The 288,358-nt window shown below is 40.4% G+C and overlaps 4 protein-coding genes and 1 long non-coding RNA gene across 18 annotated transcripts in view; 3 read left to right on the top strand and 2 right to left on the bottom strand.

Annotated features, from left to right (window-relative positions):
• Nucleotides 1-16,678, top strand: part of pde3b (phosphodiesterase 3B) — a 48,915-nt gene extending 32,237 nt beyond the window's left edge. The window contains exons 2-16 of one of the 2 annotated variants that reach the window (XM_084365646.1): nucleotides 1,567-1,617; nucleotides 2,315-2,563; nucleotides 3,034-3,185; nucleotides 4,524-4,624; nucleotides 4,716-4,947; nucleotides 5,042-5,130; nucleotides 6,299-6,462; nucleotides 6,841-6,975; nucleotides 7,213-7,324; nucleotides 7,505-7,618; nucleotides 8,315-8,514; nucleotides 11,223-11,426; nucleotides 11,624-11,785; nucleotides 13,379-13,637; nucleotides 13,727-16,678. In XM_084365646.1, the coding sequence (XP_084221772.1) occupies nucleotides 1,567-1,617; nucleotides 2,315-2,563; nucleotides 3,034-3,185; nucleotides 4,524-4,624; nucleotides 4,716-4,947; nucleotides 5,042-5,130; nucleotides 6,299-6,462; nucleotides 6,841-6,975; nucleotides 7,213-7,324; nucleotides 7,505-7,618; nucleotides 8,315-8,514; nucleotides 11,223-11,426; nucleotides 11,624-11,785; nucleotides 13,379-13,637; nucleotides 13,727-13,941 (2,439 nt within the window). In that variant the 3' untranslated portion in view covers nucleotides 13,942-16,678. Of the gene's footprint in view, nucleotides 1-1,566; nucleotides 1,618-2,314; nucleotides 2,564-3,033; nucleotides 3,186-4,523; nucleotides 4,625-4,715; nucleotides 4,948-5,041; nucleotides 5,131-6,295; nucleotides 6,463-6,840; nucleotides 6,976-7,212; nucleotides 7,325-7,504; nucleotides 7,619-8,314; nucleotides 8,515-11,222; nucleotides 11,427-11,623; nucleotides 11,786-13,378; nucleotides 13,638-13,726 lie in introns of both variants that reach the window. The other variant, XM_084365645.1, reaches the window with a different exon arrangement.
• A 1,443-nt stretch (nucleotides 16,679-18,121) lies between these two features.
• cyp2r1 (cytochrome P450, family 2, subfamily R, polypeptide 1) lies at nucleotides 18,122-25,254 on the bottom strand. 3 transcript variants are annotated; one of them, XM_084375418.1, is made up of 6 exons: nucleotides 25,193-25,223; nucleotides 22,068-22,256; nucleotides 21,338-21,479; nucleotides 20,619-21,251; nucleotides 20,161-20,490; nucleotides 18,122-19,150 (listed from the first exon to the last, which is right to left on the bottom strand). In XM_084375418.1, the coding sequence occupies exons 1-6, from the start codon at nucleotides 25,220-25,222 to the stop codon at nucleotides 18,933-18,935; spliced, it is 1,542 nt and encodes a 513-aa protein (XP_084231544.1). In that variant the 5' UTR covers nucleotide 25,223; the 3' UTR covers nucleotides 18,122-18,932. The 3 variants fall into 3 exon arrangements, with proteins under 3 accessions (XP_084231544.1, XP_084231545.1, XP_084231543.1); XM_084375419.1 differs by lacking the exon at nucleotides 22,068-22,256 and having other exon boundaries at nucleotides 25,193-25,254; XM_084375417.1 differs by lacking the exon at nucleotides 25,193-25,223 and having other exon boundaries at nucleotides 22,068-22,346.
• Nucleotides 25,255-30,748: 5,494 nt separating this feature from the next.
• calca (calcitonin/calcitonin-related polypeptide, alpha) lies at nucleotides 30,749-34,142 on the top strand (the record flags this gene model as incomplete). 3 transcript variants are annotated; one of them, XR_014622620.1, is made up of 6 exons in its annotated part: nucleotides 30,749-30,834; nucleotides 31,261-31,352; nucleotides 31,701-31,832; nucleotides 33,100-33,281; nucleotides 33,667-33,728; nucleotides 33,948-34,142. XR_014622620.1 is itself a non-coding variant. In XM_084353004.1 (5 exons), the coding sequence occupies exons 2-4, from the start codon at nucleotides 31,267-31,269 to the stop codon at nucleotides 33,260-33,262; spliced, it is 381 nt and encodes a 126-aa protein (XP_084209130.1). In that variant the 5' UTR covers nucleotides 30,749-30,834; nucleotides 31,261-31,266. The 3 variants fall into 3 exon arrangements, 2 of the variants coding, with proteins under 2 accessions (XP_084209130.1, XP_084209129.1); XM_084353004.1 differs by having other exon boundaries at nucleotides 33,667-34,142; XM_084353003.1 differs by lacking the exons at nucleotides 33,100-33,281; nucleotides 33,667-33,728; nucleotides 33,948-34,142 and adding an exon at nucleotides 32,370-32,547.
• A 111,857-nt stretch (nucleotides 34,143-145,999) lies between these two features.
• sox6 (SRY-box transcription factor 6) lies at nucleotides 146,000-284,014 on the bottom strand. Of its 9 annotated transcripts, none has more exons than XM_084359626.1 (17): nucleotides 283,987-284,014; nucleotides 262,033-262,102; nucleotides 253,231-253,282; nucleotides 235,311-235,551; nucleotides 232,159-232,369; nucleotides 214,361-214,450; nucleotides 204,341-204,513; nucleotides 202,586-202,654; nucleotides 186,966-187,089; nucleotides 182,868-182,947; nucleotides 174,451-174,600; nucleotides 172,066-172,243; nucleotides 171,729-171,916; nucleotides 161,072-161,177; nucleotides 154,198-154,371; nucleotides 152,653-152,869; nucleotides 146,000-151,414 (listed from the first exon to the last, which is right to left on the bottom strand). In XM_084359626.1, the coding sequence occupies exons 3-17, from the start codon at nucleotides 253,263-253,265 to the stop codon at nucleotides 151,108-151,110; spliced, it is 2,343 nt and encodes a 780-aa protein (XP_084215752.1). In that variant the 5' UTR covers nucleotides 253,266-253,282; nucleotides 262,033-262,102; nucleotides 283,987-284,014; the 3' UTR covers nucleotides 146,000-151,107. The 9 variants fall into 9 exon arrangements, with proteins under 9 accessions (XP_084215752.1, XP_084215749.1, XP_084215754.1 ...); XM_084359623.1 differs by lacking the exon at nucleotides 283,987-284,014 and adding an exon at nucleotides 282,060-282,406; XM_084359628.1 differs by lacking the exon at nucleotides 283,987-284,014 and adding an exon at nucleotides 282,060-282,406 and having other exon boundaries at nucleotides 186,966-187,086.
• LOC311261215 lies at nucleotides 233,468-255,385 on the top strand. The gene is made up of 3 exons (XR_014623113.1): nucleotides 233,468-233,681; nucleotides 236,588-236,689; nucleotides 255,093-255,385. It is a non-coding gene; the product is annotated as an uncharacterized lncRNA (long non-coding RNA).
• Nucleotides 284,015-288,358: the final 4,344 nt, after the last annotated feature.

Genomic DNA, 288,358 nt, shown 5'->3' with positions numbered 1-288,358 from the left:
TTTTTTTACATTTTGAATGTGATGATGTGCTGTAGTAGTATGAGGGTGTGCTCTTACATTGTGGAGTGGGCTTTAACCCTCTCCGTCTCTCCCCCTTGTGGTGTGGGGTGAGACTGCACAATGGCCCTATAAAAGAAAAACTGCTGTATTTCTCCCTGTTAAAACCTGAAGGTAGAGCTGAAATCAACAGCTTACTGGTGTCTGTGGCGTTCTGTTTGTAATCACCGAAATCCTGCTGAGGATGTGATTGATTGATTGTAATGGTTGTGGTTGCTTTTGTTTAACAGTTGCCATCAAGACGAATACAAAACTAACTAACGTGACATTTTGTGACCTGATTTCTGCCACAAATAGGCAGTGTCAGAAAAAATAAAATGCACATGTTAAGGAAATCAGTTGGATTGTGTTTCAAACCTACTTAATTCCTATCTTAACTAATTCATTTCTAACAAATTTGTATTTCATTTTTACCTGAGCTGGAGGATTAGGTCATTTCAGGTCCAACAACTTAGTGTTACACAACCCGCACAAACTTTGACTACACACTGCCGTAATGTGTGAGAGCTCCTGTTTGGTTACTAAAAGATAGCGTGGAAATGCTGCCGATTGACGTAGTTTGAGGCAGATAAGATCTCATAGCTCTATTGTAGACGCACCGTGGTGGTTTTTGGGGTTTTGCTTTTTTTCTTCTTTTGCTTTCAGTGAAAGGCCTCAGTCTGCAGCATGCATTCGCATACCTGTAGTTAGAAAGTGCATCATGTGGTGCAGGAAATCCTTCATGTAAACTGTTACTACACTGTGTGTTTGGATAACAGGCAGAATAGACTAGCGGTTAGCAGCTAGTTGCTGACCTGCAAGTGCCCTCGCTGGAAAGTCATAAGGCAGCTTGCTTGAAGTGGAGCATAGGTCAGTGCCTTATGGTTTTGGAAATTTGGAAAACGCTTACTGTTATGTTGTTTTTTAAGGCTAGGAGTATGTTTGAATTTGCATGTACTAAACAAAACATCTTTTCAGTCAACATAACCTGGTGTTTCTTGTACACAATCACTCATGTAAATAAAAAATATTTTATATTTAGAAATGTAACAATCCTGTCATTATTTAACTTTAAAAATTAGTCAGTATTAAATCAAGGTTTGTATGAACAGCTGGTAAAATAAAGAGATAATATATCATTTCTGCAGGTGTAAAGAAATTCATAAAAACTTCACAGTTGTGTTTATTTTTAAACACTTTTGTGCTTTTAAACTTTGAAATGACAAAACACAACTCTTCAGATGAAAGGTCATACATGGTATCATATTTCAAATTATACATTTGCAGTAAACAAGAAAAACAATCTGAACGAAGACTAACAAGCTGAGAAAAATAAAGAATAAAACAACAATTGGGGGGGGGGGAGCAAAAAGGTCAAGCGGTAGATACGTTTAAAAAAAAAAGGTGTTACAAAAGCTCAAGCCCGTGCTCTTTCATGTGAAATATGTTTCATATACTCTGTTATGCACAACCACATATTCAGTGATGCCATTTGACTGACAGTCGATGTGTCTTTCTTGTGTTTTTCAGATGATCTTGTGGGACTGGGATCTGAAACACTGGTACAAGCCACAGTATCAGGTCAGCAATGTGTTTTTTTGTTCTTCTTTTATGTTGTTCATGCTTCATATTCATTATACAGGTCCTGGTTTCTGTAGTCCACCAGTAATAGCTGTCTATAAGTCACCTTTGGGACATTCAGTTCCTTTTTCCTCATTTTTTTCAGTCAGGCAGAATACACATTGTGTAAAACTTGGCATACTGTGACCTTGCAACCGTCGTCATGCCACATTTTATCTTACTCAGACATTCTTTGTCTTGTTTGAACTATGTGTGTAATCTGTCAAAGAATTTAACTGACACAGGCCCAAAAAAATCAGTATTTGTTCCTGTTAGACAGGGTCAAGCCTGCCAGAACATTTTTCCCATTTTTCATGAAACCTGCCCTAAAAACCTCAAGGATTACACCTATTTTGTGTAAGACTGCTCTCATAATTTATGGGATTTCACATAAAGATATCAGCACAGAACTTGACTTCTCTAATGAGCTCTAGATACAGTTACCCCTTCTGTTGTGTAAGAGGCTAGAGGAAGAGAAGAGGAATGAGTGAAGATGTGTAGAGACCTGTCAGGGATCTTCATCAGTAACTGAAACTTTCCCTCAAACATTTTTATAACAAAAAACCCAGCACACAGTCCTCTTCACTATAGCAAAGTATTGGTAAAAACAAACAGTTTGCTACCCTGTTCTCTAATCTGTGTGATGTACGTATGACAGGGTGCAGTGAGTGGCAATGGCGTGGATCTTTCGGTCATCAACGAGGCCAGGAACCTGGTGTCGGACCTGCTGATGGACTCGTCTCTGGCACCACAAACCATCGCATCTCTGCGCAGCGTCTCCAGCCTCATGGGGACATTTTCAGGCTCGTGCCGCCCCAGGGTCAACCCCTTCACCCCCTTCCCAGGTTTCTACCCCTGCGACGAGGTAGAGGACTCTGTAGAGAGGAGTGACAGGAAAACCATTAAGGTGGGTACAAGCATTATGATACATTAAAAAAGATGAGTAATCCAGTTAGAAAGTCCCAGGACTGAAGGAGCTCACGCAGATACTCAAAGGGTAACTTCAGTATTTTTCAGCCTGGCCCTTATCTTCCCATGTTTTTGTGACTGAATGACTAATTGGGACAACATTTTTTTAAATTGGTCCAGTATGAACAATCAATCTACAAATCTGGATCTAGCAAATTTCAATATGTTTAATTTGATATTGGATTCGGGTCGATTTAGTTAAAGGGAACTGTTGGGCCTTGGCAAAGCTATGCGTTCTACTTAGTGCCAGTCTAGCTTTGTGCAGTGCTGTTGTCAGTCTCAACATGGCCGAAATGAACAAATACTCACCACTTTTTAGTGCGATAATGTTGTCCCTGTAACACGACCAGCATCTTCAGCTTGTGTATAAAACATACATCTAGAGCGGAGACTTCCTTTCTCCATCAGGGTCTGAGCAGCAGAAACAGCCTCCCCACCCCTCAGCCCAGGCGGAGCTCCACCTCCTCCTCGTGCTCCATACTCCCTCCTCTCGATTCCGCCTCTTCACGCTGGGAACGCAACAACGGCAAGAGACCCCACCCTGACCTCAACTTGACCAGGTAGCAACACAAACACAACTGCACACTTTACTTTTGGGTCAGACTGATGGCTGTTCTTGCACGTACTCCAGCTGTGGTTTTCCGCAGGAGGATCAGCAGCACCTGTGTTTTTTGTCAGCCTGAAAAAAGTTATGAATGGGCCTCAGTGAGTCCTAAAAACCAAGAGATCATCTTTATTATAAGAATAGTAATAAAAGTAGTTCACTTAACCAAGAAACCAGGTCAACTATGTATTTATCATGTTTATTGAGAACATGACATGTTTGTTGTCATTATTTGACAGGTAAATCACCAAACTAAAGTATATCACAGCTACAGTATATTATTATATACTGAGGCTAAACATTTACTGCTCATCAAGTTGCCTCATGTTCCCTATTATTATGTGTTACTTCAATAACCAGCGTGGAGCATTAGTTGTACTACAAACTTTTAATATATGTCCGATTTGATGCACTAAATTATCATGAAAAGCAAAGTTATTTGACTGTTTTGTAAACATGACACTCTGTTATCTTCAGTACTTTTCACCGTCCATACTGTGAGGAGGTCACTTTCTTAATTTGAACTGTGATCAAAACAGCTGCAGGTTTGCTCTGCTGCCTTTGTTGTGGTTTTGTAGCCATTTGTGTGAGACTTTAAAGCACAGAGTTTGCTAGCTAACCCACAAATCCTGCTTCGTAGGACAGACTGGACCCTATATTAACAGTTGACAAACAAAGAAAATGTAAATATCAGGGTTATTAATGGTAATGGAAATCCTTGAAAAGGCTTGAACTTTAATGTGATGTTTTCAAGGTTTGAAAAGTGCTTTGATTTTGGATAAAGTGCTTGAAACAGCTTGAAATTGTTACTTCATTACTTACATAATACATCTGTTGTTTTAGCAATTGTTTTATTTTGCCATATGTTGCCTCAGCCAGGTTGATGCAAGTATACTGAAAAGGAGGTGATGCATCTTGAATGCCATCATGACACATAATTGCGGTTGTTTATTGCACAATAACGTCTGATTTAATCTGATTAAATGAATCTGAAGTGATGAGTGTATATGTCCCACAACTTTAAGGTGCTGGAATCACCTGAAAATGCACAATTTACTCCAACACCACTGAGGTGTAGTGTCTGTATGTCTCCACAGGATGGCAGTAGTTGAATAGCTGATGTGGTTGACGAGTTTCTTTGAGTTGATGCTTATTATGTTTTTTTGTTCTGCCTTTACTGAGGATAGTGTCACCTGACAGTGATACAGCTTCACAGTATTCCTTGTATCTGTCTATCTAACTTAGAAGTTATTTTTTTAGAGCCAGTGTTGAATATGTGTGTTTCGTGCTCCAGCCCAGGTCTGTCTAACGGGCCCAATGCAAACCTGCTCACCATTCCCAAGCAGAGGTCCTCCTCTGTTACCCTCACCTACCACGCAGGGCCCAGGAGAGCAGGTAAAACTTCACCATAAACCCTCCCGAAGACATCTTGATTAATTGCTCATGTTTTGACCGAATCACATGCCTTTGCCTTCATCCTCTTTAGGCACGTCTCCGAGCCTGAGCCCAGTCACCTCACCAACCCACTGTTCCCCTATAGTCGGTACAGGTTCCTCATCCTCCCTCGTCACTCGACCACCTGTGGAGTTTCCGGACACGGCTGACTTCCTAACAAAGCCGAGCGTCAATCTAAACCTGCACAAGCCGCTGGGCTACACCCTCAGCTCACCTGATTTCCAGCAGGCCTTTCGTAGCTCCACCTTCTCTCTGTGCACCAGGTGAGGCCTGCAGTGCTGACGTTGTATCTTACTGTGTCTTTTATAACAATAGATTAAATACTACAACTGTCATTGTTGTGTCTGTCTGTTCTAGCTGTGGTCGTCAGATGCCAAAGGGAGTTTCCAGTGAAACAGGGGAATCTCATCAGCTGTTCAGCAGTGAATCTCAACGCAGGCGCTCAGGTTAATACAGTTACATTTAATGCACATTATACAGAGTAATAGAAGAGAGGTGGCAGACAATCGGGACCGGAGATAGTATTTTATAGTGTTAGGTATTGAAAGGGACATACTTCATAAAGCATTTTGGGGGGTTAATGCTGCCCTCTGCTGGACGCCAACAATAATGCTATTTATGCACAAACAGGCAGAGGAAGACCTTTCGCATTTTATATATTTTTGGTTTTATCCCAAAAAGGTGTTGATATTGATACATTTAATATATGTAAATGTAAAAATGTCAAATTTTGTTTAATTGTTAGACTTACACACTGAAGCTTTGATTTTTCTGTATTTGTCTACAATCACTATCAACCATGTTGGCCTGTTAGCCTGTGTCTTCTGGTAGCCAGTTTAAGTTTTAATTTTTCTTTTCTTCTCATCAAATCATTAAATGGCCCCTCGAGTCCTGTATGACAGCATGTGCATTTGTCATGTTTCTCCACTCATTAATTTAGGTTTTTCCTTAAACTTAAAACCCGTATGTACCCATTTTAGACAAGTAAAATAAGTTTTTAAAAAAGATGTAACTGATCTCTGTGGTATACTTGTGATATACTAGTCTAGTAACTTTTTATGTAAAGTGTTTTGCCCATTTTCCATGGCTTTATTGGACAGGACAGGTAAAGAGTTGACAGGAAATGGGATGAGAACCACATGCAGCAAAGGGCCACAGGTCGGACCTGAACCCTGGGCTGCTGTGGCGAGGACACAACCTCTGTATGTGGGGTGCACACTCCACCAACTGAGCGACTGGGGCACCCCTAGTTTAGTATCTAAAGCTCAATCAAACACTTTTAGGGTAAATCAATTAATGTAATTCAGTTTAAAATTCACATGAAAGTAGTGTGAAGAGGTGAACGTAGAAGTGTTGGCCATCTGTATCTTTAGTAACATATTCTTATTCAGAAAGGAGCAGGCAATACAAGTTTTTCCTCTTCTTGCCACTGTTCTGTTCAATGTGTTAGTAAAGTTGGTAAAAGTGTATTATGAGTTTTGTATGATTGTTTTAGAAACCATACACCAAAATGTGCAAAATAAACCAAATATGAATGAATGACATGTAGGTGTGTGTGCGTATGTCCATACATTCATGGGCTTTCCACTCACTGAGCTTTTGTGTATGCAGCAGGTGAAGGGCTGGAGTACACAGGAGAGCCTCTGATCAGGGAGGAGAGTGTGGAGGCAGACGTGTCTGAGGACAAGAGGCCGGATGCTGCAGGGAACCAGGGGCAGACAGAGGAAGAGGAGAAGGAGAAGAGCCCGGGCACAGACCAGCAGACTCAGGAATCAGAGGTGTGTCAGACATCTTCTATGAACTGCTTGATGGAACAGTTACTGTATTCCATTTGTCATGTTTTTTGTATTTTTCCCTCCTGTAAGCGACTGAATCAGTCCCACCTGCCATAATTGCATTTCAGACATTTAGCTCTTACTTTTTTTAGGCTTGCTTGTGATGATTAAACATAAAGAGAATCAGTGTTTGCTCATGAACACTTGAAAGTTGAAACCTCAATCATTTTACAAATATCCTTTTATAAGTGTAGTCTATGCGTCTATTTCAGGTTTGTATAATGCATGTTTTTGCACAATATTCAGAACATCATGTATCAGTGGAAATGATACGTGTGATGATCTCTACAACTATTCTGTGCATTTTCTTATCGTGTCCAGGGTGTGCAGGAGTTCAGACTAGATCCCATGCTGGAGGACCAGGAGGCCGTCATGGAGAGGATGAACACCTGGAACTTCCAGATCTTTGACCTGGTGGACAAAACAGGAGGGAAGACTGGGAGGATCCTCAGCTATGTTAGTACACACAGCCACCAAACAAGCACCTCATGTGGCTATAGTTATAGATGTTTCAATTGGTCTGTCTTTCCGCTCCTGAAAAATCGTTCAAAGGGTGACTCCACCAATTATACGTGTTAAAGTGTGTTTATAGGTCTTGGGGAGTACTACTGCATATGTGAAAAAAGTAGTATAAAGTATAAATACCTGGTGTTGTGATTGGTGCGTCACTTAAGCTGGCTTGTGTTTCCGCAGGTGACGTACACCCTTTTCCAGGATACATGTCTGTTCGAAATTTTCAAGATCCCTGTGAGGGAGTTCATGACGTACTTCTGTGCTCTGGAAAGTGGCTACAGGGACATACCTTGTGAGTGATGAAGAAAATTAGTTTTCTCAGGATCTTAATGCATACTATTGGATGAATTAAGTAGCCATTTTTATGAACAAGCTAAGATTCAGTCTCAGTCGGCCATGTTTGATCTGGTGTATGAAATTATTGCTGGTGTTCGTAGTGAAAAAAGTCTCTTTTAAACTGTTATGGTTACAGATCATAACCGGGTCCATGCTACTGATGTGCTCCATGCTGTCTGGTACCTGACCACTCGACCAATCCCTGGGTTCCAGCAGATTCACAGCGAGCATGTGACAGGAAGTGACACAGGTAAACACAAGTGACACATCATAAACTCATTCACAGATTGTTGTTAAATTTTGTGGAAAAACAGGTTATGATTTGGTTAATCGTTTGGGGCTGAATACATTATTGCATCTTATAATCTTTGACATGTAGTGCCGATGTTAGCCGGTGGAACAGATTACTCCAATTGGTTTGTTCATTGTTGTTCCGAGTGGCCTCCTCAGAGTGTTAAAACGTCAAAATGTTCTGGCTAAATCATTATTTAGCCAGCGTTTGATGTCAGAAATACAGTAATTCTGACTGATTCTGACTTCTTTTATGGCTTTTACTCTACAGAACACAGATGGTTTAAAATGCAGAGATTCCCAGACTCCTCTCTGCTGATGATATTTAGGTCCATTAGAAATGACCTGAGGATTATCCACCGATATCTCCCGCTCTGCTTAAACAGCTGTCATTTGATGAGAAGATGGCAGTAATGTGAGAAATCGAGTGAAATAATGAAAAAATGGGAATAGAATAGTGAGTGCAGGTATATATGGTGATATTTAACAGTTTCTATCTTTCCCATCATGCTTTGCATTCGATACAAAGTCTTCTTAAATCATAGGGAAAAGTCAGGGTTATTTGTAGAAAAAACCTGATTTTACAATAACAGCATTGGTCTACACATCATGATGACATTTATTGACATCCATTTTGTATGTTGTCATGTTCCAGATTCAGACAGTGGGATCTCTCCGGGCAGGATATCCTACGCCTCCTCCAAAAGCTCCTCGATTTCAGACGACAGCTACGGCTGCCTGGCCTGGAACATCCCCGCCCTGGAGCTCATGGCCCTTTATGTAGCAGCTGCAATGCACGACTATGACCACCCCGGTCGCACAAATGCCTTTCTAGTAGCCACTAATGCACATCAGGTAACCTGCAGCATTTCTTGGTATTTTGAAAGTGTTGTAGATCGAGTCGACAAACTTACTTTTGCTCACTGGGACGCATAAACATACTCGTGTTTACAGAAACAGAGGATCAGATGTTCAAAATATGGGTTGAGGCAAAATGACATTTCACCACAACTGTTCAAAACTGTGTGGGAAGATACAAGTATAAACACTCCATAAGTAACTATAGCCGTGGGATTAACCTCCCCCCAGACACTGTCTCAGTGGCCCCTAACCTAGTCTGCATATATACCCAATAAGTTGATGACACCAGGAACATTGGTCCTGGACTTTGTGTACACCTGAACAATCCTGGACTTTCTAAATCCTCTTGAAATTGTAAGCACTATTCTCTTACACTTGTGCATTATATTAATATGCACATGCCTTAATATTGCAGTTGCCCAAGCTTTCGATAGAGCAAGAAAAGAATAAACACTACCCACCATGGATAATAATGAAGCAATCTACAGTTTTGTACTGTGCATGTGCTGCAGTATCAGCGTTCAGGCCTTTGTCTGCACTCTTGGAAGTTATCCACTCCACAGTGAGGGTCAGTGTTTGCAGCCTGCCTCCTAACAGGAATATTTGTTCTTTCAAGACCAACAGACCCAAGTGCAAATATCACGATTGACGTCTTGCCCCCGAGACAAGCTCTCTGTACAAACAATCACATGGCTGTTTCTCTGCAGCAGTGACAAGAGTCTGTCTGAGTGGCCCCTGGTGGATGCTGCATGTCTGTTTTTTCTCTGGTTCCACCCGACCAGAGAAAAACTGCGACTCAGCACAAATAGTCACAAGTGATCAAGCCCACACATGTGCCACATGGGGGGCCAAAACCATATCCTGCACTTATTTCTTTGAATTATTACATATTAATTCCTAATTTTGATTCCGGCTGCCTAAGAACAAAACTGAGTGAAGTTCACTGGAAATGGGGTTTTGTCCTCATGCATTAGTATCCTAAAGGAACCTTATGTCTCCAGTTAATCTTTAACTTCTTAGTCAACATTTTCCTTACATGACTTTTACTTACACGCTTCCATGTTTCATAAGGCTAAGCCAGTGTTTGTTAATCAAAGTTTGCTGATGCTATCTTACCAATCTTTATTTCACTATAAACTCAACTTGAATCTTGTTGTATTAGAGGTTTCTCTAGTTATTCTTAGTACATGATAATAAAAAAATTGGTGGGTGGGTGGTGTTTTAATAATGGTACAGGTCATCATATACTTAGAGCAGAAACACACAACTTTTCAAATCCCCCCTCCAGGCATTTCCCAGTGGTATCACTGCTGTAGAAAAGACAGCATTAGGAACAGGGCTACTGCTAGCGGCCTGGCCAAAACAAAAAACAACTGTGAGAGTCCCAATTTGATTTAGAAACGCTGGTCTTTAGGAGTAAAACATCAGGTTGTAATAATAAGTAGGCTATAGCCTCTTCGCTGTCTTTGCCTCCTCCATCAAGAAAGTTTTTTTTTTTTTTGCCATGTAGTTTCCTCAGTTATTGCAGTTGTTCCACCGTTACCTGGGGATAGTGACTGGGGAAAGGAGCCTCTACCTGCTTTGGTTGTGCAAAGGAAGTCGCACTTCTTCTGTGCCGTAATTCCACCTTTGTTTCTCCGTAAAAAAGAGTCCCGCGGCAGATGGAGTTGCATAGTGAAAGCGAGGGTTATACTGAACCAGTCTAAATGCAGATAGTATCATTTTTCTGAATCAAGTTGGCTGGATTTCACTTGCATAACAGTTTATTTACATAACTTTATCAATATTTATTTTTTAAATATTTGCATTTGATAACCAGATTCTTTGAGAGAGGCTGCTCAAATACACGAGTCTGAAATAAAGTTCAATTGAACTGGAATTCAGCTAATTAATTCACATATCAATTAATGTATGAAGCACCTCTTAATAAACAACAATAAAAGTGCAAATTAATCACATTAAGACAGTAACTTGAACATTTGTGAATGGTCAGCAAAAGAAATTCACAATACATCCTGCATTAAATCATCACGAGTCATGCATTATGTTGTAATTACTTAAATACATGATTTTTACCACTTTTATAAAGTGCAACAAAGTAATCTCTACAAACTGTGTCTCGAATGGAGAGCATATAGACTCATTAATTTAACTCTATGATTAGATTACCTCCTCAACACATGGCCGGTTAATCCCATTGTGGTCTCTCACTGTGGTCACTCATCCAAACGAGGGGGTGAAAAGGTCAACCGTGTGCCCCAGTTTAAATATTGTATTTTTACAACATGTCCAGTGATAACACTTCCTCTGTCTGGGTCCCAGGAAAGTGGGTTAAAAGAAAGGAAAGAGAACCATGAACCTATTGATTGCTAATGATGTTGACAACCTTCGTGTCTGTTAAAAGGCTCTTTAAAGCTTTTCGCGGTATCTAATGTCCTCGTAACTGCTATTAACCCGCTTCTCCCTTCAGCTAGACTTGGGCTTGAGCCTGTTACATTTCTACTTTCATAACCAAATGCCCTCATGTCCTTTTTATCTTTTATGCTATTTTTAAACCCATTACAAATTGTGTAACACATATCCAGACACATTACGTAAGCAAATTTATTACTGACATTTTTCAGGAAATTGTTGGAGTCTTCTTAGTGTGCCATCTTTCTCCTCTCTCACCACTTGGTTTTTCCCCCTCCTGTGCACTGTAGGCTGTGCTGTACAATGACAGGTCGGTGCTGGAGAACCACCATGCTGCGGCTGCCTGGAGCCTCTACCTGTCCCAGCCAGAGTTTAACTTCCTGGTCAACCTGGATCACGTGGAGTTCAAGCGTTTTCGCTTCCTTGTCATAGAGGCTATACTGGCCACAGACCTCAAGAAGCACTTTGACTTCCTGGCTGAGTTCAATTCTAAGGTCTGAGATAAAGAAATCTTAATTGATTGCTGAGTTATATGATTAGAATAAATCATTAACTGTTTATTGAAATATTGATTGAAACATGAGGAGGCTGGAACGCTAAAATTGAGTTAAGCAGTCCTCATAACGGACGCAGAGTAAGTCAGTTGACCAGTTTTAATAAGTTCCATCCATCTTTGTTTGGTTGTTCACAGGTGAATGATGTGAACAGTCCAGGAATTGATTGGACCAATGAGAACGACAGACTGCTGGTGTGCCAAGTGTGTATCAAGCTGGCAGATATCAATGGGCCGGCCAAAGTCCGTGACCTGCACCTCAAGTGGACAGAAGGCATCGTCAATGAGTTTTATGAGCAGGTACAGACTGCAGGCTGATGTTGCAGAGTGTATTTAATGAACACAGACCATTTTATTCTGTCTTTATATAGCTTTCTTTTTTAAAGCTGACCATGACCTTAAAGCAGCATTATGTAACTTTTATCTTAGAATAGCAGCTTCAGAATCATGTTGATGGTACAGTGTCTTGTAATAGGGTGAATGGTGTCTCTGTCACTTGTTTCTGCACTATGTAACTTCAGTGAGAGGGTCGGATCACAGCGTCCATGTATGTATCATGTTTACTTCAACATCCAAGTTTTCATCACATAACATTGTTATGATGTAATTAGTTTTGTTAGTAGTTAGCACCTACTGTTACAGACCTGGGATTTGTTTTTACGACAGTGGTGTTGCCCCCGCACAAAATACAAATTTCTACACTCTCATTTTTTTAAAATGAAATGATGTCACTTGTTTTTATACCCCAGACTACTGTCAAAAACCAAAACCAAAATCAATTGTATTGTTAAGATGCAAAATGATACGAGGACCCCCATTTCCCTCAAATTGACCGACTTCCTGCTTCACTCTTAAGTGTCACTCTCTCCGCTGTGCTCAGGTTATGAGAAACAACTAATAATTAAGGATCCTACAAATACAAATATTACCTCACATGAAATAAACGGCATAAAGAGCGATTATTGTTAATCAAAAGGTGCACTGTTTAGTTTTGGGGAAAAAGTTTCAATCATAGGAGAAAGATCTTCATTGACTGTTTTTATGCCTAAACAAACTAAATAAACAAACTCTCTAAAGGACAACATCATTTCAAACTGTTTTACTTTGTATATATTTGGCCGACTCTGCCACCTTTCTGAGTTTGTATTATTACCTCATTAATATTGTAAATATTAAAATTCTGAGTTTGAATTTCTTCTCCAAAACTACATAGTGGCCCTTCATAATAATTATTAATATATATATTTTTTTAATTGAACGTTACTGTATGTGGTCCAACTTTGGCCCTCAGGCCCCACTTTGGGCATTCCTGCCCTAAAGTAACCCCATTCCAACCACAAACACCAAGTGTCACATTTTTATCTAATTAACCCTTTCAACAACCTCACCCTCATCTAAACATGAAGGTTACAAGTACAAGAAACAAGGTCAGACACCATAAGGGACAAGAAAAGGGACAAAAACATCTATGAATCCCTCATTATTACATCTCAGAGATGCAGACTTCAGAAACATATACCAATTAGAATATGACTTAGAAGAAAGTCCTTTTAAAAATCCAAGGACATCCTTTCAACAGAGTTCAGTCTTTATTTTTCCTGCATGGGAAATTAAAATAAAATTAAAGTTGCTCTTTGAACTTTCCTTCACACATGAATCCACAGTCTAGCAGCATTAACTCAGCGACTTAAACAAATTGTCCACAGGCTTGTATAGGCAAGCAAGAGAGACGGGGAAGATCACATTTTTCATATCACGGTGATTAATGTAAATAGCCACAAATTGTAACATAGAGCCCCTGTAAACGACAATGAGTCAGACAGTGTGATTGTGATATAGTATCAAGGCTTATCAAGAACATTTTTAACTGTCCTCTTTGTTTTTAATTTGCAGGGAGATGAGGAGGCTAGGTTGGGATTACCCATCAGCCCCTTCATGGATCGCTCCTCCCCGCAGCTGGCAAAGCTACAGGAGTCCTTCATCACTCACATTGTAGGACCACTTTGTAACTCCTACGATGCTGCCGGCCTACTTCCTGGCCACTGGATTAACGAAGAGGGATCGGATGAAGATGACGAGGAGGGGCAGGTGGACACGGACACTGATGAAGAAGAGGATGAGGACGATGAGCTAGAGGATGAGCTGGCACCAAGTGAGACACCGACAGTTTGTTATATGCAACAGGTTAACAGTAGGCTAATCGAGATTTTCTGAAACATTTCTTTGTTTGTTGTGTTACAGAAAGGAGGAAGGGTCGCCGCAGGCTGTTCTGCAGCATCATGCAGCACCTGACGGAGAACCACAAGGTGTGGAAGAAGACCATCGAGGAGGAGGAGAAGAGCAAAGAGCTCGGCAAACAGCAGCAGCCCGACAGCCTGCCGGCCAGCCTGCCCACCTCCCCGTCAGATGACATCCAGGTCATCCAGGAGGAGGAGGAGGGAGAGGAGCGTCAGTAGCAGCAGGACGAAGGAAAGAACAGAGATGTGTTAAAAAAGAAGAGGAGAGGCAGTACAAGGACACGAGTCCCTCGACCACCTGCCTTTCACAAACATAACACAAACGCAGACAGTTGACAAATGCACATAAAACACATTTTGCTCCCTCTCTCTCTCTGTCTCACACACACACACACACACACACACACACACACACACACATAATAAAAGATTCACTGTGCAGACACTCAGATGCTTAAGCAGTCACATTGTTTTTGGAGAAACAAAAAAGGCCTTACTACTGTGAGCGGATCCTTGCTGCAACGGTGGGAGCCCAACTCCTATGCACTTTTTCCCCCCATGGAGAGTCGAGTGCACCGAGAATAAAAAAAGAAAGCACCAGAACTGAGGAGGAAGGTGCAGAAGACGGGGGTCCAGCATTAACTTGCCCTCCATGGTGACCTGGCTGTGATGCTGCCTTGAATGCAAAGCGCTTACAACCTCCCTTAGGTACAAAACAATTCCTCCTATTTAAGAATGAAAGGTAGAGGAAAAATAATGAAGCAAGCGACATCATGAAGTGATTGATACCCTTTACCAAAGTGAACAGTTCAAACATGGAAAGACAAGAGACTGAGACTGTTTCAGCCTCAATGTCAGGTATATTTTTGGATTATATATATACATATATATATATCAAATGTGCCTGTCTGAACCTTTACTGAGTCCACATCGGCCCAGAGCCTAGGCTTGTGTAGTTCTCTCTCCTAGCTGGCGACACGAAACACTGTATCAGACTCAGTCACAGAGACATTATTGAAATGTTGACTGATTAATAGCATTATATCTGCATCATTTTTGATGCTTTTACTCATGTGTACCACCCGTCTTTTATTTTTATTTTTTTTGGATTCTTTGACTCTCCTAGCTTCATTTTGTTTGAGTGTGTGAATATTTTTGGCGGGAATGTGATAGAGAGAATGAGTAGGGAGAAAGAGAGCACATTTTTAATTATTTTAGTATGTAATTTGTGTGTGTATGTTTGTGCGTCCTTTCAGTTCTAATCAGTGAAATGCCCTCTGGTGTTTAACACGTCGCATTCAGATCAGGAGTGCTGTTCCAATGAATGGATTCTTCATTTTCCTCCTTTTTTTTTTTTTTTTTGAAGTATTTTTTTAAAGGTTACTCAGGATTCACGCAAAAGTTGAATAATTATTTTGCAAGGATTTATGTCGTTGATATGAAATACACTTTAAAGACTAAGAAAATTAAAATCTAGGTGAATGAAGTAGTTGGGAATCTCTTAATGAACAACTTGACTACAAACAAATTGAAGCAATTGAAATCCTCTGTGACGGAGGAGCATACAGTATAAGTGCTGTCTCTCGGCCATTCGTACACTGTTTGCTTAACCTTTCTACAACCTCACTGGAGAAAAGCTTATCTGGATTGTCAGCAGACTGCAGCAACACAACACATTATACAATTTTGCAGTTCTATAACACAATATTGGGGTAATGTTTTTTTCTTTGAATTCAAAGTTTTCTGTATTGTTTCAAACATCTATTCATCTGTGTCTCAGGCAGGAGGCAAAAGCTCACCCAACTCTCTTTTTCCTATTTTTTTTTTTTGGTTTTTGCCAAACCCATAACTCGGCCAGTGTGTAAAGAAGGGATCCAGGGTTTCATTTCACTTTGGTTTTGTTTATTATATAAATATATTCGTATATATATTACGACATGCCACAAGGCAGGTTAAAAAACTACTAGTTCTCTATTTTTGTCTCTAAGAACTCTTGGCATTCCACTAGAATAAGACTTTTTATGAAAGGGAAGGCAGAATTGTTGCCTATAGCTCCTTTATCACCTTATTAAATCAAACTCTCTGGAGAACATGTTAAGTAAGCAGTGTAAATCGAGATAGTAATATTTAAAGACAAAAACTAGAAACAGGTGTGCACATTTTAATACCAAACAAGTGTTTAGCCGCTGTACAAAAGAGTATGTGCATATAAATATATATTTTTTAAATAATAAAATGAATGCATCTGTTTTCTACACGCAGCTGACATATTGTACATTGAGATCCTGTAATTACCATTGTGTTTCCAGAGTTTTTATCTTCTATTTACATGTGTGGAACTGTGGGGTTTGGTGTTTTGATTTTTTTTCACTTGGTTCCAGCCTCTCCCTGTTCTGTATCATAACCACTCTTGTATCCTTCATTATCTCTCTCTCTATCACTGTCGTCTCAGTCGACCCAACTAGTGCCAAACTTTACCTACATACAGTAGTTTGTGGGCTGTGATACGCTGATTGGCAACCTCTCTCTCTGGGCTCCAGTACTGTTCATGCAAGAGAAACACACCTCGAGTCAAATATTCCACCAGGCTCAAAGTGGCAGTGACGGTGGCGAGAGTCAGAGTTGGACTCAGGTCAGAGCCATATACATTCTGACAACTGTGTCGTCAGTTTTTTCACATGGACCCGTGCTGGATCATAAAGCCTCGGTAGCTCCCGACCCGACATATTCCGGCTCATTAAGTTGTAAAAGTTTGTTGGCTTCTCACTGTGCAGTCTCTCAAACCACAGTGTCCTCTGATGATTGTGCCATAAATACATCTATGAATGGTTGTTACCCTTATGTAGCATCAATATACGTACGTTTGTCTAATGTAACCATTCACCCTTATCTACATTGTGGGGGCAACTGATTTTGTTGTTATTTATAGCTGTCATAAAACACCATCCCTAAAGTATCAGAAGTTCTCATTTATTTTTATTGCTGTGTGTGTGTGTCTGTGTGAACTCACAATATATATTACACAACACTTTGTTTTGTCCATGTCACCCCAAATGAATATCTTTAACAGCCGTAAAGTCCCTTAACAGTACAACCACACAGGTGTTTTCACTTATAATCCTGATCTGACCTCCTCTCAGGACAGTGGGGGGTGTGTACAAACTTTGATTGACATCTCCTTCACTCTTACTTATGTTGCACTGGTATTATGGGACAGCTTACCTCCTTATTATTTGTACTAGGGCATGATACCCTGCATAACTTCACCGAACTTCAACCTGAGCAGAGGTCTGGTCAGCCAGAGTAACTGAAAACACCTGAGTGGATACGCAGAGCCCTTAAAGGTCCAGTATGTAGGATTTAAGCGGATCTATCAGCAGAATTATATTTTCATAAGCACATAATCACCTGAATCTAAGGATCACTGTCTTTTCATTACATTAAAATAAGCCCTTTATATCTAGAGGGAGTAGGTCCTCTTTTTGCAATGACGATAACAGACAAACCAAACACTGGCTACACTTTCATGCATAAAATACTCCACTTTTTGCCTTTATATAAAAAAAAACAATATTCTGGCCATGCTGTTTATTACATGGCAAATTAAATTGTACATTCCACTAATATTCCTGTTAAACGCAGCTGCACATTCCCGGATTAACGTAATGACGCACTTCCTATGTAAGCGCTTTGGAGGAAGTGACTTCTTTTTCAAAATGCAGTCATGTTGCTCCCGTGACGAACCCTCGTTGTCACCCTTCTGCATATAAACTCTACAGCTTTGCAAGCTGTTTGCTGTCTTGTTTACAATGCACAGAGCTGATAGTCAGCTGTAAACAGGCAAGTGTCATCAACTGCCGCAAAAAACTTGAGGAGCATATTCCATGTGCGCTATACACGTGTCCAAAGATGCTCCTAAAACAAGAATAATAGCGACATATTCCATATGTTGTGCTTTGTTCAGAATAAGGCCTATTAGGAATATCTGAATGGATGTTGTTCACATGACCTGTATCAAATTCTGAATATTTTCATATTCCAAATAATGGTGTAAAGTTAGTGTGACTAACGTAGCCACTGTCACCAGACAAAGCTGTTTGCGTTTTAGGTGTCCACCGTGGGGGAGTGTGAGGTGAGGGGTATTCAGTTTGTTGCAATCTGCTTGTGTGACACATGGCTGCCCCTTCATGAGTACAGATGATGATAATTAATTTGTTGGGGGTCCTGTAACTCAAAAGTCTTGATTTGGAAATGATTCTGCAAGTATTAAATGAGATTATCTTGGGCCTTAATATGTGGATAACACATGAGTAATACAATTATATAAGATCTTGGTACATTTCAGAGTTAGGTTTTAGAAATTAAGCAGTGGCTAAAAGACAACAGTGCAAGCTTTCAATATCTTAAGACTTTTATGAATACACAAAAAAAAACCTCATACCACAAGTATTGCAAAAAACGACAAACATAGTTAACCGCGAACGTAAATGTAGTACTTTGTCAGTACTGATAAGCACCATTTAGCAGAAACCAGTGTTGCATAGTCAGTTTCTAGAAATCAACCAGGGTTGCAACTGAAGAGTCACATTTCCTAAATAGCTCTATCCCTGGAGAAGAGGTCACAGTCAGTCCACGCGATGGGAATCTTGGCCCGCGCCCAGCTCCAATACGCAGAACTCAGAGCTTTCTCAGAAAGTCTGAATTTCCTGCACACGTACGATCCAGTGGTGTCATTTGTCTGGCCTGAAGCTGTCCTGAGAAGGCAGGGCTATGAACCATCATAGGTGTACTTACTATTAATCATTGACACATACCTAACCCATCATGTCCTTCACCAAGGTTCATAGACATTTCAATGTCTGGGCTCAGAGTAACTCTGAGCTACAGAGAACTGAATCAATAGCACACTTTTGTTCCCAGGATGTCCTTTCAGCACAGACTTTCACCTGCCCTGCTGCTGAAAAGGATTGTGCAAACATGCATATTGCTAAGTAAAATAATCTGATAGTAACTGGAATCACATGTCCATATGTAAAGAGCTACATTTGCCACTGAAAGTCCTTTGGAAAAACTGTCATGCACCATAACTGGACAGTACAATCCAGTGTGATAAAGTTTTATGCACCTGCATCATGTGGTTGCATTGCTGTGCAAAATAGTTAAACTCTGGCTTGCAAGGTTGAACAAGCTGTCAATAAATGCTTGCTTGCCTACTTGTGATAAGGAGTGTCTCCAAAGCTGGGACTTTTCTGTTGCCTGCGGACTGCACAGATGGAGTAAGGTTTGGGCTGTAAGGTCATGCCCAGTTTGGGAGTGACAGTGGGAATGGTTCCTGGAGGGAATTGAAGATGAAACCTCTGTAACAGAGTGGTGAAAAAGAGGAACATCTCCATCCTGGCCAGCTGTTCACCCAGACAGTGACGCCTCCCTGAGAAAAGAAGATTGTTTGATTTAGACTCACTTTATCATACACACACACAGCAGACGCAACATCTGGATAATTTAGTCGAATCTTCATACAAATGTGAATACAAGCAAAGACACTGTCAAAAACTGCTACTGACAGAAAGGGCTCTTCTTCATACTCCATACTACAGGAACTTGTTATGAGATAATACAGTGCCTGAAATTGAAATGTTTTGAAATTAGATCTGTGGATACGTCAGGCTTAAGAGATTTTAACGTTTTTTTCTATGACATATAACACATTGCGTTCATCTGTGAAGATTATCTCGCTGTATGAAACGTGTAAGTATCATAAACTTGTGTTTGCCACAGAGCTTAATTTCTGCAATAATTCGAAATCCAATTGAAAAATCCCATAGGCTTTTTGCAGAGGGACCCAGTGAAAAATGATGGTCCGGCCAAAGAAAACGTTCTTACCTATTCAATTATAAGCACATCTGTTTTGAATTGACTGACAGGACCAATGTACTTTGATCAAAATGGAATATATAGAAAATTTAAATGTTGTAAAAACTGGAAAATTATATTGCTACATTCTCAACAAAGGGGCCATTTATAACATATTTATATCTTCTTATAATACAGAGATGGATCTGGAGTGTGATTTCAGTGCTTATATCTGATATATGCAGTTTTATTTTTTATTTTTATGGGGAGAAGATGGGTCTTAGAAAAATTAAAGGACAGAATTGAAGGTATATAAGACCTCATTGCTGTTGATGCACGGTCGTGTGTTGGCTGCGTTTTATTTATTTTTTTTGTCCATGCTTGGCAGCATCTGATTCTGGAGTCGGCCACGGACATACTGTAAATGCTTAACAGATATAAGAGCCTAGAGTCATCAATGTGACTTTAAATGTGACTTATGGAAACAATTTGTGGGAAAATGACTGGTGACTGTAACTGTGACCACAGCCACAATAACTTGGATCTGGAGTTGTTGGAACTTAAGAGAAACATAAAGAGACTAACCTAATGAGAATGGCAGGAAGGCCTCACGCCTCACAAAGTTGCCGTTGCTGTCCAGGAACCTCTCTGGTAAGAAAACTCCTGGATCGTTCCAGTACTTCTCATCAAAGTGCACTGAGTAGAGGTTTGTGATCACCATGGTGCCTTTGGGAATTGTGTACCCGTTGACGTTTGCGTCCTGGGAGGTGGCGCGGAAAATTCCAAGTGGGACGATGTTGCAGAAGCGAAGGACCTCGTGCAGAACAGCCTCCACATACGGCATCTTCTGTTTGTCCTCCAAAGTGGGCGCTCTCCCGTTGGGCAGCACGCTGTCGATCTCCCTGTGCACCCTCTCTTTGTGAGGAAAAACAGACACCATCAGGCATTTTTTCATTACATAACCGTGACTGATAGATACTTTATTTATCCTGAGGGAAATTTAGAAATGTGCATCACATCGAGCCAAATGTTCTATAACTGACCTTGTATGTTGGGGTAGAGGGCCATGTACAGCATGGTCCAGCGCAGGGTGTTAGTTGTGGTCTCTGTGCCAGCAATAATGAGCTCACCCACTGAATAGATGAGGTTCTCATAGGAATAAGAGGAGTGGGGGTCTCCTGCATTCTGCTCCAACTCATCCAAATAGGCATCTACATAGTGGCGAGGTACATGTGGCACCCTGCCCTGTGAAAAACCGTTTATAACCTGCAGCAAGAAGTCATACACCTCAGCAGCATTTCGGAACAGCTTCTGGTGTTTTCCAAAGGGCATATACTCAATCCAAGGGAAGGCGTTGTAGAGGAGAGCCCAGCCACTCACCGCCAGCTCCACGTTCTCACTGAATATCTCGATCATGTGCTGGAAGTTGCTGTCGTCGTAAGTGAAACGCTGTCCAAAGATGATCAGGTTGGTGATGTTGGACACAGCGTTGGTCACTAGGTGTTTGGGGTTGAAGGGCTTTCCCTTGTGTTCGTCAATGGCATCGACGAAGAACATGCACTCCTCTGAGATCTTCCTCTCAAACTGTCTCTGGCCACTGCCGAAGTAACGGAAAGAGTTGCAGGCCAGTTTGCGGTGTTCAATCCAGCCTCTGCCGTATTTACAATTGAGAAGCCCTTTGGATGTAAAGCAGAAGACGTTTATCATTTCAACTCATACTGTTGCATGAGAAATAGCGTGCACTGCAATCTTATCATCTTACCGCCCATTTTGGTCATTTTCTTGAATAAGGGCAGCGACGGACGATCAGCGAACACCTCGCTCTGATGGTAAAGGCATTCTCTGACGCAGTCATATCCATTTAACACCACGGTCAAGATGCCTCCCAGGTCTATACTGAAAATCTGAAAGGTTCACATTCCAACATAAGCACTGTAATCCTTTTGTGCTCTGCACACATTTTTATGCAACTAAATGCAAATGTCAAGGAGGGTGCTATTTTTAGGCCTGTTGCAGAAGATACAGGATGAGTTAAACTTCCCTGATATCTAACAGACAGCCGGTGAATGACCCTTTCAGAGGTTATCTCTCCACGTACAGAGATATCCAGATTAGTTAACTTTAAACATACAATGTTTCACCAAAAGGAAGTTTGTGTCCTCAACTGCATCAATTTTACAAGTTAAAGTGTGTTTACATGTAAATACTGAATGTATGAACAAGTAGTATAAAGCCCATTGTGGCTCCTGAGGAAGCTGCATGTAATCTGATGAAGTGCCAAATATTAGGGCGAGACTCTTTTTTTTGTTCGTTTCACAGCTCCTTTCTAGTGCGTGCGTGTGATGTCTGCGTGTGTACGTGTGCATGCGTGAGTCACGCAAGTCCTAAGCCTCTTGCACAGGGTCATGCACCGCACAGTCTGCAGAGCGCTCACTTAAATATCGTTGCTGTTTGCAAAAACGCGCTGTGAGGCTGAGAGTCCGAGTCATTACCTGTCCGTGAACCTCGCTCTGCTTCTTGAGGAAGACGTGCGGCTCGGTGGCCAGAGACAGGATGTTCCCTATCACAGGGATGGGAGATGGACCGGGAGGAAAGCCCGGGGGACGTCTCTGTTTGACGAGCTGACGGACCAGCAGGAAGGCGAGGAATGCGACAGCCAAGCAGACCACACAGAGCAGAGCCTGTGCGCGGGACACCGGCACCAGAGACGGCGATTTAATTGAAACCATCTTTTCCCAAAACAAAAGAGAAATCTCTCTTCCTTCGCTGGACTACTTCTGCTGACTCCGGCTTCTCGGAGTAACTCAACACATATGTATAACCTTGCACGTTTTCTATCCCCCCGCCTCTAAGGCTAAGATTGGCCAGAAAAAGTCAAGGTTAACTGTTGGTGAACTTTGCTCTGCTCCTGATCAATAATCCGGATCATTTTGGGGGGTTTTACGTTAAGTTGAGAGTTTTTTGGCTACAGAGTGGGCAGCACGCCAGTGAACACACCCTCTGCATTTCATCAAGCCCATTATTAAAGTTGTGAAAAATGCTGAGGAGTCCAAAGTTGCAAAAATGCTTTTAGAAATGCTGTCTGGCTCAACCAGACGTGCAGATCAACGCTTGCACATATAGTGACTCACATCAGACTTGTACTTTTACTACATTTACATTTTAAATGCATGACTTGAAGTAAAAATAATTATAATGCAGAGTGGCACATTTCAAAATAATGCATTTTATTTGATTGTGATTATTGATAATGTGTTTATTCTAATGTTGAAGCTGGTGCAGGTGGTTTAACTACTCTATACACTTAATCTGCTGCGCATGTGTTTGTCTTAATCTATAATATATTACATCATCATTATATTTTGTATTGTTTAACAAAATCTGCAAAGAAACGAGTAACTAAAGTTGTCAGATAAATGTAGTGGAGTAAAACGGACAACATTTGCCTCTGAACTGTAGTGGAGTCGCAGTGTAAGGTAGCAGAAAATGTAAATATGCGAGTAAAGTAAAAGTTGTACTTCAGTAGAGTACTTGAGTAAATGTACTCGCTGCGAGTTTAAAATCTATCATATCACAGTGGGGTGGGTTAAACCGATGGGCACATGAGCCATTGTTTCAAGGAAACCAAACTGCACACACAATTTGGAAACATCTTTCCTGGTAGGATGGTACACAGAATCTGCTGCAGCACATTGGAGTTCAAAAACAGGTTTTGTGAATTTTAGGTGAATTGTAATGCTGCTGCTTCTTAGGTCCTATAACAGTTTTTAATAATTTGCCCTTGAAAATTCCTTGAATCCTCTCATTTCAAGAGTTTCAAGAGACCCTGTTTATACTAAAACATAACTTTCCATAACTACTGTGTTGGTGACAATTACCTCAGCCCTTATCTCCCCACCACTATTCAACACAAAGTGATGACCTCGCTCACATGCAATGAACATTTTTAAATGAATGCTTAATGATGATTAAAAAATACATGTAATTTGTATGACGTAAGCAATCAAGGCTTCTTGGTAATTTTTTACTGGATGAAATAAAAGGGAAGTGGGCTCTGTGCACAATAGCTCTGAGTAATTAACAGTCAGTCTTTGTTACAGTTTAAGTTTTACTAATTTCATGTAAAGGTGTTCTTAAAGCCAAACAGTTGCACTCTGGGTCAGAGTTCAATACGTTCTTTGGGTAGCTGACTATAAAGCTTACGGATTGGATCTTGGCACAGATTTCTGGTTGTTCATGCTGAATACAGTGTACTGCCCATTTAAGCAGCTCAGGATCAGGTATACAGGCCACTTGATCTAAATGTTCCACTATATTGCATAAACTAAGTTTGAGTTTAGTATTTCCTGGAAGCAGAGCTAGGCATTACGTCATTGGCTAAATTAAATGTCCAGTGGCACAACACAACTCAGATCTCAGACCACCGATGAGCTTTGAATGAAGAAGACAGAACACATGTTGAAATATCTGTAAAAGGGTTGTGGGTCGTTATGACTTCTTGGAAGGTAAGTGGGATAGCTAATTAATTCCATTACAGAGTAATATGACCCCCTTTAGATGTGATTGTAGTCGTCATAGTAACTTTTGCTTTGGCTGAACCTTCTCAGTTTACTTATCTCTTTAGACAAGTTGTTACATTTTTCAAAACTGGTGCGTTATTTCAAAATACTCTGAACATTCTGACACTGGAGTTTACATGCAGTCTATAATGTACTGTAACAACCCTACTCAAGGAAGGATAAAGATGGGAAGCCATACCAGGGCTGGACTGGGACAGAAAATCGGCCCTGGCATTTTTGGCCCAGACCAGCCCCCTGCAATCGGTCGAACACCTTCCCCCCCCCGTACATTGTTGAATCTCCCTTAAATATGCGTACTGTACAATTCCCTCAAACCACTGTGTGCACCACCTGAACGTGCACGCTTACTGGACAGCTGCACTAAATGTAGGCCTACATCACCCCCACAGATAGCAGTTTTTTGTCAGTCTTTTGTTGTGAGTGAGACTCAAAAATCCATTTTCCTTACAAATAGCACCTTTAAGATAAGTGAATATTACCATAAATAAGGAATGTGTAGAATATAATGAGATATAACACTGGGCTTTAGGCTCTGCTGCTTGATAATTAGTCTAGTAATCACACTATCATACAATTGGCTATAAAATGTAAGCACACGCCTCCTAAGGCTGTGGCTGCAGTTTTGTCTGCAGCCCAAAAACAACCAGAATATTAACGTTTATATTATTAACATAAACATTGCATCAACATTTCAAATCCGAAATGCAATGCAACAGTCAGTGTGTGTTGCTTTAGTCTGGACACTCGATCATCATTGTCTCGTTTTGGCTGGAAAGCGCTGTAGTTTCATGGGCGCACGCGCATGCAAACAATACAGCCTATGTGCACGCGAATCACGGCAGCAGTTATCAAACAGCGCTGCGCGTTATTAGATAACAGGTTACATAGTTCCTCTCTGTCTTTTCCGAGGCACAAAGTCGCACAGCAGCACGGCACGGCACGGCACTGGTCAGGTTATAGAGATGTACTCTGAGCTAACGCGTCAACGCTTCTGTTAGTGCTCACAGCAAACATGAAGAGGGGAGAGCGCATTTTACCTGATGGCTGTCCTCGCTATTCTTTTCCATGGTTTTTTCCCCCCAGTCTTTTCGTGAGCAGAAGAAAGTTAGCTACATCCTCTCATTTAAGGTGTAAACATTGTCACCCGCTTTGGCACGACGGGGAGGGGCCTTTGCGTAATCTGCGGGGCCCTACGCAATTTGCGTAAGGAGAGCAACTCAGGGGAAACATGTGATTGGGCCAGCCTAGTGGACCAGTGTCCTAATCCATATGAACACATTTAAATGTGTGGAAATGTGTATTATGAGATGTTATGTGGCCATCTTTGTGTTGTCACTGTTTGCGCCTTGTAAAGCCATACAGGTTGGTACTATTTAGTGCATGACACTTAAATAAACAAATCAATCAGCCAATCAGAGTGTAAACTTGTGGAGAAACACATTTTTAAAAAAAAATCAATCCCACATTGACCACACTTTAAAAAGCCCTGACAGGAATCATAACTGTTAAATAACTATATAATAACTGAAATCTCTGAAAGTGATGCATCAAATGCAATAAAATAGGTTAAAAAAAAAAAAAAGAGTAAAAAAAATCAATCGTAGAGACTACTTTGTGGCTCAAAATTTAAGCTTTTTTGTGTTCCCCTGTTTTGTTTTAAGCAAATAAACTTTGCCCCAGCCAGCTGCTGTCGGTTCCTTCACCTCCACATGTCAAAGAAAGGTCCTGCTCTTTATCTAGAGGTCAAAGGTTAAGGCAGGAACCACATTCCAAACTCGCAAAGTTATGTGAGATTTTTCAAACTTGTTAGCTAAAACCTGAACACATCCAGACAATGCAGGAGTGTGTGTGTGTGTGTGTGTGTGTGTGTGTGTGTTCTAAAAATGGGTATTGATTATAACACCCTTAAAAGACGGTGCTTGTTTTCAAGACAAATAAATCTGACGATCTATCTATCTATTGATTTATTGATTTATTGCCTATAAACAGTTTTCGTACTGTCTGTAAATGGAAGTGGTGAGTGGATCAGGTTTCCAGAGGTTAACCCATATAAATATGATCAACTCATTTATTGTGTTTTAACCTATAAACAATTTACATCTTTGTAAAACCATACTCTCCACTTTTCTTGTGTGATCAATTCATCATGACGGGCCCCTCATTAGACATGAAGTTGTTTATCCAGCCGTTCCTTCCTGCTGAGGCAGCTGGTAAACGTTTTTTTTTTTCCTCAGATGCCTCAAATGGCCTCTACAGACCTCTCCCAATCATTCAGATTTGTTAGGGCTACCTAATGAGGAGATTCTTGCAAATTACTTCTTTGCTTCCTGCCAGCTCCCTGGACTCAAAAGCTATTCTGGAAGCGTTAAACACATCTGTCAGATTTAATCAAATAAACATGTTCTCACGATTGCATTATCTTGTTAGTGGTCCGGTTAATCAAAACACCAGTGACAAGCGTGTCCAGGTTGTTAACGCCAACCATGTTCTGTGACTGCATTGATTAGAATAAAAAAAAAAAATAACTGAACCAGAGTTATTTAAAAAATGACTGACATAGTGAAGGCTGCTGTTATGAGACAACGTAAAGAAGAGTTTAAAAAATGTTGAATGACGTAATGCATGTGCCATAATATAAACGTATATCACTGATGACTTTTGTTACCACATTGCACATGTACAATGATTTCCTACGTAAAGGTCCTGTGCATGTTGGACCCAACCATCTCATCTATATGGTAATATTTCTGTTGAAGGTGGCCTGTGAAGTGCAATTTAATTATCTCAAAATTTCTTCTCAGCCCACGAAAGAGTTGTATACTGTCCTCTGTGGTTCTAGAGGGAGCTTTCCAAAGACTGAAAAATGATAACGATGATGTCGACATGGAGTAGAGCCGCTAGTTCACGTCAAAAGGAGCCAGTTGAGGTGGTTCATGCATTTGATCAGGATGCCTTCTGAGCACCTTTCTTTAAAGGTTTTCTGGGCATGGCCAACACCCTGGAGAGATTTTATAACTGGTTTTGAAAACAATGCCTCAGGACCCCCTAAGATGAGCGAGAGAAAGTTGCTGGGAAGGGACATCTTGAGTACCCTGGTTAACCTACTGCCACAGTGACATAGATCAAATACCCAGACTGGAATCTGCCAGGCTAATCCATCAAATTAAATACCAGATAAGTATAGGTATTTCATCACTTTGATGCAAAAAATATATCCAAATCCATATTTTGCCCCACAACATCTCCCACAATGGTCTAATACTTCCGGAGATATTAAAAGAATACAGCATATTAATGGTATGGACGAATCTCTTACAAATTTATACCGTTTAATTTCCCCACAACTGTCTTATGGTATACAATATGCTGTCATTGCTCAACTGTATCCTGGGATAATTTTTTTCCGGTTCTGTATCGTATTTGATGCAGTTCGTGTATGTTTGATAGAACAGCATCAGTCTTTACATTATAGGGCCATTTGTAGAGTGTACAGTGGGGCATGTGTGGCATGTTCGATAGGGTGGGTCCCTTGACTACTTTAGATCTACTGTAAATTATTTACCATCCGGATGACTGGAATTATCAAGTGCATGGGGAAAATCTAATTACTGACCTTCCCTGGTAATACTAATGCTGTCCAGAACCTCTTTTTCCTAACAAACTAATGGCAGTGGGAGGGATATCAAGAGGTCGTCTAATCCCTCTGTAACTACTGGCCAGGTGTTCAAATGTTAGGTAAGGTTTGAATGTTTGGCTAGCTTTCTAATGGAGAGCTGCAGGTGTACTTCCCTTTGCTAATGGATACTTGACTTCATGTTTATTATTCCATAAGCCTTGATGGTGATTTCCTGTTCTAATGAAGGCAGACATGTAAACTGTTTTCAGGCACTCACTGTCCACAGTTGCTCTACCATGTTTTTGCCATGTATTGCCAATTGCATTGCATTTTTTAAACCCTATGTGGTCAGGCCAAAGAGAATTTCCCACAACTTAGAGTTTCTCATTAACTTACTAACTTGGGTCACACTTTATTTTACTAACTTGTCAGTTCCCTGTTCTCTCCATTCTTTGACCATTTCCAGGAAAGATTCAAAAGGTCATGCAGCCAAGAACACTTTTAACAGTTGCTTAATTTTTTCCACTTTCTAGCTTGTTCCTTAAAGACTAAACTGCAGTACTCATCCCCAAAACTGCTAGCCTACCGTGTCTACGAACATGCAAATTTCTATAACATAGCACATCTTTATACTGTATGTACCTTCCAGCGTCCTGTTGCATGGTTTTCAACTTGAATATTTTTTGGGATCTCTGTTTGATGGTGATCTAAAGAGAGGATTCAGATGAGCTGTGACGACAAACCTAGATAGGGCTAGATTTCAACTTGGGATTTTGTATGTGTCCACTCTTGCCAACTAAAAAACAAGGAAGTCCTCTTTGACGGACTATTGATTGGAGAGTATTTGGAATCTTGTGTCCAAAAATGGTCTCATTGACAGTCAGGTGGTTTCATGTCAAAAGCTAACAATAGTACTAGTCACATTGGCATTTCGATTTTGTGGCTCCAAATGACTCTGGCTGGGGTGAGCTGAGTGGTCATGCTGAGTTATTTAAGCAGATCAGGTAGCTCAATGCTATTTCTGTACTTGGTTTTGCTTAAAACTGCACTTCTGTCTCTGCCTGCTTCAACTGCGTCTTTTTTCTCAAACACAGTTGTCAACTTTGTAAAAAACCTGTATAAAGTTTCACAAGAAAAGTGGCCTTTATCTCTTAATTCAAATTCTTCCTCTTCAAAAAGCTCATAGACATATAACGTATTTAAGGTGCCCTTTGCAGGTGCTAAGGCCTCTTTTCAACTCGCCCTTTTAGAATCAACACAAGCCTAGAGGTTCATTGCTAAAATGTCCACAATACTCACATGAAAACTTTAATTGTACTGCACTGTGGGTTCATTACAGCTGATTATCAACTCTTGCTGCCCGTTCGAATAATGAAAGGCATCGATATGAGAGAGCTTTGAAAGAAATTCTCTTTGGGGGGGTTCAGCAGGGTCCTGGCCAAGAATGGTGCTGGTTCTCTTTGGGGGAAGACATATTCACACTGACTCAGCTGATGAGCACAGCAGTGAGCATAACGCTGCCCTCTCTGTCATGAATGCTCTCCTGTGTTGTAATTAATTTTCCAGGCCAATTCATGCCTAACATTAGGGGATGTGAACAGTGTGAGCTAATTGCATTCTTGACAATACACTTTTCCCCTTGGAATGTAATTTCTCCGCCTCAACTGATGTCCCTGGTCGGAGCAGGCAGTGGTGAAACAAGGCCTGAGAGTCCAAAACAGTGTGTAGGGAACTTACTTTTAAATAGACTAGTTTAAGGTGGACTAAATATTGTATTAGTCATGAGGGCAGAGACATCCCTCTAAAGTTGTTCTGCCCTAAACTTTCTTGCCAAGTTATTCAAATGAGATCAAGACAAATAACATGAATTAATGTGTGTGTAGTTGGAATCTCTCTTTTGTCCTCCATGAGCATTTTCTGATGTCATGTGGAGACTAATTTAGTGCCTCTGGTATAGAGCCTGCAGGTCTGCTCAATAGTACTAAAAGGCTCATCCACACTAATGAGTTTCCTTGTGACGCAAAAAATAACTGGGAGGCAGGATGCCTTGTGATACATCATTCAATATTGTTACATAAGGGGAATTAGAAGATGGCCAGAGACCAACAGCTCAGTAATTAGCTTGGAGTAACCGGACAGACACTGAATTCTGAGGGAAGGTTTGTGCACCGGGAGAGCTCACTGTGATGCTATTCCCATATGGAAAAGGAATTTCTTTATCCAACTGGATGTAAAATGTAAAAAATGAGCAAGATCAAAACTGTTCAGATATAGAACTTGTTGTTGCAGAGATATAGGAAGTTAAAATCTATCTTTCAATGTTCTGCGTCAACTTTGATACTTGTTTAAAAATCACAAAGGTACTGTGACTGTTTGTAAGTTTGACACATTGCTTACTGGTCAAATGTAATCTAATGAAATACGACTCACTTGAATGTCCACTATCTTTGTAAATGTGATGAAATCTTGTGCTCCCAATATGTTTGTCCTCTCTCTATAAGTGAAAATACGTATAATACACATGTTCATCATAAAGATGAAAAGGCAGCACATGAAAAGTTAAATTGACATATTTTGACAACAGGACCACTGATGGCCTAAGTTCAAATTCTCTGACCATCATAATTTTACACCCTGCAGTATCAAGAAATGTACAGTAGGTGGGTCCACATGCACATTAGTTCTCAAACGCATGAGACACCAACTTCCATGGTATTCTTATTTCTCATTGTCTAAAAGACCCACGTATCCTGCTTTAAGAATGACCAACTGACTCAAGTGTCTGGCAGGTTTTTGTGAATTAAACACATTTGTAACCATACATTGATGTCATTTGTATACAAGCTCTTTTATTGGCTTGCCGTTTGTGACGTTGGACTTCTGATTGGCTGGCATTTTGAGGTAAAACGCTTGACTGGCCAATAGACTATGATCAAGTGCTCACTCCATTGATAAAAAAAACCGTGGGGCACGTATATAAAACCCTGTGCAGTGGGGAGTGTTTGGCAGATTCACAAGTGAGTGTATCTTTGAAATCTTCATTACCAGAAGAAGATCTTCACGGTGAGTAAAGATAAAATACTGATTGTGAAGTTGATGTTGCAAATTGTGCTGTTACTGTAGTTTTTGGAGAAGATGAGGACTGCGTGTACTGGTGGATACCAGTTGCTTAAAGTAGGGAGATACAGCTTTGCTGGTCTGGTGACGTTATACTATCCATGGTAGACTGCAGCTAATTCTGCTAATGGACACAGCTGCTGTGTCAGTATATCACCAATAACTCTGCTATCTGCCTCTGCAACTTCAGCAGCTCTAACAACGAGGGAGTAAGAATGAGACACAGGGAGTGGAGAGCTTTGAATGCATGCAGTAGACTAGAAATCCATAACCAAAACATGTTAATGGCATAAAATGTCATGGACACAAGTCACACAAAATTTCCTTGCAACATTTTTATTACCTTATCAATATTGTGTATTTTTTCCACAGGGAACCATGATAATGCTGAAACTCTGGACTCTCCTCTTTGCCTATGCGCTGATCATTTGTCAGCTGTACGTCTCACAGGCAGCTCCATCCAGGTGAGAGTTAAAAATATAAAACATACTGCATTTAACTTGTCAGACACAGTGATTGTGTCTGACATTTTCTGCTGAATCGATTTCCTTGTTTTCCAAAAACTGGTCAAATAAATTTGATTTTAAATCTATAAACTTAATTTCCTCAAAGATGGTTATGCACCCTGAGACCCTCATCACCGGTCTTAAAACAATATCCTTATGGATATAAAATGCCATTCGACTTTTTGTTAGTCTTTAGGAGGAACAATTACATCGGATTGTGTCCAGTTTGCTTTGTATTCCTTACATGTTACGCAGTTTTTTATCAATGTTGTGGCAGAATCAATATAATTGAATGTTTATTTTCAGAAATAGTAAGGAGTCCTTGTCAGATGGAATCACACTATCGAGTGATGATGCGCAAAAGTTACTCAGAGCAATGAAGGAGTTCATGCAGATACCTTCAGATGAGCAAGACCACCAAACAGCTGATGGAAGCAGGTATGGCTTTTAATATCATAATCATTTTAAAGTTTAATTAATGTATAGGGTGTGTTATCTATCTATCTATCTATCTATCTATCTATCTATCTATCTATCTATCTAATCAGTATAATATCAGTCAAGCAATATATAACACACTTTTGTCTAAAAGCCCCACAGCTCCAACTCCAATTAATTGTTGAGGTACATAGTGAAATTAGTGTAAATCTCCTCTCTGTCATAATCCCTTAATGCATGAGCTGCAGTTATCCATTCATTCATTCATCCATTCTGAAGAGAGCATGATATTAAAGACCATGAAAGAAAGTGCATGCTAGAAAAAAATAACAGACAACTGAACAATAGCATGACAATATTTTGGTTATTGAGATCATGTGCCTGTTGGATCTGTCAGCATGTGTTAGAAATGTTCATTTAACACAGCCTTGTCTGTCATAGCATGACATTTTAGAAAAAAACATCATGCATGTCATTTTAAATGATTATCTGCATGCTGTAAGCCTGTTTCTGCATGTTTGTCTCTGTCTCCAACAGCTCGGATAGACCCCTGTCTAAGCGCTGCACCGGCTTAAGCACGTGTGTGCTCGGCAAACTCTCCCAGGATATTCACAAACTGCAAACCTATCCCCGCACCGACGTGGGAGCAGGGACGCCTGGCAGGAAGCGAAGTCTATCTGAGCAATATGACAACTACGACAACTCATACAATTGAGACTCTCAGTTTTTTTTAGCTCATCTAGTCATCTGTCTGACTTAATGTTTGCTTGTTCATCCAACTCCATCCATTCACAAGACTGCTGATGCATGTGGATCCTGTTTGTCTGACCAACTTCAAAGACACATCCTTGCTTTAACTTCCACTGGTGAACATTAGATAATTGACAGAGACGTGATAACTTGGATCAGCTGCAAATATTGTGTTACTGAGAGAGTTCTCTATATTACAATAAAATATAAGAACAACTTAAAACCTCTCTAATGTTACATTTTGTCTTCATGGTAATTATGTTTTCCGTATAATATATTAATCTTTAACATGGAAGCTGTAACGAAAACATACTTTACTCACTGAAATAAAAAACTTAAGGAGAAAAGGGTAAGCATGGTTGTCTCTAATGCACACAATTATTGGAAAATTTCCCTCTTACATTCAATTGTGTTCAAATTTTTTGTTTATAATTCTTAACAATATTGTTCAAAGTCTGTCTTGTTGATCTTGACTATCGTATTAATCTGTGTTCACTGTCCTTTCCTTTCTTAAAAGTAATGCAACAGCACAGAAGCGGGCGTGCAACACAGCTACCTGTGTAACCCATCGCTTGGCTGACTTCCTGAGTCGGTCAGGAGGATTGGGACACAGCAACTACGTTCCCACTAACGTGGGTGCCCAGGCATTTGGCAGACGGAAGCGGCGTGGCCCTGTGTGAGCACAAGAGCAGATGCAAGGCAAGTCAGCACTCTGTACCTTGACATCAGTGTTATTTCTGGACTCACTGAAGCTTATACTGCAGATAAAGTTACGATTAGTAGAAAGACTTCTTGCTTAAATTCTTTTAAACAGAAAATACTTGCTGTATTTGAATTATTTGATGTTACAATGGCTCAAGTTAGTCTTTTACATTTTTCCTTCAGTCTTATCAAAAAATTCAAAAACCCCGAATCTGGAGATTCGTGGTTTTGACTGGACAGCATCGTATATTTCCTGTTGCTCTCCATAGTTATTCTATGAAAGACAGCCATATGCCCCACAAAAATATTTTCTATTTTCTAATATTTTCTTCTTTTTCAGGATTTTCTGACATTTTTTTCTCTCCTTTCTTTGACTTTCTAGGACCACGTACCTGCTTTGAGTGGCAAAACTGCATCATCATCTACCTACAAACACTTGGAAATGTGAGAGCATATATTCTTCACAAACATCGACTGATCTCTTGCTGTCAGACAACCGCCAGAGAGTTGTCAATATTCATTGTTAGTCTGTGCTTAAAAACAGAGAAATAACTAGCATTGGTGTGATCATCATCATGGAAATGTAGCTCATTTCTTTTTGCTGAGAGCTGTGAGAATGGATTTTCTCTGTGCCTGAACTGCACTCTTAACCTGTGTCTGCAGTACGTGGTGTCGAACTGAGAGGAACATCTGCACTACCAACAAAACCTTCAACAGCTGGCTGTCTTGTGCCTTTGTGTAAAACACCTCATTACATTTCACTGTAGTGCACAATGCAAGTGTGAAAAACGTAATTATGATTCTAAATATTGTAATAATTGTGAATTGAAAGCAGGAATAAATTGTATTTTAGCTACATTTGGCTTTCATACCTTACTATATTTTTGTGTGTGTGATTGTGTGGTGTGGTGGCACTATCAATTCATTTGCACATGATGGGGTATGAAAAACAAGATATATTCAGAAAATCAAACCATGTTTTGGGGGACATTTACCGTACTTTTCTGTTTTCATGAAAATTGAAAAGGCACAATGCATTCACTACACTCACAACTGGACCATCTTCAAGCTAAAGAAAATTGCATTAATAAAACACTGTTATGAGTTATAAACTCGTATGATACTATTTTGTTAGGAGATACAATGATAAACGTGTCACTGAAATTTGACCTCATTTATGTTTTACCTTTCTACACCTGGCTCATTATGCCCTCCACTGGTCACTATAAGTTACTGCTTTGTTGTTGGACATGCATAGCTTCTCCTGCAGCCTCTCATGATTAGTTTGTTGTTTTATGTTTCTATCATAAAATGTGTACTTTCTGGTGCAATAACACTTTAACACCATTTGGATATTATTTTTGAAAAGTTTCATAGCTCACTTAACAATACTGATATATGATTGGGTGATCTCTCAGCAGATTTTAAAAAATCTCAAACCCCTGAATTAGTAGGAAAGCATATTTTACTGTTTATCCTTGTCTATAGCAACCATAGAAATGTAGGTCTGCCACCAAACAACAAACAAACCGCTAACCCTAAACCACCGAACAAAATCAATCCCAATTTTGTGTGCCGGCCTAGTTCTGTATTGCTACTCTGTTTCACAGAAGGCCAACACATGCCAGTGGATACTTTCTTAACCTTACAAGTGTTCAGTTTTGTGTTTTGTTGGTTATAGCATTCCCCAATAAAAACAACATATATTTCAACTTTTGCACCAAAACATGGCATTATTGTATTAAAAGAAGGCCTAGTATGTGAAAATATTAATGAATGCTCATTAGTACCTATTAATAATCTTGGTAGGCCAATCTAGACTTTTTAGGCTGTGTTTTGTGGCTCCAGACAGATTTTTTTTTACGAAGGGAGGGGGGCAAGAATGGATCTTTTGATAGTAAAGGTTGCTGACCCCTGGCATAGGAAAAGTTATTCAAGTTGTCCACTGATAAGCAGTGTTGATTCAAGTTGTTGGCAATTCATCACCTATATTGTTTGTTTTTATGTTGACAATTTAAAGTTGTATTTGAAATTGAAGTTGTGTGCCAACAGCATGTTGTTGGTGGTTGACCTTACAGTGTTTGTTTAGCCATTTCTTATAATAATAATAATAATAATAATACTACTACTAATAATAATACTAATAATAAAAAAAAAATATTTATAAAGCACCTTTAAAAACAGAGTTTACAAAGTGCTTTGACAAACAAGCAAAAGCAGGAAACTTATGAAGACAATATTACAGAATAAACACTCAGTCAAGCCAAACACAAGGAAGCAGAGTCTAAGGTGAGTTAAAACAAGAAGGTAGAACTGACAATGTAAAAAACAAAAAAAGACGATATGAGTCATTACAAGTAAATGGAATAAAAGCCATAAAAAGGGGCAAAATCACAGAGAAAGAAAGAGAGAGGAAAAGTAATGCAAAATTAGAGATAAATAAAAGAATAAAATCAATAAAGGACGTTTAGACAACATCAGATCAAAGGAATTAAGAACAGATACAATGAAAAGCAGTAAAAAGCATTAAGGATAATTAAAAATGATTAAAAACAGATACATAGACTAAGAGCAGTAAAAGGAATAAGAAGGTAGAAAGATGAAAAAACTGTTTTAAAGGGTCGATTCACATAAAAGCAAGTCTATAAAAGTGGGTTTTAAGAAGTGATTTAAAAGAAGTTACTGATTCTGCAATTTTTTTCAATTTCAGTTACCAAATATGGTTAAAATGTTCCCATATTGAAACACACTATTTTTTTCTTTTGGTAGCCTATCCCAAGCTGCTAAATAATGATAGCACCACCCAAATCCAGAGAGTCAGTTCAGGATATTGTCCGTATTTCCTTGCTCACACATGCAGCACACAACAGGAGATTGTCCGTGTCAGATGTGTTCACACGTTGGAAATACCCTGTATGGTTTGGGTGAGGGGCGGCGCCTGGGTCGGAGGGAACACACTGCTCTCTAATGATGACTGTTCTTATATTGATATCAATGCTACATGTATTTGGACATATCTGCAATATCAACGAAAAAGAGTGGAAAGTTGGATACAGGCAAGCAGCGAAGAGTATGAAGCAGCTACAATACATTTTGGATCTGTGTCCAGCAGCAGTGAGAGACTAGAGAGCTAGTTAGTTGTTCGCCCTTAGCAGCCAGTGGGCAGCAGAGTCCTACTGTGCATTTGGCTAAGGGGGCTAAGAGCTACAGAGCTAATAGCTTACAGCTATTTGAGCTAATAGAACTACAAGTTAAACAGACAACAGGACGGGAGAAATGTGTCCAAATGAACATGAAGTCACATGAAGTCATGACACAACATGTTTGGTTTTTGGGTCGGCGTACATTCACTTGCTTTGTTGGTTCACCATTTGAATTGTTTAACTTGAAAGTTAATTACTGTTTGGTGTAACAAGATTTTATCAGTTCCTGGACATCTTTTAAGTGTATAATCAACAACAAACAATAGAAATAAGTTCAAAGTTTTGTTCTCTCTTTGTAACATCTGGTCCTCCACTTCTGCAATCATTCTGTTACAGCAACAGTTGGTCTGACCTTTCTCTGCAGAACAGAGGATATCCCCAGGAAGCATTTGTTAAAGGCCTAACAGCCCCCTTGAGTATTGTCATTATTTCTCTAGAGTTTCTGTGTAACAGACCATGGGCTTCATGGCTGCTAGTCTTCCCTAATTAACATTCTTATTTTACCAGTTGTTGGATTCCTCTATTTTTACGTCTCTTTAGGAGGAATATGCTTCTGTAAAACTTGGAATATCAGCAACAAAAATACAGTGTTGTATTAATTGTTGCACTATAAAGTGCACAGTACTCTCCCTTTCTGAACATTGAGTAGTTCAAATTGGATGTTGATCAAAATACAGAGATAGGTGGATTGATAAGGTAGGTGGGACACCTGAATATAAATGTGACTTGTTCGGACAGAGAAGTCTTGTAAACTCAGAAGTATCAATGTCCGTTTAAGGTGTCGTCCGATTTAGGATGTTTCACAATGACCCTTGGGCACTTTCAATTTCACATCTGTATACATTTTGACTATTTGGAAAAGGGCAGGCACTTTGGGAGAGTGCTACCACCTACGGAGCCAGTTGGTAAATCCAATGCTTACCGAAGTCAGTCGAGAGATGACTGAAAAAAATGTCCACATCGAGAAAAATCCTTCAGAGACAGTCCATGCTCTTCTTTCAATGAAATATACTCCTCAGTTCTTATATAACTGATGCTTTAGCAGCATCTATGCTAACTTCTTGAGGAGCTGCCATTGTTCTTTTCAAAGAAACAGTCACTTCTTTCGCCGGTCTTCACATCTACACCACGCCTGTAGCTGCCAGTAGTTCCTCATAAGATGTCGATTGGTCTGAAACACCATGTTTAAGCCACATGTGCTTAAAGCCTGGCAAGATGATTTTTAGAGATCAAATGATCTTAAGATCTTGTGAATCCAGCTGCCTCGCAAGGCAGTTAATTTGCCTGTAAATTTAAACATTTAGTTGAAAGCCATCCCGCTGGTTCAGTGAGCTAAGACACACACCATGTAAATGCAGGATCCTTGATAAGAGTCTGCTATCAGACCGTTGTTGCACATCACGACCCAGATTTTCAGATCTTTATCAGCTTTGATTTGTCTAAAAAAGAAACAGGCAATTAACAACACAAACTAGTTATCCCTATTGTCTTGCTTTGTGATTGCCAGTGCTTGATAAAAAAGTTTTTTATGATATATGCACTTTCAAGAGGATTTAGCTAAATTTTGAAAAGCAGACTTGCATTTGGCTGTGGTGATTAAAACATGTTCGAAAGAAGGGTGTGTTTAAAATTCGCAACTCTCCCCTGAGTGTTGGCCGATTAGACAATCTCTGATTAGGCAAAGGAGAATGGAGCAACTTTTGGATGTGAGCAGCCATGTGCACACTCCCAAACAGAGCTAATGAAGGAGATGAGGGCTGGTGTTGGAGTTAGTTCAGAGCCTCAGAGGAGATGTTCAAGATGCCAGATCTCTTGAGTGTCTGGGGACGAGCATCTGTCACTTTCGCCTCATCGCCATCTGGATGACAAACTGTGAGTCTGTTAGAGTGGCAGTATCTTACTTTTCTTGTTCGGTGCAGGATCACTGACTTTTGTATGTGCCAGCTGGTTGTTTGGTGCAGAACTTCTCTGTAGATAAAGGACAATAGAAAACTTTTAGTTTCCATTACAGGAGAGAAAGGCAACACTTTGTTCTTTTGCACAGAAGCCTGAACATCGCCAGGAGGATGGAAGTGGATTATGGTAAAAAGCAACTGTCTAATGCATGATGATAGTAAATGCGACCTTTGCTTATGCAATTTCATCTTTTTATTCATATGAAAAACTCAGATGTTGATTAATTGATCTATAAAATTTAAAAAATGTCATGTTTTGTCCTAAATTGTCCTCCTGTCATAGATGAGCAGAGACACCAGAAAAATATTCACATTTAAGAATAAAAGAAAGAATTAAGAAAGAATTTTGACTTTTTAAAAAATCCAATAGATTAATTAACTATCAAAATAATTGCCAACTAATTAACTAATCAATCCCAACATTTTGAAAACTCTCTCAAAAGTATCTCATAAATGTGAGGACTGGGTGAGAAAAATTAAATGTCACACAAATATCACACTCACATCTTTTTGACCAATTACCTCAATATTGATATTGTGACAATATTGTAGGGATGACTATTAGTACTCACAAAAGATTAACACAATGTGATTTTTGATAAACAACAATCAGCAATGCAACAACTAAATGGGTAAAGGGACGTATTAGAACAAGTAGAACAGTCTCGTAACTTCAGGAAATTACATCGCTTTACATCAACACCTTTGCCATAACACTACCTGTATATAACGATAACCAACGTGTAATACAACATATAGTCTCATATAATGATGATTATATAATATTGATACATTGCCTAGGTTAAGGATGACTAACCTCACCACCTGCAGTCTTTTGAAAAGACTTTTCCCTGTAGCCCTGGAAGCAGAGCTTAAATGGCTTTTCCCAGAATATCTGCCCTCTTCTTCCAGCCTCCTCTTCCAACCTGTAGGTGACTTGTTCTGCTTACTTTTCTTTATCTCATTGGATTTTCACTGAAAGCAGTGCTCTTTACAACAACGACTTCCTGAAACTTCCGGTTTCACACCCTGTCATCAACAGTTACTGCGAAGGGGCGGAGCTAGAGGGGTGACCGGGGCAACACTGGCCACCTCTGGAACCTGATTGGACGCCCCAGGTGCCACCACAGTTGATTGACAGGTCACTGCACGTTGCGTTGAAAGAAGCGCGATTATGGAAAGGCACGTTTTAAAGTGGTTTCCTGATGAGTAATTGTTTTAAACTACTGACAATTTGACTGCACATTTGGAGAAGAGATTTTGTCCCTAATAGTTCAACTGTGCGAGTAGGCTAACCGTTATGAAAGGCTATAACGTAACGTTAGCCTGAAGCTACGCAGCACTAGATTAGTGGCACTATAGGATAATGTGGGGAAACCAGTCATAGTTAGTTTTCAGTTATTGTATTTAGGGGCTTTAAATCAACTCAGTTTGCAAGAATTTCATACTGGAGCTCAAAATAAACTGTAATGAATGCTCAGAGATGATCTCAATGTCCATGTAGCTTGTTTGCTATTGTGAAGGTCTAAATTATAGCTAAGTTAGCGCTGACTAGCCTACATGATCCAGTTTAATTTTATAGTAGCTAGGCTGGTGGTTGATTTTAAAGTAAGCTACAGCACGAGAATGGGGACAAATAGTTCGGACATTGAAAAGTGTAGCCTCACACTATAACAAAAGGTGATTTTGACAGATTAAGCCTAATGTTGATTCAGCTTGTAACAATAGATGATTTTGTGTGTCATGTTATTTTATTGCTGTTTTATTGATTGACTGTATCTATATTTTTTACAATGCAGTTTCATCAATTGATGAGAGTGACACACATACATCTGCCTCTGAGGAGGAAGACAGTGAGCCAGAGCTGCTAGGAGGAGATGCCACCGAACCCCCACATCCACATCAAGCACCACATATTGAGCACCTAGGACCAAGGACCAAGTGGTAGGCCCATACTGACTTATCTCTGAACCTTTTTAACAGCAGCTATACCGACATGACTTAGTATGGCAAACGCAGGTGCTCCTAATGGCATTAATTAGCCTAAGGTCTAGATTCAGCTTCACCTAAATTGAACAGAAGCTTTTCATGTCGAAATGACTGTTGTGCAAATGGTCTACGCATAAACCTATAAGTTAGCCACTGTTAGCCACAGTACTTAATCTTGTATTTAAGTATTTCAGTATTTAATCCCTTGAGATGTGTGTCCATAACAACTTAATATTTATTCTAGGTTATGAAAATTTTCAAGAAGGCATGTTCCTTAGGTACCAGGTTAGAGTAACACAATATTTCCCTTTATTAGTATATGGACCCCCTGATAAAGCCTTGCCAACCCTCTGGCCACCCCTTGTATAAAAGTCTAGTTCAGTCCCAGCTACAACGTAGGTCTTGTCTGATTGTCACTAAGTAGGTCCATGGAGGTGGAGGAGTTTAGGGTTAAGTGTCTTGTTCAAGGGCACCTCAGTGGTAATAATGAGGAAGTCAGATGAGGTAAGTGGAAGTCTATGAAGTCAGCTCTAGTCTTTCAGTTCCTTCACCCAGATTTATTCTGCCAGTCCAAGTATCAGACCAGATACCTTCAGGTTCCATGGTCTCATAAAGCATTTAACAACAAAAATTATATAACACTAAATGCAATTATGGACTCCCTCATCGTGGCTTAATGTGCGTCAAATTTTAAACCTCAGGGCAATATATAACTGAATCTGTATGGGTTGAAATGCACCCTATCAGAACCCCCAATCTTCTTTTTTTTGCACTGCAGTGCCACCATGTGGCTAAATATGTGTGGTGTGGTGTGGTGATGTGTGGAGCGTGTAACGAGGTGGTGTGATGCTGCTTCTGCATGTAAATGAAGGATTCTAAGTGTTAATGTGCATTAATATTCATTGACATGGAACTATTTTTAGTGATGTTTAGCTGCCATCACTGTATTTCATGTATTGTAATACATGGGGTCTTAGGCAGATATCTTGTGAAGGTTTCCAGTTGTGTTCATACAGAACAATACTAATCCAATCAAGGTGAATTTTTGATGTGACCTGCTGAATATCAGACTCACCGTTGCGACCATTAAAATGTGTGGTTACACTTGACAGATAGTTGGTGTGTCCAAAATAGATGCCCTGATACTTGTGTATACTGTATATAGCACTGAATGGATGTCGAATGGTGAAATTTCTACCAAACCGTAGTCTTCGACTGCATCAGTGTGGTTATAATTAGATAAATTAGAATATATAAATCCACTGGCCGTAATCCACTCCAATACCAAACTGATTTGAATTTACTCCCTTCAACGTGACAAGTTCATATTTCCATACAGTGCATCAAATGACCTGCTGAATTAAAGTGTTCATATTGTCAGTGAGGCTGTCTATGCTAATATGGTCTCAACATTTGCCATACACACACCAATAACTATCCTTAGTTCTAAAAACACATTCTGCCAGCTTGAAGAGCCTTTTCAATAATACAACGCTTTCATATTATATTCATAATGCGCTACGGTGAACACTGCAACCGAGTCTGCTGGATTTCATTTAATGTAATTTCAGGGCCTAATTTGGCTTCCTACATGTCAGTGGTAATGAAACTTTTGTATTTGATCTAGATACCCTCCAGTTGGATTTTCCCAAAGACTTTCAAGATGAACTTTTTGCATAGCATTTAATTAATACAGAAGAATAACCCAATCAGGGCCCTATGCTTACATTTTTTCAGAGCCACAATTATTTTTTTTTTCAAAGAGATAACATTAACCATATACAGTATGCATATAATGAAGGGGCAGACAGACCTAACTTGGAGATTACTTAAGAATTTTGAAGCATGAGATGTACTTGGGACCTACCAAAGGACTGCGATTCATTGTGCTTTATGAATCCAACCTATTTCCAACAGCATGGCATCGACTTATTATTATTTCGCTTTACAAAAATAAATCAGAATCATTTCAAATCTTTTAGTGAACATATGAATGATTAGTGTTCAACGTTTGAAAATGTCTAAAAGTAAAAATAAAAATAAATTCAATGGATCCAGTTGAAATCTGAAGCATGAGATGACAGGAACAGTTTTGAGTTGCAGCCCAGTTAATGTTCACAACCTGAACATTAACTATGGTGTGATGATGTAGAACTTAATTCATGCTCAAAGAAGTTGTTTATATATATAAGGCCCACTCTTATTGTCCAAAAGCTACTTGCTCCAAATACTGAAGGTCCTGATTCAGAACTGAAACTGAATCCACATAATTTATTGATAAAATATATGTATAAAATTTAAAGCGGTAGATTTGGACCCTCATTACTATAAGAGCTGAACGGGTGGGAACACCCTCAGTCCACTCGTGAGTTGTTGCAGAGAAATGCTTCTTCTACTTCATACTGAACAATCTTTGGCTCAGTACAGTGACGGATGGGACACTGCAGGAAAAGCACTCGATATATTTCTGTTCTGTAAGTTTATGCTTGTTGGACAGGTGTTTTAATAACCTACCATTATTACTTCCCTTCTACTCTCCACCCTTCCAATGTAAATGGTTATTATATATCCAATCCACTAACTTGATTTATAAAAAGTAGTGAAAGCTTCTACCTAATAAGTGTAATGTATTTTCAGATACTGAAGATGGCAGCAAAGACCCATACAACTTTACTACACAGTTAATGAATTTTCCATTGATGGAGTTACATTAAAAAACTGTTTGCTGTTTTCTATTCTTCTGTGCCAGATTTATACAGTACATAATTATTGCACAGGCCTTTCCTTTCTGGTTGTAAAAACTGTCTGAATTATTCTAGCAAGAGAAAATTCATGGGATGGCTTACAGTGTGGTGGTAACTAAATTAATTTGTGTATGAGACGAAGATAATTGATATCTCAGGGTCCATGATAAACATACTGAATACTAATTGGCAGTATGTTGTTTCATCCAAAATTGTCAGTTTTGTTTTTTTGTGACTCTAGAGCTGGTCTGTGTCTGTGATTTAATGTCAATAACTTCACGTGCTGTGTCGTAAAAACACCAATGCTTATTTTCACCCGGGTTGTCAATATTGTTACCCACTGAACCTTAGTTTTATCACATGAATTGTTTCGTCAGCTATATCAGAATAATGTGCAGTAGTCAATTCCCTGTCCTTCGTAATACTTAACACATTGTGGCAGTGCTATTGCTTGCTGAGTTAAACAAAAATAAAAATCTGTATATCTTTGAATGCTGTCATACTTATGATAGTTGAGAGTAAGAGGCCTTCGCTTGTAACACTCTGGCCACCAAACGCAAAGTCACGACAGCCGCTTTGGTCACTTTCAAAACTTCAGTCACCACTGGGGCTTATTTACTGTGTGGAATAAATATTTCTAAAGACAACATTAAACAGACTTTGCAAAGCCTGCGTTGTGCTCTGTCAAAGATTCAGCTCCTTGCGCTCTCTTTTTCGCTCTCTCACTCTCGTTCTCTCTGAAGGCCTCCTTTGTAGGCATAGGAATGCCCCCTGTGTGTACTCTGAAATGTAAAGTAGGCCTTCTTCACATATGCACGCTGCTGCTGATGATCTGTTTAATTGTAAATGACAGAGGGATTTATAAAATACTATGTTTGATAAAGATGCCTATCTGATATTCTCTTAAAGGAGACACACATACAACATGCACTCCTAATTGTTAGACTTCTCATTAGGGCAGCGTCAAGGGACCGCACTGGATAATGAAATACTGTAGATGTAATGCTGTGGCATTCATCTCGTCTCGCGTGTCTTGTGATCATACATGCATATATATGGAAGCTGTAGTTATAATCCTACAGTACGACTGGCTGTTTTGCTCACAGTATATACTAATGTATCAAACATTTTTATACACCAAATTGTGTTGAAAGTTTTAGTGACTGTCAAACATTTTGAAGAGGCAAACCCTTTGGAAAGACTGGAAAAAATGTGTCATTTAAAAAAATGTATATACCTTTAAATAGCTTGATGAATTGTTATGCCGTTAACAGGAAGTTTGAGTCATGAACATGAGCCAGCATTTCATGACTTGCTATTATAGATTTCATAGTTTTATCATACTTCTTTCCCTTCTTGTTTTTAATGTGGTTTATCACAAGTTTTCCTATTTGTGCATTACAAATAACATTATTATAAATTCAGAATAAAAAAATAAACTAATGGTAGCAATGGGCACTTTTAGTGTGCACGCAAACCTCTCTCTAAGTTCCTCTTGGCTATAGGCCTATGGATATACGTCTAAAAATGTTAATGACAGGTCATTCCTCTCCCATGGAATGACCTTTTTTGGAGTGACACTGTTATCACAATGATACCTTAGGGCTGGGCAGTATTGCCTTAAAATAATATCACAATATTTTTAGGCCATATTGCGATATACGATTTATACCTCAATATTTTGAATCTGCTTCATAAATCAAATCAAATATCACAATATTTTTTGACCAAATAGGCCCTACTTTGATATCAATATTGCAACAATATTGCAGGAACATTATCTTGGGCTTCGGTAAACACTGAGTGACATTTTATAGACCAAATAATTGACAGATTAATGAACAATGAAATTAATAGTTCGTTGCAGCCTTAAATTACTGGCTTGTTTTCCCCTAAAAATAAAAAAAAAGCATGACCTTATTTTTAAAGCCTTGATGATAGAACTCTCAAATTCTGTTCATCCAAACCAGCATTTGCAGTTCAGATCATATTATGTAGCTTTGTACTGTTACCTAATGGTCGCCCTACACAGAGAATTCTTTCTTTTGCAACTATTGTACAGCTAGGACACCATCACACGTCCCACCTTTGCCCTTATATCACACAGCACACACCACAGATAGATGCTCACATGCTGCTCATATTGTCTCCCAGCCACACTTTTAACTTCAAAGCCCTGCTCACCCTTGTGTCTCAGGAGGAATGGAGGCACCATAGCAGCCAGCCTTCGCTGCTTTGCCATGGTTAACTATGACCGCAGGCTGGAGCACCTCCCCGTGCCTCCTGATACTGGAGCAGGAGTGGTGGAGGGGGGAGTTGGCGTCCTGTAGCTCCAAAGCGCACTGCCTTGTGCCTCGCCACCACATAACCTGTCCCTGTGAAACAGAGGCGCATTATGCACTCTGTTACAAGGCTACACTTGTTGAGAACAGTGCATGTTTAATGAAAAGCGTAGGTAACCTGTGTACCATGGTGTACTCGACCAGGTTCGCTCAGGATTTCCAAATGATAATATTGCCATATATAATTATTAAGAAAAATATAAGTTTGTGTGTCTGAGATTGGGGGGTTGAATCACATAGCTTTTGTATGTGCAGAGCGCTGAAAATGAGCATTTGTGTACGTTTTTAAAATTAGGTCTGCATATGTGATGTGTTTGTAGGCACATTCATGCTTAGTTCAGGTTTGGAAAGTGTCTTCCCTGTTTGTTGAAATGGAGGTGTTCAGCTCAAAGGAACAATATGGTGGTTTACTTTATTATGAACAAAGCCTTTGTCTGAGGTGCTCGCACACTGAACGGGGGTCCAGAGTCCAGAAGCAGCTTTGAACTACCAGGTCAAAGACATCACAGAACTGACGCGCCGTTTCGCATTCATCTTGTACCTCACACAGGAGGCCCGTCACATTTGTCCTTTTGATTGTCCTCCATTTCTTTAAAGGTCTGGCTGGAACCATAGGTCATCTGGAAGCTTTTATGTAGAGAAAAACGAATGTGTTCTTATCCTTACTCTTCATTTTAGGGGAAGAACTGTTCACGGGTGAAGGCTTCTACTTGTTAGCATGACTCCCTGCCACAGTAAAGAACAACAATTGAACCTGCACTCCAAATCAAAGCGACAAGAAAAAACACTTTAATTGAAATATAGAAAAAGGCTTTGCACATATCAATAGAAAGGTGGGCATAGAAATGAAATCCACTGCCATGAAATATGCAAAGCAAGCCCACCACAGAGAATAGCTGAAAACACAGGTTCTTTTGATGTTAAGTCCTTTGGTTGTGCATGTCTTCATTCAACTAGCCTGTGGATGTTTTAACCTTCTGTAAAACTTGCTCCAGCACTGCACTCTCCCTCTCTACATCAGAGTAACGTGGATCTGCAGTTCTGCCCATGATTTTTATTTCATGAATGCTGTGTTTCTTTTTGCCAAGGTTTATGAGTGCCCACCATAACATTTCACCATCCTGTTATGACTGTGTGGACACTAACATTGTGTAATGAGTGCATTTGGGCTAATAATATCGCAGGTGTTTTGGCTGGTTCTGTTTTTCCCACACAATATTTTGCTGTGTTATGTTGACTGTTCACTGCCTGCATTGATAATAAACTTGTTTAAATTTTGGAGAGTAGAGCTGGAACTGATTCGACCCAATATTAGTATTGCGTTCTGATACTGACATAATTCATTCATCAGATATCAGACTGATAACACCGATCCATGTACAGATCCAGATTTTATATTCTGATATTCTTAGAAATGATAAAGATATAGAAATGTAATCTACAGGCCAACCAAATGAATTAATTATTAATTGCACAGTTAGACAAATTATAAAGATATCCAGTAGTCCAGTAGTTTTTTGATTTAGATGAACAGGCAGACCTTGCACTTGACAGTAAACTGGCAGTAACTTAACATAAGACAGAGACAGTCTGTAACTGAGTGAGCTCGTTGGCTAATAGCCAGCTAGCTATACCGAGGATGCTACGCTAAGAAATTGCAAATAAAAACGGCATGAATGAAAGAAACACACTTACAGCGGCCCGCAGAAAAGAAACACAGCTGACATCAATGTAACCGAGCGTCTTGTAACTGGGCAGTTTCATAAGAAAATAATAAACGGGACATTGATGTGAAACATTGTGCACTGAGCAGAAACAGCCTTCCTTTTCATTTTTTTCTCCTACATGTCACAAATGCCAACAACTCTGAGTGTGGACTCAATCCTTCTTTGTGCTCTCTGGTGGGCGGGCGTTAAAATCACAATGTTACGATGGTACAGGGCTCATCGGCCATTAACTTAACATGAGACAGTCTGTAACTGACGGTCCTTGTAACATTTGGCTAACACAACCTGTCCTTAGTTTGGAAAAGCAGGCAGGAACTTGTATCAGCAGATGTCTAAATTCAGGTAATCATATCAGAACTGAAGAAAAGTTGATCAGTACCTCTCTACTGTAAAATAAGCAATTTAAAAGCATTTAAAAAGACAATTTTCATGTAGGTAACAGTTTTCTGTTTCTCTTTGCGCACACACACATACAGGCATGCACACACACTCTCCCACAAACAAACAAAATGATACAAATGGGACTAATAATCAATCAACCGTGGAACACGTATCCTTTGACTCCAGGCTATTATTGCTCGGGCGAGCCTATGTGTATTGTGCAGTATTGACGGCTTCAGTTTTGATGATCCATTCTCAGATGAGAGGAGGCATGTCGGTGCACCGAGCATCACAAAGGGCAGATGAAACACAATGCTGCACATGCTAGAGCAGATAATTACAGAAAGAATATCACCCTCACTTAATGTGTGTCACCCCCCCCTCATTTTACTTGTGATATAAAGGAGTCTCCTGTTGTAACTGTAAGGACCGGGCTGGGTCCCAAGCAGTGAAGTAGACACTGCTGGTCTTACAGGCTTTAGATGCTCCTGAAGAGAAGCTCAGGGTTAGTTAGTATTCACTGGACATAACAAGGCCTTTGATGTAGCCAGTATTCTCTTTACTCACCCGGAGCATCAACATTTAATGAGACCTGATATGAGCCTTTTTAGATGCTGTGAATATTTCAGATAAAAGCAAATTGTATTCACCAATACCAACAAGACCGTGAGGTGGTCAGAGGTTCATTGTCACCTGTGTGTTCTACAGTAAGTGATATACTGGAGCTATGCCTTTGTGTAATGGGATATGTTCATTAAAACAGGCCCATTTCACTCTCTCTTAATCAGCACCACATATGTCATGGGAGGATACTGCCTGGAGCTAAAAACTAGTGCATAATTTATAACTCCAGGTCAGGCTGTGCAATGAGTGCATATTATCTCAACAAAGATGCATTACTCTCCCATCATTCCATATTTACAATTATGTCTTGATTTGCAGCTCATTTAGCACACAATAGTGCACTAATCCTCCAGATGAGATTTCAACATGCAAAAATCTTAATATTAGTTATTAGTCTATCAGCACACATTATAAACGAGCACCTTTCTCTTCTCAAAGTCTTCAGCATCTGTCTAACACAATTTATGTTTGTGTGTCTGTGTGTGTGTGGGAGAGAGAGAGAGAGACAGAGAGAGTGGGTGAGAGCGTGCAAGAAAGTGTCACAGTGAGCTGTGACACTGCAGGTGTTTAAACTGTGGTGATGTAATTGGTCACAAGGGGAATAGAAACAAGAGCTTCACAGTCCTTGATTTGATCCCTTGGTTATTGATTTCTCAGTCTGCTTCTAACAGAAATAATTGCCACATGTAATGTATTATTCAATTACAAGACACTGCTCTCAAGTTTGGGTTTGATGGTCCTTTTTGAATCACTGAGACCTATAGATAATTCAACACTGTCAGCCCATTAAGCAGCACGAATATTAAAAGGTATGCGTTAATCCTGCCTATTTATTAGCAACTGTGACATTCACCAGTAGTCAAAGTTTCCCATTTTCAGCCTTTGTATAGTTGAAGGAAGTGGGCTTAACTTTGGTTCAGATTCAGGCATTTTCTATTATTGTGACACTTAATTCTAGTATACTGTATCAAGCTATTTTAACTGTTCTTTGAAGCCAAATAACCATCATGGGAAACACAGTATTTGACCTCTGATGAGGTTGAGAGAAATGCTTCAGAACTCAACTTACAGACAGTAAAGTCAATAATGAACTAAACCTATTTGACACAATATGATATCCAACCACGGTTTGCAAAGGCAACAGTTAAAAACTGAGAATTCTTGTCATTTAAATTTTTTGTTTTATGTTCATTTTACAGAACTCAGAGATAAAGGATAGGAACATGCAATATGGAAGTAAGAAGTCTTTTTTCCTCATCTTCTCTTTTCTCCAAGTTGTGAGAAACACATAGAAAAATAAAAAACAAAATAAAACAATGTAAAAAACAGATGCACAAGGCCAAAAATCTTCACTGGATTATTCAGACGATATTACCATATGTATATTATTAACACGATATCAATATTTAATTTTTCGATATCACTGTTATTGTTAATGTTGTTGTTAACCCCGAATGTGTAAATGTGCATTTATGTCTTTTTTTCTTTTTCTTTTGTGGACATCAATGCTAGGGCTGTCCCTAGGCTTCAGTGACATTTTTCCGTGAATATTTGGAGCTTCAGGGGCACACAATGTGAAAATGCGTAATAGACACATGTCAAGACGATGAATACGAAAAATCTTAAAAATGTTATTACATGTACCTTTGTTGACACTCAGCATAACAACATTTGATGTATCTGGTGGAGCCTTGGATACATGGGCCAGGTATCCACACCATTTGGTCGATCAGATAAAGCCGCAGCTAGCTGACAGCTACCCTCAGGTTAATTGGTGTCAATTTGGTGGCAGCTGCAAGGTTAGCCAGTATGATGGTTGAAGGAGAGAAGAGGTAATATGGGAATGTGGGAACTTAAGTATTTTTAAAATGTATTTATTGCAAGCCATATCGTCACCGCAATATTGAAAAATGGCACATGCCAGATTTCCCTCATAACATGACACCTAACACTTTCTTAATAGTGTAAAAATACCCAAATTTCTCCAAAATCTAACATTTATCCAGACTACTGAACGCTTACCTGCTTTAATTGTGTCAGGACTTAATAGATGTATTCTCCCTTAAGTATTGACAGTTTCTTTTCTGTTTACAAGATAATACTCATTCAGTTCTGAAGAAAGATCAATTTGAGTGTTAAAATCTCTATCTCTCCATTGCTGTGCAGCACTGTGTGACACAGTTTTAATGATCAGCCATCCAGCACTTGTTTACAGCTTGGCTTCCCAGTCATGTTCTGTTAATACCCACTCCTGTTAATATTTATCGTCAGTCTTAATTGGTTTGATGTAACTACACTGGTGCTGCTGTCGGCTTGCTTGTTGAACTGGCTTCAGTGTTGTTTCAAAGTCTTTATTATTATGACAGTGAAGTCCTGTTCATTAAAGTTTCACTTTCCATTTTCATCAGTATGAAACTGATTCTGTAAATGCGAGGGGGCTGTGGAAGAGTCAAACCCTGCAAGCGATCACAGGGGAGGTGCACAGTCTGTATAAATTATCAGGAATATGAACTCGATCGAAGATGTTAATTGCACCAATGGTTAGTTATGTGGGGAATTGCCATGCATTTCATGCAGCGATAATAAAAATGAATTTTTGAACAAAGGGATCTTAAAATAATATCTAATCTACAGAGAATACCCACATCAAACGAATAATTAAAAGCTTTGAAATGTATCTTTGTGGTCAGAAATGTGAAGCACTAGTCCTGTGAATATTGTGCTCAATTCAAGTTTGTCAAAGGAAAAAACAAAACCAGAGTTAATTAACCGTTATTACAGGCCTTTTCAACTTAAATTTGACTTTCAAATATTAGCTCTTATATATAAACTATGCTTCTGGCATCTGCAAATTAGCTTTAGCGTATCTCCTCTAATTAGGCCTCATTGAACCCATGGTAACCCACACACAATAATATTAATAATTCAGCAGCATAAGATGTATTTAAGAGTAGTCATTAGAGTGTATTTTATTTGCATTATATTAATCTGATAAACCTCACCTTTATACCTTTGTAAAACTATAATCTTAGGTCAGAACAAAATTAAATGATGAGGTAATAATGAATATTAAAATGAGAGTATTTTAATAGATTTCACAGGGGTTTCAAGAAGGACCAATTATGAAAGGAACAAGACTACTGCTTTGTGTTCTAAAGCCCAGTTTCAGGTCAGACCATTATTATCCAGGCCTATAAGTATGTGCTCAAATAAGATGGGGCTTTATCGTCATCTCATTAGTTGATCATTGCAATATATGATATTTCTTTGCGGACTTTCACATTGAAACCAAAGCTTACACTACAAAAATCTTCAGTTTTCACTAGTTTTATGTTGTCCAGTAAATAATCTCATATAAACCCACCGCCTTGTCTTTCTAGAGTGTGCCTGTGGTTAAATAAAAAAAAGTGTGCTTAGTAAAAACCTGCCCCTCAGCCCTCACACTTCTCGCTCCCCCACCCACTTGCCCTCCTATCTCCATCCTCCTGCCATCTCACACTGTCAACAGTGATTTTGCCTCTTGCCACTGATCAAACGCACCTGCCAAGCCCTGCTAACATTCCCGAGCATGTTCGCTAATTACCCACAAAGCCTTGCAGATTTATACTCCTAATAGGGGATTTGCCTCAAATCAGGGGCAGGGTTGCACTGCATTACAATGGTATTTATTTACTAATTTGGGGATGGATCTCTTGGGATAATGTGCATTATACTGTAAATGTTTCAAGGAAAAAAAGATTCTAATTTTTACATGACTATGATACCATTCTGAATAATGTCTCCCCCTTGTATTCTTCATTTCTCAAATGGTAAACAAGGCTGTTCAAAGGGGCTAGACATTGTTATAATAATTTCTTGATTTACATCGAAGTTAAAGCGCTCTTAGACCACAAAGGCGTGGCATTATCATCAGCGAGATCAACAACAAAGCTTAGCGCTGATAATCCTCGTTTCACTGTAATTAGACAAAAGAGCCTTTTAACTGTGCAGTTTATTTGGGAAATAATAGATTAAGTGCTCAACAAATTGCCAATTACTTTTATGTTAAAACTACTACAGTTGATACAATGGATACCATTAAAGAAAATACTCCACATTTAAAGTGATTTAAGATTTCTAATATGGTGTTCATAAAAATCTTCTGTGCATCATAACCTCTCAATGGAATAGCAGTATCATACCTTAACTCAGGCATACCCTACTTTGACTTTGTAATTAATGATATTTTAAAACCACCTATTGAGTGGGGCTCAATGTGCCTTTGTTGTACAACAATAATGGTTTGTCCAATGCAAATTTGTAACACTGTACAAATGTTATCTTTAGTTAGCTAGCATCATGCATAATATATGTGTGTTTGTAAAATTGCTGAGGCTAAAAAAAGGAAAAGACAAGAATTTTATGCCATACCATGACATTACTCCATACCAAATCTAAGATGATTTATAGTCTCAAATAGGGCTGGGCGATATGGCCTTTAAATAATATCTTGATCATTTTAGCCTATACCACGATATATGATATTTTCTCGATATTATGAAATCTCAAAGAATGCAAAAATGCCCTAGAAATGCAAGGACTGGGCAACAACATTTCATATCATGATAATTTTGACCAAATACTTGTTGTAGGAATGGCTTCACAAAATATTTACACAATGACATTTTTGAAAGATATTCATCAGAAATGTTAATGACTAAGTGGGTAAAGGCAAGTATTAGAACAAGCAGAACAGTCTGGTAAGTTTGGAGAATTACATCACTTTCCTCTAATGTGGCCTTTAAAACCAGGAAAAGATGACAAATATGCTGTATCACTGTATAACAACATCTAAATTCAAGACAATACATAGTCTCATATTACGACAACAATATACTGTATATTATATATATTGCCCAGCTCTAGTCTTGTATAAGGGCGGCACAATAAGTCATCTCAGCATCAACATGACAATGTGTGTGAATGCACAATGGTCACATCAGAATGCCTAATGTTTAGTAAGGGAAATTAACTCTGCTTTTTCACATTTAAGATGTTTTTTTTGTTTTTGCTACATACAGGCTGGATGTTTAGATTTCAGCCACTCAACCACTGTATTGCAGGAAAGCAAAATATCGCAATGTCTTTTTTTTCAGTCTCATGCAGCCCTATCTCATATCATGATAATGATACATTATTAATTATTTATAATTATATAATTATATATTATTGATATATTTTGCCAGGACTTCAGATCAAACTCTTTCCTTTAATTTTGTCAATGTACATACATTTTGGTGGTGTGGTTCAGCATTGAGATGAGAAGTGAGATGTGTCTTTGTTGTAAAACATTTTGAATCTAGCGTAGTTGCATTTCCATTGCCTTTTGCGTCTCCTCATTTACAATACTGTTTTCTGATGGTGCCTTCACATACAATTTACATAATTTCCACCTAATATAGAATGAGCTAAATCAAATAGGTCATTGCATATGAAAGAGTTCTTTATATTTCTTTTGAAGGGATTAGTTTAAGTGTTACTTTATTATATATAGAAATTTCATCACCTTTATTTATCTGTACTACAGGAACAAACTCAACCATGGACGTGGCAGAGGTTCAGCTATTGAAAGCTTTATCTGCACCTAGTCATATGGTATAAGCATCAAATATCATTTTTGTCAGGAGAAAGCAATCACTAGGGAGAGTGTTTACTGCCATACATTTAAAAGAGAAACAAGTTTTCCTTAAGCCTGCTGCTTTCTGCATGGTCGGTTTCCCAATGCTGCTCTAATGGAAGGCAACCCACTCTGCCAGTTCTTAGCAGCGGTAACAGCAGCGTGATGCGGGGAGAGGGAAGAATATGTTGAGGAAAAAGTGCTTGAATGCTCCTCAAAACAAACAAGCTTGACTTTCAGCTGAGCAAATACTTGGTCACAGTCATTAGTGGAAGGGGGAAGTGGGTGCTACGAGATAAACCCACTTTTAAGCCAATGTCTATTTTCACACTTTATCAGACACGTCTTATCTCCATATCTACCTGCAGTTCAGCTCTATCAGCAGTTATTTACAATTATAGCAAGATTATAATGACTTCATAATTTACTTAAACCAGTTTTGACTCATTTACAGCTGAAATCAAAGTTAGAGTAACAATATCTGGTGTGTGTTTAAATCTGCACATGTTCATCACAGGCCTGTGAAATGTACCAATGGACATAGAGATAGAGTGTGACATCAACCGACTATACCCATATACACCATCATCATCATGATAACTAGAACTAGCACTGCTCAACCATAATCTAAGATCAGCAGATCTAGTATCCACATCAAATTGTACTCTCATAGATACCCACCACCCAAATACACCAAATATTATTTCCAGAGAAATGAATGAAAATGTCGAAAAAAGCCTCACAATGTTAAGGAAAGTTAGAAAAAATATCCTGGATCTGTCCCTCCATCTGGATCTGCACCAAAACAAACACATTTTATTTATACAGCACTTTTCAAGGTAATCAAAGACATTTTGCATAAGTTAGTATGATGGAAGAGATGAGATCGACCAAGAATTTTTTAACTTTTAATCAACCCATACATATTTGTGAATTTAACATTCATCCATCCATTGAAGTGGCATTTGCCAAGTGGAATTCCTCAGGTGAAATTCCTGATAAACTGCCTTGATAATAATTTAGTCACTTGGCTCTTACTGAAGTTTAGTTTGTAATGGACTCATTGGCTCTAAAACCTGTCTTTATGTTTTTACAGCCTTTTTTAATATATATATATATATTTAACCTTCAAAATGTATTTTCATTGCACCTGCAGTTCAGACCGTCACCACCAAACCAAAATCACCTGCTGTTCCTTGGGGCTTGGTCCAATCTACAAATGTGTCCACAACTAAGTGTAGGTTAAAGGCCAACAAGAAGTCTCAGTGGAGTATTCCCCTCAAATGAACCACTGTAATAAGCAGAATTTTTGAAAACCATATTTATATAATTAATTTTTCTTATAGCTTCAGTTCAGTTCAACTCACCTAAAATGTTCACCCACCTTTGGGTGAAAAATGTTTTTTTCTCAGTATTTATGTACCTATTTTACTTGTTTAGTTGTTAAAACAGTTATATGTGACTTATATTGCGAAACATTCAAAATATGTAAGTTGCAGTAAGGTTATTCTTTGAGTTAATAGATAAATGAATCTACAACATACTAAGGAAACCCATAATTGTTAAATTATTCTTTCAGATATCGTTATAACTACAATGGATTGATGGCTTGCACCGTGTAACGGTTTCAGCGTTAATTGCTAAAATTGACTCGACAGGAGGCCGTTTCACAAACAAAAATACACACAGACACCTACCTGTAAATCACACACACACACACAGCCAGAAAAACAATTTTTTTCAAAGGATGTTGTCAGTAGGAGAATAAGCAATGGAGACACCACACGTTTGTAACCTGCCAGGACCGATCCCCCCAGCCTGTCTTCAAAAGCAAATGAAGAGTCTTAATAAAGGCTGCCATAACATGAGATCTTTTTAAGTGAGACACCCTCCCTCCTTTACCAGTCTACCCCCTGTGGAGCAAAAAACCTTTCTTCACCAATCTCATTTCCACCAATCAATAAACTTAAGTCTTCTGAAGACAACCATGCAACGCCACACGGCTCTGCTGCTTTTCTTCCCCTCAGTGCAAATTAGAAACAAACATTACGCTCTTGTTTATGCCAGATCCATTAGATGCTGGTCAAAACAATATTCCAGAAAAATTCCTGATTTGGCTGCAAAGTTGTTGAATTTAATAATTTACATTTTCATGGCATTTTCTTCCTTCTGTGATCAATAGTCACTCAGGTTATTACATCTAAGGTCTTTTAAGAAGGAGCTTGTTTTGCATGTTAAAAGGCCAGATTGTCATTTAACAGGTTATTAATCATAGAAATATTAGCTGAATTAGTCACTTATTTAGTTTATATAAGCAGAACTAAGGTCTGCCAAGGTGTAATGTGATAATGCTGAATGTTATGTTATTTGTTGAAGTATTTTTATGACTAGTACAAGTGTTGGGCTGAGACTGTGACAGCGAAGACCAGATGGTGGAGCCAAAAACTCAGAAGAGAACATGTCTGACTTCTAATATGTTCCTCTGATAGCTCTCTAGTTTGTAGTGTCTCTGTGTGAGTATGTGCGAGTGTGTGTAGGTATGTGTGAGTGCATGTGTGTATAAAGGCATGTGTGCCTGTGTGTTTACCCTAGACTAAAAACACTTACTTGGGAAACAGAGAACAGGGCTCATTTTCTAACCAACCCCGTCGGCTGGTTCTGGGCTATGGATGAATAATGGCTGAATTCAACTGTGCTGAAACAGAAACACATTCCACACACTCTGCAAAGCTAATAGCCAGAGCAAAACAACCACATTTGAACATTTACAATTAAGAAAGCTCAGTGATTGAATATCCGGGTGACTGGTAAGTCATGCCTTGGAGTGAGATAAAATGCTGCTCCTGGATATTGCTGAATGCTTCACAAAACCCTAACTATGTTTTAGATGTGCCTCAACAACACTGGGAAATGAGTCAATTTGACAGGGAGGCAGCATTTTGTTTGCGAGCAGAGAGCATAGGGAGTGTAGGCCTTGGCATGTCTAGAAAGAACATTTCTATGATGGCAACACTTAGTTTAAAAATTCAGATTCAACCAGCGTCTTACAGATAAGAACTCCTGGTAGGTACAATCTTCTCCAGAATTATTGGCACCACTATAAAGAATAATAGATATAATGCTGTATATTCTTTACTTTTAATGTTTTGAATTCATTATTCGTATAACGTTTTTCTTTTATATGTAGGTCTGCTTTTGGCAGCATCTCCACGATAACAGTTAAAGTACATGCCTTTTAGTTAGTGCCTACTTTTTTCAACATTTTGCAGCCCATTCTCTTGCATTGGCAGTGATCCTCAATGAGGTTGTACACAATTTTCCAGATTCTGCTCTTATTAAGTCTGGAGGAGTTTGGTCTACGAGACAAGCAAAAAATATGTGATACTGAGGCGCCGAGGGAGAGAAACCTCATAAACTCACCCTGCCTCCACTGGGCATAAAATGAACATGTATTTTACATTAAAACTCCCACCTGAAAATTTTCACTTAAAGGTCAAGGGGGAAATAAATTCCCGAGTCAGCTGTGTTGACAAAACTACAAATAAGCACACATAATACTCTTGAAGATGCTAATGCTGGCTCAAGAGCATTTTATCTGCAAGACCTGTAACTGTGAATCAAAGTTAAACTGTTGTGGAGATTGATTGGAACTTAAATCAAAAGTATACCACAATGATATTATAATTAAGAATCTCACACCTTGCAAATTATTTTATTTGCAATAAGATATTAAAACCTGATAAGCTCTAACATTTGGCAGTACATGATGGATAACTTCACCTTCCACTACAAGACATGAAGAAAAACTTTCAAAAAGTGTTTATTAAAAACACCTTGAAAACAACTGCATCATGTTATGTCCATTTTGATAAAGTAATCCCATCTCACAGGTAAATTTGTTATCTCGCATGTAAGTGTATCAAAAAAACCCCACACACCGTCAGGCTCAGGAGGATATTCAGGTCAAACACACGACAGATCACAAACAATCAACTTTGCGAAGAATGTTGAGAGAAACATCTGTGGATTCATTCACCCATGGCCTCTCAGATTGCTGTGGCCATCACGAGCCCTAATGGCTTTACCTGGTGGCCCTTCATTCACAGGACTGACATCTCATGTAGTTAGATTTGGCAGGTGTTCATTCCGCAGAGCATCGGTAGCTGACTTCTCCATTTTATCAGCCCCTGGTTAGAGAGCTGGCCAGAAAATAATTCTGCAGCAATTACCATATGTTGTGATTGTGGTTTTGGAGCAACAGTACAACATCTGTGTTATACTGGCATCTGGGGCACCCTGAAAGAAACTTCCCCCGGTCTACATTCCTTCCCTGCATCTACTGAACAGGTGCTCATTGCAACACTGCTCTCCTATAGAGGGGCTTTGGGCCAACCACATGGTTCCTCCCTGTTAAAGCTTTTATATACACGCAGCATGTTTGTAAAAGAGTAATTACTGACTCACAGAGTGTAAGAGGTTTTAACAAACAGCACAGTCATCTCTTTGTGGTCCTTTCAATGAAACGATAACAGCTCAAACTTTTACTCTGACTGAATTGACTGGCTCTAGCTATTTATTGAGATTTCTTTGTCAAACTATGTGATATATGTCAAACATAACACTTTCTTTTAATGCTCAGTCCAGTTATTTGCATACACAATTTTCGATTAGTAGACTGGTCGATATGAAAATAATTCATGGCAGTCTTAAGGTGAACACAGGCCTTTCTTAAACTATTTGCAAAGACGTGTTAAGCAAATATGTCATCCATTAAATGATCACTAGAGATGCACCGAACATCCAACAGTATCGTCCAATATTCACCTTGTTGAATGCTTGTTGAAAGATGACATTCGATAGCAGTGGCCGATGTTTATTTGATGTGTCACATTAATTTTGCGCCGGCACATTTGTGGCGTTCTCGACATCCCTGCCATCAGTTTGTAAGGCTGTGTAAGTACTAAAACATTATTTTTATTGAGAAGGGAGTTGTACAGTGGGCTTAAAGGGCGTTTGAAGGAGTTACTTTTTGAGAAAAAGAATCTCTTTCATGTGAAAGAAGGTTAGGTTAAAGGTTGTTTCATAAATTTGTATGATGGAATTTGTGCTTTTCAAAGATAGTGTAATGAAGGACTAAATGACTTTAAAACAGTTCAGTATTTTTCTTAAATAATGAAATGGGCGAATAAATAGAAAAAAAAATAAAAAAAAAGAACAATAAAAAACATAGGTATCTGCATCGCCACATTTTTATTTTAATTGGTAAATTCACAATCGGTTCATCCCTAATGGCCACTTTTAAGAACAAATACGCACATGCGCCGCACACGCACACACACACACACACACACACACACACACACACACACACACACACACACGCCAGTAAAAGCTACAATAACTGATGGCAAATTGGCAAATGAAAAACAGGCCGTCAGTAAATGAAGCCTACATATGGGGATTCCCTGGCCTAAACAATCAATTATCTCTTTAAACTTGTAACATCTATCAACATTTGTCACAAACCATACAGCAGAGCAGGTGGTAAGTTAACACACTGTCCACCAGGGACCAGGGAGAGCAGCCAGCAGGCTCCCAGTCAGGGTGGTGTGTGTACTCCTGTGTTAAGTGATGTCTCCCTGTGCTGGGCTGTGCTGGTCTGTCATGCAACCACTCAGACCCTCAATGTACATGTCATTATGGTGCAGCAGAATGACAACTGTCACAGAACCTGTCTATCTATTCCAGACCACCTCAATGCTGTAGGTGTTAAAAATGCACACTTTGATTTTTTTCTCCAATTCAAAGGCTGCTCTCTCTGCTGTTCTCTCCGTCCACACCCTCCCTCAACTGTAGCCAGCAGTGAACATACAGGAAGTTAAGGTGGCCGATATGGTAAATCAAAAAAACTTTACAACCCAGGACCCTGAACATGCACCTATTTCATTTTTCAGTGTTAGTCTCTGATTTATTACATCTGACATGAACACATGAGGTGGCGTTTAAGTCAATCACTCCAACGATGTCACCTCACTAATTCATCAGAGCAGGAGTAATTAATATTTTAATCAACTGGCTTCATAAACAACACACTCCATAAAACAGTCAAATCCTGCTTTGCCCTCCACATCTAAACGTATGTCAATGACAGTCATTGGCAGGCTAAAGAGAATTATGTTTTCAATAGCTTGGTAGGCAAATGTTAAACGGACAAAACTGGAGTTGATTTTTATGCAAAAGTCAAAGTTTTCCAGAAATAATGTGCATCCTGCCTATCCATTTCCAAAGATTCCTTAATATTTCCCTCTTGTTTTCTAACAGTGCGACTGGATCATTCAGTGTAGATTCTGAGACACACAACATAATTCTAGATGCGCACAAAGAAAAAAACAAAAAATGAAATAAGGCAGAAAAAATGAAGTGAAACACTGCCAAGATGACAATCTGTTTTCAAGAAGTGTATAATTACCAGACCAACACATTTTAACATCAATAGAACAGCACTTGGCTCTTTAGAGGAAGGAAACGGAAAGAATTAAACACTTAGACCATGACCACAGCATCGTGTGTGAATAATGGGAAGAATAAGTCAATTAAAAAAGGAGCTATTTCAGTTCATAAAAGATGGGGTAAACACTGGGTTAGCTGCAGAAGAATAATCAGAATCACATTTTGTAGAGCTGTAAATTTGTCAAGGGACTGCAGAGGAGACAAAGACCTAGAAATTATCTCAAAGACTAGTTCAAGAATAATTAAACTTTCATGGTTTGTGAAATAATTGAATTATACATAGAAATGCAGTCTTTATAGTTGGATTTTTACCACAACAGCATTCATTATAAACACATGGCGTCATGCTTAGACATTCTCATTCTCATCAAAATGTGTTCATGTCTCTGCTCTCAGTTCAAATGAAATGCTCCTGCACATTCCAGTTACTTTTAGCACAAACATATGAAGAACTTCTGGATGTTGGATCATTTCAAGCAGAGCTCTTCAAAAATATCTACACCATCTAATTTCCCCTCATATGGAAAATTATATTCTTGTTGCTTTAGGAACCTGCCACTAATGCTTGTTGAAAAAATATTCTGAAAGCGGGCTAAAAGTCGTGGAAAAATGTAGCAGCTGTGTGAAGTAAATGCATTTACTTAGCTAAATCTCATTTAATAAGTATCTGTTTTTACAATACGTTTTAAGATGTTTTGTTGTGATTTTTTTTTCAGATTGTAAGCAAACATTAGCTTTAAGCTCTTCCTGCTGGCACGCATCCGCCAAATTCCCTTTGCAGTGACAAAGGGAAGCATAAAAAGTCAACTGAGCAGAGACAAGCTGGAAAATGTTCCCATTCATATTCAATATTCAAATTTCTATCTCTGTGTCTGTGTATATGCATGAGTGCTCGGTGATCGCAGCGTACCGATTGCTGCTTGAAGTACTGTAGATTGCCGGCTTTGACATTTTCCCATTGTGCATGGTGGTGCAGCAGGCAATAATTGAATATCAGGTGCATAAGCTGCTCTTTAATTTGACATGTGTGCTTGAGGCAATAAACACATGTGGTGCAGTGGGGGCTGCATAATTGCAGAGGAATAAAATATCATATCAAGAGTGAGAGGATCATTGTATCAGGTACCCGATGACAGCTCGTTTGATCATTACGCCAAGGCTAAAGAGGTTGGCTAATTAGTTGTCATTAAAACTCACCCTCTAATCAGGGCTCGCTCTTGCATAAAAAATGTCCCCATCACATGATAAGCGAACAATGCCCTTAAACCTTTGAGGCCGATCTCGGTGCTTACAGTGAGGTATACCGAAACCTGGTGCATATATGTCTTTTTTATTCTGTATTTTTTACAAAGTTAAGATAAGATGAGCTAGTGCTGATGTGGTTTCTTTACAAGAGCTTAGAAGAGAATGCCTGATCTAAAATCTTCAAGCTTTTATTCACATTTTGTTTAGTTTAAGTGAGCTGTAAGAGAAGTGGGTTTTACTCACAAATCATCTGCTCAACAGTTACATAAAGGCTGATGCACAAAGCAGAATAGAGGAGAAGAAAGAGAAGAAGTAAATCATTGAGCGGAGATAAAAAAGACTGCTCTTTGCTCACAGCAGCACAGATGCATTATATCAGTATAAGTGAGAATGACTTCTTCAGACAACACCCTGGTGAAGGGACCACTGATGTCTCAGAAACCATGGGTGCCTCTTGCCATGACTTTCAAAGATGGCAGAAAGTGCTCCAGTGAGAGACCCATGCATTATTAGCTGACAGCCCCATATAAATAATAAGGCACATAATGCCAAGTGTGAGTGCTTGTGTCTCCACAAGGACGCTCAACAGGTGCACCTCTCGTTGCTGCATTTCCATTTTGTTCAACAAAGAGCCTGCCTGCGCGAACGACTTCTGTCTGAAAGCTTTGCCTGATCATTCTTTTATGTGCCACTTCCCAGAATGCACAACATTCACAGGACCTCATGATAATAGGCTCGTCGGGACACAGAGAAAGGAGCGAGACGCTTGTCAGAGTGGATACATCCGTGCCTGACCCGGGGGAGATGGCTCAGTGCACGACACATCAGTTACAGGACACCAAGAGACCCTCTCTCCTCCCCTCTCCCCTCTCGCAGGCTAATGGTTGTCAAGTTAGAGAGGGCCTTTGCTCTTGTCTGGGCCCGGCCTGTTGTCATGTGAAATCCATTAGAGGTCGCAAGCACACAGGATGGGTGGTCGATTGATAAGGCAGGAGGAGAAGTGAGGCAGAAGCAGGGGAAGAAAAGAAGCTTTTTATCTCCCGACTGTACTGTACTCTCCATAAGGACTTGTTAAAGCAAACTGAAGTAGAGTGGAAAATTGATGGAGATGTCTTACATTATTATTGTACTTCTGAGCCATGGGTTGTAAGTTTTTATTCTGAAATGGCAAGAAAATTGAAAAAAGTCTCTTGTGTAATCCAAAACATGTCTCTTGGAAGCTCTCTTGCTTTCCGTAAAGATACAAGAAATAAGGTTGTGTTTGAGTTTGGTAAACAGAAATGGTCATAGATTGATATTACTTCCCAAACTCACCAATGAATGGACATTACTATGATCACCAATCGCATCATAAATACAACCATTCTTAAATACAGTTTTTCCTTAATTCCTGATAATCTGTTCATCATTCAACTTGTTTACGCTCATTTTCCATTATTTCATAATTAATTGCCCATGTCTTCCACAACTCCAAAACTTCTTACAAATCCGATTTATTTTAGAAGATGCGTTACCTCAGTGACAGCACACTGAATCATACTGTGGGTTTCTTAATTAGATTAATTCATAGGCAATTTACTGGGGAGCCACTGGGTAGTTGAGAGCCAATCCATATGCTATTCATTTTCTGCTTCTTTTTTCTTTTATTATATTTTTGCACGATAGAGCTGGTGAACACCCATCTTTCTGACAAATCAGTCAAAACAGCAGCATAATTTTCTCTTCTCTTTTCCGCTGCAAGCACATTAAGGAGGTTTTTTTGTCGACCATGTCATTAATAATCAATCTTGCATTCTATTTTTCATGCCTGTTTCACTTAATATATGAATGATAATTAGTATCTTTCAACTGTCACATGAATGCTCAAGGTGGTACAATGCCTCAGGTTTGGAAAAAGATATAACGGGTATTGATAAAGTTTATCTGAAAGCAAGACATACTGTACATGATACAACATAATGGCTCCATTTAAGTTTCATATTCGGTTCATACGCATTATTTTTCCCTTGCTGTATAGTTTTTAATAATTTGTGTCATGTTGCATGTTAGTCAACTAGCTGTTGAAGTATTAAGCTAGTGAGAGTGTCACCAAAAGATCACAAGTGAACCATCTTCACATTTTTTTTAACTCGTCATTTGAAAGACCAAATGGGTAAAAATTGTGCTCATGTATATTACATTACTTCATTAAGATAAAAAAAAAAACTAGAGACCATCTTGCAATGGGATCCCACCAGCCGTCCTTCAACATGTTCACGTTCTGACCCATGACTACTCATGACAACTGAATTATTACATGAGACCACCACACTCATTTACCTCATTTACTCATCTTTAAAGTTCGGTGACTGTATCTTGTTACGATGGTGTCACATTTACGTAAATCTGTCTGCAGACAGACACAACACCTGGCAAACAAACTAAAGTTCTTTGATCTGTCGTAGAGCTGCAGCGATTATTTGATCAGTCAATTAGTCAATTGAAAGACAATTGATTGCCAACTATTTTGATAACTAATAGTTTCAGTCCTTTTTCTCAAGCAGAAGTGTCCAAAATGTGCTGGTTACAGCTTCTTAAAGCCCTCCTCCAGTGTATTTTGGTATTTTTTTATGATATTTCATATTTTTCTGAATTGATGAGCCCCGCTGTTTGCTAAACATTTTTTGACGAATAACTGAATTTTGTCACAAAATTGAAGCTGTTGCTGATATGGAGTAATGATAATGACATATTACTTTAGTGGAATCTGTAGACCGGTGTTAGCGACTGGAGCAGAGGGAAACATGTAGCAGAGAAGTTGTCTAGTGGCAGTAAATGTATAGTACAGGTTACAGTTTGACCACAAATAAACTCTGCAGTCACTTAATACCCAAGATGAACTTCTGTTTGAGTGACAGCTATCACTATCCATGCTAATATTGATGCTATCACTAACCCATTCTAGTGATGGTGATCTTGACAGAAAGGCAGTCTGGTTGCGATGGTAATAACTAAGTATGACAATTTAACCACAACCCCATTCTCTGTTGGGCAGCAAGACACACTGACTGGAGGGGGGCTTTAAATGTAAGGATTTGCTGCTTCGCTTTGTCGAGTCCTTGAGTTTTGGACTGTTGGTTGGACAAAAGAGGCAATTTGAAAATGTCACCTTGGTCTCTTAGAAATTGTGATGAGCATTTTTCACAGTTTGACATTTTAATAAAAGACCAAATGATTAATTGTGAAAATAATCGTCAGATAAGATAAGACTGAACTTTCTTAATCCAGAACGAAATTGTTGTGCCACAGATTGCTACAACAATACAGTACAGTAAAAAAAAGGGGGTCAGGGTCTCACACTGGGCCTAACTAAAGACCATAAAGAGTGTTACATTTTAGTGAAATATACAAAATGTAATTAATCCATAATGAATATAATCATTAGTTGCAGCCCTAATAATGTAACTCTAATGGTCATTGAAAGGCCCAGTCCATTCTTTCTTCTTTTTAACCTATACATTTTATTCATTATTTGTCTTAGTGAAAAGGTTGTTTTTTGTGTGTATGTCTTATCATGCATCTATTCATGACTGAAAATGTTGGCCTTTTTTATTTATTTATTTACTTACCAGTGTCTTTACATACTCATGTACAAAAACCCTTATCAGCACCCAAAAAAACCTTAAGTGCTGGTTAGTAGTTGTTGAATTGTTGCTGTCGGCTGGGTAACCCTTAACATTTGGGTGAATGGTTGTGGGTTTGTGTGTATTTGCATGTAAGAACTGAGCTGTGTGTATATAATTAATTGTTTATACATGCTTAAATAAGTAATTGTGTTCGTCGATGTTTGCTTACATATGTGACTGAACATAGTTGTCTCAGAGTATTGTCTGAAACTGGTGCCTTCCTGGGGTCTTTTGAAGGATGCTACTGAGGTGCCTATGATAATTAGAGAGCTGTGACCTTCTCATTAGAGCGAGGAGGCTGCTCATTCTCTCTTGCCCTTCCTCCTACCATCATGCGGTCCTGACACAGGACAATCAGTATATCAAAGAAAAAATATTTATTAAAGCCAAAATTACAAAAACACACACCACAACCTTTGAATTAGAGATATATGCAGAGTCAAATGACTAGCCCCCCCCCCCTCACCCCCTCACCCCCTCAGACCCTTCCCATCCTGCTCGCATGTAGCTTAAATTTTTCATTACAGATTTCCAGGGCTTCAAAGTAGCATCTCAGTGCTAATCCGTTTCTTCTCCTCTGACAGACAAAAACCTGTTCAACTTCACCCCTTTGTTTTGGACCTGCCTTCCTCTCCGTCTTTTACATCTAAATGTCAAACATTCTGGATTGAATAGAGTAGCATTCATCTGGCGAGGCTGGCAGGAGAGAGTATGGCAGAGGGTGCTTAAAGCCCTTTAATTAATCTTCCACATTGATTTTGTTTTATGTTTGATGTACTGTATGAGTCATTAGCATCTTGATGTTCTCCAAAAAACATGTAACACTTGAAACTTCTGAGAGTACATTCACAAGTTTAATGGTAGGATAATGGCCTGTGTGTGTTTGTGTGTCTGTGTGTGTGTGTGTGTGTGTGTGTGTATGTGTGTGTGTGAGTAATATAAAAGTAGTCTGTTTTTTTCAGGCAGCTAGACCCAGAAGAGTAGATTTTCATAAACAATGTGGTAAACAATGTTGAGGGTTTAATATGTGTTGTGTGCGTCATGTGAGGTCTCAGTAGGAGGAGAAGGACTGTAAGTTGACTCCTCATGTCTTAGTAGGGCTGACAGAACCATTTTAGCATGTTGTTGTAGACATCGATGGCTGTTTTAGGTCCAAACTCTGTAATAGATAGTCGTTGTAATGAATAATTGTTTTAGACAAGATAGAGTTAGTGACAGTAACTGTAACAGCCCGAGTGATAGTCGATTTCCTGAGGCAGATTCTGATATTGATATTTGTTTAAAAAATCCAACAATATATCAGCTGGTGCTTTTAATTTGCCCCTGAGCTGTAGGGGTTTAAATCACCACTTTCATCATGATACAATCTTATATCAACTGTGCTTAACAATGATACTATATTTGCACACAATGTCCGCCCCCATTTGATTTTAATTTGATTCAATTCATGAGCCTGTGCTCAATATGAGATGATATTTGCCCGTTTAAATCAATCAGATACAGAGGAAGGTGCCAACCCCTTTCTTTTCTGCTTGTGGCCATTAAAGAAAAAAAACAACAACAACACATAATTGTGAATAATTATAAGTGCAGTAAAGTGTACTTTACATGGACTCCACTAATACACATAAAACAATCCGGCTCAATAATAACTGTCAAGGAGACTAATTTCCTTTTGCTAGTCACTGTTATTAGCATAAGTCTATGGCATGTTACATCGCATGAATTATCCTAGCGACTATCAGACTTTTCATCTACTCATAACTGAACAAAATTATAGGTGTTATTTATACTTTTTCTCTCTTTTATCCCGACGCACACCATGGCTGAATTTCAGCCTGCGTGCACTTTTCTTTTACCTAACATTGTTGAAACACAGCAGCCAATATTGCTAATATAAAGGTAGCAGACTGCTGAGTCAGATGTCCGACCAGGTTTGTTGCGTTTTCTGACCTCGTAATGACCTGATGTCGGATTTTTGAGGGGAGTAAATATCTGCATTGTCTCTTTCTTAGCTGCCTGCCATTACCTTCCCTGCATTTTTTGAACATTTTGGAGGGTGGTGTGCTTGGACTCAAAAGGTGGACATCCCATGGGAATTTCAAAATAAAGATGTCTCTCAAAAATAATGTCATGGAGTTATATTTACACTATGCAAATAAATACACTACACTATGACACTGGAACATTAAGTCGATATATCGATCCAGATCGATGGATCGCTACAGCCCCTATAGATTAAAGGTTCCTTGTAGAGTTTTTCACCACTAGTAGTTCAATGGAACAGTGTTTTTGGGAGGTTGTCTACCTTTTGTTTGTATCAAGGAAGAGGACGCACATTTGTGACGCAATACACAGTTCTGCTGTCGGGGTTCGAGCTGTTCCACTGTTTGACAGTTCATGGCAGAGAAACATAGAAATGATCCAATAAAAGCCATAAAGAAAACAGCTTGCGAGTAAAGCCCACAGGGCACCTTTAAATAAATGAGAAATTTGTGCTAGTCCTCTGCTGGACTTTAAGAAGAACACAACTGGATTCACTCTGAGGCTGCGACATATATTCTAAGAAAGACTACCCTTAACTTTACAAATCCATTGAAAATCAAAGTTTGCATCATGAAAAAGCAATAAAAAGGAAAAGTTTCTTTGTCATTCATCTGATATTTAATGTTGAGGAATTCTGAAATCTGTCAAGGTTGTATTATGTGCTAATAGTTAAATCATTTTCTTTTTTTCCAGTCGTGGAAAATGAAATGAAACATCAAAATTCCTCTGTGAAGTGAAAATAAAGTATATAAAAGTAGACATTCCCAGTCAGCTCATTCATTTAAGATAAATTAAAATGTACCCATGACCCATACATAGAAACCACCAAAGGTAAATGGTATTTCTTGGGTTATTTTTTTCCAGCATGTTCAGAAGTCATTTTTTTTAAAACTTATAATCACAGTGTCCTTGTTGTGTTGATAATTTGAAAGCTGTGAAAAGGTGCCAATGTAAATGTATACTCCTGACATGATAAAATACAATTTTCCAGCTTAATACATCATCCTTATTGTGGCTACACATGTTGATTGGAAATGACATGAGGTTAAAATCACTTATTGAATCTAATTGGAGCATAACTGATTGTCATTATGGAAAAGAGGGGATTTTGCGAGTTGTTCTTTGACACTGTATTAGTTAATGGGTATAAGCGTGTAATCTTCATCCTCAGTTCCTATGAGCAAGTGGTAGCGTGACAGACACATGCCAGAGCTGACACACAACATACTGTGTTGAGGGTGAGGACTTGGAGTAGCAGTGCCACCCAAACCGAGTCATTAGGCTCCTCAGCACCTGCACAGTTTCCTCCTACGTAAAGAGCTGTATAAATTAATCACACACAGCCTTATGCACTTTGATGCAATTTATAATGCACATTAATGAGGGCTGACAGCTGTAACTAAAAGGCAGAATGATCACTTACAATTCAAATAAAAATCACAGTGCAATAACAAAAGTCATTTGCATGACTTTTTTCCTGTCATGCTCTATTTTCATCTTTATCCAGCTTTGATTCCTGCTGTTATATCAGAGGCCGAATGCATGTGAAAAGACTAAATGATCTGCAAATTGATGCAACACTTAGGCTGTGTCTCACTCCAGAGTATGAGCTCTAATTGTACATTGTGTGAAGGTATGGCATTTATTGGCTTTTCTCTACACCTCATTTCAATCTCAATGTCTTATCAGTCGCCTTTGTTAAGTCGCTGCTTGTTGATGGGCATTCATAAGTTATCCTGTTAACACTTTTTTTTTTTTTTTTTTTTTTTTTACAAATCATAAATCCTTTCCATATGTTTTCTTCACAGGGGCAACTTTTCCTTTGTTTTGCTTTGTTCCTCAAAATCAAAGTGGATATACAATTCTATCCAAACATTGTGCTCATATGAAAACACCATGAGGAAAACCATTTGAGCTGACCTTCAGAGGTGCTAATTAAATTTTGGACGTGTGGCGATGGTATAACTGATTTCATTCTTCATTATGGCCTGTAATGACATTTCTCAGCTGTCAGAAGCATTGCAGGGGGCTCGCTTGTGAGGTTTGGGATGAATTAACCATTATAACATCACAGAGAAGGCATAAAGGAGAGACAGATAAAAGCTCAGATTTGAGAATTCAGAGACTGAAGCTGAATGTTTACCTCAGAAACACATTTAGCAATGCTCACAAAAACCTGGCTGCAATGTGCTTTTTGCTGTTCAGCTGCTTATAACAAATATAGACATATATGACCTTCCTGGCTGCAGAGCAAACCCATATGTTTAAAAAGCTTTCATAGGATCCTAAAGATTTAATTAAGATGTCAGTATGCGTGGGTCAGCTGCAGTGCAGAATCTCGAGTGGAAGATACACAGTAACAGTACAGAAAGCCCAGCTGGATTTCTGAGGACATGCACAGAGGAGGGATGACCCTGGCTCTGATTTACACACATAGCCTTGTTGTAAAAGCAATGGCATTTTAAATACCGGCTCATTTGCAGACAGTAAGCAAAGCTTTGACCAACAGGTCAACAGGGACAGAGAAAAACCCAAGTCACCACTTGTCACCAGGTCATTAGTAGCAACAGTACAGTACAAAGCAATTGAGCACAGATAACTGATAGTGTTTAACAGAAAATAAAGTCTGCAGTCTGTAGTTCAATAGATATATTTAGATACAGTATAAGCTATTTTTTGTTAATTTGGACAGCCCAGTGGTTAATAATTAAGCTTAAGTCTTATGATTTGTACATGAAGCTGCATTCTTTCCAATGTATCCAAGGTGTTCTGTTAGCATTTGTATCCTCTGTTGTAAAAAAATCAACTGAATGAAAAAGAAAATAGAAAGTTCACGTAATGAATTTTTCTGATACTAAAATAAACGTGAAACTGATAAACTAAGATAAGAGAAGACTAAGTGAAAACGTTGTAAAATAAGAATAGAAATTCTGTCCTTTCTCATGCCATCTTCCTGTTTTCGGAGAGACTGTGTATTTCACAACAGATAAGATCTGAAGGGCCACTCATCTGCAGAGAGAGTGGAAGACAAGTCGATGGGATGTGGGCTGAGAAAAGGAAGGGTGACTGACACAGTTAAATGGTTCATTCCCTGGAGGGTGGATGTAGATCTTGTTATTTCTATTTCCCGCCACTCCTCTCTATCTTTCTGTCTGTTGCTCTGTCTTCTTTTTGATTGTACAGAGGATCTGATCCCACAATGTCCAGTAAAAAGCAGCCTGCCACAGTTCTCTCTGACAGACAGGATTCAGTTAAAATGCCGAGTTCACAAGACTCATCCATTAGATCTTGTGGTAGCCAAGGAAAAAACACGAGCTGACATCAAACTTCAAACCACATTGATTTAGACGAAAATTGTACTGGTGGTTAAGGGCATTCTTGCAGATCAACAGCATTTTCCCCTCTGTTTTAAAAGGAATTGACATCCTCTGATATTGAGTAAGATCTTAAAGTTTAACATAAACTCAAATGTCTGATTATAATAGAATTACAAGTAGCTTCGACATTCCTCCAAATTATATCCATGTAGTAAAATGTTTTCTAGTTTCTCCACACGTTGCTTTTTGAGTATGTTACAAGAGAATAACCTGACAGCCAGTTGGTTGGTTACACAGAACCACCTGGAAGGTTGCCCTTGGAAACAGTTTAGAAAAGGGCAGGCACTTTCAAAAATATTTGGCAGGTGTTTGGAAGACCCATCTGTCTGTCTCCGTCCATCGCAGGCTAACTTAAACCAATTAGATCATCGAATCATGTGACGTAGGAGGTGAGTGCTACCAGCCGAGCCCATTGGAAAATACGATTATTGTTGAAGCCAGTCGAGAGAAGAGTGAAAACATATTTTCCATCGAGAAAAGCCTTCAGTGCCATTCTTTGCTCATATCAATGAAGAAATACTCTCCAGTCGTGGTATAACTGATGCTGTAACAGTATCTATGCTAATGAGACTCCCTAAAAGATTGGTATTTCGCCCGGGGGGGCGCTGGCTTACGCCTTGCATCACACACAGTGATGTGTGCCTGATGCGTGTTCTCATCGGCTCAGACTGGGTGTCCCGTCACTTTCAACATCAGACAGAGATTATTTTTATTTTTCCGTGATCATTGCTGCCCCTGTCCCTGGTGAAACCGACAGTTGACGCTGGTTTATTAATTTAATCCAGACCATGATCTTGTCCAAACATAACATTATGTTAGAGTACCATAAAGTGTTTTTGTTCCCTAAATCTAACCTGGTAGTAATATTTCATAAGTCTAACAAAGTAGTTTTATTGCCTCAACATAATCCAAACTGCGTCTGAAATGTGGAAATATTATTTTAAATACCTGAAAACAAGAAAATCCCCAAATCTAATACTAAAAAGCCATAAAACAACGCAGGACACAAACTCTGGTCGCCCATACTAAGGTCGTGCACACAAACCACTCAGCCAACTTGTCAGTCAAGTGTTAGGTAAAGGTCTCTCGCTGGTCGCCATACCTAAACACCTCTAGCTCCTAGTAGTTCCCCTTAAGATGCAATGTGGTCCTGTTTGGCTGCAAGTGCATAGCTTGAAGCCTGGCAAGATGAATTCACAAGATCACAAATCCAGCTGCCTCCCAAGGTAAACAGGAGGAAGGTGGGTGCTCAAAATTATTAAAGCTGGACAATTTATTTAGCTTTACCGATTTGCTTTTGATGAGAGTTTGACATTTTTAAACTGGTGCAAGTGGAGACTGCATTGGTAGTGAAGAGTCCATTGTGAAGCTTAACCGCCAGCAGCAGCAAAGATTTTAATGTGCAGAAAGCTGGAAAAAGAGGCCTTAAACCTTGAATTACAAGAGGTATTCTTTGCAAATGCTCAGTTTACAAGGTCCAATTTATCATTACAGTAAGGAGAATTCTTTCTTGGATCACGGTGCATTCTCACAGGAGTACTTCTGCTTGGATTGACCTGCACTTGTACCCCGCCATGCAAGGGACTCTAATAGCAATGTTGGAAATTCAATGAGAATAGGGGTGGGTTTCTGGGTCATGGGGACCTCATGTCCTCCTTAATACTACTCCATATGAGGCCAACCAAGTGAACCACCAGTGTCTTTGTTAAATATTCATCCCCTGTCAATAATTAAATGCTCATTATTTGAACCTGAAGAGTGCTGTGATTCCAAATTTAATGTGCTTCTAATGCATGGGGCGATAAGGCATGCCTAATAGCTAGGCTGCATGATGAAAGGTAGATGCGTACAGTCATACCCATTCTTTCTCAGTCGAACAGGTAAAAAGAATCCATGTTTCAAATGAAAAATTTACAACCGTTGTCCAGATTTTTTGAAGAACATCTGAGGTTTTGTATTCTGCGACTGTACACGATTTTGAACAAATGTCAGAGAAAAGAAGCTTGTTATTTCAGTCCCTTTTAAATTGAACCCTCTCTGAACGCAAGAGACTTTTCTGGAGATCTGTTACTGGAACTGCCACAGCACAATCAACCGCCCACACAGGAAATAATGACACATGAGCCAATTTAGGTGATAAGAAACAGGCAGGGCATGAATACACAAATATACAATAAATATGCAAACAACAAGATCTCTTACCCAAGGGCGAGGCGCGCACATGATAATACAAGTATTGTCCTGCAGCTATGTAGAACACTCAAACAGTAGCGCTATCAATTAACTCCAGGAGGAAGTCAGTGCATCAACAATCTTTTGCCTCTTTCTTAAAACTTGAAATAATTTTTAAATACATAATAATTTCCTTCTTTGATGTCAGGCATTTTTCATTGTTTGTTGTTATTATGATCTGCATTATGAACAACTGAGAATTACCCCAGCTGTTTTTTTGCAGATGTCTAAGTGTGTGTGTATGTGCAAGCATGTGTGCACTGGTATGGCTCAAGGACCTGTCTGTGATGTAAACACAGGGAGGGTAAACACACAGGCAGCTTGTAGTCTCCATTGTTATTATCCTGTTTGTATAATTAGCCTTATAAATTGCTCACATCAAAGGCGCTGTCCCTTGAAATACTTCCTTGCCTCTGTTCAAGGAAAAGAGAATGGAACAGGCACCTCTGGTCCCCCTCCCATTGAGATACATTTGGCTCGGAGGATTTAGCAGTGAAACGTAACCAGTGTAGTGATGTCCGGTGGCAATATTGTGTTTTTTTCCTGGGCCTGTCTTTGTTAAGATATCCCTGGATACTCAAGGCAGAAGCACCATGAAAAGTCAACTCACGCATGAGCAGTAGCCTGGCTGTTTACAAGCGCATTTCTCCACAATGGCCAATTCTGCTCCTCTGCTCTTTTCTTATCACACATCAGCTGATCTTTATAAATACCTCATAGGCTTTAATGTGTTCCTGGATAATTCATTGTTGCTTCTTCTGCAACAATGAAGTTGAAGAAACGTAGACTTATGTGATGATCAGTGGGGAGGTCTGCTCGTCGTTCTTTCTACAGTATCTGTTCAGACACCTCCAACAAATATGAAGAATAAATACATAAAAACACAATCACAAACTGCAGGGACACTATTTCTAATTGATTATAAGTGTGTTTTCTCACCAGATTAGCTCGCGCCACACCGAAAATGGATCGGATGTTGAAACGATCGGCGAGATCACGAGCTTGCCGCAGGCAGTGCTCTGTAGTGCATCGTGGCACTTCTGCAGAGTGCAGGCAGCTAGTAAGGAGTTTCAGTCCACAAAAAAAAGTCATGGTACACCAAAGAGTAAAATGTAAGTGTTTCGATGAGTACCTGCCCACTTCAAGAACTGGCTTGCAGCCATGGTTGTTGTTTCTCTGCGTAAGGGTGTGATGTAGTCACATCAACAAGTTAGAATATAGCAATTATCACGATATGATTTTTTTATCATATGAAAATTTAGACAAGGGTTAGCATGAACAATATGACATGACACACCCCTATTTGAGAGAGAAGTTAAAGTCCTGCATGCTGTTCTCTCACTGTATTGCACAGCTGGCCAATCACAGCGTGAAGTCGGTGTGAGTGTTGAATTGTCTGTTTTGGAAAGTTACAAAAATTGTCAGAACCAGCCTCCCTCAATTCCAACGATGGTTTTAGACACTGTCTGACAATCGGCTAAAGCATAATGACAGCTTTAACCTAGTCGAGGTAGTAACTGTCATGTGAACAAATGATGACCTCAATTGCTGATTTTATTTTGAAAGTTTAAGAATCTCGAAGCCTTTCCAAATCGCTGCTTACAACGTCATCTGACTGAAGCCAGTCACCACAGATCACCCCGGAAGGGTGATTTTCCCTGTCGCCTTCTAACCCTGTGAAACACGGTGAATATTGCAGTGACTTCAGATTAATTCATCTCTCCTGGTTAAAAAGTATCTACAGTACATTTAACGACCTTTATGACCTGTAGTAAGTGTACAGATGGGAAAGTGCTGCAGAGTACAGTATGTGCTGATTCTGCTGCACTCTGTGACGCTGGCGTGAACAATAATGGCTTGGCAGCTGGAAGTGATGAGAGACAGAAAGTGTCAGAGGGGGTTTGCACAAATTTGATTGACAGTACCAAAGCTGCCTCTGCCATCAATTTAATGGCAATTATTATTTAATGTATATTACTTAAAAGCATATGCAAAATTAAGATTTTGTCACAAAAACACATTTTATATGGTATTTAAAGAATAATATGCATAATATATTGCTTGTTAATATTTATGGCAAAGAAGTTCAAGCATTTCTTGTCTTCAGCTAGTCCTCTGCTGAAAGCATTGACTCTCATGATCTCAATTAATAACTAAGAAAGTAAGAAAAGGAGGAAGCAGCACAAAACTGGAAGCTTTTTACACAGAGGAGAAAAAGCTGCCAAGGGGAATTTATCTCAGATTCAGATTCACTTATGTGTAAGAACAAGAGACTGGCCTCCTTGAGGGTATAATTCAAGAGAGCACACTGCAAAAAATATTTTTTTCATGACATATTTCACAAGAGATATTATTTGTTAAATAAATGTCGAATGCAATCTAGCAGAACCTCCCATCCTTTGGATGGAAATATTAGTCTTCATTTGTGTGATTTGTTTTTTCAAGCAAAAAACCATAATAATAATATAATATAATCACTCTCTCCTGTTCAAAGTGCAAGGTAAAACTTGCAGGTGATTAAAAGACAGTGTACAAGGAAGTGACTGATGCTAAACCTTTTACAGTTGAAAAATCTGGATATGGCGTGTACAGGTCACCACAGGGTCGTCACTTGTTTAATATATCAAACCAATGAGAGACACATACAATGAAAGTGACAGTTTTAAGTAAGTTTTCCTTTGAGGAGCTTTAAAAACTGTTAAAATAAGTTATTCCCAACCTGAGAGAAAGTACTTCAACTCCAGCTGTCTTTTTATACATATCAAAATAAGCCTTTTTTTCTTTCATAATAAGTTAGAAGTTATGAAGATTAATTTAGATATATATATATACACATATATATTCCTCTATATATTCTGTAACATACAGTTGATCTTACAATAAAGTAATTATTCTGCAAATTCAATTAAGAAAATTGTTTAAAATACCCTTACCATATTTAATCACATTTGATTATTTTCTTCTTTAATATTGAACTAATATTCTTCAATTATAGAGGTTTTCATGCTCTAATTTCAACTTTCACTCTCATGTCACATGATAAGAAATTGCGAGATCATGTGAGAATCAAGAGATCACACATGGATCACACCTACTGTATAGACCGAGACAGAGATGCTAAGGAAAACTCCTGTGGCGGAAATGGTATTGACAAATCTCTACCAGTTGACACATTTCTACTCTCACATGCTATATAACATCATATTGCCCAACCCTAGGATGGAGACAGAATCACTGAATTATAGCGAACCCTTTAGTGATCGCCCTAACTCCCAACAACTTTCTTTGGTTTTACGTCAAGACTGTTTGTCTGCTATGATTAGATGAACAACGTGATGATTCAGTCGCCATCATATGGAAAAAACATTGCTTCCCCCAAACCCCCAAACCCCCATAGCCAGAGATCTGACATAGTGACAGAGAGAATAAATCCAGCCAAAGTAACACATAGACTGCATGCATTTTTACAGATACATACGTCTCATTTTTCCACAAACAAAAACACACAGGGCCTTTGAAATTAAACGAAGTTAAGTGTGTCACCCTCATCTTAAAAACTGACCCCAACACGACCAGTAAGTTCAGGACTAACCATATTAGAAGAAGATTAAACTGGCTACGAGCTTGTTAATATTTTTCTGCCGTCTGTCTCTTCTCTCTTTGTTCTATTACTGCCAAGATTAGGATTCTGGAGAGCGTGATTGACACTTAGATGAGGGTTTGATGGACTGTCATCACTTTCCCTGAAACCCTGTGTTAATATAATTAAATTATAAATGAGTGCATGAATATTATATTAGTATGGGAGAGCTATCAGGGAATTCAGTGTTGCTTTTCAACATCAACAATTCTGCCATTTTAGTCACCCCTGTTCATCTTCATCCACTGCTAAAACACAATGCAAGGGAATTCCAGCGTGTCTGAGTAATTGTGATTAAGAGTCTACGCCCTCATATTGCCCTGTCCAGGATGGAGGTCAATGTCAGAGCCAGAAGAACCAAAGAGTAAACCAGTTCAGAGGAGGACAAGGACCAAGGTTATAAGATAAAATAAATCTGCTTAGTTTATTTTCTGGCAACCCCCTGAGGGAGAGACCATGAACTGACAGGCCCTATGTAATTCTTGACAGAGGAAAACTTTGTATACAGACAGTCTCAGCAACATGTTATTAAAAAGATGAGCATGGCCGTGGAAAATAAATAAATAAAGAAAAAATACTGATTAAATTTTAAGCAGCTGGCGGGCCGATAGTTTGCCCGAGGCATATTTGTCAGTTTCAAAGGGTGTTTTTATTAATTTTGTATTTTGCATTTTGTTAGTGGAAAGAACTTACTCCACCGGGAGCGCCACAAGCTATAGCCAGCAGAGCCTATAGCAGGGAGAAAGGAGACGCAGAGCATGCCAAGCAGATCCTGCACACTTAGAGAAAGAAATCAGCTCGAGATCACCAGCATTACCCGCAGACCCCCCACCCTCTAACCCAAACACTCACAAAACCTAGTGTTCACGGAGAAGTAATGTATTCTACACCTCACGCAAATCCTTATGTCAAATGCACTGCCTTTTTATTATACATAACAAGCTTCTTTTACCAGATAACTGTTCAACAAAAATTGTTCAGATTGTATCCTATGCACCTCCGTTGAACTTTTAGCCCCATACTGCATAAGCAATGCTGCTGGTTAATTGTTTTATATGAATCATCAACTAGTTTTTTGTGACTTTGCAGTGCTGAGTTAGCATGATATCCTGTTTGTAGCTCAGGGCCACAACTGACCTTTTAGGGGCAACTGGCAGAAATGTTGTTGTGTAATGTTGTTAGAAACCTCTAACTCATAGGAAAGTCAGATCCTTTTAATTGAACGTTAAAGAAATAAAATTGACATGACACTGTTGTGCAGTAAATATCCATGTATAAGCTGTACCGCATACATGGATATTTACATTCCAGTGTAAAGCAGGGTTAGTTAACACTTTGATGTACGATAAATGCACTGCATCTTTTTTTTCAGCTTCCTAACCTAAGCACAGTCTAAACAGACAGATTTCCCTTCCCTCTGTCGGTGCAGTGTCAGCACGGTGCTCGGATTTACTGACCTGAAACCAGCGTTCGCAACCAGGGTGGCTTATCAGGGTTTGATCTGTGCTCTTCAGCTGTTACCACTGCTAATGAAAGCAGGACTCCTTTTGGCTTAACTGGACAGTCACCAATGAGAAAGTGTTACAAAAATGACTTGGTCAAATCTGTTCAATCATTTATTTCTAGTGCTAAAAGTATTACTTTTGATTTTGCAGTTACTTTGGTTTTATGTATTTGTTTTAGCTGCTGCTGAAAATCTGTAGTGCATGAGATCCATCCATTTTTCCATCCATCTGTCCATCTCACTCACTCGTCTGTAGTGTTGTGGGCAGGCAAAGCGATGCAGCCCAGATGTGCAGCCACATCCTCCAGCTCTTTGTGGGGGATCCTGAGGACAGGTGGGATATATAATCCCTCCAGCGTCTTCTGGGTCTACATTGATGTGTTGGATGTGCTTGCACTACTTCCACAGGGAGGCCATATAAGCTTTTGTTCTTTTTGTTCTCACTGCTGGATAGATGATAACATGTTGTATGTTTGTTTTTTGTTTTTTTGCAATAAACAGTGTGTCATCTACATTCATTCAGGAGACGTGGAGCCCCACAGTAAGAATATCACCACCACAGCTAGATAAAATGGGAAACTGAACATTTTAATCTAGATAACAAAAAAACAAACAAAAAAAACCAAAACAATAAGCATAAGGCCTAGTGTGTAGAAGTAGCCCTTTAATCATGATCAATTAAAAAGTGACCAATATTATTGCAGTGGAACCAAAACCAAGACCATAAGGGATAAATGTGGAACAAATACCAAACATGACACGCTGCCAAAACTACTACAAAACAATTAAAGTGGAGACACTGAGAAAATACATTTAAGGCTTGTATCTTGATAGTAGTAGTATTAAGTGAGATCCACATATTTTGCAACACCAAAAAAAATCTTTTTAAACAGAATTTAAAATATATGCCAATATAAACACAACTTTTCAAAAAATACTCATTTGTAATACATGTAAATTGTCAGAAAGAACCATTGTTTTATGTAAATGCTTGTGGAAAGCAGGCGGTACGAATAGGATAATGACAAAAAACCCTCAAAAAGAGAAACTTGAAATTGCACAAACTCCGGGCAGATAGTATCAAACAGCATCGAACACTGAGCAGCAAAGGCTGCCCTCAGGCTATAATTTGCAGAAGTTTTACCTGCTGCTGGCTGAGACTGAACACCAGCGTGAAGACAAAGCTTAGCAAGTGTGTGTGTGTGTTTACAAATGTGTGCACAATTCACAACACCACACTTGGCAATTTTATTGAAAATTGCCAGCATTTGGGTCAGGTAAGCCTCCGCAAACCCACCAACAGCTTTAATCATCTTAAAAAAGAAATAGCCGGTGAGGCATTTGATGGCTATTAGCAATGTGTGTTGCATCTTCAAAATCACCTTTCATTCCAAAATACTCATAAAGCATTTGCGTCAAATCAGTCAGACAGAGCAGTTTGAAGTAGATGCTACTTTGTTGTGTAAAGGTGAAGGAGTTAATTAGGTGATGGGAAGGTGACTGATGCTATGTGTATACAGCACATACGACCGGGAGAGAAGCCAAGTGGGCTGCTAATCATGCCCTCCACCCCCTTACTCCTGCATTCATCTCCAACCATATGCTTTTGAAGTCAAGGCTGTCAGGAGCTCTGTGACATGCACTCAGTTTTATTGGATTTCATGGAGAAAGTATGCTTTGTTTATCGTGGTTGATTTTGAATAAATCTCAAATAAAACACTAAATTACATTTAAGTGATGCGTTCAAAGAAGCTCACTCTTAATAGGATGAAGAAAGAGGCTTCTTTGCTTTATTCTTTTCCCGCTTTCTAGTAAATTAATGCATGTCCTTCGCAGTAATGGAGCAGGTTTGACTGTGCCTGTTAATTTAAGCACACAAGACTGAAAAACAGTGACACCCGGAAAGTAAAAGAAGCATAAATATATTTAAAAATGAATATATACAGTGTTTACAAATGAATGCGCTATGCTGAAAGTTTAATCAGTAATTAGGAGTTTATAACAAAATATTGATGTGTTGTTTCTCAGAAGTGATTATGATTGACTACCTCTCAGAAGGAATTACAAAACAAAAATGCATGAAATGTGGCACAAATCTCACGTGTCTCTTAATATGTAAGACGTATGAACATGGCTTGATCAGTGAGTCATATTATGCATTTTATGAAGCTGAAACAATGAAGGTGTCTTACTTATTTTTGTACTCCCCTCATATAAACCTAGGCACATTGTTCAATGTTTTATTTTAATAAATCAGAACCTCACTTTCTGCTTTGGACCAATTGCTGTGAGTCTAACCCAGATCACCAGCCTACAGTATGTTATCTGAAACAGCCAGCTGCAATAATCCATTGTAGCTTAAACTAAAAATTGAAAATATGGTTTTGCATTTTGAAGGTTGCCTTGAGTTTTGCTTGCTTAAGTCATTGTTAAAATTGCACTCGGTAGGATTTTGTTTACAGACAGTAATAATGTAAGTACTGCAAACACAAGAAAAAGAAGCCATATTAATTTTTAGCCTTCACAGAATTTAATGATTTTCCCCTAACAATTCCATTTTACTCTATTTTCCACAAAGAATTGTTTCTTTTTCAAACCACTATTACATTTACTAAAACAAGAAAGTAATTGATGTCATCATCAGTAATTGTGAGTTTATAACAAAAAATCAATGTGTTTTCTTTTCTCAAAAGTCACTCTAGTCACTCCAGGGTGCAACTGTTTTGGTTGCAGACACGCCCAAAAATCTGTCAAATACGACTTAACAATGTCATTGGTTGTACAGGTGCGCCTGAAACTTAGCAGTTGTATTTATTATATTTTCTATATTATTTATATATTAAGTCTTGCATGCCATTTAAATGAAAAACTTGCAACTTACAACTTTCTATTCTTTATTCTATTTCTATTCTATTTTCTTTTCCAATTTAGAATCATTTACATAATGTATTAAGAAATTACATTAAAATGTATTATTGGGTGCACCTAAATTATGTGCTGTTGCAACAGTGCAACCAGTATGAATTAGTCTGGAGCCTAGTGAAATATTTACGTCTTAGAAGGAATAAAGCAACAAATTCCTGAAATATGGTACAATACAGAGACTTGGGCTGATCAGTCAGTAATACAATGCATTTTTACAAGGCTGACATAATGTAGCTGTAGGTGTATAATAACCTCATATGAACCTGTGGGCCTCACTGTTCAGTGTTTTTATTTGAAAGCATAAGAACATCTACACCAAATATCTCACTGCCTGCTTTAGACCACCTGCTGTAAGTCTCACCCACATCATCAGCCTATGGTATATTATTATATTATTTTAAGATTTTTTTCTCTTGAACATAGATTGTTTTTTCTCTTCTGATCACAGTGACATTTACTGAAATATAATAGAATAGACGTAACCTTTGCCTGGCCTGTTAACATTGAGGAAGTTTGAAGATGTAGAAAAGAGTCAAGTTTGCCTCAAGTTAGTCGAATTCGAAATGGTCGCTTTCAGAAATGACTCAAAGGATCACAAGCTGTGATCCTAATCAGAATTGTAGCTCATGATTAGGATCAAACCACTAAGACAATTATGAATAAATGAAGAAGGCATTAATGAATTATTAATGACAAAACAATTACAAGCCTGACAGGTTGTGCGTTGTTGATGGATGGATGTGCAGAAAAATGAATTGGATTCAACCGTAAGCGATAATTTCCTTCCTATAATCCTTCCTGTAACATTTAGCTTCAGAACAGAATCCAAATGAGTAATTAGGTGATGGATACCTTTTAAAATTAAACAAAGCTTTTGACAGTAATTTGCTCTTTTGGAAACAACAGCTCTGATTTAAAAGATCCATGAAAGCAGTTACCTTTTTGTAGTAGCTTTGTTTCAGATTGTTTTATATTTAACAGAGTTGGTGCACCAGCAATTCAGACATCTTAAAAACATTTTTTTACAGAATTATTTTAGCTTCACAATTTAGACTTTAGTACATTGTATTGTTATTCTGTTTGAGGGAGATTAAATTCTACCTTCCCAAAATAACACAAATTTAAAATTGCATATAAGTGGATACCTGGAATAAATATTTTAGGTTTTGTACACAGATTAGTTCTCATAAGACACATTTCATCATGTAAACTTTTTGTTTTTGTCTCGTCTGCACTATCTTACTAAAGCTGTAATTGCATGGCATCGTTCTTCCTGTTGTTGGGTTGTTGACACCGAACTGTTGTCAGAAAAAGACCACGCTGACCTTCCACTTAGTGTTGGCTTGTGTTGGCAGGGTCCCCGGTGAAAATGAGGCAGATCTTGACCATGTAATACAGAGCTACAAGACCTTGTTTTTCTACTGTGTCTGTCGAGCTCCCCTGCCAACTGTCATGCTCAGACATAAAATAATCCCCAGCCGAAGTGCAGAGTTCGGTGGGAAATACAGCATAACAGCATTACGAGTAGCCTGATGGCAACTTACATCGATGCTGTTGGAAGGCTTACACTTAACCGAGAAATTTATTAGATATAATAGTTGCCCGTTTGCTTTTTTAGACAACAATAAGCCAAGCAGAGTAATCACACCAAAAAGCTGATTCTGCAGCACTACCAAAGTTAATATGATGCACTACATTTTTTCACTTTCCCTTTTAAGCCCCTCCACCACCTCTCACACATTCAATTCACAAGTGCCTTTTGAGTTCCTTATTTTTATCATTTATTTCCAAGCTGAAGCTTATTTAAATGTTTTTTTTTATCTTCCTGTCTCTGCTTTGGTGGATGGGGTAAATTCTTTACTTAATTCCATTAACTTTGTATTGCTGCTCAATCTTTGGTGCCCCGAGCATCAGTGCCGTGGCTTGGTTGTCTTTTAGCAGTTCTGCTTCAGCGCTCTTGGATAGAACATGACAGTTACATTAATGTCTCCATGTAAATTGCTGTCTACATGTAGGAAACAAGCAAAAGGAAAAAAACATGGAACATTCATTGCCCCATGACAGGAGGAATTACAACAACATTCATTGTGTGGAGCCCCAAATGGCCAAGTCTATTATAGCGTACAGCAATTTCACTGAGAATCCAACCAGGAAGATGGACAGCAAGAAAAAGCAATGACAGAAAACACTCACACAGTGCTTTTTAACCAAGCAGGAGAAAAAATAAAGGAAAATAGGGGTCAGGGCTCCTGTTATATCAATTTTTGTGTGGAAGTGCTGGATATATATGAAGCATAGCACATGGCGTGTCCCAGTGAATTTTTTTGGCCGCTAGATGTGTTGTAGAGCAGCAATTCCACCAGTAGGCTGTGAACTCAGAGCATCATTTGGTGGGATGTCAAATATATAAAATAGATTTATTTTAATATCTAAATGTGGTCTAGAACCACCATGCTGGTTTCAATCGTTTCGATAGGCTACGTCATTAGCACAAGGCTCACATACTGTTATGAAATCGAATCGTTGCAGGTGAAAAGAATAGCAAGTATGAAAGTAGAATTAAAATGGTGAAGTAAGAATTAATTCCCTGTCGTAGCCTAGTTTATTTTTTATGATGCTTTTTTTCCCTCATTTATTTGGGAAGGCTGTCCTCGGAAAATTTGGATTTAATTTAATTCAGCAAACTCTTGTTGTTGTGCAAAGTTTTGATGAATTCATCATAATATTTTATTGTCAAACAAAACAACATGTGAGGGCTTAAATCCAAGGCCCATGATAAAATGGCTTGGCTGTAGAGGAAACCAGAATATGTTCTAGTGTTCAGTGTTGTTTGGCGCTGGTAATAAGGAAAGCAGAACAACAGTGTGACAAAACGCAATGGTGGCGGAGGCAGCAGGGAAAGGAAAGCCAGAGAATTGAATGGAGAAATCAAAAAGATAACATGTACAGTAGATTATGGCTGGATGAGGCTCTTCCATGGAGTACAGAACTGAAGTTGTGTTTGGGATGTTCTACTAATGCAGAGATTTACATTGTTTTCACTGAAATAGTATGATAAACTTGCTTGGTTTTCGGACAGATAGATTGAAAAGCCTATGTGGGTGTATTCTTGTTAAAATGTATACAAAACGTTTGTCTAGATTTTCATTTTAAAAAAACATAGCAAATGACTTGAGGTGGAAAATGCCTTGACCTGGTTTGTTTTTGAAAGGTCGATTCAGATGTTTTGGGCTGGCAAAGAAAATTTTGGACCCAGATATCCCAATACCTTGTCTGTCAAAACCAGAACTATCCCTTTAAAGATGGGATGTTATGGCTAAACTTAACGGTCCACAGTTTACCTAAAAGCAACCTCAAAGGCAGTGGACGTGTTTATGTTATGATATACATTTCCTTTGACCTACTGAAGAGGAACAGAGAATAAATCATCCAAGTCTACACAATGTCTTACTCGTGGTGTCTGTGCTGGTTGCTCAGAGGGCATTTCTTATCCTCACCACCACCGGCCAAGTCAGAATTACAGACGCACATAAAAGAGCCATTATAGAAAAAGCAATCACTCCATTTGGTTCTCCTAAAGTGCAACAACAGCATAAAAACAGTAACCACATCTGGTAGTTGAATCACTGCCACCAGCTGTGATTATTGTATTTCTATCCTGTTGCCACTATTTTAATATTGGGAAAACAATAATGCAAATGAAATTGAAAAGGAAGGCGTGTTTTTATTACATGTCGCGTGTTTTTTTGATAAAATCACTTCGTAGCAAAGATAATCCACTATTGTGAAAAGGGTGAATATTTACGACGGAGCTACTTGTACAAACTTTAGCGTGTTGTTGTGATCTTTGAGTAAAACAACACGGCGTGTGTGATCCTAGGCTTTACAGAGAGACACTGGTGGAGACTTTCTGAAGTGAGGTGGGCATTCTGGACTTGAAAGTACATCATACTGTACTGTCGAGATGACAACACCATGACCTGAAGACACGTCTGAAGATGAGTGTCTCTGCCATGCCTCTGTTGTACTGGCACATTTTCAGGCTTCTCTGACTTCACAGTAAGCTATACGGTGGTAAGGCCAGAGTACCTAGGAGCCAATCTCATTCTGTGCCTTTCGCTCACTTTCTTTACTCTTAATAAAAGGGAGTGGGCAGAAGGAGTGTGCTGTATTAGATACAGTGTTACATCAAAAGAGAAGCCATTGTGAATTTATTTTCTTTATGTTGTGCATTTGAGTACAGCTTCAGCAAATAAAATAAAAAAAATATCAGAGATAACCACTGTTTATTTATGGACCAGGGAATAAAGATATTTGTGCAAAGCTATAATTTATAAAACTTGATGGCGTTGACACATTATATCTTACCTGTAGCTGTTTTTATTCATAGGTCAAATGAATTGGAAGTGAACTTTCCATCAACTTGTTTGGAGTGAATAAATGCACAGATTTGTCAGAAGATGGCAGAATAGGCAACAGTCTGCACAGCACAGCTGTAATAACCAAAGTAAAAGAAGTAGAGGTTGCGAACCAGAAACAAAACGTGTTGTTAGTATAGATTTGTGTAGAAGGTCTAGATACAAAAATGCAAAAATGGCACCTGTTTAAACCAATGACAGTTGCTCATGTACAGCAAAACGTTTTCTAGCTTCTGGGTTTACTTCCTGGTCTCAGCTCACTGAATATGTGCAGTAAAGATTTCCTGCTGGCCCTGCCCACGAGTTCCTGCTCTGTCCATTGACTATAAAAAAATGTTTTACTAAATCACTTAATATGCTCAAGGGAGGTTTTACAAATATAAAACCAAAAATCAAAAATTCATAATAGAAGGAGTCATTGACCTTGTTTGCAGTTGATGGTGTCCTGTCGACAGTTTTACAGACGTCTCTCTGCAATACCACGAGTGGCCAGTGGGCAAGATCGGAAGCAAGGTTAAGTGGCGCCGTCCTTTAAAGGTTCTAGTAAAATCTATTGTTGTTAGCCAACCTCCAATCAAGCTCAAAGAAGAACAAGAAGAAAGAAAAGCATTTGTCCTGGCCATTTTATTAAGGAATGTGGAAATTAATCTGGGAATGACAAGCTGCTTCTTCTTCTTCTTCTTCTTCTTCTTCTTCTTCTTCTTCTTCTCTTTCTTCTTCTTCTTCTCTCAAAGTGAGAAACAACTTTTTTTGTCTTTCTGTAAAATTAAAGATGTATTTTTTTTTAATCTTTTTTTTATTTTGCAGTTTCCATCAACCTTTTCTAATGCGATATTCTAAAACATGCACAAAAATATGTGGATGGAAACACTGCTTATGAGGTGACAGAGATTAGTGTGTTTAAGTTTGAGGTTACTGATCCTCTTTGCAATAAAGCCGGTTTGAAATAAAACAGAAATATAACAGTTTCCGTATGGTATGGTTCCATTATTATGCAATTGCTACAGCTTTCCTAAAGCGACCCTAACAATATTCCTTTAACGCTGCGCAATCCATCATGATAATGAATGGCAGTAACTTATCCTGGGACATAAATCTGGCAAGCCCCAACAGCACTGTGACACAGCATTTAATTACAACGCATGTCTAATTGAAAGACCCCCGGAAAATAGTGGGATGTCTCTGTGGCTGTAGCAGGGTTAAAAAACTTAATTAATTATGAGGCACCTCCCTCCCTCTTTATTCTGAGTCACTGGCGTCCCTGCCTCAGTGAGCTGATGACATTTTCAGCCTCCCTTTCATCCTTCAGAGAAATGAATGACGTGGCAAGAGCGTTATCAAATGAGCTGTAGAGCCAGCCAGTGAATATGTCATTGAGTGTGACTGCTCCCTGAGTGAATTGTGATTTATCGCTATGGCTCCCTCGTCATGTTAACTGACTTGCTATACCCGGCACCCCTCACCCCCACCCTGTGGTTGACAGGCTCAGTCGATCATTTGGGGGATCTCTAGGTGAGGTACTTGCTAATGTAGTCTGGGACCCTCCTGAATAACAGTACCCCTGTGTTTGACCCCACGTGCCCCACACCACATTAAACTGTTTCCATGCATTGCTTCACATCCCTAATCAATCAGCTTCCAGACAATACAAAATGTCTGCATGATAGTTTGTCATTAGATAGAAGTGAATGCAGATACCTCTTAGGACTAGGAACAAGGGATTGTTCGATTCACAAAGCTGGTTAATTCAAATTCTCTCTGGCAAAGCTTTGTTTCATCCACAAAACTATTACACAACAAGCACGGGCACAGACTTAAATACCCTTTACACCAAGCACTCACTTACTTACTTACTGACCCCATGAGTTAAAAGTAGAGGAGAAACGACAAAAAGAAGAAACGGACAGTAATATACGACAGAAGCTGTCAAAGTTTTGGAAGCAATTTAGTTTAGACGTGGCTGGGAACCTGCATTAGCCACTCGGCTGCACTGGCGACTAGCAAAGGCACTAAGTGACAGCAAGCTAAAGGGTGACTACCAGTTTGAAAAAGCAACTGCTGGTAGGAAGTTGTATCTGTTAGCATGAAACACTGACATGCTGTGTGTATTTGACATGGCCAATACCAGTATAACTGCAGTGTCATGTCCGTGCTGCACTTTACTGGCATATGCAAATAAAAAGAATGTCAGACAAGCTGCAAAAAAGTCTTTATTCACATCCTTGTAGGTTCTGTTTCATGCTGGTGTTTCATTTAAACATTCCCTATTGTTTATTGCAATTGTAAATAACAGTAACAAATTATATGTAATGTTTTTGTCAAAGAAAACAATGATTTAAATTAAATCTAGTTAATTAGGTAGCTCCTCTAAAAAAAAAAAAAATTCTCGATTAACCCTCAGCACTACAGTCAGACTCCATGATTATGTAAATAGTTGATAGATACAGCCCTTCAGAAATCTTTTGTCAAAAATATGATTTTTAAAACTCCCAGAAACTTTGGAGAAACTTGCATCAAAGACAGTTTGGAGTTGTTGACAAGGCACTTCCTGATCTTCTTGTGCACTTTAAAGTTGTTTATGTCTGAATCAAGTTTGTGTGAATAAGTAATGTTTTCATCAGCCTCCCAGTGCCTCTGTTTGGCAGAGACAGCACTTACATGTACATCAAGCAAAGAGTTGTGGGTTGTGGGGTAACACAGGGACAAGCAAAAGGACGACGGAAAACTGTCTCAAATAAAAAGGTGTTCCCAAATAATCCTTTACCAACTCCATACATTCGTCATCCACACTCACACTCACACTCCCATGCCCTGCCCCACCTGAGCTTGATTAGTGAATGCCTGAACCCGAAGAACAGTGTTGAAAGGCTGCCAGCAGACACTCAGCGCCAAATCAAAAGCTTCACTGTAGAATCAAAAGAGTTCAGTCTTTCTCTACATAAACATGAGAGCAACGGAGGTGATGGGCTGCGCTGAATGTGAGCCACTTCTGACATCCCCCCAGTGGTTCCTGCACACTGACTGTGTTGTTGTGTATCCCTTTGCCTTTGCTGTCAAATTCAAATGCCATTTTAAACCAAGTAAAACCGCTGATATGTCCTTTATCCCTCACATGGATTTAAGTAGGACATATTGTTGCATTGTTATTTGCTCAATACTTTCATGTTGGCTGCACAATGTAAAATATCCTTCTGTAACTCAGTGACTTGCTTTCCAGGATATTTTTTCAGATTGGCCAAAGATATTCTTAATTTACTTGGGGTATTTGCATCTTTAAGAAGAACAGTAAAAAACATTTAAATAACAATAATCATCCAAGCAAGACAAATAAAATAATTAACCTTGAGGTTAACGCAGAAAGAAGCCTGAAAATTGTTTCTCTAATGATCAGAAGAAAGTACTTTCTATTTCGGTAGGGTAAAGCACTTATAAAAAGTTGAAAAGAAGTTGAAAAGTTTTTAATAGAAACATGTGCAGTTCAGTCTAGTTGCACAGGAGAGATAATCTCGTACTGTAGGGAGACAACGTCCTGTTAATTGCAACACCTCATTGTCTTTCAGCGGCAATCTTTTTGTCTTCCCGTCCTAGGGTGTCTTCTATGAGCTTGTAAACCTTTTATCTTCAGACATCGCACATGAAAGAGGGGGATGAGTAAAGAGCATACAGCATGGGACACTAACATCTTATTAGAATAATGGCCATCGAGAGAAGGTAGTCCCTATGTTGCTGTTCACAGTACAGGCTTTCGTATTAGCTGCAGCTCTGTCGCCGGTAAGTGTCATGCAAAGAGACAGGTCATTTACATTTTTGATAAAATGATCCTGCATTTTTTATTTGTCTTTGAAATTAAAGACTTCTTTAATCATTGTGGATGGAAGGGGACTTAGCCGACGTACTCATGTGTTTCTGATTGCATTAGAACTGATGTGGCGTGGCATGATGGATATTTAATAGTTGTGCTGTCCCTCTGTATCATGTCAGGAGTCTGACACACACAGATGCTCTGGAGCTCTCCACCCCATACAGAATTGCTTTAATTATTAGGCCTATCATCTTGGCTTTGAGATTAGAGGAGGGGCGAGGAGAGCAGAGCAGAGGAGACGAGGGAAGGGTAATAGCGAGGAGATGTATAGACAAGCGAAAGAAGGCCATGCGAGACAAGTCAAAGGTTGTCAGAGGCTCTAAATGAGTTCATCAGACATTTGTGCATGGTGATATGGTATCAAACTGACATGCCATATCCTGTTTGTCTGCAGTACTTTCTTCTCCACAGGTCTAGTAGTGGGGCCTAATTGCTGCGTATATCTACAGAGGCCGCAAAGAGCCCACGGCAGCCCTGTAGTGCCCCAGGCTGTGTGCTGATCAGACCTCTCCCTCTGCTGCGCTAAACTGTCATCTTCTACAGCTATGTGTTTTTATATTGCAGCATAAAACTGATTTTACTTGATTAAAAAGATCAAATGTTGGCCATGCCAATGCGAGTAACTCAAAAGAAACACCACAATTGCGTCACCAGTACCACAGAAACATCCATCAGTGCATGGGCGCTGGCAAGTCTATTCTTGATAATCCAGAGCTATAATGAAGGAACATAAAACGGCCATACAAATTTTCCTAGAATACTTTTTATGGAAATAAAGAGGACCGATGAGAGCAGAGGCCAGAGAGTGATTATGTGAGAGAGAACAGCCACTCTTATGCTGGCACCTCCAGCGTGCGGGCCATCTGCATAGAGGGCCTGGAAATGAGGATGACAATGCTAATCACTGCCATGGAGGCCTAACTGGTGTGGATGAATGGCCATCCCAGGCTCTAAACACACTGAGTAGCGCTCATCACACAATGTTTTTGTCTGGGCATGCCAGGTCCACAAGCCTCCACCGGCCCCGCCCTTTTCCTGTACACACTCCATCACTCAGTGGCAACATGTGTATGGCTTCCTGTCAATTCAGGAAGTCTTGGTTCATGTCCCAGCCACATTAATGGACCAGGCAGAGGATACTTAGTAATTTCCTATTTCCCTATTGAAGCAATTGTTGTTGGCTATTCTCATTCATCATTGCACCCCCCAAAAAATTGGATCATTATCTGTTTCTTGTTTCTGAATTGGTTGTTTCTTTCTTTCTCATACTCACCCCTTCACTCTAGTAATCTAGCATTTGCGTCTTTTAAAGGTGTTTTCTTTTGGTCAGTGCAGCAACGTCTAGGAGTTATTATGAATGTATGTTTTGTAATGGAGCCTTAACACGTGTCACAAAAAGCGGCTGTGGTGTACTGTAGCCTCGGGTCAAATCAAATAATCAAAGCAAGTGAAATTGTCTGGAGGATACGATCAATCTAGTGACACATGTATTTTCATGACTGATCAATCAAAAGGCTAAATCAAATAAACAGGGTTTTCATTTAGAGAACATGTCTGGTTAATTCCTTTATCCTTTGAAAATGAGAAGAATAAATTGAGAATGACACATTTACATGAGCAAATAAAAGACTGTGCCAAGACAGTCTTTGGGCACAGGGAGGATTTAGCAAAGGAGGGAAGGCCCATAGTCTCAACTTTTCATCCTGATGGTTTCCAGCTGTAGTGTGGGCTTGCTTTTTGCGGGTGTCCCCATAAGTGAATGTGAAGAGGACCAGCTGCCTGGCAGCCGGGTTCTCTTTGCCCCCAGCTTTGGGTAACCAGTAAACCTCTGTGTTGTTATTACACTGGAAAGGCCTTTGAGGTAACCTCAAAGCCTGCTGTTTAGCTCCATCACATACAACAATATACAATGCTGACCAGAAATCACAGGGGATGGTGACAAAAATGGATATACAAAAATCTTTTACAATTCAAATATTTAGAGAGTACTGCAATCACGATTCTGTTGTTATTGTTTTTAATTTGATCAGGATTAGTTTACTTGATGGCTCACTTGAGGTTTGAAGCAAAGTCTCAGCACTCAAGGTAGTCCAATGTTGCAAGCATAAACAAAAACCAAGAGGTGATAAAGCCATGAAATTCAAGACCTCTTTAGTCTCCATCAGAATAAGAGCTCTGTGCTTTGTTGCTCTTTTAAAGACCAGAGATTTGACCAGAGTGGCTAGTTAGCTAGATATCCGACTGTCTTCCTCACTCTCACATACTGTACCATGTGGTGTTTCTTTGTATTATACCAATTAGAAGGGGTTAAAGGGTAGGCTACCAAATGAAACATAACATTACAATTTCTGGAACCATTTAAGATTATGCAAATGCACAACTCAACAAAAAAAATATATCAGAGGGCTTGTCATTTTGTTTTGTTTTTTAATGCAGAAATGTGACATACAGTATCATGCCTTTAAAGCAGTAATGGCTGGTGGTGAACTTTTTGGGTGCAGGTTCACTTTGATTTTCCTCATCACATTTGTGTAACTTGAATATTGGACCAGGATTGAAAACAGCCATTTATTGAAAATCAAGCACTGGCATTACTGCTCGGTTAACCAACTCCCTAAGTAAGATGGACTCTTCCTCTGTCATGATATCCATGATATAACTTTAGACAATGTAGAACATTTTTAATCTAAATTTTTATTGCAGATTATAAGCATTTAAGCCCCACAACTGCCTGCAAAATAATCATCACAATGTTTTTTGTTCACTTTTACACAGCCATTGTATTGTGCAGCAAATGATATCCCTCTTTGGACTGTTGTATGAAGTTTTGAAGAATAAAATATTTAACTAGTGTAATGTTTAAAAGCAGTCTTCTTAAAATAGAAAATACCAAGGTTAGATGCACAAACTCAATGAAGAAAATCCCATTTCCGAAAAGTTTTTTGAATGTTGTTTTAACCTGGAGACTTCTTCTAGACTTAAAAACCAGGCTTTAAATGTTTGCACTGCCGCAGTTCAACTTTCATGTGGGGCATGTCGGAAAGCTTTTCATTCTAATGTCCTGTGGTTTGTTTAAACTCCAATCCCAAGTAAGAAATAAAAACCCAGACAACTGCATTACTATCCAACCTGTCAGCTTTGTTGAATATAAGCTCAATCGTGCCTGCCAGGGCCTTAAAAGCTGAGCTGGCAGAGTGCGGGACTGGAAGTGACTGAAGCAGATAGCTGCAGCTGCGATTTTAGGAAAGGAGAATGGACACTTGAATGCATTTTTATACGTTTACAAGGAGTTCATACTGCTCTCTATGAATCAATAATAAGCAGCATGCAGGAGACCTAAGATACAATTATCCACTCTGAAGTATCTCCCTTGTCGCTACAATGAGAATTAAAATCAACGTGCTGTCAGGTGAAATGGCATTCATGCTTTCCCTTAGCTCCAGGAAGCCTGTCTCATGGGGCAGAACAAACCCAAGTAGCCTGGAAATAAAACATGTTATGATGTCAACACACTGTTGACATATCTACTAACATTATACTAGGTAGAACAATGTCAACCATGTTAGTATTCATTAGCCTGCATTTCTAATTGCAGTGTTAAGTCATTACATTACAGTTTAATTAGATCATACAACAACTTGGAACACCGAGTTAGTAAAGCCATTGGTATTTCTCTCTATCACACTCATAATTCATTACCATCCGCTTTATCTTTCTCAAAGGATATCGTCACTTTTAAGTATATCTGACAAGTGCAGCTGTTTCCCAGATTGGCTCTCAGCAGATCGTGGCTCCACGCTTCAGTTGGAAGGCTCAGGTCCCTCAGCATTGTGTTTGGATATTGAGATGTTTCATGCAATTATGAAAACCTCATTGCTCACATAAAACATCCATAAATTCAATCACAGTCTGTCTTTAGGTTGTGCTGCACTACATCAATGCACTGACAGATTTTTTTTCTCATTCAGTGACTTGTTTGATCGAAAAAAGAATAGTCAAGAATAATATCTAAGCAGAGACATCCACAGGGAATGAAGGAGACTTCGTATCTGAGCCACACTAGGGCGCATAAATAAATGAGTAAATCGGCTCCAACTGTATAATTGGGACACAATGATATTCCCTTATCCATCCAATTCTCTGTAGAATTCATAGAATCCATACTCATGGATATGGACTTGTTTTGAGCCGTGGAATAAATAGCCACATTGAATAAATATGCCAATTTAAACAAAAAGTATGAGGATAACAAAAATCAATATATGTAAGTGCTTGTCTTCAAATCAAAGTTAGATTTTAAAATCTACAAATGTTACATCAGCCTGAGATGGGCCTACTTGACAGACGCTGACGGTGTCCCCAGGCTCACAGACACAAAACATTGAATCTACACAAACACACGATTGTGTATACTCAGTCCATGCTAACAGAAGAGTTCCCTTTATATTAGATGTGTTTTCAATAAGAGCTCAACTTACTAACTATATGGCTTCTCCACACTGACACTCCCAAGAATACCAAAAGGGGCAGTTGCATTGTGTTTTTTAAAAATTAGCAATGTACTGTGTATTGGTAAATGCTGCTGACACCTTATGCTGGAGCTGATTATGATTTTGATTATTTGCAAAGCATTAAAATAATTGTCAACTATTCTGATCGATGATTAATTGGTTTGAGTAATTTTCTACGGAGAAAAAGGTCACAATTCTGAAAAGATTTCAGCTTCTTGATTCAAGTGAAAATGTGAATACTTTATGGTTTCTTCTTTTTCTGTGACAGTGAATGGAATATCTTTGGGTTGTGGACAAAACAAGACATCATCTTGGGCTTTTATAGACCAGGCAATTAATCGATCAAATCAGAGTTCATCAACTGCAGCCTGACCTTATTCTTTTGTGAAGTCATGGAGAGAGAGACAAATTGTGGCTAATTTAACTCCACTGAATGCCTGGCGCTTCACTCCAGGGTCAAACCGTGCTGCGCCGATTCGTGTTTCCACTACCAGTTGGTAGTCTGTCTCCAGAGTGAGATCAAAGCATGCCCTACCCTCTCCAAGCGAGCTGCGGTGATGTCTCCTGACCAAGGCCAACCCATGACGACCTTCCTTTTCCCCTTCAAACAAGTTTTTTTTTTTCCTACTCAAGCTAAATGTATTATCAGTCAGGCCAAAAAGCAGTCCACCCCTACCCTCTACCATCGTAACAACATGAATTAAAACCCCCCACATCTCCCCCACATCATAAACACCAACAACTTTTGTCTTCTGGCAAATTTTGAGGGGACATGCTACTTTTTGCTCTCTGGTGCCTTTTAAATCAGAATGTAATAATCGTACAGGGCTCAGAAGTCGGTGACAGGTCAGACATTGACTTTGGACAATGCCATTGTCTATCGGACTGACCTTACTCTGTTTAAATATTGTTAAACGATGAGAAATTAACTACAGGTCGAAAGTCGGAGGCCTCTTTCAGTTGATGGTAACAAGCACATTTCAACAGTAAAGGACAAAAGAAAAAAAAATCATGGAAATATGACTGTCTCTGAATTGTTTGGTTACTGTTTTTTTTTACCCAAATAAAAAATAGGAAAAGTGATTTAATGTGGTGGTAATAAATTCACAACAGGCATGAATCACTAAATTATAAGAAGTTTCATACTTTCATTGTAGCTCAGATGAGAGTGAGTCTTAGTTACAGCAATTTATCAATGCATCATTGTACTTATATAATTTCAAAGAAAACGTTATATAATTGTAGAGGAAGCCTAATATTTGTCCTTAATTATTACATTAGGCAAAATAACAGTAAGTTTAAGTTTGAGTTTATAGTGAAACAGTTAATATTTTTTTCCTCTCCTTTCTTTTTTACATGTTGATCATACACTTAAATTGCTTCATGTGAATAGATTCCAGTGCAGCAGCACAGAAAGCCTGAGCGGAATGGTCCAGCTACAATATGCTTGAAAGATGAGGAACTCACCCTTTTCCAGCCATTTACTGCAAACCTTTTCTACAAAGTGCTCCAAACGGAGCCATTACACGACTGAGGTGAAAATATTTGCTTTTATCACCCATCTATTTGAACACTGGCCACATACCCAGCCAGCAAAATGCTCACTGTGTGGCAATCACAGTCTTGCTTTGCGTGTCATCATTTCCAAATAATTTAGCAGCTGCAATTAGCTGACTCCAGTTGTCATCACAGTGCTTTGTACACTCTTTACGGGAGGAGTAGATGTATTAAAGGGACTAAAATAAAAGTCTTCATTAAAAAAATGTATATATGCATACAGTCTGTGTATGCATCACTGATGATTGCACACACCAATTGAAAATAAAAATGACCTCGGCCTGACAAATTAGAAATAAACCTGTTTGACAGGCCCCGTTTGGTTAGAACAAATGTGAGACATGAAAAATTGTTTGACACACTTTCATAAAAGCAAGTGGCGGCAACCCATCCTTTAGCATGTGGTAATGGCCTCTCGTTGTTAGATTCAATGGAAAAAGCCATTCATACTGTTATGTGATTGAAAAGAAAATTGAATCCTTTTGATGTTATAAATGTGTCTATTACCGCATTTGCACACAAAATTTCTATGGAAATTATAGAGAAAGGAGTGATTCTCTGGAGGAAATGTTTGGGAATGACATATTGAATTCTATTCCTGCCTGAATATCAATATAGTGTATGCGCTGTAGAACAACTTCAGAACTATATGATTTTTCACTGGGCTGAAAGGCTAAAATTACTATACTATATACATGAAAAAAAGTTAATGGTTAGATATTTCTTATGTTCTAATGAACAGCCTATTCAGTTTACGGCTGAAGTTATGAGAAACTTTCCCTCTCTTTCACATGACGAGCTTTATCTGCCACCACTGTTGGAGTTCAAAAAAGGTTCATAGGTGGAATGGGTCATGTCAACATTTGTTACATGAAAAATGATCTCAAAAGGAAGTAATCCTTGAGGGTGTGAGGGTCCGTGAGGAATATAAGGGAGGCGTTTTCTATCTTTCCTGAAATACAAAGTAACATGGATCCATTCAAAGGGTTATTCAGAAAATATCTGTTAGTTTCAGAGGGCCTTGCGCTGGAGCCTTTAACATATGCATAAAGAAGCAGGATTCATTTTTATTAAGTTACAGATCAGTCTATTTACCAAAGGACTGTTCACTGAGTTTTGACAGCTCAATTGGGGTTAAGTGTCTTGCTCAAGAACCTCCCAAGTGTTATTCTCTTCCCCACTGATCCTCTCTTCAGAGTCTAGAGACAGAACGGGTTAGATTCCAGTATCAGGTAAAAAGATTAGTTTGGGATTTTACAGTAGAGTGCACTGAGGCCTTTGTCATGCAGAAACAAAAAGTCTAGGGTTGTGACTTGTGGTTATTTTCAGTATTGATTAATCTGTTGATTAATTTCCTGATTAACTGATAAATCATTCTGTCTGTGTCTTGTCAGAAAGCAGGTTAAATTAGCCATGATAAGTGTTCCAGAGTCCTTATTAACTTTTTGAAATAGCTTATTTTTTCTAACTTGACCAACAAAAGTCACAGGTTTTCCATTCCTATATCACAAAGAAGAGCATGGAAACATCGATGTTGGCATTTCAGCTTAAAAAAAAAAAGAGACATAAAACAATGTATTGATATTCAAAATGCTTGCAGATTATTATTCTGCTGATCGACTAATCAATTAATCGTCAACTTATTGTATATATGACATTGTTCCGACAGAAGAGAAAATTGCTGACACAAAACTATTAGAATCAAAACCAACGATACTTATAAAGAAGATTACCTTGTAAGGCTTGCGTATGATTGAAATATTGAGAACAACTTGTTAGTAGTCAAATGTAGGCAAAGACAAAGGTATGAATATTTGATTACTTGCTCTTTCTTTAACCCATCTTTATATTCACATGTAACTTTGATAATAATCTACAGTCCATTGTTTAGTGTTGATGTCTCATGTTTGTACATGCTCATCTGTTTCAACTTGTGCTGTATGCCCAAAAACCTCTAATTAGCTCAGCATTTCAAAAATTGTTAAAACAATCAATTATTTATAAAATGTGAAAAATATTTTTCACTCATAAATTAAACAGTGCAGTAAGAGAAACATTTTGATAAGAGGTGAGTTCGCATCACTCAATACATGGTGAGTGAATGCTAATTTCTTACTGTAGCATACAGTATGTCAAGCTTTACTTCAAACTCCAGCTACGCATAATGACAAACTGAATAATGAACAGTATAAGACCCTTCATACTAGAGCTGCAGCTAACATGTTTTCATTACTGATTAATCTGCCCCTTATTTTCAGTATTAATAAGTTAATCCTCAAGTCTATAAAATATCAAACAATTGTGAAAAATGCTCATCACACAGAGTCCAAAGTGATGTCTTCAAATCTCTTCTTTTGTCCAACCAACAATCCAAAAACCAAAGACTCTTCATTTACTCATGAATGAAAATGAAAAGCAGCATTTTCAGCATTTTTGCTTGAAAATAACTTCAACAATTAATCAATAATCAAAAAAATTAATAGCAATTGATTGATTTGTTTGATCAACAAAATCTATTAATCCACTAAGTGTTGCACTGCGTACAGCGTGGTAAAGCAGTGGCATAAACTAGGATGGTGACCAAAGATTTAGCTTTTTAAGTCTACTGATAGCAGCTGTAGAGGTTAGGGGAATATTGGGTTCCTCTCTGAATGTGTGTTTAATTTCCACACAGTCAGACTTTAATGTACCATTTGAAGATCCTGCAGATGGATCAGGCTATTGATTTGCTATTTAAATTTGGGTCTGAGTCTCTCATGACAAAGAACATAATGCTTTAATTTTACTCGTTTTATTCTCAGTAAAGTCAGACTCCCTTCTTTGATGAAGTCCCTGGAGAAAACCTTTTTCAAGTGTTTTTAATAGTGTGCGTGGAAAGCAATATGTGTCACATGTGGCAGAACTACTGACAAAACATGCAAGAAACTAAAAAGGCATCTGTATTCAAGGTAGTACACCTCATAATTTAACCCGTCGTTGAACACAAGCTGCTTTCTGATCACTACACCACAACATTATTCAATTGCCTTAATGAGTGCATTTAAAGACTTTTCAGCTATGCTCATATTTGATGTTTTCGGGCCTGTTGTAAAACATTTTGAAGTCTCAGCAAATGGTTGTAATAGCTTCCTTTCAAAATGGTGATAATGATTATGGATGTATTCAAATTAAATTAAATCTCAAAGACTGTGATGCAAGTCACTGTGACTAACTCAAGCGCATCAATCATTTTCCTGACGCTTACAGGAACACTGTCAATTCACTCGGAGGTACTTTTGATGTCAGACACAAAGGAATAATAATTGCTTCAATTCAAAGGTACACTTTATACTTACAATTTCAATCAAATTTCAATCTAGGATCAAAAGGGATATGTTTGCATTATGCTCTTGAGCGATCCGATCCCTGAGTTTGAGGACAGATTTTCCCAGAATGTGTATTAAATAGAAAAGCAGATGGCAGTTCATTTTTTTCTGCATTCATCACATTAAAAAGATGCACAAAGTTTCCGGCCCACAGGACATAAAACCAAAACACCATGATTAAAAACGAGTATGTTATATGAGAGGTGGGGAATATAGGCTCTGATTAATATTTTCAAATTAGAATTACGCACCAATTTTGGTCATTTGCTAAAGCGCTTGATCAAAAGTGATACGATGCCGGAAGAAAGCCTTTCAAGGCTGGACATAAGTAGGCACAGCTTTCCGTTAAAAACTGTCATACTTTCTCCAGATTGTCACAGGGATGGTGAGGAAGTCAAGCAAAGTGCTGGATTTTGTTGTTAACGTGATGGATGTGACCTGAGGACAACGGGATATTAATTTGCATGTGATTAGCAAGACTGTGATTGAGTGGATACAGAAGTGGCATGCTGTGGTGTGTTGTTGCCGTGTCATGAGGTTGTCATCCGGTGCGTGTGTGTGTGTGAGAGAGAGAGAGAGAGAAAACGTGTACTGTGTGCGTGCACATGTGTGCGTGTGTGTGTATTTGAGTGTAAAACAAGCTCAGTGGCTGCAGGTGTGAAAATAGCCCAGGCTGTGAACTCCACACACTCCCTCATCCTCTCTCACTTCCTCTCCCGCTCATTTATTTTTCTTTTTCTCTGATTTGGTTTTACACTGCTGCGCTCTACTCATTTGCATCTGCTCCTGACACCCTTGTACCAGTCACTAGCAGCCCCTCTGACACACACACACACATACACTCACACACACACACACATTAAAACTACTATCATCATTCACAACTTGTCCTGTCTTCGAAGTGCGAAGAAGAAACAACAGGTGTAAACTGGTGCACTTTCTGGTGGATCTTAGATATACAATCTACACGTGAATATGTAGAAAATAATTATCTGTTATATGTAAAATAATTTCCACACAACTGTGAATTGGCCCCGTGGTTTTTGTCGTAAATCCTAACCCTAACCCATGAGCATGTTCGAGAGCTTGTGGGATTCCTTTGTCCTTTATTTTCTCTGCTGTGTGATGTGTGTGTGCCTGCTGGGGGGCAGGGAGTCGGAAACATATGTTTGTATTTATACCAATGTGTTTACTACGAGGATTCAAGCGTGGATGCACAAAGGAACTGATAATCAAATCTTTAATCCATTTAATTTATCCAAGCAGCAGAATGAGCTTGAATATATCAGGCGACTGTGGTCATGGAGCTGTGCTTTTGAGAGCGCTGTGATGAAGTTCAATTAAGAGACAATATCATAATTATAAACTGACTCAAGAGACAAGGCAGGGTTCATTTCTCCAAGCGCCATTCTTCTGAGAAACAGCCTGTTCTGTTAATCACAACTTATTGGATAAATAGGCACAGAGATGCAGCTTTGTGAAATAAATTAGGGATGCAACTAATAGTTGTTTAAATTTTCAATGGATCCCTAAAATATTTCCACAATTAATCGACTCGTCTATAAAATGTAAAAAAAAAAAAAGGGAAAATTATAGTTTAAAGTCTGGAATTTGCTTCTTTTGTGGAGCCTGCAGTCCAAAACCCAGAGACTCTACTATCATTAAGGACAAAGAAAAGCAGCAAATCCCTACATTTAAAAGGCTGGAACCAGCAAATGTTTGACAAACTTTCCTTGGAAAATGACCAAATGTTGCAGCTCCAAGATAAATATAGCACTTCCTATTCAAAGTGTTTTTCAGTGCCACAAAACATTCACTTCTCCACAGCAACTTGAGAAAACTCTGTGGCAAACGAGTATCAAATTAGAGTTGGATATATTGTAGAGCCTGCTCTCTGTGTGCCTGGTGCTACTGTAATCCTCGAAAGCCTTGGATTTTAATTCAACTATGGCAAAAAATGTGTAACAACGCAACTACAAGCACAAATCCTTCAGATGTTGCAACAGTTAAGTATTACTTAATGAAACTGTCTGCATATTAGCACATGTGAAAAAGGAATAATGCTAATAAAGTTTTCAATTTTATTATCACACAAACTATAGGCTGCCTTAAGTCCCTCTAAAACATTTCATACAGTTTAAGAAAATGGTTCACGTAACAGTGCAGAACAATCCTAAGCATTTGCAAGTCACAGGTCAGGCTAATTATGTCTTCTCATGAAAAATAAGCCTGACCCGGTACAACTCATACAATCGTGCATTGATTTTCTAAAGAGCGCGTGTTTAATAAATTTAGCTACAGTAGCAGGACCAGGTGGTCAATCATTGTCCCATTCTCAAAGCCCTTGATGAGCGCTGAGAAAGATGGCAGAAATAATACATCATTGTTCTGTCTAATTACAGCATGTCACAGACAAGAGTGGATTTGCATTTTAAACAAGCACTTGTTCTGATTGAGGAACAATTGTTATATATTTCATTAAATGTGAGCCATGTGAGCAGCACACTCCGTCCAAACATGCGAGAGGAGATGTAACCCACAAAGCTTCCAGTTTTATTCCAGCATGTTCCATCGGCAGTTCAAGATATTCTTTAATATGTGTTTGTTTGTTTTCATTTCTTTTACACTTATGCATACTTTAGTGATATTTTTCCTCCCACCAACGATTAATTTAATCTCGCAGCCTTCTTCAAGGTCTTTTTCCCTACACCCACCCCCCCTCTCCACTCCCAGTTCAAGCAGAAATGAGAGAGGGTCTGAGGAGAAAGGGAGAGGAAGAAGAACTAAAACAAGATGCTAGAATCAAATACGCTTTAACAGTTTTTGACTGCTTTTTGCACTATTTTCTTAGAGTGGATTTGAAGCAGGGCTGGGCTGCTTCCTGAATATCTTACAGCCTCCTCAGTGTCTTTATATACAATTCCACTTATTTACAGATCACTGGAGGAACATCTGCTCCAACACTTGCCCCAAATCTAAGAAGTGATGTTTTGCAATATACCATTTAATTTTTAATGCCGAAATTCAGTTCTCCTTCAAAACAGAAGAACTTTCATAGATAAGCTCCTTTTGATGACAACTAAACAACATCCAATAGCCTGGAAATATACTGGAATTCAAGGGATAAACAAAACTCTGGCAAACAAACAACTGCAGTAATGGTAAACACTGCGAAAGTTGACAATATCACGGCAACATAAAAGTAGCAGCACAATTTCATCTTACTTATAAACAAGTCTGAATGCAGCTAATCAAGCGAGATGAGTCACAAGTATGTCAGAGAATACACAACAAATAACTTCAGAAGAGATGAAAATGTCTTGTTTTAGTTTTACAGAAATTACTAACAAGGAAAAGGTCAGGAATGCTCCAACATGACCAAAATTAAACTAAAATCAAGACCAAAGACGTAACTCATACAAGTCAGACTCAAAACACCTGCTTCACAAAGAGGTTTAGAGCGAGCCGTCTTGTACAATTACTCTGAAGTAGATGCCTGCCATTGTAACTGATCCATTTTGCTACCCTGACAGGCACAGGGAAGTTGTGATGCACCTGCATCTGTTCATCTGTAGAGCAATACAAGCTGGCCTCATGCCAACACTCCCCACTTCAGCCACCGCCAAATACTACACATATTTGATTTGCAATACAGCATAATAGGCCATCAGCTTAATTATTACTGAGGAGTTATCATCCTGAATCTTTCTGTACGGAAAAGCAGGAATGAGGAAGAATGGCTCATAATGCCGACATTTGCATGTGGCTCAACAACAACAGAGTTTTAGGGCTGCTCATTGTGAACATACTAAAGTTTCATGCTTTTTTATTTTATTATTTTATGCACCCATTGACTTTGTCAAGGCAAGTGAGGAAAGAGACTTGTAGGAGTACAACAGTTCAGTTTCATAGACAATTCCACATTCTTATATCTTTGAACAGCGGCCCTGGGATTCTCTGCATCGATGTTCTTCACCAGATATACTGTACATAACAATATGCTGCACTGCTGAAATCTTTGATACAGTACCAAGATAGCCTTAAGTCAAACAAATTACCTTTAACTACAGGAAGGTTTCAAACACCACCGAACTTCTACGATCATGGAAATATACATTATATGTATATACAATATCGTGTATAGTACATGAGGTAGGAATAACAAACCTAAGGCTCGTAACTCGACAGAAAGAGACGCTAAACCCCTACTGGAGCAGGACCACCTCTTCATGGTGATCTCTGTCCTGATTGGATAAATTTGGCCGGGATACCAGAAAATGTATTTTCTTTTTTACTGTATGAGCAGGGGGAAGACACTCTTTAATAGATTACTGTTGTAATATAAAGCTATTCTACACTTATTTTGATACAAGTATATTACAGCAACTTTTAATATAATCAAACATTATTGTGTCTGTATAGTGTGCCTGATCGGCTCAGCTTCTTTTATTCAGAAAACCTGACACAGCAGACATAAGGCTGGACGATAATGTGTTATTATTGTCTGATCACTCTTAGTGGACTCAAAATTCACAAAATTCACAAAATTCATTTGTCCAAATTTATGATTATAAGCAATTTGTCAAACAATAGTTTTTGAAGTTTTTGTTTTATGCGTGGGAAGAAAGATCTTTTATGTAATACTGAATGAGTCTGTCAGTCTTATATGTACTGTAATTTTGTTTTTGTGTTTTCCATCATATATGATATGATACATTTTCTTTCCATTTATAGATATACTATAGTACACTTATGACAAATATTTAAAAAATATAATTATGAAGTCTAATAAATGTTGGAAAAGGTACGAAAAGAACATCATTTATATCAAAAACAAATGTTGGCAACACTGTAAACATTTCCATCTAATTATTAGTGTTATATTAATTGTTATAGTAGGTCGTCCATTAACTAACTGTGTGTCCGTGTTGCTTTTATAAACGCCTTTGAAAGAAACTTGAAAATGTGTATGGTATAGTGACAGACAGTTTACCAGTCAGATCTGATGTTATTGTATGGTATGAGTCAAGAGTTACACCCTGACCAAACTGAAACAGTGAATAACGTCCTTAGACTGAAGTTTGCCAAGCATGTATGGGGCTGTTTGTTTTGGATGCGGGTCATGGAACTGATTTCATAACAACACACAGTCTGTGCACTGCACAGTACACTGTTTCTTCTGCTAAATGTGAACATCATGCTCAGTCTGACTACAGCATGAACAGGTTTACCCATTCTGCAGCACTTATATTTAGACTAGAACATTATCAGAATTCAGTATGTCAGCATCCAATACAACTACACACGTTCCCAACAGCTGTTTTATGTTGATGATACCATAAACCTTATCCCTGTTGTTCAGAAATAAGTTGTTTTTTGTGAGTGACTGAATATCCTTCTTGTGACGCGCACAATATGCAAGTTATATAAATAATATTGTCTCTTTTTCCATCCCTTTTCCTGGCTTTTAAAACACCTCTAACTGCTTTCAATTACTGTCTGATATTTCTGCAAATGTTGGTTGTTGGTGAATTGCAGCTGTGAATGGTTGACAGTTTTGTTCATGTAAGCAAACAGAGCAGTAATCCTCCTAAGAAATGCGCTTTGTATTTATGCATGTTCCTGTGTAACTGAGCCTTTCAGACCTGGGAGATCTTTCCATCTGCATCTGCCTTGTGAAATCTAAGCACAGAGCCCCTTCCCACTGTACCTGCCCCTGCCTGGCCTTCCTGCATGTTTTAGTTGGCATAGCTCTTACAGTATATCCATCATAGTTATGCTGCTCTCTGACTGTAGTTATATAGAGGGAAACTAGTCAAAATAAAGTCCTAAAGCAAATAGGAAAATTGGATCTGATGGATGGGTATTTGAACAGATTATAGTGAGGATATAAAGCTTATCCTTACTTTTTTGCAATTGTTTGCAGTTTTGGTGGTTTGTTGATGGACACAGTATCTTACATTTTAAAGCGCATGACTTTATCGAACACGCCCACTATCACACACACTGCTGTCAATGTGCTTCTCAGAATCATACCTCTGGAAAAAGATGTTGTCAAATTAGATGGGTATCAGGAATATTTTATCAGTATTACTACTTTTGACAGTCCTTGTCTATTTGGTAATGTTTTTTCAAAAGAACCTATTTTAGAAAAAAAAATTCAGAACAAATGTTTTTAATATATCTATATTGTTTCTAGAGCAGTAATGCTATTGTTTACAACAGCAAAATCACTATAAACTGAATAATATATAACTGGAAACAAACCCAAAATATCAATAATATAAATAATATTCCTGACATCAAAACACTGAGTGAAGTTTAAAAAGAAAGAAGAACATAGACATCAGTCAGGATCAGTCCTCCTCCATCAGGTGAGGAGCTTCAGTGCCTGCAGGTACGGCTGGTAGAGGGAGGAGGGGCTGGTTAGTTGTGCAAAAGCAGCTAAGTTTACAAGAATTTGACAAATTTTAAAATATCAGTATGTGGCAAACTAAGCACAACAGACTACATACAGACAGCGTTTCGGTAGCTTTTCTGTAACAAACCGCTATTAGCCAGGCTAACGCGCCGGGCTCGTGTAAAACATAGCAGTGGTGGATGCAAGACTGTGTAAAGAGCAGGTTAAAATAATGCTTTCTGCATGTTTACATGTTGTTAAACAGGTGTATTGATAAAGAGCTTGTTACTCATGAAGGTTTTGTTAACTTGAGTAAACTTCAAGTTATTGTCACCTGGTTCACTTCACTGTCTCCACCTGTCGCCTGCTACGCTGACTTTCTTTCTGTATGTGGGTGTGTGGAGTAGCTCAACAGAGGAGAGGCTGCAAAAATGTGATTATGAATTAGATCAAAATGTTAAAGTGCATATAAAAGCTCTTATCAATTCTATAAGGTTTAACAATTTAGCTCTGGGGTCTGGTCAATTCTGGGTTTTGGTACCCATCCCTATACGACACCCAAAAATGAGCTTACTGTGTACTTCAGATTCAGGCACATCATTACATTTAAACACACTGTGCTTTTTGCAAAATAGGTCTGCCTTTGGAAATCTACTGTGGCACTTTGACAATTTAAAAGAAAACAAAAGTACAGTTTTACTTTTGTGGAAGCAGAAACTGACTTCAGTAGCACAGACTGAAAAACTTGCATCCCCTCAGAGAAATAACAGTACAAGCTCTCAGTCTTGCATACAGTTCTTCCTACAGCCTGCCTCTCTGTGGTTCCAGTTGCTCAATGAATACACATCAGCAGTCCTGCCCACTCTCTGGCTGTGAGTGATGTCATTGTCAGCTACCTCATGTTGCTTTGACAGCTCCTAATCACACCTCTTGTGTTGTGGGAACTAGCCATTCAACATTGCAACAACACTGCTTCTTGTATCTGTCAATCACTGTCAGTGGGTGATACTTTCCCTGGGGTGTGGTTGTCCATCAGGACGGGGCTGGTCACCGTGTTCACATGTGGCCCATCAACCTCTTTTAGATTGATACCATACAAACCTGACCGGTCCTTCAGTCTCTTTTTTTTCCTCCTCTCTCCTTACTTTAGTTCAGCTCCGTCTGACGAGCCAGGAATCGGCTGCTGGCCTTGTATCGACAATGCAACAACGCGATTCAAACAAAAACCCTGAGTCTTTCTACTTTCTCTCTCTTTCTTTTTTCAGAAAGTGGGATCAATACATTGTGCAGCCGAAGTTGCTCCCACAAAGGCAAGAATATGTAAACTTTTGTTTTACACTCTCTGTCTTTGGAAAAAAAGAACTTCAAATAGAGGATACATCAAACAGAGAACCAGAACACTTTGATCTCACTTTGAATGCAATGAAGTTACGTTGCATTAAAATTTAAGAACTGGACTTGAAAATAGAATACTGTAGAGAAACCTGTATAGTAAAGAGACCTGTGTATTGAAAAGAATATTGTACAGTGCTGTCGGAGAAGGCAAGCTTCAATAAAACCCATGTATCTTCAGATGATAAACTGAAGACAGATTCACCCAGAGGTCCTGAGAGGTGAGGTGAGAGCATAAAGGTCTTCTTCAGCATGTCATCTGACTGGCAGACTGGCCTGTTTAATTCTGTATTATTGCTGTGACATTGGAGATTTCAATAAAAAACATCCACAGAAGCTACAGAACCAACAATGTTCTTACCCCTGCTGTTTGCAGCAGGCATCAATATGTGCTGACAAACGACCATGGCAGGCAAGACAGTATAATTTACCACTGATTAAACGGCAGGGCTCTTAACAGAGAGCCAGGGTTCATACAGTTAACACACAACTCATCTTTATGCAAGCATATTTTATTAGCTTACACGGGTGGCATGCCCCAGCTGCAAACACAAGCAAATAAAGAATCCTCGTTCTGTCAAAGTGATATAGCATATGTTGCAATGATCATAACGTCACAAAACACAATAAGGCAGAAAAATGTAAGATGTTATAGATAATATAAGACTAGATAGTTGCTCTATTTTCCCTGGAGTGTTGATTAATCATCACACATTAAACAACAGAAAAAGATATAACAAAATAGTTCTAAAGCAAAAACACAATCTCCTAACCTAATTTTATATCATATACAATCTATCCTTATTATGTTACAGTGTTTTCCTCCTGTGTCACTTCATTTGAATCAATATTTAACTGCGTTTTTGATGCAGTTAAATATTTACCAGTTTTCAGATTTAAAAACAGTTTGGCTATTTTGTCTTCTGTACTTCTAATTTGTATGCATGTTTCTTTTACAAAAATATATGTGTGATATGTTAAGCAGTTGCCATCGAACAGGTAGAGTATAAGATAAATTAGTCTTCCACTGCCCTGGGTACAGCTGCTGAAGTGAAAGGCAGGACAGGCAGACTAACTGTATGAAGTTTACAGTTGCAGCTGTTAACATATTTGAAAATTATTAAGTTTGGAGGTGGGTCTATATTTGGGGTGGGGATCTTTTCCATTAGGGGATGATTAAATAATGATAAGCTTGTGAATATTTACTGTGATATTACAGTGAATGTAGCGTGTGACCCACTTTAGACTTTCACATCTGAAAAGGATAAACCCTTTGATAATTCTTTGACTGCAGACACTATTTGACAGTCAGTTTTGGGTAATAAAATATGCTTCTCCCCTGTTTTTACCCCCCTCCTATCTTATTTCTGGCGAAGATGCGCTTGTGTTAGGCCACGAGATGTGCAGTCTGAGGTAAATGTGACTGAGTGATGTGTCATATAATCTCTTGGACATATCTAGAGGACGTTATTCCAGGAGAGGATATGGGGGCTGCCTCATGAAACATTTATCTGGGAAGAGTAGCGCAGCGATGGCAGGGAGATGGAGTGACAGAATGGAATGAGGTAGAGAGGGGAGAATAACAAGGAAAGTGTTTGTATGTGCGTCTGTCCGTGTTTCTGTCTCTCAGTCATCCTGTCTGCCTGGTAAAGGTAGAGACACTGTGGAAAACATGCAAGCTAATTTACATGGAAAATGAACAATCTTCTCACAAGTGGACGAGTATATACATCAACAGATGATATACACATGTACACATCACACACACACGCACACACACACAGAGTTTTAAACATGCTCTGAGAGCTTAGAGGGGCTTTGAGCATGATAACTCCTAACAAAAACCCTGAGGCTGAGCTCTGACACAAAGCTTATAATCTGGCCGAGTGTTCCAATGGTTGATCTCACTGAGCAGCAAATGCACCTCTCGACATATTTTGTTCCACAGTCCCTTATTTGATAGTCTGTAAGAGGAGATCTTTAGATGTGTGATAATGCAATGTACTGTACTAAGAATCAGAGTTCCTCAAATGTTGCCACTGACTGTAAAAATTAAAATCCTTTTCATTAACGCTCCATACTTTATTGTCTGATATGTAGCTACACGTTTAACAGACATTTATGACTCCTGCTGAACTTAGAAATTACAGTCAAGACTGATGCATCTTTCAGTGCTATAAATTTCATCTGGCAGAGTAAGTGTTGAGTCATTTACTGTGATGATGAACAACAATATTGATCTCACTTGGCAACAATTTTGATGATAAATTAATTGCTTAAGTCATTTAATCAGGCGAAAAATACCAAATAGTTGCAGGTTCCATTTTCTTGAATGTGAGTATTTGCTGCTTTTCTCTAGTTTGTGTTATTGTGAATAGAATATCTTTCAGTTTTTAGACTGTTGGTCAGACAAATAAGAACATTTGAGCATGTGACCTTGAGATTTAAAAACCTGTAATGGGCATTTTGACACAGTTTTTGACATTTCATTGCAAAAACATAATCAACCGATTATCTGACAATGAAAAGAAAGATCTCTTTGTATTTCATTTAATAAAGGTTAAGAGAAAAGATCTTTCTAAAATCTGGATTTGAAGACCTCATTTTACCTTGACTATTGTTTGTACTTGTCAAGTGTAGAACAGGGCCTTGAAATAAACGACTGTGGGCAAAGGACCATGGGAAAGACTTACTCATCATACTCTACGCTCCCAGCAACTCTTGGTTGTGCTTGGCTGGCCCGCTGTGGTGCTTCAGCACTGGATCTTCAGATGCTGACAGACACCAGAGCCTAGTGGGAGCCTGGTGGAGTGGCCTCTCTCAGAAGGAGGAAAGCTGCTCCCACCCAGACAAGGTCATGCTGGCCTCTTGTCATTATCCTCTGAACAGACAGGGGAAAAAGCATTCCTATCCAGCGACCATTAGTGCCAGGCAGAGACCAATTACCACCAGGCAAAGGGCAAGCAGTAAGCGGACATGAATGAAGCCAGGCGGGTCAGAGTGGTCATAGATAGCAAAGGTCAGTGTTGTCATAATTTTAGACAAGTTAAAGTTGTAAATAGCTCCGGAGATAAATACGCGAGCAAGAAGGGTTAAATTAAGTACACATTCCCTGAGTGCAATAAATGCTGTCCATTAGGGGCCTTTACTGCTGTAGAAGAGCATTATTGTCATTATCTGAATTGTCTTTCTCTAATCTCTTTACCCAAATCATTTACATTAGCAATTCATCATAAACTAATGAGCTGTAGATCAATAGGGACCTTTATTATAAGGATAAGGTTAATACCCCCATTAAATCACAAAAGAGTCATAGGTTATCTTAAGTAAACATTCTGAATAACTCAGTAAGTGTAATACCACTAGATACCCCCGCCAACACATTTATATCAGGCTTTCCCCCAGAGTGTTCTGCAGAGTCTCTGTACTGTATGTGCTTTATGTACGTTGGAGTCACGGCTCTATAAGGGTTTCCTACAGTATGTCATGTACAGGCAAACTAGTTTTCTTTAAAAGATCAAATAAAAACATGTTCTGTTTGACACGCAGCACTTAGGGGTCACACATATAACTTTCGAGGGCTTTTCTTCCATAAACAAGGATCCTTGCTCTTTGCTGACCATATTCACATGGTGGCCATATTCCTCTGATGTTGGGCTCAGGGTGGGAAGCTCAAATGCTCAAATGTCACACTGCATTGTTCCAGGTTGCAAGTATTATAAACATCGGGAAGCATGACAAATTATTATTATTTCATCACTTCCTGATTGATTGGCAGCTGTGAAGACAATGGATAGTGGATAAATCCTGAAGGACATCAGGTCACATTTCAAGGTAAAACAATGTATTTGATAAACTGTTAGCACTTCCTGGCTAGTATTACTGTTTGATAGGATTACACTATATGATAAGAATCCTTGATACATTCATTTAAACCTGGAAGTGAAATGTACTGGATGTAATCAAGGGGTAATGTTAGCTAGAAAGTGGTTGAATGCTAACAGTTGCTAATACGCATCAACTAAGCTGTTTTATCTTGTAAAATGGTCCGATGTCCCTCTGTACTTTCAATATCCATTGGCTTTTCAGTTGCTGATCAATCTGGAATTGGTAAAATGATAACAATTTTCGGTAAAATTATCCCAGCATTTGAGTTTCCCACCCTGAGCGCGACGTCAAAGGAAAATGGCTGCCTCGTGAATATGCTCTATGCGGAGCCACAAAGGAATGATAGCACTTATACGTACTCCTCCTTTTCTCAGTGTAACTATCTTCAAGTGGTGAAAAATCTCATTCACATCCAGAAAGGTCTCCAGTAAGTCCCCTGCTGTTTCACAACTCTAGTCCTGTCAACAGTGACATGTTGCCACTGACAGGTTGTTGGGTTTGCCGGTATCATCCCCAGGTGTTTTACTGTTTAGTCACAGTGTGAAAAAAGAGGTGTAATTATGATCAACGGTCTGTTTATGATATGTGTTAAACATCTCGTCCACCTCTTTCATGGACATGTTCTGCCAATTTTTCCTAGAAGACAAAAGACGACCAAATACAAAATACTATGTGTAGAACAAATCTCTGTTTGCATGCTTGGCCTCACATTTATAAAGCAGTGTAAGGTTATGTTTAATAAAACTCAATCATCTTGAAATGCACATACACACATGTCTAATTTCCATTCCCACAGTTATCCATAAACGGACAAAGGCATGCTTTTAATCAACTGTTTGCATATATAGTACATACTTCTGTGCAGACCTGTCAATAGAAAGAATGGCAAAGAAGAAGCACAATTACTTTCTCCAACGACACCGCAGTGACTGTCCTTACACAAGACCATAACAGAGGGCTATGATCATCGTCAGCCCTTACACATGCTCCTGTAAAACATCATCAGCAATGATGTCTCTATCCTCAGAAAGGTCATCAATACTGACAGAATTAACAGCAAACAATAAAGAAGTAATATAAGATATAGAATAATGGAAAAGAATGGGCACTGCACTTTGTCTTTGAATGAGCATTCTCAGACTTTCAATCTATTCAGTTTTTTTTATCAATACCAACAATTCAATTGGAACTGCTTTTGTTGGACTGCTGTTCATTTAATGAAAAACAAATGTAAAAAAGAGAATTTGTGTGTGCTCTCTCTGCTTAATTGTAAAATAGAAAGAAAATGATCTGAAAATATTGTCAAAGACAAAACACCAAAAAAAAAAAAAAACATTAGAGAAAGCAAAAAATGTAATTGGCGATAAAGTCCCCATTTTTCATTTTCACTTTACAAAAATCATGCAATGAACAAAATGTGTTTGTGTTTTGAAATTCAAAAATAGCTTATACATAGTTTTCTGTGCATCATTTATACATCTGGTCGGCCTGGTTCAACGTCAAAGGATTAAGCATCCAAGTATGAACATCAACCCCCCGTCTGTTTGGAAAAAAAAGTGAGGAAAACACAGGAGATTATCTTCTGGAGAGGAGGGAACCAAATTCTGCATTTGGTACATTTTCATCCCCTCCTTAGTGTCAGATGTGTAACTAGAAATTTTCACACACCTCCTCCCACTCTGCACTTTCATGCCACACAGGGGTGATCAGCTGGAGGAAATCAAGCCCCTCTCTAAATTTCCTCTCAACTGATTAAGATAAACTGCTTTTCAGCCATGGTTACCCCCCCAACCAATCAATTAAAGTAATCAATTAAAGGCCTGCCGGCTGAGCCTTTGGTAATTGAGGGTTGAATAAACACAGGCTGCTGATACTGATGATAAAGCCGTAACAAAACCATGGGCATGAAAAGGGCTTGAAAAATGTAATTTCTGGGATTTTAGTTAGTCTCAATTGTAAGATATCTAAGGAAATCTACGTGTAGTTATTTATTTAATTTCCTTCCCAGCGCAGTCCTAGCTGTTTATCCCGCGCTGCCAGAGATTCTGCCCTAGGACGTTAAATATTGAATAAAATCATCAGCCAGGCCTTTCCAATTGGCTGTGGCTACTATTTGAAAAAAGTGCCAGTAGAATTCAAACATGGCACTGTGTTCCAGCATGTCCTCCAGTGAAAACAAATCCTCAGAGGAGGGTGAAAGAGACTCTTTGGGCAGGCTTGGCCTCTTCACTGCTGGCTTCAGGTCCAAGAGGTGAGGAGGCTGTCTGTACTTCAGGGATCCTAAAATAAAGCCACAAAGGGCTCACTGACTGAGTCGCATTCACTTAAAAATGCATTTTCGTCCGTCTCCTACTTAAAAATGTAAATTAAAATTTGATTCACAGACATGGCAAACTTGGCACATTAATACAAAGAAATGATTTTCTATAGAGAGAAATATCATCAAAAAAGAGAAACATGGAATTTTCCTTGCCACATGAATCCTTTACTGGACATTTTTAGGATTTTTTACAAACCACTTTTCTTGCAGGAGGGCTTATAACAAGCAGGCTGTCCATTTGGTTTGAATCAGTCTGCTTTTGTTGAGGTTAGGTGACTGCAAGTCTAAAAACTCATGAGCTCCTCCTCCTTTGTGAGATGCTCAGCTTTTACTGGAGCGCACAGACATTAGAGACAGGGCGATAGGTTCTTGTTTAAGATTTGTGTGACCCTGCTCCTTTACGGGGTCACCATTTACATGTGTGCGCTGTCGGGGCGCGGATGTTCGTGAAGTTAGCTTCCATGTTTTGATGACTCACAGCACGACATGTAGACTGGATTCTGTGTGGAAGAGAAAAAGTGAAGTACAGAAATCTTCTCAGCTTATTTGTGCATTTCCAAGGTGACTTACTTTTTAGGTTTTGTTCTGTTTTAAATGCTACTATGGTAATGAATGAGAAAAATTATACTCAACTGACTGAAATAATAGGTATACAAGGACAGAAAGATGATAAAGACACAGAACAGCAATCGTCATTAAACACTCTCCTGGATGTGAACATCATAGGAAAAAAGTCTCCTCTCTTTCTAAGGTGTTAACAACAGTGATACTGAATGTATGGACTGTACATAGACCACGGAGCAAAGTGCTATGCCTGCTCCAGCTCATTATCTAACAGCCACATAACATAATTTAACATTTCCTTTGTGTTCAGGGACACCACAGCAATTAGCTAACAAGTGGGTCATCCATTAACCAGGCCCACAGCCCTGGGAGAGATATAAGCCTCCAGGGCAACACTCAACAATTCTCTGTAATAGAATGGCTAACAGAGAGAGTCCATTAGTAAACATTTAGGAAATCAGTGAGAAGGCAGGTCTGTTCGGGTAATTATATTACTGGTTATTTACAACAAATGCACTCTGCACTTTATTGTATTTTGTGTCTTTATCTTTTTCACGATGTTGTTTTCAACTTTGTTCCTCGACCATTTGCAGGTTCACATTAATGAACCCGGAGGTCCTAAATAAAAGTTTGTTGCCTCTTAGACTGAGACTGATGCTGTGCGAGCCCCTGAGCCTGCTCACAATTTGAACTGAAACACAGGATTCTCGCCTCCGCACTTTTGAATGACATGAATAATTAAAGTGTGTTGATTTTACAGAGATTGCAATTGTATGATGGTGCAGTCAGAGGGTTTAGACTGCTCTATTGAGGCGCCCACCGCAGAGCCTAAAAGACTGGCGGACGCTTCCTGCTATTGACGTCCTCCTTAACTGTGATTCCACTGGCTCATCCCCAAACTGTAGATATACACAAAGAATAGGCTGCACTGTTGGACCTTGATCTCAACAGGGATCATATAGTATGGACACCCCTTTGAAATAGTTTACTTCAAAATAAATACTTAATGCAGCCTGCTTTTTCTGATGAAATAATTCATTGAACACACTAACATTTGTAATAGCTAACCAGCCCCTCACAACGGTGTTAGAGTAAGACTCAAGGTTGATCAATAGAGGCCTTAGGGGTTTTATTTTCTGTTCCTTGATCAAGGCTGTCAGATTAGTATAGGTACAGTGTAAATAGGACCGCTCCTTGAGCATAGGCGGCGGCTCTGCAGCACAGGTTGGAGCATCGCTCCCTCATTAATATGATTAGGAAAACAGCCTTCGGGCAGTGAGGATGCAGAGCAGCACACACCGAGGCTCAGTGGATACCGACAACAGTACAGCGGCACAATGGCACTGTCAGTCTGCTTTTCATGGCCCTTCTTTTGCAAATCAACTAATCTGAACAGAATTCATAAATAACACAAAAAAGAAAGACATGTTTGTGACCACGGCCCAGTGAGATTTTATTCATTTAAAGGTGTAATTGATTGATGGTGTCTGTAGTGGAATCCAACAACTGCAAGAAGTCAAGATTTAGACCATCTGAAATCTAGTAGTTTCATATTTTATCAAAGTTATGTACATAATTTTATTTTGTGATTTGTTTGATTTGTTTATCCTTTGTCTTTGCAGGTATTCCTCTTTCTGTCTCTCTCTCCATGTATCATAAGCTCACTCACCAAGCCAGTCTCTTTCACAGGATTCACTAAAATCGTACATGTTGTGAAGCCTGTGTCATATCAGTTTCAGGGTGTGAGATGTGGAAATTAGGGACATTTCTACCAGTTATTTAATGTAGATTCTGTTTGTCGTTTGCTTCATTAATTTTTAGAAATTGGCAAATTTGTGTAGCATGTTTTTTTTTATTAAGGCGAGTGGGGGAAATACAGAAATGTGAGTGATAATGTAATTGATTAGTGGTAGTAATGCCTCATTTCTCATCAGATTTGCAATCCATTTAGTTTTGAAAATCACCAGACAAGGTTTTTTGCTTTTCTTTTTTTTTTCACAGTGGCTGTCATCTAGTGAGTAATTATCATTGGTCTGTGTGTCATAAGCCAGGAAGGATAGTGACACTTCTACTGATCTATTCATCTTTTAGTGCCGATGACATCTCCCTCCCGGCTTCAGAAACAGGTTGTCACCTCCTCAATCCAGCAGACAGACAACACAAGTGTTATTAGTATGTGTTCCATATTCAGCAAAATAGGTGAAAGTGAAAATGGGCTTTACTGCATTACATGGCAAAGTGGCGCTTATAATGGTTATAAAGGACAATCTTGTTGATAATAAACAATATTTTGATGTTATTTCTGGGATAATATTTAAATTCCTTATACATATAAAAGCATAAATATGATAAAACAAATAATAATAATTGCAATATGCAATATCTTAACACTGTGTTGCAGTTTCTCTGGCTGCTGGAAAATGTTTTTTTTTATTACTTTTACAATGTAATTCTATGATTTTCATCATCTTTGGGCCAATGACACCTTCTTGTACGGGAGAATAATAATATTGAGCTTTCTTGTTTTACCCAACAGTAACGGATAGAAATAACAGCAGTTTCCATGTCTCATGTACAAGCACACATTTTGTGCATTACAGTGTAACGCCACTCAAGGATATGCATATGTATTAAACTCCTTTTCCTCTACTGTGTGATGTTAGAGAAAAAACAAAAAAAAACAAAAAACAGACGTTGTTGCAAATTAGTGTTTTAATTTAAGGCCAGCTACTTCTGATTTATCAAGACACAGATACTTTTTTACAGTATTCAAGACAAAGTTTCAAATTTAAAAGGCACTTCTTTAGAAAATGATGTGGAAAGTTCACAGATGTTGTGGTTTGTCTGCTCATGTTTGCCTGAAGACCTTGAGGAGCAGATGAGGTCTGATTGTACACAAAGTGGCTGCTGGCTGTGCATCCAGTACCTCAGATAGCCAGTAGATGGTACCCTACTGTGGGACTAAGCAGGAAAATTCTAGTTTATACTGTTGGTGTGAAAAAAGGAGGATAGGAGACTCTGAATTGTATTTAACTATCAGAAGGTCATTAGATAAAGAATGTTAAAGGAGATTTTTGAATAACTGTTGCACTTCAACTCAGTGCATATTTGTGATTGCTAAAGAATATGCATATGTTATGAAAAGTGTCAACACAAATTTAAGGTGAGAGACAGTTCATGTCGAGGTAATCGCGGGCGTATTGCCTCATGCCTGTCCGGTGTTGTGTGTAACAGACAACAGCAGATGGCACGTAGCTGGTTCCCTTCACAGCCCTGTCAGCAACAATGTTTGGTGGAGGTTACTTTGGTGGGTGATGGAAAAGCCAGATTATTATATATTTGTTTCCGCATTTTTCAAAGCCATTTGTTCTTTGATAAGGTACCGGAAACAGTTAGCGACATGCTGGTGGGAACCTATGGAAAAGAATACACTTTCTATCAATTGTGTTTTCCTTATCCCCTGGTGGCGTTTGCAGGGTGTGGGAATAGGCAGCATTCTGGGCACTGCTGCTCTGAGATAGCATTCACAGACCAGAGCACAAGAACGGGTTGCATTCAGCCTGGGGAACCAGGGGCCCGACGCTGCAGAATTGTACACAGGGATGGACAATGTACACTATCTTTGGTCTGGACACAAAGAACCAAGGAAAGATTTTATTGTAAGGTTTGGCAGGTCTTGTTTGCAGATTCTCTTTTTCTCTATCTTTTTTGTCAGTCTCTCTATTTACTTGCTGCACTCTTGGCGCAGCAATTTCATCACGTGTGTATTATTTTACATTTTACGACTAGTTTGCTAATGACTGTCAGCTACTACACACTCATTTTCACTTGATATTCTCATACATTCAGTCACTCCTTCCAATCTCTATCAGGGAATTTGTAAAAATCTGGCACCAACTGAAATCTTTCTCATAATGAAGAGGGGATATCAAAGGCATTTCCATTTTAATTTTATGGCTTTTTTGATACTTAAATAGTACATAAAAACATTTGTGCAGCACATGTTCCTCAGCGAGCAGCAAAACGTTGTTGTAGATATTGATATAACTAATTGTTTCTTGTTAATAATTGGCATTTCTGCGTGCCGGATGTCTCCGCTGATTTGTGATCCATTCAGTGCCGGAGCTCATCAGATGATGTGAAGGCTAAGCGTTTTTAATAGAAGCTGGACCCACTGCTGCCTCCCACAGAGCCCCCACATTGCATTGGGTAAATTAGTATTATGATTTTAAGGGATAAATACCCGTTCCACCTAATTAATCCACAACATCACAGGGGGATATGACACCATGAGCCCAATAGATCAAGGACCACAGATCAAAGGCACCACCACTGTTAGAATCCTACACAGGCAAGAAGAAGGTTTCTTGTTTATTTTTATATACAGATGGCCTGTGAACTAATGACTAAAGAATACAGCAATATACGCAAATTTGTTTATTGGTTGTGGGCCGAATGATGTTACATCGTTGGCCCACCAATAAGCGTGTCTAATTGGCAGCGTGGTTTCAAAACTCAAGACTGGAATTTTAAGGCTTGTTGAAATTCCTTGTTTGGAAAAACATCATTTTGTCATTAGCATAATGTATGATTTAAAGTGTGTGCTTTGAATAAAACCACCATTTGTAGTTCAGCTGTTTGTGATCAATATGAAAACTGGGATCTGATCAATATGTTAACTAGAAAGCTATGCATGAAAACTTTTTTTAATGGTTCACGCTCGGAGCTGATAATGAATCGATTGTTTGGTCTGGCCTGCAGGGCTGAGGCTGGTGTTGGCGAGGAAATCTGAAATGAAAAGATCAGTAAAGAGGACAATTAACAGCTGCCTGCTCTGTAAATTAATTTAAATATCTTACTCTTAGTTGAGGATACAGAGACTGAATGTATTTATGAGGGAAATCAATGTTTTCCACACAATGATTTTGTTTGGTTGCTTTTCCATGGTCAGTGCTTTATTTCTAGTTTTTTTTTTTATTGTGATACCTTTTATCCTAGCTCTTTTTTTTTTTATACACTTGAATGTAAATCAAATAAGTCATAACTGACCTTGAAAGGACCCAAACCAGCATTGTGAAGTTGCTGTGACATCTTGTTATGGTTCATAATACTCAGAGCAGTGCACACACTTTGGCCCGTCCTCAACCTGACATAAGAAAAGGAGCTAGCTGAGCCCTCTCTTTATTTAACACGCTGCCTGTGCTCTAAAAAATGTCAGTGTTCTGCCAAGTTTACCACATATTCACTGTTTACTGATGGCTGTTACACATGTGGTTTTTGCATATGCTCTCCTCTCCCACTTAAATCATCTGCGGTCCCTGGGCTTTCTTTTGACATGTGCAGCGTTGGTGCTGCCATTGCAGCTTAAATTTTTCAAGCAAAGAAAAGGCATTTGTATGAAATAATAATGACCGTTTCAGACATTTATATTTTCCGCATCTGACTGTCATCTCTCCTTTTCTTTCTCTCTGCGTCCACCACAATATCCCAAACCTCACACGCACAACTCCATCATAATTTTATCTGCAGTTTTTTTTTTTGCTGTTGTTTTCGATGTTTTGAGGGTAGTTTGTTGAATTTTTGTGTTTATTTTGGCACACATGTTGGTAGGGTAACTAACAAAGCTTTATCCTGAAAACCATAATTCTCAGCATTCCTCTGATTCATAATGATGTGCCTACTAAAATTTACAACCACAGCCTCCAACAAAGCCGGGCTACGGGCCTCCTCTCTGGGGACATGGTCCCTGATGTCAGGGATCCTGGGTTGACTGGACTGACTGACTTGGGACTACAGTCTTGTCCTCAATAATTCATACAGCAGTATCAAGTGCTTCATTAATATACTATTACATGCTATGTTAAAAAAACAAGACCATATATCAAATAAATGCAGTATTTTTATTTGTTTTTTTGTATATTTGAAACCACTCTGTATATTCCTGTTCTGCTGAGAATTTACAAGTTAATTTTCATAACACAGTGCTTTTGCTGGGCTGAATCTCAAAAATGCCACTCAAAACATTCTCCATAATTTATTGAAGGTAGCATTGTGAAAATTCCCTCTTCTGTCAGACTACATCAGTGTAAATGATGTACACATGTCTTGTGGCATGGAATCCTTTTCAAAGAGGCACTATTTGTTTTGTCGCCGCTCCTTTGTGTCGGCACGCCTGCAGTCTCAGCAGAGTGTGGATGTCACAAAGCATTAGGAAGTATGAGATTCAGGATGTTTCATTTAATCTCCTTGACTTCCCCAGTTAGCAGAGGAGCCAAGCAGCAGCAGCTGAGGGAGCCCCAGCATCCTGTAGAACAAAGCTGGCTGACATGATGTTTGCCTGAGGGGTCTGCACTCACTCACTCTCTCACAGGCATAGTCTGCGAGCGTGTAAAACAATGAGAAACCAGTCAGCTGACAGATACACTAAGCTGCAGTCACTTTGAATGACAACAGCGCATGAGAGGAGCAGTGGCGCTGCCGGTCTGGGACTTAGTACAAACAGCTTTGCGAGTAGACAGAAGGCTCAATCAGAGCTATCAGTCAGAGCTTCTTAGATCACGCTGTTGTAGTTTATTACCGTGTTTGAGTACTGTAGTCACATTGTGTGGTGACAATGTTTTGCACTAAACCACGACAGCCCAGTGCAGGGAATACCATCCTGCATGTATGTCTATGATGTATTCCCCCTCATTGTAAAGCACAGTGGTCACTCTGATTACCCAGAGTGCTGCTGGGGCCTGGGGTTAAATAGGAGCAGATGCCTGTTAAAACAGAATGGTGAGGGACTCTCCTCAGCTCGAGCATCCCAGTTCAGTTTTCCTCCCGTGTAATAATGATCTGCGGCAAGATGACACGTTTGACCCCCCATGACCTCAAAGGGTATAGAAATTATAATCAAGTCAGTTATTTAGATTGAGCTGATTTGATGCTCAGCTAATGGAAAGGCTCCACTGCTCTGTGTCAGTTCCCAGTTGACCCTTTCCTGTTTACCTCCAGTTCTGGAGTCAGGTTACTTCGAAGAAGTGATTGAGATTCCAAAAAGCCACCCTGTCCTTAGACTTGTGAACAATTTGCAGCAAAAAGAAACTCGATCAAGGACAAAGATTGCTCCATCAGTCGCCCCAAAAGAGATACAAAAGTATTAAGAAAGCAGATCTCTTTGACAATCAGGTTTTACAAAGTTCAAGAAAGCCAAGTATATCCTCCAAGTACCGAGCTCAATTGACACACATCCACAAGCAGACACACACACTGTCCCATGGGTGAGCGGGCAGCACCACCGCCGCTCCCTCTTCAGGTGAAGAGGCCCACTCGAAGGGGTCATATGACTCAGCCTTTGGCTTTTCTGCCTGTCCTCCTGCGCATCTCTGGGGTACATGAGACTCTTCGGCATCCACCACTTCTCTCATTAGCACATGCCAGGCTGCTAGTTGCTGTGGCTGAATCCAGGGCATGTCAGGAGCCATGTCTAGGAGCCACTTGAATTGACAAGATGAGAATGAGGGCCAGGGGCTGGCATATGGTGCTGATTAGCAGTCAAGTTTACAGGGGTCTCTATCCACGGAACATAATCAGACCTACTCCCAGCATCTGAACACCGAACATAATCTCGCACACATCGATTCCCCCAAGATGCCTCTGATCCATCTGAAAAAAGGAATTATATTCCATTATTTGAAACTTTTGCTGTAAGAGGAAACAGTGCAAAAGTTGTGTCTTTTGCACTGGGGCTTACTGGGCTCATACAAGTATGCGTTTGATGATTTTCTTGTAAACAGGTCTTTTGGAATTAATGAAAATGAAAAGCAAGTTCTCAGGCTTACCCTGAGGGACCTTGTCAAATGTTGATGGATTTCTGTGTGCACTGACAAGTAAAAACTAATATCTAGGAAAATAAGAAATCACAAAACTATTCTACATATTAATGAGTGATTTCAAACAGTCTATGCCTGCACTGGATGCACCTCCCTGCCCACCAGGCACAGAGCACAACTCCCCTCAAACAAAACTTTCAGTGCCACAGCCGAAGCAGCAACATCTGGCTCCTCGTGTAGGCGCTTATTAGGATCAAATTAAGTAGAAATGAATGGGATGATACATGACAGGGTGCAGATGTTCAAAGCCGTGGTGTGAAAATCTGAGGGCAGAAAACAGCTTAATGAATTCTGCGTCTTACAGCAGGGGTGAGGCTCTGGGTTCACAGGTTAGGAAAAAAAGGCTAATTAAATTCTGAGGCAGACGCACAAGAAAATAAATGTTTGTTGCATGTCGGTCCCCTTATTTACCCATGGCACGCTTAGGGACAATGTTATGATTTGCAGTTAATCAAGCAACACGGGGAAGTGTAAGTGAGTGGTCTGCTCTTTTTGTGATTTACGAACAGATGCATATCAGACTTGGACCGGGGTGAAGTGCTTCACATATTAGCTGAACCGTCACTCAGACCAGGTTAGTGTCAGAATATATTGAAATAGGGCTGGGCAATATATCAATATTATATCGTTATCGTGATGTGAGACTATATATCATATTAGACTTTGGATATCATTATATCTTGCAATGGCACAAATGATGTCTTTTCCTGGTTTAAAGGGGTGCGTTACAGTAAAGTGATATAATTTTACTAGATGTTTTCTAATCCTGGTCTATATATCCATTACTGATGATTATTTATCAAAATGTCTCTGTGTTAATATTTTGTGAAAGTACCTTTAGTCATCCCTACAGTGCTGTCCAAATATTATTTGGTTTAAAATATTATGAATTCATTTTTTGTGAGATTTCAGAATATTGCGATAAACAGTGTGTATCACAATACAGTCCGGAAATATCGCAACATTATTTTAAAGCCGTATTACCCAGCTTTATATTAAAATCATTATTGTGGCAACAGTTTTACGAACGCATCCTCATATCAAAACAACTGAATAGATCGATTGCCAGCGACTCCCAAAACATCATATACTGTATCACCGTTCCAAAACAACACAACATTTGTCGTAAAGTCACAGTTTGTTTGTTCCGTTTGTTTAGGTTAAGGCAAGAAAACCACTTGGTTATGTTTGGGAAAACATTGTGGTTCGGGTTAATTTGGTGACGCTACGTCAGGGTGTTCAAAAAGCTCACCACTGACTTCTGGTTCCACGCTGGACAAGAACGGCAGTCTCCTGAATGAAAGTCTTTTGCTTGTTTAAGTCTGCCTGTCTATCCCTGACCTCCACCTTGTAAGGTCTTTTTACTCTTTACACTACTTCTCCTCATTTCCTCCTTTGCAGCCGTAGCAATTACTGCAGCCGATAGAGGTCGCTGTGCAGCAAGAAACTTAAATATGAGTCAAATATATATAAATATAAATATGACCTATATGGTAGTTTTTCTGATGAGGACAAGCTGAGTTTTACACAGAACTGCAACTGGTTGGTGGCATTAATTAAATAAATGCAATATTTTATACACTTATAGAATCTGATTTCTCCCTCAAAAACTATCATCAAAATGAATTTTCTAAATCTCAAAAATATATCTAAAGAAATCCATAAATAACACAGTCAAAAGTCCTTAATTTAAGCTTTGACCATTCTTAGTTGTATTTATGGGACAGTTTTATTTCATTTTCAGATATTATTTCCTCTCCTCCCTCGATCCACGCAAACATAAACAATAAAATTAACTTTGAACCACCTCTGCCAGGTAGACGGGCACAGGCTCACTATGGGCTGCCTCATTTGATAGCAGCTTTCTTTAGAGCCATAAGACTTGAGCCAAAGTGGGAAAACTCTGTCGAACATAAATGATGTCATCACACATCTAAATGTGACTTTTAGCTGGCTGTCGCAGCTGAAGGATTTGATAGTTACCTCATTGTTGAATCACAATTCTCTTAATTACATCCTTGAGATCTATTATTTTAGTTTATTTTCCATCTGCGGCATGGAGCTGTTTCTCTTCTAAATCACTGAGTCTCCCCTTACTCGTTAATGTCTCCTCAGCCTGCGTACTGAGCTCAGGAGCTGCACAGAGCCAAGTCTAATTTACACATTTTCACCAGCATAATGTTTAAGGGTGTTTTTACCCCCGCTGACTACATTGCAGATTTTTTTTTTTAGTGTGTGTGTGTGTGAGATTGTGTGTGATTGTGTGTGTGTGTCAAGGTTGGGAGGGCTACTCTAATAATGTATTCTGATACAGTTACTAATTACTTGTTAAAAAATGTAATAAGTTATGTAATAGGAATGTAACTTGATTACTTTTGGATTACTTCAATACTAAATATTCAAATAAAGATGAGAGAAAAGAAATAAGTTGCACTTAGTGTGATATCTGCTTCAAAGGAGCAATTTCTAAGAAATGGGCCGAATTTTAGTTAAAAACATCAAAAATTGATCATGAACATCATCAGCAGAATGTGAAAAACAAGTGTGTTGGCTTCATTTCAAAGACATTTACGCAATACAGAGAGGCGTCTACTGAAGTTAGCATGCTACTCAGCTCGCCCTACCACTGTAGGGTAGTATCTAAGATTTTAAGGCCATTTTCAGCTATATATACATATATATATATATATATATATATATATATATATATATATCAGATATATGCCATTAGCTCTTAGGGGTGTAAATCATAAGTTTCATCACGATATGATATTATATAGATTCTTCGATAACATCGGTACGATGTTAGCAGATATCACAAATTCTGGCACGATGCGATTTTGATTCGATTCAATACAGGGGCCTGTTATCGATATGAGTATGAGATATCATATGCCCATGTTACACACTTCAGTTACATTTATATCAATGCACAAAAAGCAACTAAAATATGATTTCACAATTTTAATACTGAACTCTTCAGTAGAAATATAATTTTATCAATGGTTCCAGACATTTATATGGAAAACAATCTATTCTTTTTAATAAAAAGAAAGCACTGTTTAGAAAGGAGTTGTGCATGGACGGAAACAGTGACACAGACGTGCCATGGGAATTTTAAAATAAAGGCGTATCATAATGATGGCGGTGATATGAATTGATGTTTTCACTTTGCATCGATTCTATTGGATCGTTGATCATTGAATTGATATATTGATTCAGAGTGATGTATTATTTCACCCCTAGTAGCTCTGTGATTTCAAGTGTCTCTCTTTTACCAAACTAAGACAAGCTTAATTGTCTCTTGCCTCATTAACTCATCATAAAACGCACTTTATTCACACTGGACAAAAACTAAATAAAATCCACCTAAACTGTCTGGTTGTCTTTCCACAATCACCTCTGGTTTGGTCGAAATAAATCCTCAATTCACCAATTAACTGTAAAAACTGAGCTAACTAAATGACTGACTAACTGAGTCATGAGCTAATTAGCTAGCTAGCCAAGGATAGTTAGCACAGAGCAGTGGTTATCAGTTTCTCTGTTGATATTCTGCCATGGGTATTTTTGAGCAACCTTTGAATTGTCGCTGTATTTTACAAATTACACCTTTTAAGAAAAAAAAATGGCAACATTGTGAAACCTGTTTTTTTTTATATATATATATGTATATATATTTGTTTTCACAATGGTATCAAATTTGCAGCTGTAACATTTTCTATGGTTTCACACGAGACCAGAATGTTGTTTTGAGGCTTGTGAGATAATTTAGTTTGGAGCGACATTATCGGTGAAGTTGCAGCATTTTGTAAGTAGGAATGCTGTGACCTCAAGTCAGTAATCATGGTCGATGATGAATAAGTTTGATTGATCAGCTCACCTGCCAACCTCTACACATCATAGCCTGGAAAGAAAAAAGGACCAAACCTACTCTTGTTCGCAATCACAAGAACGTTTCAGAGTGACAGAGAGCGTCCCTGTGACCATGGTGACCCACTGTCACTGCTGCCTGCAGTGTGGTGTAAATATGTTTATTTTTTCATGCAAAAAGTCTTAATTGTGTGAGTCTCATGGTCACTGCATGACAGCTGGCTGCCCTAAATTGTAACTCTAATGTATTAGTAATCAAAAACAGAGTTCTCTAATTGTTTTATTGATCTGATAAACTGGTGGCTTTGCTGAGAAAAATGTGCAGACATTTCTCAGTTTGGATTGAATACTTGGATTTTATGACTGTTTATGTTTACTTTTACTGCCACATCAAATGATGCCTTGATTACTTGATTTTTCCATACATTAAAATAATGAAAATACCTGCAACGGTGTGAGCAGTAACAGGTAAATTATGGTTTCAATAGAAGTAGAACATTAGAATAATAAGTCGCTTTGGGTGGAAAATTAACATAACTTAACCTAACAGTCTATTAAAATATTGTATCTGTACTTTCTCTTGTGGTTTCCAGAGCAGAGCACACCTCCATTATCAGCACAGAAAACTAAAAAAAAATTGAATTAAACACAGAACAATTCTTTGGAAATCCTTGGAAAAAACAGGAATATATCAAATATTTCTGTGTCCTCCTGCCTCTACATGCCACATTATGTGTTATTATACAACAAAAATGTTAATTCTTACCAGTGATGACAAAAAAATGTGTCTTTTTATGTGGACACCTTTCTTGATTCAGAGTACAGTTCTGTATTGACTTGAGCATATTAAAAAACAAATAGTAGGCTGTGTCCAAGGCCTTTCTTTTGGTGGCATCCAGAGGGAGCAATTCTTTTTTACAATTCTAAGTAGAGGGCAGGTGAGTTATTTCTTTGGCTGTGTTTTACACACGACTGTGTTCATGCATAGTATACTGTACAGCACCCTATAAAAAATTTTAAGTGCGGACTCACTTCCCTCCACAGGAGATGTGTCATACTTTGTTCCAAGAGGTCTGACACATAAACACACATTTTTGGTAATTCACAGCTAAGGAAAACATTCCCTTTTTGCTTTGTTACATAGATGTTTTTATACAGTACCCGAAGATGAGAAAGTCAGGTCTTCAAAATTAGAAATCCTTTATTAAGTTTTGCGTAGATGCCAGGTACACATGTACAGACTAACATGTACTGTACAGGCAAACACTCACACACACTTCTCCAACTTTGCAAGCACACTCCATCTTTCTGGGCTGGCACTTCCAACAGGAAACTGACAGTATTATGTGACACCATGGAATGTTCTAGGGAGCAGCAGCCGAGCAGCGCTGACCTACACCCAACAACAATACTTCTTTTTGTCCTGCCTTTCCCTCGAAATCTCAGCTCCCCTCTCAAATGCAGGTGTGGTGCTCTGCAATATGCATGCTGTTTTTTTTCAACGGGCATAATTAAAAGAAATGAAGTCAGTGTTCCTTACCACAAATCAGAGCACTCAAGGGAATGACACAATTCTCTCTATACAGAGATTTACAAGAACAGCATGCTACGGTACGTGCCAACTCTCGAATAAGTTGATCGAAAATTGAATTTGATTGGTGAACCAATAAAAATGGGAGAAAAAAAGTGCTGGGAAACGAGAGGGTTTAGCCGTTTATTCAGAGTAAGTATGACAGAATATTGGTTCCAGTGAGATCCTTCAGTTTGTGTTAGTAACATTTGAATAAAAAGGGAATAATAATTCTAGCTGTTCTGTGGAAATTGTAAAATGTTGAAGAAAACGATGTTTGAACTGGCTGAACAGCAGACTTTAAAAATCATCCCCAACCTTAAAGACAGCACACCACCTATTAATGTTTTATTTGCTAATTATATTATAATAATATAACATATTTTAAGGGATGAATGTATTTAACCCTGTGACTACTAGTGACTGAATTGCATTAAAGTACTGTTTTGTAGACTATTGTAATTGTTCTCTATGTGCATCTTTCTCCACCTCTGAAGTTATTTGACTCTTCTTTACTGGATTTCCAGTAAAGAGTTTTAGATTGGAGGTCAGTAAATGTGACCCACTGCCAAGTTTCATGGGGTTTGAAGATCACTCTTCCTTTGGAAACTTGAATAGCATCAGTCAGTTCTGAAAACTTGTTTTTTAAGAGCACCGACGTCAAAACGGTCGTGCGGCTTCCGCGGCAGTGAGGTGCTGTCTTTAGATCATTAGTAAATTATGATCAAACATTTTTTTTTCAATTACCCATGTACCGTATTGCCAAAACCAAGAAGTTGTTGGCATCAGAACCTATATATGCAGAAATAGTATCCTTCAGCCTTAAAGTAACCCATTTGGAAATATGTGTGTGTGTATTTGTGCTTCATTTAAAGACTCTTTCAGGCACTTCCTGTTACTTAGTGCCCAGAGGGAGTCAAAAGCTCTTCATTTCATATATATCAGCAAAGTATGCATCTTAAGTATGTCCTTACTTAGTCAAATACAAATCTTGCAAATGTATCTTTACAAACTTACCTATAAGCAGTCTAAAGGAATTATTGAAAAGTGAAGTGTTACATAAACATATTTTAACAGTTTTAACAGTTCAAGCAAACAATACTTTCTTTTATCAATTCAGTGGAGTTAATATATTTTCAGGATTTGATTGAGCTGTACTTTCCTACTTGTCCTGATGTTGGGGATTTGAGGCTTGCCATGGCTTCACTGGGGTTTCAGCCACACAGCAGGAAGAAGATAAAAAGGGGGGCTTTGGAGGAAGAAAAAAATCACAGCGCATTAAAAACAAATCTACTGGGGGATCCACCAGCAGCTTAAGTGAGCCAAGACGATTAAAGGGTCAGTGGTCATAGACTGCAGGTTGAACGTACCTGATGCCTCTAACCTTGGTCCACCAGAGGGGTTGCCAAAACCAATCTCTCAAAATCAAAAACATACACAGGAGATGCAGTGAAGGTCAATTCAAAGTTACGGTAGATAATGACAACTCGCTCAGCAGATCTCTCGGCCTGTTAAGTCGTTCTTACTGTACAAGTCTTCTGGACTGTTTTAGATAGCTCAAGTGTTTTTTGTTATTGCTCTCTTGAATGGTATTGCAGTTATACGTGCAGACTGATTTTTGCATTGCACTAACATACAATGATAATCTAAAAACCAGACATGATGCTTATTGTGATAGATTACCCCTCTCATGCAAGCTTTATGTCTGCCATCTGATTTTCATATGCTACTGAAAAGAGTGGAAATTATTACTGCCCTGCCTGAGATCCCTAATCTTAGTAAAACATGCAGGTCTATATTTTTGGAATTATGTAGACTGTGCTTTAAATGATAAGTAACATAGGGAATGACTTGATGACTGCAAGAATTCATTATCTGGTGGTTCTCCTTACACTTTTTGATCATTAGATCATTTGGCCAACTGTTAATCCACCACAATCAAAAGCAGTTTTACAACTTTGGTTAAACATATTATTTATACATTCACAGCTTTGGTTTCTTATAAATGTTACAATAGAAAGAGGCCTTCACAAAGAAGATCATGATGCAGCCTGATATATGCCTAAATCCCAGCCTCTTCTGTGTGTTCGAGATGAGCTGAAGGCTTTAACGCTGTGCAAATGTGAGTTTGTTGTCCATTTGTGTTAACTGGTGACCTGCAGCAGGTTGTCTCCTTGCCTGCTGGGACACGCTGCATCTCGTTGCGAACCTGTAATGCATCAAATGGACAGAGAAAATGAATTAGTATGCCCCGATTTTTAAATACTACAAATTAGGGCTGCATAATCAATCAAAATTGCAATATGGCCAAGTGCAATATCCAGATTGCAAAAGCTGGAATTCTTTTTCACACTTGACACATGCTATACTTTCCTCAAACTTGCAGCTAGGACAGGAGGTGAGACATTAGCCATATCAGTCTATTCCATCCCCGCCTTCGAAGTCTCAAAAGTCATCTTGACAAGAAAGCAAGTATTGAGCTGTTGTGCTCGCGTAGGGAGGGTCGAGTTTGTGCTTGTCACAGCCCTGTGCTTGTGGGACCACATTTGAGCACACATTCACTCCGTCCATTGCATGCTTATCATTTGCATGTGTCTGTTTTTTATGTGCATGGAGTTTGAGACTAATTAAACGCAATTGAAGATCTCCCTTTGTCACACTTTATCAGCCCTTTGCCTCTTTTTTAGTGTGGTGCTGATACATACCCATGTAGCCCTACTGCAAACCTACTAATGACCTAGAGATGTCTTTTTAATGTCTGGGAAAAAAAGGTACTATGGTACTGTATTCATATTCTACTATAGTTGAACTTTCTCTTTAAGTGAAGCCCTGAGGGTAGACTGAAGTGACTCAACATTTCGCTGTATCAATGAGGGCCTCTCTCTTTCCTCTGTCTGGTGTCACTAGTGGTGACTCTGAGTGGCTCCCCAGCCAAAGACCTGCTTTATCAGGCAGCCAATTTAACAAGACAGCTCCTTTCATGCTTGTTGGCTTCTCCAGTGGTAATGGATTTCCTCAATGAGTGTCTCTCTTTCTCCAGGTTTCACACTTTCCTCTCTGTACTGCTGGGCCTCACTCCAGATCAGATCTTTTGCCATTGACTTTGATTTCTTAAGGTAAGTGATCCATCGCTCCAGGCCTGACCAGCATTGCCTGAAATCTGGCCTCACTTTGGCTCCCATGCATGATATTGTACACTCTAATGCAAAGTGAAGTAGCACGTCTAAATAGCCTGTCACTCCACCCCTTGCCCTCCACAACCCACACAACTGTGCCCACCCCACCCCCAAGTATCTCTCGTCACCTCCTTTGGAGTATAAGCTACCTAGCTGGGACTCATTTCCAGTGGGTTTGTTGGGGGGAGGGGGTTGTAAACGATACAGTGATATTAGGGGACATTAAACAAGTTGATGACATTTTGGTCACATTAACGAAGACTGGCACTTTAGACGGGGGTGGGAGATTGAAGGCGTGAACAGGCAGCTAAACTGTACATGATGTCATTCAGTTTAAAAAATGCTTGAGGGAATTTTTGGATAAACTGCAAACATGAAAACCAGTTTGTAGCTTTTGCATGATTAATTCCATTTGCACTTTGTTTACAGCTCTTGACTAATATACTATATCAGTCTTGTTCTTTTTATTCTGTCACTACAATAATAAATCTCCAGCTGATTTTAACCAGCAGGGCTGTTGCATGAATTGTAAGTGAAACTTTGTCTGATTTCCTACCCAACTTTGGATAATTTTCACAGACTCTGTTCCTCCTGTTAGGAAATGCAACCCAAGATGTGTGAAAACAGTGTGTAGATTGTTGTTTAATTGGCCAGCACTTGGGCCTAGTGCACATGCTGCTTGAGGGTGAGCGCTTCTCAACAGGAAAGAATAAGCTAAAACTCAAATAATGGGAAGGCTCATTGCCTGCCCTACAATCTCTATAAACCAAATCCCTGCTGAACCGCCTTACAGCCAGCATATGCCTTTGGTCAAACTGTAATTAAAGCCCAAAGCAAAGTGACAATGTATGAAATAATTAAAAAAAAATTAAAAAAATAAGTTTTATATGTTGATTTTGTCTTTTTACAGGGCAGATACCTTTGTGTTAAGTGCTGTTAAACACATGTAGATGTTCAATCTTAAAGAGGTCATATGCTAAGTTTGAGGTCCATACTTTTATTTAGGAGTCCTAGTAGAACAGGTTTACATACTTTAATTTTCAAAACATTTTCAAATTATTTTTCCCATATGGTGCATTGCTGCAGCATCCTTTTTCACACTGTGTCTTGAACGTTCAGTTTTAGCTACAGAGTGAGACATCTCGCCTCTGTTCAATCTTTGGTGAGAGTTGCACATGTGCATTATTTAACGAGAAGGATGTAGCCAATCAGAGGCAGAGTAGGGCGGGTCATGCCGAGCAAGGTAGTGTGATCTAAAATAACGCTGCGCGGAGACATGGCCGCTGCAGCTGCTCAGGAGGAGGCTTGCTCTGGAGGAATAAACACCCAGAATCACATTGGATTCTGCTTTGTTCCGGATTTGTTTAATGATGGGAGGAGAGCTCAGAGATTACTTTAATTTTTGGGACTAAAAAGTGGATTTATCTTCACTCCTGTAGTGTTGGAGGGGAAATGTATTTTACTAGACGAACAACATCACAGAGAGAATGGGAAAGAAGAGCGAGAACCGGAGTCTCTGGTGAGTGCTGAATACAGTAAGAGTCGACCTGCATTTAAACACACAGACACGCACACCCTTAGATAATGTACGTACGCAACTTAACAAAATATATAACCAAGGTCTAGTCATTTTTAGACATGTTAATGCAGAATTCTTATGTATTATATCTTTTTATTAAGTGGGGATTCATGAGGTACTCACCCACTGGGGGCATGCCGACAACCATCTACTGTAGGTAATACATTGACTATGGATAAGTACCTCATACATCTTCACAAATACAAAAAAATAAATATAAAGAGGATCACACCCATGCATACCTAAAGAAGGTTATTGATTGTGTACCGGTACCAGAGAAACAGAAAGTAATCGATTGTAACCTGTAGCATCGCCCTGACCCAAGGGAACATGTTTATGTATCACATATTTGAACACCAGTAGCTGGCAACGCTTCAGACTATTGCAACTACTTGACCAAACTGTAGCTCAACCCAAACACACCTCAACCAAAACTAGATATGCTTAGATGTGCTGAAACATTATATACTTTAAGTTTGTTAGCATTTATTTATTCATAAATGGAGAAAGTGGACAGAAAGGCTCTAATCAGTTTAACAGGGCGAGATGCATGGCAGTAAATTTGACTTTCCTGGACTTTGCAGTGTCTCTGAAAGAGCAGGGGAAAAGGGGGAAGCCTTATATTGAGGTGCATAGAAAACCTCCTCGCTTGAGCATAAATTGAACGTAATTCAATAACTGAGTAATATCAGAAAATATCAGATAGTGACGCTAAAACCAGGGAACAGAAGCACATGCAACAGGCTAACAGACCGAAAGAGAAAGATAAACACAGCATCACCCAGAAGTAACAAAGGACATACTGGTATTTTTTTTAAACCTGGAAACACACAGTGGCAGGCATAGTGAGCAGAATGTGAGCAGAGGAGCAGCAGCCGCAGCTTCAGTACTCTGACAGTGTCTACACAGGGTCTGTTCAGGGACAGAGTGAGTGTACAGTAGGTCATCAACGTTTTTACAGTGCTCAGAGCCTAAGTCACAATCAGCGTATTCATGCGGTTAAAATGGAATAATAATGCTTCAGGTCGTGGTTATGCATGTATAGCATAGATGGATGAAAAAACTGGGGCATAACTGTTCAGTCAGACGCATATCACATCGACGACTGAAAAACAGCACATTTGACTCCTGAATTGACACTCTGTAAACTGGTCTACCTTGTAATGTAAACTTAATAGTTTAATCATGGAAGAAGGACACATGCATTCATTTCTTAATGTCTGATTAACATTAACAGCATGTAAAAAAATGTACAGCCTTAAGATAACCCCGATATATTTCTATGTGTACTTTGTTCTTTGTTGGAGGAAAGCCACACATCTTGCAGTTGAAAAATGGTTTAGAGTTGTATACCATGTGAAAAACTGTTCACAACCCAGGCTTAATAGCTAGTGTCGACTGGTAAGTTTGACATTGAGTTTCAGTTATTTTAGGAGACACTCGTCTTGAAAATGAGATTCCTAGTCATTGCTACCACCCACCGCTGTCCCTTGCCTTCCCAACGTTAACGTCACTCTCTGTCTGTCCTTGGTATACTTCGTCAGAGTAAATCCTGTGGTTGTGTGGAACACAAGCTTTTGGTTTATACTTTTTCTGTTCTAACTACAGGGTTTATACCATGCTAACCCTCTGCCCTGAAACCCACTGAGTCAGGGAGGAAACATATGCTTCTGTGTGGTTCTGAGACATGCCTTACTGCACAGTTGCCACTGCAGCATAAAGTGAAGTTCATTATTTGTAGAAGCGTTTCTTTAATCAGAAAGAAAAGAGAATTCTTTGATTTAAAAGTGTTATTGGTAGTCTCACTGTCGACAGAAAACAAAAGACCTGTCCGTACGCCGTGTGTGTCTTGATCCCAATCTCTTCTTGAAAGTTCTTGAGACAAAGTCAGATTTTTTTTCTCAAATTGAATTACAGCAAGTAAACCGTAAAGGTCCAATATGTAAGAAAATTGATTGTTGAGTCCCAACTCAAGTAGTGACACTTTGACTTAATAAACGTGTGGAGTTTTAACAGTTGCACTGAATCTATGTGAAACATGTGGGTCCAAAATATGCAGCAAGCAACTTCCATTTCCCTTTCACATCTCACTTTCTGAGTGTTCACTCATAATCATACCTATATGTGAGGCCTTGGATGGGAGAGCGAGTCACAAGAAACCAGATGACAACTATTCCAGGGAGCCAATGTTATATTTCAAACCACACCATTACATCCTTAAGGAGTTGCATTGAGAACACGGGCTCTGGAAAAATTGCATTACAGTTTAGCGGACTAGTTGAAAGCTTTTAAAACCAGAGTCTTAATCTGAAACAGAAGGCAAAGTTTGATTTTGCTGTCGAGATTCCAGGAGCGAACATGTGTCGCAACAAGGGGCCAAATTTCTGACAACTTAGATGTTCAGGGCTCCAACACCATTTATCCCCTGAATTAACAACATAAATTGACTGCAATAATTCATTCAAGTCTTTTTTTTTTTTTTTTTTTCCAGAGTAGAGTAACTTTTAAAAAGGAGAGTCAGATGAATTTTTCAGACAAGGGCTTTTACATCTTTTCAGCACAAAACCACAGTGAAGATGACTGCCAAATCCTCAAATGAAATACTCTGTACTTAACTGCAAAACCAATAAACTGATAAATTAATACCTTTCAATATGGGCTCCATTTCCTCTTTCTCTTTCCATACGTAATGTCCACTGGATGTGAGAATGCCAACAGCTTAAATAAATGTGAAACTACTCTGATGTTCATTAATAAGATAATGTCCAGGCCCTGTTCGATTGGCACCGCTTGATCCTCCTTTTTTTCCCCTTTTTGGTAGCAAAAACAATTAATGTAAACAATTAACGTAGAATTCAGTCAAAATAGTTTTCAAACAAATGCTTCTGTGTTTTAATGATCAGCTGAATCTAATGGACTAAGTCTCTTGGTCGTCTTTATTCTAAGAGTAATAATCACATTAGTGTGTTTCAGCGCAAATGCATTTGAATTCATTGTGATTGCACTCAGGGCATTAAACCTAAGTATTCTGGACATGCCTGTGATCTTTCTTAGCGTTTAAGATTTGCTGGCCAGTACCGAGGCAGGGGTACATAATGAGACATATTAGAATCACAGTAGATATTTAAAAGGCTGGGCGAATCAAAAGGTTTTGCCACCTCTGGGTGGAGGGTAATTGAGCTAGCTGGCTGTATTCTTTAGCTCTGTGGGACTGGGAGACAAAGCCACACTAATCATGCCACTATAATTGATACTAAGACTACTTTCTGTTCCACTGGTCATGCCACAGGCATTGCTGAAATACTAACAATAGCATTATTCACTTCTCGTCTTGAGTCTTACAATTACAGTGGTTCAATGAATGTTGAATGTGCCATCTAATTAGATGAGAATATTAAAGATCATGGATTCAGTTCAGAGCCTTAAACTCTAATCAGCTGTTTGGAGAGCCAGTGGGGATTCTCAGTTGGCCTTATTCTGCGGTAATTAAGCTTCTTCTCTTCTTTGCTGACTCAAATTTATAAATCCACTTTACAAAATATGTTTTTAAATAGTGTAATATCTTAGATGTACTAATACCTAGTGTATGTTGAGGGTGTAAAAATGCACAGAAGTCACAGTTCGGTTCATACCGAGTTCTGTGTGAGATAGGTCCAGTAAGGGAAAAAACCCATTGCATAAGGATGCATTTTTTTGTTTTGAACAGACAATAGTGCAAGCGGGTCAAAGACAGTCAATATCCTCTTGCTGAGGACTGAAATAGCATTTTGCCTTTGACGTATACTAGTCTTCAGCTTCAATTTTTTTGGTTTCACATGGGACTGGAACAGCAATCTCCTTGGTGAAAGTCCACCACCCTTCAAACCACCAGAACCTCCTTCTGACGCAGATGTTGGCGCTCTTTAAACTATGTCGCCTGACTTCCTCCTTTGCTCCTGGCTTAATTCCAACAGCCACTAGAGGTCGCCGCCTAACAATAAGCATAAATATAAATCGAAATTTGCTGCTTGCACTGATGGCCTAAACAGCTGTATTGGAGATGGTTTGCATCTTGAAAATTAATTAAAAATCAGTTCTTTATTTTTTCATCCACAAACATTTTTTTTCATTGTGTGGTAGAAAAACAGTAACTGCGAAAATCGTGCAGGTCTGGAATGATAGGTTAATTTTATCCAGAACTATGAACGTCATAATGCAACCTGCAGCCTGTAAGTGTCGATAAATTGTTTTGTGGATCAGTCACATTGTGTTTTGGCTGCAAGTTTTTAGAGAAATTAGTCCTAATTTTTAAATAAAAATTGGATTTGTGTTCCAGTACTGACTGAGGGCCTTGTCCTATCACATCTTCAAATAATAGACACTTCTATTTTATCACATCCATTAACCAATTTTGTCTTATTCAAGAAAATTTGCCAATCTGTGGCACCCTGCACTTGTTGGGCTCCAATGCCACAACCAAGGTCAGCTTGTCTGTGCCAGATCGGCTATGCTCATCTTTTGTAAGATAACAGATTGTTATTGGCTTTCATAGGCAGACATTCTATTTTGAACAGGACAAGGAAACTTTGTGTTGTAGAGGTCATTCAGAACCTCCTCATGTCTACAACAGAACTTTACGAAGATGGCAGCCATCGAAAGTGTTTTGTGGGCCGTGTACAAAACATGATCATGCCAACTTTAGTGTGCTAATGAATAGATATGTGCCAGTGTAACAGTCATCAGTGTGAACATCCCCTTTGATGCCTCATCGAGCAGAAAGCTCTTAAACAAAATGTTTGAAGTGTCTGCCTCTGTAATAATGATTTATAATTCTCTTGAACTAATGCAAAATTTGCTGGTAAAATTTTTTTGAAATAAAAATAAATTGTGCCCGGAGGGTCAGGCCAAGATTCAAAAGAAGATCACCCAAGAGCAGCAAATGATTTAATAAGCCACCAGCTCCACTAGGGCATGGAGACGAGCAGAATGGAGAATTTCAAAGTGTGTCTAATTAACATCAGTTTATTACTATGTCAATCTCTTCAGCTACAGCGTGAATGAGAGTTAGGGTTTAGAAATATGGAACAGCTTTGCTTAAATATATGGGATTACACTTAACTCCTTAGGTTAATATGAAAGTCTTAACCCAACCTCTGTCTCGTCACAGCCAGACAAAATATGAATCTCATCACAGCTCAGCTTTTTAGCTTTGTTGAAAAATCATTAAAAATAGAAAACAACTTCCAAGATTTTTCCATTACCATTATTCCTCAAGGAACGAGTGAATTAATATTTAATATCACTTGCATCTATATGATTGCATAGTAATTATCAGAACCCAAATGCTTGACAAGCTCAGTGTAATATAATTTGTAATATGTTAAAATTGCAGAGGAGACAATGATGAATTCCTCAGACACCGTGTTTTAATCTTATGTTGGTTTTTCATCACCACCACGGTGTCTACAGAGACTGGAAATGTCCCCAAAAGAGGGAAGCAGATCCTACAGTAAAGAACCCTGAGTAAAAGCACTTAGCAAAAGGAGCAATTAACAGGTCTCCTCTAACCTTACTACAGAAAACTGAACGGTTTCTTTATTGCATTACTCATCTCTCACATGTCCACATGCTCCTCTAAAACAGTGGCAAGATACCAGTGAGCATAAAGATTTGAAATTATTGGAGTCAATACAGCATACACCTTTTAAAGGGACAGTTCACCCCAAAATCAAAATTGCACATTTTGCCATGTACTTGTAGTGTTTTTCATCAATGTAAATTGTTGTGGATTTGCCAAGTTTTGGAGATATTGGCCATAGAAATGTCTGCCTTTTCTGGAAAATAATGGAATAAGACGGCCCTCAGCTTTGGTTTGGCGCACAGTGTACTAGAACAAAAGGCTGAAAATAGTGCCCCCTTTCTCTTCATAAAATGGAGAATCAAGTTTGAATCGAGAATCATTTTGAGTCGAAAACCGATTCTGGGATCAAATTGTGAGACTGCCAAAGATTCACACCCCTACTAACTGAGCTAGCTAACCTACTAGCTACAGCTCAACCTAGGATGTTGAGTAGAGTTTTTATACTGTTTTTTTGGCACTTTGAGCACCACAAGCAAAGTGCCCTCTAGTTCCATTATATTTGACATCTCTATGGCCATTATTTTTCCGAAAACTTGGCAACTCACACCAAAATAGTAGATGAATAAATAACTCTTGATGCAAGGTGAAACACACACAAGCGCTGTTCAATTATATGACAACCAAATGTGAGGTTTTGGATGTGAAACACAAGATGTGAATCCTTCAACATCACACGCCTCCTTTGTCATTCTCTTGTATTTCCCTCCTTTCATGCCAAAACTGTAAATGTGCTTTTCATAAGATCCTCATTTTAACAGCGGGGGTTCCTCCAGTCTAATTTCTCCAAAAGTCTCCTGGATTGTTTCAGCGACTAATTGAACCTTTTATCTGGAGGCGTAGTGGCAGCATAGCCATAGTGGCGTGAAGGATGGGGATCTTGCATCAGCTTATGGTCTGGACATTAAGTCACTTGTAGAGTCACCCACATGCTTCATAACATACTTGAGCACTGTGGGTAATTCATCCATGAAATCATAATTGAAATCACATTGAGATGCAAGAAGCTGCATTTAGAGCTTGACTGACGATCAACAACAGCAACAGTGTGGAAACGCCAATAGGCATGAGCAAAGACTGGGTCCTTCTGCTACCTGCCAGTGTTAGACTCATTACTCAGTCTAGTAGTAATATATTAATCATTATTCATTACTCATTTCAAAAGTAATTGCTTTATTTATTACCTGCTGGGAGCAAACCTGTTACACAATTTGCCGTGCTATCTTTTTGTTACACCCCCATAATTACATTAAATCTAACCCTCAATATAATGATAGCTTGTTTACCTCTGTGTGTGATTGTAAAGGTAATCATTTGTCATTTATATCTGGTTATTTGATAAAATCATGGTGCTTATTTCTCATTGGAGATGGCTCTCAGTACAACTGGATTATGACTGATTGCAGACTTTAGATAAAAAAGGTTTAAAAAGTCATGTTAAGGTTGATAATTGAAATAGCAATTTATGACAATACTTGAATGAATTGAAAATGTAAAAAATTTGTAACAAATAACTAAGAGGGACTGAATATTTTAGTACTCGATCAATATGTCCACATGAGTTGATTCGCTGTCATACCTCAGAGAACAGCTCGAGTGAAAGCAAAGAAAGTAAATCACCCCTCCCACCCCAGAACACATTATTCAAAACTAATACAGTTTTATTAAAATAAACCAGATGAATGATTTAACGTTGCACTTTTGAATTGTAAAGCGGTATACATTATTATGATGACACATTTGTTTGCTACTTTTAACCCCCCCCCCCCATCACGTATTTACTGCTTGAAAGTCCCCTGGCACCCTTTCCTCAGAGTACACTCATGTTAACAACAAAGGGCCCCCCCCGTCCATTTACATAAATCCCTGCGCCAATAGGGAGGACGGAACACAGTGGCTGCATCCGTAAGGTAGCAGACTCTAATCCCCAACAGAAAAGGCAACATCCCTTCCACCTCTATGCCATCATGTTAAATTCATGGTCGAGCAATGCGTACTGGCCAGTACACACTGATATACTGTATTTGCACTCGCCCTCTGTGGGTGTGCAACTCTCTTGAATGTGGTAATGATTTAACAGGAGGGCTCATTTAAAAGCCACACATCCAGGAAACCCTAAGACAGCAGTACTGTACACAGGTAGTGTATTTTATTCAAGTGCGTATTAAGATTAAACAAGATGCATGCACCTCTAGCTCAAAGAGAAACCCTGTGTTTGTAGTTAAGGGGGGCACGTGTGAATAGTCATGGATCATGTGTTTGCACTGACCAACTATAACCAACCAAATGTATTACTGCAAGTTATTTTTTAAAGATTTTTTATAAATAATAAAGACATTAAATACTGAGTAATTATCTGGAAATGAAGTGGAAGTTTAAGTCTATTTTAGTTTGTGTGATCAGGCTGTGTGCAAGGAAGCTGTTCAGTTTGTCCCAAATAAACATTTTCTGAATTTAACCGGACTTGTATTTAATGTATATTTTATTTTCTACAGGAATTCACGATCCTTCATTTCCAAAAAACACACACACAAGATGGATGATTTATCTGAAGTTTAAACCCCAAGAGTGCTTACAGATTTGACCAAAATAAAGAGCATTTTGCTCTGTTGCTCACCTCTAACACTATTAATATTTTCATACCGGAAGATTTTCACTGAGAAAGTAATGTAAAACCTCTGTGCACATGGACAAGATGATTCTGTAGTGCTTCCTCTTGAATGAATGAGACGATCTTTTCACATCTAATCATTTTTCTTCACTAAAATTACCAAAACGAAAACTATAAACTGAAAGAAATAGTTTGAGATGCTTGCATTTTGATATTTCAGCCAAGATCAAATAATGTAAGCAAACATCTACTTGGAGAAATATGCCTGTTAACATTAGTGCACTTGCAGATTCCAAGTAGAAATCCATAGATCATATTATGAGACAGCTGCAACGATACCCCCATAAAAAGCAAAGCAAATCATATTCATTGAATTACACAAATTACAGATGTAGCTCAAAACCTCTGAAAACGTGATGATGAATCCCCTTTTTTAACTTCTGGCTGATAATTCATCAGACTACACTGGCAAAGTATTGGGCTTGTGAAAAATGCATGAATTACTAATTAATGAGGCATTCTCGCAACATTTACATATTCATAAAGGTGTGTAATTCACATATGCATGAGAGAGCTGAGTGATAGCTTTGAGAGAATAACACATATTCCGAGAGAGAAACCTTTTATTTTGTTAAATTCTTCAAAAAGCTGAGGGAGCAGAGATGCTTTTAAAAAAACATTACGCATTTATTCTTCGCCCACAGAAATGCAGTCAAATGCTTTGGGAGACAAATGCACTGAGGAGATGCAATGATGTGAAACAGTATGCAAAATTACATTTTCTGAAATATTGTCCCATGTGGATTTTCAAAAGTTCATTTAGCAACCCAGTGTTCGTAACAACTGTGCTCAGAAAATCCAATTGATTTACATAGACAGAAATAGCTTTTCAGTAACATCTCAGTTCAGCAAGGAGATATGGCAGCGCATCCCAGATAAAATGATCCATCACATGTATGTTTTTATTCATTATTTAAAATAAATATACTGACATTTTACAAAGGTTACATATTGCATTTGACGTGTGTTGAACCTTAGACATTAGATTCAGCTGCGTGTGTCACGTCCTCTCTTGTGACCTTTTTTTCGTCTTACATTGTAATCTGAAATATTTCTTATGCCTAACAAAAATAATTTAATATGAATCAGTATTAGTCATTATTATTTATTTTTTTCAGAATAGTAACAATGGGCCAGTAGTTGTGCCATGATGTCAGCCTTTTGGAGACAAACCGTTCCAGTGAAGCAGGTCCAAGACGGTTTGGCCGGAGTCGAGGCCTGTCCCTCTTCTGAAAGCGCCTCTCCATTGTTTCAACCTTCTCACAAGGGCTTGGTGAAAGCTGTCCCAAATATGGGTCAAAAAAAGCACAAATAACATTCAGATGGTTCCTAGGCTTTCCTCACAGCTATGCCCCAAAGAATGACAAGTCCAACAAAACCATGTCGAGTTTTTCACCCTGTGCCATTGTCTTTCCACATTAACTCCAAGCTGGGCCTTTTCAGCCAGGCCAGAGTTTTGTCAGGCCCACTCGGACACAGCCCAGCTCTAGCAGCAGGCTTGGCCTCTTCAAAATACCATGCAGAGTCTGATTCACTCCTTTATTCCATTACAAAAAATGGCTCTTGGATGCATTGTACAAAACGTCTAATGAGAAAGAACACACAGTAACAAGTAAGAATAGTCTCTGTGGCCAAGTGGACACATCAATTTCAAAGGAAAATCCTTTGTGCTCCCGTGTATTGTGTTAGCCAAGAACAGGAAGCAACAAAGTTGTTTCCCAAGGCCACAAATTTCAAGGTCAAAAAACTAGACAATCAATTCAGTGAACAAGGACTTTTGATTTGAACGGAAAAGTAGAAAATGTGAGAAGTCAATGGACAAAACTGTAACCAGAGAGCCGAAATCGAAAAGAGGGCCTTTAATGTCTTCAAGAAAAGTGATGAATAAAAATGCTCACAGAAGATTATCGAAAAATGTACTTTTCAAGACCCAGAACAAAGATGAGGTGAAGTTCATCGAAGATGCAGTGAAGCTAACAACAAGGATGGCATTTCGGGATGCTTAAGTTTGAGTTTAACCTTGCAGGACTTTTGGAAGGCACATCTGAGCATCAGGCGCAGGGTTTTGGCAGCTGCACAGGGAGCCTGGTGGGTCAGCCCTTCTCCGGGAGCTGCTACTCCACACTAATCTATTTTAAACCATCTGTGAAATTAGCAAGATTTCCTAAGTCCTTCACCTCCAAGGATTAAAACATTGCTAAGGGTCTAGGCTGTTCTTACATACTGTTCTTGCATCCATGTCTAATGACTCTTGAGATTGATCCCAAATTCTTTTCTTTCACCTGAGCGAGAAAAAGATAGAAATAAGGTGAGAGTTACATGCACTTAAAGAATATTAAACATCTGCTCAGATATGGATATTAAACTTAAGATCAAATATGGATAAAAATTGTATTGAGCATGATTTTAACTGATGGCTGAAAATCATAGACAGGTGTTACATGTTCCGACATCCAGTAACATCAGGGAGACCAAGTCTCAGCTGTAAAGAGCCGTACCGAGGCACTGCAGTACCTCTGCCAAAGCCAGTACAATGAAGTCATGAGTCAACGCTAATGAGAAAATCAGATAAATAGCAGCTGTTCTCGGGGAAATGGTGCTGTCTGACAGATTCACTGGGTGCAACGGCTGTAGCATTGAGCACATCCAAATGAGTAAAATATTGTTCCAGGCGCCCCTCGCTGCTCCCCTTCCCACCGGTGTTTAGTCATCAGAGTGGTGAAATAGCAGCCCTGCCGCTACACGACAGCATTGCTGTATTAATTATTATCCGCTGTTCAAACATACACATCTTTGTACAACAGTGACAGTTCATCCAAACAGGCCACTTACGAACAGCAGTATTACTTCCCATAGCTCAGCAAGCGCCCAATTATTCACCCCGACCTCTTATTTGGTTCACACAGAAATCTGTGGGTACAATGTGAAACAAAAAACAGTTCAAAGAAGATGAAAAAATTGCCCCACGAATCAACAACTCAGCAGTGTTACAATTTTGTGCACTCACTTGCACAATAATGCATAGACAAATACACAAAGCACAGAGCTTTTCTCCATGCCATTAGTTGTCGTGCAGGCTCGGAAAATTACTGTAAGATTTATTGTGCCGAGGTATATGTCTAGTTTTCCATCTACTGCTGGAGAGCGCTTACACAGACATCTATTACAGACACTGCAGTTAAACTGTAGATTTCATATGCTCTCGGGAAAGCAGCTAACAGTGCAATGGTAAAAGACTAAGAGATTGATGAGGACAACAAATCAGTTTCCCCAAAGGGTTAAAAAAGACTTTAGTTCCAGAGACTCTTTGTTTTCTTTGTTACTGATTTCCTTTTCTGTAGATAAGTACAGCTAACAGGTGTATATCAGTTAATTGTATGCTGATTTGTAATAACACTGACACACATTTGAAATGTTTTACCCCTTGCATCAAGAAAGACATTATTTAGAAATGAAGCAGGGTGTAGGACTCATAATAATTATGATGATAATGAGCAATAGATGGCAGAGATCCAGAGAAGAATGATGGACATAGTCTGGGCTTACAACTCTCAAGATGACCTCTGGCTCTGGCACACATGCACACACACACTGAGCCTTTACCTCTTAATGTCTGCTTGCTGGAGGTTAAGGATCCTTATAGGATGTGTGTATGTGCAGATTGTTCTTAAAACCAAACCAGAGGTTGTCTCTTTCAGCTCATCTTAGAAAATAGCTACACACACTGGCGTTCCCTCAACATTACCTACTTGTTTCCTTTCCTTGTACCAGTTAGCAGTGCAGCTGTTGCCAGTCAGGCAAACTGCTAATTGGTAGGCAGCCATTAGCTGGGGGACGACACTAGAACGCGTTCAGACTGATAGCTGCACTGCAATACAGCCCCCTAGTTTGTATCAATGAGACCACTGTGTTGGCTCAGCAAGGGTCCTGAAGTACTACAGTATAGAGGAAGGCCGGCAAAAACTGCAGTTCCTCACATGGCCACTTGAGGCTGACTGCAAAAGCAAATTAATCCTCACAGACCCCCTGTGTAACTTTACAGCAGAATAAACATGTTTACAGCCTGGTACAGAGATGGGTTTGTGTCCTTTCCATGTTCATGACGACTGTACGAGTGGTGAATTTGTGTACAACTCACTAATTACACTAAGGCTTAAAAGAATACATAATTCAGGGCGTGGTCACTTTGAGTTGCAGGTAGTTAGCTAGTAAGTTGTCCAGCAGGCCATTAGCAACCATGCTTCATTGTGCCTGCCTCAGCGCCACCATTCTCCACCTCTTTGCCCATTTTTGGATTAGCCGGTAATAAGCGTACAGTCACACATGCATGAAATTAATGGTGGCAAATTTACTTCCATTCTATTTAAATAAAAAATCACCTTTGTTCACATTTGACAAAGTCGAAGCCACAACCAAAAGCAAAGACGAGTGTGTGGTTGACCCGTCAAATGGACTACAAAGCTAATTGAGTTCCTTGTGCATCATATCCAGCCCTGCCCACATTCAGCACCAGCAGGCGATGGCCTGCATTTGTTTGAGTGATCGTGCCCTAAAGCAGAGTCAGACACTGGCAAGGTGGTGATTGCTGGAGCCATAACACTGAGCATCACAGTGGCTTTTCAGAAACCTATGGGTGACGTCACAGAGACTACGTCCATGTTTTATACAGTCTATGTCAAAAAGTCAAAGGTTCAATTTTTGCTAGTCTGAACGCCCACTGATATGACTCCCGAATCTAAGGTCTGTGCCTCCCATAGTTTGAAATAGTAAAACAAAATTATATGTGTAGTCCAAATCTACAGCTACATCTTTTGACATTCATTGATGTCAGTAATGGAAAGTGAATGGCTAAAGTAATCAAGGCTGCTACAGTGATACAGAGAATATAGGTAAAGGGGTGGATAAAGTCCAAAAGTATGCACAGACAACAGCCAAGGGCATGACTCTGTTTTTACTACACAGACGTGTTTCTTAGCACATACTAGTTTACGCAATCATATATTTTGGGCTACATGTGGACATGGGCAGATGACAAGTTCAAGTTACACTGACCCTTGAGAACTCTCTTTGTCATGTAGATGCAGAAAATATACATTTATAAATTGCCAGCGGTATGACCACTAGATAGAAATGAAGGAAATATGTTATGTGAACTACCAGATACAAATATTTGCTTTTGATGATAATCCAGGATACAATAACTTACCCGGTGACTTTGCACAGTTTGCATGAGGTCACAATCTTTGTGTAGAGTCAAATTCTAAGTTTAGTGTATCATCAGGTTGTGCTAGCAATGAACAAAGCCCAGATGTTAAAGATTTGAAATCAAACTGTTTTTTTTTTGCGAATGCTATATTAAAATACTCATCATACACATGCCCTTTTCAGTGTGCTGTAAAATGTAAACCCTTGGAAACATGGCACAGAAAGTCTCATCCAGGTGGTCTCCGTCGTGCCGCAATGACATCATAACGGGTCAAAGGGAATTATTGTGAGAAGACGACTTTCCATTCAGAATATGTTGAAATTCATTATGTGTAGCCCTCCAGCAAAATTTGCATGATGGTATTTGTATATTATGGCACAATGCAGAAAATGCTAAACCCTATCAAAGCTTCTGATAAAAATAGTTACAGCCATTACCTGCTCAAGTTAAACTGCTTTCTTAAGTACCACTACAGTTAATCATTTAATGTTTCACTTTTTGTCTGCTTATAGAGAATTACAGATATATATGAATACGGGCACTACTGACATGTAATGATAATGATGATAATAATAATATTAATAGTAATAATAATAATAATAATAGCAACAATTAAAATCCAAAGTTTTTAATGGTACTAATAGTTATTCATCTACACCAAATTGATAGAGCAAGTAAACCATTAGGATGTGCAGATAGAGCAATATGATTTCAGGTTCCTTTTAAACCAATGTCTGTAATTATTTTTGCCCTTTCAGCATGACTTAAAGAATAAATTAAATAGCAATGAATACAACAGTGAATCAGTTCATAGCTTAACTCATTTTACAGCTGGTAAAATGAGTTTAGTTTAAAAAGTGAAGGTCATTCTGTCTCTGAAAGCTAAAAGAGAGATGCAGTATAACAGAGGCATATGATATTCTCATGAGAGTTTTAAAACTGCTAAACTGTTTCCTCACTGTGCAGTTCCATGTATGCGATGGGTAAACAATCGACACTATGTAATTCACACTTTCCAACCCCTCTGTTTTCTTCCACTGCAGACAAACGGCCTAAACAAGAGGAAATAATGTGATGAATGCCTCAACATTAAAAATACTTACTCAAATCTTAAAACAAAATGTCTCTTTAATTTTTAAGTGTCAACAGCAGTACAAAAGATGGAGTGATGGGAGAAGATTTCTGTAACACAATTTCTGTCTCTTTTACAGAAAAGGAGGAAATTCTTGAGGTAAATGAGCTTAAACAGGCAGTTATTCATCCCACTGTTGCATTGTTACAATGGACTGAGACATACAGAAAATGGTGTTACGTTATAATATGCCTGAATTGATCCTGTGGGGATAATTTAATCATATACAGTATACACATTTCTATGGTGCCTAGGTGCAACCAAATGTGTCACTCATTGGTTTTGTTTTTACTTGATATATTGTATTAATACTACCGAAGCCGAGGAGATCGCTCTCCACACACACCACTGTAAAATTATTCACCTTAAGTTTACCTCACGTCAATACTGCACATGGAAACCAAAGACTTGCTGGTGTACACTTTGAAGCCAAGCAAAACAAAACAAACATTTAAAAAAAAAAAAAAATTAGCAACATTTTCATTTTTTTCTTTTTAGCAATAATACCCCTAGCAAATAATTGATCTTTTTGTACTGTATAAAGAAGAATGTGAACACAAATGTGATGGCAACATTTTTTTTTAAGTTGAATTAAAAACTTTACATTGGACTGTACAAGATATTATGATAAACTATTTACATATTCAGACATAAACTTTTTTTTTTTTTTAAAGCAGCAACAGACACTATGTATTTCATTTTCTCTAATAACACCCAAACAATACTTGCCATGGGCCTAGGTACCTGCCAGGAAAAAATAAAAATAAAAAAAAATCTACGCAGAAATTCGTATCAGGCTGCCAGCAATTTCAAAACGATGGCTCCAGTGATAGAAGAGCCACACACAGTGTTGCTTGAGAGACAACTCTAAAAAGCAAAAGTACCAAAGACAACTATAATTGTTGCCCTGAACAACAAATCTTACACTTCTGAACAGCAGCTAGCATGTCAGTCCAGCATGTCAGTGAATTGTGCTGATTAAATTAACACAGAGAACATTCCCACCATTTACATCACAACAGACAGAAAAAAAAAAAAATGAAATTACAGTAAGTAATGTTGAAACAGCATACAAGCCTTTTGTCTTCGGTTGTTAATTCAAACCATTTGCATGTGAATTAAGAGAAAACAACTGTGAGGGCTACATTTGCAGATGGCTGGATAGTCATGAACACTTAAAAAAAAAAAATCAGCAACGTACAAAAAGTTGACGTGGAGAGTATTAATTAAGAACGCACAACGTGTGTGCATTTTGCCACATTAACACAAATAAATATTTGCACGCTCCCACCTTTTTAGAAAAGAAAGTCTAAAAACATCACTTGTGTTTGAAACAGTCATTCATGAAAACAAACAGCTGTGTTTATTATGATGATGTAAATGCAGGCCAAATGCATGCAGATTTTTTTTAGGATGATATCAGCTCCTCAAGAAATTTGACACATACTATGAGTGCTGTAATAAACACAAAACACAAGTGAGGATATACAGCATACCACTTAGATTGTATCATGATTGGAAACAAATTATCGATAAATTCTTTTACATCAAGTGCTTGTTGTTTCAACGAGTACCATATCAGTCGAATGAGTACAGCTTTTGTTTCGATTGGTTGTTTGAATAGTCCAGGGAAGATTATCAATACATAAGCAAGTGAGGTGCTTCTCTCTCTGTCTCAGGTTCAATACTGCTCTCTTCCAATAAGCAGAAAAACTCAGCATCTACATGAGGTACAGTGACTTGTCAGGTTTTAAAAACATGAAACCACGTTGTATAAAAATAAAAACATGAAAAGGAAAATGACATAGAACAGCCAAATACATAACTTATACTTCACTAATGAACAAAAATATATATACTATGTTATATTTACAATAAAATCTAAATGAGATGGTGAATTCACTAAAAACCATTTTGAGCTCCCAATTCATCAAACATGTATGTTTTTTTTTCTCTTCCTCTGATTGTCCGTGTTGTTGTTTTACTGACAATTTTAGAGCCAGCAGTGGCTAATAATAAATACAATATGTCGATACTCTACAGTTTCGAATACAATATACAATGCACTGAAGTCTGAAGTCTGGTGTTTGACGGCTAAACGAGCCTGCTGTTGAATTTTCTGCTCACTTTCTTGTGCTGAGTCTCTCCCCTAGGCAGCCCTGAAGCTTAAACAAAGTGTTCATTCATCACATGTGTCTTTGCATAAATAAACAAAATAAGTAGACAAAAAAAAAAAAAAAAAAGACTCAAATCTGGCAACTGTGAGAGCAAACCCACTTGAGTCCAACTGGGGAATTTTGTTCATTCAGGGTGTTTTTCCTCAAACAGCTTCACATTAATCAGAATTGATAAAAAATACAATTTATATCCAGTGCTTATAACACTTATGAAACATCGTCTCCTCGTGAGTTCTTGTCGTTTTTTGTCCTTTCTCATTTTTTTGTCTTTTTTTTTTTCGCCGTATAAGCACAGTCAAGTTTCAGTTCCGTGAAGAGTCCTTTTTGACTACCAGCCGACCTAAGCAGTGTGGCGTGGTCATGAAAATATTTACAGTCACATACAAATCAATCTAACCACCAACAAACAGGAGCAAACAGCTTAAAAATACCAAAACAGGTCGACTTGGAGGGAAATCCACTTGGGTTGTTCGTAGGAGAGCATCCTTTAAAATGTCTTGTACCTCAAAATGAGAACAATGTCGAAACGATGTGATGGAAAAAAGTAAAATGGGAATTATTAATGAGGTGGTTAAAAAACCTTAAAGACTGAATATAAATGCTTCCAAAAAGTAGAAACAATGCAAGCCAGCGCTGACAATAAGACAATTAGAGTACAGAAGATATGAGTGCTTAAGAGATATAAAGAGCTGTCTGTACCAATTCGAGCGAGGAGAAAAATGCAGTGACCAGCAGTGGGTGGATCTTGACCAGTTAAAACCAGTAACCAGCCATTCAGATCCTTCAAAAAGCTCTGTGCTCTTTTCTGAAATGGACAGGTTCAAGGGCAAGGGAGGGGAATAGCTGGACTCATGCATTAATAATGCTGTATTTCAGATGATACCCAGTCGTCAGTCATTTTAATAATCCCCCACAGCTTGATGTACTTGTTCCATCTGCTCGCCAGTGCCTGGTGATTGGGCCAGGGTGGGAGCCCTGTTGAGGCCTTACTACCAGCACTTTGATGGAGAGCACAATGAGGGACACACACCCCATTTTTATTGTTTCCTCATCCCTCCCTGGTGTTTTCTCCTACTCTGAGCCAGATGGCGCCCCCTGGGTGCTGAGGTTGCCACGGGCAGGGGTCAGAGCAGGGCATGGCAGGGAGGGGAGCCACTTAGACCTTCTGCCCTGCAAAGAGGATCTCAGTCCCAACATCAAGGCCTTGCTTTATCTAGCTGCACTCTCCAGAAGGTCACTGCTTGTCAGCTTTTCAGCTGGAATCAGGATAGAGGCTTTGTGCCCCTTGTTTCTGAGTCATTGCATGTTTTCCTGTTTTAAATGCAAGCGTTAAGTGCATTCCAAAAGCTGATAAAGATTACTAAAAATAACAACATAAGGCTCAAGGGTGACAGAATAAGATTTGTATAAGTGCACTAATGCAAAAATCAGTGTTTTAAGTTACTCCTGTCGTGTGTGTATATGACGAGGTAATTTAAGAAACAAACATATGATTTTAGCGTCTCTCTCAGTTTATAAATATCCTCATAAACTGTCACTCTGCTTAAGACTACGGCAGTAATCAAGTCATTGCATCAGCCCGATGTCCGTGCTCTGCTTTAAGACTTCTTAGTGTCAATTTAAGATTTACAATGTCTAAAAAGAATTAAGATTGAAAAAAAAAAAATAAGTTCTAAGACGTAAGACTTTAAACTTGCCGTCCAAATAGGGGTTAAGGCGTTTAACAGAACGCACTGTAGCTGAACATTGTACAACATCAATTTGAGATTGTAATGCCCCCAAAGCTGCCTTTCGCTGCTGTTCCAATCCCACAGATTGGAGGCCTTTGGCCTTTTAGCATTCTGGCCTGATTACAATCACTCTGATTAAGAACTTGGTGAGTCAGAATGGGTTGCAGAGCTGGAGAAGAGTTGAGGATGCCACAGTGCTCTGTGTGGACTGGGATGAGGAAGTGAAAGGGCTGGCCAGTTTCATTGATGATCACTGCATTGGGCTCCCTGGAGAACAGCTAGCATTGCATGCTACCACCCAAAGATGTCACACACTGTAACCTACTGCAGAGCCTGCTGCCTCCAAGTTCCTGAGTTTCATTTGTTTATTCTGTTAGGCTAAATTAAAAAAAGACTGGATAATGAAGCTGTATTAAGAGATCAAGAGATTGTCCAGGACTCACGAAGCCTCTCCCAAAAGACTTTTTTTTTTAGAAACAACTTGAAATGTTTGGCACTTCTGCACTAAATTGTGCAGTTTGTGTAATAACAATAGCAACATAAACAAATAATAATAATAATAATAATAATAATAATAATAATAATAATATGTAATTTCCCTCTGTAATAAGTTGGAATCACTCCATATGAATTTTGAGATATTTTGTTCTGGTAACAATTGATTCTTGATTAAAAACATTCACAAGCTGTTGGCTGGCACACTATACCTGAGTGAGAATAATATTCCCATCTTGAACAGTTATGCAATATATCAAAATCACCTAATTGAAGAGGAAAAACAAGGTAAATGACTGTAAGAATTATAGGTTCATATCAAATATGCAATTTCAAGTTCCGTCTTTAGTTCTAGGCAATGACCTAATTGTGTAAATGTCCATGATCACAACGAAAAAATAAACAATGACATGAAAAAAATATCTAAATTACCACAACCAAACTGCTTCACACACTTGAAGAAACACTTAAGACCAAATAGCTTTTGATTCAGATGAAGCCACATCTGCATGCTGGCTCCTAAATGATACATCAGTTATTTTATTTATTTTTTTGAATTTTAAAACCTTTGTGGTGTCGTTTTTCTTTTGCTCTTTAGCTCCCTCAGATCAGGTCAGACCAGCCCTCTGGGCATCCTCCTGTATGAGTGTTGTGTCTGCATCGGCCTCTTCGATTAAAGAGGTCTCAGTTGGCGCTGACCGGCTCTTGTGTGTCATTTTCACTACTATAGTCTGATTTGGGCTCGTCCTCAAAATCCTCGTACATGTCCATCTCGTCCTCACCGTTGACCGGCGCGCTGTTGTTCGCCATGGTGCTGGGCTCTAGCTTCATGTTGTAGGTGCTCTGGATGACAGGAATGGATGGCTCCGGACTCGCTGAGGCACTTGAGCACTCGGATGTCATCTGAGGTGAGGGTGTTGTGGTCGCCATGGTGATGGCCCCAGGGTAGACCATACTGGCGCTGGTGGTGATGGGAAGCTGTGGCGGCTGCCTGGATGTTGGAGAAAGAGATAAAACTAAGATTAACCACACTTCTCTCTTTTGACTTACTTTTGATACAAACTTGACCTTCAGAAACAATAAAAGATCAGATGGAAAGGAGGCTGAAAGTGTTGCTGAAGGAGTGAGTACTGTGAAAGGTGTTTAAAGTTTTTCTTTTTTTTCCACAGTACTCAAACTGAGATGGTTGGATTTGGGGCTTCCCACAGCAGCTTTGAGCCAGCAGCTCTGTGAAAATGATTTGGGAAAAGAGAGGTACTCCTGACAGCTCCCGTCTTGAGCTGTTCAGAAACACTACCCAGTTTATTGGTGACATAAAACCAATACGTGGTTAGTGCTGCTCTTGTCTGCTGTAGCGCTGGATGATTGATACTCCAGCCGCTGAAGCTTATGACTGACATGGGAACACCTGGAGAAGGGTTCTCCTGCTAACCACACACAGTAAATTAAAGCGTTAAGCTTCAGACTGCCGCCCTCCAGGCTTCTGTAAGTCTATACCTACAGCTTATATCCTGTAATAATGTCTGCACTTCAGGCTCCATTTGCGCACTGCTATTGTCTAAAATTTTAAAATTACAGCTATTGAAAAACACTCTATTTTAATGTGCATGTCAGGCTCTTGTCTTAAAACCAATACAGTAGAGGTTAACTCAACGCTCGCTTTGGGAAATGGTGCTTACATTTTATTGAGAACAAGCTCTGAGGAGGCTAAACGCTACAGTCCAGTTGGTATGATTGTCTGTGTGTTATGGTGCACACAGAATCTGGCGAGGATGCATCTGGATGCTACGCACCACTTGGAGCTGCGGCTTTTGGGTGATGTAACTGCTAGATGGGCGTTGCTTGGCTTTGGCTTATCCATTTTTAACATAGCGGCCAGGTAACAAACTTTCTCACTTTAAAGCTAAACAGTACACCGAAATATGATTCATATTTGATCAGCACAGCCTAGATTGACGTTTTGATCTTATTTTTGTGAGCTAGCTGCTGCTGGATGTCCTCATTTTCATAAACTAGAGGTTGAGTCTTAATTATAGCAGCTACTGTATAGTCAACTTGCTCTTGCCTATCCTTAATGTAGCATATGACCAGATCGCCTGCTCTCCAATGAGCATCAATCAACCAGTGAGATCCAATGAACAGGATCCGTCGACTTGATTGACTTTCTAGCCCGAATCTAGTGTGTCTGCACCATTAGAAAGTTTGTAGTATTTGTGACTGCGTACCTACCCCACAGTGAAGAACTGCCTCATCTCTTGTCGCCGTGAGCGCATCATCTGCTTGTACTCTCCAATGCGGAGTTTTTTTCCGTCGATAATGCAGGTCCTCTTGGGCCGAGGCTTGTATTTGTAGTTTGGGTACTTCTCTAGGTGGAGCTTACTCAGACGGGCTTGTTCCTCGTAGTATGGCTGCTTGTCCTGGTTCGACATAGACTTCCACCGAGAACCTACACAACACAGGAGATTCAGATTTCAGTATCACAAACAGGAACAAAGCTGTTTATACTGATAGTGAACATGAGTAATTGAGTTAGCAGGGGCTTTCCACTCAACTTTCCGTTACAAGAGTTCGGATGGGAATTGATAAGATATTACCGATACCAAAATTGGTCGATATTATCATTCCTGAATGATTCCTGATCAATTTTCTGTGTGGGTCTGAACAGTGTTTAGGTATAGTAGTAAAAAAAGCTTGAATATACTTGAGGTGTGCAAAAGCTCCACTGTTTAATGGCTGTGTAATTTGGAACCGGTTCTTAACTGGAACTGGTTCTGGAATCCCTTCCCTAGTGACACTGCATACAATGTCAAATACAGAGAATCGGCATATTGCTGCTGTTTCCACCTTTATTCGAATTTATCTTTTCACAGACATTACGCCTAGCACTGTTGTCATCTTTCTCTGTGAAATGAAGCCACGCTTTCGACTGTTTCCTATTCTCGGCCACAACTCCTCTTTGTTGAAAGTGTGCAGCAGTGTAGAAAAATTTGTTTGACGTCATTCTTTTGCAATGCACAACTGTCAGAAAAACATGCCAGCATCAATAAAAGGAATTGATAAGCTCCAAAAAATATCATATGATACAGATACACAATTTGGAGCTGGTTCTCACCTGGAACCAGTTCTTGATTACCATACCTATGCAGGAACCAGTAAGTCATGTAAAATTCACGGTCAAATTACTTTCTTTAAAATTGATTTTCCAGAAAAAAATCATGTTCTATCACCTTTTCCGCACCGACCCATTGATAGCCCTGAATATGGACATTATCTGAGACGAGAAACATGCTTCGATGTCTAACAGCAAAGAACAACAAGCTAGTGTTGTAAATACTGCAGCTCTGTGAAGTGTCCTACTAGGCACTGGATGACAGCACTTTTAACAGCTCTGATGTATGGACTCCAATGCTGAGGGGACAAGACCCATTTAGCCTCTGTCATTTTTCATGACAAACACTTATGGTAGGGATGGGCCGTAAATCCATCTGTATGCTGAGGTGACCCGATACACAGTGGCCTATGAGATAACACACCCTCCCTCCTTTAGATATAAGCAATTTTTTTCAGATCAACTATACTTATTTAAGAGCAATAAAGCCATATCTAAATGTACTGTTAATTTTGTTTGCCAACGACTTAAGTGCAGATACAAGTGATAGCAATGTATTTGACAGAGTACTTACAGTGGCTTTACAAAAGTAGTTAAATTGTCTCGGGAGATGATACCTTTAAATATTTCATACAGTGACTTACATTTGATTTAAAAGGTCTTACCCAAAATCTTGCTTATGTTGGAGTTGTGCATGTCAGGGAAGGCCTGGAGGATCTTGCGCCGCTCGTCCTTGGCCCACACCATGAATGCGTTCATTGGCCTTTTAATGTGGGGCTCGTTGTTGTTCCTTCCTCGGGCTTCCCTGAAGACTCGTGCCTCGGTAGATCCAGCGCCTCCTGTTGGCCAACAATAATAGGGTTGGGGTTTATCTGTAGAGCCATTTATTTCCTTGGACCCTGCAATGGCCAGAGCAGGAACAAGAAGAGAGAGCGAGGCAAGACATTGATTAAATGACGAGCCGTGTTCAAACTCTCCTTCATTTACTGTCATCGCTGCTATCATCATCATGAACATTGTTTCAGATGAGTGCAGGGCCACAGACTCTCCTGGGGAGGTAGACTTTCCATTGAGTGGAAAACCTGACTTGACAGGCTTTTATTTTATGTGCTATAAAAGCGAATACAATGTCAGTTTAATGCTCGACAATGTATTCTCAGGTCTTTCCAAAACCAGAAGAGGAAGAGGACCTTGGACTTTGGTAGCAGTTAAATATTTTGTCTGCAAGTTTTCACACGTCTTTACTCAGCCACATACATTTCAATTTGACATTCATAGTGTTTGTAAAAAGTGCAAGAATGCCAACATAAATAACAAATATGGGACTTGAGGCAGTCTCTAAAATTCATTCCTCTGCATTACGCTTTCTCTCTTTTTTTCTTCCTTCTTTCTCGAGCGTACACACACACACACACACACACACACACACACACACACACACACGCACATGCACACACACAAACAAACCAGGCACACATTTGCGATGAGAGACTGTGCCGATTCTGCAAAGTGCCGTTTCTCAATCAGGGCATTCACAATCAGCATAAGAGAGTTTCTCTCAGTATTAAACTGTACATCAGACTGATAATGATTTCTGTTTGCATGCGCATTTGCTTCCTTTTATATGTAAGATGTGAAAGAATTAAATAAAAGCAGTATGAATATTTAAACAAACAAAAACATGTTGATAAACAAGGCTTGAAAAATAAGACAAAAAAAGCCTTCCATATGCTACGATACATCTTTAATGATCTCAAATCTGGAAAAGAAAGCTTGGGATGACTCATGCATATTTCATCATCCACATGTGAAGCCTTCTCATTAGACCATTCCACTAGCAGCCTTGGCACACGTTACCTGGGGTTTGATTTCTATTATTATTTCAGTTGATAAACAAAATCAAACTCTTAATGAGTAACGGAGGGCTGTGCAGAGACATTAATTCCAAATCCGCAGAAAAACCCTCGCTCTGCTCTAATCACCGAAGATGCTGCTGCACCATTCTCAGCCTCAAGAGTTTGAGTGTCTTCACTTCTGAAAAGCGTGTCTTCTTTTCAAAAGTATTATGGGAGACAAGAAGTGAAAAGGCAATCTACGTAGATGCTGTACTGAAGGAGCACACAGCCACCTCCAGTATAATAGAGATGGAGGTGCGGAGGAAGTTGGTTTTGGTTTATGCTCAGAGAGAATGTTTTTGGTCCACCAGGAAACCTGTTTCTCCCAGTACAAAGGCCCCGCAAATCGATTTTCACCAGCTCCTGTTTAACAGTCAAACAGCCACATTTATGATCCACACAGGCTCGCCTTCATCTGGGAGGCCAGTGAAAAATTGTGTTTTCAGATTGTGACTGCCCAGAGGATTCAGCTCCTATTGTCATATCATTCAGTTAAGAGTCACAGTCATATTGTTTAGGGCATCTCCTGGACGCATCTGAAAATCTAGGTTATGTCTTCTGCAAAAATATGCAAATAACAAAATAAAAAAAGGAAATAAAGTACATATGAAATAATTATAACATAAATATACTTTTAGACTTTCTCTCATTCTTGATATCTCAAAAATAAAAATCAATATAGTACCTTCATTTATGACTATTCATAAAAGTTAGTCCTAGATTGTCATAATCTTGTCATTCACTGTCAAATATTACATTTTTTATTTTATTTTTTTTTTTCAGGAAAAGCTCAATCTAAAAAACCTTTGCCTAATCTTTCACTTTGATAATATGGCCTACACAGCCTACTAATACATTATCATAAATATACAGTACGTTCTTAGACACAGGTAACAAAACACTAAACCAAAATATTTAAGAGATATATGTCAGTTTTTCAAATCCTCCAAGCATCATCTCTTGTTCTGTGTGTTTGCCTCTGCCTCCTAGAAATGCTTGAGGCCCAAAAGCCATCATGAATTCAGAAATAATACACTACCTTTGCTGCCACCGAACCCCACAGTACGTTAATTTCATTTAGCATGCACTCACTGTACAGGATGAATTGATTTCACTTTGTTTGGTTTTGACAACCATGTTTATTGTGCAATGAAATGTGGTGTGGCGGAGGGCTGACAGTATCCATCAACGCGGGGCAATCTGCTGACTGCCGGGGCCAGATGAAGGTATTCATTAGCTCAGGAGCGCAGCGCTCACTCAGACACGACAGCCAGTGTCTGCGCCCCGGGATCGCTTGCTGTAATTTACGATGCCTCCCGTGCCATTACTCTATCACTGACACTGATTCAGCAATTTATATACTGGTGTGCATGCATATGGGCAGAGGTGAGCTTCTTACGGGGAGGGGGACAAAACAACCGCCTGCCATCAGCTAGTGCCACATCCATAGTTAGCCAGGAAACCAACCACGTGACTTGGTTCATTGGAGGGAAGCCAGATGAGGCATGGTTTTTTGCTCTCATGATGGCACATAGAAAAGTGCCTGTCTGCTCTGCCGTTGAAATGAACAAGTGTTACATCATCTTCACCCATATTGAGGCAGGTGCTGTCGCCCTGGCTTTGTAAAGAACAACGTGATAAAGGTATCAAGCTAAATCTGACCCCTTGTTCAGCCCCTGTAATATATATGACTTAATCAGAGGCATCCTGCGCATTAGCAGCCAGTCTAAGCAAATCCCTCGAAACTGCAACACGCAATTTACTGCAACATTGTTTCTGTCTTTTTATTAAAAATCACGACACTGCTCTGACATTTTGCAAATGAGCATTAGCCATTTTTTTTCCAGGAGGTGCAGGACATTTAGGAATCAGTTAGTTAGGTGTGTGATTGTGTAAATAAACACAGATGTTTAGCAGTGACAGGGGCAGGCCCCCTGGGTGGTAACCAGGGAGGGAGCGAAACAGAGGGAGTGCTGCTTAATAGAATTTATTGTGATTCATGAGGCCCGCAGCTCAAGTGTGACAGAGCGATATGAGAATCCCCTTTTAATTTGTCTCTCCTGGAAACACTGCAGATGAGCAGCATGAATTACAGTGAGAGAGAATGATTGTGTGTGTGTGTGTGTGTGTGTGTATATATGGGGAGGCCGGGAGGAGGTGGGAATAAAAAATGGAGAAGGGAGAGCGAAAAAAGGACGAAGCAGGAAAAAGGGGAGAGAAATGTAGAATGTAATGAGGCCCAAAAGCCGATCACACCTGTGAGCTGCAGGCTCAGACTCGACCATGTACCAAGCCAGAGGGTAGCACTGCCCCGGCCGTCCCCTCTCCCTCCCCCCCTTCTCTCCTCCTTACTCATCTTTGTTCTGCGGGCAGACACATAATGTCACCCAGGAATCCGCTCAAGAGGATGAGCCTCAGTGAGCAGGCAACAATCACGCAAACCTGCCAAGCCCTCCCTGTTGGGATCAAATCTAACACCTCTGACTGAAGGCATTTACCGCTGACAATAGAGCCTCTCCCTCAGAGCAGGATCAGGCTAGATTAATGTGTATGGACAGACAGGACACAGCGCTCAGTGGCCCTGTTTGAGCCTGAGCCTCATAGCGCGCTAATTAAAGCATTACAAATTACAAGTGATATAAGCCATATTATAACATGTCAATCTTTTTTTTTTCTTTTTCTGCGGTTAGGCTGTTTTGAGTGTTGTCGAGCACTTGTGAGTGTGTGTGTTAGTGCGAGTGTGAGCACGTGTGAACTTGGGAACAAACAGCCAACCTGTTTCAACATGCAGGCTATGGCTTTTACTTTTGTTTTCTCGCTCCCCTCTCAATGCATTTAGCCCAAAAGTGCAGTCTGATCTTTCACAACACGCCAGCCTTGCACACACGAAAGGAGACACAGAAGCAGACACGAATTTCTCCCACACGGGGTGAACTTGAATTTACCAAACTTTTTCTCTTGACCGTGTTGACCTATTCAGCTATTGTTGTTGTGACTTGATAAATCATTTTGTCTGAGCCTCCTCATCTGAGCTTTCTTCTCGGAAAACTCCTCGGCAATAAAAGCCGGAGCTCGATTCCCACGGCCTCACAGCGGAAGGAAAAACAACAACAAAAACCTCTTCAAACAATCAACTCGTATAAGACTTCATAACAGCTCCGAGCTACCGATGTAAAGAAACCCATCACCAATGATCTGTAACAACAATGCAACACTACTGTTCTTCTCATCCTATTCCACGAGGACTCTGTTAGAGACATGCTGCTCGGCTAAAGCCTCGTCTTTTCTCACTCTGCGGTTGATATCATCACACTGGGCGTTTTAGATTAATTCTGTTTCCTGCCTCCACACATCTCTCAACAACCCCTTTGTTCTCTGCGGACCCTCAGTGATGGGGGGGGGGCGGTTTAGACAAACACACAACCTCAGCTACACAGCAACTCCATACTGCCACATGTGAATGAACAAAGGGGCTGGCTCAGCTGTGGCCCTTTGTGGTATTTGGTAATGTTTTCATCGGAGCTTAAAAAGAGCTAATGAATTTGGGTTTGTGAGTGTGGCTCGTGGCTTTGTAAAATGAAGGAAATCCTATCTATTTCCATTCCTTGGCCACATTTTTCCTTCTAAGTCGTTAGGACTTTGGTTGCTGCATGCTTCGTAAATATTAGCTCAAGCAACCTAAAGCTTTCTGCGAGTTGCCGTGATGACAGAAGTACCGCTGTACACTGGGTCTGCTCAATGCGGCTGCTCTGTCTTGGAGGGAAAGCTGCTACACACCAAAGGGCTTTCACACCCTATGTAACGGCTGGGAGCTACACCCAGTAATTTTCCTTTTCAGGAAACAACCAAAGCATAGGCAGTGTGTGTTACATTTATGACTTACGTTACGAATGTCTGTATACTGTTAGCATTGATTTGGCAGATTTGCTGTTCAAAACACATCCAGATGTCTGGTTTAAGTTCAGTTGAAAAATGATGTGTTGGTGACATATAACTGTTGTTTAGGAAGAATTAAAATTCCTGTATTTTAATGTAAAGCAGATCCTTCATATGCTGAAATGTGGTCAACTGTAATATTATAAGCTTCACATAAAACCAAACTTCAATCAAATTCAGTCCGCTTTTATGACTTTTCCATGGGAATCAGCAAATATTAAAGAGGTTATTGAAGAGAGCACATATAAGCTACACCTAGACAGATACTGTATGTTTCTATATATCAAGGTATGCAAGAGAGCCGAGCCTCAGTTGGTTCAGGGAATAGAAAATCCTCACAACAAGGATTTCAAAAGTAAACATGTCCTCATAAGAGTAAACACTTTGTGGTTTACTGCTTCACATCACTCAAGCGTATGTGTTTTCCTCTCGGTGAAGCTGAAAGAGACAGACAGATATATTTGTAGTGAAGGAGAAGAAATGGTAACTGTGTGTTTTGAGTTATGTGTACTGCCCCGGCTCCCAGCCGTTTCCCCCTGGGAAGAGGACCTCTCCTCTCCTCTAACCTCTGCTTGCTCATAATCCACAGCCCACTGGGAACACTGATGTGAGGCGTCTGGCGCAAGCCTTTCCCTCGGCCCTGCGCAGGACTTAAAAGGACACAACTGCCCTGGTGTGCGCTCTGTTTTGGTCCTGACTCCACAGTAGCCACAGAGGGAAGGTTCCCACTGGGAGAATGAGCACTGGAAGCACATCTGTCCGAAGAGTCAGACGGGTGGGGATGGGATCTGCTGCTGTGGCTATCATGGGAAACATGTCAATGACTCCACTAAATACACCTCTGATTCAAATCCTCAGGATTGGGTGTGATGTGAAAGTAGACGTCATTAAAAAGAATTTTGCTTTGGAGTTGGTAAACAAAAATGTTTATGGGAAGTAAGAAAACATATTTAAAAGTCTGTGTGAACCAATTATGCCGGCGCATTTCTTACTAAAACTGATGGGAAATGTGTCTAAGATGCTATTTAAAGATGTTGATGGGTTACATTGTCCTGAGAAATATCTATCCTTCTGCCTTGAGACTTTTTGAGGCATCAAAGATGAGTCAGAACCATTTTCCCCTTTGCTCTGGCTCTGAAGTGCCATGGAAACTGCCACAAATATTTATGTTGGACAAACATTAGCGCACCGAGGTGCTCCTTGCTCCTGTGTAGGAGCCAGCGCCACAAAGGGAGATGACGCTTTGTCACACTGGTGCAACCCGAATTTACACCCCTGTGCCCAGGACCTCAAACAAGCACAACAGCAACAGGAGCCGAGCTTGGAAAAGAGCCAGCTTTGTCCTCAGGCACCCTTGTCCTCCGCTCACCTACCTGTGAAAACCTCGGAGCCACGGCTCATTTCAAACGGCATTCACCCCAACCCCCACATCTCCTTACACACACGCACATGTTTCTGCACACACCCTTACAAACCAGTCTACAGTCTAACACTGAGACACATGCAGTAGCAGGCTTTGTCAGCCATCAAAACTCTGGTATAGAGTAAGTCTGGAGAGTACAGCTAATATACTGAACATTATTCACATAGAATTAGCAGGCACATTAACAGGCGTTTAGTGAATTTGTGTGCAATATAAGGAAACAAAATAAACTGATCAATTACAATCATGTTTAAGACAAAAAGTGAAACCCAAATATGGCCTTACCATCTAGGTCCTCAGGCCTGGTGAGGTCAATAACTCTGTGGCCAATCTTTCCGTCCTCACCCAGCTTGCCGAGGTGGTGCCCGAGGCTCTCAAAGTGCGCCCTCTCCTACAGGGGAAATATAAACAGTCAGGAACACGAACAAGCACATATACACGTTTTTACAGTGATAGAATTGTAAAAATAACCCCATCAGGAATCTAAAATTTTGAAAAGAAAAAAAGTGTCTTTGATAAATGGGGGTTCTTTTGAAGAGCTGCTCTTTTGACATGAGCTAGATGTAGCTTTTTCCTCTCTCATCTCTCTATTCAGCCGCTGTTATAATGGATGACAGGAGGCAGAGAGACAGTGAGGGCCAGGGGTGCTGTAAATAGATTTACAGAAGGATACTTTGTGATCCTGAGCACACAATGGGGCCGTGGCCCTCTTTGCAGTGCTCAGATTTTCCTCTGTAATCTTCTCCTTACATCCTCTCTTGCAGTCTACAGCGCCCAGAGCTCAGCGCCCATCATTTATTCAGAGTTCATGCTTTGGAGAACACACCGTGTTTTCCCGTTTGTCATGTCGCTTTGTGCTCAGATTAAACTTGGCATCATGTTGTACTTGACGCACAATGAAACCCTGTCATTCAGCGCTCCGTGACAATATTAAATGTCATGTCCGTGTGCATTTACAGAATAAAATAACAGCTTTCGGGGGGCCTCTGAATAGTTGCTGCACATTACACTTAATGTATTATGCAAGGGGAGAGTGCCGACTGCTGCTGGCTCCATTGTTGAATGACCTACTTCCTCAGTGAATACACAGGGCATTAGCAAAGGGCTGTCTTCCTCTCTAAAGACTCAACTAGGAGATGGACACTTTGACTCTGCATGATACAAATAATCTCTCCCCCCCCCAGGTTTCGCCTGGATGACACTAAAAGCAGGCATGTTGCCACCATTCAGAAAAAAAGCATTTGTTTTACTCCCAGGGTGAGCATTCAATATCTGCCAAAGATGTACTGTCTGTGCTGACCTCTGCCTCTTTCTTTTCCAAACATGCCTATCACACGCAGTCTGAACAGACACTCAGGTAGAGTCCCCACACAATACTAACAGCTCCCCTGCCACACACACCGACACCGGCAAACACATGAATCTTTTAGCCCCCTCTTTGTAACGCATTGTACCGTTTTGTTGTTTCTTCACTTTTCCCCCTCAGGGAAGTTTTGCTTTCCACTAAAAGAAATAAGCAGGCCTGACTATTGTAAGTGAATATATTATTGTTTACAGCTGAATTTTACCTGACATATGCAATCATGTGGGCAACCATCAGTAATTACAGAACATTAAAACATTAACTTAAGAAATGTGTCTACATTTTTTTCCCTTTGTATAACCTTATTTTACTTGAAAGGTTTAAAAAAGATGACAAGATGAAGAATGAAGATAGTTCAAGTCCATTTGAGGCCTTTCACAGCATTTTGATTTTCCTCATGCTTTTATTTATTCAAGAACTATTCCTCAAAAGAAAGGACTGCGAGAGAGACAGAAAGAGCACTGCAATTTCCCATCATACTTGAAGGAGCAGTCATTATTTATGGCCAGCTGAGTGATTCTGATATACAATTAACCACTACCTGCTTATGGCCTGTGATTAGAGCCTGTCCATCTGACGGCCCTTTGCTTACTTAAGTGTTTTGTAATTATGACATATGTGGTGGTCCCTGCTGGGCAAGAGGACGCTTTGTAAAGAGAAGATGGAGTGTGGGGCCTTCCTTCGTGTCACATTCCGCGTTAAGCAACACATGCACGAGCAAGCAGGCACGCACGCGCGCACAGAGCCGTATTCATCACCCAGCCACATTATTGCTCTTAATGAAAGAAGCTAGCAGCCCGATGACAAAGTGACTGATGTGCGATTAGCTGGATGGGCAACGGTGCAGCTTCAGATGCTACTTGGACAAGTCCACTAGGAAGACACAGCGTTCACGGGTACTGTACGTCTGTAATAAAGTAGTCATCTCGTCCCTCTTCTGCGCTTCGCCGGTCCCTCCTGATCAATCAAGTCCTTTTATAAACTCATGATCATTAAGCATCATGTTGGGCTAAGAAGGAGGGAGAACAGGGCCCATCCATCAATGAATTTCATTAATAACTAGCTTGGTGTTGAACTTCTTTCTCCATCGCACAAAGTCATATGATTAGTGAACATCAGCACATTAGACAGCTGGGACGAACACTGAATGAAGCTCTTGTTGTAGGAAGTAGCTTCACTTCATTTGACATAAAAAGGGCTTCTTGTGTTCATGTAGACAACATGCACGAGCCAGCATTTTACATACTTGATATAAAGAGGTAGTTACATTAAGTACCCTTCCCTTGCTTGTGTTAGCTGTGCTAATTAATATCAGACTATCTGAGCAATATGGTACCACAAATTTTCATAAAATTTTATATACTGAGCTTAATATACTTATTGGTTATAAGTTTGGTGATTTATATCTGCGAATTAGAATTACAGTTGAAATTAGGGCCATAAATTATCAGCACAGCATCGGGGGTTTTGTTTTAAGGCTTGAAAATATTCAGTGAACTAATGCTTCTTTACTGCCCACGCATCAAGTGCTGTGATAAATTAATGGCACTTTTATTATTTTATAGTGTCATTAAATTTTTACTGATCACTCTGACACAGAGAAGTAGCAAAGGACGTGCAGTATCTTGGGAAGCCGGCCATCCTGCCAGGAAAAGAGAGGGAGTGTACGGCTGATATAAAAAAAAGGTGTTTGTAATATAACAAGGGAGCGATCAAAGACGCAAAGAATACAGAAACTCATGCAGCTGTGAGGAGGTAAAGATAAAGAGGCAGGAAACAAAAGATGTAACAGTACACATTATTCCCCTCCCGCTCTGACCACGACCGCTGGCAAGCAACCGGCCCCTCCCTCAAATGACTTCAACATGCAGCTCTCCATCACCACAACTAAAATTATAGCGATGCACTCTGAGCTGTAGTGGAAAACTGCCACCCACAATAATCTCATCTGCCCTGCCCGTGCAGTCTTTTGTCTTTAAAGTTTGGTAACGGATGTGTTTTGTTCAGCGGCACATGGCTTTCCCTGTGAAGTCACGAGCCAGTCCAGTGAAGTCGTGAGTCACTGAGGAAGAGAGAGGAGTAGAAAGAGGGAGAGATAGTGGAGTCTGTGCAACTTCTTGGGCGAGGGAACCCAAAAGAGCCCTTGTCAATGCTGTAAAGAGAGCTTTAATCTGGCCGGCCACAGAACATGTGCCGGAGGCCTGCTGCTCTGCCCACAGGGTGTATTCTGGGTAGAGGCGGGTGGCGTACGGCCCTGTGCATTGTGCCTTCTCCTGCCCTATATTTAGGCAACACATTGCCAATCCTAACACTCCTTCACTCTCCCCTTTGTAAATAGCTCCAGGCTATAGCCAAAGCCATATGGCCTGAGATTGTTAAAATAAAGATGAAAGAAAAGTAAAGAGGAGAGTCAGGTAGACTGTGCTGCAGATCAACGTGCTGTTTTTTGGAGTTGTCTCAGTTTGTTGGGGCAAGTTTAGACGGGAAAAAAAAAACTGTCTTAAGCTAAATGATTTGAAAGTTTTCATTAAATATAATAAGAAATTGATGTACTACTTATCACATCACATTAGATCTATGGTTTTTGACTGTACAAAAATGTAGTTAAAATATCAACATAACTTGAAGAAATAACAGTTGACGTCTATGTTTTTGGTTGCAAAAGAGTTATCTACTGAGGTTAGCAAGCTAACCAGCTAGCATCGGCCTGTCCTGGTCCAAAGCTCCTATGCTAGCAGTGTAAACACCATCACTCTCCTGGTTCTCAGAGCTTGACCATACTGCGATTTTGATAATATATTGATTTAATTGTGCGGCCCTATCAAATACATTAGTTTGTTATCATTGGTATCAATTAACCAAATGTAGCTTTTCTTTTTTTTGTTTGATTTTTATAACAAATGACTCCATGTTTAAAAGGAATAAGGTAAACCAGATGATAAAATCACAGATTAAGTTGGCATGGTTGCTTGCCAAAACATTTTGACATCAGTACGACTATTTGAAGAGAAAATTGCTTCGTTTCTTTCAGGCAGCTGGCAGGCATGACACGTTATTATTTCCAAAAATTACCAGTTGCCAACTTAAAGTCACATAATAGTCTGGTTAGTTATTGGCCATATATTTATGTACTGTATGACATGTTTAGCCCCATCTGTGAAATCTGACATCAGTAACTGCTCTACCTTCCAAGATCTCTCAACTATCAGTAGAATCTCAACCACGTTTCCTTCATGGTGGAAAGTATATGATTGCAATTATCATTGGAAACTTTAACAGCTGCGGGACCCCAAACAGCCACTTATGTTTGATAATGTGCTGAACTGGCTCTGGTTATATCACACACCTGGTATGTGGCAAGTTGAAGGCAGTAGCTCTATGACCACAATACAGCGCTTTGTGTATCAAGTGTCAGTCATCATCTGTGGCCCTCGAAGTCTTCTCTCCGAGGGTCCCAGACTAAACCCCCTCAACAATCTGCCCCAGCCTGATGGAGACAAAGCCTGCACTTTAACATGGCTACAGCGCCTCACAGCTCAGCGCCTCATCTGTTTTGTATTTTTATTGTAACCAGTTGCAGTGTTATTTATAGAGTCTGCAGCTTTCCAGTAGTTTTTGCTAGTTTTGAACCATTTAAATGTTAAGTACATCCAGCCATGCGGTGAACCCACAGCTCCTTTCATGCAGACTGTTGCTCTCTTTTTACCCGGAGCTCTCCCTTTTTGCTAAGGCTAATGCAGGCAGCAGCAGAATCAACAGTAGCAGCCACAAAAGGCTGGCATCTGTTCTATAGTAGTCGTCCTCAACATCACACAGAGCAGAGATGGCCAGCTATTCCAGTCCCATTTGTACTGCCAGGGCATCACCTCATTTGTTTGAAACAGAGGGAGGAAAGGCCTTTAATTAAATTAAGGAGCTTAAACTATGTTTAAAAAAAAAGTGAGGTAACCCTTCTCTGGGCTTTGTGCCAATTTAATGTTTATTGTTTGCTTTTAATAAAAGGATATGCTATCATTATTCAAGATAGGTTATTTTTTGTTGGAGGGAAAAAAGTCAAACCCACAAAATCTGACCCTTTAGTGCCAAATTTAAAATGTGCATTTAGTCTTAAGAATTGGATTTCTTTTACATGTTGGTGTCTACTTTGGGACATTTGGAGAACATTTTTAATGCATTCTACAAATAGTGCAATTTTGCGTCATAACACTCAGATGTGCTAGAGTGTATAATACATAACCATGTCAGCGCTGGCACACACTTCTGACACAGCGTTCAGTTATTCTGTTATGTTCTTCTCCACTCCACTGCTGAGATCATTTGTGTTGACATCATGTACTTTTACGGGTTTCCAGTCCTCAATGATCCAGAACTGTTCACTGGGTCCTCCAGGGACTGTTAAGTTGGGCTGAAATCTAGTGCCTTATCAAACCCTCCAGGATGCAAACTGCAGGATATTAGTGCAGCATTACACAAAAAAAACTCTTTCACATATGGACAAAACCTCAAGACTTGTTGGACACGGGAACAATTGTGTGTCTACTGCAACAATACCAGAGACTATAAATGGTCCTTGGTGGCCTATTCTTTTCCTTGTCCTTTGTTGCGTGTGCCTTGTGGTGAGTGCGGTATCACAGGTCTTTGCTAGCGGGGCCAGCAGCATTTCTGCAGCGGGCCAGAAATTCACCATGTAAAATGACAACTGTAGAAAATAATGGAGCCACCACCGCCAAATGACCCTAGCAAGATGCAGTGTTGATGTCTTTCTGGGGAAGAGGCGAGACAGAGCAAAAGACCTGACCTGGGAAAGGAGCCCGTAGACACACACCCACTCACACACATATTATCCAGAGTCATACATTATTTTTATTCTTCTGGCAAACATGAACAATTGGACAAAGCATTAATGTAAGCAATCTTCACAATAGCACTTGCTGGCTACAGCCAGTGTCTGGGAGCTGAGCATAATCTAATTTGGATGGGCAAACCCTTGTATGCCAAGGATTTACATTGCAGCCAAAACGCCTTGGTTTGCAATTTCCAAGACAGCAGTCGAAAAGGAGCAGAAAATTGCTTCCAGGGCTGCAGACCAGACAAGATTATATTCAAAGTCTTTGTGAGGGCTTTGCCTGAATAGAGCCCTGGCATCACACACACACGTGCATGCACATGTATGCACACACAAAAAAAAAAAATCACACAGACACACACACACATACACACACAGAGGGGACCGGTATAACCACTATAACCAATAGGTTAGGAGTCTGGATTTTGTGGAGCACCAGTGTAAGCTCCATTTGAATATTTACAGGATGAGCTTTGGGACACGGGAAATGGACAATTGTAGTCATCAATACTGAAGAGAGGAGGTGTTGCGGGGCAGAAAAGGGCAGTTCAATAGGTTAATACACTGGCCTTTCACCTTTTGATTCCAGTTAGGGACATGTCAGCAGAGGAATATATTTTATCTCACACAACCTCCCAAGCATCAATCAGAACTCAAGTAAGAGATATTGATGCATCAGTGTAGAAATCTGTCATACCTGACTATACAGAGTTGAGTATCAGTGGCACAGGGCCAATAACCTGCAGTTCTACAGATGACTCATCAGTCAGCGGCCCAAAATGTGGAAAGACCAGATCTCGTACTTTTTTCTTAAGAAATATTAAGTGAGAAGACTTTTTTCGTCACAAAGGCAACAGTTTGCTGAGGCCAAAAATGTAATTAGCACTCTGACAATTTGACAGCAGCTTCTGAGTAGGAGGAATTAAGGTGCTCATTTACAGTCAATTTACAGCATACAGACCAGTAAAGCTACAACGATTATTCAAATAATCAATTAGTTGCCAGCTATTAAATTAATTGTCAGCTATTTTGGTCATCAATTAATCAGTTTGAGTAATTTTTAAAGAATAAAAGAAAACATTCTCTGATTCCAGCATCTTAAATGTAAATATTTTCTAGTTTCTTTACTTTTTTATGATAGCAGGCTAAATATCTTTGGCTTGTGGACATAACAAATTGCTTGAGGACGCCATCTTGAGCTTTGGAAAACATTGATCGTCATTTTTCACTCTTTTCCTGCGTTTTATAGACCAAATAACTATTCTTTTTGTTGGCTGGTTACACTTACAGTAAAACTTGTATTAGTTACATTAGTTGTTACAACAGTTACATTTTGCCATCTATTTTGTTAATTTACACATATATATTTTTTTTTGTGTTCTGAGCAATTCATATTAATACATTACATTGTTTAGGTTTCCCCGAAAAAGTATATGTTAATATGATTATTTAAAAAATGATAAAATACTACATCTCTGATCTACTGGCCGTATGTTCCAGTGGGCCATAAATGTTGATGACAAGAAGACCGAATCTCTGCTTGCACCATCTGAATGGAAACATTCAGACACAGATACTTGATATTTATTCACCCATGACCCTGAAAAACAGCCCGTCCAGATATAGCTGCAGTGCATAATAGAAGGAAACAATTCAAATGGTTACAAATGGATTCAGATGTACTGTATTTGACTGTAGGCACATTCTAGGTAAAAGCTTCCACTGCACGAGGAGGAGATAGTAAATAATGGAACAAAGTAATTGCCCTCTGCAGACAATAATACCTTTAGATAAATATTTCAAAAAGGTAAATTGCAGAGGGGTTGTAAAAGGTTTTATTGTACTGATGGGATATAGTAAAAACAGACAAATAAAAAGACAAGTAAGAAAATCTGCTCCTGTAAAGCATGAATATTTTACATGTCCTCAGGTTAAAGGCTTGTTTACAGTACAGAGAGTGTGGTCTACACCATGTTCTCCTAGGTCAGTGGCCAGGGAGGGAGGGAGAGAGAGAGAACAAGAGATAGAGAGTCATAGTGATAAAGGTTGGGAAGGAATGCATTGTACTGTTCAGACACACTTTGTATGAAAAGATGAATTGATCCATCTGTAAGCAGCACTTAGACCCACTCCTCTGCCCGGTCATTACAGTGGGATAAATCAATATTTAATATCCCCCTCTAACAGCCACACTGGATGATCTTAACCTCTCCTTAATCCCATTTATGTTACCTTTCCAGAATCTTCTTCATGTAAGCTCTCACTATGATAAACTTCCAAACAAGAGACTGGGCGGGGGGGCGGGGGAGCTATTAAAGACCACACCGTATTTATGTCAGGTGAGGCGCTTTGGTGAAATATTAATATTCTGAAACTGACCAAAGTGAAAGCTTTTATCTGGGGCGTTCAAACCTTTCTAGTTCGTTGGCTTGTATCAGCAAAAGGCTCTCTCTCCTTCCCTCTCATTTTCACCGCTGAATTACAGCCCACTGTTCTTTATTGCCGCCGAAGGATGAAGATGATGGGGCGATTCTTTTAGCTGACTTGATAAAGCGTGCCTCTCATTTCACACCATCCTAATAGGGCCAGTGTCACGGAAACTAAGAGGTGACGATATCTCACTGTGATTTGCACGAGGCAGAGAGTCGAGCGTGAGCTCGGTTAAGGTGTCATTCAACGAGGCAATAAATGATGTTGTAATGAAAACAGAAGCGTATTACCTGAGGTGATGCTTTCAATTATTGATATTAGTGGGTCTTAGTAGGAAACACACACAAAAGGCATGCGCTTATTAATTAAAAGACTTCAAATGCAATCTTTGATTCGTTTTTGTGTTGTCAACATGATCCTGTTATTGTATTTAGGGCTGGGGTGAAATGGCCTTAAAATAATATTTTATATTTTTAGGCTATACCGCGATACACGATTTGACGTATATCTTGATATTTTTAAAAAACGCTGCAAAAATGCTCAGACTGGGCAACAGAATCAAATATTGGAATATTTTTGACTATGATATTATCGGGGTAAAGTGGGTATAGGCAAGTGTTAGAACAAGTAGAACAGTCTGATAGGTTCAGAAAATGACATCACTTTACTGTAATGCAGCCTTTAAAACCAGGAAAAGACAACACTTATGCTGTATCACGATATACGAAATCTAACAAGATATATAGTCTCGTACTACGTTAACGTTATAATATCGATAAATTGCTCAACCCTAATTGTATCCACTCTTTAAACAGTTTTTCATTTTATGGCCTTCATATCAAGTCACATGCACTTACCCTGTACACACTCACATTCTCTTGTTCTCTCTCTTTCTTTCTGTTTCTCTTTGCTTTCTTAAAACCACACTCTCTCCTCAGATGGCAATCACAGACAAAAGGTAGATTACAGGTGAGGAGTGACTGACTATTTCAAGCAGAACATCCCAACACAAAAGAAAGGCATTCTCCTCCTCTGACATGATTGCTTTCAAATAGTTTTGTCCAAAAATTTGGAGGAAACAAAACTAAACCCGACAAAGACTAAGCAGGGAGCAAGAGAAAGGCGTTAAGCTCTAGCTGCTAAGGACAATGTAGCTGTAGGTGTGTGCTAACTCTTGAAAATGGCTCCTTACAGGCATTGTTCAGTTACAGCTTTCATGTCATGGCACATTCGGCTGCTCGGTTGACCACAGGCTCACCTTAGTTGGGAGGTAGGGAGGCAGCTGGATCAGCTCTTGTGACTAAGACTGAAAAAGGGTGTTTGCATACCATGTAGTGACTAAACAAAGAAACCCAAAAACGGCAAGAAAAACTTAGAATTCTGCAAGATCAAGTGCCTGTTTTCATGGTAATTTTTTTTCCTCACAAAAATAACATTATGGATTGATTGATTGATTGATTAATTGTTGTAAAGATGTTTTTGTGCGGGGGCTAAGTGAAGGGGAGGTTCTGTCTCCGTCCTCTCTGAGGGCAGCACGGATTTATTTGCTTCACTTCAGTAAGAGCATAGTTGATTGCCACCTGCATAGACAGTGATCTCTTCCAAACACCAAATTAGAGGGAAATCAAAATAGATATTCATTGACTTTTTTACATATACATTGACCTAGTTGAGGCTGTTGGTTGAAAGTGTCAGGTGCTGAAATATTAATGAGCATCGCTCCCAGTTCCTGCCTGCTCCTCACAGCCAACTGGCAACATGGCATCAAGCTGAAGAGCGGAGGACAGCTTTTTTCTCTCCTTGATTGACTCATCGATTGAAGATATTTTTAAAGGGAATCCCTGGGAGTGTGTGCTCCTGGTACAAAGCAGCCCCCATCCCATGTCAGGGGACGGAGAGGGCTGCAAGTCTGCTTTAATTGGGCAGAGACTTCAGAGTCTTCTTAACCCACACCGGGCACCCCATGGCCTGTCACGGCCCTCACACCAACATCAACGACAGCGAGCCCTCTAAACACGCACACATAAACACATTCGGACTAATTTGAGTAAACACACATGTACACGCTGCACTATGCCAGCACTTATCAATACGACCACCCTGGACATGGATTAAAGAAAAATATTAGCCTTAAGAATTACTGCTACATCAAAATGTTCTACTTTCTTTCTTTCTAGTTTCTTTCCTCCACTGCTTGAGTTGAACACTCTTTGTGGTCGACAACTTGTTTCATGGAAAAAGCTTGCAATGGAGAAGATCTGAATCAGGGATAAAGCGGAGACAGACGATATGATAGTCCTAACCTTGTCAACTCTGCAGTTGTTGAGGCCCACTGAGCTGAGGGCGGACAGCTTCGCCTCCATGCCCTGCTGGTGATGTTGCAGTTGTTCCCTCTGGATCTGCTCCCTCATTTTCCGAGCCTCCTGGATGGCCTTCATCACCGTGTCCTGGTCCCCGAACAACGCGGTAGAGTTTAGGCTGGACAGAATATCTGGACACACATAGCGGAGTTTGGACAGCAAGATTAGTCTGCTGGACTACTCGCTGCCATAAAAGCGAAACAGCTTCACACAACATCCCAACAGTGACATTTATTTCTGAGACTTTAAATACTAAAATGTTCAATGTGGTCTCCCTTACCCAGAGATGAGCCACGACCCAGTCCTCCGAGTGGGCTGGGGATACCACCCTTGCTGATGAGGCTGTTGGGGCTGCTTTTACTGCCGAGGAACAGGTTTTGTGTTGGGGATGTGGGGGATTTGATCATATCTGTCGTCTTTGGCCGAGCAGACAGGTTGAGCGGCTGTGTTCCCTCCTCCTACGGCAGAAGAGAGAGGAGTGTGAGAGGAAACAGATGTGAATAGGTGCCCCCCCCCCCCCCCCCCCTTCCTTGCTGCCTCCATTTCGGGGGGAGCTCAGGATTCCCAGACAGCACAGTTCTCCTCTGTTCCTGGTTAATTATAGGATCCCAGTCTTGACCCACACCTCCTCCCTGGTTCTTCCCTCTCTGTGCTTTTTCTCCTCTCCTCTCCTCTCCTCTCCTCTCCTCTCCTCTCCTCATCCATCCTTCCTTTTCAGCGCTGTGCCACTGTGATCTTCCTCACAGTTGCCCGGCGCCTTTGTTCACACTAATTAAAGCAGATTCTGTCTCTCTGTACATCTTCATCTGTTCTCCCTCTCCTTCTCCTCCTCCTCCTCCCTGCTCTCTGTGTCTGCACTCTGGGTTCGAAGAATAAATAATGACCAGATAACGGCGGTGCCAATGATCAAAGACAGCTGTTCCATTCATCAGATGTCGACTTACATTATCTACTTCATTAACTTGTTTTCTAATTTCATTCCTCATTTGTGCATACTTGGTTTTTATCATATACTTTGATATGCCTATTCCTAAAAAAATATGATGTCATTTGAAAAAAGCATAAATAGTGTGATTCTGAGATTGAGGTCAGAAGAGGATGCTTGTGTTTCGTGCTCTGTTTGCTGAGCTGGTTGCAGCTTTTGGAGCAGTTACGGATGTGAGATTAAGATCGCTAGTTTACAAGGTGCCACCGTCTACATGGACCAAATATTATTTTATCTGTGGGTACCTGCAGACAGGTATTTTAGAGTGCGCTCCTTTGCTCAAAATTGTGAAGAGAGAACAAACCAAAGTAACCTTAAGTAACCTGTGTGAGTTACGATCATCAATCCGTGCAAAGTTGTGCTATAATCGTGTTAAAAAAATAAAAATAAATAGACTTAACCTTTTTTATTTTTTCCTAATATTAAAATAAATGTAAAATATCACATTAAAATAAATTACAATATAATCTGAAATCAATCCATAATTATGTATTTGATCGCCTTAAATATCAACAAACATTTGCATTCCTTCGCACAGTATAAGCCGCACAATCTCTTAAATCAGATTAGGGCATTCTGTCGTTAACAGTCTTTTTCAAAGCCCAAGTGTCTCCTTGTCCAAACATATGGCTCAAGCATACACTGCCCCGAGGCCTTGTTATTGCTGTGCCAATAACAGTTTGTCATGCAGTGAAGCTGAAAGCAGACAAACAAAACTAAAGGCAATCTGATTCCATTGGACTGAGAGTACAGATGGGAGGATGCCAGGATGTGTTTGCTTTCCATTTATGTATGATTCATTTCACTGAAAGTCCTTAATTTTGTGATATTTGGCAATATTATGACTAGAATTAGTGTTGTATTAATATTGGCCCAACTGGCATCCATCTTATCTGATGGCGAATTGTATTAAAGTGGTGAAATGACAGTGTTGAGTCAGTTAAATGGCCATCTTTCAATGGAAATCCCAGGAGGCAGGAGACCTGAAGGATTGTGAGTGTGTCTTAGTGTGTATGTGTGTGCGTGTGTGTGTGTGGAAGAAGAGAAAGCCAGAGTGGCTTCCTACCATTTCAAGACATGATTTATGGTCTTTCTCCATTGTGATATTATTAAGCTAAACTACTCCAAATGGGCATATGTTTCTGATTATGGCCTTAGTGAGTGGGGATGATGTATGTGGCCTTTCCTCAGCATGGAGGTCTAGTGAAGTCGTGCCATACAGCAGCAGAAAATACAAATCCTGCATTTGGTTTGTTTACAAGGCAAGAAAAGTGAAGTTGTCAATCCTGCTTTTTGCTTCACTTTTGTCAGCGTTTGCATAGCGCTGTTGTAATGGTTTTTATTCCATTTCAGTTACAAAAAAAGAAGAACAAAACTTTTCATTGTGAAAAAAATAAAAAATTAGAAACCATGTGTTCCACAAATTACTGGCTTGGAGCAGCCATAGCCATAGCAACCATGTCCACAGAGTTCTGGTTAAGAGAGAGAGGGCCTTGTTAAAGCCCCACAGATTGATGGCCTGTTAGAGGCAGTGCTCAGCACCGGCCGGCTGTAACAGTGAGGCGGTGAACAGTGTAGATGCATTTTTATTCAGACAACACCAACTCGGCTAGTTTAGGTCAAGTACCACTCAAGGCCCAGGCTGGTGGGTGGGCAGGTTGAAGGAGTTAAGGGTTGTACCTTGACTTGAGTGATGGGGCTGGATGAACTCTTGTCATTCTTCAGTGATGAGGGAGAGATGGGCCCACTGGTATTGAGGGGCTGGGGGAGTGGAGGCATCTTGGCTCCAGGAGAGACCTGCATGCTGGCAAGCTGGGCGGCATACAGTTGCTGTAGGGGAGGTGGAGAAACCCACAAGGCGTTAACATCCAAATCCAGCAAACATTCAAAGTTTTATATTCTGCCTTTTCCTCTCTCGCTGCTCCTGTGTCTGCCTTCATCTCCCCCTCTCTCTCTCTTTTACGTCTTTCCTCTCTTTCCATGAGGCTGGCAGAGAACCTCCATCAAAGGTCTTAACTGTATTTCAAAGGCTGAACCCATAGAGAGACAGCAGTCTTAAAAACCACACAGAGATGGCTTTCATTCAAAATACTTGGAGCCCCTATTTTCCACTCATCACAGAGAAAAGTTTGCAGACTGGATGCAAGTGTGTTAGCAAAGATCTCCCATTTCTCTAAATCTACACAGCCTCCAATTGAAGTTTCTGGCCTGTGATTTGTCTCCACGCAGCCATGTGAGACTGTCCATTTCCACATTGTCAGAAACCCAACCTCAGTTGGATTGCCATCACAGAATATGTTAAACACAAGCATTATTAAGGCTTAGAAACCTGCACAAAGAACACTGATGTAATCACCGTTATTTTCCTTGGCGTTAAATCAGGAAGATGTCCAACAGTCGGTGACATTACCACACAAGAGGTTGGTTCAGATGACTGGCGAGGCACTCAATAACAGTACGCCTGTGACAGGGTTGAACTCGGAAAGCTCAATTTACATTTCCACCACTGGGCTGATTATGTGGCATATACTAAAAAGGGTGGTTAAAGACGTTGATATGAAGGTTTGGAAATATTTTTTTAAAAATCTGGTGAGCCACAGGCTGTTAATTGTCTGTTGGATCAGATTTCTGACAGTAATTCATCCTTTATCCTGGGTTAGGTTACAATTTAATGTCTTGACATTAAGTTGTGTGCCTATCTTTTAAATCATTAAAAATCTGAAGCAAATTATACCAGACATTTTTGATTTGGTGATTGTTTTGTGCTGTTTTTCTTCTGTGCCTACAGAAGCAGCACTCCCTTCTTCTTCTTCCCTTCTTTTTCTGTCCATCTGTATTGATTGGCCACCAAGTAAGTGATGAAATTGGCTTTTGTTTCCTGCTGCAAATGGCAGGGGTCTGTCAAATAGAGCTACTGTGTGAGAAATAGTGTTACTTCATGTAGCCGTAGACCTCACTTCATCAGACAGATAGCACCCCTTAACTCCCCCACTGGCCTGCTTGTCCTCAGACCAGGCAAACCTTATAGTTTGTTGTGTTATTCAGTCAGATGGTGCTGTCAGGGAGAATCTAATTTCTCTTCCTCTGGCCAATCAGCAAACCCTGTCTCATTTCCTGGTTCAAATGGCACACATACAGACTGCGTTTGTGTGGATTGGGGGAAAAAGCGACCCTGCCCGCTGGCCTCACCTTCGGCGGTGTAAATGCAGACCAAAGCTAAACAAAGCACTTTATGTCCATGCACATATCTCCAGATATAAACACATATGTGCTCCTGTAAGAAACTTTATCGCTGCCACATAAGCGGCAGTACAAAAGGTCCATTCTTCCAGGGGACCTGGGGATAACAACAGCACATGGGCAGCGGAAATGACAGACTGATTATGTTCCCACAATGATAGCACTGCCCCCACCTCCCTCACAAACAGCCTTTTGTCTCCGACAGGAATGGACACAGGAGTGGGACCGACTCTATTTTCTTCTCATCTGAGCTAGACTTAGTTAATGTCAGTGGTAAAGGCACTCTGTGTGTCTGTGTGTGACGGGGGTTAGAAGGAGAGAGAGTAAAACAGTGTCAGAGAAAAACAGAGAGAGTGAGTCTCCATTCACTGTCTGTCACTCCAGGCTATACACAAGTCTTAGTCGGGGAGCGGAAGCTGAGTCTGTCGGACAGATGTTTGCTAACAGGCCTGTCGACAGGCATGTCCCTGACCTTGAGTGAGAAGAATTTTATTGTCCCGGAAAAACAGTACAATTAGACCTTGCCGCAAATTAGACCCAGCCAGGGTGTCCCTTTTCAGCACTGATTAGCAGGTCAGTGCCATGGGGTGAGAAGTTCTTTGCCTGGCAAGAGCCAAAGAACGATAAATACAATCAGGGAAAGACAGATGAAAGGTGCGTTAACCCGCCATCAAATGCTCAAGGACAGATAGTGAAACCTCAGCGTTCAATGTATTTAGTCTGAAGGCTTTTACCTTCACATTATAGTAAGACAGTTAATTTACAACAAGTGATTGTTTGACACCTGATGTATGACGCATCCTGCCAAGGCTGGTTTCCCTGACCAGAGGACATCTGCTCTCTCATATCTAATAGCCCCGTTCTTCGTATCTACTTTCCAGGTGGGGGCAGCAAAAAGTTCAAGGTATTAAGGGTCGCATTGAAGGTCAGTGCTCCAATTCTAGGGTATTGGATGAGTCGGTGAGTGGAGCTCAAGACCCTTCTCTCTATTTTGCTTAATTTGATGAAAGAAGAATATACATATACTACATGTAGGACATATATAATTCTTCCATACCAGCTTGAATGATGTTAGAAAATAAGAAAATTAACTTAATAGCTAAAGGAATTGCACTGTGGGTGGCAAAAGAGAAATATGTGTATGTTTTCTCTTATCTTGAAGGCCATTTTCCATTGGGTGCTATATAACTCGCTAATATCACAATACAGCATGTTAGTTTTTAGTGTGTCCTTAGTACTTTGAAATATTCTATAATCTAAGGTCTTCCTTCTGACCCCATCATTCCTGGTTTCCCAGTAGAGCGGAGCAGATCTCAGCAAGCATGGATTCAAAGTGAGTGCAGCATGCCCAAGGTCAGCCTGTTAGCCTCTGGTAATTAAAAACAAGCCCTCTGGAGGCAGCAGAGGTTAAACGGGGAGGTTCACTTTCTGCCTGCGACATTAAACCGAGATTACACACTCTGCTGATGATGTTAGACATCTCAGAAGTATGATGTGCAATTTAGACTGCCAGCCGCTGTTTGTTTAGTAAAACAACAAAGCTGATACTTTAGCTCGATATACGGCATAATTCATCATGAGAAAAACATTAATTTGCTCATAAATTCCACCTACGCCTTTTTTCCTTCTGCAAACACTTAGCGTATGCCTTGTAGTGTAAAGAGAAAAAAATCTTTCTGTGGAAAAACAATTGCGCATCTTGTTTTTCTTTAAAAAAAAAAAAAAAAGGCAGAGTCACAACATGGCAACATGTGCTGGAAAATACATTGGCAGATATTTGTCAGATTTCTTGCTGCCAGCAATGACGGTGCATTGCACATTTATGACTGCGGCCTGCATGATTAAAAAAATAAAGACAAACAAATTTAATAACAGAAAAAATCCTCGTACCAATTAGAATCCTCTTCATTTTCCATTAGCTGAGCATTATCTGATGACTGCCGCACTCTCTTAATCACACTCTTTGTGTGCAAGCATGTCTGTTTGTCTGTCTGTCAATGTCTCATTCACCTCTGCCGGGCCCGGGCTCTGAGCACTGGGCTGGATATGAGGGCATTAACTGTGCTTCAGTGCACCACACCATTTAAAAGGCAGCGCAGCGCCAGCCCCGTTTGCCACAAGGCTTGTACAGGCTCATTGCCCAGGGCGACCAGGCAGGCTGACCCAGGCTAGGCCCAGATGTCAGGAGTGGAGGAAGGCGTCCTGGTGCACTGTGCCGATGCTTTCCAGTATGGCCCAACATCTGTCTCATCTGCTGGCACCCAACCTGCTCTGCTCCAACCCCTCCTCTCGCCCATCTTCATATCTACAGTATATATATTTAAGTCCTTCTCTATCAGTTTCTCTCTCTGGCACATATACACACAAACACCGCCCAAATTGTGCAAGTGTGTATGTGGGTTCTCCAGGCCCAGGGGCCCAAGAGCCAGCCCTCCCATTCAGTGCAGCTCACTGCATTATCCACTCTATCTGTCCATCTGTCCCTCTGTTCAACACTGCCTCCATCCAGCTGCTCACCTAGCCGTCCTATTAGCCAGCCTTCCACACACAGCTAGCATTGCTGCACTGCTCTGGGTTACCTTCAAAGACCAAGCTCCTCTGCTCATAAACACAGAAACAGCTGCTCTCTACAGTATGTCTGTTCTCTCTTTTCTCCCCCTCCTCCTCCTCTGTCTCTCTCTCTCTCTCTCTCTTTCAAAGTCAAAAGTGCTTCACTTGTTAATGATGGAAGCCGTTTCTTCACATCTGTACTACACAGGCATTTACATCCAAACAAAAGATAATGTGCGGTTTGCTGCTCTCCCACTTTCTTCCTGTTTGTCCCTAGCTGTGTAACACTCTTTCTTATCACTCCAGTCGTCTAAGCCTCTGAGTACTCCTTCAGATGTGTCTGCTTGAGATCTGGTCCGGGTTTGTCGCTGAGCATGTGGGCTGCTTTTCATCTTTACAGTGGGAGCGTGAGCGAGGCCGGGGCCCAGGTTTATCACGGGCCTAGAGAGATGCCACAGCAAATGCGGCGGATGATAATTGCGGCGTTAGGTCTTAACTCGAGCAGTTCGGGTGCTGTAAAGAATGAGGATGTGATGGGCCTGGACAATTCAGGGAGGAAAAAGAGGAAAGAATGAGGAGGGGAAAAAAGAGAATGGGAGTAATTTAAAGAGAAATACACAAACTAAGACACTTAAAGGTGGTTCGAGATGTGGATGGGAAATTGGTTAAGCAAGACAGTGAGATAGAGACAGCGAGAGAAAGAAAATGGAGCTCTGACTGAGTGAAAGCAAAGGGTTTGTGTTTGTGTAGTCCTAACAGTGATACTGCATACAGGGAACCCAGATGTTCCGTTTTATCCAATAATGCTTTCTTTGAAATGGCTGCAACCTCAAAGTCTGCTTCCAATGATAGAAAACAGCACTTTCTCAAAGGCCCTTCTCCTGTTTAGTGGTTCTGTATAAAGGTTGGTTGATATATATTAAGTTCATATTGGCCTTAAGTAAATTGTTTTTCACTTGGTAACTGACGCCAGGTAGTGTACAAACAGCAAATTAAGTGCTGTCCCAAATAGAAAATTCTTTTGTGGAATTAGGGAAATTCCCTTCTTGTCTCTTCGCTCAATTGAATGTAGTAGGTGTCCGGTCAGGATTGGGGTACAATCTGAGCACAATTTCCTCTGTTCGCTGAGAGGTGTCAGTTGTAATCAGGGAAGGACAGGCAGGGATGGAGCCATTGTTTCCTGCTGGTGCTGGGCTCATCCCGGCCCTGTGTGGGCACTAATGAAGAGGGGCATGTCGCGCTGGGATAGTTTACCCGCCTCCCCTCCTGCGAGTTGAGGACGAGAGCCAATCTGTCAGGAAAACATTGAGTGAAATTGCCCTGTGGTACAGCAATGGCTGGTGACAGCCACTTGCAGACTGCCAGCCGCCAGAGTGATGCTACCACCCTGTATTGACAAGCAAATTACAGTCTCCAACACTCAAACGCATCCTGGAGGATTCATTTACATCCATCAGCTTTAAGCCTTTGTTACCTTGGTGGGTTTTCTTCTCTTGGAGAGAAAGGGCGGGGAATGAGGGTGAGGGGGATCCCAGACTGTTATGACAGAGGAGAATGTGAAGAGGGTGCGTGGCAAACATTAAGAGTGACGGAGCGGCTTGCCTCGCTGACTGGATGGCTGATCACATTACCTCTGCAGCATTGTGGGAATTAATTCTTCCAATAAGATAATTTTTAAGGTTCATATATCGCACAATCTTAAGTGAGTGAATTGGGGGAAATTATACCTTACCATGCAGCTGACAGCAAGGGGATTTTAATTGTGGGGGCAGCCTATTCAGCCATATGTGTGTGGGATTTTATATATGTTTGCATGTGTGAGGAAGATGAAGAATGAGCTAAAGGGTGAAACTAGAAAAGGTAAGGACAGAGTAATGGGTTAGGGGAGTATTGTGCTTGATGATGCATGAAGAATTAACTCATTAATATGATAATAAGTAATATTTGCAGGGGAGCTCTAAATCACTGTTTTTATTTATTATTTTTATTACTTTCTTCATTTTTTTCAAATAAATTACAAGTTGCATTATTATAACACTGGACATAATGTGTTCATTTCAAAGAAGCTGCAACTGGAGCGAAGCCACAGGTACTTCACCGCACTAATAACCAGGCAAAGTGTCTCCTTATTTTGCATTTAAATTTAAATGCACAGTATGTAGTTTCTGCCACTACGGGTCATTCAATTAAAAGAATGAAAACAACAAAAGTAGTTGTGATGACCATCGTGAAGTAGCGTTGGGTCACGGGAATTGCCGTCTACACTGTTAAACAACCACTTTTGCTGATTAAATTCCATCTGACGTGACTCTATGTATTAAAGTTTTATTCATGTGACACTAAGTCACTTTCGCCCAATTTCTCCCTGATGTTTTCCCAGAAGATAAAGATAAAGTGACAGGTGACCACATTTTTAGATGGATTAAATGCAGAAAAATGTTACACATTATGTTTTTAACTGAAATTGAATAACCCATTATTGTGTTGTTTTTTGCTTGTGTGATTTTTTTTTATTGTTTATGGGATTTTTTTATCCTTTCATACTCATGAGCTCTTTCTTTCCAACACACAAACACGCACATATTGGAGTATACTTTTCAATAGTTTAATTTTAAAGACGATGGAGCCTGCTGGTGCTATTATTGCTCTAAAAGGGAGGAGACTACTCCAACTTAATTCCATGTCTGGCTTGATATGATGTTTTTAATCATAGCCGGCTCCCAGTGCTTTGTAGAGGAAGTGGCGGCAGTCACATGGTTTGTTGATCCCAGCTATGTAGAAAAGGGCATGTTTGACTTGCCTTGCTGTTTTAAGGGGAGTCTCTATGCAGGGTAAATAGCAGCCAGCAGGCGGAATATGTGACAGGCTGACAGACTTCAATTAATGGAAAATGCACCTCTTTTTGTTTACTGTGTTCTGTAAAGGTCAGCCAAGTCATGGTCTTGGAGGCACTGTTTTTGCCCATTCCCAGGGTTAGATACATAATCAGAATTAATCACTCCAGACTCGTCTCCCCTCCTCACCCCAACTTTCAGATATATGACTGTCTCATCTGACCTCATACACCACTATAAATAAACTCAGCATGCCTGTCTGAACTACCACTCTTTTCCAATGGACTTCTTCGTGATCCGCAAACTAAGCGACGCAAGTGCACCCCAGAAAGATATTCGCTCACGCTGCCTCTATCTTTTCTTCTTCAAACATGAGCGGACTCATTTAACACCTTACATGCTCCTAATAGCTTTTCTCGTGGACGCATAATGACGCACAGCTCTTGGGAGCCAGCTGCATGCATTGTTAGGACTTGCCGAGGCTCGTTAACACTGACAGTGGTAGCCTCAGAGGGACAAATGCCACATACATCAGTGTGCAAAGAGTTCCCCCCTTCAGTCTTGAGCTACCATTGTTTAATCTTGACGTACTGCTTTCTGCCGTTGAGAGACACATGTTGCAGCTTTTGGACGCTTTTATCTGTTGACTAAGCAGCGGTGGCCACAAGACCCTATGTTCCAAGATATGCTTTTTAAACCGTGGTTTCCTTTTTTTGTTTCCAAAGAACAGTCATTGCAAATACTGATAATTAGAGAAGCAACAAGCAGCGCTGCAGCTGAACAGACATGGTTGTTATTCAGTCAGCACAAAGTTAACGAAGAAGTCATTATCACCATCGTGGAAACAAAGATCATGCACGCGCTGAGAGAAGCGCTGATGAGAGTTGTATTCATAATAGTAACAGCTTGAAGGAAAGAACGCAGATAATTATCTTTATTAAACATTATGGCCTCAGGTTAAGCCCTGACCTGGGTTCAGCTTTTTTAAATGCCGTGTGAGAAAAATCCTGGAGGAGCCTGTAGGGCTTGGAGCCTATCCCAACATTTTCTGTGGCTCAGAACCTCATACCATGAGTTTGCTTTTACTACACTACATTTGTTTTCCTCACCGAGATAAAAGAAAATATTACAGTAGCTCAACAAGATAAAAGCAATTGGAAGAATATTCTTTGCTTACACACTCAATTGTCTTCTGATAAATTCACTGGCAGGCGATTAAGGCAACCAAAGTGATTCTCATTCCCTCTAATAACTATTATCTTCCTAACTCCTCTGTCTGGCAGAGCTGCTGGGGATAAATCCTCTATAAAACAGGATAAATTACATATGTAAGGTGATAAGCGTGTGTGAGCTGGGGGCCTCCAGGATTATTTAGTGTGCAGCTCATTACTTAGCGTACAGCTGCTTAGCCATCCTTTCTGCCCTGGGCTTGGCGGGCGTCCCTAGCATTCTTTGTCATAGTACTGTACATACCTGAAGCTGGAGGGGGCTGAGTCCTGACGCTGCTGCAGCTGCCATGGTGGATGGAATGAACTGCACTGGGTAGTTATCACCTGTCAGGGAGGGAGAGAGAGAGGACAATGCATACAGGTTCAGACAATGAGCCGGCCCACAGCGACCAGGCAAGTGCCAACACAGATCCTGGGCCCTCCGCTACTTTGCCACAGCAATGTGGCACATTGCAACGAGCCCTCGGCTTCAAGCCCAAACATCTGCATTAACAAAAGGCTAAGCTGGTTGGACTGGAGCAGGATTACTCAGGAACGTTTCACACCATTCCCTCCTTCCTCCACCTGCACAGTACACCGTGTGGAAAATACCATGACAACAATAACTACTGCATAGTTTGACAAGTTAGGAGCTCTTTCAAGGTTTATGTGTGTAGATGTGTGTTAGTGTTCAGAATAAATGTCAATAAATGTCTCCCCTGATATTCAGTTAGCGATCATGTTAAAAGGCCCAGCATGTTCTTTCAGGTTGTTCATACAGCTGTAGACTTGTCTGGCTATTGTTCAGCACTACATTGTTTGTTTCTGAGTTATCGCTTTGGCAGCCGAGTGAAGCACTTGTATGCGAACCGGTTAGAACAAGCGTGTAGTCACAATAACAAGGTTAGAAAGCACTCTTGTTTCACGTATCGCTTTGATCAAGAAACGAAGAATCGGTCTCCAAATAGCAGCGCTATTCATTACTGCTCACTACTGTTGGCCTGCCATCAGCACGTTTGTCAGACAGGGATATAAAAACGGCTGCTGTATGAGTGATATCAATGGGGGTGTATAACTGAGTACCAGACGCTTTCACACAGTCAACCTAGTGTGTTGAGACGGACAGAACAGCCCCAGTGAGACAGGGCAGCCCGGCGTTCGTAGAGGGGAGGTTGGGTTGAGGCATGTGTCTGGAGGAGGGGAGGTGGGCTGCACAGTGGGAGCAGGGAGGGGGTAGTTGGCCTTCGCTCAGACCCCACTTCTGCCTGTCACTTCTTCTCACAAACATATGGAGCCATTAAGCCACAGACAAGGTAAATGTATATACCTTCTCTTTCACTTTGCCCTCGCCCGCTCGCCTCACTTTGCAATCTTGTACAGCACAGCACAATGTGATACAGGCCATGGAAATTCAATCCCCATTTAGTAGCAAATAAAATCACACAGCTGAAGTGGTTTCAAATAGCGCTGGGTTGGATGTGCAGCGGTGCACTGTGGTTATTTCTACACCTCCTCTTTTTTTGGTATCGCTTTCTCTCCGTCTCTCTCTCTCTGCGCTGTCTATGACGTAGGATTTGGGAATAATAAATGGCTGGATGTCTTTAGATGTCATGTGAAACCTGGGGCGGGTCATGTGCTAAGTGAGCACACCACGACCGCCGGGGGGTCTCCGGCTCCAAGGTCTGAATACTTGGGTGCACATAGTCTGTCCCGAGGCACCAGACTCCAGCTCCATGGGAGCTGTGCCAGGTTAGCGTCACTGGTGAAAGGGAATTACGTTTAAAACTGTGGAGGCTTTTTTTAACTGGGCACGGCTTGTCCCATGCCCAGAGCATGGACGCTGAATGTTAAGGAAGGAGGGGGGTAGTGCAGGTGACACCATGCTCAATACAGGCTATATTTCCCTGCTCATGTGGTGCCATAAAGTACAAGTCATAGATCTGCTGAGGGTTGACAGATGTAGCTGAAACCTTTCTTAGACCAGATCAAATGATGATGAACGAACTGCATGACTGGAGCCTCCAAACTTGATCTTCTCGTGTCACTTGCTTTTAAGTTTTGTTGAACCGCCAAAGAAGTTGCAAACATGACAACAGACTGACATGAAAGTAAATATACATGCGTTACATATTAGCCGTGTTTCAATTCAAACGTATCGCAAAAAAGAAAATGTGAATGAATGAACGGCCATTAAGAGCAATAGCCAAAAAAACACTTCAAGTGAGCATTAAAAACTGTTTTGCCAAGTTTTTAATTTTTTTCATTTGGTGTTTCGATCAACCTAAGTGTGCAGAAAGATCGGTTTAGATTTCTTTCCCAAATAGATCTGACAAGATCATTGAGTTAAAAAATAAAAAAAATTTAAAATAAAAACAAAAAAACTTACTTTGATAGATTCAAGTGGAAACCATTTTGTCCAACTTGAATGATGCCACTACATCAGACAATCAGTTTATGTGTGACAACTAAAATGTGGTAAAAAAAATAAATAAAAGACTTAAAATAAAAAATAGCACGAGTAAACTGTCAGCTGTCAGCAGGATGTCTATGAGGAAGACTCGCAAAGCAACCCAAAGACTACGGAGTCATTCTGCAGGTCCATTAGAGGCACATCAGACTGAGGGGAAGTCAGGGAAGTCCAACTTGTTTCTATTTGTTTAAAAGATGAGCTGGTGTTCCTACGACTGTGCTTGTCTACCATGCAGCACCAGGCCATTGAGCACAGCCAGTGGATGGTGTGATGACTTACCACTATGGTGCCAGAATGACTCTGTTGCCATGCGAGCACCACAGGGCCGGGGGTCATAAGCAGTGGTCCCTGGGAGCTGTCTCATAATGATAACATCAGATTAGTGTGCCTTAGTCTTGGAAGTGAATGCTTGGCCACCCACTTCATGGAGAAAGGACACGGCAGCATCCTGTATACCCTGCAGGTGGTGGTGATAACATTGTCCTCTCTGGGTATATTGTGTATATTGTGTTGGACGTGGGGAAATAATAGAGGTTTTGAAATACCTCTCCTGACTACAAGAGTCATTTCCAGACCCCCTTTGCTTTTTCTTCATGAGCTCATGAATTATGCAGGAACCATACACATGGCGACCCCTGACCATGATTCCATAATAGCTCCTGTTATTTGAACTAAAACATTTTTCGTGTCAAACCTATTGCAGAAAGCGCGCTGGTGAAAGACTCCCCCTCAGGCACTTTGTTTAAGCTGTCATGGCTCCATAGTTCCAAAATAGCTGACTTTCTTTTTCATCCTGTGGTTTTATAGTTAATTCATTAACTGCACTACCACACCTTTTAATGTTCTGCTGCGAAGCTGCTGACTTCCAAGCGTTTCTTTCTTTCCGTTTTCAGCCCTCTTTCTTGTTTTGGTGCTGTTTAACAACAGACGTGGACTTTTCTTTTTCGGACTGACTCATAAATCCTTTTCTCTCCGACAGCTGGGTTTTCATCAACATAACACTGTCTACTTCTATTTGCATGTGTGGGAGAGAGAGTAGGAAAACTTTTATTTAAAAATGTAGTAATTGAGTTTAATTTGATTGAATAAGTTATAAACACGTCTAAAAACTGCTTGGCTCTCGTACCGCGTAGGCCACGTGAGGTGAAAAGCTTAGACAGAAGCAGGGAGCAATTTAGGCCGTGGATGTTTTTTTTATACGGGTACAGTAGTATGTGGTGGCACATCTTTAATTTTCAAAAGGATACAAGAGTGTGAGAGTTATGGCTTTGGCAGGGTATCAACATGTTGCAACAATTTTCAAAAATACTTTTTATTTTGAAGGCTGAGGAAAGCTTCAAGTCAAAAGACAAAGGGAGAGAAAAAGGCAAGCTGTTACAGGCAACGAAAACAGTTACAGTATGCGCAGAAAAACCTGTTCCTCACATAATACAAACTATCTACCTTATAATTGTCTTTCAGTTACTTAATTGCACTATCAAAAGTGCTAATCAAACTGAGTTAAAGTGCAACAAGGGAGGTGCTTTTCATGCATGTAACAATAGGAAGACTTTTCATGCAGGGTTAATCTCATGTGTGTCATTTGATCTCTAACAGTGGATACTTGAACAACAATTACAGCCAGCACACTCCTGAAAGATACTTTCATGTTGAAAACGTGTTTACATTCCTCTGTTTCTCTACCCATATCTATTGTTCCACATGGACTAGAACATTCCCAGGCCTTGTTCTCAAGTCCAAGTTCAGACAGAGCAGAGCATGCCAGTGTGAACCAAGCATTTAAGACAAAAAAAAATAAAAAATCACATTCATGAATAAAAGCAGGAGGGAAAATACAAAGCAAGAAGAGCAGAAGGAGGTTTGACAAAATAAAGACTGGAGTTGCAAGCATACCTGGCTTATAAGACATTCCCGGAGGGAAGAGAAAGCCTTGCTGGGCGGCGGCTGCTGCTGCCAGAGTGCGTTGGTCGTGTGGAAAAATGGGGATCATGAGCGGAGGCATGTGACCCTGGACCTGCTGAACAGATAGGGAGCGGAGATCAGAGAGAGGCCTAAGCATAGTCATGGTACACAGAAACACAGAGCCCACTCAGGGGGAGGCCAGATCACAGCTCTTCCTAACGCGTGCTGACAGGGGGCTCCATGGCAATGGCGGCCCTCGTGTGCTCGCACAATACCTGGCCGAGCTGCGCCTGCTCTTAATCCAAACCACAATTTCACCTCGGTACATCAAAGGCGCCGCATGCGAACATTGTTCCAGCGTCAGTTGGAGGAAGCGACACGCAGGACAGGGAGGCTCAGTAGGCCTCCGATGCTTGCTGAAAGAAGCATTCACCAACACTTTTGCTGTTGCATATTTAGCAAGAGGATTGTTGAATAAGATGCACAGGTGCAAAGACAGAATTGATCAGAACACACACACTTACTAAAGGGAAGATCAACCGCTATATAATCTTGGATTATCATTTATTTAGATGATAAAAGCCAACAGACAATCCACTAATTTTCCACAACTTGAGAAATAGTAGCCAGTGGAAATATTTTTCGCTGACTGTCAGTTCCACTCACATATTCACCTTCACCATCCGGTATGTTACTGGCTCACCTATCGGGAATATCGGCACAAACTCCCTTGTGGGGTTAGCAGCTTATGTCTCTAAAGTGGTGTGTGGGGGGTTTTGCGCACATGTTGCAAGGTCCAATCTTACTGTCATCCTCTGCTTCCTGAAACTCTATGATGGGGAGCAGCCTGGCTACCATGGGCCCGCGAGGGTTAATCTAGCACTGAGCCAGGCCACCTCAGGGGAACCTGCCTGGAAAATGGGTTAATAAAGGTCATCCCCCAAAATAAACACTTTACAGAATGTTTCTCCATTCATCCCTCCTTAAAATCAACTCGCAATAAAACGGGCCTGGGTGCAATTACTGCCGCTGCATTGGGGCATGAAATCAACCTGCTCTGAGCAATGACTTTTCCCCCATGTTCTGGCTGAGGTCTGCTATGATCTCCACTTTTTCAGCCCGTGCTGCTCCCCCTGTAGACCCTTTACTATAGTGGTCGCACCCAGTTTCTCTCACAGCTAGCACGCTAAACCCACTTAAAACTATTTTATTGATCTGTCCAGAGGTGCAGAGCTAGACTGAAAACTAAATAAATAGAACCATTTTATGTCTACTGAGCTTTTACAGAAGTGCAAGTGCAGAAAGTGCATTATAGAAGAATAGAAAAGTATGTAATTCTTCCAAAAGTAATTCGGTAAAATGTGCTGCAGCTGAAGAAAAATAAATGGCCAAGGAGACTGCGACAAATGACCTTAAATAAAACATTGCTTTATAGGGATTTGCGTTCCAAGTTTCCAGGCGGAATGGATGAAAGATGGATCTTGGCCTTGCATGTATGGAACATATGGAAAAACACAATAATTAATGTCACAACATGAGGTAGGGCCAGTGACAGGCGGGGGGACACTGGGGAACACAGCTTTTCTCTGTCTGTGTATTTGGACTGTAAAACCAGATGGAGTCTGTTGCTGACTGTGCGGTAGTCGCAGGGCAGAAAAGGGCTCCCTCAAGTCCACATCCCTCCAAGTGTGTTACAAGTGTGTTCATACATTTTCATGAATTAACTAACATGCATCAGCAGTAAATTAAAAGCTACGTCATTTTTTTTCTAAATAAAGTTAGTGACTGTCAAATATTCTAGCTAAATGGATAAAAATCATCACTTCTCGCTATAGAGTCATTTTTTGTTTTGACTTTTGAGTCAGTTTTTCAAAAGTTCTCCAAACACTCTCCAGCCTGTGTGAGAGTGCTGTGCATGCAACCTTAAAGGAGCACTATGTAGTTTTGGGGAAGACATTTTAATGAGAAATTCATTCATTCATTCATTCATTGACTGATCTTTTTTATGCCTAAACAAACTAAATAAACAAACTCTCTTTGTTTTCATGACTGATTAAACTGAATTAACAAACTGACCTTAAAGGACAACACAATTTCATACTGTTTTACTTTGTTTATATTTCTTCTCCAAAACTAGATGGTGCCCCTTTAAAGTGTATTGTTCTGAAGATCATCCTTTTCAAATCATTCGAGTAAATCAAACTGACCAACAACTGCTTGTTATAGTGCTAAACAATGAAAATTAAATATTTTCTACCTTTTAAACAATTCCATAACATTTGCTTATTTTAAAAGACAAATGTGAACACATTAAATAATATATCTAAATTGTACAAGAGATGTGTACAGATTATACACAGTATATGTACCGAGAGACAACAGCGTCAGACACTTTGACATATTTTTCTCCAGCAATAAATGTAAATGATATAATTTCATCGGGGATATCAGACTTTATTACTATTATTATTTTAAAATATGGAGCAGAATATACAAGATTCACCGAGGCGAGACAGAGTGTGAAAGTGCGTTGAAGGGGAAATAAATGCATTGAGTTTGAATGGCTGTGATTTGCAGTAATGAGCTCCACGCATTAAAGTTTAATTTACGGCAACTAATGTCAGAGAAAGGCAAATCAAATTTTGAGGCGCTTCAAGGTGGCAACAAATAGTGGAGGTTAGTTGAGCTGTCAATTAACAGCTGGCACAGTGGCTGAGCATATAACATTTTCACAAGTGTTTTTTTTTTTTTTTTTTTGGCTGGTAAAGTAAAGTAGAAGAAAAAATGAAGAAGTATATTTTTTAAAAACCGAGACAGAAAGAAATGTACATGTGCGGCTTCCCCGCTCCCTCTGTAACTACAAAACCCACCCTCCCCCCTTTAAGAGTTACCCTCAAGTTCATCTATGTATGGGCTGAGTGCCCAGGATATTTCTATTGCCAAGATGATCTTGAGGAGTTGGAGAATGAAGCGGAGCAGATGTGAGCGGGGCACTTGGGCAGCGTCCTCCCTTCTCCTCGTAAATACAGCGGCATTGTTTCGCTGGCACCGCTCTTCCTTTGTCTTAGCACTGCTAAGTACTGGATAATGTCATTTCACACCATCTGCCCCCAGGCTTCATTAAAGATACATGAATGGGCTATCTTATGAGGAACAGGTGCTATTGTTTGTCCCTCAAGACCCAGCACTAAGGATCTGACTCGGAATACTTGAAGAGGAGCATCTGTAGTGATCAGTCAGACAGACTTGGCTGAGGCCCCCGTCTCTGCCAGCAAGCACTCCAACAGAGGTTTCTGGGGGAACTCAGCCGCCTTGCAACATGTATCATCAATTCAGATGACCTGATGAAGTCTGTATCAGGCCAGCATGCAATCTGTTTCCCTCTCAAGGAGACGCTGGTATTTGATAAATAGAAGCAACTTGCGAGTAGGGTAGCATATAGATGCCATATTATGGAAGAGTTAATTGGGTTTACCTAACCCTTTGCTTAAAATTACATTTTTTATTTTTGCAATATTGAGTTCAGTCACATCTGTTTTCTATTGTAGTTGTATGATTTGACAACTTTCTTCACACCATAATTAAACTCGTTTTTTAATTGATCATTTTGAATTGAGTCTAAATTAACCAGGTTACACAAGAGGGCACTCATAGTAGCTCAACTGACTGTACAATGATTAACAACTGCAGCCCATCCCGGGGTCAGACCGCAGAGGACGAGTCAGCCGGCTCAGACGGACTCTCATCTCTGATGTGTAAATTCACGAGGTGCAAAAGACAGGGCAGACTTGAAAGACACTGACTTTATTTCACAGCACTTACAGCACATGCAATATGCACACCCACGCACATACGGTACACACTCCCAAATTCTGTTTTAATACTGCATTAACCCATGATTGATTACTTATAATACTATTATTCCTATAAAGCTTTCTTATGGTCAAGTACAGATAGCACTGAACACATTTTATATGAAAGATGCACTTTATAGTTTTTTTTTCCCCAAGAAAAACTTGTACAGACAAAAATATTTCTTCTTCATTATGCACATTTAATCATAAAGTATTTGTGCCGATGGAAAAAGTGAGTGGTTTTGTTTTTCTAGATGTGCAAGCATTCACCTCCAACACACTAGCGTGCAGCTCTAAAACACTGAGCACAAATGGAGATGTACAGCGCATTACAGCACTCACTTGGGCCCCTGTCAACACCCATGTTCCTCACTGTCTGTTATAGCCTCTCCAAAGCACCCAGGAGGCCTGGAACCCCCCGCTGGCTTTCCCTCTGAACCCCCTCACACTTCCATGCACAGATCCACACACACAAGTTTGTACTCGCTGTGGACCACAATGCGCCGTGTGAAGGAAACTTTTTGTTTTTGCTGCCAGAATCGGTCCGTATTAACAAGATTAGAAGACTAAAAGGGGCAAAAAAGACAAACATCGACCTCATTCTTGCAGTGTTTCATGGTTATTAGCTTCCAAGGACCTGTGAGATCCTGGGTCTAATATCCTGATTAATTGCTACTTGACACCTTTTTACACACCTCTCACACATGTGCTTATCTTGGCTGTAATTTGCATTCATTTGTCTTGTGAAAAGTAAAGCCCCGTGAAGTAGGGTATTTAATGAAAATACTGGCAACAATACCACTGCAAGTAGCCAGAAATTTTTCCGAGGAGCCCACGGTGATGATGTTCTTAATTCTGTACAATCATTTAGATTATAATAAGCGCCTTTCCCATTAGGAAAAGATCACAATCACCAGTAATCATTTTGAGGAGGGCTCACGTTTCACTGACGTCTCATTTTAATAAAATTACTTCCACACTTTGGTAGCTGTCAGATCCGCAGCTCTCACTAACCTTCTCTTTCACATTTTTCTATAGGAGGAGTTGTGTAATTCCACTCAGGGAGGATAGACTCCAGCTGTTGCTGTAAGACCTGATAGTTCACACTTCGTCCGCCCCTCCCTGCTCTCCTCGGTGCTGCACACCGAACGCCTGCGAGTAGAAATCACCCTTTGTGATCCGTTTAAAGGGAAAGTGATCTTGAGGAAGCTGGCAAGTCTGGCTACATCCCAACGGCAGCACACACACAGTAAAAACTGACACTAGACAGCAGGATATGTTTTAACACCCGCCACTGTGTACACAGCCCGCTGGGTGTACAGTGTGCTGGAGCCTAACCAGGAGGAAAATCACTCAGTGGAAGCACTTCTGGGCGGCTGAATCCTCTGTGTTGCTTCAGGATTTTTTCCCCCCATGAAACAATCAACGGTTTTTAAGCACATAATACTCTTTTACTACAGGTCACTTATCAGCTGGTTATACTACCACTGAACTGTACACTGAGCAGTAACCGCATGGCAGACACACACATTGATCGAATGGTGTTTGGATTTGTCTGTAGCTAATGGTAATCAGACAAATAGATCAATAGATTTGAACATGACTTTGATGCTCCAGACTTCTCTGCCTTTGAATGAAGGTCTTCATGTTACCACCCACTAGACTGAAGCACACATTATTTCTGCCTGTCTGCTCTGAAAATGGACGCACTGGAACAGGGAGGGCAAATACACTGGAGAGGTTCAGGTCACCAACAAAGGGCCCTTGTCCCGGTCAAGTCTTTGACCTTTCTCCTCACTTCCTTCCTGCATCTGCAATCCTTGTGCGGGCTACAAAAGTATCTCAAGCTACAGATCAACAGCGAACAAGCACGAGCCTGAAAAAAGTGCCATAATATTTTCTCTAAATTGTCAGGGTACAGCGCTAACTCTGACAGCAGGCACTGTTTGCTCAGGTTCGAGCGTAACGACGCACATCAGTCATGCCTGTGTGTGCTACAGTGAGTACTGTTCAGGATAAAGCGAAGCAAATCCAGACTCTGAGTGAGGTCAGGACATCCAGAGGGAATAACCAATAGATGACTTCTTGTTCCACTAATTCCTTACACAGTAAAACAAGCCTCCTTGGAAAACAGCCATTCCAATATGTCTATATTAAGATGGGAGCTTGAAAGCAGGGTAGTCCAACCCTCTGACCCGTCTAACAAAACCCCACCCCAAATCCCTCCGCAGCCGCCCTCCTCCATCTCATCGTTCATCCTTTGAATTCTGGATAAAACTGCGGGTTGCTTAAATGCACTGCTCTAATTTAATGTAGTTTCAGAAGGCAGACACAAATAAGGAGAACAGACACATTTATGAATAACTAGTCGGTACATGTGCTAGAACATTTAAATCGGCTGTGATCCAAAATACAAAATGCATCTCTGTAGGTTTAATACCCTTGTGCACATAAAGGGAATTGTCCTTTTTTCCTTAAATTTAATTTATCTGTCTAAAAATTAGAGTTAAAGGGAAAACAATTATCGAGGTCAAGCTTTAAGGAATGTTTTTAAGCATTTTTACTGGTGTGTGTTTATGTATGTTTTCATGCATCAGCTCTATATAACATTAAATTGTCTGTTTTATTCTCAATACACACATTAGAAGTGCGTTTCTACATGCTGACACAGTCTATGTACTGTGTGTGTACTGTGTACTGTGTGTGTACTATTTTTAACTGCAAATTCGGTGTTGTATTTCCAAAGAATATTACTGTAGCTTTTGGGGGGGCTGGGGTGGGAGCACACATGGAAGTAAGAATTAATTTTTTTTTTTCAAGGTCTGGCCTTAAAATTAAGGTTTGCAGTAAACTGTCCAAATCCATGGGGACTCCCTCAAACAGCATGTGTAATGACGGGAAAGAAGAGAACAGACATAAACAAACCCACAAGTGGGTTTGGGGCCGGCATCATTATCCTGCGTATACATGCTCGCTGTATGGAAATGGGAATAAGTGAAATGCCTCTGACCCTCATTGCAGGGGGGCGAGTGAGGTTCTAAAGAACATTGGACACGGGCTAGTTAGATAGCCAGCTACATCCATGTGATGTGAACAGGGTAGGGGGAGCGGGAAATAGAGGGATTTAAGTATGTGAGGCTTACGAAATAATGTGGCTGTAAAGGTTTGAAAATATCACATCTTCAACACTTTGGAAGAAGCAGAGAGGCATTAATGCTGTGTCTGTACACTGCGAACAGTTTTGTGTTTTTTTGAAATAATTGTAAAAAGAAAGTAAAATAAATAAAAATCTATCATTTAAATTTCCCTGTGTTATATTTCAATTTAATTTTATTATTGTAAATTTGAGGGTAAAAATAAACCTTCAGCTTTATTTTGCACACCCCTAATTTCTGTGATGGTATTGTCCACACACCACGGCTGGGTTTCCCCCCTCTGTCCCGTCCGGCATTCATAGACTGAAGCTCTGTCTTCACTGTTACCTCCCAGCTGCTGGGGCCACAGAAAACAACAGAGCCCACTCTGTTGTTCAGCAGAGGGCAGGCAAGTGTGTTGAGACTTTCAAACGTGCTCAAATATCATCACCCAATGATGGGCGAGGAAAAACCAGAGCAATTTGTAAAAGATCAAACAAGAGATGTAATATGATGAAGATTGAATTATATCAATACATTTAAAAAGAAACTCACTTTGGTGAGCTGAGTTTTGGAAGAAAAACAAAAACATAAAATTTTACGATTCTGTTTTCTCTGAAAAACTGTGCAGGACAAAATGTCTCATTCATTGTGTTCTGTTGGGGAATGCTTGGACTCTCCTCTGCCCCCTGAAAACAAAAAGCTCCTTTTTTGCGTCGGCCATGGGGCTGAATGCTTTGCTTTGCCACCCCAGCCCTAAGAAAACACGCGCCCCTTTCTCCCTGCCGGCTGCCCATACACAGTAGGGCCTATTAATGCAGCTCCTTCTCCCAGTGAGTGTTGCCCACTGCTGAGGATGATGGCCGCACAACGCCAATGCAAAGACAAAACAGTTTGCACAACATTAGCAGAGAAAACAGTGCATGTAGAGCAGGAGAGGAAACTAAATCAACATCACACTGGAGGATGTGTTCTCGCCTCAACTGATATTTTTCTTTCGAGGGGTTGGGGCACAATGGATGTTAAGTTTAGGCGCTCTGCCTTCATCCAGGGAAGGTTTGTGGAGCTTTAAAACAGGTGCTCTATAGCGATATTCAGACAGAATATAAAACCGCTTAATTCACTTAAAGAATTGTTTAAAAAGTAGGTGTTCGGTTATCAGAAATATTTAGCACCAGGAATCATTCAAAAGGCAAATTTATATTCCCGTATGCCCTGTAATCTTCTGTCTTGTGTTGATTATTCTGATAGAAGGTTGTAAGTTTGTGTCATAAATTAACCCATCCCATGGCTGCTTTACAAACCCCTCAGGTGACTAATTTTAAGTAGACCCTCAGGTGTGATTTCGCACATTACAGCCGCTCATGTGGCACCTCTCAGATGGAGCCTCTTAATTATCGCTGCTTAAACTGCTGAGGTGTCTGAATACAAAGGCCAATTACACAAAAGCATGGCTTTATTGTGTAATTTACATCAATAATGGATCTATGTTTGTCTACAGTCCTACCTCATTGGCAAAGACACAGTACAAGCGAGCATATGTTTCATTTGACTGCGTCTAACGAGAGTCAATAAAGCCAGCGAACAGTCATTACACTTGACAAAGGTCTGTCCATATTTTTTGATTTTTAAATCCATAAATTCTCTTACAGTCTACTCATCATTTGAGTTTAAAGTAATATAATTTGGCAGCCTGGCCTGTGTACCATAACTTAAAGCTTCAGACTTAAGTGTGAAGCAAATAGATGGTGCAGTTCATCCAGCAAAAAATGGAGAATCATCCCTTAATGGGGGAAAACCCACAGATCCCTGACCACTCAAACAGAATCTAATGTTTATATTCCTAAAGCAAGAATTTGTTTTAACACCCAAATAGCATTACAAACCAACTGTTCATCCAATTAGCTTCATTTGCTAACCATCACTGCCACTGCTGAGGTTGTATCTATTACACCTTTCTGTGCGTCATTAAGTTTTAACGGGGCCGTGGTGGCTTTATTGTTTAAACTGCACAGGACTTTGTTTAACGTCAGCATTTCTTCTGCTTCCTGACAAGAAGTCACATTTCATAACTAATTAAATTGATCCCTCCCTCCCCACCGATAGAGTCCGCTAAATGGAATTATTTGTATCCAAGTGTCAATATATTAAATCACGGGGGCTAATGAGTCGGGTCACCGCTTTCTTTTATCTTCAGTCTTGCATGTGCACATCTTCATCAGCTAACAGTCTCCTTAAATGGAGGATGAACATGCTGGACCGAGCCTCCCTGGGCGAGAGCCAAGCCCGTCTGACTAGGCTGTTAATGCCCCCGCATAATCCTACTAGCAGGCTAACACAGAGCTCTCCAACACGAGGGAGAGCGCTGGCGGCACAGAATCTACACAGACACACATGTGCACACAGCAGCACACACTTCCACACTTAAACACACACACAGACACACACACACACGCGATCATTTCCCTGCTCTATTATTCTCTTATTATCATGCTAACAGGTCCAATCTAGCTGTGCTAATTGGGGGACTTACACATTCCCTTTAACAATGTCTATTTTTGTGCTTTTTTTTTTTTTTTTTGCCAGTGCATTAATAAGAGTCTCACACTGAGAAAATCATTTGTGCCGGGAGACAACAAAAGCATCTGAGAATACACAAATTAGCGCTATTATCTTCGTGCAATTACCATACAGCCCTGTGTTTATTTAAACTCATCTGATTGATTTTAAATATTTACCATAATGTTGTAGTTTTGTTGGAGTCTTTGCTTCTCTAAATTGGGAACCAAACAGAATCAGTGCATTAAATGACTGCGTTGGATTGGGTCCTTTTTATAATAATAAAGAAGTGAATAAAAAAAAAAAAAAAACAGCACTAAAAGCCTATTTATCATACGGACCAAACATCAATCTGACAGATATTTCTTTTAGTCATGGTGGGGGATCTGGATGGATAACCATTTGTAGAGATCTACAGTGAACAAGTTTAAAGCATTGACTGTAGTAAAAAGCATAGTATAATACAAAAGAAAAGCATAATGGTAGAAGCAGCAAGCTGTGTGGGACTTGTGAGGATGGAGGAAACAGTTAATACGACAGATTTATGTTGCGACAGGACCGTGACCCCAAACATCCTACGCATGCAGCTGAATCACACTGGCATTACAAAATGTGAAAGTCCTTGAGTGGCGCAGCTAAAGCAGGGGTTGGATTTTATTGAAAATTTGTGGAATGGCTTGATGATAGCTGCTGGTCATGCTAGATGTGAGGCATGGCAGATGTTTCACATTTAGCTTGACCAGTTTTGACCACATCTGTTCATAGATCCAGATTTGCCAATACAGATGTTCCCAGAGAACTTAAACTGGCAATAGTCAACTTTTTTTTGCTCTAAATTATCATTCATTTATGCTATTCGGCCTGCCACTGGACTTGATTTTCCCTGCAAAAATAAAGGGCGGATTACGGCACAGAGGAAGTGATTCTGCCATTGCGCAACCAATACAGGAAGAGGCGTTGTTTCTGCTGGTTGCTATCCACAGGTAAAGGTGGAAGAACTGGAAGAACTGTGAAAAAAAATAAGAACCTGCTGATGGAGGAGGCAAAGAAAGCAAAGAGGTAGAGCGATAGAAACCGTGATAAAATAGATCAATAAGTAACTAAACCTGCCTACTTAATGAATACAACTGTGTATTTTACGCTGCATTTTCTTTGCACAGAGACCCTTTTCTAGGTCTGATTGGGATCCTTGCTATTGTTTTTTGCTTTGAACAGTAGCCAGGTTGCTAGCGGTAGCCATGTTGCTAACTCTGTCTTTGGGACAGTGACGCCAACAGTAATACCACAGGGAAACACTTGGAGGGGGGAAAGTTGAAAGGTTGTCTGCTATAAAGTTCAAAGTTGCTTTTAAAAGTGTCTATAATAGATAATGGTTTTGTTGTTGCTGCCTTTTGAAAAAAAAACTGTATGTGTGTGTGTAACACAATAACCAAAGTGTTTAACTGGGCAGACACTGTTAAGCCACTGAATGCAGAAGACACTTTCAGAGCTTCCCATGTGAATTCTCTTGTTTCCTTGTAACAGAGGGAAATGGGAAATCCATATGCAACTGACTAACTGCTGTACAGATTTTTTTCCCCTTCCAAAAATATATTAACTGAACAGCAATGTGTTGGATCATTTTGTATTCAAGCAAAGGAATTATGAAAAGAGAAAGAAGTTTATATTAAATTGTAACTATTGGTATTAACTGTAGGTGTGTACAAGGTAGACTGGCGTTGAAAGAGAGAAGTATTTTAGTGATGACCTCTTCATCGTGATCCTGGCTTCAATATGAGCTCTGAAGAATTTTGTTTGTCCGTTGTCCTCTGTCTGTCAAAATATTTGCTGTACAATCCGTTTCTAGATTGTTCACCTCACCGGTCAACTAATTGCAGGTGTAATTGAATTTCATCTTTAATCTTGGGACCTTTAGCATCTAACTGTCGAACGTCCGCATGTCCCCCACTGTTTCTTTACACCATTAAAGACACATGTGAGAAAACCTCTGAGACTTTGAAGTGTGGACAACCATACAGGATACTGGCCTTTTCTCTTTTAATCTCTGGTTTCTCTCTTTCAAAAGGAAGAGATACACATGTTGTGTGTGTTTGTGTGTGTGTGGAGACACAAGGTTAGAGGTGGAGGAACAGATAATGTGTACATACTGTACAGTGAGGTTGGAAGTGTATAGGGAGAGAACGACGGGTCAAACAGTAGCTGACCTGCTTGATGAACAGATCGTTTAAGGTTTCAAAAACAGAATAACATGGTAGACAATAGTCTCCATAGAACTGTATGATCTCTCCCATCTTGGATCTCTCAGTGTACTCACAGTTCATACATCAATGCCACAGCCAATGACAAATGACGATGTCATGATATTGTGATATTTTAAAAAAATAAATTAAATGTTTTGGATAAACAGTGTCCCTCTGTTTCATCTGGGGAGGTCTGCTTTCTCCAGCCTGTTTGTGAAGATAAAGTTCACCCTGACCTTTCCACCAATATTTATTCTCTTGATGTGTGTATCAATGCGTGGGTCCCTGCGTGCCTGTGCACTGTACACGATCACCTCTGTGCATGTGTATGCGTATCTGTGGGCCTGTGTGCAGAAAACCATAAACAGACCTGTCCTTGAGGAATGCATGGGTTTATCTGACATCATAATTAATGTTGCTCCCAGACCATCATTGCAACTGGGCAAAAAGTCACCATTTTCTAAGGTTCATCCTCATGTGTCTTGTTGCCTGTCTTTGTGCTTTTTCCCTGAGTCTTCCCTCACTCCCGTGTGTATTTAAGTCTGTCTCCTGCTCTGTTTTTGTCAGTATTGTTTCCTGCCTTTGATTTTACGTCAGCTTATGTTACTAAAAGTTGCCTTTTGTTTTTCATCCATCTGTCTTGGTTTCTTGTGTTTGGGTTCTTTTTGCAAAAAACAAACAATCAACATGATTTTAATAGTTTTTCAGTGAAAAGGAAAAAAAACAATCATTCCCACTAATGAGTCATCATAGTGAGATCGTATAATCTTATTATGTTTTATTTTATTTTGCATCCAGATAGACTTTGATTTACTGTTCTGCCATTACCACTCTAATGCCGCTCACTTCTTATCAACGTGGTCTTGCCTTGAACTCAAATATATTGCAAAATGCATATGAAAGAACATGCCAACTAAGTTCCTCAGTCTGATGATCAACGTGATGCTGTTTAACTGCTCATCCGCTGCGACCCCTTATCCATTAGGAGCAGGAGAAAGTGGATGTGATTATGAAACAGAATGCTATGAAGACGAGAATATAATAATGCTCAGTCTGTCCGAGTGACGATGAGCAGAAACCAATAAGACAAAAACCAAAACAGTGTGTGCTCATTATTTATCTTTTTGTGTAGTCTCCCAGTGCCTCCACACCGACTCAGAGAGCCAAGTGACTTATTGGAAGAAGCAGTTCTCTACTAATATATATGTTTAATTGTCACATGTGTCTTGGTGGTGATTCGAATTTCCAACTAAATCAACTCAAGAGTTAATCTCATCCTGGGATTGAATTAGTGCCAAGATGATTTCAACGACGAGGATGGACTGACGGAATACAAACAAGCTGAGGGAAAAACACACAAAGCCTTGAGCTTTAACTTTTGATAAGCCCCTAACACTGCAATCAAAACATCTGCTATCTTAAAACAAGTGACATTGTAATCCCGAAGGACAAAGACTAAATCTCTCTCCCTCTCTTGTAGGAATGATGAGAAAGGATAAAAAACAGAGGTGGCTATTCAAAGGGGAACTCTGATTAAACGGCATGTTGCCTTGCTCCAAACCTCACTAACTAAACCTCCATAACTACACACTAGTGTGACCGATCCCCTTCAATCCACATGCAAAAGCCCCTTGAAAGCACACACATAGCGTGCCAACAGCAGTCTCCAGTTGCAGTCCCCGTGGTTTTATTGTTTGGACAGTTTACAATGTCCACTGATGTGATCAGTTACATCATCAATACGAGACCTTAGCATGAAACTTTTCTCTTGGTTTTCTCCCTGAAGGCAAAACAGAAGGACTTTGATGACCGGTAGGGTCTCCAATAAAGTTTAGTGCTCTCCATGCTAATAGCAGAGTAACTCTATCCCCCAACACTGCTTACTGCTTTGCTAAAAGTCTGACATACAGGCTGGAAGCTTGTTTACAGAACTAATTAAGTCAAAGCTGTTATATATTAAAAATGGCTGGGGCATTTTAAGAGGCAGCAGTAATGAAAACAGAGTGGCAAAAAATGCTTCACTAACTTGCTCCTGACTCTCTTTTATCTGCATTCAAACTGGAGAGGGGCAGCCATCACCACACTGGGTATCTGGTGGAACTTGGCGAGGGAGAGAGAACATCTTCTTGCTTTTGGATATACAATGTTGCCCACGATCAAACTTTTTTGAAGTATCGAAAGCGATCCCTGTTTATTCTTGGGCGGTATTCTGTCTGCAAAGTGCAGCCAGCAGAGGCTGATGGCAGCAGAACAGATGGTGAACCGAACATGTGACTCTTTTGTTTAATTGTGGATGTGGATTTTTTCTCATCAGGGAAGACCTGTGGTCAAGGGAGAAGTTGGCTGACTGGGCTCTGCAAGAAAGGACTTTACTTGTATCTCTGCTCAAGTGTTTGAAATGGATCTTTAGAAGTACGTTCCCATACACACTCGACCCTCCCACCCTCTCTCAAAACTATGCATCAAGGGGAATTTTCAGGTATCATTTGCCTTTAACTTTGTGATGAAAGCAAGGGCCTCTAAAAGTGAGATGCATTAGGGCTGTGCCCTTATGCTCAATGAGCATAAGTAAAGGGCCCTCCATGATATGAGTATGACTAGCCCCTCAGTCGTGTATAAGGTACTTCATTTTGGAGTGTTTTCTAGAGAGAGTGTCTTGCTCTCTGCCTCTCTTTAGTGGAGTGTGATATGGAATTATTTTTCCAATAGATGTCCACTGCTGAAGTGAAAAGGTCCACAACAACATGTTGACAGCACGGCCTCTCTCCTGCGAAGAGCTCTTGAAGGAGCAGTAAACCTGGTTGTTGTGATAACTGCTTTTTGAAACCAGATAACAGCAAGCTGTGTTATGCAGAGTTATGATCCCCCTTATAATGTCCATAGCTGGAGGAACAATTTGTTGCAAGTAAATAGTTGAAGAGGTATGAAATAAAGGAGAGGATGGGGAGTTGTCTGTGTGAAGAACAAGCAGGGGAGGAGGAGGTGAACGGAGAAGGATGTGCCTGACACCAAACGCACACAGCAGGATAACATTAGCTTCACACAGGCAGCCGGCCTCGCAGCCTTGACCACTGCCAGTGACCAACCCTGGATTACCCTGTACTGTCTGAGCATGTCCAGCTACATGCTGCCTGGGTGGTCTTTCACTGCACCACTCTGTACTTTATCACATAAGGCACACAGCCACATTAATGAGCGTTATAGTGCTTTGCACGAGGTGCATGGTTAAAAGTAACAGATAAATGCATAAAAGAAGGAGTCAAAAACAAAAATACACAATGTCGGCCTCACAGCATAATGACAATGTAGGTTTCAGTAGTTCTTGTGCTGAGTGAAAGCATGCCACGTAGCCCGTCTGGGACCGACTCGTTTCAGAGGCATTTACCAGCCTCTTTCATGTCCCCCACCTCCAGGCTCTTCTCCATCAACAGGACTCATTAGCTGTTGTTACACCCCCCCACCACCACCACCACCCTCCTTTTTTTTTGTTCATTAAGATGTGCTAATTATTCTCCTCCATATTTTAAAGCCCTCCCGATTACCAACAGGCAATTAACATTTGATGAGAGTGATGAATGTTAGTGTGACACAAAAATTAAAGATAAAAAGACAAGAAATGTAAAAAAAAACAGCAAAAAGGACGAGAAGGAGAGGCCAACAGAAGTTAGCAATGATATTTACTTTAATGTCTAATTTTTATTGATCTGTGCTATTAAATCCAGACGTGTGGCTCATGTTGACTAATTACATTGAAAAGGATGAAATGTAATCACAGTGGAGGAAGTGAGAGGTGTTAGAGGGCCAAGAGAAACACATTCACTGACCTGGATCTGTTGTTGGAGGAGGTTGATTTTGTGCTGCTGCTGCAGAAGCTGCTGCTGTTGTCTTGCAATCTGGTTGGAAACAGAAGTAAAGACGGGAAATTAAATCAATCCCCGTTAAAACTGCAATAAAGAGGAGGAACTAAAGTCATGTGATGCTTTTGTTCTCTGTTTGTTGGACAAGCCTATAAAGGAAGTGTGCTGCGGCCCCATGCACAACGGAGATACAGGCTATCCCGGCCAGTTATCGTGTACTAGGATTTGTTTAAAGATGGTGGTAACAATGAAAATACTGGAAAGGAAGAAGCAGATTAATAAGCAAGAAAACTTAGTTTCCTTTTACAAAATATAGTTCTTTACCCAAACTGCTGCAAAATCTGACAAATATAAATCTTTGAAACGAACATGAAAACAAACTGCTCAACTTCACGGCCAAAATTAGCGGCGAAAGAGAATAAATGATTCATAGGACAGACGAGCGTGGTTATGACGGAGATAACCGGTGCAGGCGGCGTACGGGTGACAGAGGTCCCCGCTGCCCCTGAGTGACGAGCGGGCGCACCGCAATCCTTCTCGTTCCAGCAGTCCCCCTTTCTACATGCGCACTTCATTGAGCATGACAACCTAGTTTTAAGTGTCATTTAATTTTCATTTTTAAATATAATTACAAAGTGTTCACTGTAAGATATCGGCCGTCTGCAAATGTGTCAAGATTAATTTGTGCTGGCTTCCTCACGAGTGTCAACAGTTAATTACTGTGTTGTATCTTGATGGCTTGATGACATTCTAGCTCTCAGCGGGCTCCCTCGCTCTCCCTCTCTCCCCCATCTCTCCCCTTCTCTCTTCCATTTTATTAACATTCTTCCATTTTAAGATAAGATCAAATAAGAAAATATCTTATATCACTCTTCATTTGTGCTGCAATGCCTACAAAGCCGACGGAGTCGAGTGTAGTTTGCAAATGAACATCATTGATTGAAAAAGAAATCAATACTGTTAATGTATTATTAGTGTACTATGACCAAATGCATCACTCCAAGGTATATGGTCTATCTCTTCATTTCCCACATGAAGGTCTGAGAGTGTGCTGAGAAAACTCTGAGTGAACTCCTTGCTGATAATTGACTCATAGCCATTAGGGTGGCTGGTGATAATAAAAGTGTCGCCCGTGTGGATAGTTTGTGTCCTTATTTCTTCCCAGACATTAACACACTTCATGGCCTCTGCTAATTTGCTGATTTGTACAATATGGCTCATTGGCCTGATTCGCGCTGCAAATCTAATGCCAGGCTTGTTCTAATAGGAGTCGATTTATAAGATATAGAGGACTTCCGTGTTTAATATAACGTTTAATTCACACATTCCCTCGCATTTGTTAGTATAAGTCATAATAACGTTTTTCCTACCACGCAGCATAAATGTGGGCGAAGGAGCATGACAGAAATATCCGAGGTAATATAGAATATAACATCTCTTAAATTTAATATTATTCCAAATTCCTACCGAGGACCAAGATTTTTATTGGCACATTTCAGGCATGAAATTTAATATGAAATTGAGAGACAAGTGACAGTTTGTTACAAATGTATTTAATGGGGTTTATTATAGAGAGGAGAGGGGAAATAGAGTAAACAAGATTAAAGGAGGAAAGGGACATGTTTTTAAAAGGAAGGGGAGAAAGAAGGAAAGAAGAAAAAAAAGAAAATGTCGCAACGAGTGGCCCCGTAGATGTGAGAAAGGAAAACTGTGAGCAGTTACCTGCTCCTGCTGCTGACGAGCTAACTCCATTTGCTGCCTCTGTTTCTCCATTTGTGAGGCGGCGAGCTTCTTCTGTTCGTCGTGGGCAGCCAGAAGCTGCTCTCGCAGGCTGATCAGCTGGGTGATCATTGTGGAGAGCTGGTGCTCCTTTTCTGCCAGGCTCTCCGGAGTACCTAGTGAGTAGAGAGAGAGAGAGAGAGAGAGAGAGAGAGCGATGTCAGGGGTGTGAAGGATAAACACAAGGTGGAGAGCCTGAGTCATAAACACAGACACAGGTATGTGTTGTGCATACCTGAAAGAAAAAAGTAGTAAGTACACAAAAGGTTTTGCACTGATAGCCACAGTGTAAGGAAGCCTGCAGAAGGCCTTGGTCATTGTACACTGTTAAATAAAGAAAAAGTGACCATGCTGCATGCACGATCATCACTTTGTGCTACAGAACTATACAGAATTTATTCTACAAAGAAAACAACACAGGCAGGGAACCAACTGCAGTGAATTGAGGAAGTGTTAAGGTCACACATACAGCCTGGAGTTGTCTTTTACTGTGGCTGGAGTTCACAGCTTTCACAGGAAGAAAGGGAATGAATTGTTCCCGGCACATAGACAAAGAGCTGCAGGGAGCTGTCAAACTGAGGTGGCAGCTTATATCAGATGACCAGCGAATATAAAGAAAGTGTTGCGAGTCAGTGTTGGACTGGCCTCAAAGCTGCACAAGATGTTCATCATAAGGACAACAAACTCTGAGACTCGACACGGAGAGGAGAATGTTTACACACCCAGAATATGCACTGAATGCAGTTTAACAATCATCATTAAAGAGAGATTTGTATCATACTGACCAACATTTTATTATCTGTGTAGTTACCGTATGCAATGACAGACCTATAGACTTACTTCTCTCTTCACTCACATATCCGCACTGTGTGTGATAGAGAGAGCGGCTCCGCTGCACTGCTCTCTCCCTCCGCCTAATCAATGCTAAGTGATCCTACCATTGACTTACACCGCCAACATAATTGCCAGTGAGAGGCTAGACAGTAACTCACTCTCCTCCCACTGCACTCCTGTGTGACAAGCTGATCTGGGAGAACATACAAGAAAAGAGATGGGAAAACCGACAGAGGAAAGAGAGAGAGGGGGACAGTAAGAGAGAGCGAGAGAAGGATAAAAGCATACAGATCCGGATAACAGTACAGTGAAGTCTGGCCTGGGGCCAGCAGGAGCTGAATTCTTTCCTGGGTGTCTTCCTCTCGTCTCTGGCCACATCTGTCTTGAGTTTCTCCGAGAGCTCCCAGGGGCCCTCTCCACTCAAACTATTTTAATTTGACTAAACACCTGATTTATTTTATCTCTCCGATGAGGAAAGCCGTTTGTCTTAATAGGGCTTGTCAACCTCCAGAACCCATTCAGGGCAATTTACTGGCAGGCTTGTCTGAACCTCGGCTCGCCTCTCTCTGCCTCCGCTGCCTGCTGCAATGGAAGAGAGCTGCAATTCTCCATTTATCCTCCTAACGAAAAAAAAGCACCTAAAAGCAGCTATTCATTGGGCCTGTGTGCAGTTTTCCAAGGCCTGAATTGACTTCTTATTCACCCGACTACACTTGTTGTGAATGGCTTATCTGTAAAATTGATACAATCAGCACCAATTTTATTAACCTTTGGCTGTGTCCATGAAGGAGCTACCTTTTACAGGTCACCAGCAAGATACATCAGTTGTTGTCACAATAAATCACTGCCATCAATACTGTAGCTGGACGGAGGGAGAGACTCAAGACAGTAATAAAGGAAGACAGAAAGAGAGGAAGAAAGGAGAGAAAAAGAAATGCAAAATCCAGATGAAGATGAGGGCCATCAGACCTCAGGGCTGACTTAGATGACCTTGACTCGGGAACCAAACATCTGGACTCAATGACGCCCGCTCAGCCTGCCTAATTACACATTTCTGATGATCACTCACTAATTTAGGTGTGTCAACACTGTAAAAGCACACAACACTACAAAAATGTGCTGCAATGTACAGGACATGTATTTTGTGTTTGTGTGCATGAGTGTGCAGGGGGACTTGGTGCTAAGGATCCACTGATGGGCCGGTTTGAGTGTGGAGAGCTCGGTCCTGCCCGGACACCAAAAGAATACTAACAGAGGGCCCATTGTTTTGATGTTGAGCTGAATTGTGGGAAGCTCAAACAGCTCTACAGTTTCGCCTTTCCTCTTTCCTAATTCTAAACTTAATTACTAAACTAAATTTCCTCTTTATTGTCTGCTGAAATATCGACAGTTATTCAGAGAAGTGGTGAGGACGATCATTTAAACGCAAATTTTGAATATCTAAATATGAAAAACAGAAGAATTTCACCTTTGAGATTGTACAGCTCAGTGGAAAATCAGGCGCATATGTTTTTTGTTGAGTGGTTAGTGTTAAAATCTCTTTCTTCCTGCTTTAAATTATGGATCAGCTTTAAAATGGAGATAAAACTTTTATTGGGTGGTGCAGAAGAGGAGAGTCGTGGTCTGTGTCCGACCAGCCTGCTGACAAAAGAGGCCGTTTCCTGCATATTGCATGGCTTTTAACAGCGGTGGGGCTGGGGTCTGCCCGTTAACATGTCTCCTCACATTGCGCTTCCGATGGCAGACAGACAGCCCAGAGATGCCTTGGCGCTACATAAACCCCAGCAGTCGGCCCAGATCTAACATGTTGTGACATTCTCCTGTTAGACGACTGAAGCCCAGTAGGACAATACCAGCCTGACACAGGAAGAGGATCCCAGGAGTGAACGGTCAAGCTGTGCTGGCACTTTGCTTGGTTTTTTTTTTTCCTCCTCTCAGGCCACCGTGTTAACTTCAGCAATACTAGACTGACACATAGGAGGAGGAGAGGGTACGGCCGTGTTGTTCAGTTTCAGTCCATTCAGCATTCACCTTTTGAGATTCCTGCCTCTTTTAAACGTCACAAAGTAGGGCAGAAAACATCAACGGGTGACTAAATAAATGATAAGAGGAAAACAAGCAGAGCCATGGTTGCTTGGGGAGGGATGGGGGTATTTGAGCCTTGGGGTCTTTGGATAAAAGGCACTTTGTAGGGGTGCGATTTGTTCTGTCCAATACCCACATCTCCCTCTCTCTTGGCTCCCTCCTCTCTGCTCTAATCAAGCAGTCTCTAATTTGGGTTCCAAGTCCAGTACCGGGGAAAAAGAAGGAGGCTTGTTACTTTGAAGAGTCCCGAGTGAATAACACAGATAAAAGATTCAGGCACAAAAAAAAGAAGAAAAGCGAGGGAGGGCGAGGGTGAAAAGGGGGAAAATCACAAGGCACCCTATTCTCTTCCCTTCCTTTGGTTACGACAGCTGAGCCATTATGACCAGATCTGAATTGAGTTTTTTAGCGCCAGAAGACTGGAATTTCTTTGTCTCTCTATCAGTCGGCTATTGTGGACGCTTCCATATGCTGTGAGCCCATCCTAAGTAAATTAAGACTTGTCTAAATGCTACGATTGTACCAAGCTGTATCCGCACACAAACCGCACATAGCTAGAATGCCTTGTGTGCTGTGGCTCTCTCTCTCTATCTGCTCTCTCCTGAAGTGTGTGTGAATGCAGACACGAGTGTGTACAGATGTGTGTTGCGTGCTGCTCCGATCGATAAAAGGTACATGCCTTTGAGTAAATGCACACCTGTGTGAACTCTGCGGTCATCTGACCCTTTGTCCAGTCTTTCTGTGGAAAACACAAAGAGCCAATTGAATAGCAGCTAATGGCATTTTTTTGTACTTTCTTTAGTGTTCAAAATATATTTTTTCCTGCTCAAAGGCCTTTCTTCAGAACCATAAAACTGCTTCCACAAAAGCATGAAACGCAAGTCAACCTTTGTACCAATTTCACTTTTATTATATTTGAAACATTTTGTCCTTAGGTCAGAAAAATATCGGGGAACTACACTGAGAGAAGCTGGAATAACACGAGCCGGCTTTACGATACTCCCTTTGCCTTTAACTACTATACACTTGTTCAGCGAGGCTACACGGCCATATGCGTTTCCAGTAATATGGTGTTAACGCGTCTCCATGCCCTACAACCAAGACAATATGAGCAACAGCTGTTTTACCTGGCTTGCTGCCTCTGCCATGATATAAAAGCTGTTAATCTTGCCAATAAAACCCCATTAACAAGCATGAGCAATGACTCACAAGCACATGTCATCCACTGGCAGCGATGATGCTCAGTCCGCACACTTGAATGTACAGTATAGCAGACAAACTGCCCATCATCTTGTTAAGATCTCAATCATTTGAAACCATTTAAATGTGCTTGAGACTTTCAATAACTTTATGGAAATACTTAAGATATCTGGAATCACAAGCTTCTTATATCTATACGTCTGTCTGCATGTGTGTGCATATAAATATAAGTGTTGATGTGATTTTAAGACACTTTTACAGAATCAAAATGATTTAAAAGGCTCAGCAGACATTTTTTTTTAATGATTGGCATATGGAGAGGTTATTAATGAAAGCACACTTCATCTACACTGGTTTTGCTGTTCACACTGAACACTGATGGAGACTAATATTTTGATGATAGAGGGAGCTTCACTCTTCAGTATAATTATGCTAATGTAAAAGCCCCAGCACTTCACTGTCTATCCATGACACTGGACAAGGTACTTCATCAAAGCCAAGATAGAGGCTCGACCCGAACACATTACTCCACAAGGATGCCAGTGACCCTGAAATTAACACTGAAGACAAAAAAATAACTCGGCATAGAAACTTTATTTCTCTTCTATTTTCTTTCACTACTTGAATATGTCATTCTTTGACTTTATAAAACAGTGCGACAAACCAGAGACCCTTGCACCGTGAAGGATTTTGTGTGTATGCAAGGATGCATACAGCAAAGATCATTACAGGAAAACGATCTCCAACCCCTCTATTCATCTCTAGCAGCCTTTATGACTAAAGTCTGACCCCTGTGCCCTAAAAATAAAAAAACGCATACACAGTTTTCAAGGTCCGTCTGATACAAAAGCTCTTCAAGCTCTGCAAGACAGTAATGAAGGCAACGGCTTACTGTCTACAAAACCTTGTAAGTGAATTAGGAGTTAGATGTTATCTCATTCTTTTCACAGAACATTTATTCATCACTCTCATCACCTATACGGCTGATAATTAAAGGAAGAAAGAATGTACTTGATTCCTTGGACTGTGCAAACAAGATCTTTTAAAACACTTACATACTGTTGTGTTCGATGGTATCAACAATGCCTGTGTTTTGTCTGGGTTTAATCCAGATCACAAGTAACAGACTGAAATAGCTGAAGAGGAAGCAGGATGGCTGGGACCTACATGTATTCACAAAGTATGTAAGAGTACCACTTAGTTTACTTGAAGACATATATGTATATATATATATATATATATATATATATATATATATATCATTTAATCAAGGTTGTGATAAAAAAACTGACATCTTTCTGTTACAAAAATATCTTGAATTTGTGTTTGTCTTTTATGTTTTTATGCAGTAACTTTTACTCCTTATAAATGTTGCCCTCAAAAATATACAAAATCACCAGAATTACATTATTTTTTACAACATACATGAATGAATCAAATAATACAGAAGTATGATTCAGTTGCTTAACTGAATTAAAAGCTTTGGAACGGGTTATGGTGACTGAAATTGAATGAAAAGTTTGAACATTGACAAAGAGAAGTCAGTTCCTTTGGACAATAATGCATGATTTCCATGTAATGCCCAGATGAATGTAAACTTGCTCTGAAGCTACTGATGAAATCTGATCTGTTCATGTCTGAATAATGTTCTGGTATTTATTTACATCCTTGGTACAGATGTGGGTCAGCGTTTCATGGCTATGAAGATACAATTTGCTTTTGCTTTACTTTCATTTTATAAATTAAAAAAAGTGTTTTTGTCAGCACTGCAAATGTTTTACAATCTTTTTCAAATGAAAACAGGCGTCATGTGATTCTTTGCACCAAATGTATTAATAAAAATGAATCTAAACTAAAAAAAATCTTCAAAGTATCATGCTTCCTTCTTAAAAATCTTAAAGTAATAAAATTATAAAAAAGTCATTTATGAAACAAACCGGGACAAGAGAATACAATTCAATACACAGACGGAGAACTCTATCCCACACACACTTGCACTCATACAAACACAAACACACACGAGGACAGCACTTCCTTTTTTACCTCCATCGCCACAAGCTAAATTCCTCAATTCATTAGAGGAGAAAAACACACAGTCCAACACTCTCATACATTCATCTGGCAAATGTGGCCTGAGGAATAATGATTTACTGTGGCTCATATTTCACCTCAGTGCACAGGGCAAACTGTTGACTGAAGTGTTGTGGAGAAAATGCTAACTGAGGCATTTTTTTTTTTTTTTTTTTGACTGGAGCAACTGGACAGATACTGGTTTGTGCTGTTTGTGGGTATGTTTTTGTATGTTTGGGTAAAATATTCCATACATAATACCGATATGCATGCAAGCCATTTAACGTCTGAAATATGCAATTTATTTCCTATTTATTTCTTGTATCGCTTGAAAACATGAGGACTGACATTGTGCTGTGTATCTCAAGTGGCATCAGAACCTCACTGTATAGAAGCCATTTAGGATACAGTTAAATTTTAAAGTGAATAATCGTGTTTTGAAGCTAACCCGTACGGCTGAACAATATGGCCTCTGTGTTCACACAGTGGTCTCCTTTCTGTCTGTGCAGGAGGAAAGCCAGCACAGGTAGGGCCAGCATCGAATCAGTCTCAGCTGCCGCCCTTCCCTGCCCTGTGTTCTCCTCCTAAAGAGCTTCCACTTATCTGCCTGCCACAGGACTGTCTGCGTGCAGCCGACCACTGTCATGTAGACACCATTCTCAAATTGATTGTGACAGTGCAAGAGCTCCCCGATTTTCCTGCTTCAGAATTCAAGCTGCCATGTCAACGCTTGTGTACAATGCTAAGCTTTTTTCTTATTTTTTTTATGTATATTTTCTTTAGTAAATTCCAAGAGAAATGAATACAGCTTGTGTTCCAATTTAGTAACTACACATTTTCCTTCAGTTTGAGTAAATGCTTGAGCATTTTGCTTTTTTTTTTTTTTTTTTCCTCCCAATGGGGGGCCGGGAAACTGGCACTCAGCAGGGAAACTTAAATAGCTCTGTTGAGTATGAGGCTCAGAGACCCTGCACAGAGCAAGCATGCAACACAGAGCAACCTTATCTGCCATAGGACACTGTGTACCACAGTTGACACAATATATGTGTGTGCGTACATATATACACAGTGCAATAATGCATGTGCTATATGTGTCCTACATCACGTAATGAAACGGGGCCTTGCATCTTTTTAAAAGAAAATCTCTTTCGAGGTATATAATTATAAATGTCAACTGTAAGTATCCACGTCTTAAATCTTTTTCTCTGTCTTGCTCTCTCTCTCTTTGCACTCCTCCTTCCACCTTGCCTCCTATTATCTGCTACTTTCTGTGGTTTGGAGCCCTTCCAGCCGGCCTCCCTTTCTTGCTCTGTGGTTTTGTTCAGAGATTTCATCTCCCTCTTCATCGTTCCTGCAGATTGACAGCTAAGCTCAGGTATGAAAACAAACAGTTAGCTCTGGAATCGACGGGTGAAAAGAAATCCGCCACTAATGCTCCTTCACAAACTCTCCTTTTTCGCCTGCCCTGATGCTAAGCCCTAACAGCGCACAAGGAAAGGCAGATGGAGATTTGAAATCATTAACCCTTAATAACACCGTTCTACATATCTGGTTTAAGCACACTGCCTCTACTGGATTACTTACTCTAAAAAATGTCTCTACCTCGGAAGCAGCACATTATGTAGCCAAACACCCACATGTCAGTAAGCTATAATTAGAGATGTGTCATCTGTAAGAGGTAAATGGTAGGTTGGGTTAGCAGACCTTGAAAAGCAAGCGTCTGATGTTGTTGATACAATTGTTTTGCTTTGTTTGTTTACTGTACGTGCGTGTTCACCTCAACAAGATAAAGTATTCGGGGCATGTTTGAACACAACTGCAGCAAAAGAATGTCTTTCTTTTTCGAGAGGTAAAAGCCTTGGGTCAAATTCTGTCACACCTATTGTTTTTCATTTGGAGACGAAATGATTTGCTCACTAGTCAGATTCCTCTACTTGCCGCTGCAGTAACACAATCCCTCGGCTTTCAAGGTTTTGAGGCTTTGGAACAATGCTGAAAGGTGGCCTACGAGGTGCTCGGTATAATTGGTTGAGGAATCTGTTAGCGATCAGTAAAGAATATACAAGGCCGCTTTGCCAGTAGGTGCTGCGGTGTTTATCTGCATGTCAGCCTTTAGTCCCCACTTCCTTTCATTCATTTAAAACCTACAGGAATGTTTGCCTTTTGTACTGGTTTTAACCTAACAATTAATGGGACCTCTGATTCATCATAACACTTTAGATCTTAATCATAAGGTGTTTTCTGCTTGGTACCTTTGTTTGTGTTTTAATTAGGTGGACCTTGTGCGTCTCCAACCCTGGGCTCCTTTTTAATTGCCCGTATTTACATCAGGCAGACATCAAACGCGGAGAGAGAGAGACATTTGTAAGGGGGAGCACAAAGCAGCCCTTTGAAATGTCTACAGTCATATGAAATGGCATGCTAATTAAAAATCTAAGGCTGCCACTGTGATAGGAGAAGCATTTATATTGGTAACTGTGGTGTATAGACTGTCTCCATAACTCATCAACAGACAGAGGCCATAGTGTTTATTATCAGACTCCCTACCTGTTTACAGACCACCAAGTAACCTTCCCGTTCCCATTCATCAAACAGAAGAAATGCCCTGCCTGTAATTTAACAGACCAGCTTTCAAAAGGCTAAATCATTTTAAACATTTTACCCAGTGCACTTTGATCTACAGTGGCATACAGTACACAAGGGCAGGTACAATGAATCTAGTTTACCAAGCAGTGATTTATCCTTCAGTTCATTAAGGTTATTGCCAATGAATATACTTATTAGAACGTTCAACAGGCTTTTTTTTTTTTTTTTATCCCTCTTCCTCCACAAGTGTAATTCAATAATTAAAGTTTTATTTATGTATGACATCCATACATCTTTTATATAAGAGACAATTAAGCAAATTATCAAATCACCTTCTTTACAGAGCTGTGAAAAAGTCCTCATGAATGTTATTAAAAACCATTTAAGTGTTACATTGAGAATATATGGAGTGTATATTGTCGAGGTGGTTTCTAAGAAATAAAAAACGAAGCTGAAGAAGTTGTCTAATGATCGGTGAGGGAGAGAGCAGGAGCCAGTGACAGCCTGGTGTTATCAGCCAGCTGGTATTGTGCTCTCCCGTGCTGTATAAACACACCAGCTCTCAGTAACAGTCAGTGCTAAGGACTGAGCAGCAGCCCTGCCCATCCTCGACCCACCTTCGCCCTGTCATAAACACAGACTTTTTTTGGGGGGGAGTGCTTCGCCGTGCTGCACTTGATACGCCGCGCGGGGCGTTCACTGTCAGAGTCAAGACATTCCACTCAAACGCAGGCTTACTGAGGAGACGACTCAGCACCGTCTCCTCTCCTCTCCTCTCTTAACGGCTTCTCTTCCCTCAGCTCGGCCGTGCTCTGTTTACATCAAGCACGCTTTGGGTCCAACAATTACCAGAGTGGCATGGACGTACCGCATGTGCCAGAGAAGAGTAGCAAGTGCTCAGGGTCGTCCAACGGGACAACAACTGTAACCAGCTGACAGGCGCATAGAGGCTCAGAATGGGTCTAAGTGGACTGGAATTCTGAAGACAGCGCTTTGGACAGAGTCAGGCATTCCAACAAAAGATAAGCGAGGAGAGAAATGAATGAGGAGGGCAGCCAAAGGCCTTTGTTTTATTTCAGAGTACAAGGCGGTGTCTGAGATTATACAGTCCATAGATAATGTATGTCTGATAGGAATGAGGGACTTGTTAACACGGCTCGGTGCTTGTGTGGTAGCGTGTGGTCCTACCTTTGACTTCTGCCAGCAGTTCACTGGTGTTGAGCCTCTCCATCTTCTCTTTCCAGTCTTTAGAAAGAAGTTTCTCCATGCATGAGGAATCTGAAAAAGACACATGGAAAAAAAAGAAGTATAAAGCAATTTGAATGAAAGATAAGTCCTTGTAATGTTTTTTCATAATTATTCGATATTGCTCAGAATGTGGTTCCTGTTTTTTATAGTTTCTTGGATGTTATAAATCTCTAAGTCTATTCACTTAAATGAAAATTAAAGAAAGTCAGTGCCTCACTCGAAAGAGGGGTATTTTATTTGATGGTATTGCGCAGCGAGCATTAAAAGAGGCTCAGCCTGACAGTAGAAAGATGAGCTAAGGGTGGAGTGAGGAGGGAAGCAGGCATTGTGGGGATAGCGTAAGGGCAGAGACGCACATTAAGTGGGAGGCAAGGAGTGAGACTGGGTACGTCCGAGCGTTCACATGGCTGCCAATGATGAAAACAATTAACATTTGTCCAGCAGACAATGAATCAGAGGAGGAATGGCTGCAATCTGCCATGCTGTCGCTGGGGTAGCTGATAAAGAACACGCTGGGCCGGCTGACCCAGGCCTCCACCATCCCTGCACTGCTTAGGGGTCAGCCTGTTCCCATCAAACACCAGCAGCACAAGAGAGCCTCCACCTTGAGCCACTGTCTCCACCAACTGCCTCCAATGTGAACCAGATCAAGACATGCAGCTACTCCCCCCATTAAGTCTGATAAAAACCAGCAGCAATGCAATTATGGGACAACAATTGTTGTACTACTCCTAATGCCTATTTGATGAATATAAAACGGCTGTGCTGATTTCAATAGAAAGTGTCCTCAGGTTTCATATAGTGCCTGAGGATGATATCATTTGCGCTGGAGCAAAATGCAAACCACAACATATGCACTAATTATGACCACAAAGCCCTGGGGCGCCACAGTGAATAGTCCAACTAACTATCTAACAGTTAATCATTCATGATCATAGTTCTGGCAACAAAAGGATGCAATTCATAAGGATGTAAATATTTCAATCGTTGCCACCAAGGAGGCTTTTCTCAGTTTGATCTTGCCATCATGTGTTTTTGATTCCTCATAATGTGAAACACAGAAACAAGAGGAAAGACTGAGAGGGCCTGTCAAAGCAATTTTTTGGACTTTTCCAGTTTCACTCTTATCATCCTTGACATCAAACAAAGAGTCGATTTATACGGTTGAGAATGTATACAAGTGTTGTTTCCTTTTATCCGCCTGTAACATCTCTTGCACCGACCAAACACCGTTCTGACAAACACTCACTTCAGAGGAACTGGGAGGAACAGGGAGTCAGTAGTTCTTGTGGCCTTGTTTAAGGATGGCTCTCAGAGAGATCAAGCAGAGTGACCATTTTGTTTGATTGTCCACTTCCTCCAATGTGATGGGGGTCGACAGGACATCTTCCAGCTCAGGGTCATTATAACATTACTTCTGCTTTATTGACTTTCCAATTCCCAACTCACAGTTTGTCCCCTTGACCCCAAGACAGGGGGAGAGAAAAGGCTGCATGTGTTGTGTGTGTTTGTGTGTGTTAACTCCCCCTGTGGTACAAAGATCACAGATCTTAAAACAGGGGTTAAGGGCGGGGGGGAGTAGCAGAGCTCAGCCCTTCTTCCCTTCTCCTCACCCCTGGGTGAGACAGCTTCCTCTCCGGGATCAACAAACTCCCCTCAAATCATAATCCTCAGACAAACAGAACAACATCAGTGCATGACATGTTCTCCCCTACAGCACGGAAAAGACTTAGTTTTACAGAGTTGTAAAGGGGAATTAAACAAATGCAGTGAACATATGTTAATATGCACACATATGCTCCCTCACACACACACACACACACAACCATATGTACATACACACACTTTCATCACAGATGCTGCTCCAGCACTTGATCATTAAGGAATGCACCAACTGTTGGAGATAATGTGGTGCCAGCTTCCATTCTACTCCAGTCCTCCCCCTCCTTTCCACCTCCCTCCCAGGAGAGCTGCCGCTCCCGCACTTCTCCATCCCCTCCGCTGGGCCAGACACGACCTGCCAAGTCCTCCAACAGGAGAGACTACAGCTGGAATGCAACGCTGTCCTCCCTGCCTTCCACCTGGGAGAGGTGAATAATGACCTGGATTAGTCTATAAAATAACTCTCAAGCATCTTTCAGTGTTCGAACAGCGTCGACAAAACAGGCAACCAAAAATGGATTCGGTGAAAGCGGAGCAACTTTTTGCGCAGGCGTGCTCGAGGAAAACAGTAAATGAGTCAGATGTCTGGCTTTTTTCAAAGCACCCTTCCACCGCCTAGTTTTCAGAAGAATTTAGATTAATGGGAGGAATGCTATTTCAGTTTCTGAAATGTCTGTTTTTTCTGGGGAAATTGTAAATGCCAATGGACACACTGGTTAGTTTCAACATAATAATTACTGTCAAGTTATGACACAGAGAATGTCAAAAATTGATACACGCTGAACTCACTTATTATTTCTGAAACGAGATTCACACTTCACGGATTTGCAAGTAAACGGCAACAAAATTATTTAAGACAGTTGGTGCAGAACTTCTTGAAGTTTTTGTAAAGAGGGGTTTTCTGCTCTTGTCCTTTCAAAGTAGGACATCACATACTGGGGAATTAGCTTAAACAAGAGAAGAGTCCAGTGAGTTTATTTTTATTTTCCTATGGGGGCTCTTAAATCTCTCGCACCACCACCCCTTCCATTTCTTTCCCTCCCCCCCCTCTCGAGATAAAATGCTCTGTGGCTGGGGAGCAGGCCATTCAGCTGGGATGAGAATGGAATGAAAACAATAGCCCTTATCAGGCTCTTATTTACATTTTCCCAGCGTCCCTGCAGTAGACAGCTTGGCTTGTCACCAAGCCCAGATCGCCCCACTGGACCCAGACCAACTTCCTCCAGCCACAGCGATTCCAATGGTCCCTATGGACCCTTGCCTGGCACAGACCCCCTCCACTCTGCAGCTAGCACAGATAGCAACATACAAGACAAAACTACTGGAGTGTGTGTCCAAGACGTGTTCCCATTGAGAGAGGAATGGTTTCTGGACTACTAAGCCCGTCTGGGTCTCATTGTCTCTTCTCTGGGGCTGCTGCTGTATAGCTGGAAAAATGCCGGGAAGCCTTTCCCGAGATTTTTTAGAGAGTATCCAAGTGGCACTCAGAAGAAAGTGAATAGTCGTCACTGATTTAATTCTGCCAAATTCAACATGTTTATCTCCTATCAGCACTGTCATCGCTGGTGTACAGCATCCTTGTGCAGGTATTCTGTGATCTGACTGATGTGGGTGAACAGGCGCAGGGATTGAGACACCTAGAGCTGAGATGAGTTGGCTAGATTAGGCTTTTTTTTACTGTATTAAAAACAAAGCTAATGATCCTCATAAATCTCAACAAAGGAATGTTTCTAGCTTGATGTGTGACATAAACAAAGCTTTCAGCACCTGGCAGTCGGTGCTGCCAGAATATCATGTTCAGTATAAACCACAGGAGTGAAGCAAAGAGGCAGGTTACCACCAGCTATCTGTCCTGACACCGACAGTCTCAAGGGAAAATGTCTTTCCCACTTATATTTCATACCGTCTGATGTTTTAATGCAGCATTAATAAACTGAATTTATTTTTTATTGTTCGCACTAAGTGAGACAAAACACTTTTATTAAATTGAGTGCTAGTTAAGCTATAAATGCCTGTGGTTGAGAGGCGAAGGTAGGGGAAAGTCATTTGCTAATTTATGTTTTTATTGCTGCTCTAAACAGAGTAGTTCATTCAAATGATCATTGCAAACTGTAGAAAAGCTCAAATCGCTGAGTGGAACACCAAATAGACAAATAAACACAGCTTCAAACAAATCAAGTCTTGTCACTTCGGAATTGGATTGGACAGTAATAAAGCCGATCTTAAAAATTCATGACACACTAATTTTCAAATTGCTCTCCGGATTGCAGTAGAGATATGAAGTCCAGCGTGTATATTAAAGTTAGCAAATATACCAGGGCCAAAAAAAGGACTGTCTTCACTTTTACATATCAATGTTTTGAATCTCTAAAAGGTTTAAACCACTAAATGTGTTGATTCAATGAAACACGGCGTCATGTTTTCAAAAGACATGCCTCAGAGCACAAAAAATGGTTTGTTACAACATGCAGCAATTGGTATTTTATTACCCTGTGTTGTCAGCAATGAAATCGTTTCAACTGTCTGCTACCACATTCTGAGCTTCTCCGTGTGCACTATTCTCCCGGGAGAAAGATGATCCTCGTGTTTGAGTGTTTGTTGTGTTGAAAAGCAGTTGGCAGAGAAAAGAGGGCTATCTAGCAGAGTCAAATTAGCCATAAGTCATGGATAACAGACTAAGAGACCTCCCCTTTAGCATTGGCCTTGTATATCAGTTGTCTCAGCCTCAAGGGGAAACGTGTAATTACCAAATCAATGATCAACTGACACTGACCATATAAATAATTTCCTACCAAGAATGCAGAGGCCCGTACTGCGGGGGGAATAGAGAAAACGACAGTGGGGAGGAGCCGGGGAAACAGGAAATAGGGTTTAGAGTCTCTAAACAAGCTTCAGCTTGAATTGAGCACATTTTTTTTACATATTGTCATAATCCATTTATAGAAGACCAAAACCTCCACAGAATACTAAACTTGGCATTAAGAAGATTTATGAACTGCAATAACAAAACTGAAGAATGCACCATTTTAAAATGTATTAAGATTGACTCTCTAAGCAATGACATGAAATTGATATTATTATACATATTGCTCAAGTACTGCTCATAATAAAAGAAATCACTGTTAAAACTAGAGTGGAGGAAAAAAGGGGGAAAAAATAATGCAACTTCAAAAAGTATGTACTGTATAATTGTATGAATCCTGACCTACCAGTGAACAATATCATGTCCTGCATGTTTTTACGATGCATATGTTGATGAGGAATAAAAAAGTAACTTTTTCCCTTGCGGATCTCGTCAGCGACATATGGTCATATAATAATATATGTTGATGACTGTAGCCTGGTGATGCTTTGCTAAAAGCTCTAATGAAGTAAGCAGTGGGACGAGGAGCATCCACGAACGGTTAGTTTGAAAATGACACAAATCATCTTTATCTTGCAATAATTTTTAGAGCTGTAAATTATGTATTAATGACTCCCCTATATGATATCAGTGTTTTTGATTTACTACCTTATATTGACTGTACCAAGAGATTACACGTGTAAAAAAATGTCTGAATTCTAAATGAGAAAGATGAAGTGGGATGTCTTAAATAGCTCCTAAATTTCGCTCCTATATTCAGTGTTAGATACAGTATATTACTTTAATTCATGCATAAATTTGTATCCCAGAGATAAAACTCTGAATCTCAGTCAGACAATGATAGGCTGACGTCTAATTTCCCATCCACTCTGCACTGCACGGGAAACAAATCAAAAGTCGAGATTGATAAAAAAGAAAATGACTGTGACACACTCCAAGGAGTCCTTTGAATATCTTAATCACAGACACACTAAAAACAAGACCCCATCATCACAGCAAATAAAACATAATAATTACAAGAGGCAGGCAGGGAAGTGAAATGCAGAGAGAAAACATGTTTTTGTCATTCAGCCGGTAGTCCCTGAGACAACAGCTGTTGGATGCTGCAAATACTCCTGAAGTCTCCATAATCATGGCGTTATTGAAGTGAGGACAAAAAGGGCACTAATTGCAAGGGAGCAATCGGAACGCAATAGGTTACACACCCGGGTGATGTCGCACAATGCAAACGCTAAAGAGGGAGCTGGGGGGGTAAAAAAAAACATTCTGAGCACAACAGTGCGTTGTCGCTCATTTTCAGGCAATTACCTTTCCTCGTTGTCAACCGTCTTAATAACCTCTACCATTTCCAGAAGACTTTTTGGTGCAGTTAAATAATTCCAGCTTTTTAATATGTAATTACTAGTGCTGGAATGCATAAATAAAAAGGTCCAGACATGTCAGTGTATTGTGGAGCACCTGCACCTCGTGGAGGGCTTTCTTTAACTGACACCTAATCATTATTCCACTTGGTGAACATCTAGTCACCTTTAGACTCTCCTGTTTGGTCATGTAAACACTCGCTATAAATACATCAGAGTTCCTGGAGATGTGCCTCATCTGAGGCTCTGACACGTTTCATACTACATGTACATACTTCTTACTGTACCTCAACTCAGAGACATCATTTCTCACTAAGTGCAAAGATTTGGTGTTAATGTCTAGAATGAGTCATAGGTCGGTTGTAGTTTTTCTTAGTTGGTGTTTTTGTGAATATGAGTTTGAGAAGCTTCTTCGTGGAGGCTGACATTGGATCAAAAGTCGTACCGTAGTTTGTATTCAAGGAATCAATTCAGTTCAGTTCAGTGGGCTATTTTCCGCTGCTTTGTTTCTTTGATTGAACATTTTGTGGTTACTTCCAGCAAATTAAATTTTATCCCTTGTTTTTATTCCATTAGCAACTGCAAGGCTGCAAAGTTAAAAGGCAATTGGACCGAAAGACCTCGACATTTACACCCACAGGTTGACACTATTAAAAACGTTGTAAATACGTAGGAAAAAATTAGATGCAATTTGCAGGTAACTTTTGATTATTTTAGCTTTTTCCTCAGGCAGCAAAACACGCTGGCCTGCGTGACCAGGAACTTCTCCCTTATCCCTCGCCTTTATCTGCACTGACCAATGTGTTAATCCCACAGTGTTGACCTGGCCATTCTAGGAAGACGTATACACACACACAGCAACCTGACCTCTCTAAATAGGACACGTGTCTATCAAGCATATATGAATTAACCATCCCCGAGGGGCTTCACCTCCTGAGCTGAGCAGCATGTGACCTCTCCCAATCCATTTTACTGCGGCACTCTGTGGCAATCAGGCTTGAATTATTAAAGTGAGCAGTGAGCAATGATCAATTCATTGCGGCCCTTGCTCGCAGACTGCCCGGCCGTACTTCAGCAGAAATGACATTGAGAACACTTGAGTATGCTTCCAGACAATGCACATAAATGTGAAATATGTCAGACCCAATATGTCAATAATCATAACCGTACAGGCTGAGGCCATGTCCAGGCTAATCCTACAGAAATGCTGTTAGGTGACATTGGGGTAAGCAGGTTTCCACACTGTGAAGCCTTACAAATGCTTCCCTGAGAGAAAGGGTGGGAGAAGTTAAAGGGCTGACGTCACAGACTTCTGTACCTTCCTTCCTTGTATAAAGCCTTAAGTATTAATCTGGGCGTATTAACATATCTTGAGGATACACTGCTGAAGACGTGCAGGCCTTGCAGGGGCCAATGGGCCAAGATTCAAAGTCAAACTTCAGCCTCTTATCTACTCACAAATTAGAGACACGTAAAGACAACAGCGAAGAAGTTGAAAGAGAGGAAAAGATTGCAGGAAAGTATGCAACTCAAGGAACCTGGAAGTAGGGGGAGGGCAAGGGGAAAAAAATCCAATCAAAACTTCGTGAGGAGCAGATGAGGAGCCAAGATAAACCAGTACTCAGAGCCCCCAAAACTGCAATCTCCCCTTAAGCCGGAGAGTGGCAGCTGGCAGAACAGCTGGTGAATAGGATTAATGTCAGAAGAATGAAATAAAACTCAACATATGTCCGAGCCTGAGGTGTTGGGACTGTGCGTGATTGTGCCCCCGATGGATGCCATGTGTGCATCTGGAAGGAGCTGCTGTGCTGCTCCGCTCTCTACTCCACAAGGTCACTTTTAAGAACTAGGACCATTAAATGCTTGGATAGCAAAATGAACTTTTCATTCCCTCTCCTCTCACATTCTTTGCTTTAAAGCCTTTATTCAGGCAGCAGAGGGAGTCTATTGAGCGTAGCTATCAATACAATGCACCCTGAAACTCAACAGGGAAACAAACAATTGCTATTTTGATTAAACTTGGGAGGACCAAATATTGTATGTTTAAGGAACCAGACAAGGTCAAACAGAAGTGGAGGTTTCATTCAAACGGAGAAAGATAAAACACAAATTAATTTAATCCTTGGTAATTCCTATTTATACATGTTTTTGGTTTTATTATAATCAGCCTAATAAAGCCCTTCATATAGCACAGCACCTTGGCATATCTCAAGTGCAACATTTGTTAATTTATTTTTTCGACTAGATAACAATAGAGCAGGAAAGTAATGCATCATGCAGTAAGAGAGAAAAAAGATGTTTCTGGTTTACTAGAAAGAAAAAGTAGACATTACTTCTGGAATCTCAGCCGATGCTGATGAGGGGATCAGCACTTGGGAAGACGAACATTACAAGGAGAAATTTGTGGACTTGATTTCAATTTATAATTTCCATTTGATGTCGGTAATCATTAGGGTCCACACACTGTAATAAATTATAATAATTTCACACAAAAATTAAATTACTGGGTACCTTGCATCGGAGAGATTTTTTTTTGGGTACCCTGCAATTTAACTGTCAGATATAAACTTGCCTGCTAATCAATGCTCGAAAACATTCACATTTATTCATCTATGTTAAATTAATAGACGTGTGAAGAAAACGTGGAGTACTGTGATCATGGCTGTTCAGTGTGATTTAGTAAATTAATGGGTGTCTGACTCTACAAGGACAAAAAGAGACTAATAGGATCCACATGAATGCATTACAATTTGCACTGAAGCCAAGTGTCGGGAACAGACATCGAAACTTTATTCCATCATAAATACTGGACGACGGCGATGCGCTTCAGAGATTGAACCATAACATGAGACATTAAAAAAGCACAAATTACCAGAATAAGCAGGGTAATATACTGTACGTTTGGTAATACGGCATACTGTAAATGTGTTGAATTTTGCTCAAGTGTGTGCGTGTAAATATCTGCCGGCTATATTCTTTATTCTAATTTCAGTTTAAGTAAATTACGTATTTTAAGGGTAAAAACAGAAAATCGAAACTCACAGCGAAGGTATTATTAATTTCGTCTTCTGCAGTTTTTCTCTCTCATTTTCAAATAGTAATTAAAGTCATTCATTGAATCTCGCAGCCAACTTTATTTACTAAGATGCCAAAGTTCAGGATGCACATACGCTGCTTACTGGACTGTAAGACCAAAGGTCGCTATTTTTAGCTTGTCGTATTCGTTCTCAGGAAAAAAGGGGGATACATGCACACACTCTTTAAAAGTTACAAGAATTATTAGACATCTCTTTTGGGTCTTTTGTAACACTGTGTCATCAGACACGGATTGACCTCGATGTAATGCAGAGTGTCAGGTCAGTGTTTAAAATGCTAAATTAAAACGCAGAGAGAAAACAACACAGGGCAGCTACAGTCCTTCAGGTAAGTAGACCGTCAGCCCCCCTGCCTGCTTTTTACTGATGGGATGATCTGTCATCACACGTGTCATCACATTTATTGCCTTAATTATGGAAGTGCAATTGACCATCTCCTGATTCTGAGGACACTTTTTAAAAAAATTTTAAATGTGAAAAGCATGTTACAGGCATAAAAGCAGAAAAAATGCAACATCCGTGGTCTGTTGTGTACGGACTGATTTTGAGGCCGACATTATCCTCAGCCTGAATTATTACTCCAGCCTGTATGTCATCATTTTTAATACTTGATCAACACAATAAGTTATCAGATAAAGTCAAAAATGAAATTATGACCCTAGCCTTGCCACGGGATAAAGAAATGATGAAGTAACCACAGCACTTCTAAAGGTTAAGCATCTCCACTCATTGGCAGTCCCCCATTCATTTGCCCACAGCTAAGTGCCTCAATGTGCTGCTGTTCAAATTGGTTCAGCAACAATAGAAGCTGCATTTTTCCTTTCAATCGGCCCATTTCCTTTCTGTTGGATACAGAGCCATACGGACTGAGACCTGCTGGGCAAAGATGGAGAAATTTGCTTCTCATGAGTGACTGAGCTCATTGGTGCAGCTCACAGGGAAGCTAACAACAGGCTTACCCGAATAGCCTTTGTCGAGCTACGTGCCACCCACCCCGGGAAAAAAATGACAAAGAAGAAGGAAAAGGGGAAGATGACATGTGCAGTAAAGGAGGTAAAATGATTATGGAGTCTAATGATCCAATTTTCTTCTCCAATATTATGCTAATTGGGACAAGAATAACAAAAAGGCTGCCCCAGCAAATCATTAATCCTAGTTTTAAATAATAATAACAACTAATCAATTGAACTTCATGATGTGCAATTGACAACGTGGTCTTTAAACATATTAGCCGCCCGACCGGTGCAGACTTAAAAAATTATTCTGAAGGTACTTCCAAAGACAGATGACATTCGTCAAATAATTATAATCATTGGCACTCAGGCTTTGCAGTGCAATAAAACACATTTCTATTCGTTTCTTCTGACATCTCATCTGCTGCCGCACGTAATGTTATTGAACAAGGAGAAAGAGAAAGCATTGAGTGGGAGGAAACATCTGTTTCATCATCACTGATTAAATAGTCTCTTTGTTCAAGAGGCAACCATCAAAGTTTGGTGTAATACACGCTCGCTGTTTGGGAAAAAACAATGCAAATATGTTAATTGGCTGCGTGTACACTAGTTGTCATGTTTACTTGTGTCAAGGCGGATCTCCTCGCTGGATGGCTGACGTACGTCTGACTTACAAAACAAGCCTGCTCCGAAATCATTAGCAGGCCACAGAGGCCGTCTGTGCCCAGGGTGTGAGTTACACTCACACTATTTTGATCCTCGGTCAGATGACACCGGCTCTTTTGTCAAGTTATGTGTGGAGAATGCTTGGGAGCTGAATGCCACAGCTAGGACAGTGATACTGAGCTGGCACACAAGTCTCCCAGTGTAACGCTACAGCAGGCAGGCAGGCGCGCACGCACACACACACACACACACACACACACACACACACACACACACACACACACACACACACAGCAGGACACATGTGCCCTCCCTCTGCACCCCATCCCATTGTGGAATAGCCTCTGTTCTCCTTATTTCTGACCGCCTCCGCCCCTCCCCCCTCCTCTGTCCTGACTATATGAAGTTTGTCTGTGCATGTCCCTCTTTATGATCCTTTTAGTCACATTTCCCAATTCTTGGCTTCACGACCCACTGACAGATATAGAAGCATTAATGGCTTCTGCCTTCTTATGTGTCAGCGTTTCACCATCTCTGTTCCCCTTCAAATACTGCGGTGTCACATAAAACAGACAGGCCATTACAAACTGCTGCTGATTTAATCGCCCACACGCAGCACAGCCCTGAGGCAGGTCTATTGTTTTTTCAGCCAAATTCAACAACAAATATAAATATCTAACCATTTCTCTACATGCACAAGCTGTGACGTCACTAACGAGACATACCTACAGCCAGCGTGAGGGTGTGTGAGTACGCAAAGACAAGCGAGCCTCTGTGCAACCCTGGCCGTGATTTGTCTCTCAGAGACACCCGTTTCCTCCTATCAAGGGGTTCCTGTGCAGCCAGTAAGCCAGGATCACAATGGGAGTTTTGTGCTGCATGGGTGCAGGGGGACACGCTCAACAGCTGAAACCCGGGAAGATGGCCCCTGGAATGCTCCACAGCAGTTGCTACTGTTGACTAATCGGAATATGAGAAGTGGGGAAGGTGATCTTGAATGCAAAGAATGGCACATTGAAGAAGCAGCTGCTTGTTTTGTCATCTGAATGACCAAGACAGCAGAAAGGGTTCCCGTTTTGAAAGTGGCAACAAAATCTGTATCTTAGCTTGTGTAAAGTGAAACCTGTGTCGGCCCCCGTCGTCCTGTGGGGACGTGCTGGTGTTATGTGAGGGCTCTGTTTTGGAACAGATAGTAAATACATAATTCAGGAGAGGACCAGGCACTCTGTGCTCCCTCTTCCCCTCATACAGCCACTCCATTTAGCTGTGGGCTCTGATCTCAGCCTGGCAGAGGAGCAACTTTGTCACTGGAGAGTTAGATGGGGTGGGAGACAAAAATTTAGGAGGAGGGAAAGTGTTGATCTGGATCAGGTAAGGTTGACAAGAAGGTAGCAGGGAAGGGGAGAGAAAAAGGAAGGGAAAAGAGGCAAAAACTGGACAAGAAAGAAGAGGAAGGGAAAGTGAGATTAGGGAGGAGTGAGGGGCAGGGTATCTTTTTTGCGAAAGTTCACATGTCAGGCTGGCAGGCTGCCCGCGGCATACAGCCGAAAAATCTATTTAACGTCTGCTTCACAGGGTGACAAGAGGGTTGATTGGCAGAGAGCAGAGAGCCGCTTTTGATCATGTGTCCTAACAAGCGATTCCAGCTCATGTCTCTTCAGCCTGAACAGATCTACATTACCTATTCAAACAAAAGTGACAGACCAGAGCACTGCTCCGCTGGGCTGGTGCACCACGCCACAGGCCAAGAGAGAACACACACACACACACACACACACACACACACACACAGACACACAGGATGGCCCCCACTGACACGTACAGTATATGCAGGCATGCGCACACACACACAAAACTATATTGGCTATTTGATCAAATAGATTACTTGCATCAAGATAAGTAGCCTGCTGAAACCATGTTGACAGTATAAAGAAAAGATTATTAAAAGGAGGTGGGAACACGCCGCACAGGAGAAATGCTGGTGCTTGACTGATGTTTGGCCTGTGTGTGTCCTGCCAGGAGGGTCCCGGCTTCACATCGTCCGGTAGGATGCTGCTCCACTCAGAGACAGCGAAGAGCTATGTGTGTGAAGATTGCCTCAAAATCAGCAACCAAGGCAACTGGATTTCAAGCCCTCATTGCATATGCATAGAGTCAGAGGCTCATGCTCAGATCATTATAACAAAGATTCCTATTAATTAGGTGGGATAAAGCAGAACCAGATGACATGGCAGCTGGGATGAGAGGAGAGGGGAGATGGGAGGGAAGTAAAAGAGGAGGGGAGAAAGTGCATCAGTCTGTTTGGGGGGAGGGAGGTAATGTATAATACAGGCTGCATTACACGTACAGCGATATACCTTAAGAAAACCTTTTCTAAATCTTTTTTAATGCTAACTTTAAACTAGATACATTTCCAAAAGATAAATCTGTCGGCGCTATTAAGCACCTGCATCCAATTTCCAGCTAGCCTCCGCCTGGAGTCAGCAGGGGCTGCGACACTAACGGGGGACAGTGTTACAACAGAGTCAAGAGTTCATCAGTGCTAATCAGACCACAGGCTTAGAGCTGATCCTATTCTCTTCCAAAGCTTTCACCCATCCCTGAATCTCATTACATGGCCTGTTGTAATAGAGGATAATGACCTGGGGCTACGCACACAATGCTGATCACTCCCCCACACTCAACCTACTGCACAGTCATTATACAGTGATAATACACAAGCCCGTCGGGGGGATTACACTTACAAATAGAGGAGAGGTGATAAAGGCAGAGGGAGAGGAAGAATAAGTGATAACACAGGAACACATACAGTACACACGTGACCCTGATCCCTGAACACAATTAGTTCATGGCACACCATGTTGTGCTGTTTTATGCCACGAGCAATGGCTTGGTTACCTGCTGCTGTAATAGGAGAACTATTTTCTCCGTGGCAATAAATACCCTTCTATATGAGATTAGAAAGGGGTCACAGTTTGACTGGGCTCCAGTTGAGTATTCTGCTCAAGCACCTACTGTATCCACTCTGTTCTGAAAAGGCTATATAAGGCATCCTTTTTCACTTTTTTTTTCTTTGTACTTAAAGAGTAATTCCACCAATTTTACACATTAAAGTGTGTTCACAGGTCTTGCGGGGGATAAATTGAACCACCAGTGATGTCAATGAATAGCTACGTTGCATTGTGGGTAATGTAAGAGTCAGGTTTTGATTAGCAAGAAAATAAAACAATTAAAAATGTGATATCTCTGGTTGTGCTCTATCGATTTTGATCATTTGTTTTAAACTGTCCATAATGAGTCCAAAAGTGTTATAGGAGTGCAATGTAGGCTGCTTTTCAAAACCTAGTGTCTACATTACCCACAATGCAACTTAGCCACTGAGTGACATCACTGGAGGGAATTTATCAGATCACGTGCAGCTTCCTCTGGAGCCACAAAAGGCTTCATGCTACTTATTCTTATATATGCAGTAGTTCTCCCCGAGACCTGTAAACACACTGAAATGTGTTAAATTGGTGGAATTACCCTTTAAATGTGTCTGTCAGTCTGCTTTCTATTGGATGAAAGCTGGAAAATGGTTAGATTATTGATATTTATAGATTATAGCTAAGGGTTATACATGAAAAGTCTCCACTGTCGGTCTAACAGCTGTGTCAAATGTCCTCACACCACACCTGTTCACTGGCTGGATTGGATCGCGTGCAGCACTGTTTCTCAACAGCATCCAGGGAACAGAGCCATAACAGTGTGCTGTGATTCTGGATACCAGAGCTATTGTATTCAACAATGGTGAAATGGTTGAGAAAGGTTGATTCGACCAGAAAACAGACTGTAATACTGAATGGTAGATAGGTATTTGTTACGCAGCTCAACTAAAAACATGTTGGGTTGAGTGCATCTAACCCTCTTTGTTTCTTGTCTATATGCCTCTTAGTTTCTTTACTTGTGAAAGAAGAAAGAATGAGACTCTGCCTCTGCATACCACTCAATAACACAAAGATGAAAAAAGATACATAGTTGCATCCAATTCTGTGCTGGTTTCACTGGCAAGGACTCAACAAGAGGACACGGAGCCCAGGAAAATCCCTAAAAGCCAAGAAAGGAAGCTTAAAGCCAATTACCCGTCCTTGTCTTGGGGACGATCATAAAGCCTCAACACACAAAGTATTTCCGTGTTGACTTGTACAGTATTGATTCATACTTTAGTGCATTATATAAAACTGTTCTAATTGCATGTGAATCAAATCAAGGTCACCTTGGTTTTTTATAATGGTGGCTATTTTTCTTTTTCCCCCTAATACTTTATACTGACATTTTTAACTCTTGACAAGTGCTGTCTGGAGACCTTTCCATAAATAATGCATTTACAATACCTAGTAAATAAACATGGGGCACAATCGTTAGCCCTGCTGGCAACTGGGCCTAATAGAGCTTTTACAGCAAAGGTGACTATTCAGCTAAATGTGCTGCTTGCTGCTGGGAGGACATTTTCATTCATTAGCACAGTCACAAGCACTTAAAGCACTTTAAGGACCAGAAATGGAAAGGAAGGGTGGAAGGATGGAGAGGGTGAAAGGGTACAAATATATAGAGATGGAAGAATGGAGGAGTGATACCTATAATACTGAGACCGCCTCTATTGTTTTATTGTTTGTAAGGCATCATGGCGAATGAAGGAAACTGACCAATAATTTTCTTTGAATGGAGACGTACAGTTTTAGTGAAATAAGACAACATATTTGCTCAGGTATTGTCTCTTCTAGCCCTAATCATTCAGATGATTAGGGCTAGAAAAGACACCTTTAATTTACACTGAAAAGATGGAATATCAGGCTTCAATGAATGTGCATCATAAAACATCACACATGAAAAGCTAATGTATAGCTAATAAAGACAGTCGACTATACCATGGCAAGGAAGCTTTCCAACCCCAAGCTTCGACCAGTGAAGCTTTAAGTGGAATATCACGTTCCATAAGTAGTCTACCACAGGCCATTTGTTTTCCCTCTACAAGTGAGGTCACTGCGTTCATCCCCAGTCCGTCAGGACAATGACCTATCTGGTGCAGACAAGGAAGCCTGGAGAAGAATGGCAGCAGATGGTGAAGAGTCTCTGAGGACGTCGGTGATCCCGACCAAGCAGGCACCAAAGCAGCAGAATTAGACGCAACAGTTGTCATGCTTAGATAAGCGATATATTTAGCTCATCTGTTGCTTGCGCCACATTAGCAACATCATTAAGACAACAAATGGCTTCTCCGAGCTTCTTGTATGTTCTTTAATAGGTTAATCCTGTCCTTCTCAATTTCCAACCGTGTCTCTCTCCATAAACAAAGACATAAGATTATGATTTCTCAAAGGTTTTCATGAGGTTCTCCTTTGGCACTTTCTAAGACTCCCTCTCCCTCCATTTTACAGTAATCACTGATCATCACCGCTGAAGCTTCCTCAAGTGCTCTCAAGAACAGAGTATCTCTCAGTTCCTGCGGCTCGGGGACAGCGCGCTGAACTTTGTGAGGCTCTTGTCTTCTGCTGTGTTCCCTGCTCGGAAACTAATTTCCTCCAACAAGGGAGTTTATTTAGGTGGCGATGATGCACAGCGCATGAGGCAGACCAAGTCTCTATTATTAACAGGAGATTAAAACAGCTGTATGGCACTCTAAAGCACCCTCTCCTCCCTGCGCTAACATACGGCCCTGGATTACAAGCTGCACTTGACCATTTAAATTACTGCAACAACCAGCCTTCACCAGCTGGGGCTCATTATCATAACGCCCTACGCTGCTACAGAGAGCACCGGCTTTCTTGCCCTGAAAATCAACCCCGCAAGAAACGACACACATGAAATACATGCTTACCTTATGGTAAAACATAGAACTAGTAGCAGAACCCCTTTATTTTATGTGTCATAAATTAATATAAAAGGTACCGAATACAGTGTGAATAATTAAGCGTCACACGTCAACAAAAGCTTCAGTACAAGGTGAAAAGCGCAGGCATGCACCGGCATGTTTTGTGTGTTTAATATTTCATACATCTTGACCTTTGTCTGTCATTTTGATCCATTTCATTAATCTAAACGTTTCAGCTTTCTAAATGATCTCCAAATTACAGGTGCTCGGATGAATGAGGATTGATTGTTCTGTCTTTTATGATCCAAACAACACCACAAATAATCAGCCCGCATATCGGGACGTGGCTAAATGATTATCCGGCGAGTGGCCTATCTGCGACGCTCTGATACAAAGATCACCAAACGAACACTTAAAAAAGAAGTGGCAAATTATTTTTAGGCTAACAGAGGTCTAATTTATTCGTCTGATGAAGTGCTTAAGCTAAGAGCTCCCCAGACACTAAATGAGACACATGCATTCCCAAGGGGGTTTAACATTTGATTGGATGTAGTTATATTACTACAGCCCTAATTAAGAAGGGGGATGTGTTTCAGCAGCTCTTTCAAATATTTGTTTTTCCGCCATACTCTTGATAGACTGCAGGCTGTGGGAGGGAGAGCTGAGCGGGGTGAAACGGGGTGCAGATATGACATAGACCTAACAGTCTTATCACAGAAAGGGATTTTGTTTTTCTCCATGTGTAATTGTAGGATAAACAAAAACTCTAAAATTGTCATGGTGTGTTGAATAATATGAATTAATTAGGCACGAATCAAGTAAAAAACCCGTGAGGAGGTTCTTGGGTTGTTTGTGGGCAGAATACCTGCGCCGAGTGAAAAAGCGTTCTGTGTAGCGAAATAAAAAAGAGGTAATGTTCCTGGCATCAGGTCAGCACTATGAGTTTAATAGTCAAAGAGTTTGCCTTGGCACCGCAGAGGACCACACTTACGCCGAGGTGCGCTGCCACACAGTCTTTGTCACATTGGAAGAGGTTCAGAACAAACTGGAAACACTGTAACGTCAGTATTCCCAGCTTGTGTGTGTCCGCATGAGTGTATGAGACGGGGAGATACAAGAGAAAAGAGGCGGACAGTCGGTAAGCTAGAAACTTAGAAAAAAGAAAGAGGGAACATTTGGGGAGATCAGGCGCACTTAGGAGGAGAAAGGTATTCCTACGCCCATACCCAAAACACACACACACACACACACACACACACACACACACACACACACGGGGAGTCATACCGTCTTGCTCTGTCTTTGTCATCTCCTCCAGCTTCTTCTGCTTCAGTGTGTCCACTACGTCTGCCAGGCTTCCTTTGCGGCGCTCCGGAGTTCCAAACGCTGATCCGCTCAGCAGGTCGCTTCGCTCCCGGGCCCCCTCCTCCGGCTTGTGTGGGGAAGTGGAATTGTTCCGGAAGGAGTACAGGGAACATACTTTATTGCTGTCAGATTCCTGTAAGACAAACAAAAGTCGGGAGGGGTGGCAACAAGGGATGGGATTTGTATTAAAATGATGAGAGTGCTTCCGTGTTCTGTCAGGGCTCCATTGAGCTTTCTGACAGTTTTTCATTCAAATGCGGTGATTGCTGGGTTTTTGCGGCTCAGGGGCGATTTGGCCGTATCAAATGGCTCCTTCTCTGGCTTTCATACAGAAGCTTCTGCGTCTTCAACAGAGCTAGCTGCGCTGGCAAATGAGACATGACAAGTGAAAAACTGAGATGAAATGATGAGGTACACTTTCATAGGGCATATCCATAATGTGCTCAGGCTTTACTTTTCATCTGCAGACACTACACAGAGAAACCTCCCAACTGTAATTTCTCAAATTGCTTTTGAGTGTGCATTTGTGTTAGGGTGACTGCTGTGTAATTTGTTCATTTTCTAGTGGAGACCTATTCTCAGCTGAGTGCCTCGAGCCGTCGTAAATCTGTGTCCTGTCTCGGGCTGTTGTTGTTTTTCAGTCCCACCTGTGTATGGTTTAGTATTTAACTAAGGGTCCCGTCTCTCGCTGACTGGCTGAGTGCTCCCTGTGCACAAACAGAGACATGAAGGAAATGGGGAGAAGAATGGGAGAGAGCTTGACGGAAGAGAGAGAGAGAGAAGGAGAGAATACTCTACACATGGGAGTGTATAGTCAGCACACAGACCGTGGCTGAGGGTTGCGTCTGACAGAAGGTGGTGTTAATTATGGTTTGTGGAGTCTGAGAAAGCAGAAGGTAGCTAAGCAGCCAGGAGTTCGCAGCCTTTAACAGGGGAACACTTAGCTCTGATTTAAACTTTGGCCCTCCACAGTGAAGAGAATAAACAAGAGACACATCTGAATCCAGCACATAACTGCACGCCTGTCACAGAAAAGTGAGCTTTAATCAACGTGAATGCGATAAGTGTGATAAGTGAATGTTATACAGCAGGGTTAAATGATAGAACCACATCTGGAGCCACTCACAATCCTAAATATATTTTTTTTTTTTATCAGGAATGTGGTAAACTGGGCAGGAATGTTGAAACTGCCAAATTCTCATCCTTGCATTGCATGTAGGGCTCCAGGCGGAGTTGCACTGGTGTGTAGGGCGATCTGGTACCAAGCGCCAGGGTGGCACGACCTACCGGCCGACTCTGCACCTCCCAGCCCCGTGTTGGATGATTATGCAGTGTGGCAGAGACAGTGGAGAGTGCTTGAGGGGAGTGGAGCAGTGCTGGGTTAATCAGCTGGCACAGGTTCAGGGCACAGCCCACACAGACGCATGGCACAGCAGTGGAGTCAGGTAATCAGCAAAGGCAACACTCTCATTCCTTTCACCTTATGCCTTTCCCTTTTCTTCTCTCCCTGTCGTCCTCCATTTTATCTTTCCTGTTTTGCTCATTTTGCCTTTTTGCTTGTTCCTTTAAAACTTCTAACGATAATAAATCTAAACACATTTACACTCCTAACACAGTGCAGTTTATCAGTCGAGACTGTCCTAATTACACAAGATAAAGACTACAGGAGGCAGTAATGAGTTATATAAAAGCTCAAACATTCATCCTTTGGCATTCAGAATATTGAGACATAAAACAACCTTTGCAGTGGACACTTGTGTTGATTGTTGTAAGATGTTACAAGTATATGCAGGCTGTTGTAAAAATTAAAAAGGCATTTAATATTATAATTTAATCACAAGTGGTGATTGTTTTTTTTGTGTCCTCTGCTATATTTTTTGTTTGTTTTTCCCCTGCTTGATAAGTTTTTCTTCCATTATTTAGGACTGATATGACTTGAATATTGTTGTTGACCTTTATGACACCATTTTTGTAAGACACTTAATTTATATAGTACCTATTCAAAATAATATTAACAATGTTAGTTGTCTTATAGTATATATAATTTTGATGTTAATGTTGGTTGTTATTAGCCACATATCATAAAACTTTCTAAAATCATGTTACTGTCAGGCTTGGGGAATCAAGTTACATTACTTTAATATTGTGATACCTCTGATTATGTTACTGACAACATTTTTTAACAGGTCATTAGTGTGTCAGAACACATTTTTAAAGTAACCCACCTAACCCTGGTTACTGACATGCAGTAACCATCTGTTAACACCTGACCAGTCCTTTGCCTGTCAGTTACCTACAATATCAGTACACAGCCCAGCATCATGAGCAGTCCCCTACACAGGCTATCCATGTGTGTGTTTGCGTGCGTGTTGTGCTGCAATGATGAGGTGTTGAGGGGCTCCGTGGCCGACTGCAGAGGTCCTTCAGAGGCCCTCTGGGTCTCTTTACCGCAGACCCGTCTGTCACAGACAACCACCTGCCTTCCATGTCTATAGCCCACAAGCGCCTGTGTTCTTCTTCACTCTGCTCACATCAAAGCAGCTCCACACTCAGATTGTGCAGCGTTCGGGGTCTGGCTGCATATGTAGCTTGTACACAACAAGAAAAACAACGGCTGCACACACCAAGGACAGGATATATTTCTTTAATAGCAGCAAGAATACAGGCTAAAGGCTATGTCCCCTCCATCATACATGACGCAATTTTATGTGGCATTAACATTATTCAAGGGAGATGTCCTCTGTTCAACCTAATAATGTCTGAAGGTTTAGTGTTTGGCAGAGCTATCCGAAGATCCCATAGGTTTCACAGCAATAGGGAACCATGAGGCTGGAGCTAGGGATAGAATATCATCTGAGCTTCTTTGTACAAGCCAGGAACAGTGAGTGCCTGCTGAGCCTTGATTTTAGATGGTATATTACATTATTCCCTCCTCAACAGCACCACCAACCAATGATAAGGTATCTTATAATGCGACCTGCATAAAAGCATAAAAGCCACCTGCATAAAAGCAGGTGGATGCAGAAATTAAGGTACCAAGCGAACAATGTATGTCGTATGTTGACATGTCTTACCATGCGCTGTTGGGCTGACACCAGGCTATCCCAGTCGCTCTCTGGCGGTACACTACTGAGCGGCTGCATTTCATCAGGATGGGTTTTTCCATGGAGCAGACTGTGCAGGGGCAGCTGTGGCGTGCCGTGGGCCTCGGCGCTCTCCTCTTTCTCCCAAGACAAGTGCTCCTGACTCATGGCATCATCCCCGTCAACTACAGAGGCGAAAGGAGACGTGGCTTGCTTGGAAGACATGACTCTGCTGCGGAGCAAGAATAGAAGAGAGAACAGAGTCAAAATAAAGAAATCACACAAGGACTTTCAACAATGCATGAAGTCATGTTTCCATGAGTATTTTATGAACGACAACAGTCACGTACAAGTGACTGTCATGGCCTTAACTGTGATTATAAGCTGTGGATCTGAGCAGTTAATTCTGAGTGGACTGAACGCTCCACCTGACTGTCGCCTGAAGCTGCTCTGGCCTGTGGAGTTTGCAGCGGGCCATGGGGTCCCTAATCCTTTGTTTAATGCCGATGGATGGCTTGATCTAGGGCTGGATCTGTGCCTGCTTGGGTCCTGGGCGAAACCCCAAGACAGTTTCTCGGGCAGTAGGTCAGCCAGGCAGTGGAACAACCATCCAGATATAAAATCAAGTTCTCATACACAGAGATGTACAACAAGGTTTCTTCTCATTGTGATAATATTCTTGTTTATCAAACATCCTATCATGTTCCTTGTGTGAGGTAATTTCCCTCCTTAGCAGTCAAATACAAAGAAAAACCAACCTCGTCCTCTTTTGTTCCCACCAGTCAAATTAGGAAATTATTAACATTTCGGTGTGACAGTGTTCCCTGAGGCCAACAAATCCAACATAAGCAGCTTAGGAATAAAAAGCTAACAGTGGAGGACTTAATTCACAAATCTGTCACATGCTTTCATGAATATTACAGTGAAGAGTGTACTTGACATATCAGGTGCAAAGGAAACTCATGTTAATTCTAATTTTTCTTTTCTTCCATCCCGATTTTACCGCCCAACTCTTTTTTCGGCGCAGAATTTATACAACCAATTCCGCTTTTTCTCACAATTAATGAGGCTGCACTCATGCTGTGTGCTACAATGAATGAAATTAAACACTGTGCCGGCTAATCTAATTATGCATTTGGTATTACATTAAAAAGAGGATAATATGGCCTTCCTACTGATGTGAAGTGGAGAGAAGGAGCTGTAGCAAATTTAACTCCTAATGTGGTTTTAACCCTAGCTGTTGTTCTGCTTATTTTTCTCAACTACAGGACATTGACCATTAAAACCCGAGTGTTTGCTCAGGGCTCAATCTTCTCGGTAGGACGACTGTGCATGAGAGGAAGAGGATAGACAAAATCAGGGGTGTCAAGGTCTGTGTTTGTACTGCTTGTCGTACATTTGATCACTGATCACCATCTGCCCCGTTCTCCTGCTCCTCCACAGGGGTCAGTGTGACAGCACTTTAGTTCCACCCTCGGCTTGCCTGAGGGAGGTGGGTGCTCTCAAGGTTGAGGCAGGCTGTGGTGCGATGGTGTCCTTGCACTTTTTGCCAAGAGCTGGCCATTGAGAGATAGGGAAAGATGTGTTCTGGTTTAAGAAAAGGCTTTTATGACCAAGGATTTGGGGTCTGATAGCTCTTGGTCATATTCAGAGAAGTCTGTCCAATGAGGTTCAAGTACACACTTTCTAATTGTTTTTGTGTTTGGATATTCTCAGTAGGATTATTCGATTATTCCTTAACAAAAGGCATAAAGCAAAAAAAAAATACAACAAATTAGGTAATTAACCCAATTATGATAGTGATAGGTACAATAATCAGAGACAGTTACAGTGTGAAGTTGGAGTACATTTTCAGTTCAGGAAATGTTTTTAGTCTCGATTTAGGAGAATCTGTAGTTGGAGCCGGGCTCAGATCCCTTGACATTTATTCTAGATAAGCAGCGCAGAGAAATTAAAACGCTGTGTCAGCATGTTTTCTTTTAACCCTCAAAAAACAGATCAGACATAAGTCTGTATTGAATTATTATTCAGAAACGTGCGCTAGTATATCCACACTTTCTCTAACTCTAACTCTCTCTCACACTCACACACACACACACACACACACACACACACACTGGCACATAGTCACAACCTCAGGGACCTAAACAATGGCAGACTTAGTTAATCTCATGTGTTGCAGCAGCTGTACAAACAGACCCAGTCAGTCAGGTAGCTGGCAGGCCAGGAGTGTCTGTCTGTCTCCTTCTCTGTCTTTTAGCCTCTGTGCCTGGATGTGTTGTCGGCTGTGTCTTTAGTGGGACTCAGCCCTCAATTTTAAATCAGCCATTAAATTGTTTCCTGTAATTAAATCAAATTGAAAGTGATCTCAAAATTGGGTGCTGGTAATTGAAAATCAAAAGTCAGAGCAAAGTTCAGAGCACGTGCATGAGTAATGGTAAGCAGAGGGGGCAGTAGTTGGGTTGGAGGGCTGGAAGGGCGCGTGTGTGTGTGTGGTTGTGTGTGTACGCAGATTCTGACGTATTTTTTATTCATGCTCCCAAAAAGCCCGAGCCCCGAGCGCAACAAGCACCTCGTCCTCAATGGAGTGTGAGAGTGAAACAAAGCACTGCTTTTGTATTACACAGTAAATCAAGTGGTATTATTTTACCACTAAAATATTCAGTCTCTCAGGCACTTTTACTTTGGTCTCCAACCATCAGTCAAACTGCTGAGGCGTGAGCGAGAGAAGGGGATAGAGAGAGAGAGAAAAGCAGCGATGGAGACTCCATCCTCCTGTAACATGTGTCTACAGCAATCTTGTTAAAGAATGCAACAGATCTGCGGCAGGCTCCATAACAGTATTTGTCAGCAGGAGTTAATAATTTATTAGCAGTGCTGGGAGGGCTGCGCTCAGGCAGCTTAAAAGTGCGGAGAACCCCCTCTGCCCCACCCCCACCTTCGACAAGCCCCATACAATACTACCTCATATTATTGAAAGGGGGAAAAAAGGGGAAGCGCAGCAGTAATTCTCTGAAAATATCTGAGGGCAACCATACAGTATTTTATTCCTCATATTTGGATCACACGGCGCAGAGATCTAAAGGGGTTTGTGTGAAATAGATCAGCGTAGACACAACAAAGATATTTGATGAGGAGCAAAATAAAGAGCAGAATTCAGCTGAATGTGGGTACTACCGATGCGTGTTGAATTCGATCATATTTTCAGATAGAATTACACTGTTTACAGTTGTGGTGTGCATGCTCGCAAAAATAAAATCAGCAAAACAGCCTGCCTGCTGGTGCTGTTGAAATAACTTAACTCACATTAATAATTGAATCTGTTTCTCTGGAAAATAAGCCCAAACTGTGCTTTTACATACTAAACAGTGAAAATGTGGCAAACTGAAGAGGTAGCTCGTGAGCTGCCCTCCCTTATGCTTGATTACACAACAACAATGGAAAACTAACAAACCGAAGTGATCAATAAGCACATGAAACGCTGCCTGCTTTCTTCAAGACAAAGCCCCAGTGACTTTGAAGACTCGAGGCAAAGACGAGGGAGGGTCAGTCAGAGAAGAGAACTGGTCTATATATAGCTGACAATATTGCGCACATTTGAAGGATTAGGACTTAAGTTCTCCAGCAGCCGGCTCATATGGCCTGGAATGCTTTGAGTCATGAATTGTTCCCCGCGATAATGTTTCATCATCGTGCAAAACAACCTCCACTTAATTGGCGAGTATTAGAGGCGCGTTGTGCGCTGCTCATCTTAGCGATCTTGTGACTGCCGGGCCATGTGTCCTCGGCTATCCCATTTCCTCTTTCATCGTAAAAGGGTCTGACCGACTTTCACCCGTCATATCTGCTCTGTCACACTGTTTACCTTTTATAGACAATGGTGATAAGTAACTCCACACCATCTCCCCCCGAACACCCCAACCCGCCCAACACTGATGTCTTGCACCTTCAAGATGGGAGAATATTACACGTTCTTCCTCCCAGTGTTATCAGCAGACAACAGGAGAGAAGATCAAATAAATTATTAAAAGCAAAAATATAATTTAAAAAGAAAAATGGGATGGGATGGCAGGCAATAACAGAGAAAGTGCTTTAACTTTCAATGCACAAGATAAACGGTGTGTACAAATTCACAATCAAAAGATGTTCATTGACTGATTTTTCTTTTAATGCCTCGATAAACAAACTCCTTTTCAGGTCTGAATAAAAATAATAAACTTAAAAGGACAACACAATTTCGTACTGTTTCACTTTGTTTATATTTGGCGGACCCTGCCACCTTTCTAGCTTCAAACAGTGTTCTGGGGACCTTATTTTCCTCTGAGAACAGCTTGTTTATGTAGAAATGGAAAAAATTAATATTTCTGAGTTTGTAGTGTTTCCTCATTACTAATTGTAAACATTCAAAGTTTGAATTTCTTCCCCAAAACTACATAGTGCCCCTTTAATCATCTTAAGCATTAAAAAGAGCAGTTGGCATATGAGATGTCTGCATGAGATCTTTTAATTGAGCCAATCAAAAAAAGGTGCTTTGACTCTGTTCTTTCACTATGTCTGTGTACTGTACTGAAGGAGCTCTTAAGTCTGTGCACTTAGTGTGCATTTATAGTTTTAAAAATGTAATTGTAAATTTGGAGAAGTAGAAGAAGACCTTAAATAATTGACATTACCTTGAAAGGAAGTAGGATAAATACATTGTAATGTAAAATTGAAGTAGATGAAGAACAAAATAGTTTGAGGGCTTTAAACCATGTGTGCGTATGTGAGCGTGTGAGTGTGTGTGTGTGTCAGACAGAGAGAAAATTGTCTGTGTGTTTCCCTTCAGGGGTTCCTCCTGTTCTAACAGGTGTCGTGGTAGGGTTCCTCTGGGTTCTTCACCTGCCATAATGAGATATTACTACCTGACAGCTCCCAGCTGGAGGAGCATTGACACGGAATCCACCGTTTAGCACAATTAAATTATCACCCTCCATTGTGATTGTGCCATGCTGTGCAGCAGCCAGGTTTCTGGATACATAATCAACTCGTAACACGGGCTGTGTACTGCACACAGTCAGTCTCTTTTTCCACGCACGCACACACACACACACACACACACACACACACACACACACACACACACACACTCAGATACAGAGTGTGCATGCATTTACAGTACATTTTTACTTTTGTCTGTTGCATAATTTAATTTTAAAGAAGGTAAATCCGTAAAAGAGATTGCTAGAACGTTTTTTCTGAGTCTGTGATACACAAATTGATTTGAATCTCTTAAAGCTGAGCCGACAAAGTAATTACAGATAATGATATTAAAATATAGTAAATGGTTGGGAAAATACAGATTTTCCAACAAGGTAACCGGCTGTACAGTGACTGGAGAGTTGTCGAAAGGAATTTGTTTAAATTGTTCCTCCATTATTGTTGACCTTACCTTGCAAAAAGTCAACTCAATTACGGCGCCACTTCATCCTCACTTCACACTCTCTCCTGATGCCTTCTCTATTAGAAACTGCCAGTTACCACAGCTAAAATCCACACTCACATGATAGCCACCCCAGAGCAAATTAAGCAAGCCACCTGAAGTGCACACTTTACATATTGAGCAGAGCATTGATAATTACTTTGCAGGGTAAATTATTTGCAATAATATGCTGCTAGAGGAACTGCCTTGTGTCTGACTTTAAACACTTGTGCAGCTGCCATGACAGCAATGTTGGTGTCCTTGCCCCCCACGCAAGGCAAAGGCAGATGCAGGTGTGAGAGTGCTTAAGTGTCCCTGTCTGTCTACTCAGGAAGGGTCGATGAGCACTCACACACTGAATCCCTCGTTGCCCCCACCTACTCCTCCCTCTCCTTCGGTCCCCCCCGTGCCATTGGCCCTTTTCCTGATCCCAGGACACAAGCTCAGAGCTGGATGGCATAACAGCCTCTCAGTTCCCCAGGACACACACACAAGTTCACTCATGCGTATGCTTTCACAAATGAAGGATGGCCGTCCAAAAAATTCACCACTGGCCTTTTTTTTTTTTCTTCCTTGGACTCACATCATTCTTTAACAGAAATTATCCACTAAAAGAGGGATACTGTATGTTGTGAGTCAAACCGGAAGACACACACACACACACCAGATGACGCTAACAGTAGCAGGACAACAAACTCATCAGCCAAACTGTTTCCCTGCCCCGAGAGGGGAAAATAAAACGGACAAGAAAAGCTGCTTATTGTCGTACCCCTCTTTCATTCTTTTACTTTCTCTCTTTCTGTGGGATGGAGTTCCCAAAGAGCCTTCTGCTGCTGCTGCACTAAAGCAAACCTCACAGCAAGTCGAGCCATCAACCAACACAACCCTATTTGCTGAGCAACAGTGGAGCTTTGTGGCTTTCCTCATAGTTGACAGTAAGTTATGAGCCCTTTGTGAGCAGGAGAAGGAAAACAGAGATCGGAATTTGGCAGGAACATAATAATACAGAAATCTCCTGTTCATGGAACCTGAAATTTTCGTGGAAACAATCGAGCATTGTTGAAGGAAAGAAAAGCAACAGTGACAGATGAAATATAGAGTGGGGCCCCCTTTTTGTTAAACAGTAAACAAAGCGCCATTCAGGCCAGGTCCATTCTGTCATTTATAAAGATAACTTCTTCTGTGCACTGGAGGGTTTGCAGCAAATGGCTGCACTTCAACAAATCGAGTGTAACATCTCTCACAGTTGCCAGAAAAGTGAGTTGAGGAGCTGGCCGGGGGGGCGCCAAACAGAAGTGAAGGGACGCATCCCAAGTTACCAAAGAGATGCACAATAAGTCTATAGGGAGCATAGAAATCTCAAAAGTGAGGGAGACAGCATTTTAAAAAGGACCACAATCTTAGACTTTCAGCTCAAGGACAGTGGCTAATTATGAAGGAACTTTTTTTGCAGGGACAAGAAAAAGTATGAACATTGGTGATGGTGAATGGTTATGAAAGTGTGTGTGTGTGTGTGTGTGTGTGTGTGTGTGTGTGTGTGTGTGTGTGTGTGTGTGTGTGTGTGTGTGTGTGTGTGTGTGTGTGTGTGTGTGTGTGTGTGTGTTGGTGGTGGTGGGGGGGGGGATTATTGTACTGTATGGCAGGGAAACTATGGGCCTCAGTCTTATGTCTTGCCATCATGAGGTCATAATTGGCAACTTTAGTGCCCAGTAGAACTGAGGTTGGTACAACTGCCGTTGGTTTGGACATCTGGAACCTCGACACACAGTGGCCCACTTTCTCCATCACTGTCCTTGTTCTTTTCTTTTCCCTCTCATGTAGAACAAGTCCTGGTCACCAAATGGGTAAATATCTCAAGTCTACAGAAACTATTTTTGTTCCCTTTCATTCTCGGCTCATAAATGGATTTATGTAACTAAGGGGAAAAATCTGAGCATTACCTCCAACACTGTCGTAATTAGGCTCTCTCTATTGTTGATCAAGGAGCTCGGGAGGGACAACAGCTCTTTAGCTACAGTTAGACCCAACGCTAATTCTGTAGTTTTTTCTTCTTTTTTTTTTCCCCTTTTCCTGCTATTCTTTTCCTCCATCTGAATAAATTAATGGTGCTCATTGAGAACGCTCACACAAGGGAAGGAGCAAATGTCTCTCCCCTTGCAGCAACTGGACTTCTTTTCCCTTTTTGTCTTTGGGCCCTTGTATGTTTTTTTTAAAGGACTGTGAGAAGAAGGGCCGGGATAGAATCGGGGAGGGGAGAGTGTAGCCACGTTTCATGTGACACGTCAATTGGAAAATCAAAACAGGGGTAGTTCATTTGCTCCACCCAGATGAGGCCATCTAGCAGAGCCATGATGAATAGGGGTCAGGCAAGCCACACCTCAAAGATTTATGATTAAGGCTTATTATGTTGGGAAACTGACATTGATTGCTGATTTAAACCAGTGAAACCAATTAATTTGCCAGTGCTGAATAGAAAGCATGGTCAACAGTGTGTGTCATTCTGACAGGTTGGACGGGAAGAAGCCGGGTAAAAGCGAAGGACTAAATGAACGGTTCAGGCTCTGTTTGGAGGTGGTTAAAAGTTACCACGGGTGATTGACAGCTGATACAAAAAAAGGAAAGAAAAATGAGATCTGAGGAGCAAAACCAGAAACCCCAGCCACTGATCTGAGTAATTGCCCAAAAATTTGGTTCACAGAAGACATGTACAAGCTGCTGTTTTAGCAATGCTAAGATGGTTTCATTCATGGGCTGGCACTGAGAAAACCTGAGTAAATGAATGTGAAACTAATAAAATCAGAAAGCTGACAGACATGGTTGAACAGAAAAATGTGCTGTATTTCCACTCCGGGGGAAGCGAGCACTGTAGTGGATTAGACGCCGACTAAAACTCAAAATGCCTCAGCAGCCTGCTGCTAACCATGTGTCTGACCACTCATACTGTGCTTCAGCTCTTTTCTGCATTTGTCAAAAAAAAAAGAAACAAGTGATATACCTACCACAATCTATTACCCAAGTGATTTCTGTGCTGTGTTCACAACAAATGCCACATTACGCTCGGCTGCATGTTATTTTCTCTGTGGTTGTTGGGGAAGCTTGTGTTTACCAATACCTTTTCCTCTGTGTTAGCTTCTCCTTTATTCTTCCTCTGGCTCGCTCAGAGGACGCATGCATCATGACAGTGCTTCAAAATGAAATCATTAACTAAATTGCTTTCTTAAAAAGCCACAAGTGTGCGGCAGGATTTGTGTGTGTTTGTGTGTGTGTGTGTGTTTGGCTGTGGGCCATGGGCCTCTGGTTCCCAGGCAGCCTCTGCCCCAGCTCTGTTGTGGTTCCCTGCCACCACACTCATTATGCTCAGCCTCAGCACAGCACGGTGCAGGGCTGCGGCTCGCCTCGCCTCACTCACTGGGCTAGTAGGAAATAATCTGGTAATCTCAAACTACTCCTCCATTTCAACTGGGGCCCCATTCACACAAAGAGACCCTTTGTCCTGAAACATTTATGACCACTCTTTGAGTCTCAATCAGGGAATCAATCAAAAGGACATTAAACAAATATGGTTTTATATTTGATGTTAAAAGCTTAAAAGGGAATTTTCTGTGGAGCTGACCTGATTTTATACTCCTCTGGTATCAAACAACGATCCCTGCTGTGGCATTTCAAAATGCTAACAAACTTCAAATAATGGGGGAAATATCCATATCAGCGTCAAATATCTATGAACACAGACTTTAAGTATGATTAAAAAATACTTTACACCGATAAAAGCACGCACAGACATTATGTAACAAAACTATAACTTTTAGGACACTTTATCAATTTGCCTGAGATAGATCTCAATAAACAAAGTAAACAGAATGGAAGGTAAATAGGGAGTGAAGGCCAGACAAATATTTGATAAGAGGATAGGGACTGTAGCTGAGCTGTATGACAGGTTAGCTGAGGGCCCCACCTACCAACACACACACACACACACACGCACACACCTAACCCTCAACCCTGACTGTCTATCTGCTCTCCACTGAGCTGAGGATAGCAGATGTGTCTTTCACAGCCTGTAGAGTGTGTAACCAATCTGCAAACAATAGCCAGAACTTGACAAAGGTCGCTGCACTTGCAACACACTCTTTACAGTAAAGGGCAGTCAAATCCCATTGGCCACTTAGGTAAACCATGCCCTTTAGTTTTTTTTACTTTACAGACCACTAAGCACAGTCTGTAAACTGTGTGTTTTCTGTTAGTGTCTAGGCCCATTAGTCAGCCACTATAATGCTATTTGATCTGCTATGTAAGCCCCTTTACAAAGTTTAAGTCACCTTTTTGACCTCCTGTTAAGCTTACAGTTGGTGTAAACATGTTCAATCCTATTAACCTAATAATGTACATGGGTCAAAGTGCCATGTGCTAGAAGCCCGTTCAGAGTCTTAATTACAACAGACAGCCATGACAGTGACAAAGATCCAGCATCGGCCATGCTTTCATGTACCTGCCATTGTGACCGCAGGATGTGGGGCAACTAGAGTTAGGTTTCATACCACAGATCAGTATCGCTTCTATTTTGATACTGTTGAAAGCTTATTTAAGGATTTTCAGTTCAATGGCTATAAACGCATTTAAATGGGAAATGACAAAAATGTAATTCTCATGAATAAACCGAACACACAGAGGGAAAATGTGTTCCTAAATTACCACTGACTGACAACAACTTGACTCCAGGCTTGCCAAGAAGTGGTGCCAGGTGCATGTAGCCAAGGTGAGCTGCATCATTATAGAAAAAAGACCTTAGCTCTGTAGAAAAACATTTTATACTTCTCCCGATAGAAAAGGGGGTTGATTTCTTTGATTTACAAAAAGTCACATAGGGTGAACAAATATGAAATAAAAGTAAACGTTTTTGTTGTAGGTCCATTGTCAGAGGAACTTACAGAACATGTCATTCTAGAGACTTAAATATAGACTATCAGGCAAACAGTTGTGCGTAATGAGAAAAAAGGTGGTAAGAGGCAGCTGGTTGGGTGTGTTCAAAAAACGCCCCGAGAGTATCTTAATGCAATCATGCACACACGTATACATCAACGTATGTAAACGCATATCTGTAATGTACTGTACATACTTTACATCTGTGTGCAAAATATAATGAGAATACCATCAAATACAGACTTGATTAAAAAGTAACACATAAAAACTACACAGTGTGGAAACGCACAAAGGAAGCCTGAGTATGTTTTCTGCTGCTTAGTAAAAATCCCCCACATTTCCACTCTTGCTGCACGTTTATGTTCATGTTTTGCTGTTTGCATTCACTCTTTCACATTCAGATCAGATGGCGACCAGTCTGCACTCACAGATCACTGTGTCACCAAATGCCACAAATCTTAAAATATAAAAATATCAACCTCTCAAATAAAGAGGTCACAACTAATGTGCATTTTAATGATGTATGTCTGTTAATACATTTAATATTATGTGGGTTGTATAAGCAAACACTATGATTTTGTAAAAGCAACTGTACTGATTTTGTTTCTATGTCTGCGTATTGGAGACTGTGTTGTGCAGAGTTTGTGCAGTCTATAAACCCTCCTCTCTGGTGTCAGCAGGGCAGCCGTCCAGCATCAGCCTGGCATATCAGCTATAAATGGCAGCTGCATCACTACAGCACAGGCTAAAAATACAGGACCCGGTTTCTTCCGTTTCCCTGTATTCTCAATTGTGTGTTAAACTTAAGCTGAGAAACCCTGTCAGGCTAGCTTTATGTGGAAAAAAATGAGTATTGGTTTTGGACTTGTTGAGGAGCGAGTAACAAATCCCCAGTATTTTGACAGCAAAATGCAAAAAAACATTATAGCGCGAGAGACCTTTTTTCTCTTTGCTTTCGAGCCAGGTTTTTGAGAAAGCTCTCTAAAAGCTATGAAAAGTTTCAAAATTTTCCCACAACCCCCTCCTGGGTGTGCCTGTAAAGTGCTTCACTCCCGTCTCTCGAAAAGCTCTAAGGGATTGCATCATGGGACGGGGTGTAAGACGATGGTAGCAACATACTGTAACATGGAGGAAATACCTCATGTTGGTTGATTCATAAACACCTTGTGCACTGGCTGGCTGGCCTCTCAGACTGGTCTGTGCTGTGCTGGTTGTAGTGGTAGAGCTGTGCTGCACTCAGTGCCAAGTCCCTACACTGGCCTGTATGCAGTGTATGTAAGGACACACACACACACACACACACACACACACACACACACACACACACACACTCAGAAACACAGTCGCAGAGATTATAGCGTGGCTCTGTTGTTAATTGAGTCTCAGCCTTTGTGGTGTCTGTTATCTCTCACTAATAGCATACATTGGCCCTCTCTCATTATCAGAGTGGGTCTTTATCAGAGACCCTTGTTTGATACAGTTAGAGTCGATGCATTATGAACCGCACACCAAGAGTCAACAGTGATCTGCATATTCAATAACTTCCGTAATTATATGCGCAATTCATCAGATGGGATGTGATTGCAGGGGAAGTGGAATAGAGTGGAATAGAGAGGAGCAGAGAGGTCTGATTCCTGGAGGACTAAAGTCTAATCACAAAACTAACATGATAATTGAAATCTAAATTGAAAGGCTTAGCTCTCAGGGAGAGTATGTCAGACATGGAGTGCAGAGGCGCTAGTGAGAGTGAAAGAGAGGGAGAAAGACTGGCAGGAAGAAATATAGTTTAAACTGTGCATGTAGTACACAAGCAGCCAACAATACACCTAGGAAAAAAAATATTATAACAAGTACCAAAAAAATTAACTCCCGGAAGCTTGAAAAAAAAATTTGAAAAGATTTTGACATTCTTCAGTCACTTTTAGACACATATTTCAACTCCTAAGTGACTCATAAAACGAACCACTTAGTTACTGCTCATTTCGGTTGTAGTGTCATTTCTGTAAAATGATGTTAAGTTACTTTCAATTCGTGGTTCGATTAGGAACTCCTCTACTGGCTCATCAATTTAAAAATGTACTTTTATTATTGCAACCCTTTACTGACGACTAACGGCAAGTATTTAAAAAAGCAGCGTATAAATATATATCTTGTTTTGCTCAGCACACTCATAGCCTAGCCCTGGAGAGTGTGCGTCAGAGGGCTGTTCAATAATGGCTCAATATTCCACACTGTCACCATCATCCCTCTTTGCTTGAGTAAACTGCGCTACGTGGCCTTTACATTCTTAGTTTTTAAGTCTTATTTTGAGTTGACTGAAGCAATTGCTTAACAACATTAGCGTGAAAAGGGACATATTGTGCACTGCAATGAGCAGAATGGTCAGAGTGTCTAATCACTGTTGCTGCCCATTAATCCTTTTGCCCTCCTTTTGCAAAAACAGAAAATAAGCCAAGTAGTCTGCCTTTACTTTAAGATGATTCTTTCCTTTCACACTGGGATAGTTTAACTCATTTTAACAAACACATTCTGTGACACAATCATATAAACAATTTTCTTTTCAGACGCATCCAATCAAAGAAAGTATTGTGCTGTGGCATTGCACTGAAACAAAGCTGTCCTCCATTTCACCTCAAAGGCAGCGCAGCCTTCACATCCACTTCTCCTGTTTTACTCATGGTGAACGCAACCCGAAGGAAGAACTGCAGAAAAGTCCTCTGTCTCATTCTCCTCCCCCCTCCCCTTTCTCTGCTGCCCCCCTCCCAACCACAGGATTCATATTCATCCCTCAATAACATTTAATTAGTAATGCCAAATTCATTAACCTGTACTGCTGTTACGCTGGCCTCAGCCATAAATTAGCTTAATGTGAGCGGACGTATTGCAGCTGTAATAAGGGACATAAAACTCAAAGAGAAACACATACTGTTCCTCCGTAGTCATGGATCATTATAACTCAGCAGTGTTTTAGACCATTCCTTCTCAGAGTAGCAGCTCTTTAGCAGCTCTCAACTGTAAGCCCGTCAAACATTTTTCTGTTATGCCAAAGAAATTTGTTTTATACCGACTGAAACGTAAAGAATATTATAAAAATGCATTAGTCATGACGACCAGGATTTTCATCACCACTTCTCATCTCAACATTTTTGGAATGCTTCTTGCATGTAATATCACTGAGGTAATGAAAAAGGAAAAATCGAAAAAGAAGCTGAAAAATGTTGTTATGCAGCAGTAAGTGCAAGTCAAGAGTGCATTACTTAAATATTTAGTTTTTTCTTTAAAGATTCGTGTAGAGTTCATGTTGTTTCTAGCTGAGCTGAGGTGCCAGAAGCTGATGCAGAATTGGCCGTATCAGTAAAAGAGATGCAAGAGACAATTCTAACAGCTTCTGACAGCTCTGTCTAATTGGTCCAACGCTTTGGCATCTTGTTTGTGTTTCTTTAATCAGCTGAGGGAATGTGTACATTTTGGCTGTGGGGCATGTTACCCACTTTACTGTGATGAGATATGTTACTATTAGCCTTTTCTGTCAATCTTGTTTTCCTTTAAAATCTTCCAAACAGACAAACTTGTGGTTTTGTTTCTTGGGCAGACAGCGGGATTCAGGAAACAACCTGCTATTGTAAAAGCCTCGGACGACCTTCACTGTCCGAGGATTACACGTTGACCTTCCTGCCCCTCCATCCCCCAGTGATCTCGCCTAACAACTCGCACCAAAGAGCCTATTAGGCCTGGATCCCACTTTGTTGTTAAAAAGGGTCTTGTCCTTTCAGAACACTCACTTCCTCGCTTTCTGTTTTTTCAAGCTTAGGTGCTGGAGGAACACAAGTCCATTGTTCCCTCGCAGATGGAAGTTGGAGTTACCAGGGTAACAGCTCTAATCCTCCCTTTTTTTACCACTTTTTTTCATATCAACAGTCTATCGAGTGCTACCTTTTAAGTCACAGCGCAAGAGCGCTCGCTCACTTTTAATTAGCTATGATTCTGTTTGCCAGGAGACAGCATGATGAGCTAATCGAAAATTTACGAAATAATGACGTACTGCGAGCAGCTACTTCTTTCTCCTGCGGCCTGCACCAAGAATAACAATAATGAGGCCATTATCGAGGACTGCACTTTAAAACGCTGCCCTGCCACCAAAACAGAGGACATAATTGTTCTGGTGTTTTCCATACAATCAACAACCCATTGTTGATGACTTGAGAACTAAGGGAGCAAAGAATGGGTGCCATAATGATTGGTCTGTGCTGCCATGAAGATCCTGCACAAAGTGTCCACTGAGGAAGGACCTTGATAGACTACTGATTTGCTTGTAAGGGCTCTGGATGAAGACAACTGTCTGGCTTTGTAAAAAGAAGAAAAAAAAAAAAAGTCCTTTCTGCTTTTTGTCCGTCTTGCCGCTCAAATAGCCCCCAAGCCGCATTAGAGAGTAACCATTCATATGGTGAAAGGCTGGGAGTCACACAGACTCATGTGAAGGGGCCACATAGTTGCTGGAGAGAATGTCCATTTATATAACCCCTCTCTAATCAGAAGAAATATTACTGATCTTCGGCAGAAGATAATAAAAGGTGTGTTTGTTATCTATAAGAAAACTAGACGTTGCCAAGAAAAGAATGACCGCTTCTATGCATATATTTAAAAAGTCAATGTAGTTCACCAGTCATGTGTCAACTGAGCTTTATCTAACATGTCAAGATAACAAGACAACTCAATTAGATAATTAGATATCAATGCTCCAAAACTAACTGCATTACAAATGCAGTCCAGCCATCAGGGGATGAAAATTTCCCGGAGAGAAATTAGGAATAATAGGCAGAAAATAACATATTTTGTCAAAAAGTTCCACATCTAAACTTACCGGGTGAGAGCTCAGCGGGTTCGTACAAACACGGTGCTGCACCTATTAGCTGTGCACCATTGTAAAGGAGTGAGAGAGACGGAGCTCGAGGGCAGGAAAATGCTAAGTGGGCCCCTTAGCCTAGTCAACCTTCAGTGGGTTTCATTTATCTTCATCTTGTTAGACTAAATTAATTAACAATCTCAATGTTACACACTTTCTCCTTTCATTACATCAAATAATGGCAGAAATGTAGGGGGAGGTCCTGCCCACTGGGAGCAGACAGAGACTGAAGACATCTCTCTCTCCCTCCCTCTCTCCCTCTCTCTGTCTCTCTTCCTTCCTCTTTCTCTCTCACACTAGCTCTCATTTTCGCAGTCTCTTTGACTACACAAACAAAAAACCTGTTAAACGTCTTCCATAAACATATAAAAAATTGATCTGAAATGAAAGCACATCCTCTTTTCAACAAAGAGAAAAACTGCGAGGCTCACAATAACATGAGCATGAATAGTAGTCTATTAAAGACACAGCGGAAAGCTATCAAAAGTTTCGAACTACAGCTATCTGTACATCAGAGAACTTCTGTGTTAACTTTTTTGACATTGAGAATATAAAACTGAGCGTTATTTTTCTGACATGTGTGTAAAATTTGAAGATTTTGATGTATTTTTCATGACGGCCGCACACTTTTACAGTTATTAAAACTCAGTGTATGTGAAGTGTGACTCAAAACCAAACTCATGACTCATAACAATAATGAAAAAGGCCCATCCGGTGTGCGACTGAGATATAACATACAATTAAAAAGTCAATAACATCTGCACATTTGTTTAGAAATGTATGAGCATGCTCAGAAAGCCCCTTTGACCTAATTCAGTTGCTTGGGAAAAAGATACTGGGATTCTTCACTGGAGGAATGTCTAACTGCCACATCCATCCACCCCTGTTTCTATCCTTTGCTCCCCTTTCACCCCTACCCCCACCCCACAGCCCACTCCAGGACACAAGTCTTATCCAAGCAAAAGGGCTAACCCTGAAGCAAAGCCTGCCTTTAATCTTGGCCTGATTGTTGAGGCCTCCAATCTACAAGCCAGCATGCGTGATATCTCTCTACTGGCTCTTCTCCTTTAATTAAAACAGACACTGACAGAAGGATGTGGATTAGCAGTGGAATAATGTGTTTACTTAGAATGATCACTGTGTTTTCTCACAGCTATGAGAACAAAAGGAAATTGTTGAGAAGTAGCCGAGGTCAAAGGTCTTGTTTTTCTTTTTTCCCTCTTTCCTGTTGTCTACGTAGAATTAGATGTCTTGGTAAATTTGAGATTTGCTTCTGCCAGACCTTTTCTAGCACAGTTAGTTATCCACCAAACTAGTCTCGACAGGTGCTGAGAGTTAAACGCCGCCATCCACTTTGTACCATTACTTTGTGCCATTAAAAAGCGGAAACGAGCAACGGCAGAGCGCTCTCTGAAATGTAACGTGCTGAAACCACAGCAGATACACCAAATAGATTAGTGCCTCGTCATGAAAGATAAAACAGATAGTGTACGTTTTCGCATTACATACTTTGTTTATTGCAGCAAATAGTGTTTGCAAATATGAAGTAAAAATATGCAAGTGATAAAATATGTAAATGATAAATAAAAAAGAAATGGATTAAGTCGGTGATCATAGTTAAATGTGACTTATTTTCAGTGTGTTTTAAATGATTGAATTCTAAAAGATAAATAAAATAAATTTAAATGCATATGGGATTTTCCTCTCCTTTGAATTCCTGAAGGACATTTCGACTAGCCAGAGTAATGGTATCAAATCGTCCTTTCTTTTTAAAATGCCCCCAGCAGTTCTGAGAGAGAAAAAAATGCTGTTAATTTAATCAAATAAGTGACCTTTTGAAAAAGAAATCAAAGAGGATTCATTAGCTTTAGTAAAGTTTGGCTGACAGCAGCTTTGAAAGGCAGATGCTGCTGCTGTGGCTTCTAATGAGCCAACCCTAATTAGGGAGCAACACTGCAGCCTAGAGAAGGTGGTTGACTAGGAAAGGAGCCAATGGTAAATACACTCTCTTATTTACTTCCTCTGTGTGTGTAATGACAGCACAAATTTTTAATTAGAATCACAGGAAGGGTAAAGACAAAAAATGTAAATCTTTATGGTAGGTTGAATACAAACACGGAACAAAACAGGAAACAACAGTACAGCAGAGAACAGATATGCCAGCCTCACCCCAACATCCCTGATTAGGGTGGTTATGGTGAGGGAGGGCAGCTGGGGGAGAGCGGTCAGACAAAAGCATGCAGTGTACAGACACAGAAAGCCTGATCTGGAGGTCCTTTAAGCCGTGAAAGGGAGAGGAAGGCAAAGAAAGGGTGGTGGTGGAGGGGGTTAGAGCTCATCTACATGTGTCCCTTAGGTTGTTGATGTGTGCTTTCAGTCTGACTGGAGGCTATCAGGGTGAGCATGCCAGTCAGCAGCACACTACATGAACACAATCATAACACACAGCTTGGGTAAATATGTTAGAATCCACGTTTGACATTGTTCAAATATACAGACACATTTGAACGCACACACAGGACAAAGTCTAAAGCTAACAATGTGTCAAAAAGCTTAACCCCTGTTAGCCCGCTGTACCACCCCCTGCCCGACCTGTGATCCTAAATGGCAACAACGGAAATGAAACTAACCTCAGTAAAAAGCTGCTACGAAGAAAGCCCTCCATGTCAGCGTGTGGGGGTTCTGGCAGGAGAAAATCACAGAGAACCATTTTCACTATGAAACGAGTGATAATCAAGAAGAAGAACAAGGGGGAAGGAGGGAAAGAAAGCAAGAGAAAAAGAAAAACACATAGAGCATACATCGTCATCCTATAATAAGGCATGTCTTTAATTAAAGCAGAAATATGGCTACGAACCCATCCTCTCTTTTTATGAACTGACATCATTAATTATACCTCTTTCCATCGAGGGAGTGGATTTGCATACAACATCGGTTTGCAATGAGAGCCTGATGATATGTTTGCATCAAATAAACTCTGCCTACTGATCTCTATACAGTCTTTTTCCACGCCTGTGTGTAGATATGCATAAACATGTACATCCAGCACTGTAACCACAGATCCCAGAGCAGCCCTGGTCTGTTCAGAGTAGCAAACGGTGGTCCAGCTGCAGCCCATGTGTGGCGAGGGTGCTGTGGCTTCTGGGAGCCCGGCCGCAGGGGACCCGAGCTGGGACTTGCAGCGTCAATGAGGCAAAGGGATGTGGTCATGATGTCACCACTCGTAGGGGTCGTTCAGAAGCCTTACCCACAAAATAGTGGAGACACATGGCTAAAAATGACTTACAACAGGTTTCCATTAGCCTCTGTTATTGGTCTGTATCATATTCACTTTTATTGTGTTAGGATTGGATGAAAATTGGTCAGGACTTCCATGTGCTTTGTTTTAAAAATGAGCTGCGATTCCAGAAAACAGATTTGTGAGTGGGACTTTTGTCAGTGGTGGAAATTTAAATGTCTCTCAGATCTCACAGCTAGCCGTATGAAGACACCCAGCCACTGAAATATGGCAAGGATATCGCACAGAAATATTTTCAGCAGTAAAACAAGTCATTTCACTTCACAACATTTCTTCACTCAAACTTTAAAATCCAAGAGCTTTAAAGTCTGCAGATCAAAATGCCTGCTGTGAGAATCTACTTTTTTGTAACGCCAACGAAACACTCTTTTCTGAGCTTCTTCTGTTACGACACACCCTCGCGCACATCATCCTGAATAACACAAAACACAGCAGCAAATGACATCTCAGCCCTTAAACACCTTAAGTTTTCGTGACATGGGTGTAATTTGGCATTTTCTCCCCTCGCTCTCGTCGCTCATGAGACAAAGCCTCTGAGAGAATGGAAAGAATGAGCCGGGCCCAAGGACACTGTGCCTTTCAGTCTGGCCAGCACTTAGCGAGGCAGTGGATCCACAAGGCCCAGAGGGCTCAGCCGAGACTTTTCTCACAATAAGGTGTCTGGGGAGGCGGGAGTGGCATAGCTAGGGGCGCTGCAGCTCTGCTCTTTTCTCCACTCAGCTGGGCCCAGAGCACATAATACCATCACCACGGCACAGCACACCGAGCCAGTGACAACGTGAGAAAACAACCGTCAAACAGTGCAGAGCAGATCAAGCGTGTCTCCTCACTTCTCTAAGTGCAAAAAGCACACATACTCTGAGGCAGGCACACACAAACTAAAACAATTACCGACACAAATGTGAATTTGCTCTGAACTTACAGTACATGCAAACAAATTCTAGTACACATTTACATACTGCAGAGCTAGAGATCAGAAACTAGGAAGAGGAATAGAAACAGACTTTGATGATTTTGTTATCTGCATGTGTGTTTATTTTACCGGCACCTGAATCCTTCAGCAGACTTGCTAAAACAGTTAAATAGCAACAGAGAAAATGAAATAGATTAGGCGCTGCTCAGTTTCTATCTTTATCTCTGGTCTTATTCCATAACCCTTGTTCTTTCACTCTCTGTGTGCTTGTGTTTCCTCAGCTGTGCCTGCTGTCTACAGTCCCACTGTGGTCAGAAACAACTGAACTTAGCCTATGGAAGCAAAGGTGCGGTTTGGAGCGCAAATAACCAAACTCAGGAAAATGTGACTGAGCCACATTGTATTTGCTCTTCTCCGAACACAAAAAAACAAGAACGTCTTTAAATTAAGGCTAGGCCACAATTCAAGGGCAGGCTTTTTGGTGGAGGAGAAGCTGAGAGGAGGAGAGACATCACTGAGTTGGCCTGGACCAGTCCGAGCAGCACGGCAGCCCTTTCGAAGAATGAGCCTCTGCCAAAAGCTGCCTCTGCCTAACCAAGTCTCCCACCATCTGCAACAAATGTGCTCTATTAAAGCAGTACCATATGGACAACAAGCTAGCTATTAACACGGCTTCAGCACATCCCCTTAACCTAGCCCAGATTTCAAACTTCCAGTCAAATTGACTGCTGATTTAATGCACCGCCAGCAGCCATGTGGGTCTTGGCACGAGACAGCACTCTCAGCCTTCAGTCATTAACAGGCTCACGTAGAGCGCGGCGCACAGCGAGACACAGAAGTTAGCTACACACATCCTACCAGCAGCTACATCCCAGGTAACTTGGTATATACCTTAACCAAACCCATATGTAGAAATATCCAGAGAGTCTGCACTGATCCAGGAACTCCAACCTTCTTAAGACGAGTAAACTATGGCTCGAAACACTGTAATATACAGTCTGGAAACAAGCTTATGAAGGAGATCTACCCACAGAGCTGCTGCAGTGGCAGCCTAAGTGGTGGCTTATGTCTCAGTTCTTCCACAGTGATGGAGAGTGCATTTGCTCCCTCTGCATGGATCCAAAATGGCAGTGATTAACCCTACAGGGTGTGGAGGGGGGGCGCACTTTAATCCCTGTGGGCCGGGCGGCCATGTTGACGCCTCTCCCGTTTCTGAGTCATGGGGGGACCCACCCACTGTTCACAAAGCCATGCTCTCTTCTCCTCGACCATGACGCCATGGCTATGAGCCCTCTGTTCTACAACCCAGAGACGCCACACACACACACACACACACACACACACATATTAACACGCACACCAAATCAATTACAGTTCTACGGTTTGAACCCAACTCCAAAGTTCAGTAATTTTGTTTATTTTTTCTGCTCCTGTCTCAACTGATACTGCACATTATTAGAGTGGAAACACATTTCTTTTCCCAGAGGCATGAACGTACAGTACACAGAGCTGTGGACTTCGTGAAGACTAAATAGTTTGTTTTTGTTTTTGAACCTTGTTAATTATTAGCCAAGCTTGTTCTCTATGATAACAATCATCTGGTGATTTTTTTTTATAGTACTGTTATTTAGAGATTGTATAGTTTAGACAGTTTGGAGCAGAAAAAAGATTAAAACAGTCGATATCATCCCCCACCCTCCCATGAAAAATTAACAATCTTTGACTTAATTAGAAACTGAAATGAACATCAACCTCAAAGTAATAAATGCCTGAATAAATATATTATTTGGGGGATTTTTCTATGGGAGTTCCCCTATGACTAGTGGAGGCAGCGCAGCATTGGCCACTAACGGACCCACTTTCTGTTGATATGACTGAACGTCTTACATGCACCTTTAAAATCAGCCGAACAAATGGATCATCCGACCGCTACGATTATTGTTTTTTATTTTATTCTACGAGATCTGCTTAAGATTTATCCAAAACATTTCTTTTAGATTTTTAACCCTTGAACATGAGACATAAGATCATTGTTCCACAACATCACTGCCAGTAGTGTCCCGATGCAAATTGAAGTGATAAGCTAAAGACTGCCTGATGACAGTCTAATTAAATAACCCTGGCAGTGCTCTCAGTGGAGCAATGGGATGTGTGAAAAGGTACTGTTGGTTCGACAGGAGGGAGATCCAGAGAGAGGGGAAAAAAAAAAAGCTGTCCAAGCAATCCCAACATCCCAGCAGACAGCTTTACGCCAGCTCAACACCCAGTCACATGAAATATGGTGATACCTGGTCCAGCACATGTGTCCACACACACTTACATCGACATATATGCATTTACACCTACAGTGTGGTACACACACACACAGACACACCTAATGTTATCTTTACTAATAGCAATAGTGTCCCATTGAACCCCCCCCATCACCACCCTCCAACCTACACACACCGCACACACACACACGCTTGCACGCATACACGTACATACACCTCAGTCAGAGCTGCCAGATGAGTAGTGAATTAATTTGTGTGAGCCACTCCAACATTAAGAAGGTGTGTTGAAAGGTGTCTGCTCATGTTTCAAATTAAACGCGCTGCTGGTCAGCATTAGCACCTCGCCACCCGTCGGCAACTGACACTTAGGGGGCTGGGGGGGATGGGAGGAAGGAGGGGAGCTCATCCGCCGTTCACACTGGAATAATTAGAACATGTCAGGAAGAATTAATTTCCTCATTTTTCAAAAGGATACACAGAAATTACCATGTTATTATATGACAGGGTCCCTGGGAGGATTGGATTAAATTTGATTTCTTGCGCAGCCCACACAACAAATTAAAGTCATAAATAAGATGGAAAGAAGCGGGGCACAGAGCATATGTTTATGGCAATGAGTGAAGCCAAGGGACCAGAAACAACTATCTTCATTTCATTTTATTTAAATCAGGCCGACACCGTGTGTCTGAATGACAGCAGTTGCTAATGGGTTGAGATTAGAGGCTCCTTGATATTAACACAGAGATCAAACCATTTCGGCTAAAAAAGTGCAGGAACGTACAGTGTGTACGCTGCTAGATGAGCCTATTCTGCACAGAATGACCAGCTCGTGCCTGACCTTGACAAAACATCGTGATCTTGATTACCTCAGCTTTTCTTTATAATAGCACACATACCACAGACAGCGTACTGAGTGTAATGTTGGAGAGGTGTAGGTAGCACCGTAACAACATTTCACAGTCCAAGTCAAGCAACCGTCCATTCATTATGGAGTCAGCAGAAAGTGTCTATTTTCAAGTCAAAAATGTCACCAGACACAATCATCTGGAAAGTTACACTTCAGTGAGATAATGGGACAAGTTTTACTTGTTCCATTGGCAATGTTTGCCCACCTATCACACGCAAGAAACACCTTTTAATATTTTTTAGTTTAAGAACATTTTCATGTAGAATTTTTTTCCAAGAGTTTAGAAACAGCAACATTTGCAGTTTATCTTTCGTGTCGTATGCTTTCCCAAGAGATGATAAAAAGCGCCAAGGAAAAAGCAAAAAGGAAATTCAGGACAATCAAATTAGTCGATCTAGGATGAGATACATCCCAATTTAAAGAGCATATTCATGACGCAAACAACACAACACTGGTCACCATCTCTCCTTGTTGGTGCTCAGATTACACTTGTTAGCTTACTGTTACAATTTAATACTAGCCTGCCTGGGAAGAGTTTTTCGACTCTTTCAAAATGGGCCGTCATTAGAGCCTAGCACTCCCCTGGGTGCCACAAACTTTAAATAATTTGCGAATCAATTAACTGGCTACTCTCAAGGCAACAGGGATTTCACACTTCGGGGTCGCGGTGCATTATCAGTTGGAGACGATTCATGGCGTTTTGGGAGAAAAGTTCATGGTTGAAATCATTAATTCATTTAACCGGACTTTTAGTTATGCATTACTTTCCACAGCTGGGGTAGCAGGAAGATTAACGGCATGTTCTCTGGTCCTGCTGTATAGAGCGACTAGGTGAAACTCTGTCCTACAGTACAAGGAACATACCTTGAGAACCAGGACAGCAGCCAAGTCCATATTAGGTTTTAATTCTTCTGAGAATTAAATAAAATCCACGAAACCTTCAAATAATGATAATAATAATAAAAGGTCCTTTTCATGCAATTAAATATGGACTATAAATAAATCTATATTTTTGTTTGAGCACTTTAAAATGAGGTCATTTCATTCGTGACTATTAGTTCTTCTTTATCTACTGTTCTATATTTTTTCTATGCAGCACCATGTGACCTTGCTCAAAAAAATGCCATAGGAATAAAAGTTTTAATACAGATGATGGATGACGTTCAGGAGGGTTTTCCACACAGGTAATGAATGACTCAATTCGCACTGGGCTCCTCGATGTAATTGAGGCTGATGAAATTAAAATCTTTGTTGGGCGGTCTTTGTCGAGCGGTCTCTGTTTAGCAACATGTTGACCATAATCACTGCAGGGTCAGCGTACTGAAGAGGCCCATTTGATAAATAATAGAAGAAGAATAACCATTCAAAGGTAATTCATTTTCATTTCACGGTGAAGTGCTGTTTATTTAATTTCTGACAAAATGGCTCCCCCACACCCTCCCCTCGAGTGGTGCCATCGACGGTCTACTGAGGGCTGTGACTGTTGCTTATTAGATAAATGGTACATATTAACAAAGAGTGTATGTGGTCTGTTCCGAAAGGTCCAACATCCTCAGGTGTTTCCAAAGGAGACTGCACGCTTGTTATTAAACCTGTACTCCAAGCGCTCCAGACATAAACTAAATTACTCCCTGTCATGTTTGGAGATTAATTAATCCTGTAGGTCAAAGGATCCAGATATCAGAATGTATGAGGATCCAATTTAATGTCTCAGAAGAGTAGGATGGCAATGAATGCTCGCACACTAGGGCGTCAAGCTGTATTTTCTTTTATAACAAGTACTGACAGGTGTCGGATAACATTACAGCGGCCGAATAAAAACATATTCTTAAAACTTCAGGGGTCAATTTTTTGAGGATGACCATTTTTTAACTGGACCAACAGTGGACTCTGCTAGTGATTGGAAATTTAAGCCATGGACAATGTTAAAAAAAAAACTGCAGTTCCACAAATGGCCACTGGAGACTGCTTTCAATAGAGAGTCAATCCCCTTAAGAGCCCCATATCAAAATGTCCAACTTTACAGCAGAAATAAACCTGTTTATAGCCTCTGGACTCTAAAGCTATTTTCCCCGTTAATGACAACTGTACAGGCAGAACATTTTTATGTAACTCATTCGTTTAAATTATATTGGGGCTTTAATTTATGCATAATTAAAGGCTTTGAGTAACAGCTAGCCGCTAGCTCTCAAGCTAGCTCTCAGTAGCCAGGCATCATTCCACTTGCCCCGTTAGCCAGGAGTTAAGAGGAGTCAGGCACTGCCAAGATGGCCACGGCCGGAGCCACCACACTGAACTTCACAACGGCTCTTCAGAAACCTATGTGACATCAGCAAGACTGGTGCATGTTTTATACAGTCTATGCTAGCTACAATTTTACAATTTTTGTTTAATATTTCCGAACAAGCATATGGCTAGCATATCTAGTAGCGTCTCAAGGTGTTGCTTTGTTTCTTACTGCACGAGAAAGAGTTTTCTTTACAGTACTGTAGCTTTAAATTGATGCAGTCAATTCTTAAACACTGAAAAGGAAAATTTCTCACTGATCAGCTGAAAACCGTGTTAACTCTTTTACAAATACTACTGTAGACAAGCATGGAAAGAAGTAGCTCCTTGGTTCTTAACCCTAGGACATAAGCTAGTTTTTATTATTATAATTAAAGTTTCAAAAGAGACATACAGTAGGTTGATAAAGTTAAATATCAGGTACATAAGACCTGCTAGAATATATAATATATATATATAATATCTGTCAACAATGTGTGCAGTGATGTCTTTACTGATGTGTATGCAGAGCTTTTATTAACTTTGATTAATTAGCTGCTCTCATTATGTTCATCAGTCACCCTCTACATGACTGAAATGGTCGTACTGTGCCATTCACAACGAACTCAATGAAACAGCAGCAGCAGCAGAAAGGGTAGGAAAGCTCGCTGGTAGACAGGTGCATGTTCATCTGAGCAGAAGACAGTCGGTGTGTGACGTGAAATGGCATGATTAAACAATGGTAAATGGCCATGAACTTTGAATTGAGAGAGACATTTCCCAGCTGTTATTGAAGAGCTTCACATGCACATTAATATGACTCCCATGATATCTCCAACTGACATTTGGAAGAAAAGAATAATATCAACTGTAGTTCCTCACCTTTATTTGCTTAATATCTATGATACATTTTTATTAGAAAACCTGCCGGAGCAGCAGCTGAGCAAAGATTGTTCAAGCGATATTTGTATTGATGCGGGGAGTATTCTTGATTCTCTGTTTTTTTTTTTTTAAAGCAAAAATGCAGTAATATAGCAGCTGTCTTCCTGAATTTGCTTAAAAATTTCCACTTATACCCCTTTTGAATCTACATATTTTGAAATACAAACAGATTGATTCTGTCTTGGTTTAATCGTTAAAAAGGATGAATATGTGTTCCTGTACTGTATGTGTACGCAGTTGAGATTATCTGTTAATGTTTAATTCAGCTCTTTAACACCTCAGAGACACTTCAACATGTGTGTAGACTTTTCATAATGAGATCAAATAAAGTTTCATTTTATTCCAAACCATTTAAAAAGGCTTATTCTGATTACTGACATTCAAGGTTTCACAGTTTTGACTTGTGTCACCTGTAAATTACTTTTCGTTGCACTAGTGTAGGAATTGTATAGTGTATAAAATTGTATCTTCCCAGATACAATTTAAAGTGTGCATAAGATCACAAATAATGCACACTAGAAATATGACCTTAAACTCCGATGCAAGAAACAGGATGGTAGCACAGGAGAAGCAACAGAGAAAGGAAATAAAATGAATCATGAGTGACAATACTGAAGCGAATCAAAGTGCAAGAAAAATAAGTTGGAGGATCTAATGTTTAGAAGGTCTGTCAGTAACTTTGTGGCTATATACGTGTCTAATTGTGCATACATTGTGTGCCTACCCAATTGTCCACCTCATTTGACGCAGGTGCTCAGTGTGGGTGAAAGACAGCAGGGGTGTGTGAGACATGTGGCAAGACAGGAAAAGCTGAAGAGGCAAATTGATACTTACAAAAACTGAAAGACTCAATCCCCAGCTCCCAGCGATCACTGGTTGGTTGATTTTAAATTCATGTAAAAACCTGAAATGTAAGCAAGAAGAAAACGGATGTTTTAAGTGTGTGTCGTCGTATGCAGTTTTATACGAATTCTACGAAAAATACAACATTTAAATATTGTTATTAATGAGTTTAAATAGCTTTTATTTGATTGTAAAACACCAGTAAATTTCGAATGTGCTTAGTATCAACAAGGGTCTTAGATAACTGTATTTACCTACACTGGAACAAATAGAGACAGAGCTAGAGGAAGAGAATTGGGGCCGTGGTGACTGTTGGCTGAGGGTCAGAGTCTCCACAGCTGAGCTACTGTGAGACAGCTTTGTTAGTGTCTGACCTCCAGTCCTCACAGCTGCCTGTCAGCAACGGCCATCCGTCCTAGACAATGTTTGAAATCTACTTCTCCGCTGCCTCATTAATCTGTCTTCCAGCCGACAGATTCTACTAATAAACAGCTTTCATATAAAGCGGTTGTTTTATTTAATTTTGCTTTCTTTCTTCAAGCGCTGCCTTGCTAATGATTTATTTAGGGGGCGGGGGGGGGCATGTTCTGCTAGTTTCAGCATGTCTTGTTGAAGTCCTGCAACTCCAGAGCTTTGTTGGAGAGAGAAAAAATACCCAGGAAACTCCAGCACAGTGCGAGTGTGTACAGTTTCAGGCATCACCGACGGCACATTTCACCCACAGTTAAGAGGTAATGACAACAGAGGGAAGACAATCCACTGATCGGACCATCTAGCTGGAGGGATGAAAATGCCGTAAGCTCATTCATGTTCATTTTCTCACATTATCTTGTGTTCCACAATACGCCAAGATCTCATTACCAGCTGATTTATACAATTAGTCCGCCTCAGCACTGCCAATTAAACAAGGCCAAGGGTTTTTTGAGGTCACGCTTAACTGATCTGTCACTAATTTGCACTACAGCACCTCAGTCTCCTATCGCCAGGGCGAATAAGCCACCAACAACAAGACCAGATGAATGTACTGACTATACCACTGCATTGTTGCACAGTCTGCCACGTGGGAGGCTGCAAGGTTAACAGAACTCGCATAGAGGATAAAAAGGCAAGAGTTACAGAGAGGTCTGAATGTGGCGACCTTGAGGCTGGAGGTGACAATGGGGGAGAGGGGACCCAGGTGACCCCAGCTGAATGGAAAGCTGTTGCATGAATAGCACCTCTGAGTTTAAAGTCTTCTCCTGCCTCTCAAATAATGCTAAAACACACATGATTTCACTGTTCTGAACTCTGCTCCAGCCGCAACCACCCACTCCTGTAATAACACACGCACACACACAAACACACACGTACACACACAAGATTAACTTGTATTAGTAGCTATTCAGTCCACACAACAAACCACATATTACATGGATGGGAATTCAATAAACCAGCCTGTGTCAAACATCTGACTATAGGCTTAATTCCTGTTGTGCCGAAATAAACGAGAGCTCTTATAATTACAGAGTAGACATTAACAAACCTTTGAATTCATAATCTGATGTTAATTGAGAACAATGAGGTAAATAATAAATGGGGAAATGTATTCCTATTCATCGGTTATTTAAGTTCATTATTTGTCTGAGGGAGAAAAAAAAAACAAAAGAATTTATAATTGCAAATAATGAGCGAACCCAAATGATATTATAATGAAGCCAATGCAGTTATCCCTGTGGTGTAATAAGAGTCAGTGTCAACAGGCCTATTGTAGCTGCATGTAGCAGCTTTTTTTCCTGCTGTGCATTAGACCTACAGGCAGGAAACATAAAACAGGCACTCTCCATTGCTAATTAGAGGATGGGGGACTTATTAAACCCAATTGCAGTCAACCCTAAATTCAAATTATTAGTTCTCTACGTTTTTATAAATTGTCAGCACACTTAACCGATATAATTTCTGTTTTGTTTTTTGTTAGAAGCAGAAACGTGTTGGGTTGAGAGGAAGAAATGCCAACAGAACAGTCAGAGTGAGGCACAAGGACTAGTTTGCTGGTGAAATAATTTCCCTTCTACTACAAATACCGTTGGTTTATCTCTTGGATACTAAAAAATCCAAACAGACTGATGGAGCTGACATCAAAGGAGCAGGGACCGAGACCTCACAGCCACCTGTGGCATTTCTGTCAAAGAGTGGCCTTTTCTCCAGCTTTGGCTGGTCAGGGCTACCTCTCTGTCACACACACACACACACACACACACACACATGCACAGACAGACGCACAAGACACACAAAAGAAAAGAGTGAAAATGCAAACGTGTGCGCGCGACCTAGAGTCGCCACTAAAGCGCTAAAGCTTTCATATGCAGTGAAGCGAAGTGGAAAATTATAGCATCATTTCCAGTGCTGAAATTTGTGGGGGAATTCACACACATACACACACACACACACACACACACACACTCACACACACACAGAAACACACAGACAGTGTTGTAAAAAGTACCCAAGAGTCATACTTGTGTAAAAGTAAATCATGTTAAAATATCACAATTACTACAAATAGTACTTGAGTAAAAGTCTCAAATTTTCTGATATTAAATGTACTTAAGTATCAAAAGTAAAGGTAAAACTAAATAATACATATATTTTTACATTTTATGACATTTTTCTGATAATGTGTTTTTTATTTTTTTCAAATGTATTTGTTAAATATGAAAAGTAACCAGTAACTAAAGTTATCAAATAAAAGTAGTGGAATAAAAAGTACAAAAACTGCCTCCAAACTGGGTGAGTGGAAGTTTACAGTACAGTACCTGAGTAAATGTATTTAGTTACATTCCATCACCGCACATATCCATCATGTTTTGGTACTTAAACTCAGCAAAGACAGAAACCAGTTGGCTCGTGCTTGATGAAATTGCAGTGAAACAAAATCTGGGACAGAATTTGTCCCTTAATTTGGTAAAGTAAACACTTACACACACACGCAATATGTTTGGGCACAACATCAGAATCAAATTCCACATTTCTCCAATGATACGGTGGGTAGAATAAGTATAAGGTTAAACTATTCACTTGTGCTAAAACCTCCCACGTAGAAACCGCTTGTGTACCTCCATATTACACATCAAACATACAGCAATGTATCCCCGGCTGGAGCTGCCATTAGAGCCACAGCCTCTTGTGCAGTCTGTGAAGAATGCAGCCCAGAAAGATTCACTTTCAAATCAACTGAACCTTCAAATTCCAGACATGTGTTCATGTACGGTGTGTGCCACGCTTGATTTAATTTCCCCTGAACATAACAGAGTTGTGTTTTTGTAACCATCATGTGACAGTGGCGCAGTATCAATAGACAACATCACCACAACTGTACACAGCACAGGGGGAGACCAACCACTACACGGCTATCCCGACCAGATTCGGGTTTTATGTGTCATGTGCGTCAACTCTGCGTTGCATTAAAACCACTCAACATGGGACATGTTTAAATCGCATGCATGTGCGCCCGTGCCTGTCTCAAATGTATGTTTCACCTTGTGTAGTTTTGTGTGGATATGCATGAGGCAAGCCAAAACTTGTACTTCAACTCCTGTTTGGAATTCATCCAGATCTGCAACATGTTAAAAAAAAAAAAAAAATACACTCCCAATCCTCCTCTCCAAATCCTCACTCTCTCCTGCGTCCAAACACGGTAAAGTAAGAATTCTGCCGAGTTAGTAATTTTGACAATAGAGGTAATCTATGCCATCAGCAGGCTGCTCCCTACCTGGATGCTGTGTGGTTATCTCTGCAGAAGCAGCAGCCACACAGTCAGTCAGTCAGTCAGTCAGGCTGGGGACGGGGCGCGTGCGGGGGGTTTGGGAAGCTATAACAGCCGTCCCAGGGGGAAATAGGAGAAATGGGAGGGAAAAGGAGGGGCGCGGGGGTGAAGCGCAAAACATTCTGGGCACAGAAATGTCTGATAGAGTAATTGAACACATGTGATTGTCTGTTAAATATCCAGTTCCACAAAGTCAATCCTCTCTGCAGTGGCATCATCTGTGAAATATGAAATGACAGCTTCCATGCAGTGAGTAATCACCTCAGCCTGGAATGAGAGGATAGGAAACAGCTAGAGTTAAGGTAGACTGTGGACACTTATGGACGTATTGAGAATTTTAAGTATTGCGGAGATATCATTCGCTTGTAAATGTTTTCACTTCCTACTGGTGAGATAAACAAAAATAAAAGGTCCAGTGTGTGTTCTTAGACAGACAAGAGCTGTATTTCTATGAGAGCTCCACCGTATCATTGAGTTATTTGGTGTTGGAAACAGGTCAATCACGTGCAAACAGCTGTTTCATGCTCCAGCACACTGTTAACTGTCACATCCTCACAAATCTCCCTTTTCTCCTCTTTTTATCTTTACCCTCTGTCTCTCTCAAACTGCCCCGTTTCAGTCTCGGGCTGATCCTGTCCTGACACTGAACTGCAGCAGACTAGACACTCACAAAACGTCTCGCACCGATGTGTCAAGAGCAATGACTAGCAGAGCGTCACTCCGGTTAAAATATCTTTGTTGAGAGTAAAACAGTGACCTGTATTTTGGCAGAGCTGAAGTGCAGTAGTGTCAGATAAAGCTGAAAAAAAATCTGCTCCTGAAGAGAAGCTATTCTGCTCAGAGTTTGTCACAAGCAATAGCCTGATACAGATACAGTTCTGCGGCTGAACCAGGCTTTCGTGTGCTGCTCGGGAAAATGCATTATCTGTCATTTCCTCTGCGTCAAATAACAAGAATAAAAGTCTATTTACTGAGCAGCCGGGTTGAGGCAGGGTGAAGAGAGAGAAACGACCAGCAAATAGAATGTTTTCCTCCGCGGTGGACGGCGCTCAGTCCCCGGTGCTCCTAACAGGCGGGCGTGCAACCTATCAATTCTCTTTGATTCCCTCTTACATATTCTTCACTCCAAAGACTGTAAAGACAGAGAACACAGAATAGGCTTGTTTTTTTGCACACTGATGAGACCTCTTTTCTTAACTTCCAAGATGCACACACATTTTCTGTTCCCTATTTTTTTCCATTCTCTCTTTCTTTCTTGCTCAGTGTGAGGTTTGTGTACGTTGGGGGCAGGGGTATGAAAACAAGTCTCTCCCTCTCTCCCAGGTAATGTGTTTATTTTCCCGGACCCATCTTCTAGTTTACTGCGTGGTGGCGTTTCTCCCCTCTTATCGCCTGGCCCTCACGGGGCACTTTAGCCCCTCAAATCCTGTTCACCACATACTGGTTTTAGAATCTGTGAAATGAGTGCTAGAGAAGCGTGGCCACAATGTCTGCCTGTGTTGCTACTGGACTCAAATGGGCTTGGTGCTTTTTTGTCCAGGGAGATGCATAAATGGAAGTTTTTAACACCTCAAAGGAGGCTGGGCCTTTGTGGAGGCACACTAGAGAAGGCTGCCAGTCTCCCGAGGAGGCAGACACACTGAGTGCTGCAGGACAAAGAGCTAGAGGAGCAGAATCAGCAGGGGCATCACTCTGCTTTGGGCACCAAGCAGACACACACGTACGCCCGCATATACTGTACAACTGCACTTTCATGCATTCGCACACAAAAGCTGGAACGGCATGTTCCGACTGTCTCAAATACCTCTAAACACAAAATCTCAAAATTAGGTATGTCAGATATATCATAACAGTTGCATTATCTTTCCAATTACCTGCACTGCAACCTCATTATAGTACAAACAGCCTGCAGCAGCGACTAAAGAATGAGACATAACTCATCTGAATATAAACACTGTATTACCAGCAGGTAAAATACAACATACAGTAGCTAACTGTAAATGGATTCATATGTGATTGTGCAAACACGCTCAATGAAAATGACAAATATAAATAGCATAACAAACGCCGCCATTTCCTACTTATTGATTTCAGCTCCACTGTTTGAAAATGATTTCCTCATTTCCATCCCAATTTTCTTTATTGAAATCCTTTTTTTTTTTATCCCCGAGTACAGCCCAACAGCTGGCATTTACAATCAGTCTTTATGCTGTTTAGATGTCTACAATAAGCATTTAGATGCAAATATCTCTGCCTTGTACAAAGGAGTTGCAACTTCTGTCAGAAGCAACATAATCAACCTGCAATTGTCTCCTGGCTCCGAGTGGTTTCCAATGACAAGGCCTGAGCCGTAAGCATCTGTATTCAAATGATTCCCTATTTCAGGCACTGTTTAGTGTGGATATTTTCCAACAGTACCGCACTGAAAATCAATCACATGGTGAATTAAACCAGAAAGGAAACAACTGATCCATAAATGATCAGGTTACAACAAGGCATTGGTGTCCGCAAATTATTCTGTGTTTTCCTTATTTCGAGGAGAATCGGGGACGCGCTGTTTGATAGCGGCCTGTTTCCACCAATGACTTGCATTACCGTCGCACATTTTTCGATTTGCAAAGGCAGGCTTAGGTTGACAAATAATTGTTTTAGCGGCGAGCTCAGCACAATGCAGGCAGAAAACTTTAACCGATGACATGTGTGAAATCTTATAGCCCGCGACAGAGTAAAGAAAGCCTTAAATAGGCTGCATTGTTCTCAGAAAATCAAGGGCTACAGTTGGGAAATCACTCTTTATCTTCCATTCATAAAACCCCAAACTATACTCTACAGTACAGCAATGCTTTTAACTGCATGTTCCTCTGCATCCTGCTGAAAACTGATATCTAAAAACTGTCTTTCTTCTCTGGTGGAACTTTAAACTGACAAAAATGTAGCACAGAGAATTTTACTCGAGAAAAAGAAGACTGAAATCTTGATTAAGACGTTAAGGGTCATATATATTAAAAAAAACCCATCTAAGCCTATTCTGGAGCGTAGTGACCACTGTGTAAATCTGTTCCTGATGGGATTATATGCTTTGCTTTGGCTCCACTGGCCCCTGTGCAGCCATTTTCACAATTAACATTTTAACCTCTGTTTTCTCTTTTTATTTACAGTTGCAAAGGTCATTTGTCTTTTTTTTTTTAAACCCACAATTAATAGCAGCGTTTGCAAATGCAAATGAATCCATTTAGGGGGAGGGAAAATGATCAGTTTGAGAATATTTCTGCCTTCTTAATCTTCTTAAGAGGGAAATGATTTAAAAGGAGGACACAAATCTCCAGTGACATGGCAGGAACTGTAGGGCACTTTCCTCTCCCCTTCCCCTTCCCTCTCTCTCTCTCTCTATTCTCCCTTTCTCATCTCACTCATGTCTCCCTCCCTCCTGCCCCCCCATTCCCATTTCTCTCCCATCCTAATTTACCTCTCCCCCCCTTGTTGGCCTGTAGGGGTGGAAGGGCCAGGAGGAGGAAGGCAAAAGGAGCTGAGAGCAGGGCTTGTACTCGGCTTGTCCCCCCCAGAGGAAACAAATGTAGTGTTTGAGCCACTGATCACTGGTATAATTGAGTTTAACACTCCTTTTCTGGATTAAAAAAGAGCCTTTGAAATGAAAGGTCAAATTACCTCCACAGTCAGGCAATAAATAAGTCAAACAAGGTAAGCGGTTCCTGCCAGCATATGTTAGTGGCAAATTTAATTAGTGGGAAAACAGGAGGCTCCTCCATCCCATGCTGCATTGAATAAAAGCAGTGTTGGTTGTACAGCAAAGGAAGAAAATTTATCAATCATCACTTAATTCATCTCATCATTTAAGGTTTCACAGAGCATATTCCAACTTACAAAAGGATAACTCATAATTTAAGAAATCCAGCTTTAATGTTATAATATCAAGATATCCACAGAAATTTTGCAAATAATCAGATTTCACGGGGGGAAAAAACCGAATAACATTCTTGGTCATTAGCCTGCACTCTTTTTAGTGCATGATTTTTTTTTTCCAATTATGTAAGGTATATCCTATAGGCCCATTGTCCATTGATTGCAGCACAAGGAAAGAAAAATGGGCATAAAAGTAAGGCTGCAGTCTGGACTGGAAGCACAGAAGGTGGCCGAGCAATGCACAGAACAAGGGAAACAGAGAGAGAGAGAGAGCGAGAGAGAGACAACACTGCTCTACACCCAACCAGCTACAATGTGGCCTTTGTGACATAATGCACTCTGCACAGCAGATTGTGGAAAATAATCCAAAATTTACTGGTTCGCATGTCCAGCAATAACAACTGACATCACAACCTGTACCATATATCCCATGTTTCTGGGCACATTTTTACATTTAGTGGAGAATGAGGGGGGTAAGAAAAACATCGTCAAGCAGTTATTATATTCCCATCATGTCCTGGGAGCCCATTACAGCATGGCACAAGCAACGGTAAAACTGAGAAAGTCAGCAGGCTGAGGCTGCAGGCGGAGGGCTGGGCACAACTTACACTCACAGTACAAACCTACAGCACACTGTTAACTGCTGGAGAAAGATGGAGTTCAATCAAACACTTTGCACCTACAGATTATGTGTATTTAAATGCTGATAGTCATAAAGGTTTAGTTTTTAGTTGGCTTCCGTGTGCTACCATTAGTGTTAAGGCCGAGAGCTTTAAGGTGTCCTTGCAAGAGTAATGAAGACGAGACCGCAGCAGAAGAGCAGGAGGAAGAAGCTCTGTGGTGTGGCTGTCCAGACAATATTAGCATGAGGTTGACTGTACTGAAAGCACGACAGGTGGGTCACATGAAAGATCACCATGTTTTTTTTCCACTTGCCCGACACATGCTTCTCATTATTCTCCAAGAAAAACTGACACTGCTCCAAGCAAAAGAGAGAGGGCCACTACCACTCACCACAAACTAGTTTTCAAGTATATCTTACATTACATATGAGTGTACATTTTGAAGCTGTGTATGCTTTGAGCTGTTCCGTCGGGACAAAATGAAAATGTAAATAGATTAAATTGCGTGTCCAAACATGCAGTAAGTGCTGCAAGGTAAGTATGATCTATGTAATAAAAGAAAAACACTTTCCAGGATTTCACTTGAATGAGCCAAGCAGCCTTTTAAATAAAATGAGCAGACAGGTTCCCACAACCTTTATATGTTTTATTCAGTATACATTTTAACTCACATTTCTAAATAAATGTGACTTCCCTTCAGCTGGAAAAAAAAAAAAATCCACAGCTGTACCATTTAAATTTTTAAATGGCAAAAATAATATTTTCAAAGAGCAGGCATAGAGTGTGTTAAGTGTGCGTGCGTGTACATGTGCCTGTGTCAGCGCATGTATGTGTCCATATATCCTCGCGTGTCTCCACAACAGCCCCCATAACGTGGTTTTGGGCCGGCTCTGGGCCTAACAGTAAAATGTTCAAATTGGAAAAAATATTACCCTTCTTTCTCTTGAATAGCCGAGAGATAAGCACCCTTTAGCAATGAAGCCAGTGGAGTTTAAGCTTATTATGAATACCTCTCAGAGCGCAGAAGCATGTACTGTAGAAATCAAAGGGAGTAATAGGCAGGTAAGCCTGTGTCATTTTAAGGAGGAAGTCAGTTGTGAAATTGTAAAAATCGCAAGACCCTTCTGACAATCTCCTGCCCTCAGAACACTCCCATAAATGATTTCTAAATGGCAGTGGCTATCACATATCTGAAAAAGTCAGAAGTTTGTGAGGCAAAAAGAGAAAGTCCAATGCTAATCTCTCCATTGATGGAGAGGAATAACAATAAGACCATTTATCTTTTTGATTAAACAGCGCATACTCTGAAGTTCACAAGAATGTGTGATTCTTTGCAAGCACCCTAAGCATCCCCAAGCAGACCTGGCTTTGCAGAACATTCCTCATGGTTTCATGTTCAATTGGCTGTGAAGGTCCGCAGCATAGCTCTTACATGCCGGACTGAAATCCTCAAAAAGAACTCGGGTCATCTTCGGTTTTATTTTCTTGATGATTGTGCTGCAAGAGCTGCTCATCAAATATCTGGATTCCTACACGAAGCAAGTGCACATAAACTCACAAAAACCATCAGCTGTAGGGTTACAGTTGCATATTCGTTTGTGCATTTTCTGCCTAATAGCTTCAGTTGTAAATCTGCTGTAAAGATGATATCATAACGCAACTGCTCCGAGGCAGCCCGGACTCTGTGGTGCTCCATATTCTACAAAGGCATACACACACACACATACACACGCTTACAAAACACACACACAGGCTGATACATACTGTGCTCTTTCTCCTCTGAATATTCATCCATGTTTCCACATCATCTGCAGGTCTCCTAATCACAGTCACTTCCCTTTTAATCACAGAGCTCTAATTAGGTCCTAATAAACCATTTTGCCATCCTCTTGGAGCGCCTCTGTGTCACTCACACATCAAACCAAGAAATACTATATTAAGGGGCTGTCAACCTCAAAGGAAAGCTCCTCCAGCAGCAGTGATACAGATACTGCAGGCACACCCTCTTACACTAATTGAAATTATCGAAAGCTCCGCTTACATGTGACACTTGGCCACGTCTGAAACCGTGGCCTGAAGTACGGCAGTCAAAAGCACGACGCCTGTGCCAACACCGAGGCTCTACTGGGTTCTCTGATGTCTGGTAATTGTTTAAACCTGAGTGGATATGGCACGGGGCCTCATGCTGCCTGTTCTGCCAAGAGAGGAAAAAAAAAAATAAATGTTCTCACTAGCACTTTTCTCCTCAGTTTCTTCTATTCTAATTCAGTCCAGCATGGTCTTCAGGGAAAGCCTCAATGGTTCCATGTTCATCTTGGAGAACCAGTGTTGGGGATGATGATCGCCGACCACAAGTTGATAATGATGACTGTTTAATTAGAAGGCTTTCTTTGGCCTGGCCACAACCCAAACTCCTCCACCCTGCAGATGGTAACCAATAAATTTAGCTTTGCTGAGGATGAGGAGGAACATTGTACCTCCCCAGTTTACCCTCAACCCCGCCCCTGACCAAGGACATAAAGCCTTTCTTCTCGATAACACAAAAAACGCATCCATGGCCTTGATGCGTGTGCCTCTATACAAGCAAGTATCTGACTGTGACGGAAAAGTCCAACTGGGTCTTCTACAGTGTGTGTTCATCTGCATCTAATTTGTAATTGGGAATATGCTTATAGGAAAATGTAAAGCCCTCTGATTAAAAGGTGCAGTTCATAAGATAGTTGATTGTTGAGTTTCATTCCCAACTCGTCAAATACTGATGCTTTGGGTTGGTAGGTGGGGCCGGCCTTTTTGGCATGACAGCTTAGAGAGTGACGGGAAACGGGAGAAAGAGTGGGGGAATACATGCAGCAAAGGGCCACTAGCTGCACTCGACATGGGTCCCAATTTCCATTCCTCGCAACTAAAGCATGATTATATTTCTTACGATTTAGTTCAGGCAACTCAAAACGCCTAGTTAGAGTTAGGGAAACACTGTGGTTATGGTGAGTACATTATGGTTATGGTCAGGGAACTTGAACACTTCGTTAAGGTTGGCAGAAACATCACGAGGATGGTAAATATTTTTAAAAAGTCAACTGTGATGGGATGCAAACCCCAGTCTCCAGCGTAGAAGTCATGTGCCCAGCAGCCACCCACCCGGGTCTCCTCCTCCCTATGACTTTGCACTGCGGTATACGAACGTAACTCTGCAAACAAGCTTTGACAGTGGACGTAAATCCTTATTGCAAATTAGTTGCACATGAACGTAATATGTAGGAGGGAGAGTTCTGAAGTCATTTGTATATATTTATATGCAGTCTGCGAGGTCATTCATTATGGTTATATATAATATTCCAGCGACAGAGAAACGTTTTTTTCAAAATCTAAACATTTTTGCTCCTTAATACTCGTTCCACAATGTCATTCCGCTCTCCTCAGCAAAGTTCTTGTAGACTTTATAGACTGTCCTGTCTACTGGAAAAAAGAAAGAAGGCGTGTTTCTGTTCCTCACACAGGACAACACCTCCCATCATCCCTTGGTCCCCCCTCAGCGTCATCCTCACCCACCTCCTGTCAATCATCCTCCCTTGGACGAGCCTTTCTACACCGTACTGCCTGGCAGAAACGACACTCTGTCTGTGTGTGTGCATGTGTATGTGCATTGTATGCGGGCGGGCGGCGTGTGCCAGAGTGGCTATCCCCTCAGATTGTCAAAGAGGCTCATGGGAAATTTACTGCATGGGCCAAACCACAGGCTTTCTCTATCATTTCGGCAGATTTCTCTTTTTTAGTCCCATTCAAAAAAGTGATTATCACAGACACTACTTTTCTTTCTCTGATTCAGACTCTCTGGGCTTTCCTCACTGTAGCTGCACTTTGATTATAAATGTGCATTTGAGCCAATCAGGGGTTTCTTTAGTGCCGTTTTAGACCGGGCAACATGTTTCCACTGCTTTCAACAGTTGTTCTAAAGCAGGTATGTTAATTTGTGGACCATCAAATTAACCTAAATGTTGATTAAAAAGTGAAAGTTTATATTTTCCAACATTAGCGCCTCTGGTATGGTAATAGTTATGTCATGGTACAAGTAGGCTGAGTGATGGATAAAGTTGTTCCAGTCCTCCACCGTGATCCAGCACTCACGAGTTGGAAATTGTGCCTTTTGGAAACAAATGAAAGGGGAAACGTCAGCGCTGCTACTGCATGTGTTCCTCCTACATAAGTACAATAAGTATTCTCAACCACCTTGAATACTAAAATTCATCCTATGTGCGGGTCAGGACCAAGATCAATTTCTTATACTAAAGAGAATGAGTTTGATCCACTTACACATCATCAGCAGGGTCTGAGGCAACCTGAACACTGATATCATTATTTGTGCCCAGTCTTTAATCTCAGAAAGTCTGCTCTTAGTCCATCTTTTCACCAACAGCGTCTAAACACCCCCCCTCCCTTTACTCGGAGAGTGTGTGTGTGAGAGAGAGAGAGAGGATAACAAAGACAGACAGAGAGCGAGAGAAAGCTTGTGGTCGGGTCTGGTGAAGCCATTTTCTCATAATGCACATTAAGGGCAAAGCCTTGTAACACGTCCAAGTCAGTGTAAAAAGAAATTATTCAGAAAGGAAACAAAAGAGCTGGGCAAGAAGAGATGCTATGGTTAACTTCATCAAAATTTTAGCCGCAAGAACCTTTCCATCTATTCCCCCGCCCTCCCTCTTTGTCACTTTGATTTATTTTTGGCACTGTGTGTTAGCGTTTTCCAAAGGAAAAACTGTTGGGAATCTGATTTCTGGCCCAATACGTCCGTTCTTTTCCATAACTTCCTCGCCTGTTATAGATGTCACAGTAGCTGCTCCATGATGCAAGTGGTTGATCAGTATTTGTTTCCATCCAAGAGGGCTGACACACACTATCAGAGGACCTCAGCGGCAGCGACGACAAAGTAGTTTTTGTTTAGAGGCCCGTCTTCAAAAATGTGATAAAATCAACAAGTCTGCAGGTCTTCTTGATGAAGTAAAGTCTTTGGTTTTGTATTCATACAGACACTTCATACAGACACATGTCAGTCAAACTCGAGGAGCCAGCATGCATCATGAACCAAAATGGCACATTACAGCAATACTCCTTCAAGAAGAAAATACACTGTATCATGTGTTCACATCCCATACCTCTCAAGAGTGTGCACACATACCCACTATGTACGAGTACGCACGCAAATATGCACTCAGAAATGAAGTTGCCAATCTGATCTGAAAACAGTTGAGTGCCAACAAAACGGCTCCCAGCATCCTAAAGGCTGGACCGCAGAGTAAAGAAGCCAGATTGGCTGGCTTAGTCGCAGCTATGGAGCATATTTTACATCTCATGTCAGATCAAGCTGGCAGATACAGAGCCGGCTGTCAACCTCCACCAACTGGATAATGTCTAATCGTTCAGCTTTTACAGACAGGGGAGACCTGTGTAACTCGGATACAAAAATAGCCGCTTCCTTCTAAGACTATGGAGTGCATACACTTTGGAAAACTGAATTATATTTTCAATCAAAAAGCATGAATGATCACAACCCTGAATGTTGAAATAATTCCTGATGGTTTTGTTTATGCGATGTTATTCATGACAAATTCAAATACTGAATGTATGTGCTCCATGCCATAATTGCGGTGCTTGTCCCTCATCAGGGCATGAGTTTTTTAATGTCTTCTTTCCCATTATTCTGCATCAAAACTCTGCTGTTGGCTCAAGTGATATTTTCAGAGAGTCCTTTAAAGCTTCTTCCAAGGCTGTGGCTTGCCCATGAGACTTGATCCAAACACAATGGGGGGGGATCACAAGGAAAAGGCTTGTTGTGACGCTTTTGTGTGTGAGCAGCGCAAAAGCCCACATTACACTAATCTCTTTTCCCTTGTTCACTCACAAGACACAATCTCAGGTCTTCAGAGCTTCTTCAATTCTAGTAGGAGAGAAATCACCCGGGGCAAAAGATCACAGCTTCTCCTTCTTCTGTCTTTTTCTTTTTAAAAAAAAAAAAAGCCAAGTGCCAGCAGCAAGGTCACTCACACATAAATATATAGACTTCAGTATCCATGACAAGTGGACACATTGATACATAGAAGTGTAATTTCTCTGAGACTTGACATAAAAGGTTGACGTCAGTGAAATCTGCCACTGAGTCAAAGTGAAAAAAATAATAATTAATGCACGACTCTCTCAAAGCGTAGCTAACAAAATGGTTGCCACAAAAAAAAAAAAAAAAACTGGCTTTGGATTCTGCACCCAAATGTCTGCAAAAGGAACACGGACCGACATGAGTGTTTGTTTAAAATTCAGCTTCAACCACCTGCACTCTTTTCACACAACCTGACAGTTCTCAGCCTTGGTCCATATGCCGTGTGTGTGTGTGTGTGTGTGTGTGTGTGTGTGTGTGTGTGTGTGTGTGTGTGTGTGTGTGTGTGTGTGTGTGTGTGTGTGTGTGTTAGAGAGAGAGCGCCGAGCATGTGTGAGAGAGAGAAATTGCACGCGCGTGTGTGTGTGTGTGTGTGTACATATGCACAGACTCCAAAATCCACCACATTTTAATTACTGCCCGGCTGCACTGTGTGCCTCTTTGATATGGAAATAAAGGCAACCATCTTCACACACAGCCACTGTACAAATCTTCATCTGATTCATAAAAAACAATGAGCCCGACTAATTCCTCCACCTGATTACAGTCCCGGACCTGTGTGTGTGAGAAACACACGGCCACCAAGGCCCCTCCAATTAATTCTACATATTAATGTGTGATTTTTTTTTTAAAATCAACTACTTACCATAGCCGAGACTGTTGCATTTTGAAGTCAAAGTTAATTATGCACAACTATGCTATGGACTAAAAGAAAATGTCCAATTATTTTGAGAAAAACATTTTCGTGGGAGAGTGAATGATACAGATCAAAATGGGCCACTTAGGTTACTTGTGCAATTATGCAGTTCCTGTGAAGATACACATATTTAGATTTTTTTTTTCTTCATCTGTAATCCTTTAATGTCAGCAATACTGTTCACTTACGGCAGCCAGAGGGACACAGAGATCTAATAGAGCAGAAAAAGAAAAAAAAAGGAAAAAGTAGTGCCCCTGCCCTCGTCGATGTTCGGTAAGTGTTGGCGCTTGCACATCTTGTAGGTGCGATTAGTTTCTGAATAACAAAAACAACATGTACTCAAGTTTAATCTTTGACTTTAGAGGAATTTGTGTTACATTTGTTACATTCTTTCCTATTAATCTGTCTGGCTCCACTTTCTCAAAGCTTTTCAGTAAAGATGGCAGCTTCATGGAGGCGATGCCCCCGCTCTTGATGACTTGTCACCACCGATTTCATCCGCATATTCTCCTCTTAACAGAAGTCACAATGGTACCGACTGAAATTTCCTCCTGTTCGAGCACAAACCATCTAAACTGAAGGCGTCTGCGCCGTACTCTCCTGTCGTCAAACGCCCGCTCTACCCTACCAAATGCTCCTTTGGTGTGCAGAGGAGGGCGAGTTCCCCGTCACCGCATGCATTCATTACACATAACGCTGTGCGGCTCCTAATCACATTGTCCCGTGAAAGAAAATTAGGCATCATGACAGAAGAGACATGCTACCAACTTGTCACAAACTTCTCATCGAAGGGGACGGATTCCAAAGATAAAAAAAAAACCTGTGATGGCGTATTCCCATCAGTTTTGATCATTGTTGAAATATTCTACAGCACATTAGATAACACTTAGATAGACAGATGTCACAACATCTGCTACCCTGCCATCCTCCACCTTTACCAGGCCTGCTGTTGTTTACCTCCTCTCATCTTGTTTATCATCAGGTCTCAGCCGCTGCCTCCAACACCACAAAGAGAAGGAGGCTAGTACCTGGGCACCCCTTCAACTGCTGCCCCCCACCTCCTCCTCCTCATCTTCCTCCTCTATAGCCTCACTCTCCCTGCAGCGTCCTGTCACTTGGAACAAAATAGCTGTCTTTCTGCGAGACACGGTATATATATATATATATATATATATATATATATATATATAGAGAGAGAGAGAGAAATATAAAGCAACGTGTAAGATCTCAGTTACACGGTCGGCTTTTTAGATTTTTGACATTTCAAATCCAAATCAATGGTAGCGTTTAGAAAGAAAGACAATCTCTGCAAAATATCTGCGTGAGGGAAAGTGTACACATGTGCCAAGGCGTGCAGGACTCACACTCACACACACACACGCACTGGACAGTTTTGCAAGAATTTTAAATATCAAGGACTCTGGAATAATCTACACACATATGTTTAATGTTGTCTGCTCTATCTGTAAATGACAATACATCGCTGTTCTTCAGGATCCCACCGCAGAATGATGTCAATATAAGATCGTCTCGTCCCTTCTGCGACTGTGAAATCAGCTTATCATGCGTTGGTATTGGTTGTAATTCTGTAAGAATTCTGCTTGGCAAGGAAACACGCTCTGCGGGGTGAAACTGTTAGCAGAGGAGCAAGGCCATAAAAATGAAACAGAGCAGCACTTTCATTTTGCGTCACTTTGTGGCGTGGCGATGGACAATATTTGATTTTTCGGCGGCGGAATAATGAAACACTCAACAAAGACTAACAGATCTGCGAGCTCAATATGATGAAGGGACCTTGGTTTGTATTTTTCACTTTTGAGAAGAATCACAGTTGTAATAAAAATTGCACAAGAACAAGGTTTGGTTTTTTTTGTCAACTGGAAATGATCAGATTCAACTCCTAATCAAGCAAGAGCATAATCAATAATCAATATGCACATCTCTCTTCCTCTCTTTCTTTCCCTCCCTCCCTCTCTTCTCTCTCCTGCCTTGTCTTTGATCCCACTAATTGCTGGCACAGGAGTTTAGTTTAAACTAATTCTACATTTGAAGACATGGTAGAGTAAATTTAAGTCGTGGCACTCAGTCTAAAATAAAAAAAATGCTCTAATAATAATAATAATAAATAATAATAATAAAAATAATAATAATAATAATGGAGGAAAAAAATATTCTCAGCAGCAAAGTTGCTCTTACAACACGGGAGACATTGGACTTGTGGACAGAGTGCAGGATATGTTTAGACAAGCCAGGTGGTTTCTCCCCCTTCATGCCAAAATGAATCTAAATCTTTGAACTTAGTGGCACATCAGCGTCAACGAGTCTATATCTTAACGCTGAGTCCAGGTGGGAAATTCTGCCTCTCTCTGTCTTGCAAAATAAAATAAAATATATTTATAAAAAGCTCAAGTCTCCCCGAGATCCACACGCAGAAGTACAGAAAATACTCAACACCAGACAGTATGAAATGTGATAAATATCATATTATCGGCCTGCAGTCCTGTTCACCAACAAACTGCCACTTTAGTTTTTTTTAATTAATGTTTAAGCTGACATAACTACTGCGAAATAAAAAAGGGCACATGCGTCCGGGGGACATATTGATAAAAACGAGCAGAAATTATTCGAGGGGATCACGCTGCCAAAAAATTACTCACACTTCTGCATCTGTCCAATTATTAAAAAGGCACATTTAAGTTGGAAGGCGCAACAGCGGCGTGGCGTATAAAAAGGGAAAAGAAGGTGAGTGATTAAGATGCCGGTGGTTTTAATAAGTGAGAGATGTTAAATAAGAGCCAAGTGCGGCTCTGTGGCATCAAAGGGCTGCGACGCCGCTTCTCACTCCTTCCTCTCTCGCTCTTTTTTGTGAGCGACACGCTGGGCTGAGCTGCACAAGCCCGTCAGAGACAAACTCTGGTGGAGACAGAGCCGAGTGTCCCTGTATAGCAATCAGGACAATGTGCTGAATGGGCAGTCTAATTATAAATGTGCCATTTAGACGAGCATTTGGTCTCCAGAACCGCCTTACCTTATGAGGAGACCTGCAGCTCACACTGCAGAGCAACTGTCCGCAGGAAAATGTGACAAAATAAATAACTAAAATTTAAAAAATAAAGTTTACACACCTCAGAGAGAGAAGGGAGGGTTAGAGGAGGGTGTGATGTCGCTGGAGGAGTTTAACGGACAGGAGATAATTGTCTTTTCGTTTCATTAATTGGCCACAGGTGTCTCGTTTGTGTCACAAAGCGCACGTGCTCGCTGTTAAATAAATACAAGGGAGACACAATTCAATTAAAACAGGAGTTCCTGTTGTCGTCACAGCTGACTCTCCTCTGGATACAGTGTCGTGGAGGCTGCCTCAGGAGGCACAGGGAGTGCGTCTGCTTTTGGGGGAACGCACGCTGCGAACATCACGTTCAAACACTGATTTTTCACTCAATCTTACATTCATGGAAAACCTGGGAAATTATTTATTAACGCAGTGCAACGTAAATATTTCCTAATGGACGATGTATGAAATTAAAAAAATGGAATGAAGTGTTTCCCAAACACCCAAAACAGCTCAAAGTTTTTATTTTTATTTTTTTTTTAAATATCCAAACAGTATTTATTCTATTTTAAAGGCCTTGTGATTCATTATTTTTCTGGCTTGCAGCAGCGGATAAAAGCAAGAAAACAATTAACCCTGATTAAGAACATTTACACTTTTCCACAAGAGGAGAGCCTCTGTGTGAGTGTGAGTGTGTGTGTGAGTGTGTGTGTGTGTGTTGAGTCCGGGAGCGCCGAGCTTCAGAGCCTTCGGCTTAAATGGAAAACTGTCTGCTCAAGTACATCTCCTCTAAATGGACAAGCTTCTGCGATTGTTGAATTTAATTTATGGCTTATGCATTCTTTAGAGGTCGATTCCCCCTGACCTCAGGAGAAAGTTAGGGAAGAGCAAATTCCCAGGCTGCACGGCGGCCACAGGCTGACAGGGGAAAAATTACTAAAATTCAGACAGAAAACAACAAAAACGCGCGGATGAGAGGCAGTTTGGAGGCAGAGAGCCTTTGGATGTGTAAAGGCACAACGAGAAGCTTCAGATACAACTTGTCCACCTCACATGCGGAGAGGAAACGTACCGGAGCGCACGTCAGTGTCAACGAAGAGTACCGCTCTGTGGAGAGAAGTGAAACTGCCAGCAGCACAGGAAAGTTACGGGAAATGTAAACACAAACACTAAAGCAGCTGTCAGCCTTTAAACATGTCAGATTTCAGTCAGAATCAGCGCTCGTCGGCGGTGTTTTAAGTGAGAGTGCGATCGCTGACAGCGGTCCCGTTGGTCTGAACGCTGCAGTTTACACGTCCGCTCGCACGGCTTCACGCTGCTGCAACAAACAAAAGACAGAGCGTAAAGTGATTTCAAACCTCCACACGATGCTTCGGCTTGCTCCGGAGTTTAGTTTTGATCAAGTTGGGTGTTGTATTCAGCGCGGATCTGCCCCAAAACCGAGGCGATCCCGAGCGCCTCCGAGCCAGCGCCGCGCCGCTGTCGTCCGGCGTGCACTCCGCTTGTTTTGGTGCAAGCGACGCATCAAACAGTCGCAATAATGAAAGTTTTGACGCTCGTTCCCCCCGCCACGAAACCCACGAACACGTTTCAGCTTATCACATACTAAACTTTCTGGGGAAAAAACACGGCTTCACAGCGGGAAAATGCGCGCACGGTGCCGGAGCGTTTCTCTGACGAGCGCGTTCGACTTTTAGGAATCAGCGTTCGAGCACAAGGTGGAAAAATGTGAGGAGAGCACAGGGCATGTTGAGAAAAAGCACAGCAAATGTGTTGTTTACCTTGATGATCTGAGCCGTGGAGAAGATATCTGTGCGTCCTCTCCCGTGCGTAAAGACTGCCGGACGAGGCTACACTGAGCTATCTGTTGAGCGAAAACTTCAAGTCTGCTCACACGGGGCCATGCGAGGGGATCCCGCACACTCTGTGTGAAGTTCAGCTGTCCAAAACTACAAGTACCTTTTGTTGTTCGCCTATCTGTTCTTTATCTCTCTCTCACTCTCTCTCTTTCTCTCTCTCTCTCTATCTCTCTTCTCTCTCTCTCTCGCTCTCTCTCTCTATCTCTCTCACTCAGACAAGAGAAGACGATGGGTAGAGCTGCTGTCAATCTTGGCAATCAATGCGCGCAGCCATGTCGCAAGTATTCAAAGCATTTCCCGTCGTGCAACATCAGAAAGTGAGTGGCCAGGGCATTGATCTGAGGAAGGCAAAGAGGCAGGACTCCCCCCCCACCCTCCTCCTCCCCTCCTCCTCCTCCTCCTCCTCCTCCTCCCAGACAAGAGATGCGAGAGAGAGAGAGAGAGAGAGAGGGAGAGAGAGAGAGAGAGATTTGTGGTGAAATAAAAGTGGAGACAAGGAGGATGGTTGTAACTGCCCGCAGTTTAGTTAGTTTAATAAGCTTACTTAAATGAACATCACTTATGGGCACTTCAAAGTTAAACATGACTTTTTCCTGTCAGTGGCACGTTTTTATTTATGTCCTCTGGAGACAAACGGCGCACTGACCTCTCCAACTTCACTGACAGAGTTTCAGAATCAGCGTTTCTTTAGAGGAAAACGCGCTCAGCTCGACGTGAGAGCAGGTGAGAGAAACCCAGCCAGAGGAGTTCAGGGACTAGTTTAGACTCGTGTAATGTAACAGCTTTTGTTTGCATACTTTAAAATCAGAACCTCGAGCACGCACAGCCTTTGCTGTTTCTCACTGACTTCTTCTGGTTAAAATGATCACACAAGAAACTCAAAACAAAAAAATATTAAAAATGTCGTTTTTCATCCATCCAGAGATCACCAGCTGCTCTGCGGATATTCGCCATTTCAAGGGCTGGAAGTCACATCACGCTTCTCAGCTTTTCTAGATTTTAAAATAATTATTTCTGACAGATGATCTTTTAAAAAGCAGAAGATTCTTCTGGTCCTGCAAAGCGTCTAACTCGTGTGTTCACACCGTGTATTTATTTATTGTGAGGGAATTAAATTGTCACATTCAAAGAACACGTAAAAAAAATAAGACTCGTTTTAGATTAATAGAAATTAAATCAAAAGAATGATTTTTAGAAATTAAAATAATCAGTGATTGCTTTACAATTGTATGTAATGTGGGCAGTGGTGCGAGAGGAAATATTATTCTCCTGCGTCATATTTAACTTTTACAGACTGAGGCAATTTATTTTTTAGTTTTTGTATAAAAATCCATACGGGCTTTTAACACAGAAGACAGAACTAAAATAATCAATAGGTTGCATCAGTACGTTAACGCACACACAGACCAATTACATTCATTTAAATAAACCCTACATTATGTTTTAAAACAGATCCGGGAGCAGCCATTTCACTTCTGAAATTAAAGCAAAGGTGCAGCGGCTGCAGGTTGACATTATTTGCCCCTGACAATGAGACATTTATCTGTGTTGAATGAACATTTGTTTTAAAATGACCAGCTGAGCTGGAGGAGGCCCACACGAGTCAAACACACACAATAAATCACAACATGTCCGAATCAGAGAGAAATCAGAACAGAAAGACAACAGACGAAAAACTTGTAATCTATAAATCAGCAGCAGCACAAAAAGGCAACATACCGATACACATCATGACAGCACCCATCACCAGACATGACTCCCCTACTGGGCATGCCATAAGTGCCCTGTAACAGGAGGCTATCATGTATGATGAGAAAACATTATAGGAAATAGGAAAAAAGTTACTTACAAAGAGAGGAGACAGCAGGAGGAAATTCTGATTGTTAACTGCAGTCACATAGAGCTAAAAGAGGAGGGAGGAGAGGCAGAGACAGAGAGAGGGGGAGAGTGACAGAGAGAGAGAGAGAGAGAGAGAGAGAGAGGCAACACAAGTCATCCACAACATCAGCTCTGACTCTGTGCGCCTCACTGTCCCTCTCTTTCTGTCCAAGGTGAAGTAAAAACGCACCACGTCCTGACATCAAGGAGCATCAGCGCGCCTCTGCTTAGCTCCTTTTTTCTGTCAGTTTGAAGTCTGACTCACTTTTTCTGCAGTGTGTGAGACAGAAAGAAAGAAAGAAAGAAAGAAAGAGAAATAAAACTCACCTCTGAAAGTTTTTTCTGGACTTCTTTTAAACTTGAACGCCTCCTGACCTTTAAACATGTACAACTCTACAATAATCTGACGCCTGTCCTCTGATTCACTCACACATCCGTTTGGTGAAATTATCGACACTCCTGCAACAATCTGACAGTGTGTTTCTTCAGATCCATGCCTGATGATCCGTCTGGTATCTGCTCCGGGTGCAGGAGCGGACTGAGCGGGGCTCAAACTCGTGTTTCGTGTGTCTCATGCGCCACCTTTTGGTCACCGAGGGAAACACCTGCAGCTGTCCTCCACCTCGCAAAAATCAGATGACTCTAATAGAGACAGAAACACGGGATTTTTGCTTCTTCTCAGATGAACTTTAGACTAATTTAAGTAATGAACAATCTTGGTCCTTAAAACCTTTTTACAGACTCATTTTGAAGCATCTCAGAAGTAAAATCATTTCTCTTCAAACACTTGAGCTTTCTGCTTTTGGACGTCATCGTTGCTGCTTCCAAAATGACAATCTTATCTGAATCTGGAGAGGAGACATTGATGCAAATAGTCTAGTTTTATTTGCTTGATGTGCAGTAAATAGATCATTATTTACAGTTACAGCTGGCTGCAGGATAGTTCTCAACATCACAAATATAGATTGTTACAGAGGTGACTGTAATGGCTTCCTCTTTATGGCTCAGATGGCAGTGGGTGTGTGTGTGTGTGTGTGTGTGTGTGTGTGTGTGAAGGCTGCATGAAGAGCAAAAAGACAGTCCAACTTGTTGGGGGGTAAGGCAGACACATTTGCATACCCTGTGAGTCTTTGATGCATCTTGAAAATTCAAGTCTAGCCCATAAATATTTGAGAAGGAGAGTGCATGAAAATCAACATTTTTGTTACATTAAATTAACATGTGTTCTTCTCCTGTTCTGCATGGTTAATTAGAGGACGCCATTCAGCCAGTGAGTGAGGATGATGATGAGCGGGGAGGGGGAGGGGTGAGGGGTGGGATGGGATGGGAGGGAGGGCAGCTTTGATTACAGTGCAGCCGGAGAGGAGCAGGTTTCAAAGGTGTGCAGCTGATTCATGCTTAGAAATGCAGCGATTTGTATTCTCGATGAGGATTCACAATTATCTGAATTATAGAAGGAGAAGACTGCACAAGTCTGACTTTTGGGCCTGACATTATAGGATGAGAGTAACACAACACTTTTTAGTCTAACCCTCTGTTTAGCATTTACAAACAGCCTATGACCACTTAATAACTTATGACACGCTGTGATGCTGTTGTAAGCACATCTTGTCTTTTTAACAATAATATCTCCTCTTAATAATCAGTCATAAACACATTTTAAAGGTGCACTGTTTTGGAAAAGAAATCCAAGCACAGAAAGGTAATATATAGAATATTAATCAGATAGTAACACAATCTTAGAAATATTTATTCTTTATCAATATCTTATATCCACAACTGAATGAACAAGCTGTCCTCAGAGGGACATGAGGACCCCCTGAACACTGTTTGAAGCCTGAAAAGATGCGACTAAGAAGAGTCTTGCAAATATAAATAAAGCTGAACAGTATGAAATTGTGTTTGTTTATTTTGTTTATTTAGTCATAAAAATCCACCAATGAAGGTTTTTCTCCTCTGATTAAAATGTCTTCCCCAAAACCACACAGTGCGCCTGTAATAACACAGTATAACATGTAATCATGTCTTCAGCAGCTTTAAATACATTTATAAAGCCAGTGTATGAATATCTTAGAATTGTTCCTCATTATATAAGTTTTAAGCCCTGATATTAAAAAGGATGTGTACATGTGCATAATAACATGTCTATCATTAAAACTGAGGCATATCTTTAATTCCTTATAGGTGTCATTTTTACACTGAGGACGACGGGGACATGTCTGCTAATTTTGTACCCATCGCTTTTTTAAAGCAAAAATATTTAACAGCTTGCACCAAGAAATGTTAACAAACAAATGAGATTAAATAAATGTTTTGATGCAGTTATCTGTTCTGACTGATATAATTCCCTCATGAAATTGCCTAAAATCACATGTTTATGACCATTTAAAAAGGTTTTTGTCATCTGAACCGTCATGTCCCCACCACTTTTTCACACAAAGTGACGGCCTTGAGTCCTGACTAGTACATGGAACATCTATATGAATTATTGCTTCTTAATTTTGACTAATTTGCCCTTGAAAAGTCCTTGAATTGTATCATTTCAAAAGAAACCAATATTTATTTGAGGTAAAAATTGTAGTCTTATTGTTGCTTTGCATGCATTATCAGCTGTCTTACAGAAAAATCACAGATAATCGGCCTGTCCCTAATTAAAACATAACTTATGACTCATTTCTGTACCCACTGTAAGTTGTTGGTGAGATTATTTTAGCCCTTATGTCCCCACTACAACATGCATTCTTGTTTAATTCATATATTCATGTGTTATGATGAGCAGACACACCTTTGTTTTGCACTTTTAATCAATTATAATGACCTTTGCAAACATTACTTTTTGGAGATGCGATAGAATTCGCTGCATTTCAAACATGTGAGAAAGTAACGCAGAAGAGATGACATCTAGCAGCTGACTTTAGCTCCAGAGACATTGGGAGGTTTCTGCGGGAAAGAACATTTTGAACGTTCAGCTTGACAGTCACCCCAACGACAGTGAGCACAAGTGACTTTAAGATGTAAGGATGGATGCAACACATCTGTGCACACGCTGTCAGATCTTCGATTACAAGAAATGACATGAGCCTACAGAAGCTTCTGTAATCACCCTGACCTGCCATCAATGGGACGACTCTGCCAGTGGTCAGAACCACAGCCACACATCCAACACAACTTAGTCATTACCGAATGCCAAGTTATGCAATTAACTCAAACACTATTTGCATACATGCAAATCGTCTCCCTCCCAATTGGACTTGCAAAGTGGGACGCTCTGTTCTCATTAGTTGACCCAAATCTCTTACTTGTAACTCTGGATTTCATCAAAGTTTAGTCAGGATCTAATATTTCCTTTCAAGTTAACAGAGAACCACTGATTAATCATGTTGAAATAAGGAGTGCAACATGCCAATTCTAATTATATACTTATCAGGGACACCATCACACAGCCTGAGCCAGCAGGACTACAAATATATACACTGTAGTGCTCATGAATACACCTTATTTATTTACACCTTTATTCATGCTATACGTCATGAATATTGATATACAATACCTGCACTCATGAATCCATTTGGGTAAAAACTTCTTATTTTTCTTGAAAGAGACAGTTTTTGTTCCGCAGCTACAGCCATTGTGTTAGTATTTCATCAAAACACATCTTTTAAAGTTATGACTTAATCTGACGGTTACAACTTTATATCTCTGCCTTAAATTATCACCATTGTATCTATAAAAGTCAGACGCATCACCACTAAAACACTGCGCTGTAGATCCGTGCAGTCTCTGCATTCGCAGCCTTCTCATTTGAGTCGTTAAGTGCAGTAAATTTCACTCAGATCAGTGTGTATGTGTGCTGTGTGAGCAGCTAGATTAAAGAGGAGGCCCAGAGGCATTTGGTTCATTTACAAAGCAATTGCTTTTATGTACAAAAAGCCCAATTCACTGTAGGTATTGTAAAAGCCTTCCGTTTAAGGGAAATGAGATTAATTCATTGTTTAATGTAACACAGCACCTTCTTAACACACACTTAATCATTTATGTGAAGGAATTGTGTTCTCTTGCTCTTTAATGTATTAAACCGGTAAACGTATTATTCAATATTTAACACTTTTGTATCGTCTCCCAAATGATAACACAACGCAATTGCTTTAAATATAAAAGACTACACAAAAGGCATTGTTTAGTTAGTGCAAATAGTAAGGTCAGTGTGGTGCAGCACGACTGTAGTTCAGCCTTCCTTTTATTCTTTTTATAGCATGCACGCACGTTGGGAAGAATATTCAGTGATTCCTAACTCTTCAATTATTCAACAAATCACCATTCCATTTCTTACATATTAAAAAATG

This window comes from Pagrus pagrus, assembly GCF_965226575.1.
Source record: "Pagrus pagrus genome assembly, chromosome: 1".
Taxonomy (NCBI): domain Eukaryota; kingdom Metazoa; phylum Chordata; class Actinopteri; order Spariformes; family Sparidae; genus Pagrus; species Pagrus pagrus.
Note: the sequence above shows the minus strand (reverse complement) of the source record. Positions and strands in the feature narration are given on the sequence as shown.

Bases quoted from the DNA above. Each gene is read 5' to 3' on its own strand.
- cyp2r1 (XM_084375417.1), bottom strand. From the start codon at position 22,304: ATGGTTTCAATTAAATCGCCGTCTCTGGTGCCGGTGTCCCGCGCACAG. The intron at 21,480-22,067 runs GTAATGACTCGG...TGAACCTTTCAG, and splicing joins AGAGCGAGGTTCACGGACAG to ATTTTCAGTATAGACCTGGG. The intron at 19,151-20,160 runs GTTAGTCTCTTT...TTCTTTTCTCAG, and splicing joins CTTCCTGCCATTCTCATTAG to GGAGGCGTCACTGTCTGGGT.
- sox6 (XM_084359626.1), bottom strand. From the start codon at position 253,265: ATGGAGGGCTTTCTTCGTAGCAGCTTTTTACTGAG. The intron at 235,552-253,230 runs GTTAGTTTCATT...CTTGCTCCGCAG, and splicing joins CGTAGCAGCTTTTTACTGAG to CAGAGTCATGTCTTCCAAGC. The intron at 214,451-232,158 runs GTATGACTCCCC...TGTCTTTTTCAG, and splicing joins GACAAAGACAGAGCAAGACG to ATTCCTCATGCATGGAGAAA.